This window comes from Heterocephalus glaber, unplaced genomic scaffold, assembly GCF_053883595.1.
Source record: "Heterocephalus glaber isolate CG9 unplaced genomic scaffold, H.glaber_assembly_v1.0 deba00001594, whole genome shotgun sequence".
NCBI lineage: Eukaryota > Metazoa > Chordata > Mammalia > Rodentia > Bathyergidae > Heterocephalus > Heterocephalus glaber.
Window position 1 is genome coordinate 20,489,475 of NW_028258369.1, and position 252,912 is coordinate 20,742,386.

Consider the following 252,912-nt stretch of genomic DNA (forward strand, 5'->3'; position numbering starts at 1 on the left):
ATGGCACTACACTGACCAGTGACTGAAAAGAACTAATAGACTCCAGTCTCCTTGTTCTGTTTGGAGCAAGACTCTGAACTATAAGTTCTTCACAGTCTTCCACTTTCTCCAGCTGCCCACAGCAGCAATGTGCTGGATAACATCTCCTTTTTTGTCTACCTTCTTGTCTCCACTTCTTCCCATACTCCCTCATGCTATTTCCTGCCATCATATTCTGAATACATAGCTCGCACTTGGTTGCAAGGCTTGCTGTTGGGGGAGCCCAGACCGAGACAGTCCCCTCTAATGGCCTAGGCTTCCTTCCAGGAGTATGAAGAGAATAAGGCCCTGGCCGGGGGGCCTGCCATTATGGAGTGCTTGGGAACAAGGGAAGAATCACCGTGCTTTGGAAGACACCCGCGTACAGATGGACCAGTGACAATCTGTCAAGGCACGAGGGCTAAAAGAAGCTGGAGACCTGGAATTTCTTTTTTTTTTCTGCTTAAATGTTTGGGGTTGTTTGGTTTTGTTTTGTTACTCATTAAGTTTATTGGTCCAATTTAGGTACACAATATGATGACATTCATTATTGGGAAGTTATACCTTTGCATGATATATCTTGGTTCTTATTTTTTTCCCCATTACCCTGCCCTCCCTTCAACCCCTCCACCCAAAGACTCTGTTTCCATTTTTTTTCCTTTTCTCATATTTGTTCTGTTCCCTTCTTTCCTTTCCCCCATGCCTCCCAATTCCCCTTCCCCTTTGGACTTCTTCTTCCTATTTCACATTATCTGTTATACATTTTGATCCTTATTTACACTTTCAGTTTTTAACACTAGAGAAACTATTCAGTATTTACACATGTGTGTCCTATTTATTCCACTTAAGAGTATGGCCTCGATGTGCATCCATTTAGCTATGAATGTCTCTAGTTTCTCATTCTTTATGGCTGAGTAGTACTCCATTTTATAAAGAAACCACATCTTCTTTATCCAGGGAGACCTAGAATTTCTAAAGAAAACCAAAACACAAAAATATACCCTTGGCCCCAAATATCCCTATTTCAAACAGGCAAAGGTTAAACTGTCATTTTGTCATATGCTCTATCTAAGCCTAAATATTATTTTCATCCTTTCATGATTCTTTGTTTGATTTGTTCAAGTCTTACCTTGATTCATAGCCACAAACATTTTTGAGTCATACAAACATACAACACATCAGGTTATGAAGCTTTAGGATAAGGCAATGAGGAAAATGATATATTCCCTACCAGTGATATGCTGGTGAATGTTCCAATGGGGCAAAAAGGGGCCTGGTTTATAGTATCTGCCAATTTCTGTGGTGTAAATATTCCCACCATGGCTGATTTCAACCTTAGAAATATGACATCAAATGACTTCCAAAGCTCCTGCAGTAAATGTAACCATCAGCTTTTGTGAGCTGGTACAAGCTGGATTCTACATACTTCTAGGAATTTATCAAACTGACTCCAGAGTGGAAAATGACTCAACACCAGAGACCTTGGTTTCTCACTCACATGACAGTCCTGGGCAGGTAAACAGGCCCCTGGCAAGTGGTCCTCTATAGTCCTTCAGAGGCCCAGGCTGACCTCAGAGCTGCCATCTTCAACACACGGCTTCCAAGGTCGTCCTGGATCGTCTCCATTTGTCTTAGTCACTTTCCTCATCACTGGGACAAAATGCCTGACACCAATAATTTAAAGACGGAATGGTTTATTTTGGCTCAAAGTTCAGAAGTTCCAGTCCATGTTCAGCAGTCCAGTAACAGCATGGCAGAAGGGCCTAGATGGAGGAAAGCTGTTCACTTCGTGGTGGCCGAGAAACAGAGACAGCAGGGAGGAGCCAGGGACCCTTCCAGGTCATGTCCCCAGTGATCTGCCTCTAAGTATGCCCCACCTCCTAACAGAAAGTCAGCTATAGGTCCCCATAGTCCATTCACCTTCCACAAGCCCCGCCTCTGAGTACATGAGGTTCTTGGGGGACATTCTTGATCTGAACCATAACACAATTCCAGCCCAGCAGAAAAGAAGACTGCGGAGGATTACACACGGGGTTTATGAAGCTCATTTCTGCTCTTATTCCATTGGCTAGCAGCAATATGTGGTCACATCTACTTGCAAGGGAAGCTGGGAAATGTAGTTTAGCCGTGAGCACAGGAAGAGGAGACCATGGAGTTTTGTCTGCCACGATCATATTTGTAAACATTTATGCTATGCCAGATACTGTGTTCAACAAGTTTGTATAGATATATGAGTTAAAATCTTTTATAGATGAGAAAACTAAAACTTAGAGAGGTCAAGTGACTTGCCTGTGGCTATACACCTAGGAAGTAGCAGAGCCTGGACTCAAAATCCATGTCCATCCTATGCCAAAGGAAAAACTCTTCGAAAGATAAGTTTAGCAGGCTTCATCTCTGTGAAGATGGTGACCAAACATCATTTGATCCTGAATCAGATCTCAGCTACAGTAATTCCCCTTTGGCAAGACACAATTCTCCGTCTGGTCTCTCAGCTCCTTAGTCTCAAGAAGGTGAGGCTGGAGTTTTAGCACTCAAGTCTATCAGCCCTAATCGTGAGAAATGATGTGTATTCAGAGTAGAGATTTATTGAATTTGTAGCCGCTGCCCTCTGGAAAATATGAGGATCCGAGGGAGCTGGAGACATTTTGATTGGCCCAGGATGGAGCAAAATGGCATTTTTTATCTCAAGCACTGGGAGGGGGATGCAGTGGGATAGAGCTAGCCGCTTAGAAGAAAGGGAAGAGAAAGGGAAGAGAAACCAAGATAGCTTGACCTTTTGGCCCCAAACAACAGAAGGGAACATAAAAGAAATGTTTGCTCTGTCTTAGGTCTTCTGGGTTTTAATGATGGATTGTTCCAGACATAAGATGGAGCCACCATGAGCCTTCACAGCTATCGTGGGGTGCAAGAGCTGACATCTAGCAAGGCAGCTCTGCATCAGCAGCTGCAAAGTGAGCTTTAAGTGGCTTGTTAATGATGTGAAATACTGCAGCATACATAGTCTTCTTCTTCTTTATAGTATGTAAGTTAGAATGTTTATTCTCCTCAAATCATTCTCCAACATGTTGCTCTAGGCTCCTTCAATCTCAAGAAAGGAGCTGTAGGGGTAGCAAAACTCCACCTCCGTCCTCTGAGGGTCCTGGCTGGGCTGGAGAATTAACTTGACACAAGATAGATTAACAGGAGAAAAGCATACACATTTATCTAATGCAAGTTTTATGAGGTATAAGGAATGAAGGCTCACAGAAGCAATTAGACCCAATCACTATATGTTGAATTGGAAAAAAAATAGTAAACTGTACAAAAACAATCGAACTATGTGAGGAGGCTTCAAAGGCAAGAGACATTTTAACAAGGTCTGTACAGATTTCTCTTGGTTTCAGCTTCCTATCACTGATGGTAAGAATGTTATTCCTTTTCCTATAAGAAGGACATCTTTCACATGGGAATTTCTTCTCTTGTTTTGAGTGCCTTTAATTCAAAATACCCAACATGCCAGAGCTGCATATTTTGGGATGGCATATTCTTAACTCCTTGGGAGAACACATTGCAAATAGTGTCCTGAGATTTGCCTAAAACCCGGAATCTGCCTTTGGAAGTATCTGTGCTGGGGAACTGCTGCCATCTTGGATGCCATGGCTGAAAATAATTTTTTTTGTACCACTTATCTAAAGATTACAATACTCTCTCTAGATAGTTATATTTTCATTCCTCTTCAGACCTGGTTATTAGATGCACCTTTTGGATATTTTTCTACTAAAGCAACAGAATCACTTCAAGTTCTTATATTTGAAAGACAGAATCTATTAACCAAATCCAGAAATCCTGAAATTTAATCGCATTTCTATTCTCTCTTGACATTGTACACCAGAAGAACTTTCCAGTCAGTGGGGCATTCTTTCCCTTTGATGTGACATGTTCAGTAAAGTCACCAGCATGGATTTCCCGAGCAGTTAGTCTCTGTGGCATTTAGAACCTGCCATACTTCTTTGCAGGTTCAGTTTGATCAAAGATACACTAGGACAGGGAGAGTCTTCAGACTCCACTTTCATATTTGTTCTTTGGAAATTCGGGGTCTCTCAACTAAGCAGCCCCTCTCAGACTATCTAACACCAAGCCGATTACTATTTCCTTTTGACACCTAGTGTTTTATGTAACATTTTACACAATGGCAGATGGGTCTCTTCTGGGAAAAAGCTCCACATCTCCAAAAAAACTCTGTCAGGGGGATTTTCCTGATTTATTCTAAAAGGTCACAGCTAAAGAAGAGGTTTTCAACATTTTTCCACTCTTCGAATGCTTCCATTGATAATCATCAATATACATGGTACCTGAGCTGACACTGAAAGAATGGAGACATAGCTCCTTGACCTTGAGAAACACAGATTTGACCAAGAAAGCCAATGCCAAGTTTTCACCCTCAGAATTCTCACATTAGGAATCAATATTCTATGTTAGCTCCAGGCTGAAGAAAGAAAATAGAAGCACAAGATATCCCATCTGCTTCCAGGGACCATGATGTGGAACTTAAAATTAAGCTACTATTTAAAGCAGGGCTTGCTCTTGTTAACTCTTGGAGTCCAACTTGAATGTCAAAGTGCAGACTTGAAATTGTCACAGGCTCACGTGGCCCCACCCATTTTGGAAACACCATGTGCTCTGCAGTTATATTCTTGAGGCCCGGTAATTACAAAAACAAAACCCAAATCAGATGATGTGATTTCACCCAACTACAGCTCTTTTTTCGGATCCTGTAATCATTGTTTATACTTTCCCATGTCAGTCTGCTGGAGTCCTCCTCTCTGCTTTTCTTCTCCCATTGGCAGCTGGTGCTGTGAATGTTTGCTTGAAACAAACATTTTTTCCGAGGCATATGTGCCTGTCCCCTCAGTCTGGGCGACCAATGTGCACCCTTGAGTCATGTATGTCTCGATGTGGTTTGCAGATCAGGAATGGCAGTGCTGTGGCCGGGGAGGCCTGGGGAGAGACTGGGGATGAGGCAGCATTCTTTGACCTCCATGCCACGCAGATATCCTTTCCCCTTGATGAGCCTTGACTGACAAAGCCTGTCTGGGTTCTGTCTCGGGGACAATTTGGAGCTCACATTACAATATGACTTCTGAGGCCTTTGAAGTCCCAGCTGCAGGGGCAAAAGCACTGCAGTGATTAGGGGGCCAGCCTGCTCTGGGAAGGGGATGGCTACACTGTTGAATACGAAATGCAATTAAAAAGGAGCACCTGGGATCGAATCGAAGCAAAGAATGTGACTCTGGCTCCAAGCAGAAGGGGGCTCATTTAATCACTACAAAGTGCTTGATTCAGGAAAAAAAAACCTCAAAACCTTAAAAACCAAAAATAAAATTTAAAAAAAAACACCTCTGACTTGCCAGCACAACAAAGAAATGTACGAATTCTTGTAACACCTTCAGGGCAGCCCACGGGCAAATTCAGTTTGTAGCTGCCTCACCCCCTACCCCGTGCCCATGGGCTCCTTTTCTTTTCTGTGCTGTCCAGGCTTCTTCATACTTCCTCAACAGCCTGAAACTCTCACTTTTCCCATCACTTTTCACACTCATTCTGCTCCTCCCCACCCAGGTCTAATGTCCCAGAGGCAGTGCCTGCTCCAGGTCTATGCAAGTGCACATGTATGTATGTGAGTGCTCCATGTGTGTGCTGGTTTTAGCACTTTACACTATCTCCATCAAAACACATCTCTCCCCTTTCCCATTCCCATAGGCCAATGGGTCTCATGCTACTACTGCCGCTGAACCAGCTGCAGGGCTCCTTAAAACACAGATAGACAGGCCTGGCCCAGGGCTTCCTGACTTGATAGGTCCGGGGTAGGCCAGAGAGTTCACATTTCTAACTAATCACTGGGTAATCCAGATGCTGCTGCTGGAAGAACTACGCTTTGAGAACCACCAGCTGACTCCAACCAGCAGACTAAGAAGCTAATTAGTGGCTGTTCTGTTGAAGGAAAATGTTCTGGACTTGAAGGCACCAAGGAAAGCTGAGTTTAAGCTCCCTCTTACCACATACTTACTTGGGCATGTCCCCAGAGTCCTGAGGTTCTCAGTCTTGAACTCACATTGGAATCACACTGCACCCTTTATAAAGTTGGTGGTACACCCCCACCCAAGATCGACTTAATCAGAATCTCGGGGCATGGATCCAAAGCATCAGTATTTGGTATGATCTCCACAGGTCATTCTCCTGTGCTTTTAACCTCTCTGGCCTCAGTATCACCCTCTGAATAATGGCCATAATAATTTTTACCTCACCAGACCCTTGAGAAGTCCTTGGATATAAGGCTACTCAAATGTTAATGACATAGGGCTACTCAAATTCTAGGTGTAAGTTTCCCTCAGAGAAAACATTTAAATTTTAACAGAGGCCATTAACACCTCTGTTAATATCTAAGTCAGGGCTGATATTTCTGGCACAAGTTAAGCTGTTGGAGAAAGTTGGAGGGTAGGAAAGCATTTTAACAAATTCATCTTATTCCTCTGACACACGTGTCTCTCCTTGCTTGGGTTTTTTTTCTTCATTTTTTCCACCCAATGTAAGAAAGTTAAATTACTTTTGGTAGCTATCCAATGGTTTGGTGACCCTAATTTACTCTAGCCCAGGGGCCAGCAAACCTTTTCTGTGAAGGACCTGATAATAAATATTTTAGGCTTTGTGGGCCAGATGCCTGCTGCCATTACTTAACTCTACCATTATAGCGCAAAAGCAGCCACAGACAAAAACAAACAGCCATAGACAATACATAAATGTATGAGCATGGCTGTGTCCCAATAAACTTGGTCTACAAAAATAGGTGGCAGCCTGAATTGGCTATGTGTATAATTTGCTGACCACTCCTCTAAGCCTCCAATAAAGACAAAACTATTCAAAGTTGACTCAAGCAGCTGAAGCAGCTGGACTCTAATGAGATGTAACAAGCAAAGAGCGATTTCTCTCCGTGCTCATGTGTATGGCCTGAGCATGAAGGCAAGTGAGGAAGACAGGGTGATCTCCCAGATGGGCAAAAGTGAAGTCACTCACTTCAAAGTCATCATTTGGTCAGGCATGGTGGCACATGCCTACAATCCCAGCACTCTGGGAGGCTGAGGTAGGAAGGTCTCAAGTTTGAGGCTAGTCTGGGCAACTTAGAGACTTAGTGAGACCCTCTCTCAAAGGAAAAAGGAAAAAGGCGCTCAGGATGTTGCTCAGTGTGAAAGGCCTGGGTTCACTCCCCAGTGACGGAAAGAAAAGAAAGAAGGAAGGAAAGAAAGGAAGAAAGAAAGAGAAGGAAGGAAGGAAGGAAGGAAGGAAGGAAAACATTTGCAACTGGCCTAAGACTTATTCCCAGGGAAGATGTTTGTGATCCTCCCAGGTTCACTACTGAGTTCTCTGGAGAAAAGCAAATGCACTCACCACCACCACCACCTTAAATTGCTGCTTTCTGCTTAAAGCAGACGGGGAGTCTCCATCAGTCTTTGCTTAACAATAGGAATTTTCACCTAGCTTTACAGGAAACCCACCACAGTGATAAAAGGAGGGGTCCCTTTTCCCAAGCATTGTAAATCACAGTGCTTCCTTCTGTACAGTTGGGCCAGGACAGTGGGGATTTGTGTCCTCCCTGTCCTTTGGCAATGTCTGGAGACATTTTGGGTATCACAACTGGGGGAAAAACAGTGGCATCTCTTGGACTGAGGTCACAGAGGATGCTCAACACCCTACAGTCCCCAGGACAGGCCGGCCATACTCATCTGGTGTACATTGTCACTAGTGTCCAGGAGGAGGACCCCCGAGAGAGCACCACACAGGCGAGCAGTTGTGACAGGGAATATTTAGAGGCTACCTTGTTTCTTGACATAGGCTCCTTCCTTCGCCTGATCACTACAGCAGCGGATCCCTCCCTCTTGCATTGGAAGTGAGAGAATCTGGAGGACATTGGATCTTAGAGCTGGAAGTAAATCAGGAGATCACCTCGTGCAGGCCCTATTACCAAAGGTAGCTCTTCTCAAACTTTGCCTACAAATCATTTGGGGTGGTAGAGATGCAGATTCCACTCCAGGGCAGAAGCATTTCAGACCTGCCCTTGCTGTGGCACTGCAGGCACAGGCAGCCCCAGCTGCACGGGAATGATGAAGTGTAAGGAAATGTCCCTGTCCCACAGATGACTCAATCGTAATCCACTAAAGTTAACTCACTTCTCCCAGGGCATTCAGCTGGAGATTCTGAAAAAGAGACTTCCTGGACCCTCCCACCCCTGCCACCAAATAGTGAACCACAGAACCCACTTGTCCTCGGGCACCCCAAAGGGTCTTGGGGAAGCACAGGGTCCACAAGCTCTGTGAGCACATTTCCACTGTGCAATGCCCTGTTCTTTCTCCCTGGCTCTTTAATAATCAGCAGGGTTCTGTTCGGGAGGTCTAAGGAGAGATGATAGAAAACAGGGAGGTCAACTTTTGGGGGAAAGGGTTTGGGGGCAAGAGCAGAGAGGAAAGTGGGAAGGAGGATCAAAAATAATCAAAGTAATTTTGTAGGAAAATGGGTGGATCTTTGAGACTGTAATGCTAAGTGAAATAAATTAGACACAGAAAGTTCGTATCACATGGTTTCTCTTATGTGAGAAATGCAAAATATAAATAATTTAAAGAGCAAAATAAAAGAGAGATGGCAGGAAACAGGGAGGTAGACTCTGTGGAGATGGGAAGGGGGTCTGGGACTTGAGGGAGCGGGAGGGCGGGAGGGAAGGGGGTAAAAATGAGCAAGATGTGTACTAATATGTACATATACATGTACTAATTCCCCAAAACGAATGTAATGATTATGCATCACAAACATATACCAATAATAGTAATAAGAATAACCAGCAGGGGCTCTGGCTCCAGCCAGCACTTCGCTTTGGCAACTCCCTGGGGAAAGTTCCTTGACAATCATGTAAACCGTCCAGCAGCCATTCCTGGAAATGTCTTTCTGGGGACAGACTGGAGTTTGAAAACTGACAAAAAAGGAAACCTGTTCATGCAAAAGGAGTAAGCTCCAATTTCCGCTCCGGTTCAGGCAGGCTGGAAACAGGTGGAAGAGTGTGAGTAAGTGAAAGGGACCCGGACCCCGGCAGAAGGAAGGAATGTTCTACCAGCAAGCGAGTGTCCTCTGGACCCAACCTGTCAGGCAGCCTGTGGGTCGAGAATTTATGGATGTGTTTTCAATTTCTCTGACAGAATCTGTTTGGATTGAGGACAGCTGTTTAATCTTTGAAATATGTGTTCCATAACAATCGCTGGAATCACATATAAATCGCTCCTTTCGTCCTGTGAGCCAAACCCTGACTAAAGGGGTTTGCAAATCCCCACAAGGTGCTCTTTGCTTATTGCTCATTTGGAAAGAGAAAAAACCGTTTCTTTAATGAAATGCAATGTTGAGGAACTGCCAAAAATAGATGCTCCCTATCTGCCTTCACATATGGTAGCTTCTTTCTAGCCAATTAACTACCAATAAACTGAGGGAAGAGATGTAAAACGGGGCATCTGCATATCGCCTGGGCACAGATGGAAGTGTCTGATCCTGACTCCACCCACGAAGGCCCAGGAAGCCCAGCATGACCCAGACTTTTATTTACAAGGCCATCCTTCTTTGCCTTAGCTAAGCCCCCAGAATTAAGACTGATGGGTTGTCACCTTTGGGTCAAATCCTGTGTGTTCATTCTCTGCCTCTGGCTTTTAACTATGTCATGGTAAAGAGAAATAGCCAAGGCCCACAAAAGGCTATTCTTTCATGAGTTTTACCAGTTAACACCATGCTGCCGAGATGTGGGGGAGGGGTGAAACTGTAGTGGACATGGGGTTTTACACTGTCTGAAAATAAGCGACTTATACCCAGTCTGTTGGCTTATCCTTGGAAATACATCCAGAACTCAAGAACTTCCCTGAGGCCAGCCTCCACATCGCTCATCTATTGCAATAGCCTCTAACCAGAGTCCTGGCTTCCATACTTATTGTCCAACCACCAGAATGGTTTGTGGACAGCACAAGTCAAATACGTCACTCCTTGAAATTCCAGGTCTTTACCTGGCCCTTCAATACCCTAAGGCATCTGCTTATGTCTACTCTCCTTCCAAAGGAAAAACAGAATGGACTTCAAATACTCCCGCTCTCGCCCCATAGCCGATATATCCTCAGTTATTTATCCCTAGTGGGACCCCATCAGGGTAGGCTCATTTCCACTCCAGGACTTTTGCATTTACTGTGCTCACAGCTGGTTCTCTCACCTAGTCAGAGGGGACTCCTCTCACCACCATATTGAACAGCACCTCTTCTAGGTCATGGGTATGTGGCCATTCTTTCTTTCTTTTTCAACTTTTTTTAAGGTTGAAAATTTTCAAAATAAAAACACACAATTTAAGCCCTTGTGGTTCCCAGGGTACTAGAGAGAAATTTTTCTGTTGAAAGAAAGGATGAGGCCTGGCCTGGTGGTGCCCATCTGTGACTGCAGCACTCTGGGAGACGGAGGCAGAAGGGTCACAAGTTTGAGCCCAGCCTGGGCAACTTAGGGACTTAATGAGACCCTGCCTCAAAATAAAAAATAAAAAAGGGCTGGGGTGTAGCTCAATATGAAGGCCTTGGGTTCAATCCCCAATATCACACACACAGGAAATGAAGGCTGAATGAAGAAATATCAGACCAAACTGTACCCCTCAGCCTCCAACACAGAGTAGACATACAGATGGCCTGGGGACAGTGGTCCTGCCCTATTCTTGGACGTCTCAAGCCATGGCCTCAATTTTTATTTGGTCTCTTTGGTCGTTGCCCACTTAGCCAAGAACAAAGGATTTTAAAGCCAACCAAAATGACGTCACAGTCTTCACAACAGTCTTAAGGATGGGTCTGTAACTTTGTTACATGCCTCAGCCATGTCACCAGACAAGGTTTCCAGAGGATCTGTTGGGCAGAAACAGACTGTGAAATCACAGTATCAGTTCCATTTATGATATGCTTGTTGAGGACTCTGTGCTTGTTTTATTTTTAAAAGTGTGGTTCAAACATTTAATTTTTGATAAGGTGCCAATGTTTACAGAGAACATTGCAATTAAAAAAAAGTTGCTATGTGGTTGTTCCAACACCAAATGCGAATATATCTCATAAAAGTTGCACATAGGCTCATTCCCAGCTCACCTAGGACAGCAAATAGATAGTTATTACCGAACCGGTGAAAATGGGATCTGGTTAATGTTTCCCAAGGTAGACATACAGGCTCCTTTCTCATGTAAATCATTTCAAAAGCTAGAAGCTGAGTCTGATAAAACACTGACTACACAAAATTAAAATGAAAGCATAATATTACAATTAAATGGGAACTCACTAGTCTTCCTCCTTGGGTTTCACATCTTTTCCAGCTCAGCGCTGGATAATGAATACCAAGTAGACTTTGCACATGTTGATAATTTAAAGTAATCAGATCTCACCTAAATGAAACAAACAACTCCAACATCTTCAGTTTCTGCGACTTGTTAGGACTCAAAGTGTGTCTGTTTACAAGCCCTCTCCTTCATAAGGCCTTGGGGAAGTACTGGGCAGAGAACCTTGAGACTGCCTGCTTTTAAGCAACACCTAGTGATCAATTTTGAATGACTCACTTTGAGCACACTGACCTTTCCCTAACAGCCACAGGAACATCTGCAGTCCCAAAGTATGCACTGAAAAACACTTGGAAAACATTTACCTAGCACTTTTAGGATACCCTTTATTTGGTGTCCTGCCGCCCATTTCCTCAGTAATAGAGAGGGAAAACAAGACACAAGTAATGTGCCCTGTTGAGAACCCCTTTTCCACTGTGTGCCATGGTTTTGTACGTTAAAAATAGAGTCAGAGAAAAAGCAGAATGTTCTACAAATACCTGGAAAAGAAACAAACGTTGTTCAGAAATATATTTATTTCACCTCCCACCAGGTAAAGTGGATGGAAATTCTGCACCAGGATCTAGCAAACACCCTCAGAATCCCACCTAGGTACTTTTACAACAGTGACCAAGAGCTAGCCAGTGTCCCTCTGGAGCTCGGCTGAGGCCTTAGCCAGGGTGGACCACGTGGCTAAGGTGGACTCCTTGGGAAGAAGCCCATTAACTGTAGCAGTCCCGACTACAGAGTCCCCACCCTTGACCTTCACCTGCCTATCTGACCGTCTTCCTATGGAGGAAAGCCCAAACCCCACACCAGACTCCAGGATCAACTTGCAATGAAAAGAAGACTGGGTTATTTCCGAAGTCATTCTTGCAAAGGCTTCCCATACAGCCCAGAACATCTGTGCACTGAGCACTGGGAGAAGGCCACAGCTCTCCATTTCCCTCTTGGTGCCCTTGGCCTGGAGTAAACCATAGCCCCTTCCATGGCCTCACTAGGTTAAAAGAAAATTCTGTGGTCTCGCTGACCTTTGGCTACCTGTCCACTGTTTTCTGCTCTCTGTGAAGCTACCTGTTTCAGCTAAAAGGGCCTCCCGGATTATGAGGCCAGGCTCTGACAAATACTCTTTCCTGTTACCGGCCAGCTTTGAGGAGAGCCACGTGGGAATATGAGGGAAACTAAATGAGGTAAACTTTAAAACTTTAGGATTTATTGTCCAGGGGAATCCTGCTCCAACTCCACATGTCCTGTGGAAACCCCAATAAAAACACTAAGATCTACTGTTTAATATTTGTGCTATGGGGCCGGGGATTTAGCTCAGTGGTTCCAGCGCCTGCCGCGCAAGCGCACAGTCCCGAGTTCGATCCCCGGTACCAAAAATAATATTTGTGCTATGAATGAGACAACAAATTTCATTGTAAGACCAAAGTTGCAATTCTCCATTGACTGGATATTTCCTTGCTGATGTGGCTATTTCATGTTAATCTGGAGGGAAGCAATTGGTAACGGAAACAAATTTTCCATAGTTGACAGCATGATCTGACTTAAATATTTTAATCCAGAGAGCACGTATCCTTTTAGAACTAGAATTTTTTTTTCTTTTGGTACCAGGGATCAAACTCGAGACCTTGTGCTAGCGAGGCAGGCGGCGGCACCACTGAGCTAAATCCCCGGCGCTATAACTAGAATTTTTAATAGAAACCCACTTGTAGCTAAGTTTCTATCAAAATGAAAATTCTCATTAGGGCTAAGAAATGATAGATTCTAATTAGGCATTCTATGTCAATCTGAGATAAAAGGTGGGAAACAAGGTGCTTAGAAGAATGTTTGGAGGAGCAAGGAAGTAATGAAAGAGTAAGGAAGACACACAGGGCAGTGACACGGGCACAATGATGGGATTTCACATGGCAGATATATTCTCCTCCCAAGAACCAATCCCTCTTCTTACCAGGAAAACCTAGATTTCATTCAGAGAGAAATGTGCCTAGGTAAAACATCTCCTTCCCAGGCTCGCTTGTAGGCATAGGGAAACAAGTGACAGAATTCTAACCAACTGGTGCAGCTGAACATGTTGGGGAAAGCTCTGCTCTCCGGATACAGACATTGGAACTTGTTAATCGCCTCCTTCTTCTTTTTCCCACTTAAAAAGCAAACATGATACTGGGAGGTTCAGCCACCACCTTGCAACTATGAGCCAATAAGTCAAAGGCAGAGGATGAGGATGATAGAAAAGAAATGCCAAAGAGTTTGGGTCCCTGTTGATATTATGGAGACAGTCCTGGGGTGCCTCTCTCCCAGGTTTCTTATTCAGCCCTTCACTACTTGTTGGATTTCCTATTATTTGCAGTCAGGTGCACACAAACCTGAAACATCAATATTCAATGGCAATGAGACTGAAAAAGATGAGGATGATTCTGGGAAAGGGGAAGGATAAAGACTAAAGTAAAGAGGCAAGTAGGATAAATCATACCAATCATAGAAGGGGCCTAAAACATAGCTTAGTTCCTCCCTGCAGGAAAGACAGAGTCCTGATGAAAAGAATAACTGCATCATTACATCAAATACAAATGCCCAATGTTTAAATGGGCTGTATGAAATTGAACTGTGTCCTGTCCCGTGATTGCTAGTATGAAAGGGCATGCTAGATACATTAAAAGTGGACATTTTGCATCCTACAGAGAAGAGAATGGAACAGTTAGAATCAATTTAGTATTTCTCTTCCAGTCCATTTGGAGGAGTTCCCACTGAGAACTTGTATGCCTCATCCCCTTCACAGTCATAGGAAAAATAAGTAGAAACAGTAGGGAGCCAGTTTTGACTCTTGCATATGCTACTGGGAAATTAAAACACACTTGTGGCAAGCAGAGTGCATACAGGCCACAACCCATGTAAAGTGCTGGACTGATCAATTATTAAGAATGCACAGGCAACAGTAATAAGCAAATGAAGCAAATGCAATGGGGATGTAAATCAATACTTGGGTGTATGTCCCTCAAGATAAGGATGCAGCCTCTCATCTGAGAGAAAACAACATGCAATACAACATGCTTTAGTAGTTCATCGTCCAGGCCCAAGGTGCTGGTCAGTCCCAAGGTTTTGGTCTGACGTAGTGAAATGTTTTCTTCCAGGTCATCATGGCAAGCACCCATGATGTTGGCTCAAAACTGGATAAATAAGCAAAACACTGGGTAATGGGCTGAGAACAGGAGCAAGAAATGGGACGGTCGTGAGCAGACCCACTGGGGTAGGCTTGCAGCCGTCACTCTGTCTTTAGTATGATTCAGTAACATAGCAGCAAAATTTCAAGAATCAATAAATAAGGACATTGCCATGCCAGTACCCCTTTGTCCCTTGGACTCAAAGCTTCACATGTGTTCCGAAGTTACCAACATCAGCCTTGAGCAGACGAGGCCAGAGGTTCTCCACGCAGCACTCGTGTTCCATGTCATCCTAGAAACCACATCACTCACACCCACCCATATGCCCCCAAGGCAGTTAGCAAACTCATTAAGAAATGCGACTTGAAACTCATAAGGGGTTAAAGCTATAAAATGTCTACATTGATGGTTTTGCTTTGAAAAAAAAAAAGATTTCATCCTTCTTCCCCTCCTTTCAAAGGAAGCTTTTGTTTCTGCTGCTGCCAGTGCATGATCTTTGATTTATTTACTTATTTTAAAATGATATAGTCAATGTTTTTTCTCAAAATAATTGCCACCTTGTTGCTAATTAAACATGATGGATTCAGGGTCCTGGTTTGCCATCTGGGCCATGTGTCTCAAAACATCCTTTTTTGTGATGATGCCAAGAAGTCTCCTAGAGTGGAAAGAAAATGGAGAAGAGATCAGCCTTGCACGGACTCACTTTTGTCCATAAGCCCCAGTGCCTCTTTCCCCAGAGCACAGGGTTAGGCGAAGTTTCCCAGCTTCCCTTCTGGTTGGGCAGGGTCAATGGACTCAGTTCCGTCCAAGTGGTCCACAGATGAAGGTGACAGATGCCACTCCCAGTTCTCCTGCACATCTCATCTGTTAGCCAGAGGCAGAGGCAGAGGACTTAGGGCCCACCAGATTTAAAACACCGGGTCTATGCCACATTGTATGGCCAAGGGCCCACACCTGCAACCCACATAGGATATGACGTGTGGGCAAAATAAACGTTTATTGCATTAGGCCACTGAGACTGCAAGCGTGTTCATTATAGCAGTGATCTTATGATGACTAATACACTCTCTTAAATTTCAAGACTATACTCAATTGTAAAAGTGCTTATGAAAGCCATTGTGAAAACAACCACACCAAGAAATTCCAAGTGTAAAGAATTTTAAATGTAAAAAATGTTACGTATAAGATAAAAATTTATTCTATTTTTGATTTGATCTTGCTGGAAGGGTAAAGTTCAACATTCATCTCTGATCATATATGCAAATTACCTCCTCTTCCAAAATCCCATTGCTTTCAGTTTATAAAAAAAATGCTATTTACCAGTGTCCCTTGCATAGGACCACCTGGACTGTATGTCACTCAGCCCCACGGAGCACCATTCACAAACACTATAATGTAAATAGTGCTCCCTGTATTCTGCAGTACCCTTCTGCATAGCTGTGCACAGCAACCTTTGCTTTATTGTTTTATTAAACACTGAAATGACACCTGCAGGTACAAATCATGCCTCCTGGGTAAAGTGAAAGGTTCGACAGAAGAGGGTGTGCATGACTTCTTTGGAATACAAGTTCCATTACCAAATAAGTTTTCAAACGACTGCTCACTGTATCTCCATCATACCCAAGAAAAGGAATATGGGCAAGCAAACTATAACAGTCTCACATAAGAATATTGTATAGCCATTAAAACGACAGGATTCACAACCAGGCATGGTGGCGCATGCCTGTAATCCCAGCTACTTGGGAGGCCTGGGCAGGCCCAAGGTGGTAAGTTTGAGTCGCACCTGGGCAATTTAGCAAGGGCCTGGGGATGTAGCTCACTGCAAAGGCCCTGAGTTCAGTCCCCACTACCACACACAGAGAAGACAGGTTTATTCTCTGTGTTCACGTAAAACGATGTTATACCCCAAAAAATTAGAAAACACAACTGTAATACCCTGCCATTTTTAAATTAAAGCTAAAAATAGCTAAGTTCACCTTTTGCTAATAGTAGATAAGAAGAGGGGATACAAGTATTCCAAGGGGTATTCACATCAGTTACACCTGGTGAGAAAGTCAGGCTGTAATTCAGACTTTGTTGTATTTGACCATACTCCGTCTTACACAGCCTTGAAAATGTGATTTCTTGTGTCCATTTTCCCATCTATCATCCTAGGTAGACAGGTGATAGGAAATGCTGCCCCTTCCCCTCCACCTCAGATGAACATCTTTAAGAGAGAGGAAAACAGCAAAAGGGGGCCTTTAAAAGCAGGCTAAACAGCAGCTGTGTGTGAAGGGGTAGTCGCCTGAAGGGAGTGTGGAGGGTGGCTTAGGGGGACAGACCCTCAAGCTGTTTGGGGTTCCTTGACTTTAGTCATGGCCATGCATTACTTTAAGTACATTTCTAAAATGTATCACAATGCAATAAAATAGAAGATGTCCCGTAAAACAAGATGCTGTTCTACAACCCTATCGAGCTGAGTCTGAGTCTTTTTATTGGTCACCCAGGGTGCTTTAACAAAATAACATAGATGAGGCGGCTTTTTCAAAGTGCCAGATCAAGATGCCCACAGGTTAGTTGCTCCAGGGGCCACTCTCTTTGGTTTACAGATGGACACTGCCACCTCCTTGCTGTGTCTCTACATGGCTTCTTCTACTCCTCTTGTCTCTCCCTCTTATGAGGACATCAGTCCCACTGAACTAGGGTCTACACTAATGGTCTCATTTAACCCTGACTACCTCCTTAAAGGCCTATGTTCCAACAGTCACACTGGGGGTTAAGGCTTCAATATGGGAATCTAGAGGTAGGGACACAATTCAGTCCATAGTAGTTCTTCAAAGGCCTCGCACTGAATAGCTGCAATACAACAATGCCCTCTGAGTGCTTCCCTTTCTGCACCAGGTAAAATTCCCAAACATGCAAGATGTAAGAGCTGATTTAAACAAACCTAGCTTGTTCCCCCAAGTGTTGGTACAACCCTGCAACAGGGACACCTAAAGGAACCCAACACCATCCCTCTTCTTTATAGTGAGAAGCTGGCTTGGGCTGGAAATGTGAGTATGACCACAGCTGAAGGAATCAGGACCTCCAATGGCTCTGGCCTCTTCGCACAGAGATGTTGCTGAGTCCAGCTGGTGAAAACTGATGAACACTTTTCCATCCTGATTTGTCTTAGTTGCTTGGGGGTCAACTGCATAACAAGGGCAATTGCATTCATTCAGTGACAGGTCAGCATTTTCTCAGGATGCCGTTCCCAGCGCTTTGCCAAATCGCCTGTTTCCGTGGAAGCTTTGGTGAGCCCCTCGCTCATCAGAGCTGCCTTTCACCCTGGCAGCTGAGAAGAGCAGCCCAGGTCTCTGGACCTGCAGCACACTGGAGGCTCAGAGGACCAGGTAAAGAAAAGAGGTTTCCGCCTGGGGCCCGATACATTTTGTCTTTACACTAATGGTGTTAATTAATTTCAAGGGAGCAGTAATAGCCAGGGGAGGTGGCTCTGACACTGAGAAGGGCTACTGCGTAAAAGCAAATGGGCACCCCCATGAGGTCCTGCCTATACAGCAGCAGCTATCCCAACCTGAGTCTATAGGACTCTCCCCATCCCTCTATGCCTCTGAAAGGATGTACACAGGGCTTCTCCACCCTGGCACAACTGATAGTAGGGGCTTGGTCATTTTTTGCTGGCGGGGAGGTGGTAGCTGTCCTGGGCAGGCCTCTACCCTCTATGTATGTCTGTGACATCCCTGTCCCCCCCAGTGGTAATAACAAATTTCTCTAAACTCTGCTAAATGTCTCCTGTGGGCAAGGGTCAAAATCACCCCTTGTTTGAACACCACTGCTCAATTTAAAAGTGATGAAATATTGCCAAACTTGATGGCTTATAGCCACAGAGGTGAATACTCTGGAATAGTCCTTGCCACTTCATATTACTTCTACAACCCAACTGAGCTCATCACAATTCTTGTTTTTGTTTCGTTTTGTTTTGTTTTTTGGTATGGGGGATTGAACTCGGGACCTTACGCTTGCGAGGCAGGCGGCGGAACCACTGAGCTAAATCCCTGGCCCATCTAAATCCCAGGTCCCACAATTCTTAACCAAAGACTACTAGCTAGCACCAACCCTTAAGCACTTTCAATATCACTCCAAGCTGGGAGCTTTCAAATAAGAGTTGTCCAAGCAGAGCATGGTGGCACATGACTGTTATCCCAGAACTCTGGGAGGCGGAGGCAGGAGGATTGTGAGTTCAAGCCCAGTCTGGGCAACTTAGTGAGACTGTCTTAAAATAAAAATGAAAAGGGCTGTACGGACATAGGTCAGTACCAAGACCCAGAATTCAATCCCAGTACAGAGAGAGAGAGAGAGAGAGAGAGAGAGAGAGAGAGAGAGACTGACCTCTATGCGTGCATATATACTGTGCCATCAGTATGGTAGGTAGAAGTCCTCAACCTGGCCCTATACTCTCACGACTTCACTGAACAGGTTTCCCAGTAGCCCAGGAGTCTGGATCCTTGGAGATGATGCTGCATACCTTTTAGCTGCCCCCAGATGTACTCCTCACTCTTACTGAAGGCTGCTGTGAGGACGACACTGATATCCTCTGGGGCCTGGGGCCTATACCAAAGGCCCTTGATGGCTCCCACTCAGCACAGCTCTGCCTCTTAGTGCCTGACAGCTAATCATGCTTTGAGAAATAGGACCTCTGGAAGAAGCCCAGATGGGACTGACTCTCAATCCAATCCCCTTTAACCTTGAGCAAAGTGTTTTGCCTCTTAGAGTGTCATATCCTCATCTCAAAAATAAAGAGAACTTATTCCTTCTTTCGTTTCCCCTTCCCCTCCCACTTCCCCTACCCCTTTGGGCCTTTTCTTCCTATTTCAAATTATCAATTACTCATTTTAAACGTTTTAGTCCTCATTTACACTTTCAGTTTCTCACACTAGAGATACTATTTGGCATTTACACGTGTGTTCTATTTAGGGAAAGGAAAAATTATAAGAAAAGAAAAAATGGAAACAAAGTCTGTGTAAATAGGGAAGGGTGGAGGGGGTGAAGGGCACACAGGTAATAGGGAAAAAATAAGAACCAAGATGCATCATGTACAGGTACAAGCACCCAATGATAAATGTAAACATATCGTATACCTAAAATGTACCAATAAAAGAATTTAAGCAAAAAATAAAAATAAAGAGAATCTAAATGTCCACCACCTAATTGAACCAATAAGTAAATGTAGTGCATCCATATAGTCGTGTTACTTACCATAAACGGGATGAAGCACTGACATATGGTACAACGTGGGTGAATTTTGAAAGTGTTATGCTAAGTACAAGGAACCAATCACAAAAGTTCACAGTTTGGATGATGCCATTTATATGAAGTGTCCAGAATGGGCAAATCCTTGAAGACAGAAAGATTAATGGTTGCCAGTGGCCAGGGGAGAGCGGGACAGGAAGTGACTGCTAATGGGAATGGGGTTTTATGGGGAGAGATGGAAATATTCTGGAATTAGAACAAGGCAATGATTACACAACCATATGAATACAACAAGGCCCTTGAAGCGTACAATGTAAGATAGCAGATTTCATGGTGTATGGATTATATCTCCATAGAAAGTGAGGTGGGAAGGAAGAAAGGGGCAGACAGACTAAGTTAAACAGTTACCACATGACTCAGCTATTCCATTTCTAGGTATATGCCCGGGAGAAATGAAAATATATGTCTACACAAATCTTCTACATGAATCCTCTTTGTAACAGTATTATTTATAATAGTCAATAGTGGAAACAACCCAAATGTCCATCACAGAAGGCTGAATAAACAAAATGTGGTCTATCCTTACAACGAAAGAGTGTTCAGCCATAAACAGAATGAAGTACCATATGTGCTTCAACATGGATGAACCTTGAAAGGAGCCAGACACAAAAGACCCCATAGTATATGATTGCATGACTACATGCCTGCGCGACGTCCTGCGAGACCAAGCCACAGATTAGTGGTTGCCAACGGCTGCGGTATAAGGAGGTGACAGCCAACGGCTACAAAGATTCTTTTAGAGGGATAGAAAAGTTCTAAAGTTGATGGCGGTAATGGATGGACAATGCATTTCCTACCCAAACCACCAAGTTATACACTTTAAATGAGTGTCTTGTACAGTACGCGAATTATCTCAATAAAGCTATAAAACAAATCAAGAAATGAATCAGTAAAAATAAAGGCAAGGCCTCATAGGCTACCCAAAGTTCCATTCACCATTCAGAGACTAAGAAGCTGGTGATGACAACAAAGGGCAAGTGAAAGAACTCTCTAACTGACCTCTGTAAGAAAGCAGAACGGCAAAATGAAGGGCAAGAGAAGAATAGATAGAAGTGTAAAAATGTGAGCATTTCCAAATGTTGGGATTTTGATTGCCCTTTCAAAATTTTTTTAAAAAGGAACAGTTATAAGACCAGCAGCTTGTTCCCAAAATATGCCACTCTGCAGGTTGTGATCAGGAGTGAAATCAGAGAAGGGGCGAGATCATCCCGCAGGGCTAGGCACTCACAGGTGTTCTTAGACTATGGGTGGGGGGGCTTCATGGCTTGCAATGGCAACTAGCAGACAATCCCTCCACTCAAAACTGTTCCATCGTCCTCTGCCATCTATTTTCTACTGGAAAGCCTACCTCAGGACACTCTGCCCTGCAATGACTGCATTACATAACATGATATACACTGGGTTACGTCCATGTTCCTTAGCAGATGACAAGCTCCTTCGCTTTTTTTTTTTTTGGCTGACACTTCTTGAGTCTTTTTTAGTCCTCAGCCAGAACAGATGCTCAGATGCTCAGACGTTGATGAAGCCAACGTCTCTTTGAAAACAGTGTGACCACTTGGGTTTGCAAAGTGATGAGATGTCTACCAACACACACACACACACACACACACACCCTTACCATATCTATAAAGCCTGCATTTTCTATTCTTCTTATTTTCTTTTATCTTGGAGACAGAATAAAAAGATCAGGTACAGCTGGATGCTATGGGGCATGCATCTATAGCCCCAGCTGCAAAGGAGGCTGAGGCAGGAGGATCACTTGTGCCCAGGAGCTCAGGACTAGCCTAAGCAACATAGCAAGACTCCATCTCAAAAAAGAAAACAAGATCAAGCATTTACGGTTCTGCAAACCTCCTCTTTAAGTTTTGTGACTACAATGTCTGAAAGTTAGGTAGATTACAGTTACACTGGGGAAATATTAATTCAGAAGCTGCCTTGGATTCGTGCATAAATTGTGCCCTGGCCTGCAACAGTAATTATCCCCAAAAAATAAAGCCAAATATCAACTCAGAAGGAGGCAACATGAAATTCAGCAGGCTTCATTAGTGGCATAAAATGTCCTATTTGATTTAAATCAAGTGTTTGAACTTTCAGCCCATTTGGGTGGCAGTTGAAGCAAATCCAGTGAATTATAAATGGCCAGATCTCTGATCAAGAACCTAATGGAGATTTGAGCAGTGGGGCTCTTCTGAGCAAGCCACCCACCCAGTCCCTGCAGGCCACCTAGAAAGGGTGGGGGAAATCAGATGCCATCTCGCCTACTTGCTTTTCTTTCCTAGAACTTTCACAGGGAAAATTGCACCCAAATTCAGTGTAGGCTTCCTAGACTCCTGTATTCTGGGCACAAAGACTTCTCTGCTTCCTGGTCTGGGTTGAAGAAGACCTTGGGCCCCAGGCCCTGAGAAATCTTGCAAATGCTCCAGATCTGGGGACAGGCTCCAGCTCTCAGCCACCCCTAGCAGGAAAGGCACATGGCGAGGGAATGCATCATAAGCTGAAAGCCCAAAGAGATGAGGATGAAAGGCCAGAAACAAGCATCCTTTGCCAGTGCTAATGTATCAGCATCTGTGTTTGTTTAAAATACGTAGAGCCAGAGAGCGAGAGAGAGAGAGAGAGAGAGAGAGAGAGAGAGAGAGAGATTTTGTTTTCTCGTAGAACATTCAGAGTCAATTTCAGCACCCAGATCTTCACAGGAAAACCCTGTGGGGCTCTGAGGTGTGAGTGGGTGCTAAGGGCAGAATTTCCTGCCTGAACTGGGAATTCCAATGATAACTGGCATTGGATTATTACTTTAAAGGAAAGGAGAAACTGCTATACACTTGAGATGGCACAAGTGATCACGCTGCCAAGAGCTGTAAACCAAGTGCAGAAATGGTCTTCACTTGTTCTCAGAGCAGGGTTTCTGGAGTTGCAGCCCCGCCTGGGAGGATGTTAAACATGCACATTCTTCAGCCTCACCTAGACCTCAAGGATCAGCAGCCCAGCAGTGAGGCCAAGCACACTGGGTTTACCTGGTTTAATCTTGTGGGGCATTCTGATGCATGCTCAAGTTTGAGAAACCACTGAGCTCCTTTAAAATTCACCAACAGAAATGACTCACCTCCACCCTCAAACACAAGGACTCATTTATTTTTTTTCCCTACTGATGGCACCTCCCATGTGTAATCCACCCTTCTGGCTGCAGTCAGAGCTAAGGAGGCCCCTCAAGCTGCCCTTTAGGAGTTCTTTGGGTGAATGTGCACTTTTAACCCCTTGCAAACCCTTTCTGTCCCCTGCCCCCAGCACAGCAGGAAGAAAGCCAAATGAAGGGGACTGCTTATTTGGTTAGACATGACATCCAGGCCAGGGTCACTCAGTGGCAGCGCTGAGGACATTTTGGATCAGATTTGTGGGGGGGGGGGAGCTGTCCTTTACATTACAGGATGATTAGCAGCATCCTAGGCCTTGACTCTCTAGAGAAAAGCAGTACCTCTCCCTCCAGTTGTGACACCCAAAATTATCCACAGACATTGTTCACTGTCTCTAGAGGATAAGATCATTCCTGTTGAGAAGTGCTGGGTTAAACCAGCGTATGCTAACTCCACAAATGTTAGCTGCATTAGACAGTTAATCTGAGTTCTATAAAGGTACCAGTAAACTACCTTGGGAATCAATGTCTCTACAACCCTTTCCCTCATTCCAACCCCCACCCTAGAGGGAAAACAATGGGCAGATGACTCAGATTCCAGGCCATCCTGTCTCCCCTCAAGCTTCCAAGGCTGTGGAACTTGGGGCATGCCTCTGAGCCCAAAGACTGGCCCTCAGAAAACTACCCCTCTGGCACTGTCATGGGCCTTTGATTTTTGGATTGCTGCTTTCCTGGTCTTTGGGAGGACACAAAGCAAAAGTAATAGCATGGCAGCAGAGACAATGCCATGGGGCTGTCACATCTCCCAGCTTCCCAGTACTGGTTGGCAAAGGTGCAGTTGCTTCAAACAGACTGACAGATGAGGGAACAACCTGCACATAACACAGATTTTGCCTTTGCCTAGATGTTATTTCATCCATGAGAAACTAGTAGAGCACAGAAAATTGCACCCAGCTGAACCCAGATACACAAAATGCATGTGTGCACACACCGCTGGAACATCTTCGTGCTGCCTCGGGTCACATGCACCTTAGCCACTCCCACCCAGCCTTCCAATTTCAAATCATCCTCCTTCACTCAGGAACTTATGAGCTACAGCCTTCAGCCATCTATTCCACAGCCCACTTCAGGTCTTCTCAAGATGAAGTGACATATTGTATATTCATGTGTTTCTTAACCATTTAACATGTGTAACATGTGTAAAACTACCATTTTTATTAGGTCCCCATCTCCTTCAGTGTATCACTGATGAAGTTTTTGAGTACTGTGTGCCTACCCCCATTTTCCCATAAGTCCTGTGGTCTTCACTGCTCATTTTTACATAGCACTGATTTTGAGGATCATGTGTATCATGGCATAGCAGAACTGGCTGTACCTTCTCCCCTAATCAGAGTGTCATATGGTGGTAGAAAAGCAACACCAAGCCTTTCTCCTCTGGCTCCTCCCCTTTGGACTCAACCTTTAGGCTGAGCCAGGCAGCCTCTTCCACCTTCCTAGGTTGTACTAAGCGCCAAAGCTCCCTGGAAATTTCCTTCTCAATACACTTATCACAACTTGTTGGCATCGCCTGTCAAGGGCTGGTCTATCCCAGGGGACTGTGAGCCCCTTAAGGGCCAAGCTTTGTCTTAATCACCACCTTTTTCTCCCAAGCCTGGCCACAGCACATATTCTGTTCCCGCTTGTCTGGCTACTCACCCACTCCGAGTCACCAGGCACTGGCGGAGCCCCAGCTTCCGGAAGATGTCCACCACTGTCTCCATGGGGGTGTGGTCTGTGACTGTGAAAGGGCTGAGATTCAGGATGCGCCTCAGCTTCAAGGGGTGCGGGCTGTTGGCTGGCAGTTCAGGAGGCTCCTCCGTAAAGTACATGATGGAATTGCTTACAATGCCCTCCTGCCTCTGTCTGGCGTTCTCTAGAATGGGGGTGAGCAGAAACAATGAGCCACACAAAAATCTCTCCCTTACCACCCCAGCACCAGAATCCTACAGAAAAGGGTCCAGTGGGCAAATGTCACATTCTTAATGAGAGGCTCTGGCCGGACATCTGTGAAACTGGCATCTCTCTTAGGCGATTGCTGCGTGAGGGCCCCTGCTATGCCCAGATCAACTGATTGCCAATGTCTTGCAAGATGAGCCCAGCCATCTCTGGGGACATTCACTACTGTCCCCTGGTCTCCAGGGCACCCCAAACACTTCAGGGCACTCCATCCTTGCTTTCCAAACACTCATTCACCTCATCATGAGCTGAAGTTTGTCATGACAAGAAACCCCATTATCTGCCCAGTGACCTTAATACATTGTTTTGTTTGGTTTGGTTTGGTTGGTACCAGGATCAAACTCAGGACCTTGCACTTGCGAGGCAGGCAATGGAACCATCGAGCTAAATCCCCGGCCCCTTTAATGCATTGTTTTTTACAAACAAACTTACAACTGGCCCAAATGGCATTATGAATCCCAAGAGGAACAGGAAGCCAATAACACCAGCCCAGGCTCACAACCCAGAAATGCAGCTCAATCTCAAATATGACCCTTGGGACCAAAGAAACAACCCCAGAAAAGCTGCACTCCCCCTCCCCCGCCCCCACTCCTTGGATCTCTTCTTTTAAAAATGGGCCATGTTGTAGATTTCTCAAAGAAAGATAGTAAAACTGTTATGGTAGCAATTAGTCTATTTCAGTCTGTAGGCAAGGCCATGTGAAGCTAAAGAAAAGTAGGGTAACAGGAACTCATTAGAAATACAGCTTAATGCAGTGCTAGAAACCCAGGCTATTTTTAGTCACACATGAAATAAATCCACTGGTCTCAAGATATTTCTCCAAGGCAATTTTCCTTCTGTTGGAATTTTAATCTTTCTTTTGGTTCGTGGGAAAAGGTTAGGAAAAACGTACAGCAGAGCCTATCTTAAAATGAATCCTGGTTTCTATAATATGTTTCTTGCTTTCTCAAAGACTACTATTCACCTATATTGTTCTTTCAAAAATAAAACTCTAACAGCTTCCTCTAAGGCCATTTGGTGCAATAGAGTACTCTAATGGAAAACTGGCAGCACATGAGGTCAGGCTGAATCTGAAAAGGGGTCTCTTTTGAAAAGAGGAGCAGAGGGCCTGCTGGGCAAATGCCTGCACATTATATGGGTCAGGTGAAATCTAGTTATATCAAACAGGATAGGATTCAACCACAAACACCAGGCAACCCTGATGCACAACGTGTTTTCAAATGCAGGTCCTGCACTCCACATACTGTGCACTTCTCTCCTAAACCAAGATGGTTCTGTCCTTAAGCACTAAGGTAGGGGGGCAACAGTCAACACGTACTGATTTGCTCATTTCCACAGACCAATTGATTCTTGTAAAGGCCCACACAATAGGATTTCCATCTGTTTTGACAATCAGATTGCACATCAGGATTGGATCAAGCCACAAACCCCCAATCAAGAACTGATCACATGGATTTGCTGAACTCCTTATAAAACTAAATACAACTTAGTGAACCATCAACACAGTTGCTAAAATAAACAAGCTTATATTTCCTCTGAATCTACCCACTGAGTTAGAAGCCATGATTCTCACAGCCACTCCTTCTGTGATCTCTTGCTAACTAGTGCAATTCCAGTGCCCAGGCAAAGAAAACAACAGTACAAAACATATATTTGCTGCATGCACACATGGATGCATGAACAAATGGGTCTACCAAATAGCAGTGCATCTTGTTTGGCCTAACCTGTAGAATAAAGCCTGCTTCACAAAGGACACATTAGGAGGGAAAGCCCATGAGCTATTCATTGCCACGTTAAGAATCACAGGCACTGGCTGGAGTCAAAGCTGGAGATCTGAGGTATACTCTTTGCTACTCCACATGGCAATTGCTGCTCTCTTTAGAAGGGTTCTACAAAGTCACTTTGGAACTGTATTATCAAAACTTTTTCTAAGGCTTCGAACTTTGGAGGTAGATGTGCTATGTACAGGCCAAAAGGTGGTGAATGGAAGCAAAACTAGGAAAAGAGCACTTTGCAACTCTGTATTGGAGTAAACCAGCTACTCCCAGTTTGGAGCAGAAATCTCCATTGGTCACCAAAATGTCTGCAACAAAACTCTAACATGTAAGTTCACAGAGGACAGAGACTATGTACTGCCATCCCTGGACTCCAGCTTTTAGGAGAGTACCAGCATATGGTGAGCACTCAGGAAACATTTATTTCCTATATAAAAGGATAAACCAACTCCTCATCCAGGGGATAAACCAGTGCTATCAGAGTCTAGACCAGTGATGGTGAACCCCTTAGAGCTTTCAATAATACGAACAGCCCTCTCTGGCACACATGCCACAGGTTCACTATCACTGGTCTAGACTCATAGACCCCAGGAAATCTTGGGAGCCTGAGTTGGAAAAGAAACCCCAAAAAACTCCCCAAATGCACTTTTTTTTTGGTACCATGGATCGAACTCAGGACCTTGTGCTTGTAAGGCAGGTGGCGGCACCACTGAGCTAAATCCCTGGCCCCCAAATGCACATTTTTAAGGAGACCTAAAAGAGAAGAGTGTACTAAATATTAGTGAGTGCCTTTAAAAACATTTCTATTTGCTTCTGATTTTTCCAATATTCTCTAAGTGTGTATTACTTTTACTCTAAAAATGTAATAAACTTCATTTTAAATGTTTTAAATTCAAGTAGTTGTTTTTTAAATGTTTTTAATGGAGGGGGCTTATTATATATTCTACCAAAACTAGTGTCAGTGGCCCATCATCCTGTTCATTAAAAATGCTTCCATAAGGCAGTTGTAATTAATGAGAAAGGCTGAAATGGAAAACTGGAAGCAACCACCATAGTGGTCAGTACAAAGATGATACGATAACAAAAAGTAAGGACTATAATGAAGAGAAATCAGATTATTTTACAAGTTATTGTCTACGAAGGCATGGTGAAGTTCTTCTACATAGGTATCTCTACATATTTCAACATCCTCAGCAGAAAGTAGTTGACACCACTATTCTCTACGACCTATTCCAAAAATTAACAGCATTCCCAGGCAGAAACCTCTTTAGCCCTAAATAGTTTATCTGCCAGAACTGACATTTGTTTTCTGGTTCAGTCCTGGATGTAGATCCTTTTCTGCGAGTAAGCATCTTCCACATGCTACAGAATCATTGTTAAGTCATCCATCAGACAAAAAAAAATTTGAGAGTTCCCTTAACTCTTCCCCGTAACTCTAACTTTCCATCCCTTTAATCATCTTTGTGGCTTCCCACCGAGTCCTCTCTGAACCCTTATGCACTTAATTGCAGAATTCAAGACTAGAAGAGGCTGAGCCCTGCTGAGTACAGGAAGCGCCTCATATTCCCAAAGACAATGAGAGGTAAAGGCCCATTTACCGGGAATTTGAACAAGGGTCATCTACAGCCTCACCTATTAATAATGTGAAGAGGGTCACCTTGCTCAGGTGGTGCTAACTTGCTTTCTAACAAAAACAATGGCTGTGCTTCGGCCTCCTAGAGATAGATTGAACATAACTAAATATTTTCAACTCCATGTCAGCAGCTGCTACAATTTTAAATGAGACATGTAAGAAAAACCTTCATTTTCCTCATTTACCATTCTTTTTTATTGTAATTATAACTATCCTATGATAATCTTGGCTCCCAATCCTCAAAAAGTGAAAGTGGTATGGGACACTTTTAGCTAAATGCTAATGTCATATTTCTACATTCATCACCTGACTCCTCAAATACAGGTCACAAATTTCTCCGCAAGAATACAGTGACTCCTCTCTTTTCACAGATCAGGAAAACAGCTTTTCTCATTCCTTGGAGCGAAACACCCCTTGCCTTTCCACACTATTATCGGCCTGACTGAAAGCACAGAGGTATTATTTACACTGTGTGGTACCTCTTCAGACATTCCAAACATAGCTCTGAGAGAGTGCTCGCTCACAAAGCTTCAATTTCTTCCCTAACCGGTTGATGCCAATTACTGCTTCCCACTTGATTACAGTAATGGATTTCAGCAAAATTAGCAAGCTGCTTCTCAGCAGGTGTGCCTAGAGCTACACAATAGGTAATGAATTCTGTGACATTTATTTTTTTGAGTTTCTAAATTTCAACCTCTGCTTAAAAGATTTTAGGGATTGAATAAAATTTAAAAGGCTGCTGATTACATTATTTTAAAACAAACCCAACCCTACTTAAACAACTTTTTGAAAGCCTCTTTATTTGTAAGGCAATATTTACTTCTGAAGGCAGCTACCTGTTTCGAGACAGGACCTACAGTAAAAACAAGCATCACCGAGCACTTAAGCACAAGCTTGCTATGAGTCCAAAATGAAAAATCAGTCTTTGCTTCGGGAGGCCTAAGCATGCTTGAGCAACACACTAAAGTTAGGAGGTATAAGTTATCTAAACTGATTTTTATAAAGCCTTTGAGGAAGATTCTATAGAGAAATTTTTAAAGCTATTTATCTTGGGAGGGAAGCGCCTTGGAAATAGGAACAAAGGGCAGGGAGGAGGAAACAGTTCTCTGGTGAAGACGTGGTCACAGTGGGGCACTCAGTAGCCACACCCAGGAAAGAAATGCCCACTGACGCACAGCAAGAACACTGTGGAAGGTGGAATGGACAGTGACACGGTCACATGGACACGTGAGCCATGCCACCGGCCCCAGTCACCCATGGGGTGCAGGGATGCTATGCAGATTACAAAGCAATGACACTCAGCCAGTGGACATGGCATCTACCGTGTGTGGGAGGATGGGCTACACTGGTCCTTGCCCCAGCTGAACCCTGAAATCCCCAGGCTCCAACCCTCTAGGTTCTCTGTTCCTATTTCTGAGCATATGGTCTCTAAATTCTCCTCATGAGTCTCACCCAGGCCTCTCTCACTCTGTCTTTGCAATCCTTCTACTTCCTACTTCCCTTCTTAAGGAGCCAGCATGCTAGCTTCTCTGGGCTGTCTACGGAACACCCCACTTGGGCATCATTTCTCTCTCTCCTACCCCAACTCAACAGTCTGCCCCACCCCCAGGGTAGCTGATTTGGGTTCAAATATAAGGAGAAAATAATCATACAAAACTTACGTCTAGCAATGATGTTCATTAACCCACATGGGCCTCTAGCTGGTGGAATGGGACATAATTCATTTAATGCAGCAAAAACTCGTGTGGTGGCTAGCAAAGTATGGGGGAGAGACCTCACCACCCAAGTGAGGTTAACGTTAACCTGCCTGAAAGCAAAGCTCCGAGACCAGCTTGGCATGGGCCACTCTGGAATCTCACACCATCCCTGCTTCCATCCCTTCCCTGCTTCCACCAATAATCCCCAAAGCACAGCAGTAGTCGCAGCAGCAGCTTGCCTCCTAGTCTGCACACATAGCAGTCACTTTCCATCCAGGAACGTCTATCCCAGGACATGGGCTGAAACTCTGGGGACTGGCAGCATTGGCATGAATGATGAAAGCAGAGACTCGGCCCACCTAGGCCTGCTGAATCAAATCTGCATTTTAACCAGGTCCCAGGTGATAGATCTGCCCTGAAGCTTGAGAGCTCTTGCCTTACTAAACATTCGCTTGAACCTCTTTGATAATTCTAGGGGCACAAAGGCTGCTTAGCAAAATGTGAACCCCTCTCTCCTTACTTATTGCGAGGATCAGCTCTCTCCTCTGAGCGAACCCAATGAGGCGCTCAGAGTCTCTGGAGACCACCACGGGGAAGCCATTGTAGTCTGTCTCCTTGATGAGCGTCTCCACATCCTCAACGGTCATGCTGTCCTGGGTGAGCACGGATAGCGGAGGCTCTCCTCTCCGGGGCCGCATCACGTCGGTGGCCAGGGTGCGGTGGGTGAACTCATCCTTCACATCGAGAAATGGGTACCCATTCAGGTGGATGTGGGCCTCGTAGATGCCCTCTTTCCCGAAGGCATCTGCCACCCACTTGCTGGTCACGGCCGCCGCCATCAGGGGCACAATGTACTCCAGACCACCCGTTAATTCAAACATGATGACCACCAGTGATACCGTCATCCTGGTAACTCCACCTACAACGGAAGAGAGAGGTAAGATTCTGAAGCCTAACCTGAACCCACATGAAGGTACAATTTGTGAAAACTGAGAAGCTCACAGACTGCAAATGCAGCTCAACCCAAGCTCTAAGTTCTCCTCATAATTGCTCCAAGGAGAGGTTCCTATGAGACGCTGCCCATGCTGGAGTCCCAGCCATAGACGCCAGGCTCTATTAAACTCAGCCTTGCATGGGGGAGCTGTAAGTCATCTGGCTGGGGGCTCTTGTCCAATGAGGGTCCCTGGGTAATGGATTAACCCAGGCCAAATGCCTGACTTTTCTGTGAGTGAATCCTACATAGCCTATACAAGCTTCTGCCTGAGAAAGCAACCCATAAATTGGAAAACTATAGAGATTTTCAGGGATTAGATTGGAGAGGGACACATCTTTGGATTCCTTAGTATTCAAAGAGAGAATCCAAATGGATTCCTAATCTAATAAGCCTAAACCAGGGTTTCTTAACTTTAGTACTGGGGACATTTGGGACTGGATCGCTTTGTTGTCAGGACTTTCCTGTATACTACAGCAAGTTTAGCAGGACCCCTGGCCCCTACCCACTACACACAAGTGGAATGACCAAAAGTGTCCCTCCAGACTTTTCCAGGTGTTCCAAGGATCCAAAATCATTCCTGATTGAGAATGAGTGTTCCAGGTATACAGCTGTGAGATGCTGGAGATTCCATCAGACTGGGCCTCTGAATGGCTGGGTGGAAAAAGTCTTCCACTAAATCATGGTGTATGTATTGTATTGTACTGTATTGTATTGTATTGTATTGTATTGTGTTGTATTGTATTGTATCCATATAGTGAACAGGATATAAGCTTGCTACGTGTTCAGCCATTGAGATGGCAGAGTACTTGTTGCAACAGCACAACCAGCTTATCCTGAGTAATGCCAATGAGAAAATCCATGCCTTCTTTCCAGTCCTAAGCCAGATCAGCACCCCACCTCCTCCACCTCGCCCCCCCACCTGTGGACATACCTAGGCAAGCTGCAGCTCCCACCATTGCGTAAAGTCCTGGGGTGACGCAGTCTGCCCCAGGTCTGCACCAGTTCCTGAAGATGATCCAGTCGTGGTGATGGTAAGCCAGCTGCTCCACACCAATCCCCACCATCCTGCCAGCCATGGCTCCCACAGCCATGCTGGGGATGAAGAGCCCTGAGGGGATCTCAAGGGAACACAGAGAGAAAAGCAGCCTGAGGGAAGGAGGCCAAGTTCTGACTTCCCAACCCCCAGGAAACAAGGTCCCCTTCCACAAGCTTGCATTTGACTGCAGCCTTCAAAAGAGGTGCAACGCTTCAAAACAGGTCAGCTAGGAAAAGGTGGACAAGCGATTTGACCTGCTTAGTCAGTGGAGTCTACTGTGACTTGGACAGAATGTAATTTGACACTTTCATTTCCTCTCCTTCAAAAGCTGGCCAGTGTGCCTGCTGTGGATTAAAGAATGATAAGCCCCACTGCAAAGCATTCGAAGTGCACATCTGTCACCAGAGCCTCTCACCACCTTCTTGCTCCCCTTGCTGTGTCATTCAGATTGGCTTTGAAAATTAAAGTCAAGCACAGCATGAAAATGGAAAGAAGGGCCTGCTACTGCTCCCAGGTAAAAAGAAAATAAAAGCTGAATGCAACATTGCAGCTTCCCTGGATCTTCCAGAGAGCCTTTCAAGGGCTCACTGTCCTCTTTAAAGGATGGTGGCTGTCAGAAAGAAATGAAGGAAAGTTCCCTCTTCCTAACGAAGTCCATATTCTGATATTTCCAGCCAGGTTACTTAACCTGAGATGTTGGCAGTAGCATGTTTTCCATTGAGCTGAGTGGGGATACTGTACACTTTGTTTCTCCGATGGCCATACAGAACACATCTGCTACAAAGCAGGCTGCAGAACACGCCGGGCTCCCGTGTTCATGGAGATTCCACGTGACTGCGGATCCTGAGCAGCAGCTGCCTTCCTGTCTGCCCCCCGCGGATATCAATCTGAGCACATAAGCAGATCTTTAACCTAACCCATGTTAAGTTTCGATCCCCATGTGCAATTTCTAGTTTGAAAAAATCCTTGGCAATTTGATCCTTTCTGAACATCCCCTTATTCCACAGTTATTGAAAGTCATTGAATCTCCTGTCACTTCCAAGTAGACTTTTCTCAAAAAGTAACAAAGGATGCTGCTACCATAGCATCTTCCTTGGACACAAAATCAAATAATTTTGCTAGGAGCTGATGGATCCAAGCCAGTCAGCTGTTGGACCAAGTTCACCTATCCTTGTTCTTAAGACACAAATTCTAGTTTGTATTTAACTACTATGTGCTCAAGCCCGCCATTTCTTAGACTTTTTAAAAAGAGAGAATTCAGGCCAAGGTGGTGGTGCATGCCTGTCATGCCAGCACTCTGGGAGGCTGAGGCAGGAGGATCACAATTTCAAGTCCAGTCCGGGCAACTTAGCAAGACCTTGTCTCATAATTAAAAATAAAGGGCTGGGGATATAGCTCAGTGTGAAAGTCCTGAGTTTAATCCCCAGCAGGAGAGGGGGGATGAACTGATAGAAATATCACAAAGAAAGCAGTACTTATGGGACAGAAAATGGGCCTCTGGCAAGTGCACCATGTTCTGCTTCTGGTCCTGGGTGTTGGTTATACGAGCAGGTGTGTTTTGTGAAAATTCATCTGTCCACATCTCTATCTAAATAATATATTTTAATATTTTTTTTCTAAAAATATAAGCAATATAGAAACAACCCAAATGTCCACCAAAAGATGAGTAGAAAAAAAAAAGTAGAATAGCCATAGAATCGCATACTATCCACCCAAGCAAAGAAATGAAACACTGCTACCACATGGATGAACCTTGAAAATGCCATGCTCCGTGAAAGAAGCACAAGACAAAAGCAAATATTCCATCCCATTTATATGACATGTCCACAACAGGTAAATCCATAGAGACACACAGCAGGTGAGAAGCTGCCAGCAGCTGGGAAGAGAGGAGAAAGAGGAGCACCTACTAATGCAGATGGGGTCTCCTCCGGGGGGGAGTGAAGATGTTCTGAAAGCAGACAGAGATGTCAGATGCACCACATCGTGAATGTACTTAATGCCGATGAAGTGTACACCTTCAAGTGATCAATTTAATGTTGTGTCAATTTTAACTCAATTTTTAAAAATATGAAAAGCAGTAATAATTCAATGTCAGAGCCCATAAAAGAAAGCTCCTTGGGAAGAAAGCTTTTGAAGTATATCTGAACTGATTTAGCAGAGCATGTTTAAAAAGAACAAAAGAAGCTGTCTTCTCTGATTTTAGTAATGATAATGGAAGCACATGATTCTATCATGCACAATTTGAGAGGACCCTGGCCATCCAGAGACAGTGCGCAGGGCTTGGGGTGTACCTGAGTTGTAGAATGCTGGCCCAGCATGCACAAGCCCTGGATTCAATACAGACAGGGGTGATGAGGAGAAAGTAAGTGTGAGGATGTGTGGAAAGTCCCCTGCCATGGTCCCAGTCTTACCCAGGCCAGGGACATGCTCACGTTATGCTCTCATGGCATTGCACGGTGCACGAGGTGGTCACCACACAGTCTCCAAACATCACATTTACCTGCATCTCTCCCGGAGCTGTGGGTTCTTCGGGAGTAGCAGTCTATGTTAAGTTTGAGTCCCTTGAACTTAGTACCAGGATATGGTGGATGCGGAAGGCATGTTTACTGATTCAAACAGGGCCAAGCCTGGGCTTCTTCTATCACCTACACTCATCCAGCCAGCAGGTAAATCTGTGCTTACTGCCTTGTCTGAGAAGGCTTGAAGTGAGTTTGATACCTAGCTCTGCCTCCCATAAACTGCGGGTCTGACCAAGCCACATATAGCCTCTGAGCCTTAGCTTCCTTAATTGTAAAATAGGATTAAAATCTCTACTCCATAGACTTGTGTTTATTAAGAGATTTGTTTCCTGTTGATTAAAAGAATGTCAAGGACATAGATCATTAAAGAAAGGTCAGTTCTCCTCCTCACATCATAATTTTATTTTGGAGAATAGGGTGCTGTCCTCAGAAAGACATGTCCCCCCGCCCATCTTCCTTCCCCTTCACTTACCTTCATGCCAAAGGTAAATATGGTAATGACGATTTTGAAGATCAGGGCCAGAGCCAGCTGCCACATGGCTGTGTAAACCCCAACCCCAGCGGGCCGGTCTGGAATGTCATCCACAGGCCGGGTCATATTGGGGTCGTTGATGTAGTCACAGAGCTGGGAAGACTCAAGGGCCCCACAGTCATTGAACAGCTCAGAAATGAGCTCACTGGTGCTCTGGCGTGTGTACGGGTTGGGGTAGGCAATGATGGCGGTGATGGTGGTCACCACAATGACCTCCAACACTGGGTACTTCCCCAGCCTGGTGGTTTTGCGCCTCCTGCACCAGGCGATGTTGCAGCGAGTGAAGAGGGTTCCCCACAAGCCTCCAAAAACCCCAAGCAGGATGAAGGGAAAGAGTTCAGCCATGTACCAGGGAGTGTGATATTCCACATAAAAGAGAACCAGGCGGCTGTTCCCAAAGGGGTTGATGGATCGCAGTGTGAAGGCTGCCACCAGGGCTGCAAAAAATGACCTCCACAAGGTCTTCAAGGGAAAGTAGTAACTGACCTGAGACAAAGAAGTAGAAAATCAGAGGCTGGCCGAAGAGCAGCTCAGAGCCCCTCCCCACTCTGGGTCAAGAGTCGCCTGCGGTACTTGGCTGGAAAGACCAGGCTAAGAGCAAAGGTGGGACACACTCACTTCACCTAGGGTTCATTGTCCAAAATGCACCAACAAAGACATTTAGAGGAATCTATGCCAAAAAGTGTCATGGAGTCTAATAAAGGTGGGTTTGCGCTATATTTTTGGGGTTAATAAAGAGCTGGGAGGGCCAGGGATTTAGCTCAGTGGTTTTGCCGCCTGCTGCACAATTGCAAGGACCCAAGTTCGATCCCTGGTACCAAAAAAATAAAAAATTTTAAAAAATAAAGAGCTGGGAGTGTGGCTCAGTGGTAGAGCACGTGCTTAACATGTTCTTCCATCCCCATTAACCCCTCAAAAGAAAGAGAGAGTTAAATAAAAATATGTATTTGTAATATGTTACTGGCACAAAGGCCCTCCTAAAAGCAAATAAACTTTGGATCTGATTCTATAAAAACCAGAATGGATCAAGGGTTGGAAAACTCTGGCCCACAAGTCAACTCTGGCCAGAGAATATACTACTTGTATGGCACATGAATTAAGAATGGTTTTTGAATTTTAAGAAACAACTTGTGATATGAAATATTCATTCAAAAGAAGAACGATTTTCATTACATGTGAGAATTGTATAAAATCCAAATTTTGGTGTCCGTAAGGAAAGTTTGCGGGGCACACAGCCATGCCTATTTGTGGATACATCAGCTGGTTGCTTTTCTGTTAATGATGGCGCAGTTGGTTGGCTATAGTAGAAATTGTGTGGCCCACAAAACCCTTTGCAGAAAACATTTGCCAGCCTCTGGGATGATCCATTCAGGTTCCAAAACCAAGCTGGAATCTACGTTGGTTATGAGGCAGAGCAGATACTATAAATCTTCCCACAAAATTATACTGGCAACTTTAAAAACAGTATTTGAAAATATATTTAACAGTGGAAATTGTGGATCCCTTTTTCAATGCTTCTATGAATCTAATCTTCAGAGGGTAGGAAATAAAGGCCCCCTGCTCTACCAACTATCCACATATCCCTTACTGCCCCTTCTCACCTCCTCCAGGCTGAACAGCACACCCCCAATGGGAGCACCAAAGGCCACAGAGACCCCAGCAGCAGCTGCAGCCGAAAGCACCTATAAGGTAAACAGTTGTAAGTAGGCTCCAGGGCCTTCCCTGGAAGCAAACTCAGGCAGGCATCAGGGGCAGGGGTCTGGGGAGAAGCCTCCCCTGCAGGTAGAAGCTGAGCCAGCTCACCTCACGCCTCTTTCCCTCATTCTTGCTGTACTTGGAGAAAAGGCTGCTGAAGAAGTTGCCACAGCAACAAGCCACATGCACCAGAGGTCCTTCTTTCCCAAGGCTCAGGCCAGAGGATACAACCAGCACCAGGGTGACTGTCTTAATCAGCAGGGTCCACTTCCCTAAGTAGCCCCTGATGATAAAGCCGCTCAAAATGGTCTTTATCTGAAAGAGGATGGAGAGTGAGGGGAGTGAAGTTCTCCAGTCTATGCTTAGGAAAAGAGTTGTAGTACCTCTGAGCTAGAATCCCTAAATCACAAAGAAAGGAGACGATCTCAGTTTTTTATAGACTGGTCTATAATTTTATAGAATATCAACAGATATATTCCAAGGCTGTAGCTGATGCCTGAAAACTCAGTACTGAACCTAATATATATTTTGCTTTCTCCTACGCATACATACTTATGATAAAGTTTAATTTAGGAAGTAGGCATAGTAAGAAGTCAACATTAACTAATAATAAAGTAGAACAATTATAACCATCAGAACACATTTTCTGTTCACGTCTTCCGCCCATAAATTTAATGCTTTTTCTATTGCAACTAAACAATTATCACACATTGTAGCCATAATATTTGCAGTTTGTGGTATGGCAGCAAAACGAACATGAAACACTTTTTCCTTTTTCACAATTTCACAAAGAGAAGATTTATTCTTACAATAGATCTTAGCAGCCTCAGCATACAGTGGTTTTTCTTTCCACAAATTGACAACTTTCACCTTTTCAATAGGAAGCACTTTACAGCTTCTTGTTGGCATAGGCTAATTGCTGGCATCACTACTCTTGTGCTTTGGGAAGCCATTATTGAGTAAAATAAGAATGACTTGAACACAAGCAGTACAATGTTGTGACAGTCCATGTGATAACCAAGATAGCCATTAAGTGTTAAGTGACTGGGTACCATATACTTGGTGGATACACTGGATAGAGGGATGATTCATGTCCCAGGCAGAACAGACCAGGATGATAAAAGACTTGATCACACTGCTCAGGACAGTGTGCAATTTTTATTGTTCAAATCTTTCAGCTTTCCTATCTGTTTTAAGGTATTCTTAATACGATGTTAGAAAATGAAGATGTTCAATATTCTGGTAACACACCTTTAGGAGATGTAAAAATGACTGAAAGAATGAGGACCCCTTCTCTTCCATCCACTCCTACCCTCTTTTATTGGAAAGGACTTTGCAGAGAGAACTGTCTTGCTCCATTTTCAGACATGCTTCATTTTGTAAGTGCCAAGTAGCGACTTTCTTCCTATAGTTGCACTTGAGTCTTTGCTTAATGCATTTAGAACTGAACTGGATGTCAATCTCAGCAATTAACTTTGTATACTGAAGTCCACTGTCCTAAATGACATTCTTTTAGACATAGAAGCATCACCAATGGCTAAATAACTTTTCTACCTCTAGCCTCTTCCCAAACAGGCTAAAAGTGCAATGAATGTTTACTGCTGAGTCAGCTACTTACAAGCTCCTAATCATAGATTAATTAGATACTGAGCCAGACAATTAAATTCCTAGTCAATTTCTGGTTTCTCATTGTGTAATACATAATAGGACAATGCTATCTCTTATCAGTGTCATTTACATAACTTCAAAATGCTTCCTTGTGGCCCCTGCTCTGCCAAGTAAGCAATTTCTCAAATAGCTATTACAATCCTCGGCGCTCATCAGAATCACCTGGTGAATTCAAAAGTATTGAGGGAAAACTGGCTCTCTGCACACAAATGTGATGTAATTGGTCTGAGGTGCATCTAAGGTGCAGGGAGTTTCACAGCATCCCCAGATGACTTTAAAATGCTCTACTCCTGAAAAGATCAGTACAGACATTCCCAATTTCTCCATATTCAAAGGACAGCCCTGAAGCAAACTAAGCCTCAAATTCTAAAAGGCTATGGACATGACCATTTTTGTCTCAGGAATTACTGACAGAGGTCTGTTTTTAATTCAAGGAGAAAGAGTAGGAGAAGATGAAGGAAAGGGAGAGAAAAAGAACACACACAAGCAAGTGTGCTCGTGTGTTTTCCCAACAAACTCCTTGAGCTCCTTCCTACAGAATGTATAGGAGGTCTCCTAGCTATGGGCACATAGTATTTCCTAAGCTAGCCATTAATTCATGTCAGACGAACTAGCAGTGGTTAAACGAGTCTTTAACTAGTGGTAGTTGGCCTAATTGAGCTTGTGCTCTGGGGATCTCAGATCCCTTTATTTAAAGGCTGCTTTATTAACCTTGCCACTATCCTGCCCTTTTGTGTTGCCCTGAATAAAATTATCTATAATTTTTCATCAGTTAGTTAATATGGATTTGGACCCCAGGGTACAGTTTAAAAGCGTAATACCATTTACAAAATTACAAGCATCTAAATTACCTGAGCCTTTGCCAGCCATGACATGTGGTGAACTGAACAATGTAATAGGTATTTTGTAATTCTCTAAAATGATTTTATAAAATTGTCATGATCAAATTAGGAACTAAAGAAGGCAAATTCATTCCCAGTAGATGCCAAAATCCAATCATTTGCTCTCATTTGAATTCATAGAGACTGAAGCAGAGCCTTAACAAGATATATTAAAGCAGATCTGCAGCTCAGTGGTGTTACCCTTAAAACCAGAACTCCTTTTGTTTGATAAATATTTGTCCAAGGGCTCATGTCTTGTAAGGAACAGAAACATCACCTGACACCATGATTTCTTATATAACTGATAGTGTTTACTGATGAAGCAACAGAATTAGGGGAACAACCTTACTGAGTTCTCTCTAAATTCCACAGTCCAAGAAACCATTAGTCTTCACTTTGGAACGTGCTTTAGAGAAATTACATGGTCATTACTTACACAGAAAAAAAAATTACCTAAATTTACATTTTTAAAATGTTTCCAAAGGAATTTTCATTCTAAGTAATCAAAATGTTTCGGAAGGAAATGCCTGGGGGGATGAGCAACTTTAAAAATGTACCTTGGGCTGAGGGTGTAACTCATTGGTACAGTGTTTAGTGGTTGAGAACTGCAGCCTTAGTGAAGGATTTCCTACTCTGCTATATAATAATGGGAAAAACTTGGCTACTGCTGAGTCATAATAACCAAATTTAATTATAAAACCTCCATTGGCGGCGCCTGCCTCACAAGCTCCAAGGTCCCGAGTTCGATCCCCGGTACCAAAATAAATAAATACATACATAAATAAATAAATAAAACCTCCATTGGTTCCTGATCTTTAGAAGATTATAATGAATGTTTTTATAGAGAAAAGAATCTATTACATATTTATATGGTTAAAAGAATGTTGATAAACACAAGCACCCATGTACCCACTACCAAGTTCAAGAAATAGAAGAGCAGATACCTTTGAAAACCCTCTTTGCCTCCCCAGTGGAACCTTCTCCTTCCCTTCATCACTTCCAATCATCTCTTTGCCTTTCTTGATCATTTTAGCAAAATATGTTGTCAGTTTGATCCTTTGTGTATGATTATACCCAGAATCATACTTTGCATGTTCTTCTGCAGCCTAATTTCTCCACATGACATCACAGTTTTTGAGTTTGAGTTTCACCCATGCCAGTGTTCCTTATGCTTTTCTCACATAATGAACTTAAATCCTCAACTCAGTATTTTACTTCCTTTGAGTTCAGCTGTCACCAGTAAAGATTGGAGAAGAAATGTCCAAGCAGCCCCTCAAAGACAGAGCTCCGTTTAAGCTCCCTGTCTGGCTGTAACTGAGCCACATACCTCTGGTTCTTGGAAGGGGAAGTAGGGACTGCCCATCATCCTTTTTGTTGCTGCTTTAGGTTTTTCACCAATTTTCTACTGCCCATCTTCTTCTTTTGGAAAGGCTTGAGTCAAAAATACCTACTGATGGGCAGTCGGGTCATAAGCTGGGATGCCAATGATGATCTATCCTTTTTTATTGTTCAGAGTGCATTGGGCTTTGGATATCAAATAAAATAGTCAGCTCTGCTGTAACACTTGCTTTGAAAATGCAAATTGGTCCCAGTGCTATTCATATATTAGGGAGGAATTTGAGCATAATGTAAATTTTATGTCTGTTTATGTAGTTTCCTGTAGAAGAAATACAAGGTAAATGCAGAAAACTGCACCAAGTAGAACCGGGCCATGTAGGAGAACACAAATGGCACATATATACATATCTCAAACATGTATTGGCTCCTGCATGTGCTGGGAATGCCGTTTGTTCACAACTAATGATCTGCCTTCACAGTAACTCACGAGCTGCAGCCCTTCTGACACCCACTTCCACAAGCAAACAGCAAGTTTTTCTCAAGTGACATATTTATTGTAGTACTATATTTACATGTGTCTTGGCAATTTAAGATATGTACAACTGTGCTACTGTGTTTAATAGGATATATATATACACACATCCCTGAGGAAGTTCTGGGGGGGGGGGGAGCGGCTGTTTGTCTGGTTGGTTGGTTTTTTTGGTTTTTTGAGACAAGATCTTGCTATATAGTTCAGGCTGTCCTTGAACTCACTATGTAGCTCAGGCTGGCCTGGAACTCATGGCAATCCTCCTGCCTCAGCCTTCCAAGTGCTGGGATTACAGGCTCGCAGCACCATGCCCAGCTTCACTGAGGAAGTTTTTGAGCATTGGATCCCCTAGTCCATTTTGCCCACTAGGCCTGTAGGTCTTATTGTGCCATTTTGCAAAGCATGGTGATTTTTCAGAGTGCACATGTCCCATGATAGCAAAACTGGCTCTCCTTAGGAAATAGGGTGGTGATTCAGCTTGTTTTGGGGTTTCCTGAAACAGTATGCTAAAATAAACCATCAAAGATTCAGCATGATATAATAAGGCGTTTTTGTTTCTATTTTTCCTGAAACAAGACCAAGTTGAATATTTCCTGTGTTCATCTTTTAATTATTCCAGCCCTTTCTGTGCATTGCCTGGACCAGTGTCGTTGTTGGAAAGCACCAAACAGGATGTCAATCTATTGCCATAATCAACCTGTAACTCTGTCTTCAAACTCACTTTCTTCACTGTCTATGAGAACTGCTGAAGCACTGACCCGAAGGACAGCTAAACTCCACTGAGTAAAATGGAAACACAAAAACTTTTATCGTGACTTCTGGCTAAAATTTGTGTTGTCTGGGCCTTTTCAAGCATCAGCTCGATTATCATTATTGTGCCCACAGGTTCTCCCAGGTTGAAATTCAGTCTCAGGCATCTCTCTTGATTGATGAGATCACTCCCCTCAGATGCTGGTTACATGAAAGTGCTGACACATTTTTGACTTTGTTCACATCACATCATAGATGCACTTATGAGTTATTGCAGTGCCACATTTATGTGGGTGGTTAATGAACTCTGATTCCACAGGCTTTAAGAGTTAAGCCTGGTTTCCAAAGACAGAGTTTAATCATCTGAGAAGCAACAGAGCAAAAACCTTGAATACAGCATACTAATCCTGAAGTCAGACTGCTGGGTTCAACTTGAAGCTTACCAGTTTGGTGATCTTGGGCAAGTTACTTAACATGTCTGTGCTTTAGTTTCCTCGACTATTAAATGAAGGCTAATAGCGGCCTACCTCATAGGCTCATTGTGGGGATTAAATTAATTAACAGGTGCTAAATGCTTGAAACTGGGCTTGGCACAACAATGCTACAGAAGTATTTGCTATTCTTATTATTGGTACAAAAGAAATTCAGCCACAACTCACCTCGGGTATACCAGAGCCACAGGCATATGGTGCAAATACGCGCACCAGTGAGACGGCCAAAAACGCAAACAGCAATGCCCACAGGATGTACATTAAGTAATTCAGAATGTAAGCGCTGGCACCCTAAACAATAAACACAAAATAAGGAAGAAAACATGAGCCACAGCAGACTCAAACAAGATACCCAACCCCACCCCTCCACCAGAAGAGTGAAGCTTTGATGGGATTGAGCAGGTTTGTCCCTGCCCTGCACAAACAAAAAGGCCAGTGTGGATTTTATCAGCTCTCGCTATTGCTACAGTCACTACACACAAACAGCACTGGGTCCTCCACCAGGAGCTGTTTACACAGACCTTCTACCAGGTGAATCTTAGCAGTAATGAAAACCCTGAACGATGCCGGGGTATAATCGCCACTTGCACTAGAGTTAATAAAAGGCGTGACGCAGAAAACTCTGCCCCCAAGACTGGAAGACTTGTTTTGTCTTGTCTGCGGTGGGTTGGTCTCCCTTAGCTTTCATTACGGCCACACCCATGCCACAGCAAGCAAGCTCACAACCAACAAAGCAACATCACAACTGTGTTTCAGAGCCCAGCTCCCCAGGTGCGGTCTGTGGTGCGGTCTCCTCAGCAGCATAGCATCACCTGTGAAACACAGACACCGTCAGCCCCACCCCAGACCTGCTGAGTCAGACACTGCAGGCCGAGGCACAGCTCAGTGTTTCTGCAGGCCCTCCAGGAGAGTCTGACACATACTACTATCTGAGAGGCACTATTAGAGGTGCTATTAGAGGCTTGATCGTCTCCTTCTGCGTAATTCACGGAGCCACTTACTCCACATGGTCTGATCTGTGGAGGACGTTTTTTCTGAACCAAACACACAGTCTGGGGTCTTCCAGGTCAAGGACTGATCTGCTGAGTGAGGACCTCATTTCTCTAGGCCTCAGCTTCTTACAGCCATCTGGATTACTCAAGGAGGGGAGGGGAGATCACCTACAAGCCAGTCCATGGCTGAGCCGCATGTGTGCCTATTAAATGCAAAAACACATTCTTGGAGAGGCTGCTGCAAACATATATATTTACACCCTATGTGGTGAGATGTTGGACTGAGGAATACCTTCCACCCAATTAAACATGTACTTTTTCGGAGGCTAAAAATAAGTTCTCACTCTTGTGAACAGTAATTCTTCGAATCAAAGTATAAATCTTAAAACTAGTTGAAAAATTAGATGACCATATCCCCCCCCCGCAAAAAACCCCACATATTCCAAGTAGGAGAGAAGAAATAAAATGTGGCACCCAGCCAATTTAGCCTGCCCATTTCCATCAGCCCAAGTAGAGAAATTCTTTTTGGAAGTAATGGAGAGCACTGAGAACATGTGAGATTTCAAGATCCCTGTCTACTTCTGGGATATGAAGGAACACATTTTCAATTCCACTGAGAAAGAGGTTTAGCAAAATGGTGAGATGCATTCCAAATGTCTTCAGCTGTAGTACGTCAGTCAGAAAAAAAATGTAGGGGAGGAAAGTTATATAAATAGATTACAGAGATCCTCCAAGCATAGTTCTAGCAAGGACAGTCCTCCCATTGCCCTTAATGTGAAGCCTGATCACCTGGCTTCCCTCTCCTGGTTTTCTGATGCATCCATGACCTGAGCCATTGGGTAAGCACTAAATTCAGATAGAAGTTAACCCTTTCCTGAGCTAAGATTTGTATAAAGATGTGAGGCTCTGATTGCCATGAAGGATCCACTGGATCTATAGGTCACCACTATATTCCCTGTATAGGAGACATTGTCTTCATAGGAGGCCTAGGAACATCTTCTCTAATGTGATCAGAAAATGCAATGGGAGATGGTGACGGCAACCAGTGAGATGCCACTTCACACTCACTAGCACAGCTATAATCAAAAACAGATACTAATGAGGGTTGGCAAGAAGAAGAACAAATTTGAACCTTCATACACTGCTGGTGGGAACGTAAAATGGTGCGCCTGCTTTGGAAAACATTTTGGCAGCTCCTCAAAGGTTAAACACAGAGTTCCCACTTGACCCCACAGTTCCATTTATACCCAAGAGAAACAAAGCATAGTCCCACAAAAAAGCTTGTAAATAAATGTCCATAGCAACATGAATCACAACAGTCAAAAAGTGGAGGCAACTCACATTCATCAGCTGATGGACAGGTAAATAAAATGTGGCCTATCCACAGAATGGAAGGTTAGCCAGCCATGAAAAGGAAGGGGGTACTGATTCATGCTACGTACAACATGAAGAAACTGGAAATACGCCAAGGGACCCAAAGTCCACATGTTGCATGATTGCATTTATGCAAAATATCCAGAAGAGGCAAATCTATACAGACAAAGCAGATAAATGCAGCCTGGGGCTGGCAGGTTGGGGGAACATGGGAGTGACTGCTAATGGGTGCGGCGTTTTTTCAGGGGGAGGGGATGAAAGTGTTCTAAAATTAGATTGTGGTGACAGTTACACAACTCTGTAAATGTACTAAAAACCACTGAATTATACACGTTCATTGAAGGACCATATAAATAACATATTTCTCTTTAATTCGAAGGTATAGAAACAACTCTGTTTCTTCAGCATGATTGAGAAACCACCTTTAGTAAGAAGAAACCAAACACAAGGCTTATGACAATACTGAATGCATGTGGAGCACATGAAACAGCACGGAAGGCCTCTCCAAGTGAAGTGTGAGTAGCAGCATCAGAGCTGCAGCAAACAAGACACACTAGCATTAAGCCCGGGAATACTCCTGGAGGCAACAGCACGGTGCTCCAGCAGGGGGCCCCAGCCAGGACCCCATGCAGACACCCACCTCTGACTGATTCACCAGCAGTTCTGACCACTTCTGCCACAGAGGACACTTGTCCCTGTCCTCAAAAGTGGTTTCATTGGAGGTCCAGCAGCACTGCTCGTGGCTGTACCAGAAGGCAGACAGGCAGACACCCTCCTTCAGATCAGTCATCCAGTCGACAGCAAGATCTATGACACCAGCCAAGGTGCCTAAAAGAAAAATTGAAGCCCTCAGATGAATGCCGTATGCAGAGAATGAATCCACAGCACAAGGTGCCATAGGTACCCAGCAGCTACCAGGGCTTACAAGCATGCCAGGGGGCTGCAGCCAACATGGGAAGTTTCTTTCATTCACTCGCAAGTCATCTGAACATTTATGGTGTGGGCAAGGCAGTGTCCAGCTCGATGGGAGAAAGAAGGGTTCAATGGCTTAAATCGGATAAGGGAAACATAAGCATGACACTCTTCTCTCAAGCCACTGGGGCTGAGGGACTTTGGTCATTCATCCCTTTCCAGATGTTTAAAATAGGAATATCCACCGGGAAGGACAGAACCCCTTGTGGCTGCTGAAGCAGGACCCCGAGGTCATGATGGCGTGGACAAAATGGAGGCACAGCAACTCTGCCAGCCTCACACTCTAAACGAGTAAAGCTCTGCCACCAAATGGGTACTGTATTTGAGGAAACCTTCATTAGAACTTTCTGAACTTCGAAAATTATACATAAAGGCTTTGAGCGTCTGTAAAAATAAAAACAAAAATGTAAAGGCTAACGGAAGTGGAAAAAAATAGAAAGTGCAGTTGAGTGGGCCACAGGAAGCTCCCAGTCCCCTAGAACTACCCACTGTAGCCTGTTATGAAGGCAGGGCATGTTTTCAGACTTTAATTTTTCAAACCTCTACCGGACCGTTATTACAGTAGTCATCCTGCATCATCCCCAACGCATTCACGTTAGCATTCTTTCCCCTCTACAGTTGGAAGCTGTCCACCTAGGTTCAAGAACCCTTCCCTTCTTCGGCCTGGATCTCCCCCTCCTCCTGCTCAGGGCCTTTGTTCTTACAATTCCCCGCTTCCTCCTGTATCTTCAACCCCTCCCTCTCTGATGGCTCCTTCCCATCAGCATTAAAAACAAAATAAGCCCTCCCAGCCCCACCACCACCACCAGCCGCCATCCTATCTCTTTCCTTCTCTTCTCAAACTCACTTCCCCTCCGTCCATCCAGGGAATCCCATGCAACTAAGAGCAACAGCCTGTGTGCTCAGAACTCATCTTCTGGAAAAGGATCGGCAAGCCACAGCCCATAGGTCGAATCTGGCCCACTGCCTGTTTTTGTAAATAATGTTTTATTAGAGCACAACTCTACCATTCACTTATGCGCTGACCATGGCTGCTTTCATGCTACAGTGCAGCACTGAATGGGTGAAAAAAGAACTGCATGGCTAACAAAGGTGAAAATATTTACTCAACTGGCCTTTTACAGAAAAACTTTGCCATCCCCAGTTTCAAGCTTCCCATCAGCATTAGACACTGCTGGTCACTCTCCTTCTAGAAACAACTCTTCCTTTGACTTCCACACCATTAAACTCTCCTGGTTTCCTCTGTCTCTCCTGATCATTCCTACTCTACTGTCCGACATCTAAAAGGTGCTCCTCAAAGCTAAAAACCCTAAACCCTTGTCTCTTTTTATTTTGTGCTCTCAACCTTGCCAACTCTATTTGTGTCCTTCTGTTTGCTACTGATCTACAAATGTACATCAGTAGCAAAAAGAAGGATATGAATAGCTACACAGTCCAGCTACCAGCCTCCAATGCCCACTGCAAACATCACCAATCAATTGTGACAGTCGTTTGGATTCCCCTTCACAACCTTTTGACATGCCCATGGCAGACTCCACTAATTCATCATGACCATTCTGCTAGACTCACTCTCACAAGCCTTTTTAATAGAGCCACAAAAATCAGTGACCAAGAACTGTCATAAGAATCAAGTCTAATTGCCTCTTGGGTCCCTGGATATCTCCGCTCCAACTCAGTGTGTCCAATGCTGAACTCAAGCCTCTCCCTCCCCACCTGAGCTTTGACTAGCTGAGCAAAGAGCCCTCCATCCAAGGACGTGTGCCAACTGCAAGCCTAGTGAAGTGCTCCCTGTCTGAACAATCACCACAGCTTTGCAAGTCCACTTTGGAAAGCTCTCTTGAGTCACGCCACTGCCCTCCTTCCCCCGGCCTCTTCTGCCATTCTGACCACCATTTTGGAATCACTTTGGGCTGGACTGCTGAAAGTGCTTCCTCTTCATTCCCCTGCCCCAGCCTTACTCCCATACAATGGCTTCTGCATACTGTGGTGACACAGGCTTTCAAAAATGCCACTCTGACCCTTCCCACCAGCACCAGCACCACCACCACCTACAGAAAACCATGCCATGGTTTCCCATTGTTCTTCGGAGAGCACCCAAATCCTCAGCAAGTCTTTGTCCCTGACAGCTGACCCCTCTTCACTCTCCAGCTTCACCTTTTTCTATGCCATGCCCACTCCATGTACCTGGAACGTACCAGGTCCCCTCTCTGCACATTGGCAAGCACTGCCCTCCTTCACCGAGCAATCTGCTATTCATCTTCCAGACTCCAGCACTTCTATCACCTCTTTAGGAAAGTCTTCCCTGATCTCCTAAGTCTGAGTTAGGTGGACTTCCCAGGATCGTTGTGGCTGCCTGCTCTTTGCCTGGTACCATACCTCACACATGGTGGTATGATGTACCATGATGTACCATGGCTTAGAAATATGCATGTTTTTGTGGGTGCACACACGTGTGTTTGTACTCCCAGCAGTTTATAAGTGGTGGGGGGAAAGTTCTGTTGACTGGTTTTTGTACCATAGTGGGGATCAGGCCAGTCATCCAGACCCTGTGTTCACTCCAAGTTGCCACAGGCCCTATCTGCCCTGTCCATGTTGTATCCACGTCAGGTACACAATTAGAACTATATATCCATGTTGAATAAATGAGGGCAGTATGCAAATGAATGAAAAATCAGAAAACTCAGATCTATTCATTTGCTCAAGAGCTATTTAATGAGCACCTACTTACTGTGTGCCAGTTACTGCTCCACACCCTGTGGACGCAGAAGTGAGCAAAGTAGCCCCAAGTCCTTGCCTGCACAGAATTGTACCCTGTAGGGGGAGGAGATGCTAATAAAACTAAGTAAACAAATTAGGGGCTCTGTTTGAAGGCAATAGGTGCTAGAGAGAAAATACAGCACCCTAATGGAGTAGCCAAGTCAGAAAACAATCTAGAAGTTTCTCAGAACGTTAAATACAGAGTTTTCGTATGTCCAAGAAAAATGAAAACATTCATCCACAAAAATACTTGTATACAAATGTTCATGACAGCATTGTTCAAAATAGCCAAAAAGTGGAAACGACCCAATTATGCATCGATGGACGAAAGGATAATACTATTTTACAATAAAAAGGAATGAAGTACTGACATGTTACAACTGAAACACCGCAGAAACCACATAGTGTATGATTCTATTTAAATAATATGCTCCGAATAGGCAAATCTATAGGAACAGAAAGTAGATCTGTGGTAGTCTTGGGCTGAGGGGGGAGGCCAGCCCTTGATAGCTAAAGGGTGCAAAGTTCTTTTAGACGTGATAAAATTATTCTAAAATTGATCACGGTGATGGTTGCACAGCTCTTATGAATACCCTAGAAACCACTGGATTGTACATTTAAATGGGTAAGTCGTATGGTATGTGAGTTACATTTCAATAAAGCTATTGCTTACATAAATACAAACAGCGGGTGAGGAGGACAGGCTCAGAGAGGAAGGCATGTGATTTTAGAGATCAGAGAAAGCTTCAAATGGAAAATATTTGAACAAAGGCCTGGAGAAGGTGATGCAGGGGGCCCACAGATATTCAGGGGCAAGACTCAATGATCACCCCAAATTCCATCCTTTTTCTTTCATTCATCACATTCTGTACCCAGTCTTCCTTGCTAATTCTAGTTCTGTGGTTGGCCCTCAGCTTTGTTCTGTGGCACAACAGTGCCACCTAGTGGTGGCTCTTGATACACATTCTATAGAAAAGCTGCTAGATGGCTCCATCAGAGGGTACAAATAAAATGGTCAGGGGGCTGCTGAGGGGTGGACCGGCCAGGCAGTGGGATGCATGATCCTCTCCACCGCTAGGCCAGCAGTGAAGGGGAACAGATTTCCCTCCAAGTGCATCCAGATCAAAAGATTTAAGTGCGGCGGTGGTGGCCCAGTGGTGAGCGTAGCTGCCTTCCAAAAGAACATTTAAACCACCTTTGTTTTCAGTGTCTTTCCATTTCTTGCCCTGCTGTATTCATCTTCTGTGTCCAGGGAATCTGCCTCCTCTATGATTCTCACCCTTGGCTGCACTTTTGAATCATGGAGAGGAAAGAATGAGGCTTTATTCAATGCTGTTTTATTGAAGCCTGGGCAAGAGAATATTTTTAATTCCCCAAATGATTCCTCCTAAAACGAACGATGGAAATTAGGTTGCAAGTGAGACCAGCTGCATTAAAGATAGCCCAATAGGGCCCCTAGATTAGTCAATAAATCTATGCCATGCTGTTTATTCCGGCAAGACTCCAGAACATCTCTTATTCGTTTCTTCATCCCCCCTATTTATCTCTCCTTCCTAGGAGCCAAGAATGATGATGCATTGTAAGGTTTTATGAACCTCCTCTGCATAAAGGCATCAAAATTCCCAGCAAACCCCCACACAGACACCTTCACAGAAGCAGTCGTGCAAAATTGATAGCAGAACACTGCATCTTCCGGGTCCAGTTCCCTCCCTGGTGGCTGCAATCCTACACTGGGGAACAGTGAGGAAGGAAGAACAGAACTGGAGAAGTGGACAGCCAGCCACTGACTAGCAGGAAGAGACTCCATCCTCCTGCCCCAGGCACGCCTCTTGGCTCTTTGTGGAATACAGAGGTGGACAGGGCAGGAGGAGTCCTTCCCTGGAAACTAAGCCCCTTCCACAGTTATCTCTAGAATTCATGAAAGCTCTCCCAGGAGTCAAAATCCTCCATTATCACAAAATCTTATCTGTCCCATCCTGTCTGCCTTAGATTAGTTTCAGGAATCTGTTTCTAAGAAGTACTGGTACATTTTGTTTTGAAAAGAACAGGTTTTTTTACTCCAAATAGTCATGCACTTACTCTGGAAATATCTACTGTTCCCAAACATGGCACTAGGATTATAAAAGGACGTAGAGGCTCTAAGTCAGAACAATGTAGGGACTGAAGGTATTTCCCTTGGGCCCACCCTAGATCCTGTGCGTGAGTGTCTAGCGTTATTTTGAGGGCCAAAATCCAGTTTATGGATTGCCAGTTGTACTCCTGAAATTTCATGTGGTGCTTCCTGATTGGAGATCATTTTTTTCCATACTTTCTCGACTTCTACATAACCAAGTACAAGGTAATGTAAAAGGTATGTTTTCAGGAAAATTACTGTAGTAAGAAACCGTAGCACCTACCATGTGGAAGGGCTGACCAGCAGGATAATTATAGCTCACCAGGAGCCTATGCTTTGGGCTTGATGATAGATTTTAGGCTAAATATATGGTCGTGTATGTTGCTCTTAGACATTTCAAGTAATAAACCCTTGCGTGGGAAGTAAAAGATAAATTCTTCATATTCCAAATATCCTCCCAAACAGCTGTTGTTTGGGATCCTAGCCGCCCAGCTTTGCCCAGGAGTACTGCATACCCTACCACATACCCGCCAGCAGCCCGATAAGCAGCATCACTACCCATCCTGACCAGGCGTCCAGCAGGCCCTTGATGAACTCCCAGATGGACTCCTTGCTTTTGCTGGTTATCTAGAAACAAAGAGACACAGCAGCTGATGCGAACACATTTCCAAATTCATGCTTCTTTCCCTGAAATGGTTTCCTTGGGAAACAGAGTGGTTGAGAAAATGAATGTAATTAAGCAACGAAATTCCCAGTAACATCATTCTTTCAGTAATGCACCACAATGATAAAATGGGCTTTCAAGTTCACTGAGCAATAAAGATGCCATAATCCAGTATTCTTAAAGAATTAGAATACCAAAACTTCACTTAATTAAAAAAGCATACTGAGTATGATTTACTCTTTGATTATTTAAAGTCCATTCTGAAGTGAGACATTGATTCTACATCACCAGTTTGAATATGAGTTACTACTTTAGTTCACATTGTAAGGTCTGTTCATTAATCAGCATATTTAAGTGGTGGCACACACCTGCAACCCCAGCACTCAGGAGGCTGAGGCAGGAGGACTGCCCTGAGTTTGAAACCCACCTAGGATACACAGTGAATTCATGCCCAGCCTGGACTACATAGCAAAACACTGTCTCAAATAAATAAACAAACAAACAAATGCCTATTCAATAGACTTTATTTGCTACTTTTGTTTTCAAGGTTAATTTTAACAACAAGAAACTTTGAATCAGCTAGCATAGATCATGTTTATCACAGCAAACCGATATGTCTGTGCACGTGGTAAGAACATCCCTTTTCCTCCCATGTTGACAGAACACTTCATTCTGAGGTCATCATTCCCTTCACAACCCTTTAGAGAGGTGGTCAGCGAACACTTTCTGTAAAGGGCCAGGGAGTAAATATTTTGAGCTTTGTGAGTCAAATGGTCTCTATTCCACCTACCCAACTCTGCCGCAGTAGCACAAAAGAAGCCATTAGCAATATGTAAATGAATAGGCATGCCTGAGTTCCAGTGACCTTATTTAATGAACAAGGTGCCAGCTGGCTTTGGGCTGAGAGCCCTAGTTTGCTGATCCCTGCTCTAGAGTGAAGGCTTCCCTGTCTGCCATGTTCCTCCCTGCTGGAGCCAAGAGACTGCATCATCTTGACCAAGCCTTGCTCCCTATGCATCTCTGTTCCTCCTTTCATGCCAACCGTCATGAAATGACGTGACAGTGGCGCTCTGTAACATTCCTCATCCTCCTCTGAAGCAGCTCCCCCACAGACCACTGGCAGCCCCCACATTGTTGGCACCCTCCTACCTTGCCTCTCATGGAGGGAGACCTTGTGAGCAGCCCCCTCCTCGACACTCTCTCCTCCTCTCACTTGGGACCACACTTGGCAGGTTCCCTCTTTCACCTTCAACAGCTTCTTCTGAGTGTCGCTCCCCACATACCCCACCCCAGGGTCCTGACTGCCTGATCCTTCTGCCCAGGCCACCTTGACCGTTTCTAAAGCTTCAACACCCACTTGCATGCCAGGGGCCCCTCGTTCTCCATCGTGACCCTAATCTCATTCTTGAACTGCAGAGTTCCTGCCGCCTGCTTAGCCCGAGCCCCAGCTGCAGGCGAGCCAGGCAGCTTGGTCTCAAAGTATGAGAAACAACATGCACTGGCCTCCCTCTGCTACCCACTGCCACTCTTCTCCTCACTCTCATCAGCCAAGGCATCACACTTGCCTGGCCACCGCCTGGGGCTCCTTGACGCCACTCCATCCCTGCCCTCCAGCCCTCCCCTAAAGCCTGTCAGTGGAGCCACAGAATAGCTCTTCACCCTGTCCTCCCTCTCCATCTGCACTTCATTGCCTTCAGTCAGCCCTTCTTTTTCCTGAGCATTTTTTTTTTTTTGGTACCAGGGATCGAACTCGGGACCTTGTGCTTGCAAGGCAGGTGGTAGAACCACTGAGCTAAATCCCCGGTTCTTCCTGATCTAATTTTTGAGCTTCCTCTTCCTCCCTTCATCTTTATTCAATTCTGTGGCCTTCAACACAAAATATACTCCTCTCCATAGCCCACCTGGTCATTGCCATCACGGATGGCCCCATGGCCTACATTTCCAAACTCTTCCTCGTACCTTCCTTTCACGAATCCACCTGCACACCCTAAGAGCTTTCTGAATTGCCCACGTGTACCATGTTCTTTCATGTCTCTTAAAAAATAAAAAGCCACTCCTGACATTTACAAGTCTTTCCTCCTCTCTCTGCCTAGCAAACTCTTAGTCATCCTTCAAACCCCAACAACAATGAGAAGCCCTACCTTAGCCATCCCTCCTGAATGACCCCAGGGCACCGATTCTTACCCTTATTGTGGTCCATCCCTTATGCCACTGGATGCCAGGCACTGTGAAAATGTGTCTTCACACACACACACACACACACACACACACAATCTCATTCAGTCTTCAAGTACAATTAACTCCATCTTCGTGGGTGAGAAAACAGAGCCCTAGCTATGGCAGCCCCAAAGATGCTCAGCCTGAATGTGTCAGGGGCAGGATGTGCCCTAGATTTACCTGGTTCCAGAGCCCCCCGCTGCCTCCATACCACATTTCCTCAGTACAACAGAGCCTCACACCCAGAGCACCTGCGATCATAATTCTCTGTCCCTATTTCTGCCTCTCTCACTCACCTTTCTCTTCTGAACATAACTGGTGCATGGCACGAGAACCTCCACCCCATGGTGCAGCCATTTGCAGACAGTCCCTTCAGTGCGGTCTTCCACCTACCTTTCTGTGTCTGTCAGTGTCCCGTGACTTTTCCCTCAGCCAATCAATGGTGTGGAAGTCCTCATAAGTCCCCACATCAGGGAATGGCTCATCAAGGAAATCCATCAGGTTTACGGAGCCACTCATCCCTCCTGCACTGACCATACTACTTATACCTGGAGGAGAAAGACAGTGCTTAAAACTGAAGCAGGAAACAAGTCATGGGTTCTGTTTTCTTGTATAAGAGAAATTATTTCAGCATAGGCATCTCTGTTACAATGTAATATAAACACAGCCAGCTCTCATAATTCATTCGTTATGTCTCTTTTTTGCATTACCTGGGATTGAATCCAGGCTTTAACACCGAGCTACATTCCCAGCCCCCACCACCACCACGTATTTGAGACAGGATCTCCCTAAGTTGCTGAGCTGCACAGTTTAGGCTAGAACTTCTGATCCTCCTGCCTCAGCCTCCTAGAGTGCCGGGATTATAGAACTGTGCCACCATGCCCAGCGGCTCATAGTTATAGTCTACAAAGTCACCTCAAACACCGAAATCAGAAAATGCTGGAAGCTGGGTCTGGTGTAATCCCAGCTGCTCAGGAAGCTGAAGCAAGAGAATTGCAAGTTGGAGACCAGCCTGAGCAACTTAGTGAGTCTCTGTCTCAAAATACACAAAGGGTTGGGGATGTGATTCAGTGGTAGTGTCTGCCTAGCGTGCACAAGGCACTGGGTTCAATACCAATGGCACAAAAAAGAAGAGAGAAAATACTGAACCACTGATCCTGAAAGTATTCAGGTTTAAATTCCTGTGAGCCTCTGGTCACAACAGTTTTGTCGGACGATTAAGACATAACCTTGTTTTATGTGTGCTTCTTTTTAAAGACACCTTATTTAGCATATACTGCTGGTTCATTAACATTGAACTCATAGTCAGTGACGCTATTACTCATGCCTAAACAAAGTTTCTGTAACATTTGTATTTTCTCCACAAGGCACAGCACAATCTTCTCACACTTAGGAACACAAGACATCACTGTATTTCAGGGCCACTTTAAATGGCAAAATTACCAACACGAAAGCACAAAAATGCAAAACAAAAGTATGGCACCAAATAAACTGAAAAAGGGGCACTTGTTCACAGTATTGATAGTGGAAACAAAGGCAAAGTGTCACCTTCTGCAACCTCAGCTGCCAGCAGGTGCTTCTGGCAACTCAAACTTTTTGCCTCACTGCACATGCATATGTTTGTAAATGGCCTTGAAAGCACTGTGAGTACTGATTCAGGGCGTTGAATCTGGATCTGGAATGTCTCCTAAAGACTCAGGGTGGCACTGTTGGGAAGTGGCAGAAGCTTCTAGAAGTGGAGCCTAATGGGAGGTCCTTAGGTTACTAGGAGCATGCCTTTAGAGGTGATTGTGGGGCTCCACCCTCTTCCTCTTTTGTGTTCCCACCATGAAATGAGTGGCTTTGTTCCCCGATGTGTTCCTGCCATGATAAACTGCCTCACCACAGGCTCAAAGCAAAGGGGCCAGCTGACCATGGACTGAACCTCCAAGATTGTGAGCCAAAATAAAACGTTTTCCTTGTAAGTTTATTGTCTGAAGTGTTTTTTTACTGTGACAGAAAGCTGACTAATACATCTTAATCAATTTCCTCACTGCTGGGACAAAATACCCAACACGTGCAACTTAAGGGAGGAGAAGCTTACTTCAGCTCATGTTTCAGTCCATAGTCAGACTTTCTCCAGGACAGGACAGTATGGCAGAGGGGCACGGCAGAGGAAAAGTTGCTCACATCATGGTGGACTGGAAGCACACAGCAAGTGGGAAGCCAGGAGTGGAAACACACCCTTCCAGGTTATGCTCCCAATTGCCCACCTCTTCCAACCAGGCAGCTATAAAGTCTTCATTGGACTAATTTGTAGATGAATACAGCACCCCCATAATACATTCACCTCCCCAAAGTTCCATCTCTTCATGCACAAGGCTTTGGGGGGACATTCAAATATAAGCCATGACACTAACACACGGGGTTACAAAATGAGTTTGAGCAAAAAAACAAATTTGCAAATACAAAGCCCATAAGTGAAGATCAACTTTATGCATTTCTGAAAACTCTCAGGTTCTGAAAAAAAAAAAAGGCATCAAAAGGAGAGGGCTGGAGAAGCAAATAATTGGAAGAAAACTGATAACTGATTTCCCTGGGAGACAAAGTGAACCACTGAGGCAGGCAGCCTGTGTGGTTGACATCACGAACATTCCAACATGTACAGTAACAGAACGAAATGCTGGCATAACTTTAATTCACTGATATGAGCCAAAGCAATCTGTAGATAGCAGCTCTCTGCACCAGGGGGCGCCACCCTGTGGAGGGACAAGGGAGGCAGAACATGCAAAGCTAGTGGCACCAAACTCCAGGTGCAGAGGCTCATTTTTAATTTCTCTTAAGATACAGCTAAGAGGGCTCCTGCTGCCAAGGCGGTGGCAAAGTTGAATGTGACTTCCTTTCTTGTCTATGATAACAATTCCATTCCTGCTCTTCGGATTCCTGTTGCCTGGAAAATAATCATAAGTGAATCAGTGCATCTTCTCCATTCTACCACCATCAAAGCCTGATCTGCAAATCACATAGGAGCCCATTTGAGATGTAGAAAATGCTTTGCAACAAGACCAATGCTCACCCAGTTGGCAGAAAAAACAATACACTTTCACAGAGGAGAGAGGTTGGAATATGCACTAAATAAAAATTACTCTGGCAAAGAGTATGGAAATTTGAATTATAGAATGAGGACCACAAAAGTGCCGGAATGGATGGTTAAAAAATTGAAAGTGGCTATAAAAATGTTTGAGTGCAGACTTCTCCCATTGCTTTATATATTTATATATTTGGAGAACTCAACCACGACTCGATGAAACAGAATTTTAATCAAATTGAAAAGTCACTATGGGCAAAGTAGGGTGATCGCCTTACAAGCAATAAAGTGGCCACAATGATTGATTTATTGACCATGTGTGAAACTTGGTTACTTTAAAAATTTCAAAGTCCGAGGTTCGAGCTGTGCCAAGTCAAAAACAATACCCGCTGATGAGTACCCAGGGAAGAATCACGTTGCATAAGTCAGTAGCAACCAATAATATAACCAATAATATAAGGGAAGGAATAAAATTAGAAAGCAGAGATTTCATTCTCATTCTACAAAAACATGATGGCCATAATCTCTTATTCTATGTGGTAAAGAAAGCTGAATATATTTGATGGGAAAAATCAGATGATGAGCTGTTGACCCACAAGGCCAAGCCCTCATTAGAGAAGCTCAGCCAGCCAGCAGATAGAACTGCAGGAACTTGAACAGTCTATTGAAAATGATTTGATTTGACCTGAAATTTAACCAAATCTGTAGTCAAGCAACTCCTCCAGGTAATAATGTTTGAAACAGAAAGTGACTCTGGAGAACAATTACATCTTTAAACTTTGATGGAGCACGGCAAGGGCATGACCATTAGGTACAGAAATGGTAGAAGAAAATAAACAGTATCCAATCTGCAGAGTCTCTGTTGCTTCCTGGGTGACCCAAAGGAAGTGGTGATGTCACTTCTGAGGTTGGGATTAAGAGAAGAGGAGAAGAGACTTAGGGAGGGCCAGGTAAAGAGCAAGAAGTGGGCAGTCGCGTGAGAAAAACAGAAGGGATGCTGTCTGGGATCCACTGAGGAGATGAAAATGGAGGAGGAACTGAAATCTAGACAGCGAGGGAGCAATCGGGATTACTCCCAAGGAATTGCTGAGATATAAACTCAACCTCTGTCAGTTCAATACAAAGATCACCACAAATGGACACAAGCTGTCATCTGCATCTGAAAAGGGGACTCTTCCCCTTTTATCTGTGACCCAAACAGCCTCTCAACTGTTTTTCTTTCTTCTCTCCAGCAGGAACACTTCTTGAGGCCATGGTTTCAAGGAAGAATAGCATCCTAGAGCTGAGTCTGAGATTTTCACTGAGCCTGGATCACTTAGGTCAGGGCTCAGCAAACTGTTGCCCATGGGCCAAATCAGGCTGCCTGGTTTTATAAATAAAATTATATTGGCATACGGTCATGCCTACTTGATTACATGTTCTCTATGGCTGCTTTCATGTTACAAAAGCCGAGATAAGGAGTTACAACAAAGACCACATGCCCCAGAAAGTCTAAAATGTTTATTATCTGACCCTTTACAGAAAAAGTTTGATGACTCCTGATCTATGCAGTAGACTGACTGCAAAAATGGCCCATATCTTCCACCCCATTCTGTATCCATAGTCTTGTTGATTTGATTTCTTCATTAAGACATGGAGTCTGTTTCTCTACTCCCATACATCTCAACTGGCCTATCACATGTGGAAGAAGAGGCAGCTTGTATATACTGAGTCTAGCTCCCAACAGTTGATGCAGCCTCAGCTTTCTTTCTTGAAGAAAGAAAACTTCTGCCCCCACCATGAGAAGCAACCTTGGCTACAGTGGTGGAAGATGACAGATGGAGCTAAGTGAGATCATCTCCATAAGGCCACCCTAGACAGTCTAGGCCTTGCTGACCACAGATTCATAAGTGAGCCCAGCCAAAACCTTTGGCCCAACCTATAGACTTGTGAGAATAATAAATGGCTATTAGGGCTGGGGGTGTAGCTCAGGAAAAGAGTAAGAACTTAGCACGTGTAAGACACTGGGTTCGATTCCCAGCACCAAAAAAAAAAAATTATTCTTTTAAGCCATTGAGCTCTTTGAAGGAGTCGCTATGTACAGCGTCACAGCAATGGGTCACAAATAAAAGTGACTGGACTCAGAGGGAAAGAAAAATGAAGACAAGTCCAACTAACCACAGCAATACAGACCAACTCCAGGGGAAGAGGACTGCAGTGGCCATAGATGGCGAAGCCACAAGCACACACAGAATAGAACAGAATTTTGCCCTAGCTCATGCTGGCTGCATCCTGCCCAACAAGATAATATCCTGCCTATGCAACCATTACCTACCTACAAACGGACTTTGGATGACCCATAGGACACTTATGTCTTTTACCCAATCACTTAAGAAAGTATCTGGGGTTTGGGCACTCAGCATGAAGCCCCCGGGAGCTAGGAAGGATCAAAGTGTTCAACAGCAGTTGATAACAACAGACCCTGTCCAGTAAAATTCCCTTTACCAGAGCCAAGCAATGACAAACATGTGGAAAGGGTGATGGCAACAATGAGGCAACACGTGACTGTGATGTTAAAAAGACTCGACTCGTGGGCTGGCTCACCTACATAATGGGTTCTAGAAGATGAAAGAAAGCAGGAAATCACCCCCATCAAGATCAAAAGGACAGATTGGAAGTATAATTGAGGCTCAAGTAGATATGCAACATGACACCCTAGGCTACTCAGGACATCTAGGACCAAAAGGTCAGGCAGAAACCCACACTCTGAATATGCTGTTCCCTCTACCTTGACTAATTTTTTCCTCTTCTATCTAAAAAGCTCCTGTTCATCCTTCAGAACTCCGCTGTGCTTCTCCACATCTGCGGAACTGCATTAATTTCCCCAGGAAGAGTTGGTGACATCCTCCTTGGCCTTCTCAAAGCACTTTCTTACAATCAGAACTTCTAATTACATCATGGCTACAAATACCTTCCCACTCTCCCATCATCCTGTGCGGCCATGAGCAACGCACTCATTTCTGCACATCCACTGCTGGACCTGGCATGGAGTCAATGTTCAGTAACAGGTTTTGAGTGTATTTAAATGCATGCATATCTCCGAACCACCGGGGCAACAAAGGCAAGGCCCCTTACACAAGTTTGAGTTTTGCTTCCCAGGAAAAACAAGACTTCTGAGCTAAGGACCAGGCTATGTACTACTGTTTCCTCACAGAAAAATAGACTTCTCACACACCTGGAATCCCAGCATTCTGGGAGGCTGAGGCAGGAAGGTAGCAAGTTGGAGCCCACCCTGGGCAACTTAGCGACTTAGCAAGATCCTGTCTCAAATAAAAAAATAAGAAGAGCTGTGGACTGTAGCCTAGTGGGAAGGCCCTGGGTTCATTCCCTAGTGAAATGGAAAACTCAAAAGACAGAGCAGACTGGCAGTCTCAAAGCATGGCAGAGGCTGACAGTCTCAAGGCTGACAGACTAAGGCCTGCCTCTCCTGCTAAACCCACGAAGGTCACTGTGCCCAAAAGATGAAACACAGCTGCCTACCTCCCTATGTCTTAAAGATAAACTGTAAAAGCAACATTACTTCCATCTCCCTACCCTTTGCTAAGTTCTGCTTCTGTAAAATTCTGCTTGCTCCCCCGCCCTGGCTAAATAACAGATAGATATGAGAACAAACTGTAGAACGGGGCTCAGACTAGAAGGTGACCTCCAGTGGGCCCGCTAGCTAGCAAATAAACCTCCCTTTCTCTTCAATACTCTGAGTGCCGCTCTCTTCCTTGGTCTGCCTGCCCTCTGAGTACCACTTTATTAGTACCACCAAAAAAAGGAAAAAGAAAAGAAAATAGGCTTGTGACAATTGGGTGAGTAGATATAAGTAAAGCGCTCAAAATTACTATTATGTGACTATTCTTATGACTCCATGTTCAGCCACGTCTTTTGAGAAGCAACTATGAAAAATGAAACACGTCCTTCCCCTTGTGCGTTGGAGGTTGCAGAGCTGCCATTCTTTTCACCTGCAAAAAGACCCAAACTATTTGCAAACCTGAGCCCCATAGCTGACTTTGCCTGTAGCCAGCTGTGGGACCATGGGAAAGGGTCTCCCGACTGCCACAGGCCTCAGTCTTCTCATTCATAGAAAGAGTGGTCCAAGGACCCTTCCTGCTCTGGAATTCTGTGACTATAAAAAAATGAGCCCAATGGCTAGAATTCATGCTGCCAGTCAGGAGAAGCGGATCAAATGTCAGACTTTCTTTGAGTGCCAAGTCAGTCTTCATCATGGTCTGTAATTCATCTTTCCAGAAAAAAGCAGAATCTGTTTCATTTTTCCAGAAAGAAGCAGAACCTGTTTGCACTTAAGGGCCCAGAAGTCCCAGAGTTCACCACACTGGAGTGATTATGCAGGTTCTAACTCAAGGCAGTGACGATAGGAGAGGTGCTAAGAGCACCTGCTATATCAGCAGCCCCTCATGTTTCTCACGGTGTCTCTGCCCTTTTTCCTTCCAAGACAACTGTGCATATCAGTGTGACTGTGGCTATAAAATAAGAGTGGTAGCAGCTCTCCATTGCAGACCCCGAAACACAGTGGTGGACAGGAACAATTATCTTAGGTTTTTGTCTCCTGGTACTAGGGTTGGACTCAACTCGGTGACATCCTTCTCACTGAAGGTTTCTCGCAAGGCTATGGTCACTATGCAAAGTGGTAAAAACACTAAATGAGAGATTTGCATGAATCCTGTCAGGCTTTGTGACCTCCAATGTCTCTCTCTGACCTTCATCACCCTCCACTCCCAAGCCAGGACTCTGGAATGGGCTGTGTCTCCACAGCTCTCCCATACCTTCCCCAGCACATGCCAGAGCCTGCAAGTTAGTAAGTACCTGCTCCTTCCACCCTCTTGGGGGCAAGTGACCCTTTTTTTCACTTATCAAGACTATTCATGTCTACCACAGATAATGTTCAGGCATGTGGGGCTTCCCAGAAATGTCAGGGCTATCTTCACTGTCAGCTGTTTTCATCCATCATTACAGAGCAGAAAATTGTAAGTTATATACTGTTCAGTATCAGCAAAATAAAAACACTGGATAATCAAAAGCAATCAACATATCTGTGACCATTATTGCCCGTAATACCTAGAAGTGGAGACCAAAAAGTATAACTCCAAAGAGACTGATAAATATATAAGGAAAGACCCCTACAGGTAAGTGATGGAGTCTTTTTCTTTTTTCTGAGACAGCTAAGTGGTCCAGGCTGGCCTTGAACTCTCTCTGTTGCTCAGGCTGGCCTCAAACTCACCATCTCCAGCCTCAGTCTCCCAATGCCCAGCTACAATGGAGTCTTGCAATAGGTCGCAAGGAAGCAACTGTCCTTGCTGGGCAATGGCAATATGCAGCGATAGCTACTACAGAGATTCCCATTGCTTTCCCACCAGACCAGAAAGCAAGGAAATGGGAGTGGAGTTGGACATGATGACGGGGAAGGTCCAGGAAGCGAGTTATCTATGACCTGTCCTTTTGTCCTGTTTTGCGGAGAAATGCAGTTTTAGTAAACAAAAAGAGCAAATCTAACATGCCCATTCTAGCTGAATTCTACAAACTGCTCTGCGCTACTCGAATGACAGTGGACAGGTCTGGGATACCGGGTGTAAGGGCCAGGCCTTCCCTCTGTCAGCCTTTGAGTTATCTACAGTTGCGAGAGCAGCAGAAAGTGTGGACAAGGTGGCCACTGCCTTGGGACCTTTTCCCAATTGTTTCCTTCTCCTCTTTTCTTTTTTCTTTCCCAGTACTGGGGACTCTAACCCAGAGCCTTGTGCATGCTGTGCAAATGTTCTACCACGGAGCTGCATCCCCAGCCCTTCTTCTTTTATTTTGAGACAAGGTCTCACTAAGTTGACCAGGCTGGCCGACTTGTGATGCTCCTGCCCCGCCTCCCAAGCACCACCATGCTTGGCTTAAGCATTTGGTCTTAAGGATATAATTCAAATATTGTACTATAAATTTCACCTTTTCAAAGTATACGATTTAGTGGTTTGGAAATATACACAAACTTGTACAATTATTGTCATTACCCAATTCCAGAACATTTTTAATCCCCCCTAAATGTAAGTCTGTACCCATTAGCAGTCACTTCCCTCTCCAGTCCCCAGATAACTACTATTCTATTTTCTGTCCATGGATTTGCCTGTTCTAGACATTTCCCACGAATGGAATCATGTGATTTGTGGCCTTTTGTGCCTGGCTTCTTTCTCTTAGCACCATGGTTTTGAGATTCATTCATGTCATAGCATGTGTCAGTGCTTCATTCCTTTTTATTGCTGAATAACATTCCATTGTGTGACTGTATCCTATTTCATTTGGGTGTGTTTGGGGTTGTTATGAATGATCCTATTAAGAATATTTGTAGCCGGGGATTTAGCTCAGTGGTGCCACCGTCTGCCTTCCAAGCACAAGGTTCCAAGTTTGATCCCTGGTACCAAAAAGAAGAGTGTAGAAGCCTTTGCGTGGACATATATTTTCATCAGCCTTGAGTATATGCCCAGGAGTGGAATTGCTGCGTCAGAAAGGAACTCTATGTTTAACCTTCTAAGTAGCTGCCAGATTGAAATCACTTTCTTTTCCAGGTCAAGGAAGACAATGTGACCAGCTCCCAGCAGCCTCCTTGTGGACTCTCCAGTCCTCACCCTGCTGCTAATGGTAAACACCATCCATCCTGACTGTCACACCATAGACTACTGTGGCTTGTTTCTGAGCTTTATATAAAAGGTATCTTGTGACTGGCTTCTTGTGTTCTCTCTTAGGTCATAAGGTCTGTCCATGTTGTTGAGCACAATTACTATTCGTTCATCCCCCTTCCTTAGAACAGGGGCCAGCAAATTCTGTTGAGGGCCAGGAAGTAAAGATTTGATGCTCTGTGGGCCAGATGGTCTCTGTTGGAACTACTCATTCTACTCTGTGTTGTCATTTGAGAGCGGCCAGAGACCATATATGAATTAATGACCGGGACTCCATTTCAATAAAAACTGCAGTTGTGCACACTGAAGTTTGAAATTGAATATGAGTTTCCTTCTTTTTCATTTCTGCAGCCATATAAAAATGTACAAAGCATTCTTAGCTCATGAGCCATATAAAAGCAGGTGGTGAGCTGGACTTGGCCCCTGGGACAATGCCCTTTGCCAAGTCCTCTGTTCCGTGTTATTTGACGGTAGGAATAAGCCTGAACATGCTTCTCTGCTCTCCTGAGGATGAGCATTTGGGTAATTTCCCTTTTGGAGTCACTGCACAGCGTGCTGCTACCATTTTTAACACCACTCATAAAATGCTGTGGCCTTCCACCTGTCCTCTCCTCTCTGTGCCCAGCAGTGGCCAGGTGCCACCAGAACCTGACAAATTTTATGCCAGTAGGGCCAGGGATTTAGCTCAGTGGTTTCACCACCTGCTGCGCAGGCTCAAGGACCCGAGTTCGATCCCCGGTACCAAAAAAAAAAGAGAAAAAAAAAATTTTATGCCAGTATTTCCCTCCCAAATCTCACCATGCCATATTATTTTCCAACTTAACTAAACACAAGATGACTTGGACAGACAGAATAGAAAGACATCATTCACAGAGATTAAGTTTCTGATCGGCAAGGAAGGCGGGCTGTCACCGGCGAAGTACCAGCTGCATCCTCAGTCAGTGTAGGCATGGGAGAAACTGCTACTAGAATCTCCTCTGGGCCTCACAACCCTTTGGGGAAAACTGGCTACCTTTCTCCTTCCCATCATACTAACTGAAATGACAGGGCTTAGCAAGGGGAAATACTTTCAGCTTTGTGGACCAAATAATCTCTGTGGAAATTATTGCATTCTATCCTTATGGCTCAAAGCAGCTGCAGGCAATATGTAAATGAAAGGTCTTGCTGTGTGCCCATAAAACTTACCAAAACAAGTAATGGACTGGATTTCATGTGTAGGCCACAGGTTGCTGGCCCCTGCTTTATACCACAAACATTTATGGGGCATTTGCTACCCGCCAAGCCCTTGTCAGAGGCACTCGAATACTTACAACCCTCACTTACCAACAGAATCAGCCATAAATAAACCATTGTAATTCAGTGGGACAAGCACAAAGGTAAGTAGCTATGGTCATTCCTCCCAGGATATTTAAGAGAGGCAATGAGGTCCCAAGAGCACAACTAATGGACATCACTAGCAACATTTCAACCTTGAAGTTTGAGAAAATGAAAAGCAGTTCCTAATACACACACACACACACACACACACACACACACACACACACATTCTGAAGTTTCTATGAGATTCTACAATCAAAAAGACTCTCCAAATAATTGGATCTCATAAGTGCCAGAGACCCCTGTAGTCAGGTTCCAGTCCCCACCTGCCCAGTATACATTGCAGGACTGAGAAACAGAATACACCGAGACAGAACTAAGAGAGAAAAAGCGGGGTGCCAGGACGACCAATGCCAGTGCAACCAACAAAGGTGCCGGACAGTCCCGGGCACTGACTTTTATTGGCAGTCAATCGGGGTAAATGCGACCTGTGGTTTCTATGGAAATTAATGTAAACGAGGCTCATAAAGGACAAGACAAAGCATTCTCAAATTAGGAACAGAACTGACAAAATATATGGATGTAATTAGAACATTGTCCTTCAAGTCTGAAGGTTTTCGTTGTGGGAACGGAATCTGGGTGCGAGTTACCCTGTCCTCCTCTGTAGGCTTCGGCCAGACTCACTTCTATAAACAAGCCAGTTGTGGGATTAACTCTTTACAGCCTGCCTTGGGCATAATCAATATTACGGTCCTCTGCACATAAGGCTTCCAGATTCCAGGTTTCTTGGCCTATGAATAAAAATCTGATCACACCAAAGCTCTAGTTAGAGGCTACACCACATAGCCGGAGGAGAGTACATCACACTTAGAGACAAGCCTTGGTCTGAGAGCATCTAAACATAAATATGCAAAAAACTTCATTTTGTACAGATATTCCAGAAGCTCCAAGGACTAATCACAAGCAGCCTTTAAAAGATCCTTTTCTTGCACCCTCTGTGGGTTACATGAGGGTCTGAGCTCAGGGACAGGTGTCTGGTGGCTGCCAATTTTGTGGTGCTGGCAGCTCCTGTAAAGGTCACCAGGTTGTGTGGTCTCAGAGTGTCACTGCATCATGTGGCCACCAGATGAAGCTCCCCAGAGTGTACTGGTTCCACTCCTGCTGGTCCAGCAAGGCCATGCAAGGACTGCCTGGGCTTTTCTTCGTCTTCTTCCAACTTGAAAGTCCTCCTCCCTACCCTGTCCTGCCCACTTGTGGCCCTCCCCTTGGCCTTTTGACCTTCAGCTGTAGCTCCTGCCTCAGGTCACCAGAACTACATACCTGCATGGCCACTGCTCCAGCTCTGCCCTGGGGAACCATGGCCAGCCTAGGTCCCACTCCAGCCCATGGCAGTTTCTCCGTCACCTTCACTGGCTTCTCTTCTGTCCACTCTCTCACTCATTCCAAAAGATGCTTGCAATGAATGACTTTTAAACAGAGACTACTGAGCAAAGGAATCCAGGCTCATCAGAATCCACAGTGTGTGAAGCACTTACGTAATGTTCAAAAACAGGCAAAAGGAAGAAATGATTATCGAGAATGCAAAACTATGTGGTGAACTGACAGAAAAGCAGAAACACAAGCACAATAGAAGTCAGGGGAGAAACAGGGACAAGTGACAGATGGGGATAGAGGATGCCAGCCATGGCAACTTTCTGTTCTTGACCTGGGCAGTAGGGTGACAGCACACACATGTAACAATTCATTAAACTACACAGCAGCATGTAGGGTGGTCCAGGAAGAGGTTGGAGGGCTGACCAAAGAGGTTAAAAGAGGGCCACGGGGTGGGAGTTCAGAAGTGCCTGGGCTCTGCAGTCCCACGTGGATGTGTCATAAGCTCTGCCCAGCTGCCAACAGCCAGGCCAGCCGATGCCCAGCTCCATGTTCCCAGACAAAAGAAGTGAGCCAGAGCTTACACGGAAAGAGGACGCCCCAGACTGCTTTGACTCAGGCCCTGGGTCTCTGTGTACACAATGTGGCAGGCTTAAGCACTTCACTCCAGTACAAATCAGTGGCTATTTGCAAATTATATAACAGTGTGTTGTTCTCTTAATCTGCTTATATAGATGGAGACAAAAAAAAAAACATTTTTCCAAAACTGTTTGAGGCCGTAGCAAATATTTCTTTATCTGCCTATTCACACTGCTCGGAATTGAAGCAACGAGAGGCAATGAGGTCCTCATTTCCATTAAAAGTGGAAATGTTTAAACGTAACAAATGGATCATGCCTGCAATTCCAGCACTCTTGAACAATGAAATAGGAGGGTCACAAATTTGAGCCCACATGCTCACTTCAGCAGCACATGTACAACAAACTTGAGCCCAGTCTGGACAACTTGGTGTCTAGGTTTAAGAGACCCTGTCTCAAAATAAAATTTAAAAAATTGAAAAAGGGCTGGGGATTGTAGCTCAGTGTGAAGGCCCTGGGTTCTGTACACACACACACACACACACACACACCCCACCACCACCACCACCACCTTCCCATCTCCCCGCAATGGGCAGACATCAAAAAGCAGTCTGTACCTGCGGCTCTCACTGTACCTCCAGGCCCAGCAATGCTCCATACCAGTCACTCCTGCCACATCCCAAGGAGGTCAGAGGGAACGCTTAACCTTGATCTCTCCACCCACAGTTGTAACACAGCCACATGATCACATGCATGTGAACTGCCCTGCACACATGGTTTTGTTGCCCCTACCCAATTTCTAGAATAAAGACTGCATCTGATGCTGCCAGTGGTGCACTCATATTGCTCAAAACCTTCTGGTGAGCTCCAGCTGCTTTCCAACAATATCTCTGTGGCTGACATCATTGTTTTGGGACCCACGGAAGGTGGCTCAGCTCACATGATACACCCTACATGTGCCATTGGGAGCAGGTATAATCAGTGGCTTACAAGGTCAGCTCCTGGCTAGATTCCAGGAATTTAGGTTTGGGGAGGGTCCCTGCCATGCCCGGAGCCAATAGGAATAGCACACTGTGCCTAAACTGTACAATTAATATGACTTATTTAGAGTGCCTGCTTTCCTTCTAGGAGTCTGAAATTTGGATATATGCTAGGCAGACAGTGCCTATGTGGCAAATAAAAATTCTGGGCGCTGCTGAGTCTTTAACTAGCTTTCCTGATGGTGACATTTAAACTCATCCTGGGAGGAATAAAGGGTGTCCTGCCTGACCCCAGAGGACTCTTGGAAGCATGCGCCTGGTTTCCTGTGGACTTTGCCTCGTGTGCCTTTTCCCTTTGCTGATTTTGCTCTGTATCTTCCGCTGTAATAAATCATAGCCCTGCGAGCCCTCCTGGGAAATCACCAAAGCCAGAGGTGAGCTTAGGGGCCTGTGACTTGGGACGCACCATTCGCTAGAGTTTGCACAGTGCTCACCCACCACGTATGAGATGCACTTGCCTGCTCCCTCCTTTGCACTCTGCTCCCAGGAGTCCCTGCACCTCCCTCCAAACTACTCACAGTGGAAACTATGCCTCGGATCCCCTTTTAAGAGAACCCAGAGAAGACAACATCACATGGCATTAGATGTTCCTTCAACCAGTTATACCTTTGCCCAAGGCAAAGCCATGAGAATGATTTCTTATGTTCCAAATGGGCAAATTTGTCATGACCAAGGGCTAGGCAAAGAGTTATTACAACTAATACCAAAGGTATAATCCGTAAAAGAAAAAAAAAAATAAGTTGGAACAATGGCCAAAGCAAAAATTCCCCCTCCATATAAGAATTCCAAAAAATGCCCCAATACACTTCATTGCTGGCAATGGATCATTAGCCCCCCAATAAAAGCATCTGAGCTGTACTGAGGCCTCTGACACTTGAAGGACAACCTAAGCACCAAAATGGCCTGTCACAAGCTTCCCGAAGAACCCTGGTGGCTGACCACAGCCTGGGCCATGATCTCAAGCCTGATAGTGCATCAGCACGACCAGGAAAGCAGGAACAACACAGAGCTCCAGGGCCCGCCACCCACCACCTGCTGCTTGGTGGACCACACTTGGAGAAGCAGCAGCCTAGTATAACCTCTTATTTTCTTCCTATTTCCTGCTCTACTTCTTTCCCTGCATCCTTACCATTGTGTTTTAGTGACAAATATTTGTCATGTCAATCTTATCCATAGTCTGCATCTTACTGCAGTAACTGTGTACAAACTTGCTTACTCTCTTATTTGGCTGTGAGCTCCTTAAGAGCTGAGGTCTTTCACTATCTCTATTTACTGTCCAGACCTTAAGGGAAGGATTTGCTGAACCCTGCTATGTCGAAATAATATCCACTGAACCTACAAAGCTTAGCCAGCCACATGTACTATCCCTAATCTACCAAGGGTGTTACTGATACTTTATCCACCTTTAGGTATAAACTCTATCAAGCAGTCAGTTAAATGCTTTGGACATCTCTGTAGAGATGTGCTCAAGAATCTACATAAGAGCAATCAACAAAATTTTATCAGTGCACATAGAGAGCACTGAATGACTATGGAAACCCAACCATAGTCATGGGACATGTGAAATATGACTTTGAAACTTGTCCCATCATCCACCGGTTTTATAATTTGTAACAATGCAGGTCTGAAGGGCATAACTTGCCTTTTCCTACTGGGTTTGTTTTTTAATTTTTAATTCATTTTGATTTTTCTCTTACTAGTTTTCACCCATGAACAACATTGGGCTGACAAAGACTGACATCCTCCTAAGAAAAGCAGGCGAGCATCTTGGCTGGCAGCTGACCTCACACATTTGACACAGAGTCACTGGGGCCCAAGCAAAGAAGTCTGAAGCTGTAATAGAGGCTGAAAGTGCCATAATCTGAAAGTTCCTTAAGCAGCCCACCAGACAAACCCTCATTTGCCAGTCTCATGCAAGTAGAGAGCTCCAGAGGGAAGCTGGTTTAAAAATCCCTTCAAGGGGTCAGGTCAGGGATGTAGCTCAGTGGCAGAACATTTGTCAAAGCCCTGGATTAGATCCCCAACACTACAAAAAAATCACTTTAAACTCTCTCAGGAAGTTGCTTTGAAATAAATTTTTAGTACTTAACCAGAACATTTACCATAGGAAGTCTTTTGTATAGAAAGATTTAAACTATAATCCCACAGGTTCCAGAAGCTCAAGGAACTCCCAGTACACACACATACACACACACACACACACACACACACATACACACACACACACACACACACACACACAAAGGAAAGCAACACCAGGCATATCAGAAACAAGTTGATAAAACTAGTTAAAGAAGGGAGGGGGCATCTGAAAAGCAGTGAGAGCAAAAAGACGCATTACATGCAGAGAAAGCCACGGACTGCACACTTATGAGGATGGACAGAGTATCCTCAGCCCGAGGGACTCAGTGACGGAGAGGACTACAAGTGGCCATGAGGCAACCAGGTAGGATATCACCACAATCGGGAGGTCACTCCCATACCACTTGAAGCTTTTCTGCCTCACCTGAAACCCCAGCAATGTCAAGTTCATTTGAGATCACTGAGTCTCACTTTAAGAGTGCAGCCATCTTTAGGGTGGTGAGGGGTGGTGATTCATTCACCCCTTCCAGCTAACTCTTCAAACCCCGACCTGGCTTCCCTGGAGAGAAGACTGAGGTATTGGCGGTGACAGGAACCCTCTGGTGGCCATCCAGCAAGGGGCTAACGACCACAGAACCAAAGATAGTCTCCAACAGAGGGTGGCTAGGAATAAAACTTGTGCATGAACTCCAGGAGACTTCAGCTTGGCTTATTCCAAAAGTGCATGTGGGCTACAGAGAGAATGCAGAGAGGTTCGCTTCCTTTCTCCTCCTCCTTCTTCCTCCCTGGCCCACTGCACTCCTGGGGGCCCTTCTACCACCAGTCTGGTGAGCTGGTGTGGGCAGGGCAGGATTCCTACGGCCCCAGGCCCACACAGCTATACAGAAACCCAGCCCGCCTGCTAGAAGGGAGGGGAGGCCAGCCATATGTGGCCCTGGGTGACACAATCAACTCAGTGTTCTCACACCCTGACCCACAGTGCCCTGAGGTCTGTGTTGCCAGTGCTGAGAGCCAACAATTTCGAATGTCCCCAGGGACTCCTTCTGATTAATAATAACAACAAATACTTAGCACAGGGCCCACAGTGTGCCGGGCGCTGTTCTAAGCACTCTACGTGTATTCACTGGGCTCCTGTCACCCTATGAAGTGAATTATTACCCTTAGGCCCAACTTACAGATGAGAAAACTGAGGCAGAAGAGAGGTTAAATCTTGGGGGCTGCTGGATTGAGCCCAGGTGTAAGGCTCCACCCTGGCCTGCCAGACCTCAGTCACCTCAGAGCCCTAGAGCTCCCAGTTTCTACTGTGGGCCACACTCCTTCCAAACTTGTCAAAGACAAAAATGGTTCACCCCCTAACCTCCCAAGTGAACGAAGGCTCACACACCCACAAAAAAATACTGCTGTGTTTGTTTTCTAAAGCTGTGGATGAAGTACCACAGACTGGGGGGCTCAGATGACAGGAACTTAATGTCTCACAGCTCTGGAGGCCAGAAGCTGGAGATCAAGGTTCCTCAGGTGTTTCCTTCTGCGGGCTCTGATGAAGGATCCAGCCTCTCTCCTTGGCTTTCAGAGACCGTCTTCTTCCTGTGTCATCCCTCTGTGTGTGTCTGTGTCCAAATATCCTCTTCATGTAAGGACACTGGTGGTACTGGATCAGAATCCACCCTAAAGACCGTATTCCAACTTGATTACTTCTGGAAAAACCCTAACTCCAACTAATGTCGCTTTTGGAAGTACTAAGGGTTACAATTTCAACATAGGAATTTGGAGGGGGACAAAATCCAACCCATGAATGCTGCCAAAGATTATGCTAGAGGGAAATGCCATCCCATGTTTCTCCCTCTCCTTGAACCATGAGGACTGGCCTTCTGGTGGCCATTTTTTTACAAGGTTTTTCTCCACAAGAAGAGTCGATTGATTTTCTGCTTACCTGTGGCACATTCCCTCAAAGATAAAAGCTGAAGTAGACACTCCTGACCAGCAAGTTTATAAAGGGTACATGCTGAGAGGCATGGAACACAGCTTTGATGGGCTCTCCCCGTGTCCTCAGGCTGGCTGCTGAAGCAAAGAAGGCCCCTGTGGCTGAGGTGACAGCTGACATTTCAGTCAGTTTGCATGTTTGGGGGGAAGGGGTGCTAATGAAAGGTATGACTAAGCTAAGAAGAAAAATTACTCATTGTGGCTGGGCTTCCTGTATCCTGACCACAAAGCCCTGTTAGTCCAACCAGCGTCTCCAAGGGTTACACTGGACAAGGAAAACTAAGTGTCACACTTGACCAAATGAACCCAGAAGGGAAGAAACTAAGATCCAAGAAGAAAGCACTAACACAGGTAGCAGAGGCCACTGTGACGGACAAGTTGGCAAGTACCCACAGCCAGGTGACACGAGACAGGCTACAGGCTACCAGCGAGCTGCCCCAGGGAACAGGCAAACTAGGCCTCTGGGCTCTGCTCTCAGTCAGCCAAGCCCCAATTTGAGCACCTGAGCTGCAGCCCACCATGCAGCCTTCTTCTCTCTACTGTTGCTCTGGTGGCTGGGTCGTCTCAGGCATGGGTCCAAGGGCCTGACCCCAGCCATCCAGGATGCCCCTCTTTGTAGCTTCAGGAGGAGTTAAAGTCACCTCTTCCAGGAAAGGATCTGGTCTCAAACTTAGGTTCAAGCTGAGCTCACTGGTATGCACCACTTGTAAGCCCAGCACTTAGGAAGCTGAGGTAGGAGGATTCTGAGTTCAGGGCCAGCCTGGGATACATAGTAAAACCTTGTCTCAAAAAAACAAAACAAACTTAGGTTCAATTCACGCAGCAGTCAGGCACCTTACTCTCAAGAACTGCTGCCCATCCTTTACCTCCTCATCTTTCACTCAATAGCATAACCTATAAAACAGTTAGTTTCTCTTTAGCTCCAATGACAGTTCTTCAAGGGCATGAGCTTTGTCCATTTGATTCCACCTCCTATCCCACCACTTAGGCTTATCATTGCCTCAATCATTATGCCCAGGGGACATTTGACAATCTGGAGACACTTCTGTTTTTCACAATTGGAGGGGTTGCTAAGTGGGTGGAGGCCAGGGGTGCTATTAAACACCCTACACTGCATAGGATAGTCCCCACCAGAGAATCGGCCAACCCCAAGTATCCATAGTATCAAGGTTGAGAAACTCTGTCTAGACACATACCAAGGACCCAAGGAATACTTGTGAAATGAAAAAGAAATGAGTGAATAAATAAATGAATGAGTGAATATTGAGGCTTATGTCTTATGGAAATGCCTTTGTAATCCATATAATGTTGATGGCCTTTTCTCAGACAGTAATGTATCACTTATTTTCCCAATATTTAATGATCACTAAAATGTGCATAGAGGATGAAATAAGGCAAGCATGGTTCTTGCCCTCATAGAGGGTAGAGTGGAAGAACAACATTCTATACATCAAGACCCCTTGGTTGTTCCACAGCTCTGTCCAGATCACTCATATGACCTTGGGCACCAGACTTCTCTGGCCACCTCTGCCTCGTATGTGTAATATAAGGGCTATTTTCATTCTGAAACTCACTCCCAACATCTAAATTCTGTTCACCCCAGAGGCTCTCTTCCTCTGCCCACATTTTTGCATTCATATAACACCACTGTTACTGAGTCTAAAAGATTGGCTATTGCATATGTCCATCAATCAAGGACCAATTACATAAATTACCATATTGTCCACACCACGGAGCACACTCACAGTGTGCTGCTGGTACAGCAATAGTAAGAGAGGAGAATGTATCAAGTGCTCCCATTTTCTCTCTAAAAGTGTTATTTACAAGAAAGTGGAATGAATTACTGCTTCACAAAACAACATGGATGAATCTCAAAATCATATGGAGTGAAAGCAGCCAGATACAAAGTGTACACATTGTACAATTCCTTCTACATGGAGTTCAAGTATGGGTAACACGTGGGCTTACCAGATGCAAAGTGGTGGTTGTGGGCCAAGATGGGGACCCACTGGGCTACTGGTACTGTTCTGTTCTGATCTGTCGAAAGCAGCTAAAGTAAGACCCATATATTTTACTCAGTGAAAATTATACCCCTAGAAAGAAAAGAGGCACAGTAAAAAGAAAGGAACATAAACGTTAGATAGTTCAGTTTCCACAGACATTTTCTGAAACTATATATGTATAAGAAAGTTACTGGTGGTTGCCTTAGGAAAGAGAGGGATCAGAGGCCAGGAATGAGAGGAAACGGTTCTTTGCGTAACCTTGAAATTCTCACCCCGTGCATGTATTACCATTTCAACAAAAAACAATTCATTACAAAAATTAAAAAACATGCCCACTCATAGAAAGGAGCTTCTGTCCAGCCGCCTGCTGACAATATGGTTAAGCAAAGGGCTGATAACAGGAGCTTCCCACAGCCAACACCGTATTTTGCTGAGGAGGAAGCGGCAGAGGTGGGAGAGGGGCTGTCCCCACAGCCCACCACCATCAGTTGTGGTAGAAGATACACATCGTCACTACAGCCCCTCTGGTTTGGCAAGGCTGAGGGGTGGAGGTAGGACAGAAGGTTAGGGAGCCCTGGGGCAGCAGGGAGGGACTCTCAGGCTCATGTGCTCAGGGGCACTTGGAGCACAGGTTTCAAATGCTCCCCTGAGCCTCACCCCAGGACGACTCAACCAGAACCCCCCATCTAAGAGCCTGCGTTTCTTTCTTTAATATTTTATTGTAAGTATTTTCAAATACACAGAACATTATGCAGAAGAATTTTAAAAAATGACACCAGATCCATCAGTTGTTCCTCTTTGGCCGTACCTGCCTCATCTCTTTTTCTCTCTGTTCATTTCACTAAACCATTACAAGTAAATCATTGATCTAGAATGATGATTTTCAAAGTATGGTCTGGGGGCTCCCTGAGGTGCCCAAGGCACTTTAATAAGATTCATGGTATCAGAAATACTTTTATAATAACCTTAAGCTGTTATGTGCCTTTTTCTAAGCCCTTTCTCTCATGGGTGGACAGTGGAATTTTCCACAGGTTACATGACAGGTGATACTACAACAGACCAAATGTAGAAGCAGCTGTGAGATTAATGCATAATTCATCTGTCTTCCATTCAGTCATACATTGTAATGCTCAAAAATGTAAAAAAAAAAAAAAAGAATTAAGAAAAAATAAATATTTGCTATCATGAAATTTCATCTCTAAATACTTCAACAATACGACTCTTCTCCATAAGCACATGCATCAGCTATCTATTGCTGTGCAACAAATTGCCCCCAAACACAGGAGCAGGAGACAAACATGTCTTTTCTCACTGTCCCAGTGGCAGGGATCTAGGAGTAGCTAAGCTTGGGCCTTGGCTCACAGGTTAAGGACTGCAGCCATCTCAAGGCTACCTGTGGATGAAATCTGCATCCAACATACTCATGCTACCAGCAGGTTTCAGTCCCTTGAGGCTGAGAGGGGGGAGTGCTGGACAGGAACCTCAGGTCCTTGCCACACCCTAGAGCTTCTCTCCACATGGCAGCCTCCTTCCTTTTGTACGAGTGATCAAGAGAAAGAAAACATGCCCAAGGAGGACGGCATAGCCTATTCGTGCCCTCATCTCAGAGTGCTATTCCTCCACTCACCCACATCCTACACCTGTGAATTGAATCAAGGACTGATAACAGGAGCTTCCCACAGCCCACACAGTTTGCAGAGGAGGGAGGGGCTGAGGTGCTCCAGGGGCTGCCACATTTCAGACAGGGACAGAGGGGAAGAGCACTTCAAGATCCCAGCCCCGGGGGACAAGGAAATATTTTGGCCCTTTTAACACTCCCCCTCAATGCCTGGTAAAAATGTCACACACCTTGCAATGCCACTGCCATCATTGCTTCATGTCTCTCCAGAGCTTCCCAGCTTGCAGACCGTCTACTTTCCATATGGTCCCCCAAAAAGCCAGGGAAGCAAGGCGAGCAAGAACAACTGGCCCTGTGTTATATGTCTGGCAACTGCTCTGAGAAATAAAGTGAGGCAGCTCTGGGGCTCTTGTAAGCACCAAAGCCAGATCCTTAGCCACAAGTCTTGTTCTAAGGCTTCAATGTGCCATCATTACCCGTGAGGGAATACCAGGTGGTGACCCTATGGGCAGTTTGTGTCTGTCTCCCAGCTGTGTGGACACTGCTACCCTCCTGGCCTTGCCACATTTGACACCAATGCACTGTGTCTGTCACTTTTCACCCTTAGAGCACCTCTGAGCACAGGCCCTTGTTCCTGCTCTTGCAGAAGAGGAAATGGCCTCTCAGATGCAAGTCTGTCCCAAGCCAAGACTGCATATGGACAGGACACACTTAGGACTGCTGGGCACAGGTGTCCAGACAGGCTCCAGCACGCGGTCATCCGCCATCTAGGGCTTCTTTCCTCTTTCTCTGAAACTTTTCTTTCTGCCAGGCTGGAGCCCTTGGTACAAATGGCATAAAAGCATCCCTCTCTGATTTTCATAGAAGGTGATTCTGAAAACCTTCACTATTAAAAGGTCTTCACACTGTATTTTCCAATATATATGACATTATTAAAAGGAATCAAATTTTTAACCAAGGGCTTCACATTGAACAAATTATAGAAAAGTGAATCCTAGAACATTGGAGCCAGAAGAGCATGGAAAGATCATCTTAGGGGCTGGGGGTTAGCTCGATGATAGAGCACTGACCTAGCAGATGTGAGGCCCTGAGCTCCAGCTCTAGCATTGCAAAAAGAAGAAGGAAAAGGAAGTAGAGGAAGATGAGGAAGAGGAGGAAGAAGGGACGGGGGAGGAGGAGGAAATAGGGGAAAGAAGATATGGAGAGAAAAAGAACATCTAAATCACTGGTTCTCAACCTGGGGGACTGGAGTCCTTAGGGGACTTGTGGCAATTTCTGGTGACATTTTGGGTTGTCACAACTGGGAGGAGGGGCTTGGTACTGGCACCTAGTAGGCAGAGACCACAGATGCTGCTTAACACCCTGCAATGTACAGGACAGCTCCCATGACAAGCAGTTGTCCAGTCCCAAATACCAACTGTTCCAAAGTTGAGAAACCCTTTGTTACTCTGAAGATGAGAAAGCTGAGGCCTAATGACACAAAGTGGCTTGTCCAAGGTTATACAGCCATAAGGTCAGAAGTGGAATCTAGGTCTCTATTATGTCTGCCTCTGTCATCTGCTTCACTCGGTCTGGAAGTGGCCTGGGTGATAAGGGGGCGAGGCTGGGGATTTTCATTCTTTTTTATGCTGGGGATGGAACCCAGGGCCTTGTGCATGCTAAGCATGTACTCCACCACTGAGCTACATCCCTAACTGATTTTCATCCTTGTAGCCAACCTGAACCAAGGAAAGAAAATTCCAATAAATAAATAAATGATTGAATCACTGCAGCAACATATCAGGGTATCCCAAACTGAAAGAAATGCCTTCTTCATGGTCAATGAAAATAGCTCTGTTTTACTAGCCCCCTGAAGTGCCTGCTGGGTCAAATCGTTCATGGTGTGAGTTTCAGTACAATTTTCTGATGCCTCAGCTTCCAGAGAGTCAGATTTTCAGGAAAGAATGGCACATTCACCTTCTACAAGTGCCCACACATATCCTGGCTACAGACCAGGAGAAAGGAATGTAAACAGGGTCGGCAAGATTCCATCACACACACACACACACACACAGACACACACACACACACACACACACACCCTGTCAGTCTGGAACTGAAGAGTCACCTGACCCCCTCCTTCTGCAGCTGAGTCATTAGGCCCCTTGCTTCAACAAGCTAATTATTCAGCAAGGGAATTAAGAACTCTGGAGATTCTCAGGGTTTGGTGTTATCTCCACCCCCACACCCCACTAAAGACCTTTTTGTTCTTAGAGATTTAGCAGACTCTTACACTGGCACATTATCTTTGGAGGCTATATTTTATTTCATTTTATTCAATTTTTAAATCCACTGAAAACACCTGGAAGAAAAATACATTTAAATGCTGGAAAATAATGTTGGAAAAATGCCTGCAAAATACTGCAAAATGATTTACATAGCACATCTGGCCCTTATATTGCTAACCAAGAAGTTGCCATTCGCCAGCAAGCTTTTGCCTTGAAAGAAGTCAGGCTAATGACTGAGATCAAACCCGTGTAAGGAGACTCGGTAATGTTATTATTTAAGAAGCACAATGACAGTGGGAAAACGGTTGGTGGTTATCTTTTTAAAATCTCCCTCTTCTCTCCTCTCCTCTCTTCTCCCTCTCCCTCTCTCCCTCTCTCCCTCTCTCCCTCTCTCTGTCTTTCTCTCTGATGTATTTTGGTCATTCCAGATTTTTTTCCCCTTCTGAGCAAGAGCTCCTGTCTTTCTACCTGGCCCCAGCCCACCTTCACGAGGTGGATACGCGTCACGCGTGGTGGACCTGCACCAGGCCACTCCCTGCCTGGTGCAGCAGCAGGCGGGCAGCTGTGGGCAGCAGGCACCGCAGCAGCCAGAGGTCCCACTTTGTTTGGCAGGGCGCTGCAGGGCTCAGGCCGACGCGCCGGGCCGGAGCTCCACCTGCAGCGTCCACACCGGCTTCCGGCGCCGAGGAGGGCGTCCGGGCGCCGCGGGCCCCTTACCTGCAGTGCCGCATCGCGCAGCGCGGCCGCCCACCTGGACAGCATCCTAGAGCATCCTTTCTTCCGCGCGAGGGCTGCGAACGCCGTGACGTCACCGGGAGGCGGGGTCCACGTTCCCAAGTGACGCCTTGGGAGAGAGCCTGGAGCTAAGCGGTGGGGAGAGACTCTGGGCGTCCCGGGAGGTGAGCTGGGAGTGGACGGAAACCTTACTCTGACCTCCCTTTAGGGCGTTTTGCTTGATGTGTTCAGCTTGCCTGGCCTTTCTCGAAGAATTATGGGAAACAAACAGCACACAGAAGATAATCCAAATTATTATAGACTCCAAGCATGTAATAGGATTTCAATAGAACTAGCAATAAACGGATTATAGTAAAAGGAAATACAATTTAGTGTTTTATTTTAAAACTAGTATTTATCAAATGCAGTAGAGAAATACATTTTGTGCAAACCAAAATGACGCTTAAAATAAGGCACACATGGGCATACTTTGCATAGAGATTCAATGTTCTGGTCATATGTCAAATATTACATGGAAAACTTTAATTCTAAGCAATTCATTATGGAATATCATACTAATTGCACTGACGAATACTGCTTTAATTACTCTCAATAGCTACATTCCACTATTAATTTGTGTTTACCAAAGGAAAAAATAGTGACACCACATATCAAAACTACTTACTTCAAAATTTGACTATTTAAAATAAAGCACCATTACATGAGCAAAATTGTTTGTGGATCTGTATTTATTATCTTATGTCTTCTGGTAAGGTATTTAATCTTTCAGGAATGAATGACCTAATTCACAATAACTCATTATTTCACATTTTCTAAATTTTCAATCACATTCTGAAGAAGTGAGTCATTTTACTATCACAAAAATATGTACATGTCAACATTTCTCATTTATAACTGAAACAGCTTTGCTTACAAAGCCTTAGAAAATTCCAACTGTGATTATTTCATAAATTTGACCTAGTATATTTCAAACTTATGTGCAGTACATATAAACTTTTCTTTCAGCAAACCACATAAACGTTTTTGAAAAGTAAAAATACAAAAGCAGAAACTTTTTATTTATATTCCAGTATCATGTAGGTTAATTTACTTTCACTGGACTTTAAATCACAATTTTATCATTTCCTTTGCTCACACCCCAAAGAATTGTGAAATAGATTGTTTTCTAAGCAGACTGGAGTTAAGTTTACTTGCTATTTATTCCAGCAGCTTTCGTGTCCTTCTATATTTAACCCTGGCCCTTTTACCACCATCCCTCCAGATTAACCAGATTTCTGTTCAGAAAGACAATCTCTAATTTGGGGATAAAGACAGCCCTTGCCTCTCAAAGAGATCTATTATTTTCCAGACCAATTTTTTTTTAATCGACAAAGTGGTGGTGGCTTTCTAGGTCACTCCTGTTAGGTCTGTTATTGTGAATGATAACCAACATACCTTTCGCTGTCAGATTCCTGAGATAGCAAGTTAAAATGCTACCGCAATCCCCCGCTCCTTTGGGTTGAGGGTCTGATGCAGGCGGAAACCGACAAGTTCATTTTCCTACCAGAGGCAAACGCCAATTTCAGCCTCAGGCGCCCAGAAGCCCAGAAGGCAGGCTGGGAGCGTCACGTGTTTGGCCCAGCCACTCAGCCCAGCCCAGTCGCGTCGGTCACCTCTAGGCTCCGGAGGCCCGCAGTGCCAAAGTCCTCAACCTCCTACACTCAGTGCAGTCGGGTCCAGGTCCAGGGAGAACGCAGCGTCCCCGAAACAGGCGGCCCCGCCCTCAGAGGCTACTAGGATCCCAGTTCTCCGAATCCATGGAAGGTGGGGGGTGCGTAACATTGGCCCTGCAGCCGGTGGAGAACCCAAGGACAGTAAGAACAGCTTGGCTCTCGTTCCGCTTGGCTGAAAGGGCTAAATACAGATACCTTCCTCATCAGAGGACAGACTTCCCCCCGCCACACACACACAGGTTAGTTTCACCTTCTCTTTTTCCAAGTGATTGCTCAATTTAAAAAAAATTGCAGCAAAAGACAGTTTTAAAAAGGCCTAAAACTGGGCCATGCAATTTTCTACAGAAAGAAATAACTCTTCTAACACCCTCTGCCCTCATCTATCAAATTTTCAATTTGGCAAAGGTTAAAAAACAAAACCAAAACCCAGTACCACCCATGAGAATGTAGATTGAATCATCTGTTTTGTGGGCTGGTAAGCAATTCCCACGAAAAGCTTTACAAAATATGCATAATTTGACCAATTACACTGGGCCCATAACAGCTGTGCATATTATTTACTCCAGCTATTTAGGTCCAGGAATTTGCCCTGAGTCGGGGAAGGTAGTACAGGTGTGCAAAGAACAACTAAGGAAAATTTGCTGAAATATTATGATCTCAAAGGACTGGAAGCAATTTAAATCTCCAAAACTAGAGGACGTGTTAAATTTTAAGAGCTCCAAACATTGCAAGAATATCGTAATATGGTGGTAGATACTTATGGATGAGAAAAGACATTGGCAGTGGATTACATTTTTTAAAACAGCTCCAAAGCATTATGTGTGGATTGACCCATTTTTTCTACCTGGGTATAATATATTTCTATCTACAAATAAACCTTCATATATAGACAAAGAAAATAATTAGGAAAGGAATTCACTAAAATATCAAATGTGGTATTTCACTGGTTAGTGAGATTAAGGGTGTTTTAAATTTTTCCTCTTTTTAATTTTGCTACATAATCTAATTTTTCCACAGTTAGCACATACTGCTAATTCTCTTCTCTTGTAATAAGAAAAAGGTTTTCTTAAAGGCACCATAGCAGGCATGGTCATGGAATAAACATTTTTTACTAAAATCACTTGAAGAGTTTCAAATCATAACCACAAAGCCCCGAGAGAACAGTTCCTAGCTATACTATATTATTCTGCTCATGACCATCTTCAGGAATGGGTATAATCATCTCGTTCTCTCTTTCCCTTAAACCTACTACCTGTTCTCCCCTATTTGGAGCTAGGAGGTTAGTCCCCTTAGGAAAAGGTTCTGCATTAATTATGGAATAACTGTTGACTTTTAATTTCTCTATCCTGGCTCCTTCTGTTTTCTTCACAGATTCCTAATTTTTTTTTAATCCTTTTGGATCCTTTACATTTTTTTCTCTTAATTATCTGCCACTTTTCTGCAAATGTCACACAAGAATTAGAAGAGTGGCTCTTTCTTTCTTTTTCTTTTCTTTTTTCTTGACAAGGTCTTGCTTTGTAGTTCAGGATGGCCTCAAACTCACTATGTGGCCCAAGGTGGCCTCAAACTCATGGCGATCCTCCTGCTTCAGCCTCCCAAGTGCTGGGATTACAGGTGTGCACCACCAAGCCTGGTAGAACAGCTGCTCCCTTTCCTCAGGGGACATTTTCAGCTGCCACATTTGGGGACTGGGAGGGAGTAGTGGTGTGCTCCTGGCACCCAGTAGGTGAGGATCAGGGATTGCTGCTGAACATGCTTCTGCACACAGGACTGTCCCCCATGATGACGAATGGTCCAGTCCAAACTATCACTAGGGCTGAGCTTGAGAACCTCTGATTTAGAATTACTTATGAAGTATAATTTGATGTCCAAAATGTTCCATTTCCCAGCCACTTGGCAGCATTCCCCGTTGTATAATGTGCTGGAAGCTCTGCTCACCATAAATCCCTTCAGTGTGGTGCTCTGGCACATGGGAGCCGAAGTGCTTGTCTGTGAGGACACTATTGCCAAAAAGAGACACAAGAAACTGCTAAGGGGCTTTCTCTGGGGAGGAGTGTGCAGCGACTCAGGCGCAGAGGTGGGTGGGAAATGTTCATAAGTTGGGAATGCACTTGCACTACGTATTTTTGAAGCAGATGTGTTTCTCAAGCCCCCTTAAATTAATACAGCAAATGTGCAGCGTACAGAGCACATTGATGCCCAGGATGTCATTTAATTCTTGGGGAAGTAGGTTCACAGCAATAGAGCAAGGAAAATGTTCTGTCCCCATCTTTCAGACAGACTCACAGGCAGCCCTGACATCAGCATCGGATCGAGTCCTATGTGGAGGTACCCTGGCTTCTCCCCAGGCACTGTCCCTGACCGTCCTGTTAACCCCTCTGCTAAGTCACAGGCCCGTGAGACCCTCGCTTAGCATTCTCCAGGTTCTACCCAAATCACTTGGTCACCCAAAGCCCTTGGAGGAAGCTGAGTTTACCTGACTTTAAATGCCAGCCTTTTGCTCAGCCTCCAGGACACAACCTTCGTTGCACCAGAACTAAAATTGTCCCCAAATGTTCTCAACCAAAAATTAGTACCTGTCATCATACACCACCTCAATGTGTTCCATGACTATATTGCAGTATTACTGTTGGTGCTCTTTTGCCAGGCCTCTGGGAGCCTTCATTTTCCCTTCTGCAAAACAGGAGAGGGGGAGGAGGAGTAATAAATAGTATTCACCTTGAGGGGGCGTTGTGAGGCTTAAGTGAGCCAGCTGGAAAGAGGAAACAGTACCTTATTGGAACCCGAGACACAAGGAAAAGTGTGTACCCTTATAAACAATTTTCCAAATAGTCTCCAAGATTTTGAACCAAGTGGAAAATGTTAATAAAGACTCTACAACCAACCAACACCCCTCTACACACACACTACATATAAAGCCCACGTTGCTCAGTTTATTTGCATGCCATTGTCACCCATATAAGTCCATTTAGGGAAAACCTGTAATGCTTGGCTAATTAGAAATGACTACTACCCTGTCCAGTAATGCGGGGGCCTCAAACAAACAACAGTCTGCCTTTGTTTTTATATTTGATAGTTTGTGCATTGTGAAGTTTTGCATTAATTTTTATTTTAATAAATAATATATTATCTTGATTACTGGATTTTTTGACACCCTCCTCAATTTTGGTCCCCCAAAAAAGTTTTTCTTGCCTCCTCCAAATTTCAGCCCTGAGTATCAGGTAAATTATTCTGTAAATGTGAGTCTTATAAAACCTGGAAGTGAGGGCCCTACTTCATCTTTGTGTCCTGAGCTTTTTACACCTGAACACATTGTCTGGAATGAATGAATGAATGAATGAATGAATGAATGAATGAATTCCTCCTTCATCCTAGCTAGATGTGATGCACATGGCCAATGTCAAAAACGATTTAGGGAATAAGTAAATGGCATGGAATATAAGACCATGCAACCCAGCCCTTCCTGAGCACTCTGAGCTATGTTTATAGATCACAGTGGACCTCTAAAAGCTGCAAACCTGGACCAAATTACCCTGACATCTACCCACAGGGCCACCCTTGGTTGATGTGACAAGCAATGCCTTTACTATCCCTGTGTTTTGCAGGGGAGTTGTCAAACACATCATCTATCCTAGGAAAGCTGAGAAATGATTCTGCATAGGTCTGAGGAATAAAAGAAGTCTTGCTTCCCCTAAGAAACTACGTGGGTTTTCCTTCTCCTCACTAAGAACTGTGTGGCTGTGTCTCTTTTTTCTCTTTGGGTGCCAGGAAACCCAAGATTGTGCTAAGGCCACTCAGTAGGCCTGTCTGCTCAAATTGGCAGATGCCTGGTGGTGTGCTGGTCAATGTCAAACAACACAGCTCTCCGAGGATAGAAAGGGTCAAGCCTTGATTTATAAAATATGCTGATTCCCATGGTGTAAACTTTGCTCTGTGGCTGGCTTCACATTACTGAATAGGGAGTTGGAGAGCAATGCACAGTAGCGATTATTATGTAGCATCTCCACCACACATGGGCCGCCGAAGTAACTTGTTTCATTGCACCCAGACAAGCACCAGCCTCTCTCACCTTGAACCTGGCTTTTGAAAACAGTTCTTACTTGTCTTGATGCTTTGCATTACAAATATGATTCTTCTAAAATATCACTGACCTAATATAAGAGCCACCACCCATAGTTGCTATTTATATTGAAGTTAATTTAAAGTAAAATTTCAGTTCCTCGGTCACACTAGCCACATGTTAGTTGCTTGAGAGCCACACGTGGCTAGTGGCTACAGTTTTTGGTGCAGACATAGAACAAATCCATCATTCCAGATAATTCTATGGGACAGTGTTGTGAAGGAGTTCTGCTAAACTAATTCCATTGCAATAAATCTAATTCCACTGCTTATTGCCCATAGGATTCTGCCTATAACTGCAAGGTAGAAAAGGAAATCTGGCCAGAGTTTCTGGTGGTGGGAATTATGGAAAGGCGTGGGTTGCAAAAGGCTATGTGCCTCTAGCCAGAGGTCTCAGGGGTAACGCTTCCAAAGGCTATAAAATGGGCAGCTTCTGCCTTTGGACTTTGCCAGTGGTCTACAAACCTTGTCAAGGGGAGAGGGGAGCACCTAATGAGTTGTTTCAAAGCAAAAACTGTGATGCAAGCAAGAGGGCATATATTTCCCAGTACAGAAATAGGCCCTTCAAAAGCATGTACTTCTGTGGTAGGCTGGGAAATCATCCCCACTACGATTTTCACCCCCAAACTGTGTTAAAAGACAATAGGATCTTTGCAGATGTGATTAAGTTAGGGATCCTGAGATGATGAGGAGATTCACCTCGATTATTCCAGTGGGTTTGGTATCATCAGAAGGGTCCTTATAAGAGGAAGACAGGAGGGTCAGCGTCAGAGAAAGGGACGTGACCATGAAAGAGAGAGAGAGAGACGGGGCGGGGGGAGAGGACACGCTTTGAAAATGCTGCATTGCGGGCCTGGAAGATGGAACCATAAGGAAACAAACAGAAGCAGCCTCTAGAAGCTGGAAGGTGCAAGGAAACAGATTGTCCCCCTAGAGCTTCCAGAAGGGATGCAGCCCTGCCAACAACTTGATGTTAGCCCAGTGTAATTCATTTTGAACTTCTGGCCTCCAGAAATTAAAAGAACAGATAATTATTGCTTTAAGCTGCTAGGTTTGTGGTCATTTGTTACAACAGTGTTGAAACCAAACCTTCTGAGACCCAGAGATGCCTGAAACAAAAGGATCTCTTGAGCATGATAAAGATGAGCTAGAAAGAAAGGACCATTTCTCAGGACAAGTTCCTACAACTGCCAGCATCAGGGCCAGACAACAGTTGGAAAATGTCACCTGGACCACAGCTAAGAACATTTTTAAATGTAGCAATATTAATAAATGTAAATAGCCAAACTATCGGCTAAAAGAAAACATTTTTAGAATATCTAACAAAGCCCAACATAATATTAATCTGTGGAGAAACCAATGCAGCTAAAGCAAAAAGATAACAAATACAGAATGTACAAAGATACACAGGGAAAAACAAAAACATAAAATGAAAGCAGTGGTTCCACTCTTGTTATCTGATAAGACAGAATTGGAACCAAAGAGCACTGAGAGAAACAAGAGGACCACTTCACAGGGTTCTAGGCTGCAAATGGACAGTGAAAATTTAAGACCCATTAGTGCCTGTGCTTCTAATAACCCAGCAAAAGCTTTCAAAAGCAGGAGCTACCAGTGGGGTGAGGAAAACTAGAAACATCAACCCATCAGTCAAGGTATTCCCCTTGGCTCCAGGAGACAAGAGCTGAGCAAAGATGGAGAGCACCCAGCTAGGAAGACTGACAGCCAGGCAAGTAGGGCCTGGATATGTGGAGGTAGCTATGCACGGTGGCTGTCATGCATGTGTGCTTTGCTGCCCTAATTTATGTTCACTCCAAACCCCAGAATATGATTTACTTAGAAATCGCATTTGCAGACATAGTTAATCAAGGATCTCCAAGATGAAACTTAGGGTGGGCCATAAATCCAAGGACTGGTGTCTTCATAAGGAAAAGGAGAAGAAGATTTGGGGAGAAAGAGACACACAGAGGAGGAGGCAGCAAGCAGACGCAGGGACTAGAGTGGTGCAGCCATAAGTTGGTGGCCTGGAGCAACCAGGAACTGGACGAGGCCGGATGGGTCCTCCCTCCACCCTTCAGAGGTAGCTTTCCCTAACCACAACTTGATTTCAGACTGCTGGCCTCCAGAACTGGGAGAGAATGCAGTTCTGGTGTTTTAAGTCACCAACATTGTGGTAATTTGTTACAGCAGGCCCAGAAAGTAATCCCACATGTATAAATGTACGTATGTATATGTGAATCAATCAATATCTGAACCCTAATTATACAGAATGTGCCTGCTTTTCACAGAGTAATCACAAAAACTGACTATATCATAGGCCACAAAGAAAATCTCAATAGATTCCACAGAATAAAAATAACACAAACAGAATTTTCTGACTACATTTCAGTGAAGCTAGAAATTAACAAAAGTTTCCCCAGACCCTTACATCTGTAAAAATCTAAAGAGGGACAATAAACATCTCTTACATTGAAAGAGAAATCCAAAATGAAATGATAGGCTTTCTTAGAAATCATGACAATGAAAGCACAACATAAATGTACATCAGAGAAAAATTTATAGCACTAACTTGTTTTAGCGATGTACATTTTAAAGTTAAAAAACAAACACATTCCCTTCTTTCCTTTCCCCTACCCCTCCCACTTCCCCTACCCCTGTGGACCTCTTCTTCGTATTTCACATTATCAATTATTCATTTTAATCATTTTAATCCTTATTTACACTTTCAGTTTCTCAAAGTGAAAAATTATGAGAAAAGGAAAAAATGGAAACAAAGTCTTTGTAAATAAGGAAGGGTAAAGAGGGTGAAGGGAGGACAGGAAATGGGGAAAAAATAAGAACCAAGATACAACATTAAAAGTACAAGCACCCAGAGATAAATACAAATGTATTGTATACCTAAAATGTACCAATAAAAGATTTTAAGGAAAATAAAATAAAAAAGAATTAAAATTTTTTGAAAAACACATTCAACTCAGACAACTGTAAAAAGGACAATTATGGAAGACACAATAAAGCAGAATGGAGGATTATTAAAAATAAAAGCAGCACTTTGATGTTTGTTTCATCCATCAAACAGAAAATAGCAAGACTAATAAAACACAAACTCTTCTCTTTTAAAAATACGGAGAATTTTTTTTTTAATCCAATAACTTAGGGGCTGGGGATACAGCTCAGTGGTTCCGCCACCTGCCTGGCAAATGCAAGATCCCGAGTTAGATTCCCAGTACCAAAAAATAAATAAATAAATAAAAATCCAATAACTAACCTAATAGAGGAAAAATGAGAAAGACACCACAAATACAGAAAGTATGGTGAGGAGAAAAGCAGCAAACAGAAGGAAATTGGAAGAGATTGCTCCGTGCAGCTCTTTACAGACAAATTGGAAAATAAATAATTAAAAAAAACTATGACTTACCGAAACTGATCTCAAGAGACAGGTTTTGAAAGACTAGATTCCATGGGAGAAATAGAGATTTAAAGACTTAAAGAGCTTCCCTGCAAAAATAAAATTTAAAAAATAAAACATATATCAGCCCAGATGGCTTTGCAGCAGAATTCTTCCCAACTTATCCTGCAAGCCAAGAAAAAGAAGAAAATCTTCCACATTTGTTTTGTGGAGAATGACACTGATCCTCCACCTGGCAAAGATTTCACTACAAAAAAAATTTTAGTGTATCAATGCCAAAATCACAAATACTCACAAAGCAACCTCAAAGCACATTGAAATATATTCATCATGACCATTGGAGTTTGTTACAAAAGCAAAGATAGTTCTCTATTGGGAAATTCATTAATATAATCAATAATCTTGTTAGAACTAAGAAGAAAAATCATATGTTCATCTCAGTAAATGGAGAAGAGAAATTTGAAAATAATCCAGGTCCTATTCACGTGAAAAACACTCAAGAAAATAGAAATGGATAGGTGCTTCCTTAACATCATAAGTAGTGTGTGTGTGTGTATGTGTGTGTGTGTGTTACTCCCTAAAACCCACACCTTTTTTTTTTTTTTTTTGGTACCGGGGATCAAACTCGGGACCTTGCGCTTGCACGGCAGGCGGCAGAACCACTGAGCTAAATCCCCGGCCCCCCACACACCTTATTTAATGGGGAAACACTAGCTGCTATGGTTTAAACGTGCTCTGTCCCTCCCAAAACCCGAGTTGAAGTTGACTGCCATTGTGGCAGCTCTGGAAAGTGGGGCCTTTACGTGGTGATAGGGCCTTAAGAGGGGACTGATGCCTTTCTGTCTTTATGCAAAGACAGAAAACAAAATTGACAAGAAATATCCAAAATGTATATGAGTAAGACTGGACAGCATTCCTCAAAGACACCAAAGTAGTCTTGAACAAGTGGAAACACATAATGCTTTCTTGGATGAGAGGATCCAACCTCATAAAGATGCCAGACCTCCCAAATTTGTAAGTTTAACACAATTCCAGTTAAGAGTTCTTCACTTATTTTTCCTGGAGCTAGACAATGATTATAAAATTCACTTGGAAGAACAAATGAAAATAGCCAGGAAAGCACTGAAAAAGATGAAAGGAAGCAGAACTAACCCTGGCAAGGACTATAGGCTACCATCAGCCTCTGCAGTGGGAGCAGCTTCACTCCCAAGAGTACTGATTTAGACTAGGCTCTGCTTTCTCACCTCTGCAAGCGGCAAGAACTCATAAATGTGATGTGCTAGTGGTGAGGCTGTGGGGAGACTGTCTCATGCAGTACTGGTGAGAATACAAAATGGTACACCCTCTAGAAGGGAAGTACAATGATACCTAGCAGGATTCCACATTAACCTTTGACCTCGCAAGTGCAAGGTCCTGAGTTCGATCGATCCCCAGTACAAAAACAAAAAAAAGGAGTCTCCTAAAGATGTTGTTTGTTTTTGGTGATGATGGGGATTGAACCGAGGGCTTTGACGTCTCCCTCCTTTTAGAGATAAGATCTTGCTAAATTGCCCAGGCTGAGCCTGAACTTGCAATCCTCCTGCCTCAGCTTCTCAGAGTGCTGTGTTCAGTCATTTGTAATATCAGAAGACTAGAAAAAAATCAGAAGATGGTTGAATAAACTGTAGTAATCCACTAATGCACTGTGCAAAGTTTAAAAGTAATGCAAAATACCTATATGTACCACTTTGGGGGGATGTGGGTATGGGAGGAATGTATTTTACATGTAGGATGGATGTGAATGGGGGGGAGCCAGAAGGGGGGTTGAACAGTGAGCTTTTGGTGGCCCCAAAGATATGTCAACCTGGAACCTGGGAATGTGACCTTACTTGTGGCCCTTGCAGAGGTAAGTAAATTAAAATCTCAAGCTCAGATCATCCTGGATTAACCAGGTGGGCCCTAAACCCAATGACAGATGTTCTTATTGGAGGCAAGCAGAGAAGACAGAAACAGAAGAGTGGGAGGTGTCAGGGTGGGAAGAGAGATTGGAGGAAAATTTTTACAGCAGCCACTGCAGATTTTTTATTTTAATGTAATACAAATAGATATTAATAAAGAAAATATAAAACAGTTCTACGAATATGAAAAAAATTTCCATACAAAATAATTAGAGAATTACAGTGGTAAATACACTGCATCATGATCTTCAAAGAACATATTTTCATTTGCTAATCTCTCAACTCATTTCCTAATAATACTATAGTTTTTTATTTTTGCATAAAACATTTTATTAACAAAGTATCTCACACTTGATATAATGTGTGCGTGCTTGAGTGCATGCTGAGCAAGTCTATCACTGAACTACTCCTCTCGGCTCCCCCAGCATATATTTTTAAGTGAAAATGCTGGTGGTGAAAAGTGTATTTGTTGTGCTATCATTTATTCAACAAAGGGGAGAAACAAAAATATAAATGTGTACATATTTGTATATATGCATTTACATGTTTATGTAATATTTGTGTATGTGCACATATATAGATATAAATGTATATACAAATTTAATTGTTTTTTAAATGGCTACCTGTAGAGAGAAAAGGAAGAGGGTAGAGAGGCAAGAATAAAAATTAGACTCCTTTGAATACAACTGGTTTTGTATGGTTTTAGAACTATCACTGTATTTTATACATTTATAAAATAAAATTTAAAAGACCGATCCATAAAACAACTACAATAGCTGGCCCAGTGGCACATGCCTATAGTCACAGCTACTCAAGAGGCTGAGGCAGGAGGACCGCAAGTGTAAGGCCAGCCTGGGCAATTCAGTAAGATCCTGACTCAAAAAATAAAATTTAAAAAGGGCTGGGGATGTAGCTCAGTGGTACAGGTTTTTCTTAGTATACAGAAGGCCCTGCTTCCATTCCCAGTACCTTAAAAAATCTACATAAAGACAAACACATGTATCAGGCCAGTAGCTTAACCACACAGAAATGAAATATTCCAAGTTACCTTATATCTAGTAATTTTTATTATTTATTGAGGTGCTGGAGATTGAACCCAGGGCTTTGCACATGCTAGGTACATGCTGTACCACAGAGCTGCACGTGCAGGGAGTAATCTGACTGCATCTTCCTATTAAGATACACCAAAGGACGAAAGCAACTGCAAGAAAAATTTCAAACAGTATCCAGGGACTATGCTGTTGGTGGCACTGCTGGTATTCCTATTTTGAAACATGTGTATATGTGATACGGGATAAAGCAAATGAGTAGAAACGTGATGTTCTATTTCCACCACCCCTTTTTAGCTTTAGAAAATATTGTCTAGCTAGCTATCCATTAAAAAGACCTAAAAATAATGGCTAATCTGGTAGTGACAAGAACCTCTGGCACCAAGAAACTAAGTCACCCTGTGAAAATGACCAATTCCAGCTTAGAAACATCTGGCCATGTAGGATGGCAAGGAAGCCATCCGAGATCATGGGGGTCCTAACAAAAGGGCCCAGCTGCCACCCACAAGAGGCTCCTCTAGCCAAAGACAAGTGACTCTGGGCATCAATGAGGCAACTCCAGTGGGTTAAGGCACCACCAGCGCACTAAATCTATGTGCTGCTGCTGATGCTACAAAGAAAATCTCAAAAATAAAAAACAAGTTGGGCACCACTGCACAATGGTAGCAAAACAATTCATTTTGAAAACTTACAAGAATCAAGCATTTATCTTGCTTTTCCCATACAAACTGTACCACAAGGTAACCAAATAGATCAGTAACTTTCTCTTTATAAGGTTGCCTCAACTAGTAACTAGAAACAAATCATAGGACTAAAGTATCATTTTGTGGCTTTTAGGGAACCAATGGATCTAGACATTATCAGTATCTGGTGATATTACAAAAACACTACAGGACTCTATAAGTCACTTGGTGGATGACCATTTGGAGGTCTTGCCTCCTACTCTCACCAAAAAAAGAAAGAAAATATAAAAACTACATTGTGATCAAGCCTTTAGAGCCAATTACCAAATTATAGGTACATTCTGAGAAACATGTTCACGGGGACACAATCAGCTAAGTTCAGGAAGTGGGGATTTGTCAGACATGTAACCTGGTCAGCAAATTTCATGTGCACTCAATCCTGTAGATTGAAAACCAGATGTAGCTTTGAGAAAGCACTTTTCACCTTCTAGGAATGCTATAATGAAAATGACATGACAAGTGTTGGTCAGGATGTGGAGAAAGTGAACTTCTGGTACACTGCTGCTAGGAATGCAAAATGGTGTGGCTGCTTTGGAAAACCATCTGGCAGTTCCTCCAAAGTTCCTATGTTCCTCCTTAAGCACAGAGTTACCATACAACCGAGCAATTCCATTCCTAGGCGTATGTGTACACCCATGAGAAATGAAAATACATCCACACAAATGCTGGAATATGAAAGATCCCATCAGCATTACTTATAATAGCTCAAAAGTGGAATCAACATAAAGTCCATCAACTGATGAATGGATAAATGAAATAAGGTATATTCATACAGATGATTACGCAGCCATAAAGATGAAATATTGATACATGCTACAATGTGGATGAACCTTAAAACATTATAATTCCATCTATATAAAAGGCCTGAATAGGCAAATCCATAGAGAAACAAGTAGCAATGAGGAGTGACAGCTAATAGATGTGGGAGTTTCTTTTTAAGGTGACGAGGATGTGCCAAAATTATTATGGTGATATTTGTACAACTCTGAATATATTAGAATTGCTGAATTATATGCTTTAAATGGGTAAATTGTATGATATATAAATTATATCTTAAGAAAGTCTTTACCAACAAAACCCAGACACTAAAAAGTATTTGGCTTGTTTCCAGAGTTAAAAGAATGACAGACAAATAGCAAAATGAACTTTGGATATTCAAAAACATTAAGGAATTATTCAGTGCTAAAATATAAGGACATTGTATGTGTGGGATTTCTCCCAATTTGGCAATATATACTGAAATATTTATAGATGCAATGATAAGGTATATGAGATGTGCTTCAAATCACAAGCGGGATTGCTGCCTGCTGCGCAAGTGCAAGGACCCGAGTTCGATCCCCGGTACCAAAAAAAAAAAAAAAAAAAAAAATCACAAGAGGAGGCCATGCGTGAAGGTGCAGACAAAACAAGATCAGCCGTGACGGACCTATGTTGAAGTCAGGTGAAGGCCGCATGTGTACGCATTTCACTATCTCTGATGGTATGCCTTGTTTTAGGTTTTAAAATATGCTGATTTGTTTATTTATTTATTTATTTGTGTTGGGAACAGAACCCAGGGTCTCATTCATGCTAAGTACATACGCTACACTGAGCTACACACCCAGCCCATTTTTATACATTCAAGTCCCCATAATTATAAGGTTTTTTAAAAACACACACACACACACACACACACACACACACACACTTCCACTTTGTTTTAAGGTGTTAGTTTAATTTCATAGAAGAAATATTTTCAAACAATACAAATGACACAATCAGAGAAAACAGTGACAAAAACAGAGATGAGTACTGATTATAACTTATTCCCACAACAGAAGGTTACTTATTTCAGCGATTATCAATCAAAGCCTGACAATGCAGTGATTAGATAAAAATAAAAACCAAATTCCCTTTTACATGTTGTAAAAACCCAGGTGGCAGAATTCTCATCAGTTCTGGACCAGAACTGCTTATAAAACATGGCAGAGTTTCCTTTCTCGCAAGGCCCCGCATATGCACAAATGTTCACAGAAGATGAAGGTGCCCCCTGAGCAGATATGTTTTCCAGGTGTGGCAGTTGTAACTAGCTGGCAGTCATCCAGTCAGGAATGAGAAGCAAAAGAGGGTGCTTTGTGTCCTCCAGCTTACGGGGCAGCCTCCCACCCATGCTGTGCATTGCACAGAACTGCTCCCTTCTCTCTCACTGGTCTGGATCTGCTTTCCTTGCTAGGGTTCCATTCAGCTGCAAAAGCAGTCCCAGGTGGAGTGGAAGGGAGAGGTGACTCAGAAAGGTGGCAGACACAGGTGTTCCTTGGACTGACACCACAGCAGGGGATGCAGCTATTTCTCTCAGGACAAAGGTGAGAGTCTTTAAAAAACAAAACTCCCGGGGGTGGGAGGGAAGCACTCCACCTGGACATCTGCATAACCTGGGCTGTTACAGTAGAAAAGTTATCTGGGGCCTTTTGGTATTGGCACAGTGGGTTTGAAACTTAATAGGGTGGGCAGAAAAGTTGCCTCATGCTACCAACTCACTCAGAGAGAGCTGCCTGGGGCAGCTGCAAAAAGTGGTGCAGGGTCCCTGTGTCCAGGGCACTGTCCCGCATCTAGGGAGCCATGCATGTGAGACTGGGATGCTCTGCCCTGCACACATCCCAGCATCCAGCAGCAGATGTCTCTTGTTAGACTTTAAGCTCTCAAGAGCTTAGGGACACAGAGAGAGGGGCTGCTCAGCACTGCTGTCTGCAGACTGGCAGCTCTCCTAAGAACTGATGGGTGCTCTGGGGCTCTACCGCTGCCATGGGCTGGCATAAAAAGGAATTGGCCAAAAAAAAAAGGGGGGCAATAAAAGCGAAACTAGAAGCAGGAATACATAGCAAGAGATGACAACCATGAAAAGCATAAAGTTTTCAGTCTTACCACCACTGACAAATTCTTTCGTCTGTGATTGGTCACATGTCAATGAAACACTTTTACCAAATTCATTTTTAATAAATGTAAAAAGGAAAGTGGGTTATGGGGGCCGGGAGGGGTTACAGATCGATGAGAAGAAAGACCTGATTAAAAGGGACATTTCTAGGGGAGGGGAAGAAAGATGGAGGAAAAGAATGTTCTGTTTTCTTTGACATTTCCTGTGACTACCTCGTTCACTCTTCCCAGGTCTCAGAAAGGAGAGTGCATTTCACATGTAATAAATATGTACTAGGCAAACGATCGCTATCACTTGGCATTTAAAAGAATAATGGCATATTTTGTGACATTAATTTTTTGTCCTCATGAGCTAGTTCTAAGATTTGGTGAAGAACCTTGGGTAGACTCCAGTATGGGGGGGCATTCTGATTTAATGCAAACACTCTCCTAGAAATGACTCACTGGGTAACTCAAGGTACCCGCGTATCCTCTCCACACAAAAAAAGCACCTTCCAAGGTTATGTCTATGCCGTGACGCTGTCTTTACCCTCGGCTACACTGCAAGTGTGCACCCTGAGCTCCCTCTCTACTTTCCTTCAGGAAGCAGGAGCCCACCCGCACCTCATCCTTTAGGATGAGATGGAGCATGCGAGAGAGTTGGGGCTGCATCCGATCTGACAAGTGCAGGCAGTGTGGACAGCTACCGTGGACAGGCAGGTTGAAACCTGGGACGCCGGAGGCGCTGTTGCTGCCTTCAGACTAGTGGGAAGCACAAAAAGATGCATTGGACGACAACACAGTAATGAAGAGGAATCAGTACCCAGTACACATGGGACACTGAGCCCAGCACCGCACACACGGCTTACGAATCAGGACTGAACCACTGCAGCTGATGTGTTAACATGACACAAAGAGAGCGAGAGTGTACGATATACATGACACATGCGCCTATGAGCAACGGATACAAGTGACAAATTTAGTACATAGTGTTTGCGTTTCGGGTGTCAGAAACAAAACCGGCCCCAAGTCCCATTCTACTCCATGACAATACTGAAGAACAAAATTTCAGTCTTAAAATACATCTTAAAGTCAGTATTTTCCTTCAAGGAAAAAAAAGTACTATAAATAAATTACAATACAGTGAATTTGCCTGAACTCACTTCGTTTCTGTCTTCCAGCCTTTAAGTCAAATAAAACAGCGTAAAAACTGTACACTCTTAACATGATAGTTGATCTTTTATAAAATAACCTGTCTTCAGAGATGTCGATTTCACAACAAGGAAAAACCAAGCCCTGTTGCTGTCACTATTATAAAATATATATGTATAGATATACGTTTCTTTACAAAATGTGTATATTAATAGCTTTGCACAAATATTTTAAAAGACAAATTTAGCTAACCTAAGAACTTCATGAAAATAAAACAGGCAGATAAATACTTCATGTGCACAATGCACTACATCAAACATCATCAGCTGGGAGAGGAGGTATGTTAATCCTTGGTCTTGTAAAAAATGCTATCTTCTCCCTGGAATTAGAAAGAATTACAGGTTAGAAGCTGATCTGAACATACTGAAAGCTGACTGGAGGCTCTCATGACGATGATGTTTTTTCTTACTCATAAAACTAAATTTAACTTCCCAACAACACATCTGTTTGTATACAGAGTCTCTAAATTTTACAGAAGTTATGAAGCCCTATACTAGCAGGGATTTATTTATTTCCACTGCCCCAAATAGTGCCTGGTATATAGTGGGTGCACAGGAACTATTTGTTCTATCTATATGTGAGTGAAAATGAAAACCTGTATGGATGAATGAGCTCTAAATCATAATTAAAGGACATTATAGTATTTCATGCTAGTTTACAATGGGTTTATGAATATCAAGGATATACAATAATTTAGGCTAAAAGTGAGGCAAGTATTATTCAGGAATAAGTCTCTATTACGTGGATGAACTTTAAAAACATTATAAATGAAAGAAGCTAGACGCATGAGATATGTCGATTTTTTTAAAAATTGACTCCATACTATGATTACAGGTGGTATTTAAAAAAAACAGTGCATAGGAAGAAAGATTAGAAAACATCAAAATGCTACTAGCAGTAGGAATGCCACTTGGAGTGTGGATTCCAGTGTTTCTGAAGGCTTGCTTTGCTTTTTGTAATAACAGAGGTACAAGAGTAAAAAGAAAGCAGTGACTGAGGAAGAGGGTGTGAGGAGTAAAGATGATCAAGATGCGATATGTACATGTACCAATTCCCCAAGATGAAGCAGTTATTGTGTATCACAAACATGCACTAATAACAAAAAAGAAAGTTGGGCAGAGTTCTATTCCCCCATACCTAAAGGTCTGCACTTGGATGGGTTCTTTGTGGTTTTGCCCGCGCAGCTGGTAGATCTCTTTGGAGGCCTTCTTCAGCATCTTCTCAGCTGCTTGCTCTTGATGGTAGTCAAGTTTGGTCTGTCTTGTCTGGAACACAAGCATTTCATGCGCAGATGTTTTCACTGCTAGAATGAATGAGTCCACTCCCAGCCCTGGAGCCCAGAAGAATCAGCCACAGAGAGAGAAAAGCCATCCTCCTTCACTGGGGAATTCTTCACAGGTGTCGCTGAGGGTGGTTGGAGTCAGGCCTGGCTTACCTGGGCCGCAGGACATGCCCCCCACAAGGTGGGAAGGGCCTGGGATTCTTCCAGCCCCCAGACCTCCCAGGTGTATGCCGGTGCCACCACCAATGCCACCCCCCAGCTCACAGAGGGGGAGGTCTGGCTCCATCAGCAAGTGCCTGGAACACTTCAATTCCCACGTCATCATGGGGAGGCACACTTCCGTACCCAAGCAGAGAGGGAGCAGAGGGCAGCACCCATGGGCAGGCAGAGCTGCAGGGCCAAGCTCTCACCTGCTTTTCTGCTTCCTTCAGCAGGCTGCGGAATCGCTCATCCCGGAGCACCCAGTGTGGGAGGTCGGTCTGGCCTCGGAGCTGGGCATCTTCCAAACGCTGCCTCAGCTCACGAAGGGCGCAGATCTCCTCGTTCAGCTGCCTCTGCCGTGTCCTTGATGCCTGGAGATCCAGCTCCAGGTCCAGAGAGGTGCGGGCCATGAGCTCGGCCAGGGAGGACCTGCAGGACTGTAGTGACAGAGGCTGTGAGTGTGCATGCCAGCCTGGGCCAACCCACATGCCTGGCCTTCTGGAAGGTTCTTCCATAATAAACAGGAGACTGGTGTGGCACAGGTATTTCCCTAAGCATGGCACATGTTTAAAAATACATAGATTTGGGAAAGATTAAATCTCTAGGTTGACATCGAAGTTAGTAACCACAAATTGCTCTCTTTAATGATGACCTACGTACTTGCAGAAGTATGGAGCAACAGATCCTCTTATACAGGGTTGGCAGGATCAAAGCTAAGCACAATCTCTCAGAAGTGCCATTTGATAATATATTTCTAAAATGGAAAATGTGCATTGTCTTTGTTTCTGAGATTTCTTTTTTGACCTGCATATGAAAGGTACAGCCGCTAACATACAAAAGCTGTCCAATTAAGGTTTATGGCAGAGGAAAATTTCTAAATACATAACAGCAGGAAATTGATTAAATAAATTACAACAAGGCCAGCATAAAATACAGCCACTGTAAAAGTTGAAAAAATACACTGACATGGAAAAATCTTAATAACCCATGGTGTGAGGGGGGAGCAGGTTACAAACCACGAGTGATTTACGTTTAAAAAATCTTCATACACACCCATGCCTGTGTGTGCATACACACATACCGGCTATCAAAAACTTTCTTTCCTATGTAAGCCTCAAGTAAGTAATTATGCTGTGTTCTAAAAAGCTCTAAGAGAATCCCTTTGTTCATGGGGTTAGAACAATGGGAACAAGAACCCTGGGACGAACTACAACAACACCACAAATCCATTAGCAGATCACCCTGGCTTGGTGGGTTGGATGCATGATTTTATACAAAACATCATTTTGCACATACACAATTTAAATGCAAATGTAAGTCCTAATTTAATAACTAAAAATTCATTTAAAAGGCCTAATAAATTCATAGCAGAGATCGGTAGGTTTCACTCAAAGCCAACCTGGCCCCCAAGGTTACATCTGACCATATCTAGGGATATTCTGGGTTGTCACAACTGGTGTGTGGGTGAATGCCACTGCCAACCAGTGGAGTGAGGTCAGGGATGCTGCTCAACACCCTACAAAACATAATACAGCCCCCAAGGCAAAGCAGGATCCCTCCTAAAATATCAAAAGTGTTGCTGTTAAAAAGTTTTATAGCTGAATTGTGTCCTTTTTTATAATTCTCAGTCAGCAGCTACTGTGAGTACAACTCCCACGAGGAAATCAGATTTTTAAACATATTTATTCCTAAAGATCCTTGCCAGAAAAGACAAGGACTCACTACCTTACAAACTAAAATCACCAAACTTTATAAGCTGGCATGATATAAAGACCCTGGAAAGCAAGGAAAATGAAAACCACAGAACCGTCCTATGTAGAAGAATGCTGTAAGTTGAAAAACTCAACATTTTAAACTATGTGTATATATATATATATATATATATATATATGTTATATGTTTTCTTATAAAAAAGTGAAGTACCTATTACATAGAAATTATTGTTCATTCCTTTTAACAGCTAAGAATAAGATCACAAATTGCGTGAAATCATACTGTCTTAAGATTGATAACATAATACTATATATGCTTTCAAAATTATATATTAAAAACAAGAAAATGAAAATTATTACCTTTTAATTAATATGACCTTAAGTATTATCTAAATATTACTTTGTATGGGTTATACAATAACTCCCATGGCAAGTATAGATTCCACATTAGTTTACATGGCACACACCTGTTTGTAACGAAGGGTTCGTCTTTCCAGAGTATTTCGGACAAAGGGAGACTTCCGGGGAAGTGTTGAACTGTCACTGTCACTACGATAAAGCTGCATCAAAAAGAATGATGTTCAGGGACAATTTATCAGAAATTCACTGTTCTTTCTTAGTGTCCATTCTGAATGGGATTCTATTGTTTCTCCTCACAGACATTCAAACACACTTAGGACTTCCGGTGCTACTACCAGGTCTTTGGATTTCAGTTAAAACAAGAGTTTCAAGGGAAAATGAAAGACAAAACCAAAATAAAACAAAACCACCAACACCCTCGTCCCCTTTCATGTCTATCAGTGGAACCACAGGGAGTTTTCTGGACTAAGGGAGTCAGTCACATTTCTGGCCTATAACAACTACAGCCCGGCTCGTGAAAGGCAGTGCCTGTGCTCAGCATTTCACTCTATCAGTCACTTGCATTTGCTACATTCCTGCTTTGGCAAGAGCTGGGAAAAACGGCTCTCTAGAAAAGAGCCTCATTCCTTAAAAACCAATTCCTCCAGCTCCATGGTGTCTATGTCACACTGCCACTGCCTGCTGACCACCAACTCACTGTCCAGTCTTTAATGAGCACGCTGCCTCAGCTCTCTCTCCCACCTACATGAGGGTCCACATCCCTATGTGCATATTAGAACCATTTGAGAGCTCCCCAAGTTCTGATGCACGTGCCCCACCTGTGAGCCTCTGGGGTAGGACCTGGGCATCGGTATGTGGGGAAACTTCCCCATGTGATTTCGTAGCCAGGTGCAGCCAATGCTGAGAACCACCAAGTATGTCCCCCTTTCCTGCTGGGTAGGAACTTAGACGTGGGGGAGTCAGAACACATGGGCTCAGCACCTGGCATCTTGGAGGCCACTGTCACCCTTCTGCAGGGGACATGGACACACTTCAGGACTTCTACCCATGCAGGGAGACCCAGTCGCCCAGACTGCAACCTAACTCAAGTCAGTCACTGTTTCAACTCATTACTCTTTAGCCTTACGTGCCAGTGGTGTGCTTGCCTCCTGACCGAGTTGGTGCATAAACGACCCTGAAAACCCTGGGAAAATGAATGCCAATGCTGAAGCGACCTGGAGTTAGACAAGAGCACAATGAGGGTGGGGAGATGGCAGCCCAACGCTGATTTCATTCCCATATGTGTGTGGCATTCACCGATCAACTGGTATGATTTACGAGAAGAGAATCCATACGTCTTTTAGCATAAATAGGAAAGAGGCAAACAACCACACAGAACAAAAGAAGGAAATGTTCCAGACAAGTGGCAAAGGAATCTGTACTCACTCGGCAAACATACTGGCTTCGTGCTCCGGGCGAGAAGGTCTGAGAACGGACAATAGTGCTACTGCGAACAAAAGGCGAACCACGGGCCCGGCGACTGGGCCGCTCCTTCAGGATGCTTGCCACTTCTTCTGGGAAGAGATCTTCTGTGTTGGTTTCCTTGTCAACCTAGAGAGTAGTTCGGTTATTACCACAACTTCCTCCAGAACGCAAGCAGCAAAGTTACTGTGCACACTGGCTCTCCCACTTTTCCGCTTGCAGGCCTAGCTTGTGTGTCACGCCTAAGGCTTCCAGGACTGAATGGCTGAGACTGCCCCTACCCGATGGAGAACCTTTGACAAGGATTTCTACTTTCTGCTCATGAAGAAAAGATCCCAGTGGCATCCTAGACTCTGTCTTTCACATATCCCATATCTGGTCCTAGGGAAAATCCCATTGGTTCAATATTAAGTGGACTGTGACTACTTGTCACTGACTCTTCATCTGAGTCACCACCATCTAGGGCCCAGATTAGTGCTGTGGGCTTCTCTCTGGTCTCCCCAACTGCACACCTTGGTGCCCCTCCAATTTGTTCTCAATACAGCAGCCAGGGAGGGCTAAAGCCAGGCCTTCAAGTCCACTCATAAGCAGACACAAGAACTGAAAACATGCCTTCAAGCACGTGCTTGTAAACCAATGTTTGGAGCAGCATTACTCAGAGGGTCAAAACAAAGTTGTGACACATGCTATAGTGTGGGTCAACCACAAAGACGTGATGCTGAGTGAATGAAGCCAGACACAAAAGGCCAACATATTATATGACCCTGTGTACATGACACATGCAGAATGGACAAATTCACAAAAATGGAAAGTACATTTGGGTGGTTACCAGGGGCTAGGGTGGGGAGGGAAATGGAGCAAGACTGCTTCATAGGTATGGGTTTTTACTTGGGAGTGACTGAAATGTTGTGGATAGAAGTGATAGTTTTACAAGCTGAATGTGTCCCACGCCACTGAATTATTCACTTTAAAATGGATCAGTTATGTTGAGTTTCATCTCGATAAATTATTTTTGAAAAAAAACAATAAACCTTGCTTCAGCCTTATGAAGGCAACGGCCATGGCAAGAAAATGAATACTTTGGGCAATAACGTTTCAGGGGGCAATGATGCAGCACTGACCAAACATGACAGATCAGGTGTCCACGGGGGCAAACGTGTGCTGCTCTTCATGTCACAAAGGTAGGAGAGTAGGGAGAAGCATGCAAAACCTTTGGGAGCAAGGACACTGCCTGAGGCTTATCTGTCCCTGAAGACAGGAATGAGCCACCACAAAATGGCATACCAAGGAGTCAAAGCCGACCTTCTTCCATTGTAGCTGTCCTTTCCACCCTGAGAAACATTTCTGCTGTACCCTGGTCACCCTTTACAGATCTTCAGCCATGTATTTCTCTCCCTTGGCTTTCAGTACAGCACCGTCTTGGCTGAGCTACTGCCCCTCAATCCAAGAGCACTGTCCACATTCTGCTACAGCTCTCCCATGTTCCACAGTACCACACGGCCGGGTGGGTTCGTCGGCCACAACATACTCTCTTCCCGCCTGGGAGCCCAACCTCTCCTCTTTATTCCCTTACATGTCACTCCTCTGCCTACTCTCTCCCCTTCCCATGATGGATCTGGGAGCACACATCCTCTCCTTATAGGGCTACACCTGGTACTCTCCTTTCAAAGGTTCGGGGGACTCTGAGGAATCCCCTGATGTTTTCTTCTTACCTTAATAGGCGGGGGCTGACGTTTCTCAGGGCTGTAGGGATCTGTCTGGCCAGCAAACGTGTGTCCATGAATGGAGTTGACAGCAACACAACAGGGGTCTGCTGGGTATGGGGGGCTGGTCTGGGTGCAGTGGCTGCAGCCACTATCAACTGAGTCAGCCTGCCAGCTCCTAAAGGTGACAACGCAAAAGCCCACAGAATGTTCCTCAGAGGGATTTCTTTCATGGTTACTTTTGGAGCTCAGTAGCAGAAGCACCACATAAAACCTTTTCCTTTCCAATAACTGAAGACGGCTGCTGTTCTCATGAAGTTCAAGGGCATTTCTGCTTTCTAGGGAAGATGGATACTTCACGGCCTTTTAATGAGGAAGATCTCCCCTTCTGTGCAGCAGACACTGTGTTAAGTGCTTGGCATGTATTACCGAACTGCAATAACACCAAGAGTTAGGGCCCATCGCTGACCTTGTTTTACAGATGGAGAAACTACGACAAGGCTACATTATTGATAAATGGCAGAGCCTAGATTAGAACCCGGACCACCAGCCTTCTGAGCATATATACATATATAGGGATTAAACCCAGGGCCTTCACACTGAGCTAGCCCCTTCACATCTAGCCCCTTTTTAATTATTTATTTTTAAAATTTTGAGACAGGGTCTTGCAAAGTCACTAAATTGCCCAAGCTGGGCTAGGACTTTCGATTCTCCTGCCTCAGCCTCCCAGAGTGCGGGATTATAGGCCTGTGTCACCAGGCTCGACTCAGAGCCCATGTTCTTTTTTTTTTCTTTTTTTTAAATTAAATTCTTTTATTGGTACATTGTAGGTATACAACACAATTACATTTCTTCTTTACATAATGCATCTTGGATCTTACTTTTTCCCCATTCCTAGCCCTCCCTTCACCCCCTCCACCCTTCCCTATTTACAAAGACTTTATTTCCAATTTTTCCATTTCTCATCGTTTTTCCTTTCCCTTCTTTCCTTTCTCCTGCCCCTCCCACTACCCCTACCCCTTTGGACCTTTTCTTCCTATTTTGCATTATCAATTATTCATTCTAATCATTGGTACATTTTAGGTATACAATATAATGACATTCATCATTGGAAATTTGTACCTTTCCATAGTCTCTCTTGGTTCTTATTTTTCACCCTTGCCCAGCCCTCCCTTCAACCCCTCCATTCCTCCCTATTTACAAAGATTTTGCTCCTATTTTTCCATTTTCTCATATTAATCCCATTCCCTTCTATCCTTTCCCCTAGCCCTCCCACTTCCTTCCCCTTTGCCCCTTTTCTTCCTTTTTCACATTACCTATTATACATTTAGTCCTTATTTACACTTTCAGTTTCTCACACCAGAGAAACTATTTGGTATTTATTCATGTGTGTCCTATTTATTTCACTTAAGAGTATCGCCTCAATGTGCATCCACTTAGCTATAAATGTCTCTAATTTCTCATTTTTTTATGGCTGAGTGTACTCCATTTTATTAAAAAAAACCCACATTTTCTTTATCCAGTCTCCAGTTGATGGGCATTTGGGCTGTTTCCAAGTTTTAGCTATTACAAACTGTGCTGCTATGAACATGGGCACACATATATCACTGTGGTGTGATTCTTTTAATTCTTTGGGGAAGATCCCCAGCAGGGGAATAGCGGGGTCAAATGGGACTTCCAGTCCTAGTTCTTTGAAGTATCACCATGCTGATTTCCACAGTGGTTGCACCAGTCTACACTCCCACCAGCAGTGGAGCAGGGTTCCTCTTTCCCCACAGCCCCGCCAGCATTTGTTATTGGTTGATTTCATGATAGGAGCCATTCTTTCTGGAGTGAAGTGGAATCTCAGTGTTGTTTTCATTTGCATCTCTCGAAGGACCAGTGATGTTGAACATTTTTTCATGTATTTATTTGCTATTTCTACTTCTTTGTCTGAGAAATGTCTGTTCATTTCAGATGCCCATTTTCGGATTGGGTCTTTAAATTTGGGAGATCTGATCTTTTTAAGTTCTTTATAGATTTGAGATAGTAGACCTTTGTCTGAGGAAGAGCAGGTGAAGCTATTTTCCCACATTGTGGGTTGTCTCTTCATGCTGCTGGTGATTTCTCTTGCTGTGCAGAAGCCTTTTAATAAGAAGAGATCCCACTTGTTGACTGTTTGTGTTACTTCACGGGCAACTGAGATTTTGTTCATAAAATCTTTTCCTACACCGATGTCTTCAAGGGTTCTACCTAACCTCTGTTCCAACTGGTTCAGAGTTTCTATTTTAATATTTAGATCTTTAATCCACTTTGATTTTAGTTTAGTGCATGGTGAGAGATATAGGGCTACTTTTAATCTTTGGCAAGTTGAAGCCTGATTTTTCCAGCACCATTTCTTAAAGAGGCTATCTTTCCTCCAGTGAGAGTGTTTGGCTCCTTTGTCGAAGATGAAATGGCTGAGCGTGTCTCGCGTTGTTTCTGCATCTTCTAATCTGTTCCACTGGTCCTCAGGTCTGTTTCTTTGCCAGGACCATGCTGTTTTTATCACAGTAGCTTTGTAGTATAGTTGCAGGTTGGGGATTGTGATACCCCCTGCCATGTCTCTGTTACCTAGAATTGCTTTTGCTATTCTGGGTCTCTTCTTGTTCCAAATGAATTTTTGGATTGTTTTCTCAAGGTCTATGAAGTATGCTGCTGGGATCTCAATTGGAATTGCATTAAATCTATATAGCAGCTTTGGAAGTATGGCCATTTTCACTATATTAATCCTTCCTACCCAGGAGCAGGGGATGTCTGTCCATTTTCTGATATCATCTTCAATCTCTCTTTTCAGAGTGCCATAGTTTTCAGAGAAGAGGTCTTTGACTTCTTTCGTTAGGTTGATTCCTAGGTATTTCAGTTTTTTGGATGCTATTGTGAAAGGAATTATTTGCCCTATTTCTCTCTCAGTGAGTCTGTCATTGGTGTAGAGGAAAGCTATTGATTTTTGTGTGTTGACCTTGTAACCAGCTACTTGACTGAACTTGGTTACTAAGTCTAGAAGACTTTTGGTGGAGTTCTTGGAGTCTTCTATATAGAGTATCATGTCATCTGCAAATAATGACAATTTGACTTCTTCATTTCCTATCTTTATTCCTTTTCTTTCTTTCTCTTGTCTAATTGCCGGGGCTAATGTTTCCAGAACTATATTGAACAAGAGTGGTGATAGTGGACATCCTTGTCTTCTTCCTGATTTGAGTGTGAAGGATTTCAGTTTTTGACCATTTAGTATGACATTGGCTGTTGGTTTTTCATAGATGGCTTCTATCAGTTTGAGGTAGAGACCATCTATTCCAAGTTTTTGTAGGGTTTTTACCATAAATGCATGTTGGATTTTGTCAAATGCTTTTTCTGTGTCTATGGAGATAATCATATGGTTTTTGTCCTTGAGAGCCCATGTTCTTAACATCTGAGCTATTATTTCCCTAGAGATGGTTGAATTAAAACCAAAATAATTAAATGTTAATTGTTTCCATCATTATTATTATAAAATTTGTTTAGTACATAGATACCACAAAGAATAGCATGGGGAAGGGAGAAATTGCTTCCCTCAAAAAAGAGTTTGGAAATAACTATGTGTAGACACACCTTAAGGCATAGATATGCAAATGGAGATTTTATGCAAACTGAACAAAAAAGGATTAAACAAGATGAACTAGTCCTGAAATCTCAAGCACTAAATCTGACAGGTAGAAATGCTTTGAAGGATTATGTCGAGACTGGTTAATAGGCTGCTTTGAAAAAGCGGGTTATTTCTAATTACAGACGTCTACATGGTCAGAGGGAGCGAAAGTGTGTGTGGTGCTGTTTACCACAAATTTCTCATCACTGGGTAGCTGAGATTCCATTTTTACTACCTACATGGAGGTCAGAATGCAAATGAATAAGGACTACTATGTTTTGAAAAAAGAAAATAATTTGAGAAAATAACTTAAGAGGACCTTGTTGCATTCCATCCTGGTGGAGAGGAGTCACTCAACAGCCCTGCTCATGAAGAGAACTTCCAGAAATGCAGAAAAGGGATAAAGTCTCCCCAGGGCCTTGAAGCAGAGAGCTCAGGCACCACTGCCATCAGGTCAGCATGACATTCGCCCCAGAGCCCTGGCTCCCGAGCAATGCTACCAAAGAGTTGCCCAGCACATTCTACAGAGGTGTGGCTGAGAAAAGCCGCTTGAATCCAAAGACATAGGTCCTTAAGAGAGAGACTGCTGACCAACACACGCACTGGGCAGCCTCACCCCAAGAAACGCAGCCTCGCCGGACATGATAGCGCACACCTGTACTCCCAGTGCTCTGAACTCAGCACGCTGGGAGGCTGAGGCGGGAGACTCACAAGTTCAAGATCAGCCTGAGCAACTTGGCAAGATCCTGTCTCAAAATTTAAAAAGTAAAATAAAATAAATGGACTGGGGATGTAGCTCACTGTGAAGGCCCTGGGTCAATCCCCAGTACCACAAAAAAGAAAAAGAAAAGCAGCAGCAGCATCCAGACGTGGTGGAAAGCACTTGGAGCCCCTCATGGGGCTGGGCACTCACCTCTCGGACACGGCCTCAGCCTGCTCTTCCTTCCGCTCCATCTCCAGGATGCCCTCCTCGGTGCACTCCAGCTTCACACGCTCCTCAGCCAGCTCCCTCTCCACTGCCTGCAGCTGGGCCGTGGTTCTGGCGAGCAGTGCCGTCACTGCGTCCTGCAGCAGAAAAGGGAGCCTCTGAGAACCAGCACAGCCCGCCGGCTCGGGGTGCAAAGCAGACAGCAGGCACTGTATGCACTCCAAAGCAAGCATCTGTCCCACAGTGGACTTGCGCCTCCATGGCCCTGCATGGCAGAACCCAGCCCACCTGCACAGCAGGACCTGTCATACAGTTCTGAGGGCGCAAATGTAGAGATAACCAACTTGCCAACACATGGGCATTAAAGAGCATTATCATGCTAGGCACAGTGATCCATGTCTGTAATCCTAGTTATTCCAGAAGCTGAGGCAGGAGGATTGCCAGTTGGCCAGCCTCGGCAACTTAGTGAGACCGTGTCTCAAAATAAAACTGAAAAAGGTTGTAGATGTAGCTCAGTAGTAGAATACTTGCTGGGCATGTGTGAGACCCTAGGTTCAACCGGCAGTACTGAGAGCAAATAGTATTGTCCTGAAATGGCCATGTATGTGGATATTTTAATTCCTTCCTCTGAAATGCTACTTCTTCCTTGCCACTATTTTCTGGCTTTAAGTCTACACGAACCTCAGAAATGATTTCCCCAAGTAAAAGCCAGTTTCAAAGTCACAAAAACAGCCACAAAATACTGGCTCTGTAAGCTAGGGCCAAGTACCGTCTTCCCGGAGCTGATGTGCACAGGGTCCTGGGTGGCACTGTCCCCTGAACGCCCATTCTCCTTTGTCTTGGGTGGCTCGGAGCTGGCAAAGACCTGCACTGGGTACCAGCGCAGCTGCATGTCGCTTGAACTGTCATAGTTGGCCAAGTTTATCTGAGCAATGCCCTGGACAGGAGTTAAGAAGAAAAGTCAGAACAAGCACTGAATGATTTCAGCTTAACAACTGGCGTCCTATAAAGTATCAAGTTCACCCTTCAATCTTAAGACATAACTATTTCACTCCTATTAGAAGGACTGTAGTGCAATCAAAGTGCCTCAAGGCCGGACAGAAGAAATGGAGACAGGTAGAGGAGACAAGGAAACTAGAGCTGTAAGGCAGGATCACATCCACACAAGGCTTTGATATAACGGGTACTCCCTACTCCCTATGCTTGCTTATGTCCTCTAGGTTGGCTGGTTTCTTCCAGACCCATCATATGCAAATGCATTAAAGATGCTGTAAGTTCATGAGTTAACCTAGTTGGTAAGGTAAAGGGCAGCAACCTGACCTTAAGATGAACAAATGGATTCAGGAAATTCAAAGAATGTCTTTAGGCAAAGCACCTTAGGTCATCCACCCTAAAGGATACTTCCAGGACCACATACATGCCCCTCAAACCCAGACCACAAGACAGCTCTCACTTGCCTAATAAATGTGCTTATGCCTTTCACTCATGCACCCTGCAATGGTTTTTTTGTGAGGAGAATTGAAGAACCTACCCTGTGGGGAGGCAAGTTGAGGACCTCCTTGAACCCCATCCTGTGGCCATCCCAGAGGAGGCTAAGAGAGGAGGGGTGGCTCCCTGGTTGCCTGTTTTGCCCAATCAGAAAATGCTGGAAAAGGGACGGGGCAGAGAATGACAACTTGGGGAGCTGGGTGCAGCTCAGGGCTTTGTCACTCGATGAGGAACTTTTGAACCTGAGAAAGGACTGGCTGAACTCTACACTTCCGGCTTCCCTGAACGCCAAGTCCTAGCCCGGGTCTGGACAGCTGGGCACTGAAGACTGACCACTTTCTCTCTTCTCTGGAGGCCTAGTCCTAGGTTTTCAGACAAAATGCAGGGCATCCAGGTTTGTAATACGTGAGTATCAAATACGGCATAGGATGTCCTTATAATAAAAGTGGCACTCAAATTTAACTGATAGCCTGCATTTTATTCACTAAATAAGTCCTCGGTGGACAATGGGGATAGGATGGAAGCTATCTCACTGAGATCTTGCAAGTACTTACTGAGATAATACACTTAAACTACAAAACACTTGAGAAGAGCACTGGTTCGCTCATTCCTTTGTGCCCTCTCAGCTACAGACACCACTTAACATTAGGAGAGTTTCTAAGCAGAGAGAGGAATGAAAGAAAAGAGAGGAAGGGAGGAAGGCAGTAAGACAAAGAGGCAAAAACTAAGAAAAAAATGACGTAGGAATAAAAGACAGAGAAAGAAAAGACACAGGGAAGGGAAAGAATGAAAAGAGAGAAGAAAAGAAGAGGAAAAGAGAGAAAAGGAAAGGGAGGGGAGGGAAGTGGAGGGAAAGGGAGAGAAAACAAAGGGGGAGGGGGACGGGGTACGAGCCAGGGGGCCATACCAGCAATTCTTCCTGCATCTGTGGATTCACTGAACACACATATAACTGAAGTGACTTCACTGCCAACATGCTGAAATGCACAGGGATTCTGAACACTTCATTAAACACCAGTGGGGCTTGGAATTCCAGAGTCTTGGAGCAGTAGGTGTTGGGAGTGCCAGAGTCCAGCGGGGGCAGATAGACGCGGATGTGGCTGGTGGCAGAGAGGAGGAAAAGCATTGGTAGGTTGCGCTTGTGACACCAACGTGTCACCAATGCACACCCGCATGTGGTGCCCTCTTTGTGTGTCCATGGGACAAGTTCAGACTCCACTAGGAAAAGTTCTGTCAACTAGGAGTAAGCCCAAAGAACTAACTGACCTGCCCTCTAGATACTGGGGAGGGAGGAGGGTTCAGTCCCCAAGAGGAAGACTTCAAGGTCTGAAGGCTCCAGGGGCCGCTGTGCTTTCTTGGTCACCATATTTTGGCAAGAGCTCCTTGGCCCTCTCCTCCCAGCTCCTCCCGCCAGCCTGTCGGCCTGTCACCCACAAGGATGTTGCTGTGCTTGCTGCTCTTTCCGCCCCCAGCCTGGATCTTGCCATATAGGGAGTCTCAAACATTTGTGTCCATTGCAATGTTATCATCAGGGTGAGCCAAACCCCAAGGTGGATCCTAAGCTACTTACAACAGGGCTAAGCCTTTAAAAAAGTCATGGAATTCAGGGCCAGGCGCAAGGTCATACCCTTGGGCAGTCACCTAGCTGGGTAAGTGGGACCCACCATGAGGCACCCACCTGGGCCCATGGAGTGGGGAGAAGTAGCAATCACTCTACTGAGCCCAAGGTCACCAGGGGACTCCCAAGTGTCCCAACTCGCATTTCCTGCTTCTGTCCTGGGCCAAGGACTCCCTGCCTGATCCCAGCCAGGGGCCTTGTAACACACATCCTGGGTTCAAAGAGCCAAGAGGGCCTATGTTGTCACTGCCCATCCCTGGGACCTGGGTGGACAATTTAAGCCCCAGTACTGCCAGTGACAGGCACTTCTTTGCTATCAACACAGCACAGAACTCACCAGGTGCTGTTAACTTTATCTGCCTCAAATAATCAACTAGGCTCTTTTTAAAACTTAAGAATCCTTTATACTTCAGATAGACATTCCCTGTTTTACTGTCAAGTCTGGTTCCCAAAGGGTTCTTCCCTCCCCAAACTGCCAGGCAGAGAGGTGGTGTGCCACACTGTCTGGAAGAGGGGCAGAAAGGAGGCGACCACTAGCTGTCCCCCAGCCCAGGAGCTTACACTTTGCAGTCTTCTCTCATCACCAGCCCGGCAAAGTTCCTCAGTTGGAGCACGTGCACAAGGAGACATTCGCTGGCACTGTCGTGCCTAGAAAATATACCAGGAGATCATGGACCGCAAATTCCCCACAGACGGAAAAGTCCCCTTGCTGGCCATTAACTGAGGGGGATTTTGCCCCAACCTACCCCCAGGGGACATCTCAGTGTCTGGAGACATTGTTTATTGTTACACTGGAGGGGAAGGGAGTGCCTGGCATCCGCAGGTGGAGACCAGGGATGCTACTGAAAAAGGCAGATCCCAGAGCAAAAAACCATCTGGCTCCAAAGGCCAACACTGTGAACCCTAAAACCAGGGACTGGAATAAACAGAGGAAGTCAAAGAAAATCACAAGGGTCTGAACCTCCTGCCCCGCTGCTGTGAACAGTATGGCGAGTGCCTGAACTGCAACTATAATTAGAGACCAAACAACCAGATAACTTATTCTGGGGATGACAGAACCCTATTGTCTGTCCTGCAGTGAACAATGCAATCAGCACCGGCAGAAATGGTAAAAAAAAAAAAAAAATGTCCTCAAGAGCTGGACTTGGTCAGGGCTTTCAGTACTCACTGCATTATGACTCCCAACCCCCAGCTCTATGAGGTGACAGAGCCACTTTTCTATCACTGCTTCCTGCCACCTCTGTCACCTCACTGAAGACCCACTGAAGTTGGACAAAGATGAAGGAGCAGAACTTAGTCACAGGATCCCTCCCCCTCACCTCGCCTGTACATGGAGGTGGCCCCATCCCCAGGGCATCTTTAGGAGCAACAGGGAAGGGGGTCGGTACTCACAGAAATCCCACGTGGATCTGAGGGTCATCATTGCTGCAGGAGTCTGCACAAGAAGGCTCCTCAGCATCTTCATTCCTGAACACAACAGGAAATGTACTCGGTTCATTTCAGAGGGAACCAGTCACTGAGGCTTGTGCACTTACTGAGAAGAGCGACCCCAAAGAGAACTAAACAAGAATGCCCACTTAGCTGCTGCAAGAAAAGGTCTCCAGGATCCATGGTATCTGCCTATAAACTACTGTTTCTTCTTTATGTTGTTTATGTTTTGCTTTGATTTATGAAATAACTCTGCATACCTTTCATAAACTCCATGTGATATACGGGGCAACATTCAAAAGTTAGCTTTCAAAAAAGTTAGCAATAACTGAAATGTCTTAGGGATACCTGAACCTTACAAATGTTCAAAGACACAATGGCTTCAAAGGTATTGCAGGAAAAAGAAAGCAAGCAAGCAGGCAAGCAAGCAAGCGAGCAAGCAAGCGAGCAAGCAAGCTCAGAATTCCAAAGTTTTGTTGTTCTGTTTTGTCTTTAATTGCAAGGCTGTTTCTCTAGCTCAGGAAAGAAGGGAGGCAGGAAATCCATTTCTAGGGAACGACCTTTGTAGAAAAGCAAGAGTCTCTACTGTACATACACTATTCTCCTTTTTCAGCCCTACTGGGCTTCAGCCTTAATACACCCAGGGCCAGGGAGAAAAAAAGTCACCCTAGAACAGAATGACAGCCAGCCTGCAGATGCCACCCAGAAACCAGAGGAGTACTCTTGGCAGGGTTCTAAACCTCAACCTCTCCAAACTGAAACGAGTTAGAAAACTACTTTATGCCCCTGGATCCACAAAGCATCAATATATAAAAGCTTCTGTATGGATCTTTTTCATGCATAACAGTAATGCTGTGTTAAGTCAGCCTGGGGAGAAAGGAATGAGATGCCATGAAAAAGGATAAATCTGAGTCATTTGGAGAAAAATGCATGTACCTTGAGACCATAATGTTAAGTGCAATATGACACACAAGCTTAAATATTACATGTTTTCTTTCATATGAGAAACTCAAAGTATAAATAACGAGCAAAACCAGAATAGGTAATAAAGAAACAATGAGATAGATCCTTTGCAAAAGGGAAGGGATGAAGAGATGGAGGGAGGGGAAAGGGAAGGGAAAGGGATGAGAAGAGAATGAAGAGGTCTTGTGCAGTAGCACCAACGCCCCACGATGAACATGTACTGATAAAAATAGAAATAAATAGTAAACAAAGGATCAGCTCCTAACCTTTTGGTTAAAGGCTCAAACACTCCACTGTCACTTGCTAGTGAGTAATCCGAAAGGCATGCAGAGACACGGCGTGCTCTTCTCTCCAGTCTCCTGGCACTGTCTTCTCGGAGAGTCACTGCTGCAAAGAAGGGCCACACCTGAGTCAGCACACGAGGGCACAGGAGGCCAGGACCTCTCCAGCCGAGCCCTGCTAAGTCACTAAGTGTCCCAGAGACACGCACATAAAGACGCCATGCACAACTGGCTCTAATACTGAAAAACAGAAAAAATAGGCTGCTGGCTACTCTGAAAGCTGTTAAACTGTCTAGAAAGACACTTGGACTCACAAGTTGCTTTGCACCCCCTTAATGAGCATACAGCACTTTAATACAGATTCTCACACCCAAAAGAACAACACTGTGCTCTCAGAGGGGTAGTATTTTTCGTTCTCTTCTTTGTGCTGTTTGGTATTTTCCATATTTATACAATAAACATATATCATATTGCTTTTATAATTGAAAAAAGCTCAATCATCCAAATAAACCCTAACAAAATGTAATGACTTCCAAATCGGAGAGCACAGTGAAACACAGACTGATCCTTTGCATCAGCTCCTCGGAGCCCTGCGGCGCACACTCACCCATCTCCCTAACTGCAGTATCTTCCCCAGCCGCCCTAGGGTGAGGCTGCCTTCCAGAACTGCTTTCCTGGGTACCATTCCCAGGCAGTTTATTTTTGTTTCCTTACCTATTTTAATCACGAGCCAAAGACCATCACTGAAATTTTGCCTTCCAACATTTCACTGTTTCTGTCCCTTTCCTCACAGCAATAAGTTCCTTTAAACAAGACCTATAAACTATGCATAGAATCTACGTGAAATGTGATTGTGTACACAGGAGACTCAGTGTTTTACAGAGGAGGATCCTTGGTTAGAATACAGAACAAAACATAAAGCCCCAAACTAAACATTGCTCTGACATCACAAGGCCTCTTGCTAATAATACAGGTTCATCTATGGCCCTATACTTTTCTTTGGGCATCTAGGCTCTATCAATTGAAAATTTTGATATCTGTACATTCCTAAATTGAGGGAAATGCTGAGCCCAAAGCCATCCATCTCTGTTTTCAACCAATGATTCACACCAATTAAATCCAAACACATTAGAGAACACACTAAACAAATACACACAAGGCTGTCTGTAGTCTTTGATTTCTCTATGTCAACTGGAAACAAAAGCTAGCCTTCCAAAGGTCTGCAATGCCAAGCCTGGGTGTGTGTGGGGGGGGTATCTGCTCCTGCCCTGGCCAACCAGGGACAGAGCCCAGCTCCATCCTGGGTTGGCTGGAGGTAACAACTCTCAGACTAAAAGCCAGGATAACTAAGTCCATCTCTTTTCTTCATCCTTACTGTGTGAAGGACTTCAAACTCATGGCCCTAAGCTACAAATGGAACCTTCTGGTGTGTTGCATCAATCTCCAGCAAATGAAACCAATTACAGTTTCCATTCTCAGTCCTAACACCAGGAAGAGTTCTTAGCCTTAAACTTCTTTAAGAACAGGGTATGGTGGTACACACTTATAATCCCAGTACTCTGGGAGGCTGACCCCAAAGTTTGATCCCAGCCTGGGCAACTTAGTGACTTAGCAAGACCCTGTCTCAAAAAATACACAGAAAGGGCTGGGGGTGTAGCTCAGTGTGAAGGCCCTGAGTTTAATCCCCAGTTCCACAAGTAGACTGAAGAAAAGATAGGTAGGTAGATAGATAAAAATAAGTACCTTTAACGACACAGCCCTAGGTAACAACCCTAAGCACTCCTTGTAACTGTATCTGATGGCACAACTCTGAACAAACTTCTCTCTCCTCATGACAATGGGAATGCATGAAGAAAGGAGGGAAATCAAAGAACTCCTCCTCATGGATCCCAGGCCAAGTCACTGAACTCAGACAGCAACTGGAAGCAGGAGTCGCTGGGACACTAGCAGTAGCAACTGCCCTGGGTGTGAAGACGGCAAGGGACAGCTCACAGCAAAGAACAGCTGGGACATCCACCACTGAGCTTCCAGGCAATGATATAACCACAGGGAGCAAGGCTGAAGAAGCAAGGAATAAAATGTCCTCTACACATTCATTTAAAAAATCTCTGACTCTTTCACCCTTCAAGACAGCTAGCCAGTCAGACAGACAGACAGCAAAGCCCAAAGACATGAACACTGCCTGATGAAAAGGAAGGAAATACAATGACAACCACACTGTGGGCAAAACTTCCAGCTGACATTAAAATAATGAATGCCACTAAATTCCGGGGGAAAAAAATACATGTGGGGGAAAAATAGTAAAAGCTTTTAAAACAGTTCTTAGATGACGTTAGTAGCTATTGTGACTACTACTGTTGAAATAATAATGACAATGACAATTGGTAAGTACACCCCAGCCTTCCTCATCATGGATTCACCACACGTAGATGCGCCCACAGCCTGAGCCACAAAAGGGAATGAGGAAGATTCCAAGGCCACTTACAGTCAATGTTTCTGTAGAGCCGCATGAGAAAAGAGATAAAAAAGCACAAAGTGAAAAAACTGTAGGATTTAAGTCAACAATTTTAAACAGAGTATGACTATAATAAAATCAATTAATAGATGAACAAAGTCAAGATTTTTATAGACTCTGATTAGCAGGTAATAATAGGTAGATGAAAACAGGAAAGTATTTCAAAACCATGACACATTTAAGTTTCAAAATCCAGATAAGACAACCCTAGTAAAAATGTGAAAAATGTTCAGGATTATAGCCTATTGCCCCACTTCTCTAATCTGACTTCTGTTCCCTATGATTGATTTAAATCACAGTGGAAGAAATCACTGCTTTGTGGGCTTGGGCAATTTTGATTTTTATCATACTAAAATCTGATCTTACTAAAACTTGCCCGGGGCCAAACATAGTGCTGTTTCTAGCAAGGCTGAAAAGGTGGCGGGAACTGCATGCCACTGGTCAAGGATATTATGGGGTGAAGGTAATCGGATGAGCAGCAAGCTCCTCCTTTATGAAGCCATGAACACCCTGGGCTCAGGAGTTCCCAAGGGGGTGAAGAGTTCCCTGTGTCCATGCCTGAAGTTGGTTATACCACCCAGTTATCTGGGAGCACACAGTGGACCCATTAAGTGACTCGGTCAACTGACAGTATCAGGCAGGAATACACCACCAGGTGGCAGTACCTAAACGCAGACTAGGCAAATACTTCTCAGTCTAAGAAACTGGAACCATTACAATGTCTGCCACAGAGTGGGAAGGAAAACCAGAGGAACCAGGATCAGAAATTAAATCAACTCTTCTCCCTCCCACCTTGTCTTTCCTGGCCCAAAGGGGTCCTTGGGCCTTGTGTAGATTTTCTGCATAACCAGACTGACATTCTTGTATCTCAACATTTAGAGAAAAACTACTGAGGAGGAGAAGAGGGAGACAGACTAAAGAGCAAAGTTCCAAGTTTAAGCAATGACAGATGCCCAATTCAGTCCTTATTGTGCATTTTCATTTTTGAATAAAAGGAATAAACATAGAACAATGCACCTGTTATTAGAAAGAACAAAGGGAATGAAAGCTACCTGTATATGTGAAGTTACAGAAGCACGTATCTAGGGATAGGAAAGTGTGCTTGTAAACATAGAGACATCACAATAACAGAGATGCCAAAAAGCCTTGGGAAAGCTCCAGAACACACTGGCTTCTGGGTAAACATGTAAATATTACCAGATTACTGTTTTATACATAGGTCAATCTAAAGATCAATCAACTTTTCCACCTATATCAGTCAATCTATATCACAGGTAACAGAATGGTTACAAATGGAGAGACCATAAAAATCGCCTCCTTCCAGGGCAAGGAAGGTGAGATGGCTCAAGGTTACGTGGCTAGCAGTCAAAAGGACAGGGAACAGAATCCTGGTCTCCAGACTGCTAGCCTGAAGCTATTCCCTCTACACCATGCTGGTTTTGTATTCCAGTCCTATTTCTACCCTTTGGTTCATACACACTCCACAGTAGGCTTCTAGGGCTCCTCAGTCTCTGCACGACTAGTATTTTAGACTGGATATTTTATGCACTGGATTATGTTTAGCAGTACCCCTGGCCTCTCCCTACCCCACCAGATGACAGTAGTATCCCCCCTCCAGTTGTGACAACCTAAAATGTCTTTAGACATTACCCAATGTCCCCTAGGCAGGGAACAAAAATAACCCTGGTGGATAGCCACTATGCTATACAAATTATCTTGTATTTGCTTAAATTGAATGTCTAAAATATTTTTGCTGTGCAAATAAAAGTTGATTAAATGGGCTGAATTTCAGGAATAGGAGACATTGTTCTTCACTCTGTTTAAAAACTAAGGCAATTAAAGTTGCTGGGGTTGGCTTGAAAAAGCCTATGGGGTCATTTTTCTCCCAAACAGTACCCTGGCACCTAGGAGGAGCTAAACTCAAACAACTGGTCAGAGGAGGCTTCATGCCGCCAGGGGCTCTCCATGTGGAGACCACCAGAGACACAGGATTGGTACGCATGACTGATACTTACTGGTATGTCTTTTGAAATTATGCAACTATTTTCATTTCCACAATTGATAGACTTACATCTTTAAAACTACAAGGACAGAGGATAAAGAGATGAAGTTAAAGTGACAACGCAGCGATTCCCACTGAGCTACAAGCAGACATGAGGCATTTGCTCTCTGGGGTGGGCACGCGCAGAATGTGCCACCTTGGCACACAGCCTACAGAGTTCATTAAGCCCTGAATGTGGAGGACTGTGGCTCTCACCCTCATTTTCAACAGTTAAGTTCCCACTTAGAACAAGCCAAATACCTGGGAAAGACCACTTTGTCAATGGGGAATATCTTTCCTTGACATAGACAGGAAAGACTAGAGCAGGTGTGGTCCCCCGGTAACCCTGTCCATGTTCTTAAACTTCCAGCTCACTGGGAATGTGAGGAGCCACCAGCCCCACTGCCACTGCATATAATATGTTTCCTGGACTTCAGACCTTGCTTCAAAAGGGGTCTCATCACCACTTACTTCCAGTAGCAGGGGCTCCGGCCCCTGGGGGTCCCCGCTCACGTGGGCCTTCTGTGTCCCCAGGGAATCCATGTGGCTGAAGTGGCGCCGGGCCCTGCAAATCTTCATCTCCCAATGCAGAGGCCTGTGCCCGCAGTCTGTCTAGAGCACCCAGGCCTGGCACCTCAAACCCATCTGCCAACTGCGTCAGAGGTGAGTCCCTCGAAGCTGGGAGGAAGGGCGTGTCCAAGGGCGAGCTGGGGGGTGACAGAGAAGACAGGGAGGACCGGGAAGACAGCGATGCCAGGGACTGGGGCGTGTCTAGGGACCGCCTCTGCTTGTGGAAGCCTGCGTGGCTGGGTGGGTCTGCAAAGGGGACATCGCGTCCCAGGGTGTCGAAGGGAACCAGATCAAAGCGCAGGAGCTGGCCGCACTCAGCATCGGCCTTCTCGTACTGCGGGAGGCCATAGATGTCGGTGAAGCTGACCGAGCTCAGGGAACCTCGGCTCGAGGCCAGCGAGCCCCGGCTGGAGGCCAGGGACCCGCGGCTGCTCCCAGAGGACACAGTCAGGGTACTGGCAGACAGACTGAAAGAAGAGAGATCAGGTGTTAGAAACACACGTGGTAGGAACGGCAAACCCCAGCATATCTATGACCACTGCGTGCATTTGGGCAGACCTTTACTGGCATCTCCTGTGTTTTTCTCAATGATATTAGAAGGCAAAGAGCAACAGCAGACTCATGCCTGGGTTGGAGTCCTGGCTTAAAGGCAGAATGGCTGCGCATACTTGGTCAAATTAATGAATCATCTCCAAGGCTTGCACTCACTCTCTGGGGAGTGGGATAATAACAGATCCTACCTCTGCACTCTTTTAGGAGGAACAACAGAGAAAGTAATTCGTATAAGCCCCTCAACACTATGCTTCACAATACAGTTAAGTACCTGAAAAGGTGAGCTGTTAGTAAGCTTCCAAATTGCACTTTAAAATATTCAGATCCTTTACAAAACCCTCCAAAATAAAAAAATGCGTGTGCATATATGAACACTTCTGAGGGTGTTAATTAGATTACATATCCTTTTGCAAACCTGATTTAAGACTTATTTATTCTGAAGCCAAATTTGGTTTCCCTCATTTTCCTTGAGTCATATGTTAGCAGGTTTTCTTACAAATCTATTGTATCTACTCTTCCATTCTTTGTTTTAACTTCACTCCAGGTTGCAAGTTCCGGTAGGAGAAAATCCAAGCTAAAATTCATCACATGTCACTGTAACATGATAATTAAGTATCGTTTTCTCTTCTACAGTAACCTACCTTTTTAACTGGGACTGGAGATATGAAGTTAAGCGAGTGGCTTCTTCCAGCTGCATAAGTAGACAATTTCTTTTTTCCTGAAGTAGAATCCTGTAGGTTAAAAAAAAATCAATTGGTAGATTTGAAATACAGTATGGGGAATATATTTTCATAAAAAGAAATTCAACTATAAATTCCCTGCAAATGATTTGGGTTGGAATGACTACCAATTCTAAAAGCATCTAGGTCTGTTATGACTTGTGTCTAGATGTCCCCCCAAAGCCTCATGCACTCATAGGTAGGAGTTGGGGAGTTGACTGGATCTAGGGTGTTTGATGCTGGAATTAAGTGTGTGATCTAGGGTGTGTGATTACTAAATTCGTCCACTGATTGGCTTGGCGTAGTTCTAGGTTTGGATAATGGGAAGGCCCACCCTGCATGTGAGTACTACCCACGCTAAGGGTTTGTAGCCTGGATAGACTATAAGGGACAGAAAGAGGCCTGTTGCTGTTGCTTCTTGCTGCTTCTTTGCTACTTCACTGCTTTGCTGCCTTCTGCCCACCATGAACTGTTTCTCCTCTGTGATGCCCCTCTGCCATTGCCCCCTGCCTTGGAGTCAGCTGATTATGTACTGAAACCTCTACAAACCGTGAGCTAACTTTTTCTCCTTCTACTTTGAGTGTTGGGCATTTTCTCCTAGCAATGAGAAAAAGTAACTAAGACAAGGTCAAAAGTGCCAATGAAGACTGTTTTTGTCATGTTTGAAAAATACATCCCTGGCACTTGGAGGAATGCCTGGTGCATCATAAATGCTTGATACATAGGTGGACAGAGCAGCAATATGGTACTTGAGGTTCATGGCAGCCAAGCATAAGTATGCCCAATAAATACCAAGAGCAGTCATAAAATGTGATGAAATATTAGTTCTAAGTGCATCTGTGCACATCAAATAATCCAGGTGACTTAAAATCTAGATAAAGAATGTTCATGGTGGTACAACTTACGGTCATGTTAATGCACTGAATTTTAGGGAGCCAGAATATTAACAAATGGGGTGTAGGTTCTCCAAAGCTCGGTCAAGCTCCATAGATAAACTGCTGACAGCTGTTAAATATGGAAAGCAGACATAGCCTTTGACACCATCCACAATTGCAGGCGGCAAATGGAAACCAGGAGACGTGGCACAAGATGAAAGGCTGAACTTGACACTGAACGATACTGAAAACACTGACTTCACGTGTCCTATGCTTGAAACAGTCTCAAGACCAACAGAGGAGAGGCACATTCAGAAACAGACCCATAAAAGGCTGCCAACTTCCTACTGCAAAAGAAAGAGCAGCCCTCTCTGGCTAGAGATCAAAGTTGGAGATAGGGGACTTCCACAGTACTATGGGGACCACTTCACCAAGGCAACAAAGCTGGACCATCACCTGCCTCCCCATCTTCCTGCTGGCACCAAGCCTAAACAAATACAGGCAAAAGCACCAAGCACCTGTGCCAGGAAGGATACATATAGGTGGTGCATACCTTGCCTTCCCTCACTCCTTCCCCCTTCTTGATCATCTCCCACTTCTGAGCAGGCACCAGGAGCAGCTGGCACCTCTTGTGGCATAGAAGGCACATGCTTCCTCCTCTACTTGGCAAGGAAACATTGCAGTAGCTGCTCTCAGTATATGTTGAGCATCACTAATTTTAAAATCCAAAATCTGAAATGATTCAAAATCCCAAACTTTTAAAGTGCTTTCAGATTTCAGATGTTCAGATTTCATTCTTTGTAAATATTCCAAACTGTAAGAAAATTCCACAATTGGAAACACTTCTGGGCCCAAGCATTTTGGATAAGGGATAGTCAACCTGTAATAACCAAGAACATGCTCAAGCCATGTATAAGTCATCCAATCTAGCTTTTCCAGCTAGTTCTTCGCTGGAAGCTGTGTCCCACCTGCCCCTGAATCTCTGGACACGGGCTCACCTTTCAGTGGCACCCTGTGCCGATGTGGCCCGCGCCCGCTGGATCTCTTCCTCCAAGCGTCGCTTCTCTTCCTCCAGCCGGGACACATCTTCAGCTGACCTCCGCTGCTGAATGATGAGCTGCAGCTCTTGAAGCAGGGCCTCTTTCTCTTTGATGAGCTGCAGCCGGTCCCTGTCGGCCTCGGCCATGCCAGGCCAGGACTCGTTAGCAAGCTGGGCCAGCTGCTGCTGAATATTCGAGACTCTGCAAGATGGAGGGTAGGCGGGAAAACAGCAAATTTTAATAGTCTTCATACAGTCTCTGCACTGTCACTGATTCTGTAAACTTACAGCAACGGTGAAATAATGCACTAACCTGAATAGGATTTGGAAATGATGGGTCGCAAAAAGCACTGCAAAACTCCTTTGTATAATCTGTCCTAGTCTTAGATTCAGGATGACAACAATTACATTGTGCTTATTTCAAAGAAACTGACACAAAGACCAGCAGTCTTCAACACATCCATATTCTGAATTGTTCCGGGTTCCCGGTTCCCTATGCGATGCCACTCCAGAGTGGGAGGAAGCTGCTTGTTTGTCCCTGCCCCACCACAATCTGTAGGCAAATTCAAGAGATGCTTGTGGCTTTTTGCTCCCTTGACTGTGCCTAAGCACTAAAGGCCACCTTGGGAAACTAACAAGAGAGAAATCCACCAACTTCTAGAGAACAACCATGAAGCCTGGTGCTCTTTCCTGCACCAGAGACCTCAGCCGGGTATGAATATAAAATGCCCTGCAGAGGGCTGACACTCAACAAGCACCTTAAGCAGTGGGCAGCACAGCGGGAAACGTATGCGAGCATGAGAGGGGCCTTGTGAGCATGGGTGTTGGTGTGAGATAACTGAGCTGGGTGTAAACTAGTTGACCTCACCAAAGACGCTGGCACAATCCTCAGGGAATACCAACAGAAGATGGCCCTGATTTCCTAAGTGCTTGCCTGGCAAACAGACTCCATCCCTTTTTGTGTCCTGAAATGGTGTCAAATGTACATTAAGTGAAACCGACATAACTTGTATTTTTACAGCATCCTTTAAAACAGGAGTATGTACTTCTGCTTAAGCCCCATAAAACAGGCTAAAGATGGGGTCTGGCATGCCCTCAGGGTGCTCCTGACTCGCAATCTGACACCCACTGCTCTCAAAGATGCCTCCTCTGCAGCCCTGCCCAGTCTGGAGGTTGCTAAATGGCCTTGGGAGTTTTTACAGGGTTTGCATGAGGCATGGATGGAAAGATCCGTACTAAAATGGGAATGGCTGATATAGGGCAGGAGTGTTCCTTGGACGACCCCCCTCCTGTGCCCAGGGTGGGCGGAACAAACTGAGTCTGCCTTCCCGCCTGCTGGGTCCAGCCCTCAGAATCCTTCTCAGCACAGAGCTCTACATAGATACCACCAATTGGCTGGAGTTGGCACACACATCAAAACCTGCTGCCTACTTCTGTGCCAAGTCAGGCTCCACCTAATCTAGACATGAACACAGGGCCTCATCAGCCTGGCAGGAGGATCAGACATGACTCCTTCCCCAGGTAGCAAACTAACCCAAACCCCACAGCCATGGAAAGAAAAGGGTACACAAGATATTGCATAAGTGCATGTATTTTACTCAAGTCCAGTCCTCCAAGAAGGTAAAGAAACTAGTTGAGTGTCAGTAGCTTTATTAGACGAGTTCTTTTTTAACTTAAAACTAATTTCCTGAAAATGTGTTGGAAAATGATGCCAAACTATGTCACTGAAAAAACTAATGACAGAGGCTGCTGACTAGGGTTAGGAATCCAACTGGGCCTAGGCGTCTGCCTATGTCTAATTAGTGTACTTAAAGTTTACGGTGGTCATATAACTGAAGCCCAAGGAAAATACACTGGAAGCAGACTCATAAATAAGTTAGTGCCAAATCAGGCATTATACCCAATGAAATTTCTGGAACATTCTACTGGAGAGTAAGATAAGTTGAAGGGAAAGAATAAATATAGAAAAACAATAAGAAAATCCACTGCAGCCCCGTATTTTTTACTTCAATTTATCTGACCCATAGGAAAGCCCATGATCCCCACTAAGGATAACCACATTTAATTTTATACATATAAGACAAACAGATACTGTTTTAAAAGCACTCCTTTTGAGTTTTCTAAGGTTTTTTTGTTGCTGTTTTGTTGTGGTGCTCAGAATCAAACCCAGGGCCTCACACGGGCTCTACCCCTGAGCTCCACCCCCACTTCAAGTTTGCTGAGGTGTAAATGTGAGGAGACCAAGATTCCATTTGCCCCTATTAGCTCTAGGCAGGCTGTTGTCTACCAGGATTCAAACTGCTGAGGGTGGCAGAAGATCCAGCTCCAGATAATCACACCCTTTCCAGGAAAATCTCAAGCAATATGCATTATCAGAGAAAGGAATGAGGGGTAAAAATGAATTACAGGAGGGAGGAGAAGCAAAGGGCAAGCTTTAAAAGGCCTGCCCACTGCAGGCATAAAGAAACAGTCCAGCAGCCAAACTTAAACCATGCGCTGTAACTTTTCACAGCTTGCAGGAAGAACATTCAAGGACATACGGGCAGGGATGACTTCTCCACCAGAAAGAAAATCCAGATGAAGTTGATTTCTTGCAACCCATCTGGAAAAGTTGCTCGGGCTGTGTTGAACACTAGGCAAACGTTACTGTACTTAAGAATAACGCTCTTTTTTATAGTAAAATGTCACAACAGTGCAGATGTTTGCAGGTTCATTTTCAAGATATCTATGAATCTAGAAGAATATTGGCATATATTGGAAAGTTCTATTTCCTTCTTTGTATCCATATTGTGGGTGTGGATATCTGGGGCCTGTTTTAGCCAGGTCAAGAGAAGCACAAAGCACATCTATCTGTCTGTCTGCTCTGGAAGTCAAAAGCACTAGAAGGATTCCTTCAACAACCAATTGCTCGTACATTCCCCACAGGACAGACAAAACAGCTGTGCCTTTAAAACAGTATGCCTTGCGTACTGTGCTGCAGGCCTGGACATGGGCCATTGCAGGGAGTATCTTTACTGTGGAAGGCTTACTTGAAGAAATAGACTTCCTGCTGAAGGTTAAACACAGATACACTGAGGTTCAATACACCTTCTTCTATACCCATGCCAAATGGCTGATGTGCTGCGTGGAACCCCCATTCCTTCAAGGGTCATCACTTCAAGTCTGAGTACTGAAGGAAAAACTGAAAGGCTTTTCTTTGAAATATCACTTCAGTGTAATTAAATACATGGAAGCAAAGCAAGGTCATGATTAAAGTTTACAGAGAAAAAAACTTTTCCAACTTGATTTTTAAAGGGAACTGAGAACCATTTAAAATTGGTGAGGTCTTTTTTTTTTCTTTTTTTTCTACAAGTCAACTACCTGCTTTGTTGATTCTTGTTTTTGATAGGTAATACAGTTTATGGCCTTCACCTACTCTTTCACAAATGCCTTTAAAAGTTTTAAAACATATATCTGCATGCTCTGATAGTGAAGAAATGAAAGCAAATCCTCAATTAAGCATTCAAGTATCATATTTATCATGTGATTTCCAAATTTTATTCCCTGAACAGGTCTAATGTAGACATAAGTAAGATAGGAATCGTTTTCCTTTATGATTTCTGCCAAACACATTTTCTGTTACAACTCCGACACCTTAAACTATGATTGGAAATCTGCATTTATGCTGCAGGAACTACTAAGACACCCACAGTTCACATGAAACTCTTAAATGACTTGTATTTTTCTAGGTAAAATGCAATTTTAATATTAAAAGGTTTTGAGACACATCAAGAGCAATCCCCAATTATTTGAATTGGCACCTAAAAACCTGTATTCTACCATATGATTTCTTTTTTTTTTTCCTACCATATGATTTCTGATGTTCCTAGCATCCTTCTACTTTCTGGAATAGTAAAAAGAACCCCAGGCAACCCACAGTCCCATTCAGTGGTGACAAGTCATGATGGAGACTCAGAACATTCTAAGTAGTGGTGTCAACTTAGAGCCTCTTAACTTCAGATTTCATCTACAGCTACAGATTTGATACTTTTTATCTTTTCTCTTAGGTTTTTTCTGTAAATATCTACTTAGATGAAACCAAAGGTTAAATACAATCTCAGCTGAGATCTAAGTTGACTATATAGTACTAAACATTGATAAACCAGTGTCTACTCCACTAACTCTTCGTGTGGGAAATTCAAAAAGTCTGAATCTAAAACATCTGAGAAGGGCTCACCAATACACCAACAGCCAGCTGTACCCTCAGCTCCCCTGCTCTGACAGCAACTCCCCTTAGGAAGTGCAGATCTTCAGAGATCTATTTCTAACATTAAAGAAAAGCACAGTGTCTTTAGGCTTCCTCACCTTGCCCCCAATCGGGAAGACGGGGCTGCTGAGGTAAAAGAACCTTACCTTTTCTCTTTCATTTTCTTTTTCTTTCCTTCCTTCCCTTCTTTTACATTCTTTTTCTTCCTTTTTGTCCTTCCTTCCTTCCTTCGTTCCTTTTGGTTAGCAATGGAGATAGAATCCAGGGCCTTTGCACTGAGCTGTATCTCCAGCCCCTTTTATTTTTTTAAGACAGGGTCTTTCTTGCAAGTCCCTAAATTACCCAGGTTGAGCTCAAAATTGTGATTCTCCAGCCCCAGCCTCCCAGAGTGCTGGGATGAAATGCATGTGCAACCAGCCCCAGCAGTGTTTCTTTTAGTTCTCCTCGCTATACCCCACTCCTCAAAATGAAATATGAAATCACTTGAGAAATGAAGAGAAAAATCAAGCGACTGATCAATCACTGCAATCATTACGCCGCTGATTCCTGACAACCTATGAACAGCAAGACAAACCCTGGCAACGGAAACTAAGACACAGAGAAACTGGATTGTCCGAGTGTTTTGTTCCTATCTGGACTGAGTTATTTCCATGGAAACAGCTACAGTTTGTGAACAGTTCTGGAACAAGTGCTCTTAGGTTAAAAATAAGGAGCTGTCTGCGTCATCAGGATTGCTTCAAGAAGACTTGCTCTTCCAATTTCACTTTTCAAAAATTCTACAATTTTTAAACCATTAACATGAAAATATTTCTATCATATGATCCAAAGGGATGTTCCTGAAGGGAAAGGCAGAAGCATTCCTTCTGGTACATTTCATATGACCCAGAATTGAAAATATAAAACCGAGGGCCGGGGATTTAGCTCAGTGGTTTCGCCGCCTGCTGCGCAAGCGCAAGGACCCGAGCTCAACCCCTGGTACCAAAAAAAAAAAAAAAAAAAAGAAAATACAAAACTGGCCACCATGATAGGCAGAGTTTGGTCAGAGAATTCTCTAGACATCACTCTGCCATTTGGAATTATGAGTTCAAATCCCACAAATTTCCTCTCAATCTGAATACATATGAAATCTCCACATTGTCTAGAACTCTGCCTTTTGATCATTTTGTACTTAAAGACAATTTTAAATCTAGATATCCAAGAAAAGACTTCTGCAAAATGCATAAAGGCATAAACTTCTCCATCTTTTAGAACTGGCAAAATACAGGCGGTCCTGCAGGGGGTAGATGTGATGGTTAATTTTACGGGTCAATTCGACTGAATTAAGGAATGCAAAGATAATTGGCAATGTGTGGGTGTGTCTGAGGGTGAGTCTGGAAGAAACCAGCACTTGAATCAGAAGACTGAGTAAAGAAGAACAGGCCTCACCGATGTGGGTGGGAGTCATCTAATCCACTAATTAGAACAAAAGAGGAAGAGGAAAATCTGCTTTCTCTCGTTGACCTGAGACATCACTTTTCTGCCTTCAGACATCTGAGCTCCTGCTCCTTGGGCCTTTGGACTCTGGGACTTATACCACCACTATCACTACCACCATCACCTCCAGACACTGGCGCTTGCTCCCAGACTCAGACTGAATTACATTACTGGCTTTCCTGGGTCTCCAGCTTGCAGGTGGCAGATGGCAAGGCTTCTCAGCCTCCAAAATCACATAAGCCAATTCCTGTAATCAACTCTCCCCTCCACTGGTTCTTCTTCTCTGGAGAACCCTGACTAACACAGTAGGGAAGCTAAACTTTGCAGAGCAGAATGATTTCAGAAATGAGAGGCAGGAGGCTGACATCCCAGGATGAGGTAGCAGAAGGAAAAGACCAAACGGTGAATTGTGGTGTTAAAATAATGGCAGTCCACCTGGGCAAGAGCACAGGATGCTCACTAGCCTCGGGCTAAATGATAAGAGAAGGACGCACTATGCTTTGCATTCTTTCTAATGCTTCAGTGGGTGAGCAGGGGTACACAATGTTTCTCTGTAATGGACACTCCTCCTCCAGAGATGCTCATAGAGATATCAGGGCTGTGCTATGTGATGAGCCTGTGGACAGGATTTCCAACCTATTGTGTTTTCACTGTGGTGCTTATTACCTGGATCCTGGAATGTTCACACCTTTTCTAGATGTAGTTCTTGCCAAAGAACTGCTTGCCACCACTTTCTTCCCATGTCTGCACTGTTGTAGCCATGTGCTTTATTTAGAGGCAGTCTCTAAAGATCTCAGAAGGAGCAATGTTGGTAAAATTGCTAATCTCCTACAGGATGAGACCTGATGACATTAACTGTCCCTACATTTCACCATGCCTGCTGGGAACATAAGGCTATCTGGACAACACTATGAGGTGTATCGAGCCCAGTACTTTGCCAGTACACTGGGGATGACTGTAGGCAAAACAGAGTGAATCCAAGGGGACTAGAGACAAGCACTGCCACCACTACATCGGGGGACTAGAATCTAGAGGGGCTACAATTAATGACTCAGAACTGTGACTACCTGGTTGAGGCCTTCGCAGGAATGTTTCAAGGATGGTTCTAGGAAGCTTAAAGTCCATTGAAAGTAACAAACAATGATATCAAAATCAAGATCCACCATCTAAATGGTGCTCATCCACAGTATTGGCCTCTGGAAAGTCTCTCGAGGCCAGCTTCTTCCTTTCATTCTAGGGAGAGCAACACCTCAGTGGCATTTTTCCCAGGCTAGGACAATTTAAGAAAGGACATAGAGGGGCTGACTTACGACTGCCAAGCTTTATGAAAATCTGCCATTGCTCCCCTGTTCTCTGTGGACCAGGGATACCTTGGGGCAGAGGTCTGCTAGCCCACAGCTTGATGTCACTATTTTCTTCCCAGCATCCTCTGCTAGCTGTTTCTCCTCTGCTGCCAGACCCTTGGAGGTAAGTTTTTCCAAAGTTTATTTCCTCTTCCTTTTCCCTCCCACCCACATCCATTCTCTTTTGGACTTTTACTGTACCCACTAGCCAATCTCATCTTGACCAGGCCTTTTGTCTTTCTCACTTTCTGGCACGCTGGACCGGGTAAGTCCTTGCTGTGGGGGCTGCCCTGTGCACCATAGGAAGCACATCTCTGCACTCATAGGATGGTGCAGCATCTCTGGGCTCTGACCCCTCGATGCCACTAGTACCTACCCCAGAGCTGGGACAACTAAACGTGTCTCTGGACATTGCCAAAGCCCCCCGCGGGTTAAAGTCCTCACTCTCCATGTCAAACAGCACCGAACTAGTGGGAAAAGGACAGGCAGCACCCTGGCAAGCCAACCCTGGCTGACTCTAAACCACATGGGTGACTCTCAAATGTTCCAGGGTAGCCAGAAAGACAATTCTGAGCCACCACTAAGGTTGAAAAGCTGGGGCCAGAATCCTCCTCTTAACTATAGTGCATCTCCTGACAAGCTTCTGATGATCTGGAAATAATACTTTTGTTCAAAAGTAATGATGAAGTGCAGTGACTTCCCTACAAATATTTTTTAAATACTCAACTTTTCACCAAAAATGTATTATCCCAACATTTAGAAGGTTACTTACTCACTGTGTTACTGACACCATTTCTAGAAAACAAAGAAATCGCTTGCTATGTTTGATAAATGTCACAACAACACACAGAACAATTATAGTCCTAAGTGTAGCAGTGCTCTATTTTTTGTGTTTAATACAGCACAGCAGATTCCAGCACCCACACTTTGAAGTCCCACCGAGAAACAGGCCTGAGCAAGCAGAGGACAGTCAGAATCTGAACAGAAGGAATGCATGGGAAATGAAGAATGTGGCCACGGAAGGATCCAGTAATGATCAGTGAATTTGATGGCATTCTGTGGGGAGATGTAGAGCCCACCCTGAAAATCCAGGAAGAGTTAGGTGCACACCTCCTAGCTCACAGAAGGCCTGCAGTGGTCGCAGTTGGCTTTGTGGCAGGGAGTAAGATGGTTCACTTTGGTTTCTATTTTAACACATGTCATAAAGCCAACAGAGTGGATTTCAAGACACCCTGGACCACAGAGTATACTGAGTCGGCCCAACTGCTTAGTATCCAGAAAGGACCCCCTTACCCTACCAGTATTCTGCTCTTTTTTCTCCTCAAGATAGATAATATTTCATATATGACTAAGGAACCTTTATAAAAGCTATGCTGCAAACTTTCCTGAAGCATACATTTTGAAATGATTTGGTTTTAAGACTTTCTAGAAGGCACAATAAACATAAAGTCTCTAAAGAGGACATGAAAGCCAGGGCAGGGTTAGAATGTTGAAAATGGGGGCCGGGAGCACCCAAGGAGAAATGTGCTACACTAAACGTACTGTGCCAGAAATACTGTGCCAGTAAGGTTTTGGAAGCCCCTTGGAGTGACCTGGTGAAGATGGGAGGGAGGGAGGTGGCAAAGAAAAACCCAGTCTACAAACCCAGACAAATCTCAGTTTGCTAAAGGCAGAGGAGTCACACTGCAGGTCAACGTAAATGATGTCGCTTCTCTCCAACAAAATCAAATCAAGAATGTATTGCTAGCACCTACTGACCCAATATAGACTAAAATAGCTTTTAGACCAAGATGCATGGCTCTATGATTGACCTATGGCATTGGAAGCCACATATATGGAGACAGGACAGTTTTGCTTCTGCTGCTGTGAGGGCCTGATACGTTGGTTGGGAGAGAAAGGGTGGTAAGGGATCAAAACTACCTGGTCTGATACAGAAAGTTGGAAAGGTCTTCATTCATACTGAATCACATCTTCAAAACTGTCTGCGATGTTGATAATTTCACATTCAAATGTACACTTAAAAGTTAGGTATGTGTAACAAGAAGCTACTTCAAATGAAGATCTCTTATTTTATATTCCATCAGATATTACTCTGCAATACTTTACGGACAATCACACAATACAGCTGTGCTGAACCTTTTTTCTGGGACGAAGTAAGTGAGCAGAAGGCAAGACTGGAAAAGTATGCTTCTTACCTCTTTCGGGCTTCTTCATACTGCCAATTAAGTCTGACTCGGTCTACAAGTCTTGTTTTGTCATCAAAGACAAACTTTCCAGAGCACAAGAGAAAAAGAAGACAAATAGAAGGGAAACACATATTAAGAATATTTTCAAAAATATAAAATCCATTTAAATTTTCGGCAACAATGAAAAATATTCGTTTAATTTGTCTTTCAATTTCAATTTGTCAAAGGCCAAGAAGGAAACACTCCGAACAATACTTTGCCACCCCCTCTGGCTGGGGAGGGTTGGTTGTGAGTCAGGTTGGGAAGATTTTTGCTCTCCTAAAGTTGGTGTGGGTTTTTTGGTTTGGTGCTTTGATTTTTAAATAGGGGAAGTCTATTCATCTATTGTATACTGTAATTCCAAAAGCAACAACAAATTAACTTTTAAAAGAAATAGGAAACTACTTAGTGTAAGTTGAAACAAAGGCAAAAAAGGTTCATCCCATTTAATGTAGTATGCTAATTCTCTGACAGATCCAAATGACAGCGTGTCTGTGAGTTCTGCAGTTGTGGATCCAAACCGTAGTTAGGTCCACAGTGGTTGTATCTGTACTGAATAGGTACAGACTTTTTTCCTGTCATTCTTCCATAAACTATACAATATAACAATGATTTGCATAGCATTAGGTATTATAAGTAAACAAACGATGATCTAAAGTCTACAGATGAAGTATGTAGGCTATGTGCAAATATACAGCACTTTATGTAAGGGACTTATACCTCCAGGAATTCCAGTATTTGAGGGGGTCCTGGAATTAATACCCACCACATCCTGAGGGATAGCTGTAATGAGGCTCTACTAAGAAGTCCCAAGAGCTAAAAATGGACTAACTGCCTGAGGCAGGAGCTAGAGGATGCTTTCCAAGGTCAGAAGGCATGAAAAAGAAGAACCAAAGTTAAAAGGAAAGAAAGCAAGGAGTCAGTAAGTCTGGAATTATGGAATATTGCCCCAGAGTTATCCTTGAAATGCTCAACTTAAAGTAACAAAATCATACACAAAAACAAGAAACTAGCAAAAAAAAGATACCAGCCACCAACCCAGGACCTGCGCCATTAGGGGCTCCTAAACTATGACAATTCACAGCTAGAATAACAGAACCAGCCACCATCCCCACCTGACATTTTTAGAATGGCTTACTGAAGCCAATAGAGAACCTCTGATCTTACCTGTTTCTCTCAGACTAGTTAAAAGCGCTAAATTGTAAATTTAACCTTACAGTAAGTAGCAAGGAATCATTCCCAGAATCTAATATTAGAGTCCTGTACTTGCTTCTGTCCTTCACTCCAAAATCTTTAGGCCAAAATGCCAAACATTTTTAACTCACAGATTCTTCTCTCTGTGTTACAGATGGTGACCATATTCTTTAAACCAAAGAAGATGCCTGGTCAAAAATTTCCAAGTACACTTTCAGCAACGATGAGAGTAAAATTGAAAACAGGACATTTGGGACATAAAGAGACATAATTTACATTATACTCCCCTCAGAAAGGCACTATTTGCCAATTTCTTAAAATGTTAGGTAGTTACTCAAAACCCAGAATTTTCCATCAATTTAGCTTTCCCTCCTTTTTTCTTTCTTTCTTTAATGTGGGGGAGCACTCTGCACTCCTTTGATGCCTCATCTTTACATAGCGAGCCTTAAGATTAAAAAAAAAGCCCTCCAAACTGCTTTCTATTTGGTAACAAATCAGTTTCAAAATTCACTCAATAACATTATAATAAAATGTCTCTAACTCTTTACTACCTGGCTTCAAATGATGAGTATCCTAACTCTATTTTATGGCTAACTCAAGGCCTCACTAGTTATCAAAAGAGGCATAATGAAATTCTTCTAAGAGTCAGCATCGCTTTTAATTCAATTTCCTGACATTCTTTTAGAAGAAGAAGAATGGCTGGATATAAGAAACACTGTTTTTTTGTCTTTAAACAGAATGGCACAAAAGCCACAATACATATTTCTGAAGTCAAAATGGAAAATTGAACTGAACGAGTGAAGGTCACACACCACCACCGACTCTTCCCCGTCCGTGGGCACACCGGTGCACATACCTCCCCTGTGTCCTCGGTCTGGGAGCCAGCATCGCAGAAGTGCTGTGCCACCCCGGAATCACCAAGTACACCCACATTGGAAGGTAAATCAGGGAGGAAGTCACTAAGACAGCAGCTATTCTTGAAGCTATCCGTAAGCTTGGCCAGGCTCTGCAAGAGGAGACAAGCTCTTTGAACACAGATGGCAATGTTTCCCATCCCTTCCAGTTTGAGATCTGTAGCTTTATAACTGCAGACCTATCCCCCGATGCATACACACACACATACACAGACATACACACACATACACACACACACACTCACATTTCCCATTCTCATTACATTTAAAAATACATGATCTGTACTGCATGCACCTTTAATAAAATTCTTATTTAAATCAGATAGCAATTAAGTCCTCCTGGTAGCACACAAATAAAACAGATAACAGTTAAGGTATCGCTTTTCCTGGGGTTTTTTAACCTTTATGTTTCTAAAGAAAAAAAATGTACATTCCTATCTAAAATGCTCAGTAAATGAGTCTGAGAGAGATGTATGCCCCTGTGGGATTTTTATATTACAAACTACTGAAGATGAAACCAGCTACTGCCAAGACCTTGACTCAAAATACAAAATAAAAAGGGCTGGGGACATACCTCAGTGCAAAGGCCCTGGGTTCAATCCCCAGCACCAAAAATTTAAAAAAACAACAACACAGAAAGAAAATAGCTATCAGATGATGCTTACCTTATTTTTAATTACCTGAATTTTCAGTCATAATTTTATGTGGTTGAGCAAAAAATAATTCTACAAAGTAATCTCATGTTGTTATTTTGCAAAAAAAATTAGAATAAGTATGTATTCTGGCACACGGAACCCCTTTGTGTAGAAGTCTAACAGAAATCTGAGTTTTTAGCATTTCCTGTAGACTTCTGAACCTGTTCACCTTCAGCATCGCTACAGACACCAGATCAGGAATGTACAAGTAAGCAGAACTCATATAACTGGCTTGAAATTGAGACAGTGGCTTCCTGGAAAGGAAGTTCATACAAGGAAGGCAAAACAACTGATTTTGATGGGCAAGGACTTTGCCCATGCCTCTCCCTGAAGCTTCTCACAGCTGGAGTCTGTAGAGACCTCACAGAAGATACTGGGGCCTAAAGCTTCTCCAGAAATGCTCTCTCCTGCCTCAGTGATGGGGAATCCAAGTGAGGCAATGAGGTGGCTTCCTCCAGGGCTGTACACTGTGGCTCCAAGGGGGCCAAAGTGAGAGCTCCACTTGACCTCATGGAGTACATCCTTCTTGTCTCTGCCACTGAATGCCACCTGCTTCATCTAAAAATACAGATTTCTAGCCCTCACCTCCAGAAATTCTAACTTAGTAGGTCTAGGATGAAACCTGGTAAACTGCATTTAAGTAGCACCATGGAAACTCTCCACAAGTCCCTCATGGCCTTGACCTTAGGAAGCACTGTCAAGCAAGGTAGCTATTTGTGCATCTGTTTCATTTTTGTGTCTAAATCTGAGCTTTACTTCATATGTCCTCTGAGTCTTACATTCTACAGAATCTAGACAAATGCCTACCAGGCACTAGGTGGTCCCCTGAGGTATCAAGCAAGAGATACGTACTATAACAGAAAGCAATGAACACATTCCAGCCTCAAACAGAAAGACCAACATGTCTCCATTTATAAAAGTTCAACTTTTTCTAAAACTAGTGGAAATCATAGGAGTTCAAGAAGCAAAAAAGAATACAGCAATACAAAGCTACAATGATGCTAGCTATAGAATTCAAATATATCCACATGGTGAAATACTACTCAACCATATCAAAGAATAAAGAGAATAAAGAAACTCTTTGGGAACAGATAATGGCAAAGGTACAGGATTTTATTGTCATATGAGGAAGCTATAGCGGGACAGTAGTCTAAGTCTCACTTTATGCAAAGGCCTTTGAGTGAATATTCACAATTATTTTGCATCTGTATAAACACTGGGAGGGTATGCAAGAAAAGAATAAAAGTAGTTATGGGAGGTAGGAGGATGGAGTGATGGCAAGACTTCTTACCATACACCTTTTGAATCATTTTGATTATTAACAACATGAATTTTATCACCCACTGTTGTGGGTTGAGTTGTGTCCCCACCAGAAGATACGTTCAAGTCCTGACCTCTGGAATCTGTGAATGCAGCCTTATTTGGAAATCAAGTCTTCACAGATACAATCTAGTTAATGAGGTCATATTGGATAGGTGGGCACCAATCCAATGCCTGGTGCCCTGATGGAAAGAGGAAGTCTGGAAACAGAGAACCAGAGAGAAGACCCTGTGACAACAGAGGCAGAGATCGGGGTGATGTGTCTACATGCCAAGTAAGGCCAGGAACACCTGGGGCCACAGAGGCCAGGAAGGACCCACACCACCACCACCACCAGTAGCCGCCCACCCTGAGCCTTCACAGGGAGGGCAGCCTGGCCAACATCTGAATTTTAGAGTTCTGCCCTCCAGAATTGGGAGAATAAATTTCTATTGTTTAGAGCCACTCGGTTTGTGGTACTTTGTTATGACAGCCCCAGGAAATTTAACACTTATTTAAACACAATATGCGTCTAGCATAAAAACATGTAATATTATATATAAGGTTTAGAGACAATCAGCTAGGCTAACAGGCAGGTGGGTGGATGGGGATCAGACCTCACCTGCATCAGGTCCCGCCGCTCCTTCTCGCCTGTACAAATGGCTTTCTTGATGGTCCGGAGCTCACTCATTATAGCCTGTGCCTCATCTAGTTTGTAGTTGGTATGAGCACTTGACATCTTCCGATCAATCCTGGTTAAAAAAGAAGTTAGAGTCATTCTTCACAGGATAACATTTCTTTAAGCAACCACCACTGAAACCTACATGCTTCATAGGAAAGTAGGAAAGAGTTAAAAGCAATGTTCTGGCACAGAAAAGTGGAAACCCTCATGAAATCTTCATTCCTTGTGGTAAATACAAAAGCCTGAGACCTGGCTAGTAGACACTGCCCTCGCAGAGAAGCACCCTCTGCACTAGAGGATGGCCGTGTCCTCTGTGAGAAGCAGGCGACGAGATCATTGGCTGGAGTAATATAGAGATTGCACACTCCCTCTCTGGAGGACCAAATGTTCTTTGTTTAACCCCAGCATCATTCGGGTTAGTGGTCAACAATGTTTATTAAATGAACCTATGAATAAAATCCATGCACAAGCAGAGTATATGGGAACTAGCAGGAAGTAGTGAGCATTCAATAATGGCACCTTGTGCAAAAGCTAGAAATGCCTATGTCTCCTCTCTCCCCGACCCACCTCCTCAATCCTTTCCTTCAATCTGAACATCCATCATCCAAACTTGCTTCCTTTCTTTCCTCCTTCCCTCCAGCCAACCCATGCACACACAGGCCTGGCTCCAGGTGGTAGAAGCGGAGCACCAAACAGGGCAAGACTTGGCCCTGCCTTCAAAGAGCAGGCAGCCTCGGGCGGGAGCACGTCCTTTGTCACGTCTCCCATACCTAAGTCTGGGGCCTTGGAAGCCCTTGGGGCTGAGGAACTTGGGCAACTAGTCCAAAAATGGAGTGAATTCCTTCCCCGGGAAGCAACTAGCTTGCTTTTCAGGTTCCAGACCCACCATTACACAGATTCTGATTTTAATATGTTGCCTGCATGTTATCCTGAAGATCTGGATCTTTACCTGATAGCCCAAACTGCCTTGTTTTCCACTAATACAAGTCTGCTAGCATACTGTGAGAAGCGGAGGCATTCCAGTCCTGTGGGATGCCCTAGGCCAGGTACTGCACTTCTTTCAACCTCTTTTCTGGTGTCTCAAATAGGGACACTGAAATTACTTCTCCCATAGGCTGGGCATGCGACTGAAATGCAAGGTGAGACATGCAATGTTTGCAATGTTATTATGAGGATTATGCAGAATCTACTTACTCATGGGAGAAAAAATAAACAATCTGCCAACTCTAGTACCTTATTATCATTAATGAATTCCTTGCCACATGTGTCACAATTCACAGCAAAGCTCAGCACCCGAGCTGACCTGAGCATTCTTGAACAGGAGAAAGACAAATACTGCCCCCTGGCTGGGCTCTAGGGCCCGAGAGCATTTCGATGATTGCCATCAGCTAAAATAAAATACTTATGAAGACCGATCCTAAGTCCTATCTCTCAGAGAGTAGATGCAGGTACACTATAGGGCCCCGTGTGTTGAATGGTGTCACGCCTAAATTTCAGCGTGTCCACAGGCACTTCCATAATGGAGCAGTTATAGGTTTCTCCAACACACATTGCCTATCTGTATCTACAAAGCAAAATTATATATAGTACAATTTTATAAGAGGGTACATGTACTTTTAACTATTGTATAGTATTTCATGCGGAATGTTAAAATCAGTAAGCAGGAACCAAAGTTTAGACCATGAGCATGATTTTTCTTTTTTTCCCTGCTCCCTGTAAATCCCTACTCTGACTCCTTTACAGCAGTTCATCCAAGTGATTAGAGTGGTTAGCTTTAACTCTCTAACACCTTGAGGGTCATCATGAGTTTTGGCAATAAAATATGAGTTCCCAGCCAGTATCAGCTAGCTGTTTGATATCTATTACAACTGGAAGCCAACAGCAAAAATAACAACAGTGGGCATACCAGCCCCTTGTACATTTTCAAAACCCTTTTGTTTGTCTCTCAGAACCATCCCCACCTCCACCACAATGGATGGCTTTCTCACTCACTGCAGGGACCTTACCCAGACCGATAAGCCAATGGGACATTCACTAACATTCCACCTGTACTTTATCACCTGTAACAACTTCACAACAAAAGTCAGTGTCATTCTGACACTTTGCACAAGCAGCTCTGTGTGGCTAAATGGTGTGAGAGAACGGAGTGGGAAGAAAATGGGGAGTCACCAGGCCACCTACAGACTCCTGGGGCCCTCTTGTAGGTGAGCTTCTACAAGGTGGAACTGGGAAATTTGTTGGTCCAACAATCAGCTCCCAGAAAAACAATGGTGAAAGAATCTCTTCTTACACTAATAATTATTCACTGCCAGGTATTTTATTATAGTTATTATTAAACCAAACATCATGGTCTTTACACTTGTAAATACCAAGTGATTTCACAGCAGAAAGAAGTCTGCGATAAATATTTTATCATGAAATTACTGAAGGACAAAGCTACACTCAAAACAGAGATGGAGTTCTTTGGCTCTGTGCCTAGTTCAGGAGCTTGGGTTGGGGGTGAAGTCCCTTGGAGAGCACTGTTCACCTTGGGCTGGAGGTGTGGCTCAGTGGTAGAGCACATGCTTAGCATGTGTGATGCCCTGGGTTCCACCCCTAGCACCCCCCCCCCAAAAAAGCCATGTCTTTTGAGAGACAGTCATCTTACAGGGATCACAGAAACACCAAGATATATTATGTAGGAAAACATAAAACCAGGGAAAAACCCATGTGTGCTTCTATTTTAGATGCTCTAGGGAAAATGAAGAGTCTAATACAAAGCAGAAATAAAAGGTCATACATCATAAAGCACTAGCTGTGCCCAAGACACCAGCAAATGTTTCTTGCAGAAAAAAAGTCTAGGCTTATTTGCATAATAGTGTCTTATAGTCTCTTTTGATAAAAGGCTTTCTAATACATCATTTTTAATGTCATAAGCCACAACCCACGTAAGTTGTTGAAATCTGCAGAAAAGGGTTATACCATTCCAGATAAAACCCGAAGCCAGAAAAGTCTGATAACTCTTTTAACAATCAATGAGAAACCCAAAGTATAAATAAATTAAAGAGCAAAATAAAAGATAAATAACAGGAAATGGAGATGGATCCTTTGCAAATGGGAAGAGACCCAAAAGATGGAGGGAAGGGGAGGGTGACGAAAGGTTTGGGAAGGCGATATAAAAATAATTAAAATGTGGTATGTACATGTGCCAACTCCTTACAATGAATGTAATAATTACGTACTGCAAACATGTACTAATACAAGTAAAAATTTAAAAAGAAAACAATCAGTAACCAGTGCTATTGCTAGCCAAGTGTAGTGGCTCCTCTAGAAAGAAAAATACATATCATCACCATCTGACACTGACCCCAAAGAGGGAAGGGAAATTCTACGGCAGTGAAGACATGTTTTTCAAATGCCTCGTGATGCACACTAGTCAAATCCCGATAGCTGAACATTCCCTGTTGTTGAGGCTGCAATTAGAAAGGCTAACCATGATCGTTCCTGTTTTACACTTGGGCATGGTGTATGCCTGGTGTCTTTCAGCAGCTACAACACTAAGTTTTCCTCAACAGTTAACTGAGGAATGGAGCCGGAAGCCTCTTAAGGCCCCAGGTTCTAGGGTGGGAAGGGCTGCCACTTCAAGGAAACCAAGCCCTGATTCCATCAGGAAGAGGACCAGCAGCACCCATAATCAGCTCAGCAGTGGACACTGCAGAGTCCTTCAGACAACCAAAAAGTGACCTCAGTGCCAGGGACTTGAGCTCTGGCCTCAGCTCTACCCAAGTGGCTGTAAGACCTTGGAGAAGATGCTGAAGATTGGAGCAAGCAGCTGTTTGTCCCTGTCCCAGATGTCCCCGGAAACAGTGAGCCCCAGTAGCAAAGCAGGGAGTCCAGGCAGGGATGGGGGCCACTCCTACTTCCACAAAGCTCCCCTGTCCTCTGTTGCTCCGGTTCCATACAGGTTGTCGTGCACAGGGAAGGAAACGGAAAGAGTCCTTCTTAACAAATAGAAGCCATTAGATAACTTCATCTCAAAGATAGAAACCTCGGAAACATTACTACTTCCAAATAGTTACCTATTGCTATAGAAGGCATTACTATATAAAATATATTATTTCACCCTATAAATATTATCTAAAAATGGTTCAGTATAGCTGTTAGGTGACAGAGTCTTGCTGCACCCTTAATGCTTGTCACCACATTCGACCCCTCAATAGCCTTATGCAGTAAGCAGTCTTCTTGGATTTTATAATGAAGTCAAGGCCCTAAGTGGCCCAATGATAAGTTAATATCTGGCACAGCAGGGATTCAAGCCCACAACCCTCACTGTGAAGATGTCACAGGATCACAGGGCACAGTGATGCCCCTTTCTGCTTGAGTGTGACATCTGTCATCATTTTCAGAATGGCCAACATGGGTCCAGATGGTTCTTTTATAAGGGCAAGTTACATTTCACAGGACTCAAACTGCTTCCATTTCTTAAGTGGGGTTTTGTTTTGTTTTGTTTTACAATACTGGGGATTGAACCCAGGGCCTTCACCCTGAGCTAGATCTCCGGCCCATTTTTTCTTTTTTCTATTTTGACACCGAGTCTTGCTAAGTCATTAAGTTGTCCCAAACAGGATTTGAACCTACAATCCTCCTGCCTCAGCCTCCCAGAGTGCTGGGATTATAGGTATGCTCCACGACACCTGGTTATCAATTGCAATTGTATCTAACAAAAACCTGAGGGCTGGGGATTTAAGCTCAGTGGTTCCACCGCCTGCCTTGCAAGCACAAGGTCCTGAGTTTGATCCCCGGTACCAAAAAACAAACAAACAAAAAACTGAAAGAGCAGGAGACCACTTTCCTCATTTCTACAAAATTCACTTATTTGAGATTTTTGTATCTTTTTAAAAATGTCTTCCAGAGCTCTGGTCAAATTCAGACAATGTAATTGATGACTTGCTATTTTCTAAAATATCAATGTGTCCCATTTCGTAAAGAAAATCATATCTGTGACTTCCAAGGAACTGTCTTCTTCTGTTTTTAATTCTAATTAAGAGTGCAAGTCAGTGTTTAGGCTGTGGATTACAGATAAAACGCTAGAAAAGTGATAAATACTTGGGAAGAATTAAAGGCAGTACTGGGGGGCCAGGAATTTAGCTCAGTAGTTTCACCGCCTGCTGCGCAAGTGCAATGACCCAAGTTTGATCCCCGGTATCAAAACAAAAAAAAGCCAGTACTAACAAAGACATATTACGGTGCACTGTGAAAGAATTCAGCACACTGCCCTAGTCTTCACCTTTCCACCCTCTCCATTCTGCACCTGGCCACTGGAAGGTGAAGTGATTTGCAGCCAGTAAGTGACAGGGGTGGATCCCCAGCCAGTGCCCTCAGGCCAGCATTCATCCTATTCAGCACTGGGTTAACAAGAAAAAGTCAGACTCCAGAGACCCACTGGGTCAAATCTGAAGACTACCATGCAGCCAGTCAAATGTTGCTCCAGAGAAAAGGAGGTTGTTTAAGGTTTGTTTGTGAAGGGCCAGTGGGAGAGAAAAGGAAGAAGAGATACAGCTGCAGATGAGGAACCTTGAGCAGGCGAACGGGCAGGGCATTCCAGAGATGTTTATTATCAGCCTCTGCTCCCGTTATCCTAAGGTTTCTATACCTGCTGTTCAGTTGAAGATCTCAAGAGAAGCACATTAGCAAAAATAAGAGTGCAGCCAAACACTCGCTTAACACCACATCTTGGAGAAAAGCGTTGCCAGGTCTCTAAAGATATTCCACGCTAATACCACAGGCTGCAACCCAAAAGAATGGAAAGTTTTGTTACAACCTCTACCTTTTGCATCAGCAGCTCTGTCAAGGGCCTCGGGTAAACCTCCGAAAGCTTCTGGTAGATTCTGTCAACAGCAGATCCTGGTGGACCGCTGAAGCTGTCCTACACTGGGAACAATGTACTTCTTGTTTCTGCCTCAAGTTGTGTGTGTTCCGCTGTTACTTGAGCACCATGGGGTTCTGCATGGGCTGTGACTTATGTGCTATGTTAGTGGCACACTGTTAACCTATTCTACCCATGGACAATTGTAGGGTCCTTACATGCCCTGAGACAGAGAACATTAAATCTGCCGCCATGTGCTGTCCAGTGCAACAAGAAGGCTCGAAGCCAAAAGGCTGAATATTTGGTAGACACCCCTTTCCGTGATTTGAATAGCAGTAATAAGTAACAAGACTTCTTAATAATGAAGCCAAAGCACAGTATAATATAAAATGTAGATGAAGAGGAAATGCTAGAGGCCAGGCATGATGGCACAAGCCTATAATCCCAGCACTTAGAAAGCTGAGGCAGGAGCATTGCCATTAGTTCAAGGCCAACCTGGGTTGTATAGTGAGTTCAAGGGTGGCCTGAACTACCTAGTGAGACATTTTCTCACAAAAAGAAAAAAAAAGGGGGAGAAGGAAGCAAGTGGTAGTTGATGGGGGAACCATGCCTATTTATAGAGACCTCCCTAGCATCCTTGCAGTCAGGTAAATCTTTTGGCTGAGGATCTATCTGCCCTTGCTCAGAGGGTCCCAGTGTCCAAGAATAAAGTAAACTATGGACAGCAATCAGTGGCAGGAACAGCAACATCAGCCAGTCCACATAGCATCTGGGCTACCACACATTCATTCCACAGAGCCCTGCCCTGTGCCGGGAACTACCTGGGTCCCCAGGATGGGACAAGGAACAGGGCAAAGTCCTTGTCCTCATATAGTGTCATCTGAGTCAAGGACATGGACAATAAAAATAAATCATTAGATCAAGCAGTGATCAGGGTTTTAAACAAAATGAAGCCAAATCTGGAGATGGCGTATGATTCAGAGAGCACCTTTTTAGATAAGATGGTTACACAAAGATCTTGGTAAGAGGCCACTGACCAGACACCTGCAGAAGGGAGGGATCCATTCGGGGGAAAGAACACTACAGCCACAGGAGCTGTAAATGCCAATGCTTAAGGCAGGATGTGCTTAGCATGCTGGACAGCCAGGAGAACGGCCGGATGGCCGGCTGAAGTGAGGATGAAATGAGGGATAAATGAGCTTGGGCCAGGGGGCTAACTCATCTAGGGCCTGGCTGTATTCTGAGTGAGTACAAAAGCCACAGGAGGTCACAAGCAGAAGAGCCATTTAAAAGAATCCCCGTGGTTACCACGAGAGCACCGTGAGTCACAATAGCGGCTCAGCTTAGAGTGGCCACAGTGGAAGCTGTGAAAAGGACTGGATGCCAGGTGTGGAAATATTACACCATGAACAACGGATGTGGTAACAAGGCGGTCAGGACAGCATTCCAGCCACTGAGCCAGCACACAGGGACATTATAGGTGTCATGGCAGAAAAAAGCGTCAATGTCACATAAGCGTGGGAAACTCAGGATGAAGCCATGTTAAATGAGCTTCCAGGCTGCATGACAACTTAGAGCCCAACACAGAGGGGACTCTCTCCATACTTACTGGTATGCTCAGCCCATTCTTAGGACCAGCCATTTGGGAGACACTTTGTGCAGGCTGATCCTTCCATTTGCCCCTGGACACTAGTAATACATCACATTAAGGCAGTTTTTCTAAGCTGGCTGCAGAAATTTGAGAGTAACAAAGTCCAGCAGATCTTTCATCAGAAAAGCTCAATTTTTCTGAAGACTTTATTTATTATAAATGATGCTCCTATTTTCTAAACACTTTTACAGAGAGCCTCAAGAGAAATACAGATCGATGCTACATTGAGATACTATCTTTCACCAATGAGAGGCAAAGATGCAAGAGCTTGTCAGTACAGTCTGTGGGCAAAGCCATGGAAAATGGGAACATTCATGGTAGTGGCCAGAATGCACAAAGGTGTAACTCCTATAGAGAGGAATTTGCCAACAATCAATACCATGACGAAGGCATGCCCCCTTTGATGCAGCAAGTCCACTTTAAGGAACTTATCCTGAAAGACACACACACACATTAGATGAAAGGCTGAAGGGAAATATTACACTGTTAATGGAAGTAGAAGCCCGGCCGAGGAAGAACCCACCAACAATCTTCACAGCACAAAAAATGCAGGCAGAGAGTATATGCTCTCTGGCAGAAGTAACATTACCACCCACAAAACATTCTTACTAAAATTAAAAAAAAAGAAATTGAACTTGAATCAGAACCAGCCTGTAGAACTATTTATATACATGTGCATAAATAACAGGGACAGAAGATCATGTTTGGCGACAACCCGTGAATTCAAATAGCAAAAGCCAACATCAGGAAAATTCTACAGGACAAGCAAATTACTTTCTTCAGCAAATAAGTTGTCAGGAAAACAAAAATGAGAAGGAGAGATAAAAAGACTTCACATCAACCAAATACACTGTGTGGGCCTCATCTGACTCTGGATCCAAACTGCAGAGAAACTGGGGCAGTCACTGGAGAAGGGATGCCTAAGGAGTCTACAGCTTTGGGGGAGCTATTTATCAATTCAATGTGATTCTGGGGTTTGCATCAACAAGAGACTAAGAACTTAAGGAATGGGACAGGGACACAGATGAGCCATGGATAGATGGATAGATAGATAGATTGATTAACTGACTGATTTTATATCTTTAATCTAGAGAATATATCCATGGCCTGCTCCCCTCTACAAATATTAGCAACATATATAGAGATTTTTTTTTAAACACAAAAGGTTCTTTTTTCTTCACTTGGACTTGAGCATAATGATGGATTTCCTTGCTAGCCAGGAAATTCACCAAGATAAACAAGTTGAGTTTAAAACATTATATGCAGCCAAACTCCTGGTGAGGTGCTCTGGAAAAGAATACACTGGAGATTCTGGGAAGCACGAACAGCAGAAAGTTTTCTGGAGGAAAATCTAGGGCCACTGCCTGAAATGAATGTTGGTAATAAAAGCAGAGAAGCTCCATGTTTATGTACAACAGCTTGCGCTATCTGTGCTCATGGTCAGCATTTCACAGTGGAGGTGGGATAATCATATTTTTAATGTTTACAAAGAGTTTTCAGACTTTCTCAATGAATAATACAAATTTGCAAGCTTTGATCCAAACATAAATGCCCAATCTTTGATACCAGAAAAATAATGATGTTTTTTTCATCCCATCACCTGTGGAAGTCAGAGAAAGACTCTAGACTGTTCTTCACTTACAAAGAATTTAGTGTGGTATGAGCGCCCATGTTTCTTTTCTTCCTGTGAGGCTGTGTCACAGAACAAAGTAGACAGGCAGTGATAACTCGGCTTCAAAGGGAGCTGAGACAGCATGCAGATGAAGAGATGGCTCGCTCCCTGGGCAGCTCCTCTGAGCTGGGGAAGCTGCTGGGCCTCTTGGCGGGCGCTGGCCTCAGCTCCGGGTGGGCCCCTCAGGACCAAGGCCAGGTCCAGAGCCTTCCCTGTCACTCCTCCACCTCCCCAGGGGAGGGCGGGCATCCCCACAAGCTCTGGCAGGCAAGAGGTGCCTCCCCTTGGCAAGGGGTAAGTTTACAATCGCTGCTCCCAAGCCTAGGATCATGCTAACAAAAGCAAAAAGAGAATACAAACAACACTGCCCTTCTCTCTTCCAGGAGCACAACTCATACTCCACTTTGGCTGCAGGAGTAAAGTTAAGCCTCTGGCTGTGCGGGCTGCTGCTGCCCTGCCCAAACACTGGGAGAAACAGAGGCCTCCTTTTCCTACCCTTGACTAGAACTCCAAGAGATGGACTTATGTCCCAGCAAGGCCAAGGAAGGTGGTTTGCTCAGTCACCAGCATGTTTTCTTTTCTTGCTTATTCAGTTTTATGCTGACATTGAAATATTACTGTTGTCTTCAAATAAGGAAATGGAGCAGCCCCAAATGATGGAGCATGTAATGAGTCCCGGGACCCCACACAGAAGCCACAAGCAGCAGGAAAGTGCAGCACTCGGCTCCCCTGGGAGGCTCAGGGTTGCCCTGCGGCCTCAGACTCTTCCAGAGCCCCAGTTACCTTTCTCAGAGCTTCTGCAAATGACAATGAGACTTGACTACAACCTCCAGTACACACAATGCTTCACATCACAATTGCAATTGTCCACAACTACTGTGTAATGTTGACAGAAAGGCGGGAAACCAACCTCCAATCCAACTAGACTCTCAGGCAACTTTTGATGACCTAGCAAATCAAATTACTTCCTTGTACTTAGTCTTTACCCATCCCTTTAACAGAAGTGGCACGGGATGACACAGCCACAACACACACAGAAGCACCCTACAAGGTGTCAGGGTATGTGGGGGCTGACCAGACTGCCCAGAGGGGGACAAGGACAGAGCGTGGATCAGTACACTGGAACCCACTGTAGCAAGTGGACAAAATGAGTAACAAAAACAGCCACTGGTTAAAAAAAACCAAAACAAAAAACCTGTACAAACTAACTAGGGCTAATTAAAGGAACTTCAGATTGTAGATCGATGACATAGGAAAGTGCACACAAGCTCACACACATACACTCACGATGAGTAATAGTAGAAAAAGCAAAAAGTGGATAATGACTTTAAAAGAATGCAGAGCACACTAAATATGGTAATAGGCTTATCAAAGCCCAACTGCAGGGCGCATGGCAGTGTTTCTGAACAAATCATCACCTTGTAACAACTCTGGGAGGTGAGTACCTGAGGAAGCCAAGCCCCTCTATGCAGGACCCAGCTCACCTTTTTGTGTGTGTCTCTCCTGGTGCCTAGATGATCTTAATAGAGAATGAACACACAAAGAAATCCTGAGCCAACCCAATCTTGGCATAAGGCTGGCATAATTACACTTGTCAAACACATTCATTTATAAGCTCTCCATAAAGAGGGACACTGCAGTCATATTTGGCACACTGTTGTTGAGTCTGCACCCAGGACGCAAAGCACAGCACACCGCTACCTTTATCAATCAGGGTAACCATGCGGACTCCTGCCTTTGCTGAAGGCTAACTAGGTACCAAGCTGGGACTGCCATTAGACAGTTTAACACAATCATCACTATTATATGCTGCATGTTTGTGGTGCTCTCCCCTAGAAATCTTACGTTGAAGCTCCACCCCCTAATGTGACAGTATTTGGAGGTGGAACCTTTGGGATACAGTTAAGTTTGGATGAGGTCATAAGGGCAGGATCCCCATGAGATTAATGTCCTGAAAAGAAAAGGAAGTACAATCAGAGCGTGCTCTCTCTCTCTCTCTCTCTCTCTCTCTCTCTCTGCCATGTGAGGACACAGTGACAAGGTAACCATCCATAGGTCATGAACTGGACTCACTAGGAACAGACTCTTGGACTTTGCACCTCCAGAACTATAAAATAAATGTCTACTGTTTAAGCCACCCAGTCAACACTATTTTGTTACAGTGGCTCAAAAAGACTAAGATAATCACCATTTACAGATGAGAAAAACAGGCATAGTAAGTGTAAAGCACATGACCAACTCTAGCCAGTGAAGCCTCACTCTAAATCAAGAGAGAAGAACCCTCAGCCAACAAGCCTACAATACCCTTTAGGAAGAAAACAATTCTTTCACATCAACACTATCACCATTTGTAAAATAACAACTTTTGCTTGGTGAACTTATTGGTTTGCTATAGCTCACTAATTGTAAGAAATTCATTTCTAAACTCTTAGTAGGGATAAAGTTCTAATTGTAAAGATGGGAACAGGGCCCATAGATAAGACTGTCCAATAGCATTTCCTGCAATGATAGATAGAAATCTATTGCCTATGCTGCCCACTGATGGGCCATTAGCACAGTGCTTCTCAACTGGGGACACTAAAATGTCTCGAGACACTGTCAGTTGTTAAAACTAAAGGTTGGGTGCTACTGGCAGCTATTAGGTAGAGGCCAGGGATACTGCTCGACATCATAGAGGATGGTCCCCACGAAGAGATACTGACTGGTCCAAAATGTCACTAGTGTCATGGTGGAGAAAATGTGCACCAGCTAACTGACTACTGTCTACATCTGACTACTGTCAGATGTAGCTACTGAGACTGAGGAACTAAATTCAATTTTTTACTTTAATTAACTTAAAGTTTAATTTTAGAATAAAAAGTTTAAGAGAATAAAACTATCAAAACCCTGAATTTAAAGGTAAATGGTCATATGTGTCTTAGGCAGTGCAGTTATAGAGAGAAATACATAAATATAAAAATTAAAGGTCTTATTTCCCGGGTATTTCCACTTAAAAGAACAAAGGTATCTTCAAGGAAAAGAGGCTCTGATGCTTAGGACTGGCAAATAACGAGCATTGATAAAGGCACAAACACGAAGGTTATGAAGCTTTTGGGTGAAGGTCCAGGTACCAAGTGGGTCAGGACAAGAGGAAAATGTTTCCATCACACACACAGGCAACTCACTCTTGCAGGGTCTCCACGCCCTTTTCTTTGTACTGTAGCTCCTGCTTCATCTGGGCCAGCTCCCGTTTTAATCTGGAAAGCTAAAGACAAATCACATTTGTTTTTCCAAAAGAAGCTGCAAAAAATTATTTTGACAGTTGTTATAGGTGCTGTCATCTATGATCCTACTTAGTTTGTAATTCCATGAGTCATCTATTCTCTCCATGAACTTTTGTCACACATGTCTAAAACTACCTTGCTTTGATACAAAAATCCTCTATCTGTTGCTGGCAGGGCCCTACCCAGATGGGCAACTAGTAACTGTGTTCTTTTTCTAGGTAAGGACTTACACATTACAATCAGCAAACCTGAAATGCTTTGTCATCTTTCCTCTGTTTCTAAAAACATGGTCTCCAACTATCTGAAACTCATTCACCAGGTGAGCTTCTTTAAACAGATTCTGAACCACTCCAGGCCTAGGCCAAAGCCCAGGGGTGGGCCTGGGAGCCTGCACTTTTACGAAGTTCCTGGGTGTCTTTCTTAGCTGGGCTAGAATGTGAGAACCAGCACAGTAAATGGCACACTTGGTCAGGGAACAACACACCAGAAGAGGGGGCCTCACTTCCAAGGCGCTTCCTGTGCTTTGTCAAAAATGCAACACAAGTGTCCCCCTTTGCGGGCAACCAAAACAAGGATCTGAAGGGTTAAAACAAGGTGACACTTGAAGAATCCAACCAACAGCAGGGAAGAAGCATCAAAGCCCTTCTGGTCAAACACTGTTGCAGATGCCAGCCCTCTAGGACTGGTCACCCAGTGGAGAAGGGCAGCTGCCGAGACGGCCCAGGGTCAAGGTCAGCATCCAGCAACCTCAGGAAAGCAGACCTGTGAGACGACACCCTGATGTCACCACATCTTTCCAAATGGCTGGTGAGCTCAGCACCAGGAAACACAGGGATATAGGCTACTTCTGGCCTGGCTTTAAAATGAAACTTTTTTCCTTCTAATAGAAAAACAGTAGAAAGTAAAAGAAAATGCAATAATAATCTATGAAATTGAAACTTTTGCTAAAATATGACTGTCAGACACACTGATGTCCACAAAATAAACCAGGTTAAGAAACGTGATATAAAAATACATGCAATGCTTCTAGCTGTCAAAACACTAGTTTTACTCACCCTATCCCGACGACTTGCTATTTCTGCTTTAATTTGGTGGGGGTCATACTTTGTATTTGCTGAATATCCAGAGAAGGCTAAACAAAAGGAAATATATGTTATAACAGATCTTCTAAAATACATAAATGCACATAAGGAACTTCTGATTCACAATTTCAAGTCTCAAATTTACAAGTGAACACTAGCTCCTCAAGAGCTGATGCTTCACAACCTCAGATATGCTTGATGTTTGATTTTAGTGTATCAGGATTTTCTATATGATTACACACAAGAGAACATATAGCTGTAGGTAGATCAAAATTCTTTATTTCTCTTACAAATCTACCAAGGTCATGAAAGGTACAAACACAGAAGGGAAGAGAGGTATGATTATGATACAGAAAACCTGTGGTACAAACCCATTTTTACTAACTTTTCAACACATAACATGAAAGTCACTGAAGGATAGAACCAAAAGGTTAACTATGGTTATTGTCTGTGGTTATATAACAAATGATTTAATCTTTATTTTCTTCACATTTATTATTCTCCAGATTAATAGTTACTTGACATGAGAAAGAAAAAACTAAGAATAAAATTAAAAGGGCAACTTTACCTAGTACTGTGTCCACCTGGCAGGCTAGAGGAAGGCTGTGCCCTCAAGTTATCTATTCCCCAGAAACTGAAGTGAGGTGCTCACACACTTTTGTTCTAGCAGCTTGTTGATGGATGGTTAGCTAAGATACACCACATAGCTCAAGGTTTTCTTAAACAGTGCAACAGTGCACAGGATTTAAATCCTTTTTACAGACACAGCGTCATTAGTATGAACAGCCAATACTTGGTGTGAATAAGCACCACAGAGCTGTTTATATGCCACGTACAGTGCCAATTTCTGTCCACTCAGAGCTCCAAACCTTTCCTGGTATTCCAGCATCTGGAGCAGCCAGTGGCTGTTTCTGATTTCAACCACCCCTTCCATGCATCTGGAGCCATGAGCTTTTGCACTGTGACAACATGACTTCTCTTCTTTAGCTCATTGGTCTTCATCTGTGAGTCACCCCTACACCATATCATCAGCCTCCTGGTTATTGTCCTGTCCTTAACACACCTGCTCAGAAGATCCATCTGCAGGGTGGGCTAGGACACTTTCTTTTATTCCTTTGATCAGGATGCCTCAGGCTGAGTGTCATACAGTTAACTTAGGTTCCTACAACTAGAAACTAATTCAAAATCCTTCCCTGACTTTATATTGGAAAGGATGGCTCAAACCTGTCAAGTAGCTTACACAGCAAAATTATTTAAAGCTTCAATTAGAACCACATCCAAAGTTAATTTGGGCAGTTCAGATCTCTCATTTTCAAAACAGTCCTATGGAAAATCTACTATTTAAACCCCATTCAATCACAACTTCAAACAACTGAATATACTGGAAATAAATATCTAGAGAAGCTAAATGTCTGCCAGCTTATCTCAAATTTTCTTATACTTAGAATCATGATCTCTCAAAGACATGGAGTAAAATATTTTTAAAATAGAATTCTTGGGCTGGAGATGTAGTTCAGTGGTAGAGTACTTGCTTAGCATGTCCAAGGGCCTGTGTTTAATTCCCAGCACCACCCAAAATAAACCAAACAAACAAACAAAAGCCCAGAATTGCTTCTTAATTGAGAATACCTGTTTCCAAATCCTACAAATTCAACTCTGGCTGACTCATGGGCTCCATGTAAGATTAGTAATGAAAGCAACACCTCAGATAATGCCCTTAAGAGGTAAAAAAATTATATAAAATCTCTACATTAAACTCCTAGGACTTCAGTCTCCTAGAACCAAACTTAAAGGCCTTCCACTTTGGTGGGAGGCAATATGGAAAGGAGACTAGAGCTGGCTGACTCTTCCCTTAAACATGTGTTGAACTTGCCAACTTAGCAGGCAGACAAGCCAACAGTTATCATCCGGGACCTTTCCTATTAAGAGTTGAAAGTAACCCTACCACAAAAGTTCAACAAAGTTAACGTCAATGTTGAACATCAGTAACAATATCTGGAAATCATCATTACCAAACTTTTTATGTGTAATTCATAAAATTCATAAAAAGGGAAAATTAGCAAAGACTTGAAACACACACAGGAAGTGTAGACAGCAGTGGCCATCTACACAGCAACCAGTGGACAACCCCACACAGCCTCTTGAGGGCTTTTACATGACAATGGCTTTCCTTTTTGTCCAGGCCATGGGTATTAGTCTTCTGTTACTTACAGGTGAAATGCCCTAGAAGACAGATTTTACTTATATGGATACCATTCATGTTACTTTTCCTATGGTCTCTATAATTATAAAACTCTAGGTCTGGAATGAGAGAAAAAGAAGTCAAGTACGTAAGACTGTAAATACATGTTACTTCCTGATGCTAAGAATAGTTGTGAACACTGGCATAACTTTTAATAGAATAGTTCAATTTATAAATAAAAATCTCAGTCCCTCAGATCTGCTGGTAAGTCTAATAGAACCACTTACACCAATTATAGAATCCAAGGAATAGCTCAAGACTCCAGACCCCCTTTTTAACAGCATGCACTTCACAATTTATAAAAAGATCTTCCTCTGATAAGCATGTCTCCAATCTCAAGGTTTATGATAAAGACCAGACTTCCACCTCCAAAATTCACTTCACTCTAGAAGAGTTGAGTGTGCAGACCTATTAAATAGCTTAAGGAATCTGCTCAAACATATAACATTGCTTTGAATGATAAAAGGTTACAGCTTAGCTGGACCATAACAATGTAAATTATTATACCTTGCTATTAGAGGGTGCCCTTCACATTTATTTCATCCATTCTCATGAAATCTTTGTGAAAGAGAAACTATGACTATGTTTCCCCACTTTATAGATTAAAAGACTGAGTTTGTAGTGACTTGATCCACACTATGTCATCATTCATGGGATTTGTGTCTAAAATGTAGACTCCTGGGGAATTATCTCTCAGTAAACACATGTGCTCTGCTATAGCCTTCAAAATTGAGGCTTGCCAACTAATAACGTGTGAAAAATCCTTCGTGATCCATTTTTTTTCCTGCCTGCTCCAACATGCTTGTATGATGGAAAACAAAAGGCTGATCAGATTGACTGCAGTCCTTATCCTAACCCAGACAGCAGATGAGAAACACCCTGTAACAAGGCACAGGATAGAAGATAGTCTTTGTGGGATGGACTTGGAGCCTCAGAAAGAATGTTGGCAGGACTGATAGCTGATAAGGTCCAGCTTCACCACCACCTGACCCAAGATTCCGGGGTGAGTCAGCACTTTCTCACCGGAGATAAGGTTGACTCTTTCCCAAGCACCCAAAGAAACTTTCAGTGTATGGCTCCTAGGAGCTGGGATAACAAAGCCATATTCCTGCTGCTAGAAGGGACATTTAGTCAATCTAAGCAAGTGGCTCTTAACTTGGGAATCACTAGGGGAGCTTTAAAGAAGCAAACAATAAAAATAGCTGGCTCTATCCAAGGCCAATTAAATCCAAATCCCTCAGCATGGAGTCCAGGCAGTAGTCATTTTTTAAAAGCCCTCCCGGAGATTCGATTGCAGCCAGGACTGAGAATCACTAGGATAGACCATAGGTTGGCAATCTTTTCAGTAAAGGTACTGATAGTAAGTATATTCACCTCTGGCCCATACAGTCTGTGTTGAATACTCAATTCTTCTGTTTTAGCTGCAACAGACAATAAGGGAGTGAATGGGCATGACTGTGTTCCAAGAAAACTATGTGTGAACAGCCACACTGGATAGGATTCAGCCCATAGGCCTGACACAGTTTGCAAACCTGTGGCTCAGACTATAATTCTACCCCATGTGAGAAATTTCTTCCAAAAGATCCTGCACATGGTCATATAGTTAATCTGAATGTAGGCGGAGGCTAGAGTTTCTCAAGAATGAAGGAATAACTCCAGAAGAAAAGTCTCTGAGATAATAGTGCATTCAGTGTTAAAAGGAGGCAAATACTCTACAAAATGGAACTGTAGAAAAACTACTCGGTGTGTCACTGAGAGAATGAGTCCACTGTAGAAAAGATTCATCCCAGTGTCCTAACACAAGAATGGGCACCAGGCAATGAACTCAGAGACTCATAGAAATAAAGTACAGTAGGCATCTTGGTTCCTGGAGACATGTGTGCTCTAATCCAGCAAAGCATCTGAAATTGTTTTGGTCAGGAGCAAAAAAGGTCAAGGCTTGGGTATTCTTAGATACCAGATGGCCCAACATTGACACAAAATCTTTCCTCTCCAGTGAATGGGGTTTTATTCTGGTGATTTTCAGAGCTCAGGGGAAAATCTGTGAAGGGTGTGGGCCAGACACACTTCCCCTCCTCCAGTCCTCCCGGTTAGTTCCTCTGTTCACCATTATTGCCTCACTTTTCCTTATAATCAGTCTTTAAATTGTATCCTCAACCTTTAGTACATATCAACTTCAGGTGCTAAATAAAAACCTGTTAAAAATAGATGATTAGTTTAGGGATCCTACACAAGTCATGAGTAAGTCAAAAAGTAAAAAGCGCTCTGCTTTTCACTTGACCCTTCAATCTTGCATAATTTCCAGACAACGTGTCAATGTATGACTGGTCTTTATTTTCAGATATAACTTGGAAATGGCACCAGGAGGCAGTAAGTGCTCCAGAAGCCAAATTGGCTCTTCTGAGCTGCCTCTTTCCAGTCTAGGAAATAGTATAGAGAACTGAAGGGTACAAGCAAACAGATCTGGGTTCAAATCCAAGTTCTATTATTTACTGACTAGGTATATAACCTTGAAGAGGTAAGTTAGCCTCCCCGATATTCAGTTTCTTGAGAGAACAAGGAAGACCACATCGTGTTCTTCACAGTGTGGCAATCCTAACAGTGTATATGAAACCTTAGCTTATGGAATAGTTATTTCCTTTCCCTTCAAGTTATCACCAATGAAAGGAAGTAAGGGCAAATAAATCCAGATGATACTCAGTTCCCAGTGCCAGGACAAGGAGACACCTCCCAGTTTTAGAGGTGAGCTGGCACTGAGAGAGATCTCAGTGCCATGAGACCCACATAGCCGACTAGAACAAGGTGCGCTTGGGTATGGCCACAAGCAGCTCCCGACGTGGGCTCAGCCCCTCTGGCATGGCTGTATGAGCCATCTGTGAGATCATGACAATTCAAGCCAACAGGATCACTGTACTGAACTTTACTGTGTAGCCAGAAAGAATGCATTTGAGTCATGACTAGCAGGGTTTTCCTCATTGTAATCAGCAGTTCAGGTTAAACAGCAGCCTGAAAGAGCCTGGTGGAAACCCTAGGGACAGCAGCAACTTGATAAACCACTTGGATTAACTCCTAGATTCCACTCATAGTTGGCTTTTTCCCTGGTGAGCTGATAGGCCCCAGGAAGCTCCACTGGCATCTCCAGCCCTTTCACGAAAACAAGCAGGCCCCTCTCAGGCCTCCAAGACAACCTCCCCACATGGAGGAACAGACCATGTATACACCACGACTTTGAGCAAGTGAATCTGACAAGCATGCTACAATCCCAATACCACAGAGTCATCATCTTCCTCTACAAAGAAAAAGATGCTACTTCAAAGAGAGTATCTTGAATATTTCTTTTTATCAGGCATTAATAAAATTCCATGGGGTTTAGAAAGGAATGTGACTGAACCTAATTCCTTATTTGCCTAAATGTCAGGAGGGGGGCACAAAAACTAATCTTCTTGAATATCCCAGCTCCACAGGTCTCTAAGTACTGAACAACAGTTACCTGACAGGCTCTGCACTACACTGGAGTTCCATTTGCTCCATCTCAGGGTAGGTACTCCAAGGCCCCTCATATCTGCATCTTTAAGGCCATCCAGTCCAGAATCCCCATGCTTGGTGCAGCTGGAGTGCTGGCTGCATTGGCAGTAGCCAGTACATAGTACACACCTTCTCCTGGCTCAATTTTTCTTTTCAAAAACTGGCAAGAAACTTCCTGCCAAGTTTTTCTGATATATACTTCTTCCATTCCATTCCATTCTTGACAGACTGACTTGAGAAGCCTCTTTAGGAACCTCATGAAATCTTAACATGCAACAGATAAAGTACCGAAGGGCTACTGGAAAGACATTATTAGGTTAAGAAACTGCCAATATTCAGCCTTTCTTGAACTACAAAAATGGAAATTTTTTATGGTTCAACCTTGCTTCTGGCAAGTAGCTTTGTGAAAGATTTAGAATTTCTAACTATATGATCTTAGGACCAATTATAACCCAATGCTTCCATTAGGTATAACCTTGAGGCACCAAATTCATGTGCTTCTGATCCTATGAGATCACCAAGAGAGACCATATGCAACTATAAAAGTCATCTCAATAGATTTCAAAAGATCAAAATCTTACTTAGTATAGTCTCTCACCAAATGTAATTGCATTGGAAATCAATAACAACATAGCATCTTTTAAAAATTCCAACAGCTTACTTCTAGAGAACATGTAGGTCAAAAAGTAAATCACAAGGGACATGAGACAATGTTTTTTGGTTTTTTTGTTTTGTTTTGTTTTGTTTTGTTTTTTGGTACCGAGGATCGAACTCGGGACCGTGCGCTTGCGAGGCAGGCGGCGGCGGAACCACTGAGCTAAATCCCCAGCCCTTGAGACAATGTTTTGAACTGAATGAAAATGAAAATATAACATATCAAAGTTTGTAGGATGCAGTTAAAGAGAAATAAGAGAGGAATTTACACCTTTAAAGGGTATGTGAAAAAATAAGAAAAGTCTAAAATCAGTGATCTAAGTTTCCACTTTGGGAAGGTAGAAAGGGGAGAACAAATTCAAGGCAAACTAAATGGAAGAAAAATACCAAAGAAGAAAAATCAGTACAGTAGAAGACAGACAAGAAATAGGAGGAAAAAAGAAAACCCCAAAGCCAGTTCATTGAAAAGATAAACTAAAAAAAAATACATAAAACTGACAAAATTTTAGCTAGACTGATTAAAAAGAGAAAAAGAAAAGATATCAATTATTGATATCAGACCTGAGAGAATATTACCTCAAAGTCTACAGATGTCCAAAGGATAGCAAAGGGACTCTATGTGCTCTACAGACTTGACAGCTCAGATCACCATGTGGCAAACTCCCTGTGGGCCAAATCTGGCTTCTTATCTGTATTTATACTTTTATTGGAACACAGCCAGACATACTCATTTACATCTTGTCTGTGTTTCCACATAAAAACAACAGGACTGAGTAGCTGGGCCTGAGATCAAATGGCCCACAAAGTCTAAACTATTTATCCTTTAAAGCAAAGTTTGCTTACTTTTGGATTATATGAATAGAAAAATTCTTTGAAATACACAAATACCAAAACTGATTCAAGAAATTAAAAACCTGAATAGCCCTATATCTACTAAAGGTATTGAACCTGTAGTTAAAAACATTCCCACAAAGAACTCCAGGCCCTGGTGGTTTTTCTGGTGAGTTCTACCAAACAGTTAAGAAATCATTAATACCAATCTCACACAGACTCTTTCAGAAAAGAGGAAGGAACACTTCTCAATTCATTCTATAAGGCCACTATCAGGCTGATACCAAAATCAAAGAAAGACATTATAAGAAAACTGGAGAGAAGAAACCAGCCTCTAAATTTCAGCACTGAGCTGATCTATCACCTTCTGATGGAAAGTAAAAAAAAAACAAAAAATCTTAATATGAACCAATATATCTATAGATGGGCATAACACATTACTATATCTGAGTCACCTCCATTTCTTCAAGGCATATGAGGTAACAGAAATATCTTAAATTCCTATTACAGAGGCAAAACTGCACTATTGTCCATAGTTTCTATGCTTTTTCATCTTCAACAGTAGCTGCAATAAAAAAGAGCACAAGACATGTGGCCCTTGGGCTTAATTCCATTTTGACTTGCTATACAGAGTAAAACATGATCATATCTTTAATGTTCAAACTTTATCACTAAGGCCAAATGCCTGGCAACATGGCACTATGCCATAAGTGGGTCCCCCTACTTAGTGGTACCAACTTTATATATTCTCTCTGAGCTCACTGGTGCCAAGGACAGTAGTAGCCATGTTCACCTGTAGTGGGCTACTGAATGTGACTACTCTGTTAGGAGCTGGCTCACACAGTGGCTGTGTCAATAACAAAAGGCTTTGGGCTCTGAGACAGGACCTGATTCCCTCCATACCTGAGCACCTGCTAAGTACTAATGAAATAGGAGGCTACCTCCAGCAGCCTCTGAAACTATGGCAGGGTTCTTTTGGAGAATAGCAGAGTCCAGCCATCTTACTTTCAGGTCAGAGATTACTACAATGCTCTGGGTTACAATGGGCTTCTCCTCCTTCAGTGTACTGACCAAGAATGCCTTAAAAAGACCTCTACAGAGAGACAGGTGCTTGGTAGGCCTGCAGACTCCTGAATCTTCCCACCCAGAAACGAGAAACCCACTGGGTAGGTTTCCCAAAACATCGCTCCAGACACACAGTATTAACTGCATGACCTCTGAGTGAAGCCCTCTTCAAAAGTGACAGTCATGAGAAAGGAGGTTCCTTCACATCACAACCTGATATTGTAATTGCTTATTTGTTTTTTACCTTTTGTCCTGAAAATAAGCTCCATGAGGACAAGGACCTTTCCTTTGTTAGTCACCACCATATTCTAGCATCTGGGCACAAAGGAGGCACTTGATAAATATTGATTACCTATCAGTCTGTGACTGGAACCTTCATAAAGCTGTCTTGGGTGTTTACAGACAACCTAGCAAAGAGATGACCGTGAAAGTCATGCATATTCACCAAAGACAAGTCAACTCACAGCTGGCATATGAGCGGCTGTCATCCTCACATAGTGTGTGCAGTTGCTGGTACTCCTCCTGAGCCAGCTCCAACCGCTGCTGCTTGATCTGGTAGATTTCTTTCTTGGCATTGAGAGCCTCCTGGGCTACAATTAAATACTCCTTCAACATCCGCTCCTGCTCTCGCCTCCACTGTTCTCTTGGATCCTCAATCTGGGTAAGCTCTAGAAATGAAAAGCGTAAGAACACAAGTTGACTTAAGGGTAAAATCACAAGACTGATAAACAGTCAACAGTTATACTGCTGCTCGATATGAAAATGAATTATCTACTAAAATGCACAACATGGAAAAGTCTACACAATGAGACTTCGTAAAGTATGGAACACCTGTTTATATATCCACAGTTGAGACAAGAAGAAAATTTTACAGATACAAAATAGTCCATTGAAGGAAGGAAGACAACACAAGGCCATTTTTGCACCATAAAGACCACACTTTAAATGGGCAAAATCGGAGGAAATTAACCCAAATGGGCTTGGCCTGTCAAACTAATACCTATTTACAGCATTCTCACTGACCTCTTCATCACCGTCTCCCGATGTGGCTTGCCCCTCTTCTCCTTTTCCCTTTTCAAAGATTCATCACTAAATTCCTTATCCCCTCCCACCCATGGTCCCCCATACCCACCCTGCCTTCCACTGCAGGCTCTCAGGAGGGCCCACGCATTCTCACACACCACTCTGTCATAGTACCCAAAGAAAAAGCAAACCAAACGACACCACATGATGCTTGGCCTTCTGCCTTCCCACTCACAGTGAGCAACGCCATCTGGAACCCCACCCCAGCCACCCTGGGACCCCACCCTGACTCTCATCCACAAAGAACCCCTGCTCTTCCCCTTGCTAGACTACTTGAAGGGTCTTCAAGATGGGTGACTCCTACCACTGGATATAATCTTGGCTGATGGCATGTCCTCTTTCCTGTCTCCCCTTAGTCCAATGAGACCAACCAGACTGCCCTCCATAATCGGCCCAGTTTCTGTCTTGGGCCACCACGGCCATTCTCCATACACTCACAAACATCACCTTCCCGACCTGCTGTGATCTCTTACATAGGAGCCTCTCCTATGGCACAAAGTCCAGTTGCCCTGGCATGATAGAGGAGTCCCGAAACTCACCTGCCGGCTTCATCTCTATTTTCTGCCCTCTTCCTCCCAAATATCCTCTTCCCCAAGCCCCCAGATACGCTCATTGGACTCATCTCCACTCTTTTTTATGTTGTTTCTGTCCTCTTCGGCCCACCAGGAAAGCCCACTGCCTTCCTTCCAACACTTGCTACAAAGACACTTCCGGTTTGAACCTTCTCTGGCCCTCCCAGCACTGCCACTCTTACCACCTGCCACATGGCACATAATTGCTTTTATAGCTTTTTGCTTTCTCTGTAAACAGTGAGCCCTACGTAGGAGGGGCACAGCCTCAAGTGTCTTTATATTCTCAGGACATCTGCTTCGTCTATAGAAGAAAAAGTTATCAGGCCATAAAAAGGAAAGAAGCACTGACACCTGCTACAACCCTGAGGAACCTTGAAAACATTATGCTCGGTGAAGGAAAGCAGACACAAAAGCCCAGAGAGTGTATGATTCTATAGCTGTGAAATGTCTGGAACATGCAAGGCCTCAAGGACGGAAAGCAGACTGATCACTACCAGAGACTGGAGAGAAGGGAACAAAGAGTGACTGCTTCCTAAGGATGAATTTCCCTTTGCGGCTGTGGAAAACGGTTTGGAACTGGACAGAGGTGGTGTTTGTATGATACTGTGAATGCACCAAATGCTACTGAACTGTTCACTTTAAAATGGTTCATTTCATGATCTGTGCATTTACCTGGAAAGGGTCAGACATATAAATTTTAGGTTGAGTTTATTTTAATACACACACGTGCACACTAAATGTTCCAAGGTAAGTTTTCCCTTGGAAACACCTTGTTGATAACCCCTACTCAGCCTTGTACACCGCCACCTGAGGCTCTTGGCTTCCTTCTCCAGACCTTAAAAGCTCACATAGCAGAACAGAAAATTGAACATCAGAATCTGACCTCAGATCCTGAGTTCAGATTCAGTGGGCCTGGGTTGGGGGAATCAGGACCTCTGCAACTGTCCACATGTTCCCGATGCAGCTATCAACTGGCAGGATTCACACTGTCCCAGTGCCCTGGAGGCTCTTGGGAACCGCGAAGGCTATCAAGACGGGGACCTTCTGGTCTCCCCCCACGCACCATTGACCTGCATGGCTCCAATTTCGCTATGTGATTCCGCAGATTCTGTGCTTTAAAGAGTTTAATAGCTGTGCGCTCAAGGGTTGAGGTCCTGGGTGGGCTCCAAGGAAAAAGGTGGTACGACCCCAGGGCTGCTGTGTTCATCTACCCTCTCTCACATGCTGGATCATCCCTCATGCTTCTGACAGCTGCGAGAAAGTCACTGGTGATTATTTGCTTTTCAGGGTTCATGCCCACTTCTAGCCTGTCAAACCCTGGAGGGTAGAGATTAAGTCTTAATTTCCTGTGTCTCTAAAGCCTGAACAGAGCTGGCAGCACAGAGGTGCTCTATGAATGCTTACTGTGATTCAGAGAGCGAGCCAGCAAGGAACATCATTGGCAAACAAGGGGGCGCAGAGCAGCGGGCAAGCTGGGCTTACAAGTTACAAGAGTGATGGGTCAGAACGGATCCTCAGCTGCAGCGCGGCAGCTGGCAGGCTTTTCCAGCAAGGCTAGATAGGACAAATGTCTAAAATGAGACAAAGCCTCTGAAGAAGGGTTTGTCCCCAAGCACTAACCACATGTGGGGATGGCCCACTTTCTGTGGGCCACAGGTGGGGCCATCCTGTGCACTGTAGGACATCTAGCAGCAGCCCTGGTCTCCATCACTGGACGCTGGCAGTAACTCTCTCGGGCATGGCTATAGTGAACGCCTCCAGTGTCAAGTGACCCTGGGGGCAAAATCATCCCAAGTTGAGAACCAGCGCTCCACACAGTTCTACAAAGGACATTGGTACGGTCAGAGACCTATCACCTTCTACACACACACACAGATCAAAAAGCTTGGTGTGCTAAAAATAAACATACAAGACAAAATGAAATTAAGGGAACCACTTGGGCCCTTACTAGTCCAAGAACTCAAAAGTGCTATTTTTTAATAAACAACCTTTTTATCATGAGAAGTATTTCTGTTTCCAGACTGCCTGGGCAATTAATTCCTTATATTAAATATTACAATTCTGCATTAAACACACGCACGCAGTCCTCAGACATAGATGTAGTACAGCTACACTGTAACTGGTTTTTGACTGAGAATCAGCTAATGAAAACTGCATATTAGATGTAGAAAACCCTATTTAATGTTGCATTGGACAGAAATAATGATTTTGCTTTACAAAGCACTTCCGTGATTCAACCTGAAAATTCAGTCACATGTAATGATGTGAATATGGAATTCTACTTACTATTTATGTGGTCCATATAATAAATTCCAATTTGTTTATCATATACAGTTTCCCATCCTAAAGGAAGCTCGTCCCCAACACAATCAGCAAAGGTCAATGGCTTTGTTATCCTGCAAAATAAAATAATGAAAACAAATTTGAAAGTCAGGTCAGTTTTGTGTAATTTTGCTGACTCTAGACCAGCTTTGCCTAAATAATAATTATATTAGTACACTCACAATTAAGAGCCTATCTCAGTGTATTTTTTAAATACCAGAGAAAACAGATATTGATAGTTAACAAAACAGGTAAAACCAGCATCTTCTTCCACCATTCTGTTTAATGAGGCAATGACTATGGAATGCAGCTTCTCCAGACTAGGAGAGCGCCAATGCTCTGCTCCCCTCCCTGAGAAATGTACTCCCTTAAAACTTTCCGTTTCCCTATAACACACATGAAAATCAGCTTAAATTATACAAAATGCACTTGTAGTATTTTCATCTAATGAATCAAATATCAACCACTGACCAAACGGAAAAAGTCAGGCAAGGCAACAATACAAATACCTTCTGAATACTTCCTGCTTTCCTTATACAATAGGAATCAGAAATTTCAAAGGGTCCTTTTTGTTTTTCTAGAGAACAACATCAAAGGCACAATGTCCACAAGCACCTCTCTTTGGGGAAAATCTGATTAAGGAAACCTTGGCTTGGCAGGAGATAGAAAAAGAAAAGAGTTTTCCACGGATTGCAGCAGAGCTTCCCCTCCCCCATCCCTGTGATCATGTTGATTGACAAGACAGTTTTAGGGCAGCAGCTGTTATATAAAAGGGGCGCACCTATAATTGTCTGAGTCTGGGCAGCTATCTCTTTGGTTGTCTCTATAAATGCACACTGACTGGTATGCATGGGAATCTGATAACCTAAATTTCACAAGTTCAATCCTCCCACTTCTTCTGTTCAAGTCCCTGGCCTCAGGAAAATGAGACATCACAAGCGCAGCCAGGCCCCATGAGACCAGTATGGATTTTGAACATGTGATTTCCCCAAACTGGTTTGACCACAAGGCTATCTCTCCCAGTAGCGTTGAGAAATTGATAAACACTATCAGAACAACACTGATTTTAATCTTCATTTTAAACGTATGGTTTTAAGAAGTTAGAGTCAAAATAAAAAACAGAAATGCAGAGAAGGTGAGACAGGCTGCGGACTTCTTTCCAAGGATGACACACTCACAAAAAAGCGCATCACAAGATAAGCCTACCGCACACTCTCTGTCCCATCCAGCAACGCTGGCATCTGCAGCAGAATCCCTTTAGCAGTTAGAATGGTGTGACAGTGGCATGGTTCCAAGTCAAGCAGGTAGTGGCAGAGTGTTGTACATGATTCAGAACCTGAATGGGACCAAACCACAGCAAAAGCAATCCTACTGTAACACAAACTGAGACCTGACTACATCCCTGCTATCCCAGCATGACAATATTCACGAATTAGCCTGGAGGAAAATGTCCAAATACAAGCACATTTTAAGCGTATTGACATATATGATCTCATTTAATTAACAGGGGGAGGAACCCATCCTTCAGCACTGCAGAGCCTAATTTACTTACTTTACAATTCAGAACTGTTACAAAATGATTATAAATTCCTATCTTTCCATTTTCTTTATAAAAACCCCAAGTTATTACAAAGACTTCTATACTCCTTGCTCCAAAATTAAATCAAGCAATACTTCTACTATTTTGTTGAGTTTCAGTTTGGCTTTATGTAAGAGCCACATGTCTCATGATTCTATTGCCTTTCTGAACAAAATGTGGAGCTCGTATGGTCACACACAGAATACGGTCTCAAATCATGCCCGGGAGGAGTCATACCTCTTATGAGTCCAGCTAATGCCAAAGGCAAGGTCTCTACAACCACAGAAAAATGATCAAGTTCTTGCAGGTGGTCGCAAGTCCACAGTGCTGAGCTGGTTCTCCTGGACCACCGGCTGTGGCAGAAACCAGCGATGATATTGCAAAGACACTCAGCAGCCCTGTGGAGAGGCCCATGGATGTGGATTTTCTAACCCCTGTCAAGCCTTCAGATGAATGCAGCCCCTGTCAGCATCTTTACCACAACCTCATCAGGCCCCAAGAGAGAGCTGCCCACCTAAACTCTTCCCAATTCCTACACCACAGGAATCATGTGACATAATACTTACTGTCATCAGAAGCCACAAAATGTGAGGGTACAGCAACAGAGAACTAGTCCCCAAGCCCTGACATCCCTTCACAGCTCATCAGATACTGCCGCAGACATTTGTAGTGAGAAGCCAGGCTGCCATCTATGAACAGGTGATGAGATGCCAAGAGAATTTTTAGTCCTACTCAGGAACATTAAGACAAACATCTATGCCACTCTTCTGACTTATCTATCAGGATGACACGTCCTCAAGACGTCCAGATAGTTGTGGTTTCACTGAATACAGACAAAACCTTGTACAATTTTTCAATCACAGCATTGAGACTATCTGGATTTTTTCTCCTAATTATCATTCCAAAATACTTATAGGACAGGGACTTCATGGTTTCCTCTAGCACATGGCATACTATAAATGAATATTCTAAGCTGCACCAGTGTCAAAATGTTGTTTTTCTTCCAAGAAAGTGTTGGTGGGTAACACTACTTCAGTAATGATTAAGTCACTTCAGATGAGTTATTCAGTTTCAGAATCTATCTGATCACATTTCTACAAGGATAACTGATTACCGTCAGAAGGACACTGGAGCTCTTGGTGCTAGCGCTTCAGCAAGGGGTGTTTCTGGCTGTTGTTCATTTGTGGGTATCAGGGCGAGGCCAGGAGCCACCCACGAGAGAACTCAGACTTGGCTGGGGAATAGCCAGTACTCTCGGCAAGGTGATAGGCTTCGTCCTGGAAAATAACATGATCTCTTATCCTGCCAGTTGCCCTCCACTCATTTGCCTGGAGACAATGACATCTAGAGACTCTTCCTCAAGCCCAGTGGCTCTGTGAAAAGTGCACACCCCTTAATCTGCCAAGGTAAACCTCTTGGGCTGGAGTTAAAAGTCTTCCTCAAGCCAAGACCCTACAAAGCTTCTGGTTCTTTCTGCTTCAACTGCCTACCACTCTGCAACATACACACAACCTCTATCCCAGGTAGGTGAGTCTGTTCATCCTCCACTCCTGCTGTACAACCCCCCCCCCAATTATACCCATTTCTGTTGTGAGTATCTTTTCGTCAGTCTGTCCTTGGCTTATGGATAGGCTTCCTACTCGCCTCTTATGTTCAATTTCCACCTGCCCTGCAAAGGTCAGTTCAACTGCCATCTCCATGGTTTAGAAGCCACTTCCATTTTCATATCACTGTGCCCACTAGACACAAAACTCCACTCCTGGTCTTGTTCATGACATTTATGCATATCTTTCACATAAACGAAGGCTAGCTGTTTAGTCTCCTCGACCAACAAGAACCCAGCACCAATATTAGAAGGGAAGGAGACTTTTGAAAGAAAATGTCAACCCAAAGCACATTCGCTTTACTCCTAAGTGAGTCCTTCCTGTCCTCACTGAGAAGCCACACCCACGGTAGCCCTAAAACACATCCATGCATCCAATTTTGGACAGCTGGCCTTCTGTTTAAATTATACTGACATCCCTACACTGACCTTCAATGCTAAATTCTTGCTTCTGCATATTTCCCAATGGATCAAGGATCTACAGCTTCACACAGGAAAAGCTCCTCTTCAGGTATGTCTAGCTTCATGTGGGCAATCACATTTTACTGCAGTTTTTCAAATGTTCATTGGCAGGAACACAGAACTAGCTCAGGGTAGGAACAAGTATGAAACAAGGAAAAACCAACAGGGCTTCCAGCAGCTTGGCTTACAACTGGTTTAATGCATTTTGTTTGTATTATTTTATCAAAACAAAAGGATAGAAAAAACAAAACTGCTAATACCAGCAGGGGGCCTCTGTAAACTTTATGCAGTTAAGGGAAAAGTGGAAAATGCTTGGTCTGGGGAAAAGCTAAAACCTTAGACAACATCTGGACTAAGCCAAAGCCAACGAGAGAACAAATTTAGTGGAACTGAACAAAAAGTTAGAAATATGTTGAAGACTATGTGTAAAAGATAAAGCACAACTGGAGGTATTTAAATCCTCTTCAGTTCTCCAGGAAAGGAGACCCTTCTTTTCACCCTTCCCCAGCGCACTTAAGTCCTTCTTCAGCTATTCCACAATTATATGGTATACAAAAGCAATGGTCCATTATAATTTGTTTCCCTTACAATAAAATAGAAGAGAAAAATGAGAAGCAGAAATGACATTAGTAAAAGCAGTTACCTAGAGAAAACAGTAGCTTATTAAGAAGTGGAAGGAGTCAGGAAAAGTACAAATAACAAAACATGAGAACTCAAGCCAGCAAGCCTTGAGAGCATTTAGTAAGAAGTGCAAAAGACCCAGACAGACGCTCCCACCTTTCCCAGACCCCCATCTAACACAACGCTAATGACTTGTGCCCCAAAGGCCACCATAAATTTATGCCTAATTTTAAAACCCTAAGCTGTTTTTGCATCTACCAAAGATATTGAACTTTTAATCCTGTGACTAAATTGTTGCCAGAGAAAGTTTCTATTTTTTAAAAATGTAACTGATTTTTGTTATATTTGTTTTTACTAGCTCAGGTGTTGAGCACACTATTAAAACTAAAAAGCAAGAGCACACTGTTCTAAGCTGTTTCTCTGCCCCATTTCTCTCTTCTGTTGCTTCCAACTGTGATGGGACTCCCCACACTGACACTTCCGCCTGCTTTGTGCACAGAGATAAAATCATGTACTTTCTGTGCTGTCCACCACTCCATTCACCTCCTCCAGATCAGACTGATCCACACGCAAGCATTACTTATTTGGATAAGTGGGCTTGCAAAGGAAGCTCCCAGGCAGGTCCAAGGTAGAACATTCTGGAATAGGCAGCGCCAGTAGATCAGCTGGTTTGGGCAGTTTCTTGTTTCTGATCTTAGAATTCTTTTTAATATATGGAAAAAGATTAGATAATACAATTTGAACAAATAAATGAGCAATTCAATTTTGTCTTCTTACGAAAACATGGTTAAGGCTTTTAACTTTGAAGATTGCTTTTTTTTCTGAAAAACTTAAAAACTTCCTTGTTAACTATCCAGTAGGGTATTACTTGTACCTAGGGAGGTCCATAAAGGGACAGAGAGTATGCGACAGGAGAAAGGAGCCTGCAAAAGGGAGAAAGAGAGAATCCAGCAGCTAGCAGCTTACATACTGGTATTTCACTGGATGGATCCAAGCCCAGGTTCTGGGATGTCAGATTCTTCCCTCCCACTCTATCCCACAGGCATCATACACAGACCAGAGGATGTTTTTGTTTCCATTACAGAAAGTTTACGAAGTATACCTAAATAGGAGAGAAATGTCCATTCGTATCACTATGCAAAGGCAACCACTATTCTTATTTTGGTGTATTTATTCTCCTTTTTTCGATGCACTCTATTAATTTTTTCTAATGTAGTCATGACTGTATAGTAAATGCAATTTTCCATTCTACCATTTTTACTTAATTTTTAACATGTTTACTTATTAATTCATATCATGAGTCTCTCCACTGGAACTATCTTATTGCTATAGCATAATAACTCTGTCTCCTTTGTCATAAATTGTAAACATCACCTGGAATAGGTGAACAACTCAAGCTCCTTGAAAACAAGTACTCCATCTACACTGCCTTTGACCCAGTACAGGATAGGGTAAGAAGTAGGTGTTCGATAATGTCTGCTACATAAATAACTTGTAATTGTACAAACTGTTCACTCAAGGGATTAATGTAATTTATCTAAACACTCTCCTATTGACATTTACGTTAGTACCAGACCTTCAGGAGTATAAATATCCATGAGAGTGACTCATTTTAGAAAACAGTTCAGCAATTTCTCAAACAAATAAACACAGAGTTGTTAACATTCAGCCCTATAAGACTTCTCCTAGGTTTGTACAGAAGAGAAATGAAAACATTTGTCTATAAGAAAATGTATACATGAATGTTTAGGGTAGCATTATTCACAACTGCCAAAAGATGCAAACAACTAACAACCATCAACTTATGAAGAGATAAACAAAACATGATCTATCAACACAATGGAATATTATTGGGCCATAGAAAGGAAGTAAGTACTGCTACATGCTTCAAGGTGGATGAACCTAAAAGTCACTGAACTGGGTGGATGAAAGAAGCCAGACACAAAACGCCATGTGTTATGTGGTTCTTTCTATAGTAAAAGTCCAGAAGAGGCAAATCCACAGAGATAGAAAGTAGATGAGTGGTTGCAGGGGCTGAGGGAAAGAGGAAATGGGATTGACTGCTAATGGGTACAGGGCTTCCTTTCGGAAAAGGCTTCTTCTTGTTATATAACTGGATAGTGGGAATGGTTGCAAAACTTTGTGAAAATACTAAAATACAGTAAACTATACACTGGTGAATACTATGGCCTATGTGTGTTATATCTCGATTTAAAATAATGAGAAGAGTATCTGTACATATAACACTCATAAACTCTATTTATAGCTATTTTTAAAGATTCTCAGAACTAAATTTCAAGGTCAAAGGACATGAAAGTTTCCCCTTATATCCTAAATTAAATGTAAAATTTCAAACAGTAAAGTCTAAAGAATGAGGAATAAAATCACTCATGATCGCAAAGTCCCAAGTTCGATCCCCAGTACCAAAAAAAAAAAAAGAGTAGGAAATTTTGGGCCGGGGATTTAGCTCAGTGGTTTCGCCTCTGTGCAAGCACAAGGACCAGAATTCAATCCTCGGTACCAAAAAAAAAGAAAGTCCTATCCTACACGTGAAAATCACTCATGATCAAAGCCCTACATTCACATTTTAGCTTATTTTTCTCCTTTCTTTTTCCTACATTTTTCCATAGCTGATATCATACTGGATGCAATTTAATACACAGATTTTTTTTTCAGTTGGGTACTTCATGGCTTTTAGCTCTCTCAACATCGCTTTCCATGATCCGGTATCTTCCACCATGCACATACGATCACAATTTTATTTACCAGGCACCTCCAGTCAATGATTTGGGGCATGTTTCAAGTGTCTGCTCCTTACTGTAAATAACAAATATGTACTTACGGTAAATGCTTTCTATATACTGTCAAAGTGCTTTACCCTCACCTCACACTCCCACCAGCAAAGGAAGAGGTCTTTTTCACCACTCTCTATGGATATTTCTAATGCATTTACTCAAGAGCTCAGAATAAATCCATACTGTCTAAGAGTGCTTTACTGCTAGGGAACAAGTAAGTGTGGCATACAGTATAAGCTGACTACTGTTTCCAGAACATGCAGGATGTAGAAGACAGTCGGGGTGAACTGAGAAGTGTAAACCATTCACTCTCCTCACCCTCCACAACCACTGAGAGATCCTGCCACTGCAGATTTTTCCCTTAATAAATCACATTGCTTGGTCTTAACAGTAAATGAATACATTTTGCTGGCCATTCTTTAAAAAGTAGGGCAATAGGAAGAGAGAGAATGATAAGAAAGCAGATGCTGATTCCTTTTGTTCCCTTTCATCTGTCACATCCTGCTGGGCTCTTTAAGGGGTGGCACTGGGCCATCTCAGCCCCATCCAGGTGAGCTGTTTATTGCCATAAACCCATGGATGAGTCATCCTGTCTTTCGAAGGGCCTTGGTTTCCTAATCTGTAAACTGGGGATAATTAGCCTCGTGGCTTTTCATGTTGGCTCACTATGGCCTCTTTAGCTAGAGCATGGAGGCCAGATCTAGTTCTCTCCCCTTCCTGCCACCCTCTTTTCTCCAGATTGGCTTCAAACAGAATTAGTTCCCTTTTGCTGCTATAACAAAGGCACTGCTAAATTGGTGGCTTTAAATAAAACAAATTTATTCTCTTACATTTTTGGAGGTCAGACACATAAAATGGGTCCCTGAGCTTTCTCTCCTTCTACAGGCTCCATGGGAGAATCTGTTTCCTTGGCCCCCTAGCCTGCTATCGTCCTTGTGGTCCCTCTCTTCCTCCATCTTCAAAGATAGCCATGGCCAGCCGAGTTTCCCTTAGGACACTGTCTCTCTAGTTCTCAGTTTTCTGCTTTCCTCTCCCATTTATAAGGACCTTGGGGATGACATTGGGCCCAGCAGGATCATCTCCCCATTGCAAGAACCTTAACTGAATCACATCTGCAAAAAAGTCCTTTTGGCCACATAAGACATCTTCCCAGGTTACAGGGACTAGCACATGGACATCTGGGGGTCATTACTCTGCCAACCACAAGACACTGGGGAGGCTGTGGAGCCTGAGAAGATGGCAGAGCAGTGGGAGATAGTGCTAGAAGCCCACACCCTCCTTCCCAGCCTGGGCTCAGAGGGCTGGGAGATCTGACACCAATTGTACCAAACTGCAGAAAAGCTGAGGTGAGGAGCAGAAGGTGGGAGCAGAGAGCAAGGTGTAAATACTGATTCAGTGCACACTTTATCAGAAGGAGGCCAGAGTAATCCTTTGGCACTTGGACTGTACTCTTTCCAGTCTCCTGGAACAAGATCATCTTTATACTTTCAATTCATGCTTGTTTTTAATATGCTATTCGGAGAGGATACTATTAATCTCAATTTCAGTTCCAAACCAATCCTCAAGAAATCATAATGACTTCCTTTACCTTTTCGAAGATACCTGGCTCCCAGTGAGTTTCGAAGCCCGCCCGTCCGAACTTGGATACCAGCCCGTTTGTGGTTACTTACGTGGTGAATTCGACTCTGTGTGCTGTGCTACTTGCTTCTCCAAGCTTCTGGTGGCATAACATTCACACCCCAGAGCCAAGGTTCGCACCGAGCATTGAGCAGCAGTCAGCAGATTACCAGGGATGCTGACTGCCCCCAAAATGAAGTTGAGAGGCTTTTTTAGAAAGAGTCTTTGTTTGTCAAAGTTTTAAACAGTGGTGAATGTACCACAAACCTGCCATGTTAGTCCTGACCAGTCGTTCGGAATAATCATTTAAAATGTCCCTTCTTGCCTCAGATGTTCATTGAGAATATGTACAGAAACTGAACTGGCAGTTGTCATCAAGACTCAATTTTAGAATTCAGGGTAAAGAATAATCACATCCAGAACCCAGTCTAAACACTGTAACTGATATTCAATGTACTCATGAAACATGAGAGTCCCAACTGGTAACAGAGCCTTAGAACTGATCACTCTTAAATAACATTTGTTATTCCTATATGAAAATAGGCTTCTTGAGAATTAAAAAAACTACACCCTGCAGTCTCTCTGTTGTCTCCTACACAAAACTACCAGTTCACGGATAAGTTCCCAGATTGATCTGAAAAGCAAATGGCTCCTCAATAGAAAAGGCTCTTTCAAGGTTTTATGAATGGCTATAAATTTATGAAAGAATCAGGGTCAGGTAAACCCTTTTGCCCAAATAGCACCAAAGTGCATTCAGGAGGCCTCTGCTCTCAAATCTTCAATCTGAAAAATGAAATGATGTCACCAGATCTATCTTGGTGCATTAGTAGCAACAAGCTGCAGTGCTACTCTTTAACCCTCAACCAGGTATAGCTTACTGAGATTTTTCAAAATTATGTCCCTCTCAGGAACACAGTTCCCCACAGAGCTGCACATGTCTTCCTGAGCCTCCACCTGCAAAGCCAAATGGTGGTATTCTCCAGGGCAAAGCTTTTCATGGTGGAGCAATGGGCCAGCCAGCCTGAGGGAGCTGGGGCAACTGTTCACAGTCAATATGCCTGAGTTCGAAGGTCAATGCTACTCATATCCCAGCAGCAGTATCGCTCAGGTCACAAAACCCCAGTGAGCAGTTTGCCAGATGCATCTTTCAATAGCCAGTAACAATAGCCACCAACCGCGTCAATATTTAAAGGCTGCCTCCCATAAGTCAGCACTTGGTATTCAAAGTAATAGAGCAGCAACTGTACTATGTGCCCCTCTAGGCCACAGGAAGAGTGCATACTTCCCAGCCTCCCTTGCAGCTGGGTAGAGCCCCATGATTGGGCTCTAGCCAATGGGATGTGAGCTAAAGTAATGTACAACCTTCTGAGCTTGACCCATAAGCTTCTGGGAGGACCTCCATGCCCTCTCTCTTCCCTTGCCTACTGGCCAAAAGTAGAAGATCCAGTGGAGGATAGCAAAGCTCCAAAAGATGGGTGAACCAATCGTGGAAGAATCCTGGGTCCCTGAATAACTCTGTGGATCAGAGGGTCTTGGAAGTCCCTTCACTACCCATACTGAACTGACATAGCAAGAAACTTCTAGTGGGCTAAGGAATCAAAATTTTGGATTTGTTTACTAGAGTGATTAGCTGGCTAACACACTTGGAGAACTGGACAAGAGGGAAAGAATGAGAATCTGTGAAAAGTCCAAACATTTAGTCTCATTTGATGATGCGAGTATCTTCAGTGAGTCACAAAAAGTTAGCCAAGTATAAATATTTTTTGGTGAGGATTGGGTGATTTGTCCTTCTCCCACTCTGAGGTTTTGAGGGAAGGGGATAAAAGGGACCAGTGTCTGTAGTTTTATTATAGACAGTGCTTCTTACTTGTTACTGCATCATTCTTTGGCATGGCTACCTCCCCTACTAGTCTGTGGGTTATGAAAGGATGCTGTTCTTCTGATCACCTTTCGAAGCCAGTGCCCTCAGTACAACAGGGCTTCATTAAAGGGTTTGATAATCTAATCCAGCCAAGTTCAGAAATTGATACCATTGAAAAACCAGAACGGAGCCAATTAACAGTCAAGAAAAAAAAATGGAAGGGGATAGAATGGACAAAGAAAAGAGTACTTTTGAATTTGAGATCACAAGATCTAGACAACAAGAGAAGCAGGATGTGGGAGGCCAGGTTACTACAAGGTTAATCCTCGTTTGAAAAAAATCTCTTTGTATAGATTGAGCTAGCCTTCAAAAGGAGAAAGGCCATTCATCCAGCTACGAGAGCTGGGTGAAATACTGATGAAGACCTCCTTTATCGTTTTGTTCCCATTCTGTACTGACCAAGCCAACTCATTATGTATTACATGGTTTCCTGAATGTAGGCCTGTCCACCTGCAAGGAAGTGTCCAGAGAATACAAAGAGGCAGGATCTTGGCAAGAGGTCCTACCCTCCAGCAAAGAATAAACTGTCCCAACAAAAATCAGGCAAGAGGCATTTAGGAAGACCAGCAAACTTCCTAGGCCCTGCTTCCTCAGTGGTCTGATCCAACCGGTTCTCAAACGTGTTCAGGCACTGGTGTGATGGCACCCGGGGACTGGTGACTGAATACATATTTTATTGAGTCATAGGCATAGCTGGCAATCACTTTCTCCAACACAAAGGGAGAACCAGTGCAAGCGAGGAAACTATACTTGCAACACTTATTAAAACTGCTGCCCTGAGTGGACGGATGAGTCAGTCTCACTGGGCCTCTCTTTTCTCACCTGCACGAGGAGGGGGTGGGCAGGAAGGCAGAGACTGATATCAAGATTTCTGGAACTTACTGCATACTCTATAAATGACTGCTTTTCTTCCATGTCATTTCTTTGCCTCTAAACACGAGGAGAGTATCATTATTATTCTGATTTAGCAGCACAATACTGTATGAGTGGAACACAGTTTAAAAGCAAGCTGACCTCGAGCCAAGATGTCAGGCTACCACCCAAAGGAAACCACACCCAGAGGGTGCTCGATCAATTGCAGCCATAGTCTGGGCATACCACCCAGCAGTGGGGAGGGAGGAGTTTCTCTGCAAGCCCATCAAGTGCATGTGCCTGAGACGGCATGAAAATATGCTGTCCTCCACATATACGCTCCACGTGTACAAATTAAGGTAAAAGAAAGGCAAAATCCATCCAGTTAGTAAAATGAATTCCCCAGGAAAGTACTGCACAGTGGAAAACACATTGACAGCCACATGTTTAACTCAAAAGCTTCATGTGCACACATTTAAAACAGTAAAAAGCAACAGGTAGAATCTGTTTTTAAATATATACCATATTTAACCCAATATGCTTAAAATATCATTTTAAAATGTAGTGACCTTGAGAAAGATCTATCTCCCTACTTCCTACTATCTTTCATTTTGCTCTTTACTTATGCCTTGGGTTTCCTATATAAGAGAAAACATGCCATATTTAAGCTTGTGTGTCTCATTTCTTCTACTCACAATTACAGTCTTAAGGTACACCCATTTTCCTACAAATTCCTCAAGAAAAAAACAGAAGGGGTCAAGAGATGGATGGAGCAGGTAGGAAGGGAAGGGAAAGGGGATTTTGAAAAGAATTAAGAGGTACTGTGTATATGGACCAATTCCTCACAAGGAATGTAACCATTACGTATTACAAACATACACTGATAAAAATAAAAAGGAAAAAAGCAAAATAAAATGAGAGAGCAACTAAAAAATATAATGACTATAAAATTATAACTGGGAATGTTTTAGCACAGTGCCTTTAAAATCTGGAGTGTGTTTTACCTGTTAAGCTTTCTCCATTTCAGGTTCACCAGGATTCAGGCACTCGGTGACATGCGGCTATGGCTAGTCTGCCGGAGACTTTCGCTATCTGGGGGCTCATGCAGTCATTTGATCCTATGACTGATCACACTGAAATCCACCCAGCTAAGAGTGAGGCCACTTAGGAAATATCTGACCACAGAACCTCCTGATGGGAATTTCTGAGACCACAAAGCCACATGCAGGCGACTCTTGGCTTCTCTCTGGTCCCTTGTTGCCCATCTACTTCTGCAACAGCCCATGGGAACCATTATGCCCTAACTTGGCCTGTTCTTCCTCTTTACCGTGCTTCCCTTTTACCCGCCTCTAGCTCACATCCCAATACTTCTTCTGAGGTCCAGAGTCATCCTGTCCAGACTCCGCTCATCATCAGGAAACATACTGCCCTTTCTCTGGCCAGTCTCAGCACTTGATCTGCTTTGTGACATTTATTAAACAGTAGGCAGAAAGTGGTTGTTTGTTCCTGCCACATCTCCCCTAGGATTGGTACCTTCAGGGCAAGACTGGCATCTCCTCCAACTCTGACCCAACTCCCATGGAGCTCAAAGGCATGCCCAGAAGGTGTTCTGTTGTGTATATAGGATGAGTTCCTTTACTTGATCAAAGTTGAGCTGTCTGCCACCCAAATATATGTTCACAGCAGCTCTAGGGCCGTTTTTAGATGGTGCAAGTCTCAAGAGAGTATACTCGCAAGCAGGTGTGCAGATCTGAGGCTCAAGACCGGACCCGAGGGAGAAGAGGCTACAGCCTGACAGATGCATGGCTTCCTCTTTGGGGCCTGGGCACAACAGGTGCTCAGGATCTGTTTACCAGCGCCATCGGAAACATGGGCTTGTCGAGTTAGGAATGGCATCCTGGATGCACAGAGCTAAGGGAGAGGAGCCAGTGCAGGCTGGAGGGCCCTCGCAACGAGGTCCCCAAGTCAGCTCTGATTCCTCATTCTGCAGCTGCCTCACCCTACACATGTGTTCGAGCACCCATGTAAGTCCTCCCCCTTGGGCCCCAGACCAGGCTGGCTAGTCCCCGGGGAGAACCCCAGCCACTACTGCTCACTCATTCGGGAGGATGAAGAAGTGATGACACACAGGAGAGTCTGACTTCTAAGATATGCCTTTTCCCAAAAGGCAGCAGAAAAGCAGGTCGGCAGTCACAGAGCTAGAGCAGAGGATGGTGAGAAGCTGTGGGAATGTTCTAAAACCTAACTGTGCTGATGGTCATGTAGCTGGAACCATTGACCAAAACCCACCCAACTCTATACTGAGTGTGTTTTGTGGTATGGCAAATTATACCTTACTAAAACTTTTTAAAAATATACACTCACATTGAGATTCCCATTATTTCATGTGAAGTGAGATGAAAACAATGACAGGATTCCAATTCCTAGGGAATACTTGGGAGCAGCTATTGCTAGATTCACTGTCATCTAACTCACTTTAAGCTGTGAGATACATCCGGAGATTTTGATCCACAAATTCTAAGTCGTGGCTAATGGATGTGCCAGAATATCTTCCAAATACCTGAACATGTGTTGAAACGTTCTCTAAACCATAGGTTTTAGATCCTCTGTATTCACTCAACACATTACTCTGTATCAGAGCTCTCACACTATAGGCACAACCTATCAGTGAGAAATGAAATCAAATGAGTAGGTCCCCAGAAATTTTTTATTTTAAAAAGCAAATGTTAGAGGACATCACACTTCACAAGGGTACTGTCATAAACTTGTGTTTTGGTTGCACATATGATATAAAACAGTCTGCCTACTTTTGGTAACAGTCAGCAGTAGTTGGAAAGGATGCGTCTATACAGTTGCACCTGGAATCCAAGGGGGACTGGTTCCAGGACACCTGTAGATACCAAAATCCATGGATGCTCAAGTCTCTCACAGAAAATAGCATGGTTTTTGCATATAACCTACACACATTCTCTTGTATACGCTGTCACCTCTAGATAACTTATAAAACCTAACACAATGGAAACACTACATAAGTGGTTGTTATACTGTGTTATTTAGGGAATAAAGACACAAAATAAAGTCTGTACGTGTTTACTTTCAAATGGTTTTTTTTCAAATATTTCCAATCCAAGGTTAACTGAATCTGCATGTATGGACCCACAGATACAATGGGCTGATCGTACACATATGTATCCAGTCACATAAGCATTGAAACACACAATGCACCGGGCCACTCGCTGCATATGACCTTGTTAGTTTTGCAACCACAACTAATACCATGCAGCCACATTTGTCACTCCTGCAGCAAAGCCCAGCATTGTGCTTGGCCAATCAGGAGGAACTCCACCTAATCACCATAACAGTTTTAAGAACTACATCCTGGCTGGAGATACAGCTCAGTGTATATCACATGCCTAGCATATGTGAGGCCCCGGGTTCAATCCTCATTTTACCTAGAAGGAAACTGAGCTCAGGGACACACACCTAAGAAGCGGTGAGAAGGGGACACAGGTGAGGGCAATGGAGGACTCAGATGAATGCATGCAGAACCAGCCACCTCTTCACATCTCCACCAAGGAGTGCAGGGAAAGAACTGCCAGCAGAAGCAAAGGGCTCTAAGAGTCCTTTAGGAATAAGCATAATATGCACCATACTCTGCTTTTAAATAATAGTTTCATCTCCCTTACCCTCTTGCCAAATCTCTAATGATTATTCTGCAGAGTTAGGGAAATTACCAGCCAGATTTTACTTTTAACATTGTCAAAATGCTAGCAGGGGATCTTAGTGTGGTCCTTTCAAAACAAAACACAGCATTATAACATTTTGGCTCTTAATTTACTATTGAATGTAAGAGACAGGAAGGGATATTTAAAAATTTAAAGGGGAGGTTTTAAGGAAGGATTTGGGGAAAAAAGAAACAAATAATAACAATCGACGGAAGAAGTAAATTCAACTAAAATGGGAGAGGAAAACCACACTGGCCAAGAAGAGGGAAGAGACTGAACAATAACATTCTTTAGAAATGGCATCACAGGGGAGGCAACCTGGGACGGTCCAGCCATCCCCAGACAACTAGCAGTGGCCATGTCACAGTCCTATGGCTTCTGGAATCTCAATGGAAACTTTTCAAATATCGCGTAGATTAAGTTCTCCCCTTTGTACTGAAGCTTAGTGGCAAAGTCCTGCACTAGGCATCAAGGCTTTTATCACCTGCTTTTTTTTTTTTTTTTGCACTAATTACCACTCTTTCCAAAAAAAGCACCTTTTCAGCAGTTGTAATCTGTTTTCTTTGGGACATGAGAATTCTACAATTTATAGGCACAATTTTGCACTATCACCAAATGAAGCCATGAACAAAAGTATAAAGGGAAAATACCAAACATCTCTGACATTAACTGTGTGCCACTGAAGGATGGAGAGACTAGTAAGCTCTTAATACAGCAGTTCTTTTTAGGTCTTGGATTTCCTTGGGAATCTGAGACAAGCTATCAATCTCCTTCCTAGAAAAATGTGCCTACATGTATACCCAAAATGCTGCTAGTCTGGGAATTCCAGTTTCAGGAAACCAGTTCCCAAAGCTCAGCGCCCAGGGGCAGAGCTACCCAGGTAAACAAGCACGGCTCCAGGTGGAAGGGCTGGTTTTGAACAGAGGCAGCAAGGCCCAAAGGAACCTACCTCTCGAGAGCACAAGGGAGAGGGGGAAGACACCTGAGCCTTGTGAAGCCAGTCCCACATGGACAGGGGACATGCCCTCGCCCCATCCAGGTGGGGCAGGGGAGAGCCTGGGGAAAGGAAGCCTCCTGAAGAAAGCATGGGATGTCCAGATAAAAAATACAAGCTGAGCTCTGCAGGTGGCACAAAGCCACTCAGGAATGTGAAGCAGGGCGGGTCATCGGCAGATCTGCTTTGTGAAGGAGCCCTTGGGCTGCAGAGAAAGTGGACAGCAGACAGAGATGGGCAGTACGGGCAAGAAGAAGCCTGCCAGCAGAGCAGGGCATGAACCAGGAGGCCTGAGCTAGCACTGGACCAGGAACAGCCATAGCAGGGGCCAGGCTCCTTGACTCCATTGTGAAGCCATTCACCAGGGCCCTGGCCAAGAGTTGGGGGAACATCATCAGCTCAACTGTTTGCCATTACAGGAGTAACACGCGCTCTCATGCTGACCTTGTAAGCCTTGCTCCTCACTCCCATGCCCCTGATGGTTCTCCCTCTAAGGGAAGCCAGAAAGACACTGAATGTGCACTTTGGCAGTGTATCTGCACTCTCACATGCCTGCCAAAGAGGGAACTCCTGGCCTGTGTAAAGATTTCTGCAATGCTTGTCTCCCCTGATGTGCTCCAAGAAAGCAAGATCCAGGTCACTGTCATCATCTTCATAGTACCCCCAGCTGAGGCTCGACACAGAGGTGCACAAACAAACAAGAGTGAAACAGTCCAGGTATTACTGGGCTGGGCTTGCAACATCTTTTAATACAGAAAGCCACTCCCAAAATAATGAATGGGCACTAGTACAGGGACTGTTATTTTGCTCAATATCAAGTCACAAAAATGATAAAATAAAACCCTCAGAGAAGCACTGTGGGCAACAACACTGAATCGAAAACATTTAGAGGCCAGGCCCACCAATAGCTCAGGGTGTCTTGATAGCAAGCTCTAAATTGTCATTTAGAAGTGAAAAGAAGCTAACTTCCCCAAGCAGAGAAAATACTCCATAGCATAACAATCACTTCAAACCCTACGCTAGCTATGTAGAACCAAGCCAGTATACAAATACATCACCATGCGTCCCTCCAGTCCTTCACCCTCCTTAGCATAGTGCACTCCATTGTCGGTGCTAGGTTCTGGGGGCCAAAACCTCTGAGATCCTTAACTTCACTATGTGCAGAGTCTGGTGGGGGCATCTGAAGACACCTGACCTTCGCTGAAGACTCAGAGCAGAGCCTTGGGATCAGAACTGCCTGAGCCTGTGGTGAGGCCACCTCTCCAGAGAAAGGGGGCTATGCTGCCTGGAGGGAGAGGACATTGTGAAATAGGGTCATTGCTGGGTTTAGAGCACTGGGATGGTGCTTTGGAGGATACAAAGACAAAAGGCCTGTGTCCCTCCAGTCTCATTCTCTGAGACTGGATTGCCAGGACAAGTCAGAAAGCAATGCCTTTTGTTTGGCCTTTTTGGTTTCTGGATCTCCTGTCATGTCCCCTCTGCCATCACTAAGCACACCTTGGACATACAAGGTTTGCATGAGCAAAGAAACTCACCGCGGAGTTCTGATAAGCATTGTTCCAGCGATATGGGTGGCCAGGCAGTTCTGCACATTAGCAAGTCCCATTTACCTCACCATTCCCTTTGATGGCCCTGCTGAACTCTTTGAAGAGGGCCCAGAGTGTGAGCCCCCAAGGGAACTAACTCTATGCCAACACACACAGCCCGTCTCAGGTGATTTGGCCCAGTGTGTGTGGGCCAGGCCAAGAGTTTGCTGTGTTACTTGGGCCTACACCTACATCTCACTGCTGGTACCAAAGAGGCCCAGTGTGGGTGTCACTGGCCTTCCAGATGCTTTAGAGTCCAGAAATTTTTCAAAGGGTACAGACAGATAGAGAGAGATAGGGCTGGATGGACAGATGGACTGAAGGATGGACACAGGAACAGATGGAGAGACATGAAAAATAAAGTCGCTTGTTCTGGAGAGAATATCAAGGGTGCTGCTGATAAACACCCCATAGAGAGGTTACCCATGATGTTTATCAGACATCTCAGCAGCAGCCAGGAATCAAGATGGGCTTAGGCCAGCAGAGAGACTGTCAGTTCAACCTAAAAGGGACACAGAAATTGCGATGAAATGAAAGAACATTGCAGGGCTTTAGGGTTCTACAGGACATAACCATAAGAATATTCAGATATGAACATAAACTGAGAATATTCTTCGGGAAAGGCACTCATCAAAGGTGCCACCCCACCACAGGCCCAGGGACAAGGCTGTCTCCTGGGCTTCAGAGAAAGGGCTTTTGCAGAGCCATGACAGTGATGCTGCTGCCCCACCGGGCCTGAAAAATAGGGCATTGAGCCAAAGAAGATTATTCTCAAAGCCTTAAGATTTCATGCAATTTGCCTTGCTTTCGTTAGGACTGCTTGGGGCCCGCCACCTCCTTCCTTTCCTACTTCTCGCTTTTAGAATGGGACTGTCTATCATGTGCCTGCCCCACCACTGCATTTTGGAAGCACAAAACATGCTTAGTTTTGTAGGTTCACAGCTGGAAAGGAATTCTGCCTCAGAATGAATCATTCCTCAAGTCTCAGCCACATCTGATTTAGATGATATTTAGAAGACACTCTAAACCTTAGACTTTAGAATTGGTGCTGGAATGAGTTAAGGCTTCGGGGACTGCTGAGATGGAATAAATGTATTTTGTATGTAAGAAGGACATGCACCTTGAGGGGTCATTGGTGGAATGCTACAGACTAAACTGTGTCGCACAAAAAGCTCATGTTGATGCCTTAAGCCCCAATATCACTATATATGGAGATAGGGCCTATGACGAGGTGATAAAAGTTAAATGAGGTCGTGGTGGGGGCTGGTCCAGGAGGGCGGGGGTCCCAACAAGAATATGAAAACAAACTCTCTGCCTTGTGAGGACGCAGATAGAAAGTGTTTGTCCACAAACCAGAAAGAGTCCATACCAGAAACTAACTCTGCCCAAACTGGAGCTGGGACTTACGGCCTCCAGAACTGTGAGAAAAGAAAACATGTGTTGGTGAAGACCCCAAGCTGGTGGTGCCTTGTCATAAGAGCCCAAGGACACGCAGACTGTATGGCTTCTGGGAGTTAAGGGCAGTAGGATGAGCCTCAATCCTTACAGAGAGGAGAAGAGGTGAAAAGGGGGAAGGATAGGCAGAGGCTGTGAGCAACAGGTCACTGAAATGCTGTCCCAAGCAGCACATGTTTCAAGGGCCAAAATATCTTTTCCTTCCTTGTCACCTCTTGTTTAATGCAATATAATATATAAATAGCTATACTACTTAATCTAATCTAATAAAACGCCTCTGCTTTCTTGATCAAGTATATGCATTAATTTGATTATAAAACATCTGCCTTTTTATTAGTGAGTGTTCGTGATACATAATGATTACAGTCATATTGGGGAACTGACACATATACATACTGCATCTTAATCATTTTTACTTCTCTACCTTCCCGTCTCCCCCTATCCCTGGATCAGATCCCTTTCCCATCTTCACAAAGTCTACTTCCTGAAGGTCAAAAATCTTAAAAGACACTGACACTCTTCAATTCACATTTTTGGTTATCATAATGGCAGATGGGAAGTGTCCCTGACATCTAGTAGATGGAGGCCAGGGAGGTCACTAAACATCCGCTGAAGCACAGGACAGTCCCTACCACAGAGAATGCTCCAGCCCCAAATGCCTATCGTACCACCTATGAAAACATCTAAAATATGTAAAGAGCTTAATGTATCTAAAGAAGTGCATCACAATTCTATTTACAATAGCAGGAAAAAGGAAACATGTCAAATGTCCAATGATAAGGACATGATCCCACGACTGCTGCATATCAACAATCATTCCACAGTAATTCATGAATACCTGCTCCATGTGAGGTTCTGCTTGGATCCTGTGGATGGAGCAGAAACTAAAGCAGAATTCCTGTCCTCAGGAAGCCTACCTGGAATAATTTTTAAAGCATGTTTAGTAAGATACTGTAATAACATGGGAGTGCTTCATTAAATGGTCAGGGAGAAAGGGCAGCTTTAAATTTACTTCAAATATGATCACCCTTTGGTTCCTTTGTTTACAAAAAAGACAAGAGGGCAGAGATTTAGCTCAGTGGTTCTGTTGCCTGCCTCCTAAGTTCAATCCCCGGTACCAAAAAAAAAAAAAAAAACACAAGAGAAGACATCCAAATGCATCAGTAATTGTGAGTGGAGTGGATGGGAAAATAAAAGGAGCCATTTTTTTACAGAGTTTACCCAGAATCCAATAGGGCCTTCTCTTCCTATGACTCCTGGGGGCAAGTGGGGTCATCACTGAATGCTTGACTTTCCAAGTTCTGCTTCCCTCTGCCTGGGAGAAGGGTGAGCCAGGTGGTGAGAACTAGAACCAGGCAACTCCAAAGCCACCCAGGCTACCTCCACCAGCAGACGTGTTCTGTCTGCCTTGCTACGTTGGCCCGCGGGATGCTCTACCGAGGCCTCTATGGGTCATTAACTCAGTGGATTTCATTTCAAAATCTGGAATTTCTAACTCATGAGAATCAGAAGAGCTGATACACAGGGATTATAGTCCCCAAAGACAAAAGGCTGACTGGCTAAGGCTGACTAGCCCCTTTAGAAGGGGCTGCTTGCCAGCTCACCAAAGTCCCCACCACTCCTTGCTACCACTGACCATCTGACCATCTGGGCATCTCATTCTGTAATGATCACACCAAGGTGAGGCATAGAAGTGGGAACATTCTCATGCAGAATGGACCAGCAGAGAGATAGTATGTGCAGAGAGTTCCTGCCAGGAGAGGCATGCATGAAACTTGGTTTAAATGATGCTCACAAGCCTCAGGCATGTATCTTGGCTAAGGATGAGAGAACTGGTGGACCCCACCCTAGGAAAGACTCTATGAAAACTGCAAAGTGCTATTCATTTGCTTAAATATTCACTGCAGGAAAGCAATTTGAGATGCTCAGTGCCAGGAGTTGACCTCAAGGAGTTCAGCTACACCAGGGAGTAAACAAATAACAAATCACCACTACACTACAGATTCACCCAATGGGAGGGGCATAGACAGAGAGCTATGGAAGCTGAGAAGAGGAAGCTATTCGACATAAACATAAATTTTTTTGTGGTCAGGAGAACATCAAACTTTTATCCTCATCCCTACACCTCACCCTACTCCAAAGAGGTAATACAATGATATTTAGAGCTATTCTACCTTTCTTTTTCCTTTTCAAACTCCAACATTTCTAGCTTCCAAGACTTATCTGTCCAAGCTTCAGAAGGACTTGAAATCATGAATATTCATTCATTAATGTGAGCAAGGTGCACCCTGGCCAGGGATATTTAGATTCACCCCAGGATTTGGACTTAATCTGTCTGGGGTGGAGCACAGACAACGGTATTTCTGAAACACTCTTTAGATAATTCAGATTTGAGATCTGGGTTTAGAGCCACTTGCACAAGTGATGCTCAAAGATAAATATTCAACAGTCTCCCAAATACTTGGTGTCCAAGTGGAGAGGGACACTTCTAGGTGAGCAGTCAGGAACTGTGATACTGCGGCATGCAAAGCAATATATATTTGGTCTCTATCCATAGGTCCTGGCACTGAGCTCCTTATCCCTTGGCATTTCCTGGGGAATAAGAGCATCTTTTGCTCTAATGAGGGACTCTTGGTGAGCTCCTGGATGGGACTGCTTACCAAAAAAACCAAGGTATGATTAGAAGCTTAGAGAGAAGCACAGGAGTTTTTGCCTCTACAGAGTAGGGACGTGCATCCCCCCAGTATGTGGGATACATTTACCAACCTAGAAGTTGTCTGAACTCTATACTTTTGGAATTTTTTTTTTTTTTTTTTTTTTTTTTGGTATCGGGGATTGAACTCGGGTCCTTCTGCTTGCGAGGCAGGCAGCGAAACCACTGAGCTAAATCCCCGGCCCTACTTTTGGAATTTTTGTGGTGGCTTCATCAGATAGGTAGGAAAGGGGGAATCCAGGTGGACTGGAGAGGAAGGAACAAGCAGGAAAGATCATTCACATACATACGGCACATTCTCCATCCCCTGTGGACTCAGGTGCACCAAGGGAACCACCAGGGTGACAAAGCACACTACAAGAAAGCAGATGTTACAGCAATGCATGGGGTTTTCTCTTAAGAGATGCCTGTGATACAGAGAGCCCTGGGACCCCAGCCTCACCTGCTTTCATGCGAGCTTGCTATTAGATAAGAACTTCTATCATGAGAAATCCCCAACATGAGGACCCCCCTACCTTCTCAGTTGTGAGCCAATCCTCCAGCCACCCTTTGGAATAACAGGTATGCTATATCAGGGCAAAGGAGGCTGTTCTTCCAAGTGGAGAACCTCAATTTGACCTATTAACAGGAGTAAAGCGACATTTCAAGCAAGCACCAATAGTGTTCTCTCAAGTGAAACAATCCAAAAGAAATAATAATTTGCGCAGCTTTAAGTTGTATGCAGGAAAGCTGAGGTACCCTTTGGGTGAATGAAGTGTCATATCCTAAGAAGTCTAACAACATGACAAGTCTTGGTGTAGGGCGGGAACATCCTATTACATGAGAGATCATGAAAAGGGGCACATTTAACAAATGCTCTTGATAGAGCATTCGGGGGAAGAGGAAGTAAGGAGCCAGTAATGCCAGCTGATTCCCTACAGAACCAATGGATTCTCTGTTTTGGTGCCACATGTTCATTCAGTTAGGTCATCCGTTACCTCAGCTAAAGAATTCCTTTGCCGTGTGATTTCATATTTGCTACTTTGTGGGGGGAGCAGGTATCAGACTCACTGAGGTGACTTGAGAGAAAAGTCCTGTGTTTTTGTTTCATTTAGTTTTGTTTTTTGGAATACTTCCCACGTGTTTGGTAGGAAGCTCCCAAAGAATTGAATCTTGGCCTGGCTGTTAATGGAACCCAACAGGAATACTTTTCAATATTTTTCAGGACTAGATGAGAACCACTTATCTTTTAAGTATCTAGTACCCAGAATATATAAAGGACTCCTAAAACTCAACAAAAAGGCAACCCAATGGAAAATGTGCAAAGGACTTCAACAGAAATATTTCCAAAAATACACAAGTGACCAAGAAGCACATGAATAGATCCTCCACATCATAAGTTGTTAGGGAAATGCACATTAAAACCACAATGAGATACCACTTCACACCCACTAGGTTGGCTCTGTTTTTTTAAAATCAAGAAAATGAACAAAAAATGCAAAATAACAAGTGTTGGCAAGGATGTGGGGGAAAACTCTCCTAACTGCTGATGAGAATGTAAAATAGTGTAACTCCTCTGGAAAAGGAGTTTGGTAGATCCTCAAAAAGTTAAACAGACAATTGTCATGTGATTTCACAATTCCCCTCCTACATATAGAAGAGGAAGAAGAGCGGGAGGAGGAAGAGGAGGAGGAAGGAAGGGAGGGAGGAAGAAAGAAAGGAAGGAAGGAAGGAAGGACGGACACAAACAAATTCACATACATGTTCAGAACAGCATTACTCAAAACAGTCAAAAGGTGGAAACAACCCCAATATTTTATCAGTGGATGAATGGATAAATAATATGTGGTCTATCTATACAGTAGAATATTACTCAGCCATAAAAAGGGACAGAGTATTGACACATGCTGCAATATGCAGGAATCTTGAAAACACTGTGCTAAGTGAAAGAAGCCAACCACAAAAGGACACGTATCCTGTGCTTCTATTCGAATGAGATGTCCAGAATAGGCCAATCCACAGAGACATAAAATAGATTGGTAGTGGCCTGGGGCTGGAGGTGGGGAGCAATGGAGAGTGACTATTTAATGGGTACAGGGCTTTCCTTAGGGCTGATGAAAATGTCTTGGAACAAGATAAAAGTGATGGCTATGAAACACTGTAAGTGCACTGTAAGATGCACTGACCTGTACTTTTAAATGGTTAGCAATTAGTTCTAAGGTATGTAAATTTTGCCTCAACTGTTTCTAAAAGGAGAAAAAATGGATATCAAGGGTTTTCTGGGCCTAGATGATGACCACCTTTTGTGGTGGCGCATCTTCTGGGGTTGTGCAGTATGCGTGTGTGTGTGTACAAATATACAATATACAGTGGCCCGAATCAATCTTACTTGCAGCTAAGATTGAAAAGCACCAGGTTAGGATGCAGGATATGCATACAACTTCCAATTAATATAAAAATGGAGTACTTCTTGTGGCTAAGACCTCAGGATTTTACTTAATGCTACACTTACCACAAATATAGTATGACATTGCTGCCTCTTGCTCTCCCTAAAAGATACGTATTTTTAAACAATATAAGTAGTACTATAAATGTGTAACATTCAGAAAATAAAGGTCATGGCAAAATTACAGCTATGAGGCACTCAAGAGCAACACAATGAGAATAGCAAGTGCATTCAAGATCATGCCTTCCTGGGCTGGGGATATAGCTCAATGGTAGAGCACCTGCCTAGTATGCCTGAGGCCCAGGGTTTGATCTCCGGTACAAACATGTGCATGCACGCACGCACGCACGCACACACACGCACACACACACACAGTCTTATTCCCCCAGAATGACCTAAAGATAGTTTAGTCTGTATAGATGAACACTTTGAAGGAAACAGAAACCTGTTGCCAATTATATCCATCAAATAAGGGCAAATATTAATGAAATTTTAGGAAAACCAACCAGGATGAAATCAGTAGGCAAAACTTCAGCTGCACAGGGCCAGGGATGTAGCTCAGTGGCACCTCGCCTGCCTGCCAAGTGCAAGGTCTTGAATGAGTTCAATCCCCACTACCAAAGGGGGGGAAAAAAAAGATTTGAGCTTTGAAGGGCCAGGGATCTGGCTCAGCAGCACCACACCTGCCTAGCAAACACAAGGTCCTGAGTTTGATCCCTAGTACCAGGGGGTTCGGGGTGGGGGGGGGGGCGGACTTCAGCTGCAGCCATAGCCAGCTCAACAGAAGAAAAAAATAGTCTAACTTGGAGTTGGCTTACCACCAGTGGTTAGAGATATCACTCGGCAGGAAGGACTCAGCTCAGCCACATGAGTGCTGGTAGGACAATGCCTTGAGTGTGTGATTCCTGCTGGCAATTTGAGGTACAATTCCCACCTCAAAGTAGGCTTTAAGTCTATGATGTTCCAATTCTGTTCACTGTGAACAGTTCTTACAGGCACTTTAGAAATTGGGTGCTAACAATATTGATCAGACATGGTGAAACACTTATTAAATGATTCCACTGTAGTAGAGTTAGCTATTATGAGGGATCACTGTATATAGTATTTAATTGCTCCTTTATAAACAACCTGTGCTATAATTAACATCTTTCTCCAACACCTTGTCTTGCTTGTGGAGAGTTTGTCCTTTGGTCCCATCTTTCCAGCAAATGTAAGACCTAATTATTAAAAGAATCATGCCATAAAGGTTACACTTCTGTTGCAACTTTACTTTTGAAGCAAATCATGTGAGAAAAACAAATTTATGAACATCGGTTTGTTCAAAACTCATGGAATTATAAACTTTCATGAAGGGCTGCATTTTTTGGGTGAGAAAAAAACCCAACCATTTCTTCCACCCCCAGCTTTGCAAGCATTGCTGGCCAACTGCTTCAGAAGACCAATTCCAATAACTCATGTGCTTGAGGTAACATTATGTCACTAGTCTGCTTCATGAGAAATTTCCTGACTTCAACTTATTTTAGTAGTTTGGAACATGCCAAGGGACCTTCTTTAACTCAAGATGGAGAGAGAAAGCAACCCAACACTAGGGTGATATAGAAAAGACAGGAAATGGGCCGGGGATTTAGCTCAGTGGTTTCGCCACCTGCTGCGCAAGTGCAAGGACCCGAGTTCGATCCCCGGTACCAAAAAAACAACAAAAAAAAAGAAAAGACAAGAAAGACAGAGGTGTGCTCATTTTTTCCACAACACAGTGATGGTGTCACCTTTGAGATGAAGAGCTGAGAATCCAAGTTGTCTGTGAACTACCTACCTAGGGACTTAGAGAAGGCTCTTCCACAAACTAAGCTCACAGGTCACAAAGGATGAAGAAACAATTCAGCTCTTGTCCCTATCACCTGGCTGGGATTAGTCCACATAGTTTTAAAACTCCAAAAATGAGATAAAAGTATCATTTGTTCACTGGCGCAAAAAAGGGATGACATCCACTCCAACTGATGAAAGAGTGGCTACTAAGCACTCCTAAATTGATGGAAAGAAAGTAATATGTTTCTCTATTTTACATAACAAGAGGAAAATGAGCCCATCAGAAGGAAATGCAGACTTTGGATTCCATCAAATATTTACTGAGCTGGCACTAGGTTGACAGCTGAGACACTGACAATGACGCAGGAAAAATCAGTCACAGGTTTATGTAAAACTTTACAGTCATGTATATTCTAAAGGGAGCTTGGTGACAAATGGCATAACAAAATTGTATTGCTATATTAATAATTTTAAAAGTGTAAGTACAGGTATTCATATTTAAAAATTCAGAGTATGTCTGAAGCCATAAGGTAAAGCTGAGTGTTGAGAGCTCTTCAAATGAGAATTGTTGGTTCTGACCACTGCAGTGGCACTTAAAATGCAAAAGCTACTCTGTCCTTCTCTTGTAACTACATGTGAATGCAAGAAGCTATTCTTGGTGATCCTTGACATTTTTGTCAATATGCCATGTACATGGTGACATTTTGAAGGTTTATGATATGGGCTGGAGAAGAAGGAAGGTTGGTTTCTGGTGTCTTGGCTTTCGATACTGAGATTAACAAGATGACAATCTTGGGTTAACCTGGGTCAGGTCAATCACAGAATGATTTATCTAGAATGCCTTTTGATCAGTATATCTATAGCAAATAAAACAGTGCCATGGTGCTTTCAAAAACATTCAGTGTTCTTCTGGAGGAAAGTATGTGACAAGCTCTGTGGAGTGGGTCACCATGGACTTCAGCACTATCATTTTAGATTCCAATCCACTCCAGCCATTAGAAAGTAACGGACCATCACTTCTTAAAAAGAATAACAAAACAGCAGCTTCTAAACACAAGTACAACTTATGGGCATTGCAAAAAGCATATCCAACTCTCCTCTAAAGATGCCATCTTTATTTATGCAGTCCACCTGCTAAAATAACAAGAACACACTATGTGTGTGGCATAGAATCTGCTGTTCCATGGAATTTCTTGCAGCCCCAGCAGCAAAGCTGAGAAACAGTACAGAAAAAACCTAGCTCTTCAGTGCTGACCCACTGCAGGCTTGATACCCATTTTGGCAGAGAGCCCTTTATTCACCAAGCCATCACAGACTCTGAGGGAGGGTCTCAGGACCAGGTCAATTAGATGGAGGAACAAAACACAGGGTTTGAGGCCTAAGAAACCAGGCCTAGGTCTCAGTATCCCCGCTGCTGCTGCCTTGGCCTAAGCCACCACCTCCTGGCCCTGCATGCAGGCACCATGGCCTACCCAGTCTTTTTGCTTCAGCTATCACCCTCCTAGTCCCCTACAGCAGCCAGAGAAACCTCAGTAAAACATAAAGTGTTCGCAACAGAACGAACCCAGAACTTGCTCAGAATCACAGCCAGCTGGAGTCCCTACCATGGCTCACCAGGCCCTTCAAGACCCACCTCACCTCAACCAGCCCCCCTGCCATCCAATTGTTCTCACCTTAGGGCCGGGGATTTAGCTCAGTAGTTCCGCCACTGGCCCCAATTGTTCTCACCTTGGCCTCTGTCCCCAGACACTTCGGGCTCCCTTCTCACTTCCTGCAAGCATCACCCCAAAGGCCTTCTCAGATGCCCTCCACAAAATGGCCACCCATGCCCCACCATATGGCCTGTCAACCTCACCTGCCAGAGTTTTCACCCTACACGGTACAGATGTTCTCATTATCACTATTTGCCACCACTACACTGGAAACCCCACATGGACAAAGACTGTCAAAGAATGGCTCTCTGCTGGAGCAGGTTCTGGGCCATAGCACTGTGGCCACCAGGGCCAGCTCACTTCTTGTTGGGAGAGGCCATCCTGTGCATGGTAGGATGCTTTGCAGCATTCCTGGCTTCCACCCACTAAATGCCCTTAGCATACACTCCCCCCACCCACTACCATTTTTGATGGCCAAAAATGTCTCCAGACATTGCCAAATGTCCTCTGGAGGGCTCGATTATACCTGGCTGAGAACCACCACTATTTTAGTGGCACTTGTGAATCTAAGGGTGGGAGGATTTACAGCTTTACCACACGCTACTAGGAAAATACTGCAGTGAATGTTAACAGTAACTCTTCACTGTTTCCCACCGCTTCTTGATGCCACTTCACCTGCTTCCATCTTCACCAACAACATGTGAGTGCCATGAGAAAAGAAGGACTTGCCAAGGCATTAAAACAGAGAGGCTTCCTCCATCTTCTCTCTGCTCTCTGAGAGTTTCCTTCTAAAGTCCAAAGAGCAGAGAAATTTGGGAAAACTTCACTTCATCCCAAAATAAGTTCACCTGGGCATTTAAACATACATCCAAAAGCTATTGATACATATATAAAAACCATATCTTGTGTGCGGAGAATATGTGGCTGAAGATCTTGACCTTGAATCAACTCCTATTCTTAATATCTGTCCAGTATTTAACTAAGAGACTATTAGTTATGGAACAAAGACTAATAAGGAATAAAAGCTTGGTTGTATTAACATGGTAAAAAAAAAAGCATAACTTTGGCTATCGGGTGGCAAACTACATGGGGGCCAAATCCAGCCTGTCTCCTGCCTTTGTAAATAAAGTTTTATTGGAACACAGCCAAGCCCAATCATTTATTGCTTCTGTGCTAAAATGGCAGAGGTGAGCAGTTTCAACAGAGACCCTCTGGCCTGCAAAGCCTAACATATTTACTCTCTGTCCTTAACAGAAAGAGTTTGATGGCCATGCTCTAATGTGTTACCTCTCTTTAGTAATATTTCATTTCCATCAACTTTATTTACCTGGCCACAAGGCCAAGAAGATGCAACGAATAGCTGCAAGCAGAGAGGGAAAATAATTATGAAATCCAGCACTTGCCTTTACACAGGTGAGCTGCTGCTGGTGCTATCCAACTCTGAGTAAAACAAGGAAGCAACTCAGGCCAGCGAGTAAAGAAACTGAAGGATCATAAAGACAAATGACTAAGGAATGTGACCACAAAAAAATTAAAATGTGAATGCCTATTCTGCACTAGACATTGATGTAAATGCTTTAGCCCATATTACTGAACCTTTAAAACAACCAAGAAGGCAAATACTTTGTTCCCATTTTATGGAAGAGGAAACTGAGGCTAGGACACCCCAAATAACCTGCCTGGGGATACACTGCAAATGGCAGAGCCAGCAGTCAGTCTTGAGCTTGTTAATGTCTGAAATCAGGGCCACCCACACGTGGGCAATCCATGCAGTCAGTGGTATAATCCAGAACATGTCAACCTTGACATTTACTTGTACAAACCCTAGGTCTTAAGAAAACATTACAAAAACCATATAATATAATTTTAGGAGGTTCTTCCTAAAAATGTGTGAAAGAAAAGAATACTGATACTTAAAGGCCTACATATCAATTGGTCCTTTATGCACAAACATTCACTTTACTCCGAATATTGCCAGTAACCAGGTATCGCTTCAACTTTACTGAAACAAACAGGAGTATTAATGAGTCATCCTATAAGATAAATTGCTCTGAACGAAAAAGTTGGTTGCCTTGGTGAAAACCAACTATACTTTTAATCTAGTAATGATTACCAGGCTGTTACATGGTATTATTCTCCCCTTACAGTTGGCACAGCTTCTAGGCAATGTTAACATGTGGCTTCTTGGCAAGTTTCCCTGACAATTGTATAGACATTTTGAGAAGCCCAAAAACCCTTTTGCATAGTTAGAGGCTGCCAAGTCTAATCTACATAGTCTGTTTTCTCCAGTTACAAAGTCAAAGTAATCATCTGAATTTGAAAATGAACTCCCTTTTTAAAAATTTATAAATAATTTTATTAAGGTATGCTTTGCATACATTAAGGTATTCACCCCATTTCACATGGATAATTCAGTGATTTTTAATAAATTTACTGAGTTATACAATATGTAGTTCAGTTTTAGGACATGTCCATCACCTCAGTAAGATCCTTCGTGTTCATTTGCAGTCACCACCCCTTCCCAATACCAGCCCCAGGCATCACTAATCTACTTTCTATCTCTACAGGTTTTTCTTTTCTGGACATTTGTGGAAATTGGACCATAGAGTATGTTATCTCTGCCTCTGCTTCTTTCACTCAGCATCATGTTTCTGAAGTCCACTTCCCTTGTCATGTGAAATCTATCTGGTACTTGGGATTTGTATCTAGTGTCTGCATACCAGTTTAAAGCTGGGGTGAGTGGGAGGCTGGAGAAGAGCTACAGAAAGCATGGAGGGGTCTCTGTAATTCACTGTCCAATGAATCTCTTGTGACATACCTAGGCTAATGATGTTAAATGGGGGTATACATTCATCCCACAATATTACAAAGTATGTGGCAAATATCTCTGGGGGGGTCTGACTGTTGCAAACCACACTTCAATTATTTGGGGAACCACAGCTGGGCTTGCTGAGATCTATAATCCTCCTGAAAGCACATACAAGTTTCTATGTGCTATCTTCTTTTTCCAAACACAGAATCCCTATCTTGTGTCAGATTTCCCAAGCTCCATGGTTCCAAAATCCTTCAGAAGCCCTGCACTCCATCATGAAGCCTCAGATAAAGATTGTCAACTGTACAAAAGAACACATACAAAAATATTGGGTTGAACCATACAAATAGTAGCAATTTAGTTTTAAAACACCATTGGCACAGAAAAAAAAAATCAGTGGAAAAACTGGTGAAATCCAGATGCCCAGAGTTTGGTTACTAGTAATGTATCAAGGTTGGCTTTTCTGTTTTGACAAATATACTATAGGGGACTGGGGATTTAGCTCAGTGACGCTGCCTGCCTCGCAAGCGCAAGGTACTGAGTTCGATCCCTGGTACCAAAAAAAACCTATATATATACATATATACATACATGTATATATATATATACACATATATATATACACATACACACACACACTATGGTGATATACGATGTTCATAACAGGAAAACTGCAAACATTCCAAAAATACAAATGTATTAAGATAAACAAAAAGACAATGGGTTTCATTTATCCCATGGCTAGGATTATCTCCTAATGCAAGTATGAAGAAAACCTACAGAGAATATAATTACATATAAGCAGCTCTGTAATTACTGTACTTCATTATAAGTATTATAGGGCAATGAGAGTGGTCAAAACAGAGGAATAGTCAGTAAGTGTCAATATAGCTGCTCAGCAGCAACCTACATCCTCAATAAGAATGCTGGTGATGTAAACTATAGTGCAACATGGGGTAGGAAACACATGAGTGAGAATGCCTTTGCTGGCTGCAAATACAGAAACTCCATTTCAACTGTCCCCAACAGATAAGGATAAGGAGATCTTGTTATTTGACATTTCACATAACAAAAGGTGCTGAGGGCAGGCAGCTCCAGAAGCTTAATTCATCTATCTACCTACCTTACCAAGGATGCAGTCTTTCTACTCTGCCTCCCTTGGATTCTCAGCCAGCTCCAGGTCTACATGGAGACAGTCATCAATTAACAAGCATTCCTTCCATGTAGGTCTATGGAGACACGGGGTTTCTCCACAACCATGCCTGTCTCATACTACCCCTCACAGCTGATGGGATGGGTCTGGGTCATGTACTCCTGCCTCAGCCAACTGAAGGACTAGGTCTGTCCAACTGGTTTGGTACAGTTTCAGGCACTGTAGATATTTGGGGCTAGATCATTCTTTGCTACAGTGGGGACTGTCCTATTCATTGTAGGACATTTAGTATTATCCTTGGCCTCCATCAACTAAATGTCAATAGAAAACATCCTCAGTTCTAACAACCAAAAATGTTTCCAAATGTTGTCAAATGCCCCCAGAAAGGCAAGATCCTCTACAGCTGAGACATCCTAGCTTAGAGCAATCAGGATTTCCCAGGGAGCTCCAGATATGGTTTCATCCCTGAGTCAAGATGAGGTGAAGCCACTACAACAAAATGGTGGCTCTGACAGCTTGCAAGAAGGGACTGCTCTTGAGAACTCTAGAACATATGAGAAAAACTCAATGAAATACGGACATACAAATAGTCATTATAAAGCAACAAAACCTGTCGGTATATGCATGAGTATAGGCAACAAACATTTATTGAGGATATACTGTATGCCATGGGTGGAAAGAAAAGAAAAGAAAAGAAGAGATGGTTTCTTTTTTAAGCCATAATTAGGACTCTGCTCAATTATTTCATTCCCCAATTCCTTTTTTAAACTTTTTATTTTGAAATAATTATAGATTTGCATGGAGTTACAAAGAATTACCCAGGGAGGTTTCTGCAAAATATCTAGAAGAGGCAAATTGATAGACATGGAAAGCAGCTTAGTGGCTGGCAAGATTTGGGGAGACAGGGAGTGAATGAATAATGGGGTTTCTGGGGGGGGGGCAGTAAGAATTAGATAATGGTTGTAACTGTATTGTATACCTAAAATGTACCAATAAACTTAATTTAAAAAAGAATTAGATAGTGGTGATGCTTACACAACCTCATGAATATATCAGAAACCACTAAGGTGTAGACTTTAAAATGGTACATCTTATGTGAATTATATCTCTAGTTGTTAAAAAGAGAGTATGCTTTTGGGCAACTCCAGCTGACTTCAAGCTTCAAAGCCTCCCTTGATTTGGGAGACAGAGTTCTAAGGAGCAGCAATAGAAAGCTATGTGGTTTCCTTGCCAGGCTCCAGGAAGCTGGGAAATAGCACTACCCCTATGTGGGTAGGTGCTCTCTCTCCTGGTGACAGGGAAGCTGGTGCTTAAAGCAGCTCCGGACAGCTCTCAGGTGCCTCAGTGGTCCACCCATGAGACTGCAGAGCTGGTCACTCGGGGGTTGGCAGTCAGCTCCCCTCCTCATTCTCAGCACTGACATTCCTCCCCCTCTCCCTGAGCCCCTTTTGCTTTAAAGAAAGAAAAGAAATAAAAAGAGGAGTTTCTAGAAGGAAAACACTGGGGTCCCACAGCTCCATGAGCAGCCTTTCAAGACGTGCTGGTTCCTGTATTTCTAGTTCCTCTGAGCAAAGGCAGAAGTAATCTTCTCATTCCTTCGTTCACATAAGGCTCGAGGCATTCTAAGCAGCTGACAGCACATGGAGCATGTGTAGGTGTGCATGCACACTTGCTTTATTTTTATCTTTATTAGTACATGTTTGCAGTACCCAATGATTCTATTTATCACAGAGTTGGTACATACACATAGCACATTTTCTTTTTCATCCCCTTCCCTTCCCACCCCTCCCTGCTCCCCCCAATTCTTGTTCCCCTTCCCATTTGTAAAGCTCTCTTTCCATCTTTTCTTCAACTCTTTTTTTCATCCCTTTTCCCTTCCCTCTCCCCCTCCATGTCTTGATCTCCTTCCCATTTGAAAAAGAGCTCCCTACTTCCTAGTATCTCTCTTTTACTTTGCTCTTTATTTCTATTTTGAGTTTCTCACATAATAGAAACCATACAATATCTAAGCTTGTGTGTCTGATTTATTTCACGTAACATTATGGTCTCGAGGTGCACCCATTTACAAGCAAATGCCTCAAGTTGATCCTCCTTTATGGCAGAATAGTACTTCATTGTGTATAAAAACTTCATTTTCTTTATCTATTCATTTGTTGATGGGAATATAGGCTGTTTTCAAGATTTAGCTATTATAAATTGGCACACAAACATTCAAAAGGCCAAGGTCAACAGCCAAGGTTACTACAGAATAATGAAGTGTGAAAAGATTCATTTTCTTCTTTTGTTCCAATCCACACACGAGCATATATGTATGCACTTGAAAGTCTTAAATACTTATCAATTGAGAATATTCTCAGAATTGAGCAGTGCACAAATATATGTTCCCAAAGTTTCATATACTGGTTCAACATTTTCATATAACCAAGCTTAACATTTGATCTTCATGGAAACATAAAATCAGGCCTTTGTGGTCTTACCCAGTGTTGCATAGTATCACAGGAACTGTCAATCTGCTTGAAGCAAATTCAGCTTCTAAAAACACTGTAGCCAGGTGATATTGTCCCCCTCCCAATTTGGCAATCTCTGGAGACATTTCTGATTGTCAGAACTTGAAGGATGAGGCAGGCATAGTGGTGCACACCTGCAATCCCAGCATTGTGGAAGGCTAAGGCAGGAGGATCCCGGGTTCAGACCCAGCCTGGGCAACTTAGTGACCTGCAGAGGCCCTGACTCAAAAAATAAAAAGGATTGGGGATGTAGTTCAGTAGAGAGACCGTGGGTTCACCCCCTACTATGAGGAGGAGGGGAGAGCTATGGACACAGAGATGCTAAATACGCTATGCTAGACAGGGCTTCCCGCACAAAAGAATTACTCCGCCACAAATATTAGTAGTGCTGAGATTGAGAGACCCTGGTCTAAAGTAACACTTTTCTTGGTTTGAACACCATTTAGGACACTACCCATCATCAGTACAGTAACCTGAATGACTCAACATGTCTATCTTTGTAACCAAGTTATTGAGCACACACAAGGACATCAAGAAACTATGAAGGATTCCAAGTGTGGTTAAGAGAAGACCTAAGTTGGCTCCCTGTGCTTCAGGCCCTCCTCATGTGGCCTTAGTTCAAGCATTACCTAAATCTTCTGCATTTCTTGTTTCCTTCCCATGTTCTCTGGTATAATCCCTGCCTTTTCTAGCCCTAGTACCCCTGATCTCTCTAGTTCAGGCCCATCACCATCTGGGAAAACCTCCAATAGCCTCCAGCTCACTTCTGCTCTTAGAAATCCAACCTGCCCACCACCCTATACTTGACTAGCTCACCAGATATGACTCTACGTGTTGCATCTGATATGAGTCCCAGCCTGAGACTTCACATTCAGTTCACAGGAAATGAAGGCATGTGAAAAGGACTGTGAGGAGCAAAGAAGAGAAAAGTGGATGTAGAAGATTTAGCACAAGCCCGGTGTGGTGGTGCATGCCTGTAATCCAGGCTACTTAGGACACTGAAGCAGGAGCACTCCAAGTTCAAGACCAGGTTAGAGTAACTTGGGGAGACCCTGTCTCAAACTTTAAGAAGTAAAAAATGCTGGGGATATAGCACGGTCATAGAGAGAGTATCTTGGGTTCAATCCCCAACATCACATACACATGCACACACGCACGCGCGCACGCGCGCACACACACACACACACACACACACACAAAAGGCTTATCACAATGCAGTACCTGGCTGGGCATGTAATGAATGTCAGCTGTTGAGGCTGTTATGAAAGACACCAAGATGACCAGGTGCTTCCATTCTCGCTAAGAAACAAGGCTGGGTAATGGTAGTTATTCCTACTTCTGCAGTGACAAACTGCCACAGCTAAATGGCTTCAAATAGCACATACTTCTTATCTGGAGGGTGAAGCCCAACATCAGTTTGACTCAGCTAAAGTCAAAGTGTTCAACAGGCTCCTTTACAGACTCAAAGAAAGAATCTATTGCCTGCCTTTTCCAGCTTCAAGGCTGCCTGCATTCCCTGGCTCACGGCCATGTGACTCCAACCTCAGCTTGCAATGTCACATCTCAATCTCTGACCCTGACCCTCACCCTCGTGCTTTCCTCCGGTAAGACCCCTTGTCATGACCCTTGGCCTGCTCAGATAATCCAGGATCATCTACCTATCTCAAGATCCTTAACTTAATCACATCTACAAAGGCTCTTTAGCCATGTAAGGTAATTTATTAACAAGTTTTGGGGATTAAGATGTAGACATCCTTAAGGGGGCAACATACCACAGGGGATTAAATATCAAAGAATGTAAGATAGAAACAATACATGGGTCTGGCAGAGTGCAAGGGGGACCGAGTGGCCTAACCAAAAGAAGGTTAAATTAACTACAGGTAGTGCAGTGGGGCTCACCTCTAGAGTCAGATAGACGCTGCCCCCCATTGGCTATGGGAAAGATCACTAAGTCAACCTTTCTAGGCATCAGTCTCACCACATGTCAAACTACATCTCATGCAGCCACTGTGGGTTGCCGATGAGCACTCAACATATGCCCACCAAATTCACAGACCCAGGGCCTAGGGTGGAGCTCAGTGGTAGGATGCCTGCCTAGCATGTGCAAGATTTGTTCCCTTGTACCACTAAATAAACAATAAATAAATTGCACAGAGCCAAGGAATCCCAGAAGGGAGAAACCTGCAGCAAGCACATCATGGTGAAGTCCTCATGGAGGACACACGTGCAGTGTAAGCCCTACAGAAGCAGGAACCTAGCTGGTGTTGCTCACCACTCAAGTCCCAAACCCTGAAAGAAGGCCCATGTGTGAGAAGCTGTCCAACAAACAGTTGTTGAATGACTGAGTGAACAAACAAACTGAGGCAGGATGCTTAAACGTGAGTGGGGTCTGGGCAGCTGGATGGCGCACTGCAAAGAGCAACGAATCGGGGTCAGAAGACCCCAGCTCGAGCCTCTGCCCTTCTAACTACTGGTGGAACTCACACTTGGCTGTGCTCTTGGTGCAAAGAGGACTCTGAAGATGTTCCTAGCTCCTCCCACCCCAAAGCCTTGGGATTCTAAGCTCTGCATGGTCTGGCCCACATGAAACCCCTGTCTCCCTGAGTTATTCTGAACACAGCCAGCACTCCTTCATCTCCAGCATTTTTCTCATGTTACCCCTTGTCTTACCCAGCATTATAGAAACCCTCACCCCAGGAGACAGCTTGCTGGGCAAAGGTAAATGCAACCCTAGGCTCTCTCCTAGGCTCTCCCTCCTTTTCTCAGAAGTGCTTACCACTCGAGGAAGCGAATTAATCCTGGGGTTCCTTGCAACCATTATCTTCATTTCACATGTCTGTCTCCTATCTCCCAGACGAATTTGGTCTCCACATAGCATCCCAGCACCCCGGAGGGCAAGAATCTCCATAAATATCTCTTTGCTTCATTAGATTTAAATGGGGATAACTAAGCTCAACAGAATTAACTTTAGTTTTATTCCATCGGATTAATTTTATTGAATTTATTGGAAAGGCAGCCAACATTAGCAAAAAGACTTGAGCTAGAAGAAGCCCTCCTCAGGCTGACAAGTTGACCTTGAACATGTCACTGGATCCAGTGGCTCCTTAAGTAGAACCTACCAGAGACAATGAATCAGAGTGAAAGGAAAGCTAAGGAAACTTGGAGCTTTCCAAACATCCTGGAGCTATTTTTGGAAATCAATAACTTTTCCATTCACTTTTCTTAAACAAAAGGAAGGAAGGAAAAAAGAAAGAAAGGAAGGAAAAGAAAGATATTAGACCAAGAAGTGGTTGTTGACAATCTAAACGGAAGAAAGAGAAGTTTCTTCCAGTGGCTGACCCTGACAGCTTTAAAAGCCAGACACTCTCGTGTTCATACAAACACTATCTACAATCTTAAAAAATGAAAAATATAGAAATGATTAGTTGTTTATCAGGAAACTCAACTGAGACAGTTCATATAACCTAGAAATAGACTCTATGGGATAAATATTCACATTCCTATTAAAAGTCAATACAGGTTCCAATGCTATCTGGCTCTGCTATCCGGGGCTCCAACCTGGCAAATTCCAGCCATAGGCTGTTTTCTCCTTAAAGCAAAAGCCTGGAGTCAAATACTCCCTTGACTCAGGCATGTAATAAATTTTGTGTGTTCTTTTTCCTGTTTTTTTTAAAGGAAAGTAAAATCCTGCTGAGAGGACTTTTAATATACCACAAAATTCCTTCATGTGTCACAGGTCAAATCCCATCTAGTGAACAAATGGGTTCCCAAAAGCTCATGCCATGATATAATCTTGGTCTGCCACCATCATCACAATCATTTATACTCAGCTTTGACTACAAGTCTGATTTTGCCCATCATTTTTAAGATGCTGGAGCCGGCCATTTCTAGTATTGTACGACTCCAGATGGTCTACAGGAAACATTCAGTTTCCACAACTGGGTCCTTCTACAGGATAATATCAAAAGAACCCTGGAGGAAGCACACATATACACAACCATTTGAACGCACTGAATTTTTACCAAGGAGGAAAAAATTTTCTTTCCATACTTTCTGCCCAAATGGTACATGCCTCTTAATAAAGTGGCCATTGTACTGAGTTAATATATGCAGAGTATGTGTGCCACTAATGTAAACCATATAGGACTTACACAAGGAATCTACCAGCCATAGAAATGGCAATTCACTTTGTAACAAAATTTTGAGATAAAATTCCCCAAAACAATGAAATTTATATGCATAGATAGGATGGCTCTATAAAATAATGACTTTAAACTTCAAGGGGGTCATAATCAAACTAAAAAATTCTGTTTATACAATATTGAGATATTTTATACATCTGTAGCCACACCTGTAAAGATGTTTCCTTAAGGTTGCATCCTCTTTGTTGTAACTTTATGAAGTAGAGTCACAATAATTCAGAACACTGGGAATAAATATAACAGTGAATGGGATTACTATAACACTATAGAAGGGATCTTGTTTACCTCTAGGGGCCCTTGGTTATTTTGCAGCAGTGTATTTCATGCTGTCATACTTTTTACTAAATTACATATGAAACTATGTTTAAGGTCAACAATTTTCACCTAACCTATTGCACTCATTCCTCTGTAACTTCACTTTCTTTGAAGATCTGTTGTTTATTTGCTTCTCTCCTTTCAGTTCTCTATTTGGAAGCTAATCGGTGAAAGTTCTCATTTCTTAGACACTATTTTCCCACCGTGTGAATCAAATAAATGACTCAAAAAGGACTTTAAGTGTCAGATCCACATGGAGAAAACATTGGGTTCTGACAAACAGTCCTGTCCATATAATAAAAGTTAATTACAACTTTAAAGGCTTACCATTCACCTATAAAAATCGGCAACGTTGTATTTTGAAAGAGGAAGAAGAATGACTATTACACCCTTCAGCAGACTCTACAGAAATGTTTGTGGCTTGCTGAACATTCCATACATATTTCGGGCAAGGTATTATGGGAGCTGAAGTTCAAGCTGTCCCCACTTGAATTTTCACTCACTACAAAAACAATGTCTCATAAAAGTACACACATGCTTTTACTTTACAAACAATGTAAAATATCCACTTTTGTTCATTCAATCAACACTTAGCATTAGAAACAGAACTCTTCTGAAACGTACAGTATAACTGATGTCTGAAAAAGGTGAAAATGGTATTCAGTAATAAACAGATTTCTACAAAGAACATAGAAAATATGTATGAAATAGAAATGAAGATTCTACAACGTACATTTCTGTAGGTTCTACATACCTATGGGTATATCATAGGTTATACCATTAAAACAAAAAATTCTTACATTTTTATCTTCATCATGAATCCCCATTCCAGTACAACCACAACTGTTTTATATTACCCTCATAAAATGAACCTTAGCCTTTTCTAAGCAAAACACTATTTTTAATTGGTTCGTTTTCCAGTTGTTTGGGCTTTTAGTAGAAATACAGTACAAAAGGGTGCCACATTCCAAGAGGTTCTACCAAATCCAGAACCATCTAAGGTTTGATCAAACAGATGTGGCTCTAGCATTTGGTTAAAATTATAATATGATGTCACTTGATTTTCAAAATAACTAAGCGTTTTTAACCCATAAAATTGTGCTAGGACTTATGTAGGTTTCTGAGTCCAGAGGTCTGCAATGTTTAGAGAGAACGTTTAGAGGGAATCACATTCCTTTTATTTTGCATTTTCCCTATCTGAACCCAGTGAAATCTTCAAATAAGTCAGCAGCTTCCCTCCTGAAAAGTTTATTTTCAAACGCCAGTGCCATGCAGGCTGCCTTTCCTGTGTAGGTGGGAGGAAGCAGGCACAATGTCACCACACTGGGCCTTTTCAAGTCTTGAAATCACTAGGAAGCCTGCACTGTTTCCTGTCTGGCACTCGGGCCAGGGTGGAGAGAAGCTGCTCTAGAGAGGACAAGATATCAGATAACCAGTGGAAACACTTGGTTTCAACAGAATTCCTACTTCTACAAAAAAAATACAAGTATCCAAAAGCAGTTGAATCATTGGAGTCAGTAGACAACTTTCCGAATAAAAGTGAAGGATACACTTCATTATGTGAACTTCATTAAATGAAATCTGGTAATGCTTTTAGAAGAATCTGTTTTTACCTTATCAGATTCATTTACACTAAGAAAATGACACCTTTGTGCCCACGTATATCTTGCACAAAAAGGAAACTTGAAATGCAGCCCTTGTTTTTCACTTATTCCAAAAGCATATGGGACTAATCATATTCCATTCTGGCCACAGCACACAAGGCTATTTCAAACAGGGTTTTAACTCACTTGATTTTTAAGACACTAGAGCAAACAACAGAGTTTGGGAACAGTCTCTCAAACTCCAAAAGAGCTGGGAATCCCTGAAGTGCCTGTCTGGCAACAGGCTTTGGGTGGAAACTAGGCTGACTCCGCCAGGCAGGGAACCCAAACCCCAACGCTGGGGCGCACGTTTGTGATCCTAGGTGACAGCTCGTCTCACCACTACGGAGCCAGGATGGTCTGCAGGGCCAGGGCCGGGACGGTGGGCCACAGAGGCCCGGGACAGGAATGGGCGAGGCCATGACAGAAAAAGGAAAAGAAGGCCATCCGTCAACCCCAGGAGAGGAAATTCCAGGGGCCCAGCTCCCAGGCCTCGGACAGCGGGTGACGTGAGGAAACCAAATCAGTGTCCGTGTCCGGCCCGGCCCTGTGACAGAGGACAGGGCTCCAAGCTCCGGGGAGCTGAGCCCTCCATCCCTGGCCCGGCCCGATCCCCGGGAATGGGAGGGGGCCATATCCTTGCCCCAAACTTGGGGGCGCACGCACGAACTTCGCCCAGACCCTGGGGCCTCCCGGTGTACTCAATCCTCCCCTGGGCCCAAGGGATGGAGACGCCAGGACCATAGCCCAGCCTGGAACGCACTTGGCAAGTCCCAGCCCCGGGGATGGAGCACCCATCCCGGTCCCGGGGACAGGGCCACCCCCTATCTTTGTCCTGGGGCTCTTGGCAGCCCCGCGGTGGGGTGGGCTGTGCGCGTCGCCAGGGCATCACCGGTGGCACCGGGCAGTGGCCCCGGAGGTGGCGCCCGCGCCTGGTCCCAGGGCGCCCTTACCGGTCGCGGGGATCAATCCACGATGTCTGGCGCGTGTTGTGGTCGATGTAGAAGACACGGCCATCGTAGTCGCGCGCCTCCTCCCAGCCGGCGGGCAGCGGCAGCTCGGCGCTCTCCCGGGCCCGCGGCGGCGCCGGCACGGAAGGCACCGAAGGCGCAGTGGCCACGGCGGGGGGCGCCGGCGGCGGCGGCTCCCGCTGGGGCTGCGCGGGCGACAGCGGCTCCCGCGGCACCTCTCGCGACTGTCCCCGCCGCCGCCGCCGGCCGCCGCTCAACCAAGGCATGACGGTCCGGGCCCCGCCGCCGCCCGGCCGCCCCGCGCGCACCGCTTCCTCCGCCAGCACTAAAGCCGGGTGTCCGAGGCGCGGGGGCGGCCGAGGGGAGCCGCCCGCCGCCCCCGGCGCATCCTCCGCCTGGCGCCCGCGCTCCGGCGCCCGCCCAGCCTTGAGCGCGGGTGCCCGCGCCGGCCGCTCCGCACAGCTCTCCTGGGTCGTCTCCGCGCGCCAAGTCACAGCCCCAGAGCCAGACCTGCAGCCACCGCCGCCGGCGGCCCCTTTACTGCTGCGGCCCCTCCGGCCATCTTCGTTCCTCCACGGAGCCGGCCGGTGGGCGGGGCGCGCGCGGGCTCCGCCCCCTCCCGAGCTGCTCCGCCCCGCTAGCTGCCCCTCCCTTGCTCTCCGGTGGAGGCTCCTCCTCGGCCTTGGCCCGGCGCCTCTCCCCCGGCCCCGCCTCCCTTTCCCCGCCGCGTCCTTCGGCTCCTCCTCCATGCTCCCGCGGCGGCTTCTCCTTGGCTCTCAGCTCCCCGGCCCTATTCCCAGCCCAGCAGGTCCTCCTCCGCGGCCTGGAGCTCGACGCGCTCCGCCCTCTTCCCACCCTCCCCGCCACCTCCGGAGCCCTGGGAAACCACACGGGGGCCAGAATGGGCGCCGCCACGTCAGTCCGCCCCCGGGCCACCGCCGAGAGAAAAGAGGGCGGGGAGGCCTGCGCTCCACCCGGGCTGCGGGAGCTGCCGGCTCCTGGCTGTTTCCTGGGGCCCGAACCCTTCTCACTTCATGGGCTCCCAGGCCCTGGACGCCTGGGGTCCTGTCCTCTGCGCACCTGGGGGTGGGGGTTGCACCTTGGGGCTCCGGAATACAGGAGCTGGTTCCACCAAAGTGGCTAAAGACCCGAGGGGAGGCCGCGGGAGCTTGGTAGCCCGAGGAACCAGCCGCGGTCCTGTCCGGTGAGGCAGGGAGGACACACTTGGAAGCGGGCCGCTGTGCAGGTGGCCACCTCGCGTGCCTGCCTGGACAGGCCCAGAGGATTCACCCGGGGTCCCCACTCTAGGCAGGGACTCTGGAGCCCTCCCTGAGTTCTGCATCTAGTGTAAGGAATCCGATAGTGAGAGCAGAGACCCAAGAAGGCTAAGGCTGGGAAGGAAGCTGCGTCAACTCCTCTAAAACCCGAAACCTAGATGGTAATTTCCGTTCTGCTCACACCTCAAAGCGGGGAAAGGGGAGCCCCAGAGTTGCAGCTGAATGGCTGGCTTTCTCCAAATCCCCAATACTTGGTGTCCCAGACCCAGGGCCACACAAAGTGATGCCAGGAAAGGCAGGAAAGTGACACTGTGTTACAGCGATACAAAAATACCTAGTAAAAGTCTAACAGGTCCAAATCCAACACCCAGGGGAGAAACTGGAGGAGAATACCCCGAAATGCTTACAGTAGTTTGCATTCCTTGGGTGGGATTCTTGCAAACAATTATTTACCTTCTAAATTGTTCTATATAACGGTGCTCTTTTATAAAGGAAAGAGTTGCTTCTACAAAGAAGAATGTGAAGGTACAGAGACTGCCAGGAGTCTCCCAGGAGGGTCTTTCTTTCTTTCTTACCTCCCACTACAACACAGAAACTTCCTTGCTCCCCAAGTATCTCCTACTCCTCGAATGTTCTGTGTTAAAGATTCTATCACTTGGGTCCTTTGTGTGAAACGTGAATGATGATTAGGTGGCCAGGGGAAAGGAAAGAAGGGCCATAAAAGCAAACGCAGTGGACCCTCTGTACCTGCCCGTTCCCCAATCACAGATTCAATCAAGCGAGAGTAAGAAACGCCACGTTGCTGCTGGTGTGCACTACGGAGTTGGGCCTACGATGCTTGCTTCTGTACTGAACAGGTATAGACTGTTCTTGCCATTATTTCCTGAACAATGCAACACAACTTTTTGCACAGCATCTGTACTGTATCAGGTATCATAAGCAAGCTACAGACCATTTAAAGTACATGGGAAGACTGCATAAATTATAGCAAATCCTATGCCATTTTATGACAGGGACATGAGCGCCTAAGGAGTTTAGTATGGGGGGTCCTGGAACCAGCCCCCCATGGACATTGAGGGACAGCTGTCCTTTGTGGTGTCATATGTGCCAGAGAATGCCCCAAATATTTGGTGTGCCTGCTCTGACATCTTCCCTTCTGCCACTGGGGCTTCTACTGCCTTCCCCTCCGCACTCCCTGAAGACACCTTGCCACCCAGCATGGTCATGCTGAAGCTGCAGTTCCACTTTCTTAGGCCCACTGTCATCTCACAATCTTACTAATCTGGATACAAATCAATCACTTGCTATAGGAGAAAAAACAGCCTCTAGAAGAAAGGTGCAAAGAGAGGGAAAGCAAGCATTCCACACAGGAAGGGACACACTGAAGGCAAGATAAGGTGAAAAGGAGCGTCAGAGAGCAAGGAGCGGGGGAGCGGCATCCAATCAGGAGATCAAATAGGCAAGCACTCACTGACTGGCCCTCACTAGGGCAAGGGACCTGTCCTACCCATTCTGACTGGCTGCAGATATGGGCTGTGGAATGACCATGTGCCGACATTGTGTTGGGTGTGGGGATGCCACACGCATCAGTAGAGAATCTGTGCTCACCTCCCCTTGGAGGCAAATGTATAGGCAATTATAATACAATGGGGACTTATGTAGAAAATGAAGTTAGGATGCCAACCTCAAGGTGAGGACTTGAGGGAGGCTGTAGGTATGGGGGTTTGACCTGGAAGATGGCTTGGATGGGGAAACTGAGTCTCAGGCTTCAGATTCTTGAGTTCTGAGCTCTTGCCTCCTAGGTACATGGAGCTTGTCACCAAATCCTTGTTGATTTGTGTAGCAAATGCTGTAGCACCCCACACAGATCAACTTGGCTGAGACAGGCTCCTTACTCCAGAAGTTAATGAAGATGACGCTTTGATGACCAGATGTCTGAGAAGCCATGCACCACCCAACTCCCCCCAAGGTCTAATTTGTGCAGAGAAACAGCCTGGCCACCTTGCCTTGACAAGACAAACTCTAGTGCCCTCCACACTAAGAGCTGCCTGAAGGATCAGGCCGAAGCTAGACTTCTCTAAAACCATAGGTTGGCTGGCTCCCCTGTACACATGCCCGTGATCAGTCATTCACATGAGAACTCCAACCCAGACAATGCTTCTAGGGAGCCAGGCCTAACATAGTCTCCTCTGTGCTTGCTCTTTTCTAAGTACTTAGTAAATATGAACTCAATTCATCACAACAACATCTGTAGGTATTTCTTCATTTCATCTGCACTTTAATAGAGGAGAAAGGAGGGTGACATGGCACGCCATTGAAGACACATTGGAGACCTTCACAGAGAAAGCTTAATCCATAAACTTACCCACGGCTGACTCTGGACCACTCTGCCTGAAATTACTAAAGTGGGGCTCTTCAACTTGTCTTTCTTTCTAAAAGAAGCAGAACCAGAGAGGGAGAGGCCAATCCTTCAAGTGACCAAGACCTTTAGTATCCCATTAGTCCTTCTGACTTGTAATACTTGAGTCAGGCATCTGTCAATTGCCCATACAAAACTATGAAGGGAGTTAGGGGGTCTTGGTAGAAGGATGAAGAAACTCTAGACTTCCCAGCTTTGCCAAAAATTGAGAAGTCATGAGTGAGTGAGTGAGTGTGTGTGTGTTTGCGTGTGTGTGTGTGTTTACTGTTTGAGAGAATAAGGCCTGTCTTTCTTCCAGTCAAGCGAGGCTTTCCATGTTGTACTATAAAACCACATGGACACACACAACACTGAAGGGGAGAGGAGTCTCCAGTCTTATCTGAATGTACAATTGTGCATTCTTTATTTCCTCCGCACTAAAACCAACAGCCATGCCAACAGCAAAAGTATGAGCACTGTAGTGACCCATCCTCCCACCAAGATTTCAGAGGGCAAAACAGCTAGGGAAAAATCCACTGAGGCACTGGTAAAGGACATGCAAATACTTTTATTCTCCTCCCCACAGACACTCTGGGAAATTCCCTTTCTGGAGTTGTTAAAATGCACTGATGTATAACTTGCAGAATATTGTCTTTAAAATGATTGTTACAGAGTAAATCAAACAAGCAAGAATGGACATTGGAGCTTTTTACTCTGTTATATTGTACCTTCTTTCTCTGACCTTCTCTCAAAGGATAATCTTTATTTCAAGCAGGAACAAAATTGGATCTATACACATGCAATACTTGAGAAGATTCTAAAAAAGAAAAATCTATGAAGGCTGCAATCATCAAGACTAAAATGAGAAAAATACATACAGTACTGCTAAAGAAGTCTTGCCTACCTTGTATAAACAATCGAGTGTTCTAGGAAGTGACATGTTGGATAATTCTACACATTGTGCTAAGAGGAAAACGGAAATGGGCTGGATTGGGTCTCAAGAAGAAATGGTTCATTGTTTGGCATTCTTTAAATGTTGGAATAATTACTCAATTATGGGCACTTCTCATATATTTAAATAATGCAAATCCTCAAGCTTTGGTGATTAGAAGATGTCATTCTTGTTCATTCCTGTCTTGCTGGTTTCAAAACACAAAAGGAAGGGAAAATGAAAGATCTTTATGGAGCTCCCCTCCCAGACTCTGGAATTGGAATGGGAATAGGGTGGGGTTATATCTTGATGTTTATTTTATGGCTTTATGTAAAGACATAAACTTTAGACACTTATTTGACTTAGAACCAAAAAAGTCATTTCAATTTTGTGTGTGGACCAGGAGCATGGTAGTGGAACTGCCCTGATTTGTGTAGACCTAGGTTATTGAAACTTGGATTGAAAAAATTAGAACAATCTCTCTTCTAAATTTAAAAAACATTGAAGTTACCTACTCCCTGCTTCTCCAGATCCCCTCTCTCAATGTTACATTTTTACTTCTTTTCCTTCCCATCCCATGGGTTCTGTTCAACAAAAAGCTAGCGGGCCAATTTAAAATTTATTCCAGGCAAACCATAATTTTAGGAAGAAGCAGCTGCCATGAGCCAGCATACTACAATATGCTTCATTCTAGCTGGATTCTCTCCTGTTCAGGATTATGACTCTGCTCCCCTGTGTATTTGGAAAAACAGATTCTTAAAACTGCAGACCTCTGTTTGGTAAACCAAGCAGCACAGGAGCCTCAGGCTTGCAGAAGCTAGAAGGAGGGTTTATCCCACACAAAAAGAAGCAATCTCAGTACGGCGCTCTCTCTCTCTCTCTCTCTCTCTCTCCTCCTCCTCCTCCTCCTCCTCCTCCTTCTCCTTCTCCTTCTCCTCCCCCCCAAACTTGGTGACATAAACCTTACAAATTAATCTATTTTGTAGCATAAATGGGACACTTGGTGAACACAAGTAACTTCATAATCCTGAAGCAATAGCCCAGGGATACTTGTTATGTATCAGTGATGCTCAATGGGCTATGTGCCCCGGGGACATTTGGCAATGTCTGAAGACATTTTTCCTCTTCACAACTGGGACAGGGATGCTACTGGCATCTAGTGGGTAGAAGCTAGAGAAACCGTTATGCATCTTAAAATGCCCACAGCAACAGCCACCACAACAGAGATGTCACAAGTGCTCAGTTTGAGAAACCTTAGAAAATATGTGTGATTTTTGACAATATTTATACCATAATATTGATTCAATGAGCCGTCTGGTTAGTGTTTTCCTCACTTCACCCCATAATCAATAAAGATTTGTTCTTTAAGAGGTGCTGAGCCACACACTAGTCACTGACAACATGTAATCACAGCCACTTTCACACTTGTACATGATGAGCACATTTAAGAGTTTGGATCTGTGTGTGACTCAGCATTAGGCTATGTTGCTATGAAATTCAGAATGGCTTCCCAGGTGCAGAAGTAGAAATAGATAAAAAGCCAGCTGCAGACTGACCAACCACACTATAAGCAATGTCTGATTTTGTCTTTTTTCCTATGCATCTTCCATGCCTGGTGTCCTTACCCAAGACTGGCTATAATTTGTGGTTTGCATTTAGCAATGCAAAATGAAAAAGCATTTAACACTTTATTAACCTGAAAAAATATTCTAAAGAATCTCAAGATGATAACAGTAGAAAATTAAAATAACCACAGGCCCTTCAAAACATGGGGCCCTGAACAACTGTACAAGTAGCAGCCCATGTAGCCAGCCTTTTGAGATTTGGCCATTTTGTCCTTTGAAAATTCCAACAGCAGGACAATTTTCAGTGAGCAAAGGAGATTACTTTGAGGAAAACAGGCTTGTCCCTGCAAATCAAGCCACTTGCTGCCCCAGCCTTCTTTGCCAGCTCAGTTACTTCTCCAAGATGAGCATGAAACTGCTTGCAGGAAAAATGTCCATGGTCCAGACTCCCTGGGCTCCCATGGGTTGGGAGTTGAATCCCACCCCTCCCCCCAAAAAAGAGCTGTGTTAATGTTCTAACCCCTGGTTCCTGTGGGTTTGCCTTTGTTTGGAAATCAGATCTTTGTAGATGTCATCCTAGAGTGGGGTGACCCTTACGACAATGTATATCTGGTGTACTTATAGGAAGGAGAGAAAGACAGAGAGAGCAAAAATGGAGGGAGATTGGATCAATGCAGCCACAAGGCAAGGAGGGCCAAGAATTGCTGCTAAACACCAAAGCTAAAGAAGGATATGGAACAGATTCTAGCCCAGAGCCTTCAGAGTGCAAGTGGCCCTGAGGAAAAACTTGGTTCCAGACTTCTAGCCTCCAGAGCCTGTGAGAGAATAAATGAGTGTTGTTTGAAGCTGCCCAGCATGTGGCACTTTTGTTACAGTGGCTCTAGGAAACTAATAAACTTGTCCCCAGGCTCCTGAAGCTGCTTTAGTGGGGATTGGAATGTATAGCACTCTGTCCTAATCAGTGCCAGGAATCCCAGGAAACAGATGGCCCCTGTGACCACACCTAGAAATCCTGCCAAACCCAGGAGCCCCAGGTATGGTACATTTGACTCCATGGGTGCATTCCACAAACAAGAAGAACAACAACCAGCAAAGACCAGAGACAAACCAGAAATGTCCACATGCTTCTCAAAGTTCAATTTGATAGTGGACCGCTGGCTGTCCAACCACTGGAGAAAAGTGCCCCTTTGTGGAAGCATTCCAGACAGTCCTCAAGGAGTGCTGGGCTTAGAATTAGAATGAAGGATGCCAATGTCTAAAGATTGACTAGATCCCAACTTTGAGCATCAATGGCTGCTAAACGTTCAAAAAGAGAGGGCCAGTCACGGTGTATTTCCATAGAACACACTGCTATGACATCATCTTGCCAAAAGTCAAACCTGAATGGGATCAAAGCCTGTAAATCTGAGTGCCAGTTGCCAGGAAAGGGAGGATGTGTGACAAGTGAATTTCAATTGACCACGCAATAAGACATGTAAAAATTGCCTTGGTGTCTTTAAGACATTAAGCATCAAGTATCACATTCCCCTTTGTCTGACTTCTGCTACACCTTTAGAAAAAATGTTTACAGAAATGTTTGCAGACTCCTGGGCTAGGTCAGAACTTGAAAATCACTTCCCCGGGACACTTTTCCTCAAAAGGTGCTGTACACTGAATATTCCTATCTCCCCAATGTTCATATGCTGAAATCCTAACCCTCACTCTGGCCTTTGGAGTGGTGAGGTCCTGAGGGTAGAGCCCCCACAAATGGGATTGGTGCCCATAGATGAAGAGACCAGAGAGCCATGTTGCTCTTTTTCTATTGTGTGAGGATGCCACGAGAAGTCAGCAGCCCCAAATGTCGACTATACCAAAGCTAACAAACCCTGGGCAAGAAGCCACAAGAGTGCAGAAGAGCAAGTTTTATTCTCCACTCTATATCTGCAAAGAACAGGTAATCAAAATATATTTGTTAAATGAATGAAGTATGATCTGGTTAATCATTTACATCATATCTTCCTGTTAAAGTAACCTCAAAATGAGTTACCACAGATCAGACAAAACCATGTGAGATGTCCAAAACCCAATATTACTTGGAGTATCAAACAATAGATGTTCCTGCTGCCATCACAAAAAGAAAAACACCAGATATGTGCCTCTAGGCACGAAAACAAACACCACTGTCTCTGAAGCAATCCTGCCCCAAAACCCAAATCTGATCAAAGCTTCTAGAAAGATTCCATGGATTCCAAAGGTCTTTATTAGCAGATAGAAAGGACACTTATCTATCTTAGAATTCCTTTAAGTGCAAAGGTCTTTACAGCTAGAGGGAAAAGTATTTATCTTGAAAACCAAAAAATGCAAAATGCAATCAAGTGACCAATGCTATCAACCCTACAAATGTCCATGTGCACCTAGGAAAATCAATAATGGATATAGCTTCAAACCAAAGGCTAGGGGCCTCAACACCACCTCTCATGAATTATGGTGTCATAGACACAGCAATTATTAATCCTACTAGGGGCACTGACAGAAATCGAGTCAGTCGGGCCTGAAGCTTGGGCATGTTTCCAGGCTCAAGGGGATAGTAGCTGTCATCTGCAATAAGGATGGGTATATTTTTCACCTCCAGTAAGATTTAGCAAAAACACAGAAATCCTTAAGGGAATTCAAACTATGGACTTCATATTTAGGATACAGAAGGAATTTTTGCATACAGTTGTCCCTCAGTATCCACAAGTTCCAGGATCCCCAAGGATACCCAAATCTGCAAACACTCAAGTCCCTTATATAAAATGGTGTGATGTTTGGATATAACCTATGCACATTCTCTCATATACATGAAATCATCTATAGATTGCTTATAATGCCTAATATAATGTAAATGCTATGTAACTGATTGTTATACTGTATTGTATAGGGTATAATGACAAGAAAAACATCTGTACATATTCAGTGAAAACATTTTTTTTTCAGTACTTGGGATTGAAACCTGGGCACTTGCACTGAGCTACATCCCCAGCCCTTTCTATTTCTTATTTTGAGACAGAGTCTCTCTGAATTGCCTAGGCTGGGCTTAAATTTTCAATCTACTGCTTTAGCCTCCCAAAAAGCTAGGGTTACAGAACCGCACCACTGTGCCCAACTCAATTTTTTAAAAAACATCAACAGTTAGTCGAATATATCCAGATATAGAGGTCCAACTGTATTTGATAATTGATGCATTCATAAAGTTTAAAAGAATTTTCTGAGCTTTGGATATCACTGTAAAGTATATAACTGAGTAATCTAAACTTATGATTTTAGTTGAAAACTGATTTTATATACAGCATTCAGATATTTGAAGAGAATTTAAGATCCACTATGTAAATTTGATTCATTAGATTTCAAAGAGTTATTTGTCTGCTTGGGAATGTATTTGTTAAGTGAGACGACCAAAGTGATTATAAAAGGAATCGAGTGCATTGTACTAACAGTTTTAAATATCCTTTAAAATGCATGAAGATGTTGAATTGACTTAATTAAGCAAATGGAATCAAGTGTTTTGTTAAGGTCCCTTAAAAGTGGTTAATGTTTACTAGACTTAAAACAGAATTTAAGAAGAGAAAAGAATAAAATTCCAAAGACAAACTTACAAGGTTAAGGAAAAACCAGGGTTTGAAACTATAATTTAAATGGACTCAATTTTGTAAAGCTGAATAACTCCTTTTGTGTGTGCACACCCACAAACACACACGACATACTTGGGGACTACAATCAATGCTTTTGAGGGCTCCAAATTAATGTGCTTATATAAAAATCACAAATCCATTTTTGCTACCCTACGTCAATCATCTGACCAAATGCAAACATCGTTTAACAGATAAATTCTACCCCCACTTAGAAATTGTGCTCAGCTCTCCAGAGCCTGCTTGGAGCAAGCAGATAAGATCTGACACAATGCAAACTGCATTCTTCCTAAGATGCTTGTGTTTCTGGTTTTGCACAATCTGAATCTGATTTTCTGACCTTGTCACATTGTTTTCCATTTATAAATTTGCTTGTGTGTGTCTGTGCCCATGTGCATTTGATTGGTTGTCAACTGAATAAATGACTTCTTCACTAACTGACTGATTTATGCTCCTTGTAAAGGATTAGCTTAGCTCCATGTCAGTTTAGCAAGGAAGTGTTGATGGAAGGTCCAAATAGCCCTTTTTGTAGCCAGTGTGTGCTTTGGAAGTTTCAGAGCTCTGATTGGTTGAATTTCATTGTGGTCTGATTGTGCCCAACAGTAGAGTTAGACATCCATCCTCTGAAGTCCACAGAGCAAGACCAGGGGCTTCTGCATCCGAAACAGGGAGCCTCGGACAAACCCAACTGCACTCTATCAGAGCCTACTTTTAAGCCAGATCCTCAGATTATCCCCATGCACATTAAAGTTTCAGAAGCAACAGTCTAGACAACAGTTCAGAAAGCAGTAACCATTGTCTCCATGCTGCTCTATTTGAGTTGCCTGCTCCATACAGTCTACAGTAGCATTTACTTATTTTAAAGAAGAGCTGACAATTTTCAATTCAATTGATTCTGTAAATTGTCTCTGCAAATTATTAAAATGAATGTGTATTTGCTATTGAGTCAATGCAAGTGACACTTGGGTGATGGGAACACAAACATGTTACAGTTATGGTCTGGCAGAACTTGCCCCATAATACAGAAGGGGGCAGGCAGTATCTTCATTATCTGCCCAGGCCCTTGCACTCCAGGGACTTTAGGAAGTGGAGCAAGTTCCAGGAACCTCAACATTCACCCTTGAGAAAGTCCTGGGATAACTGAAGAGGGCCACACACGCTTTTCCTCTTAGGAAGAGGCAGAGTTTGTTTCCTCTCTTCCTGAAAAGAATGCTTTGGGACTTACTCCTGGCCTCTTCTAGTCACTATCCTGTTCCTCCAAGGATCACCACCCCCCTGATCTCTGTCAACACAGGTTACTCCTGCCTGCACCTACAGCCACAGGAAGCATACTGCCTGTCTCTCTCTCTCTCTCTCTCTCTCTCTCTCTCTCTCTCTCTCTCTCTCTCTCTCTCTCTCTCTCTCTTTCTTTCTTCTTCTTTTTTTTGTATCTAGCTACATTTTTCTTCAACTTTATGTCATGGGGTTCATTTATGTTGCAGTGTATAATTAGTTCATTTGGTCTCAGTGATGGTTTGGATTCCATTGTATTTGTGGATGGGCTTCCTTCATCCAAACTATGGGCTGGCTAACTTTCTCTGGAAATGATCAGATAGTAACTCTTCTACATAGGCCATGGGTCTCCATGGCAACTACTGATTTCTGCCATTGCAGTTGGAAAACAGCCGTAGCTAATATGTACACAAGTAGGTATGGCTGGGCTCCAATAAAACTGTCTTTGTTAGTGAAGAAATTTGAATTTCACATGATTTTTACATGTCACAAAATTTTATTCTGCTTTTGACTTCTTTCTATGCAGTCAGAAGTGTGAAAAGATATTGTTTTAACATTATATATTTTTAAAGCTAACTAAATGATGATTTTTTTAAAGCTCCCAAATGTTGGCAAGGGCACAGGAAAACAGGAATTGTCAGGGAATGGAAAGTGATGCATTCTTTGGGGTTGGCAATGGAGCACTGAGATGTGTACATATGCATCAAACACCTTAAAAATGTTCATACTCTTTGACCATTTCTAGGCATTTATCCAAAGAAAATAACCAAAGATGTGCATACAGATTAATGGTCAAGGATATTCATCATAGCATTATTTACAGTACTGAAAAATTGGAAACAGACTTCAACTTCCAGGTTTGGCAATTGGGCAGATTGAGGTAATGCATCCCATGCTTCCCATATTTCTCCAAACCCATAGACATGCTGTGTAAAATATAATGCAAATATTAAGTACACAGATACTAGAAAGACAGATCACTTTCCTGGATCATAGGCAATCCCTGTTAGGAGCTGAGGTTTTAATACCAGTTTAGAAATAAAAAAAATTATGTTGACCCCTCCCCCAAGCTAGGATTTGGGCCGGCTACCTCCATTATGTACAAGTTTACTTCTCATCCTCCAAGGCAAAAAGCAGGAAGCTTGTTTCTTGTGGACACTCCCAGGGAGGGAGCTGGAAACAATGCTAAGAGAAAACAATCTCCTGCCTGTGCTACACAGTTGTGGAGTGAGAATGGGCACTATCCTTGGGGCAGGGAAATCCCAAGGTGAGAAATTAGAAGACAAACTGGCCCCAGTCCAGCCAACAATGTATCTGAAGAAACAAAACCAATCTACCCCACAGGGTTCTTCCATGACTCAGGGTGTACAGGTTCCCCCAAGAAGAATTCTCCTGCTAACATGGAGAAATGATTGGCGGCTACAGGGAAGGAGAGCTAAGACCCAACATCCCTGAAGATTAGAAGCCTGAGAAATTAGGAGAGAAAAACCTTTTGAAGCAGGCCACCAAACAAATGGCTTCCATTATTTACAAATAGAAAAAGACAGAAGCTGGGCGTGGTGGCGCACACCTGTGATCTCAGCACTCTGGGAGGCTGAGGTAGGCCATTCACAAGTTAAAGCCTAGCCTGGGAAAGTTAGTGACTTAGAGACCCTGTTTGGAAGTTTAAAAAAAAAAAAAAGGACTAGGGCTGTACCTCAGTGTGAAGGTCCTGGGTTCTATTCCCAGTACTGAAAAAAAAAGGAACAGAAACTATAATAAACTAAAGCAACAGCGTACCACAACAAAATATAGTGAGAAATTCCAGAAGGACAAAAGAGAGCTTCTAGGAGGAAAAGTATGTTATTGAAATAAACTCAATGGGTGGGTTAAAGATCCAAAGAGAGAACACTTGCGAACTGGAAGAAGAGATTTGAGACAATTACCATGAATGTACCCAGAGGGATTAAAAAGTGGAAAAAAGGAAAGTCTAAGGCACGTAAAGGATAATGAAAAGTCCCACCACATGCCTAGTGCGTTCCAAAGGAGAGAACAGAGAGAATGTGGAATTGGCCATATTAAAAAGATAGCAGCCAAAATAAATAAATAAATAAATAAATAAATAAAAGATAGCAGCTGAGGGCCAGGAATTTAGCTCAGTGGTTCCACCGCCTGCCTCGCAAGTGCAAGGACCCAAGTTCGAACCCTGGCACAAAGAAAAAAAAAAAGATAGCAGCAACTGAGAATGCTGTGGCGTTGAAAGACATGATTTCTTGGAGTGGATAAATAAAAAACAAATCCATACCTGTACATGTAATATTAAAACTTCAGAACACAAAGGTTAAGAGAAAACTGTAAAAGCAACAGAGAGAAAAGAATCACCTACCAGGAAATATTAATGCAGTAGTTTGACAATAGGGATCATACAAGTGACAGAAACAAAAAAGACAACTGGGAAAATTATGAAATAGTATTTTCCATCAGCTGAGAAGCCTATCATTTAAAATTCTATACCCAGAGAAAATGGCACATAAAAAAGCTAAGAATAGGTCAAATTTCAATAATTTTTTAAAACTTAAAACACTATTGCAAGAGTGAAAGGAAATTGCAAAGACATGGAAGCACTTGACAGGGCTCCCCAAATTAACTCGCACATTTTACAAAATCTCCAATGTGATACTAGCATATTTATCACAACAGATAAGCAATCTTCAAATTATATGGAAAAAGAAGGAATTTAAAAAGTCAGAAAACTGTCAAGAAAGAAGAGAAAGCCAAGGAAGGAATACTCTATAGATATGAAAATATACTTTAAAGCTACCAGAATTTAAAAGTGTGTTACTGAGACATTATTAAGCAGAGACAATGGGAAAATGGACTGCAATTAGTACATGGTTTAAAAAATTAGGATATAGTCAAGCAGTGGTACCAATGCATGTAGAAAATAGAACTATTCAATAAATAGCCACTTGGGTAAGGGATTTAGCTCAGTGGTTCCGCTGCCTGCCTCGCAAGCACAAGGTCCTGAGTTCAATCCCTGGTACCAAAAAGAAAAAAAAATCAACTTAATAAATAGCCACCCAGGAGAAAAATTGGTCTAGATCTTGTGTCAGGGCTGGAGTTGTCCCTTGAATAATTTTAGTAGCCTCATTTGTAGATAGGGGTGGCTACAGACCCAAGTAGCCAATGGAGCCCAGTAGTAATACTCCCACAGTCTCTCTTTCCCTTAGCTGCCACCCAGATAAGGAAGCACCATAACCTGAGGTGACAGAGCGGACACAAGATAGAGCCCCAATCTTTGAAAAGGAAGGGCCCACAGATCAGAAATGTTTACTTCAGCCTCTATTTGCTCTTTTACAAACATCTAGTTCACTACTCCACTAAATCAGCTGTCTGTGGTCAAAAATATAAATGCAGGGCCGGGGATTTAGCGCAGTGGTTTCGCAGCCTGCTGCGCATGCGCAAGGACCTGAGTTCGATTCCCCGGTACCCAAATAAATAAATAAATAAATGCCAATAAAAAAAGACGTGAAGAAAGATTTTTAAAATTTGCAAAAAATGTCATTGTATATATATATATATATATATATATATATATAAGGTGTCCAACTTGATAGTTTGATAAATGTATACATTGTAAAATAAGCAGTCAAGCTAATGGAATGCTGATCGCTTCCTATAGATCCTTTCCTTTCTCTGTGGTGAGAGTGCTCAGCACATTTCCAGTACATAGCATGGCACGGTTACCTGTAAGTCACCGTGCTGTACATTAGACCTCCAGGCCTGAGTCATCACTCACCTGGTATAATGGAAACCTGTGCCTGCATCTCCCCACTCCCTTCTCCCCCACCCCGCCTGCCACTCTCTTTGCTAGCAGAGTGTTGCTGGCCTCATCACATGAGCTGGAGCGGGCGCACCCCTGCACCACAGCCCAGCTCCTGTTAGCACAGTTCACTTCCCAGGCTTTGCTCATTCCTGTGCGGCCAGGAACTGTGGAGGGCTGCAGCGGACCCTCCGCCAGCTAAGGAGGGAGCCTGTCCCACACCCAGGTGCACATCCTGACCCAAGACCCAGAGCCCGGGTCACAGATGCGGGCTCCTTCCCATTCTCCTGGGTTGATGTCCTGTATCCCGATTGCCACAGGCCTTGGCGGGGCGGGGGGTGGGGGGTGGGGCGGAGACAGGTGCTCGCCCGCATCTGTCTGGAATGCAGCACAAGACAGGATCTCTGACTTAGGACAGGGAGCACGCCTCAGGCTGCTAGTAACCCGCTCATTCTCCCCTCCGGGAACAGACTTTCTGCTTGGAATGCTCCTAACCCCCTGGAGGGCTGAGGGGACAGACTCTGTGTCTGTCACCCTGGGAGGGGAGCCTGAGGCTCTGGGAGAGGAAGGAGTAGGCTCCAGGACCTTGCATGCCCCGGGGAGAGATGTTCCCCCTCTTCAGGAGGCCACTGTCTCTAGCTCCCCACGCTGCTGGCTGTGCAATCAGTGGGAACACAGCCGGCCAGCGCCCTTAGCTCTGAACACCCAGACAGAGTGGGAGTGTGGGTATCCAGGGAGAGTCGCCCCCAACACTTCCCTCGCTGCTTTGCACTGGAGGCACAGAGCACAGATCACAGACCCCAGCCTGGTTCCCAACTGCCTCTGGGCTGCACCCAGCCTGCTCAATCAAGTCTTTCAAATGCAGGCCCAGGGATTAAGCTCCCCTGAAATCACGTGGCTTCCGCTGGCCACGCGCTTCCCGTAGAGACTCGGTTTACAGCAAGAATATAGGAAAACGTGACAAACCCCTGTAAAGCAGACAATAGGGGCTGTGTGGAACTCAGTGGTGGACTGTGAGCCCAGCAGGGACAACAAGCCCTTGGGTTCTATCCCCAGGACTGCAAAGGAAAAAGAAAGCCAGGAGACAAAGAGAGATTTACTTCAATCAACTAAAATATTTAAAATCTTTTTCAGTACATGTTTGCAGTACCTAATGACTGTATTCATCATGGGGAATTTATACATGTACATAACTCATAGTAGTTCTTTTTATGTCCCCTTCTCCTCCCCACAATACCCCCTTCCTTCCATCTCTAGGGTTCCCTTCCCTTTTGTAAAAGATCAATCTCCCTGTTTCCTATTATCTACCTTTTATTTTGCTCTTTAAATTATTCATACTTTGAGTTTCTCATGTAAGGGAAGCCATGCAATATTTAAGCTTGTGTGTCTGATGCATTTCACTTAACATTATGGTCTCAAGGTGGAACGATTTTTCTACAAATGACTCAAATTTATCATTCTTTATAACAGAATGGTACTCCATTATGTATAAGTACCACATTTTCTTTATCCATTCATCTTTGATGGACATATAGGCCACTTCCAAGATTTATCTGTTGTGAGTTGTGCTGCAATAACCATGGGTATGCATGCATCATTGATATCATGTTTTTAACTCTTCCAGGATGACGCCTAAAAGGGAAAATTACTGGGTTGAATGGATTTTCTATTTATAGATTGTAAAGAAACTCCGTGCTGATTGCCATGGTGATTGTACTAGTGCACATTCCCACCACAATTCAGAAGGTTTCCTCGCTGCCCCGCCAACATCTAGTATTTGATGGCTTGATGGTAGCTATTCTCTCTGGAGTAAGGCGAATTCATAGTGTTGTTTTAATTTGCGTTTCTGTAATGACCTGAGATATTGGACATTTTTTCATGTATTTATTGGCCATTTGTACTTCTTCTTGTGAGAAGTGTCTATTTCAGCTGCTTATTTTTTGATTGGCTCTTCTATTTCAGAGGGCCTAATGTTATGAGTTCTTTATATATTCTAGATATTAGTCCTTTGTCTGAGGAGTAGCTGGAAAAGTGTTTCCCAAACTGCGGGTTGTGTTTCCACTCTGTTGGTTGCTTCTTGTGCTGTGCAGATGCCTTTTTAATTTGGCATGATCCCATATGTTGATTCTTGATGTTATTTCTTGTGCAATTGGGGTTCTGTTTGGAAAGTCCTTGACTATGCCTATGATTCCAAGCGTTTTGCCTATTTTATCTTCCAGCAGATTGTTTCTGCTTTAATATTTAGATCTTGGATCCATTTTGATTTTATTTTAGTCCATGGTGAGAGATACAGGTCTAGATACAATCTCCTGCAAGTGCATGACCAGTTTTCACAGTGCTCAACCTTATAGATGTTCACAGCCGTGTCTCATAGCACACAGCTGTGGCAAGGACCTGAGGGAATGGGGCGCTCATTCCCTGCTGGCTCGGTGTAAATGGGAGCAGCTGGGGAGTGCCACGGGGCTGCATCCAGGAGACGGGCCAGGCTCCTTGTCAATCTGCCCTGCCTCTTCTAGGAATGGCTCAGGACAAGGTGGGTACTTCAATTCTTGTCTCCTCGCGCCGCCTAGAGGAGGTCATGCGCAACTACCTCGTCACAAGAGCACTGATTCCCAGTGATTGGAAACCGGGTTATCAATAGATCGTGTTATAAATTATATTATATTGATAAATTAGGTCTTAGATCATTTAAAATTAGCTAGTTCTATATACCCACACGGCTAAATATCCAATCATAATGTTAAGCCAAGTAAAGACACGTCGTTGTCATTATATTTATGTGTAGAATTAAAAAGTTCAGAACAACACAGTACTGTGTTCTTATGGAACCTACTTTTTGTAAAGTCTGGGATCAAGGCTAGGAAGGATGCATAATACTTGCAGATTAAAAATTCTTCATCTCAGCAAATCAGGCAGCTGAGAGATGGGCAATTTCAAGACCAGCCTGGGCAACCTAATGACTTAGTGAGACCCTGTCTCAAAATAAAAAATAGAGGACTGGAGACGTAGCTCAGTCTGAAGGTGCCAGGTTCAATCCCCACTACAACTACTACTACTACTACTACACACACATCTGAATCAAAGATGGAAAAAAATTAACGGGTATCAAATTTGGACGGTGATTAGTCGGGTGATTGAAATATTTTCTCAGAAAATTTTGCATATGGGAATTTTTTTGTTAATTTGAAGACAAACAGCCTAAATTACTAACTTCAATCAGCCAAACAACTCTCAATGAGCCACAGGATGATCACCTTGCACCACTTTTAAAAATCACATCGTATCAAAGCATTAAGGGGAAAGACTCCAGGTGCATTTGATGTGAAAGGGTAGATTAGAAAACAGTTGTATGTGAGGTATATTTTGTTCTAAAAATGTGTAGCTTCCCATCTATAAGCACGAAGATCAATGCCAGATTGTCAACATTGTCCAAATGAGTATTGCCACAGTAGGTGACTTGTATTTTTCTCCTACATAGAGATTACAATGAATATATGCTTATTTTATCAGAAACAATAACAATCCAATGAATAATTTGTGCAAGTACTATGTCCAAAAGCAACTGAGCCATTAACAGCCGCTCTCAATTTCAGACCCAATATTCTGAAACCGGCTTTACTGCCTCCGTACTGCATGTGCTTTTGCTGCCATCTTGTGGACATGTGGAAAACTCCTGTGTTCTTTACATACTGATGAAGATACTATTTATGACTTTATTACCAAAAATAAAACATAATCATTAAATAAAATGTAGAGGATGCATAAACGTAAAAAGAAAGCGCAATAACCTACAATTTTAATTTGCCATTGACTTGAGATTCTGAGTAGGAGAAACATGAAGTTCATGCAGCTGCAGCTCTTTCAGTATAAAGTCAGCTTCTCTGCTATTTGAGTGCTAATCTTGGACTTGGCTCTGATACAGTACTTGGTTCTTGCTTTGTTTACACATAATCAAGCTTTCGTTTACTTCAAATAGCTAGTAGCTTGACCATGTTCAGATATCTTGGTTGGTTTAACTTTTTTTCATCCTCCTCTTCATCTTCTTTACATCATAAAAATGTTTACAAATAATAATCTTGGTGAAATTTTATAAATACGAGTATAATATAAATTTCAAACAATTTATTTCTCAGTGGCTGCACATATTTTGAAATTTCACAGATTTGCCAGATTGTCCAGAAAGTCACCTCACTTTGGACTTCTCCAAAATGTGTTAGTAATCATTTTTCAATCCCCCACACTCAGCAGTACAAGGTATCCTTCAACATTTTCATTTAATTCTTGCCATTTTGCAAGATAAAATATCTTATATGGGTTTTTTTGTTTGCATTTCTTTTATTGTTAGTAAGGTTGGTTTAAAAAAAATGTATTCAGTCCCATGGACTTCACACTGAGCTACTCCCCTGGTGGTTTTTCTTTTTTATTTGGAGACAGGGTCTCATTAAGTTGCCCAGGCTGGCCTTGAACTGGCAATCCTCCTGGCTCAGCTTCCTGGAGGACCGGAATTACAGGCATCCATTGTCATACACAGCTAAGATTGTTAATTTATGGTTCCTTGAACCCTGTTAAGTATTTCACCTTTTCTCCATTGGGTTTTTTTCCTTTCTTTTATTTTATAACATTTGATTTTGAGCTCTGCATAAATTAGTAAATCATCCCTTTGTCATGTAGCTGAAAATATATTTCTGTTTTTCTTTGTAATTTCTTGTTTATGGTTATGTTTTGTTTGTTGTTGTTTTGCCATGCAGGGATTTTAAAGTATTATCCAGTAAAATTTGTGAATTTTTATTTTTTCCTTATTGGGCAAAGGTCACCTAACTAAAAAATGTTTTATTTTTATTAGTCCATGTTTGCAGTACATAATGATGACATTCATAATGCGAGGTTGGTACATGGACAGAACACATCCCCCTCCCTCCTCTCCCTCCTCCTTCCCTCCATTTCTTGGTCCTCTTCCCATTTGCAAAAATCTATTCCTCTGTTTCCTAGAGTCTATCTTTTATTTTTCTTTTTAACTTATTTATACTTTGTGTTTCTCATATAAGAGAAATCGTGGATCTAAGCTTGTGTGTCTGACTTATTTCAGTTAACAATGTGGTCACAAGGTACATCAATTTTCCTACAAATGCCTCAAATGTATATTTTTTATGGCAGAGTAGTATTCCACTGTGTGTAAATACCACATTTTCTTTTTTTGTTCATCTGTTTATGGACACATGGGCTGCTTCCAATACTTAGTTATTTATTATGAGTTGTGCTGCTATAAACATGGTTATGGACCTATCACTGTAACATGATGACTTTAACTCTTTTGGGAAGATATTGTACATACAAGGGAATAACTGGGTCAAATGGAATTTCTATTTTTTTTAGTATTTTGAAGTATCTCCATACTGATTTTCATAGTGGTTGTGCTAATTTACATTCCCACCAACAATGTAGGAGGGTTTATTTTTCCCCTTAGCCTTTCCAGCATTTGTTAGTATTTGATTTCTTGATTATGGCCATTCTTTCTGGAGTAAAATGGAATCCCAGAGTTGTTTAATTTACATTTCTTTTCCTTTTTATTTCCTTTTGTTTGTTTTGTTTTTTGTTTTTTTGGGTACCGGGGATCGAACTTGGGACCTTGCGTTTGCCAGGCAGGCAGCAGAACCACTGAGCTAAATCCCCAGTCCCATTTTTTTTATTCTTTGAGACAGGATTTCACTACATAGTTCAAGATGGTCTCGAATTCACTATGTAATTCATGCTGGCCTCAAACTCATGGCAATCCTCCTGCCTCAGCTTCTTGAGTGCTGGGATTACAGGGATGCACTACCATGCCTGGCTGATTTGCATTTTTTCAACAAAATCTGCAGAAGCTATATTAATTTGATATTATTCAATTTGTACCTCAAGATAAATAATGATCACAGTGATCAGATAATGATAAAAAAGGCAGTTCTCTAAAAAGAATAGTACTTGATACATATTCCACTAAATAGAGGATCAAACTAGATGAAAAACATGACTGTGAAGAGAAAAATCATTGACTCATTTCATTTCTGAAAATTTTAAAACTCCATCAGTAATTGATAGCTGAAGAAAGCAGAAAAAATTATAATGGAACAGTTAAAATTAACAACATCATTCTTCAAGAGGATTTACTCAGTATTGCATAATAGTTTAATCAAATAACTACATAGCACACAGTCTTCTCTGAATCACAAGAAATATTCACCTAAACAAACCATGTTTAGAGCAACAATAAAGAACTTAATTTCTAGGGAGACAAAAGAATTAAAATGTGTTATGGATATGTACCAACTCCCTACAATAAGTATAATCATTATATACTGCAAACATGTACAATAAAAGTCAAAAAGGGGGAAAAAAACAGAAAAAACTTAATGTGCTCAAAGTAACAAAAATCCTAATTTGCATTTCTTTAATGGGGAGAGATGTTGAAAATATTTTTAATTTATTGTTTGGCTATTTGTACTTCTAAGAAGTGTCTATTCATTTAAGTTGCCCATTTTTTGATTTGGAGCTTTTTTTTTGAGGGGATCTATTATTTTTGAGTTCTTTATATAGTCTAGATATTAGTCTTCTTCCCGGGATGTAGATGGCAAAAATTTTTTCTCATTCTATAGGTTGTCTCTTCATTCTGTTGGTAGTTTCCTTTGCTGTGCAGATGCTTTCAAATTTGATATAATCCCATTTGTTGATTCTTGACATTATTTCTTGTGTAGTAGGGGTCCTGTTCAGAAAGTTCATGCTTATGCCTATGTCTTCACAAATATTCTTCCAGCAGGTTAAGTGTTTTTGTGTTTGTTTTTGGGGGGTGGTCTCTCTTTTTGAGACAGAGTCTTGCTTTGTAGTTCAGGCTGGCCTTAAACTCACTATGTTGGCTAGGCTGGCCTCAAACTCACGGTAATCTTCCTGCCTCAGCCTCCCAAGTGCCGGGATTACAGGCGTGAGACACCATGCCCAGCTAAATGTTTCAGTTTCAGTATTTAGATCTTTGATTCATTTTTATTTTAATTTAGTATATGGTGAGAGACATGGGTCTAGATTCAATCTTCTCCATGTGGATATCTAGTTTTCCCAGCACCATTTGCTGAAGAGGCTGTCCTTCCTTCAGATATGTTTTCAGCCACTTTGTCAAGGATCAGATGACCAAATGTACCTGGGGTTGTTTCTGCATCACCTGTTCTGTTCTTTTGATTCACATGTCTGTTTTTATGCCAATACCATGCTGTTTTTACAAATGTAACTTTGTAATATAACTTGAAATGTGGAATTGTGATGCCTCCTGCTTTGCTCTTGTTACCTGGATTGCTTATGCTATTCTGGGTTTCTTCAATTTCCATCTGAATTTTAGGATTTTTTTCTAATTCTGTGAGGAATGCTGTTGGTATATTGATAGGAACTGTGTTAAATCTCTATAATAGTTTTTCAAGTATGGCCATTTGACAATATTAGTTTTGCCAATCCAGGAACAGGGGATAGCTTTTCAACTTCTAATAACTTCTTTGTTTTCTTTTTTCAGAGTACTATAGTTTCCATTTTACAAGTCTTTCGCTTCCTTTTGTTAGGTTAATTCCTAAGTATTTAATTTTTCCTAATGCTATCACAAATAGTATTATTTTCCTAATTTCTTTCTTAGTAGGTTCATTATTGATTTTTATGTGTTGATTCCATGTCCATTACATTGCTGAATTTGGTTATTAATTCAAGGAGTCACTTGGTGAAATTTTTGGGGCCTTCTGTGTAAAGGATCATGTCATCTCCAACTAATGATAATTTGACTTCTTCATTCCCTATGTGTGTCCTTTTATTACTTTCTCTTGCCTGATTGCTCTAGCTAATGTTTGGGGCACTATGTTGAACAGGAGTGGTGATAGTGGCTTCTGTTCCTTTTTTAACCTAATTTCTCTGGCAGGATTTCCAGTAGTGTATTGAATAGCAGCGGTGAGAATGGACATCTTTGTGCTGTTCTTGACTCTAGAGGAAATGCTATCTTTTTCTCATGGACTGGTGTCAGATGTGGGCTGGTCACATGTGGCCTTTCTATATTGAAGTACATTTATTTCCTTTATGCAAAATTTGGTGTGAGTGTTTTTTTAAATCATGAAGGACTGTTGGATTTTTTCAAATGCTTTCTCTGAATCTGTTGAGATGATTATACTTTTTGACATTCATTCTGTTGGTGTGCTCTATCAGATTTATAAGTTGAACCCCTTATCGACATTGAGCCATCCTAGTGTCTCTGGGATGAATCCCACTTGATCATGGTGAATGATTCTTTTAATGTGCTCTTGAAATCAATTTTACTGAGGATTTTTGCTTCCATGTTCATCAGGGATATTGGCCTATATTTCTTTTATGGTAATGCCCTTGTTTGGCTTTGATATCAGAATAATGCTGACCTTGTGAAAGAGATTGGATATTCTCACCTTTTCTAAATTTTGGAAGAGTTTTAGAATGATTGGTACTAGGTTTTTCTTGGCTGGAATTCAGTAGTGAATCGATGAGTTCCTGGAGTTTGCTTTGCTGGGAGGCTGCTTAATTATTGATTCAACATCTTTACCCTTTACTGATCTGTTCAGGTTTTCAATTTTCTCTTGACCTAACCATGGCAGATTGTATGTGTTAGAAATTTATCCCTTCCACCCAGATATCCAATTTGTGGGTGCATAGTTGTTTATACATACAAGTCACTTCTGATCCTTTGTATTTGTTTTATTCGTTGTAATGTTTTCTTTTTTATTTTCTGATTTTGAGTCCTCTTTTTTCTCTGCTAGTCTACTTAAAGGTTGTAGATTTTGTTTATCTTTTAAAAAAAACCCAGAACCTCATGTATTTTCTGTAATATTTTACTTTTATATTGTATTTAATTTGAAAGAGAACAATTTCTTATATAAAACAAAGAAAAAGCAGAAGAAAAAAATGAGATGTTTTCTCGCCAAGTCTTTAGCTCATTTGGTCAGCTGGACATTTGCTGCCCGTGGGAATCACCTGGAAGAACTTTGAGGCAAAGATGATGCCAGACCCTACCGCTAGAGATTTAGGGTTCACTAGTTCAAGGTGGGTCTAGGCATGGGCATTCTGGAAACCTCTTGGCAATTTGCATGTGCAGCTGCAATGGCCCCAGTCCATCCTCTCTTCAGTCTGTTCATTTTACTCATTTTCTGTGAACATCTCTTCCTCTTTTGTAGAAAAAACGAAGCTTTCTATTTGTTGCTTCTTAATATTATGCCTTCAGACTCAAGTAACAAGCCCAATTGCAAGCTTGTGTCATTTGTTCCAAATCAACTGAAAAGGTCATTTTGAGTTGTCCTTGGCAGCTTTTGGACAATTCAGGTTATAGCTTCTGACTACTGTACATAGGCTCTGGTAAACAGTCCGGTTCCTGCTGGGTTCTGTATTCTCTTTCCATCTTTTCACACAGCCTTGCCCACTCTCAGGTTCTCTGCATACCCAGCCACATCATCTTGGTTTCTTTTGACTTTGTCTCCATTGTCTTTCATTGGCTTTAACTGATGAAGGTGGGAGAATTCCATTTTGAGAGTGTTCTGTCACCCCTGATGCATAGACCCTTGCAGTGTCCTGGGCCAGAAAGAAAACTTTCTCTTGCTTTGGTAACTTTTGAAATATGCTTCCCTCATGTATAAAGTCTATGACTCAATCCTACATTCTATCATAAAATTTTCAAACTGTTCTATGGTCCCAGTGACTTAACTTTAGTGTTTAAGTCAAAATAAACTTAGAAGAACTTGTTTCCTTTCCTCCTCCTCTAACTTCTGAAGAGTTATCACTTCTGAAAGAATATCAGTAATATATTAGATGCTTTTTTCTCCCATATATTTTAAATTATAAGAGACTGGGTAGCTTATGATAAGCACTTAGCGGGTAGAGACCAGGAAAACTGCTAAATATCCCATGGTGCAAAGAACAGCCTCTCCAAGAATTATTCAGGCTGCCATGTTAGTAGCACTAAGGTTGAGAGCCTCAGGCCCAGGCATCAGTATTTGGAGCTCCCCGAGGGCTGCCTATGTACATCCACACAAGTTAGGGAAGCAAGGCATCCATTCTGCAGTCTCATGGGTGTGCATTTCTACTCCTTCTTCATTTATGCCATGTTTCTCTGATGTGACATGTGTAGCTTCTTTCCACATCCTTCGCCATTGTGATTTAATGTGACCCACCTGCTCTTGTATTATTCCAGTTTCTCTGTTGAAGTTATTTGTCATCTTATTGATTGGTTAAAAGTTTTCAGCCATTTTGGTGGCTTAGGCCTGTAATCTCAGCGCTGTGGGAGCTGAGGCAAGGCGACCGCAAGTTCCAGTTCAGCCTGGACAATTTAATAACTTAGTGAGAACCTGTCTCAAAGTAGAACACTTTTTAAAAGGCTAGGGTTCTAGCTCCAGGAGAAGGCCTTGTGTTCCATTCTTAGTAAAAATTCTTTGAAACCAGGGCTGGAACCCACTGAAGTACATCCCCATCCCTTTTGATTTTGAGACAGGTTCTAATTAAATTGCCAAGGCTGGCCTTGAACTTAGCGATCCTTGTGCCTCAGCTTCAAAAACAGCTGGGATTACAAATGTGCACCACTACACAGGGCACAGTGAGCTTTATTGTGGTATCTGGCTATTATAGAAACTTCACACAAATTGACCGAAATTAGTCTTAAATAATATTCCTTGAGTAACCGCTCTATGGCCAAAACTGTTAGCTAGTGTGGGTGAGTGTACCTGAGAAATATAGCGTGTTACCTTCACTACTGACGAAGGACAATGCTGTGAGGTGGAAGTTGTGAAGTGAATGATTTGGATTTTGTAGTACTGGGAGACTTTGGGGAGGTGACGTGCATACTGTGTCTCTGAGGATACACCAGTGACAGAGGGAAAGAGAAAGACAGCACGGAAGCAGAAGCAGCTGGGTGTGGCAATTGGCATGTCATTGAGGGATGGCTGCAGGGTGGATAGGTGAGCAGGGCCTGTGGGGAGCTGAAGGGCAGGGAAGGACCATGATCGGATGACAAGGGATTTGGCAGATTCCGCTGAGGAGCGGGGTCTTGGTCGGCTGGCCAATAAAAGGCCAGTTCAGGTTTACAAAAAGAGGGACACTGTGACTGGTGAGTAGGACCACCCCAGTGCAGGCTGTGGGAGAACTGATCTACCATCTGGTGCTCTGTGACTGTGGCCCCAGTTTCTATTGCAGGGACCTATGTGCGGCTGGGGCTGGAGGGGTGGAAAGAGGAGAGGAAGCTCAGTTCTGCATCCCCTACCATTGTGTGTCCTCCCTGTAGGGTCTCAGTGCCCCAAGTCTGGGGTTTGGATCTGAGGGAAACCTGAAGAGAGTCGTTGTGTGGATTGTGCATCTGCAGCCTCAGTTCACTCCCTTAATATGGTGGCTCTCAGCTCTCTGGCTGGGTACTCAGGAAACTCCTCTCCTCAAGGCCTCATTTTTCCCTGGACAACAGTAAGGAAGGCCTGGCACGAGTGGGGCAGGGCTGGGGCTCAGGTTGAGACATGGCAGGAGATAGCTGACAACCCAGGGCCTCTGAGGTTCTGGTGGATGGGGTGATGGAACTTGGAAGACATTGTGCAGGTTCCTTGATTAACAATTTCCCTCAAAATGCTCTCAATACACCCTAAATCCCACTGTCTTAAGTCAAGGGCTTCATCCAAACCGTGGTTCACAGCAAGAAGCCATGTTGCCATTCAGAGGACATTTAGCAATGTCTGGACATTTCGGGGTTTTGCTGTTGGGGAAAAAGTAATGCCATTACTGGCTTCTAGTGGGTAGACACTGCGGATGCAACTCAACATCCTTAATGCATAGCACAGCCTCCCTGTGCCTAAGCGGACCTATCCCAAAGTAACTGCAGCCCAAGGTTGAGAGACCCTGCTGTGATTACACAAGGATCACATTTGACAGATCCACAACTTCTGAGAGGGGGCATTCTCCTGTGTGCATGTGGGAGCCTATTTCCACACTTGTGGCCAACCTGGACTTGGTCATGATCATTGATGTGAGCTAGCATTATACCATCACTTCCTGCTCTGGATTCTGGCATCACATGAGTAGGAGGTGTTGGCCTGAAGACTTCAAGAAGTGAAACCCTTCAAAGAAGAAATGCACTGAGGGAAGAGAGGAGGCCAGGAGCTTGAGATACATCCTGAGAAACCAAAGGCATGTGGTTATTTTCCATGAGGACATGATCAGCCCAGTGTACTGTGTAGCTGGTGATTTCCTCAGGCAACCTGCTGGATGACCTTCCCACATGCTCTAGCCTTCAAGCTTTCCTGTGAGCCTTTGGGCCCATCAGAAGCACCGTTTACTCAGTCTTTGTGAAGCTTTCTCCCCCAAAGCACAGGATGCCACTGAGGAGGGAGAGGGTGGCACTGACGACCCTTAGTGAGAACACATGGGAAAAGTGTTTCTTTGTCAGGGCTTCTTTGTTGAGTGGAAAGGTCAACTGGAAAGGCAAGGGTGCTCTGGCTAGAAAGGCTTCTTGATATAATTATAAACCAATATATCTGACAACGCTGAATCAAAAACCTTTGAGAAAATCCAAGAATACTGATCACAAGAGCACACTGAATAAATGATTCATCAATGTAAAGGGAGATTCATGCCAGAGACACTGGGAAGTTTCAACATTTATAAAAGGTTCAACTTATAAATCTGACACAGCAACCAACAGAAGGAATGACCAAAAAAAGAGATCATCTTGACAGATACAGAGAAACCATTTGACAAAATCCAACAATCCATCATGATTAAAAAGAAGAAAAACTCATACCAAATTTTGTATAGATGAAATGTACCTCAATACAGAAAGGCCACAGGTGACCAACCCATATCTGACACTAGTCCATGAGAAAAAGACAGCAATGGTTCTTCTGAAATCAGGAATAGCACAAAGATGTCCATTCTCACCACTGCTACTCAATACAGTACTGGGAGTCCTGCCAGAGAAATTAGGGGGAAAAAAAGGAATAAAAGCCACTGACATTGGAATGGAAGGAGTTCAACTATCCTTGTTTGCAGATAACATGACCTTATAGACAAAAAATTCCAAGGACTCCACCAAAAATTTAAAAACTGTTAGAAATAATGAACATATTCATAAAAATGGAAAAATATAAAGTCATCCAAAAGTCAGTAGCTTTCTATACACTCACAACAAACTATCTGAAAAAAAGAAATCATACAAACAACCCTGTTAAAAAAATTAAATCATTAAAATTAATAATTAAATGTGTAGGAATAATCTCAACTAAGGAAGTAAAAATCCCATACACCATATCTATAAAACATTGATAAAAGAAATGGAAAAAAGGACAAATAAAAGGAAAATATCCAATGTTTATGGATTCAAGGAACGCTATTAAAATATCTATTCTACCCAAAATGGTCTACAATTCAATGTAATCCTCATGAAAACACCAATGACATTTCTGAAACAAATAGAAAAAAAGCCTAATATTCATATAGAACCTCAAAAACCCCGAATAGTGAAAGCAATCTTAAGCAAAACAACATTGGAGGCATCTCACTACCCAACTTCAAAATATACCAGAGTAGTCAATATGCATGGTTTAACACAAACACTGACACTTAGATCCATGCAACAGAACAGAGAGTCCATGCACTTATAGGCTATTGATTTCTGACAAAATTGGAGGAACACAATGGGGACAGGACAGTCTTTTAGGTAAATGGTGTTGGGACCACGCAACTGGATATCCACACGCAGAAGAATGAAGTGAGCCCCTCATTTCCCACCACATGGAAAGTAAACTCAAAGTGAATTAAAGATTGAAGCACAAGACTTGAAAGTGTAAAACTATTACAAGAAAATATGGAGAAATGTCCAAGACATGGATCTGTGCAATGGTTTCTTGGATATGAACCCAAAAGCACAAGTAACAACAAAAAAAAATAGTCCAATGGGATTAACAGCAAATGGAAAAGCTTCTGCACAATGAGGAAACAAACAATAGAATAAAGAAACAACTTATAGAATGGGAGAATATACTTGAATGCTATGTATCTGAGAAGGGATTAATGTCCCCAAAATAGAAGGAATCAACTAAATGGTAAGAAATCAAATAACTCAAATAATTGGCAAAGGACCTGAATAGGTATTTCTCAACCTAAGACAAGCCATTGGCCAGTGGTATGTAAAAAATGATCATTGCTACCAATCATAAGAGAAATGCAAATTAAAACCACAATGAGATATTACTTCACACCTGTTAAAATGGGTCTTAGCAGAAAGACAAAAGATAAGTCTGGTTAGAATGTCGGGAAATTTTACACACTTCTGTTGAAAAATGTAAATTAGTACAGCTCTTATGGAAAACATGGAGCTTCCTCAATTCATTAAAAATATATCTGCCAGATGACTGAAAATTATATTACATGCTATGTATCCAAAGGAAATGAAATCATTGCATCAAATAGATATTGACATGCCCAAGTTGTTTGCAGCACTATTTGTATGAACCAGGTTATGAAGATATGAATGATGGAGTACTAGTCATCCTCAAAAAGAAGGAAATAATCCTTACTTTGGCAGAATGTATACTAAAATTGGAGGAATAGAGAAGGTTAACATAGCACACTGAGCAGGAATGATATGCAAATTCATGAGACATTTGTATTCTTTGATCCTTTACTTAAAAGACCCTAAAAACTCCAACACAAGATTTTTAGCTCTGATAAATTCTGAAAAGTGGCAGGATACAAAATCAACATACAAAAATTGAGATTTTTTCATATATCAACAAGGAACCCACTGAGAAAGAAATCAGGAAAACAATTCCATTCATAATACCTTCAAAAAAAAGCCCACCTAAGAATAAATCTCACCAAGGAGCTAAAGGACTTCTCCAATAAAAATTCCAGAACAAGAAGAAATAAATTTAAGGCACTAGAATATGAAAAGACCTCCCGTGCTCATGCATCTGCAGAATTATAGTTGTAAACGGCCAACATGACTGAAAGGCTCAGTGAAACCTCATTAAGATACCAATGACATTCATCATACACCTAGAAAATACAATCCTCAAACCTGTGTGGAAGCGCAACAGACCCAGAAATGGCAAAGCAATCCTGAGCATAGCAGTGTCAGATTTCAAATTATCCTACAAACCCATAGAGACAGAAACCTCATATTGGTGACACAAAAATAGGCACATAAACCAGTGGAATAAAATAGAGGATGCAGAAACAAGCCCATGCAAATACAGCTATCTGATTATTGACCAAGGGGCCAAAAGCATAGGTTGGTGTAAAGACTCTCTTTAACAAATGGTGCTGTGATAACTGGATATCCACTTGTAGAAAATTGAAAAATGTACCCGTGTCCCTCACCTTGCACTAAAATCAATTACAAATTGATCAAAGACCTAGGGAAAAGATCTAAACCTTTCAAACAACTGGAAGAAAACACAGTGGGGGGCACTTGAAGACATTAGCACAGGCAAAGACTTCCCGAATAGAGACACCAATAGCACAGGCAATAATAGCAAGAATCCTCAAACGGCACTACATGAAAGCATCTGCACAGCAAAGGAAACAACCAGTGGCATAAAAAGACAGCTCACAGAATGGGGGAAAATCACTGTCAGTTACTCTTCTGACAGAGGCGTAATATCTAGAATATTGATAAAAACCTCAAAAAACACAAAAAATCAAATAACCAGGTGCATAAAAGAGCAAGTGAATTGAACAGATGTTTCTCAAAAGAAGGAGGACAAATGGCCAGTAAGTAGATGGACAACATAATAACATCCTTAGCCACCAGGGAAATGTAAATCAGAACCACACTGAGATTCCATCTCACCCCAGTCAGAATGGCTCTCATCAAGAATACAAAACTATACATGCTGGCAATGATGGAGGTAAAAGGAACTCTTCTATGCCGTTGGAAGGGATGTAAATTAGTACAGCCACTGTGAAAATCAGTATGGAAGATCCTCAAAAAGCCAAAACTAGAGCTGCTATTTCATCCAGTTATACTACTCCCCTGTATATTCCTGAAAGAATTAGAATCAGAATAGAATTGAGACACCTCCATACCTATGGCAATTGCAGTGCAGTTCACAAAAGCTAAGCCATGGGGGCAGCCAAGGTACCCGTCAAACAGGGAAAGGATCAGGAAAATGAGTTATATATCACCATGGAGTATTATTCACCCATAAGGGAGAATTAAATCTTGACATTTGAAGAGAAATGAGTTGAACTGGAGACCAGCATGTTACATGGGTGATCCAAGAGAACATTGTGCTAGGTGCAAGGGCCAGTCGCTGAAAGACAAATACCACATAATCCCTCCTACATGTGGAATCTTAAACAATGTGAACTTATAGAAAGTGACAAGAGAACAGAAGTTACTAAGACCTGGTGAGGGGAGGAGCGTCAAAGGTACAAAATTTCAAGAGGAAGAAATGAGCTCCAGTGATCTATTTTTTTTTCAGTCCAGGGAATCGAACTCAGGACCTTATGCCTGCCAGGCAGGCGTGGTGCCACTGAGCTAAATCTCCAGCCCTCCAGTGACCTATTGTACTGTGTGATGACTATAGTTACTATAGTTAGCAATGATTCTTAGAGATTACCCAGCTCCTGTTAGCACAGTTCACTTCCCAGCCTCTGCTCATTCCTGGCCGCCAGGAACCGTGAAGGGCTGCAGCAGACCCTCTGCCAGCCAAGGAGGGAGCCTGTCCCACACCGAGGTGCACATCCTGACCCAAGACCCAGAGCCTGGGTCACAGACGAGGGCTCCTTCCCATTCTCCTGGGTTGATGTCCTATACTCCGATTCCCACAGGCCTTCTGGGGACCAGGTGCTCGCCCGCACATATCTGGGTTGCAGTATGTGTCTGGGTGGCAGCAGAAACTCTGAATTAGGACACAAAGCATTTCTAAGGCTGCCCCCCCCCCCGCCGCCGCCAGGGACCCAGTACCCAGAATGCCGATAACCTTCCGAGGGCCACCCGCGCACACAGGCTCTGTAGGTCTGTCAAGAAGGGAAGGTGATGGCTCTGGGAGAGGAAGGAGAAGGCTCCAGGGTCTTGGATGCTCCTGGGGAGAGATGTTCCCCCTCTTCAGGAGGCCACTATCTCTAGCTCCCCAGGCTGCTGGTTGTGCAATCAGGGGGAGCACAGCTGGCCAGAGCCCTTAGCTCTGAACACCCAGACAGCGCAGGAGTGTGGGGATGTGGGGAGCGCCCCGCCAGCCACCAAGAGCGCTTTGCTTGCTGCTTCTGACCAAAGTGCTGAGCACAGCTCCTCTCAGTGGCCTGGTACCCAGTATGCTGCGGGCTCCACCCAACCTACTCACGCCTTTCAAATGCAGACTCAGGGATTAAGTTCCCTGAAATTATCTGTGTGGCAGGCCACCTGCTTTGTACAGACTGGGTTTGTATCAGGAGTATGGGAACAAGTGAGAATTTGATGCAGATAAGACAAGGCCAGGAGCTGGGGTGGAGCTCAGTGCTGGAACTCATGCCCTGCGTTCACGCCAGGCCCTGGTTTCCTTCTCAAGCACCAAACAAGTAAAAACAAAACAACACAACAACAACAAAACACAGGATCCACAGATGTATACTTCAATCATTTTAAAACTGCTTGACCTTGCAGAGGTTCACAGTCCATTTCATAGCACACAGCTGTGGCAAGGACCTGAGGGAATGGGGCGTTCACTCCCTGCTGGCTCCGTGGAAATGGGAGCAGCTGGGGAGTGCCACGGGGCTGCGTCCAGTCCCGGAGACAGGCCGGGCTCCTTGTCAGTCTGCCCCGCCTCTTCTAGCAACCCCAAAGGCCTGCTGGGTGCTTCAGTTCTTGTCTGGGCATGCTGCCTAGAGGAGCTCATCTGCAACTACTACTCCATCACAAGAGCACCGATTCCCATTGAATGGAAAATACCTACTTATCAATAGTCTGGGTTATAAATTATATTGATTAATTGTGTCTGAGATCGTTAAAAAGGAGCTAAGTCTATAACAACAGAAATAAATCTCCAATCATAATATTAGCCCAAGTAAAGATACGTCTTTTTGGTTATATTTATGAGTAGAATTTTAAAATTTAGGACAAAACAATGTAGTTTGTGGAACCTACATTTGGAGTTAAAGTCTGAGACAAGGCTAGGAAGGATGTGCAGTCCTTGCAGATTAAAAATTTCTTACCTCAGCGAATCAGGCTGAGACAGGAGGATCCCAATTTCAAGGCCAGCCTGGGCAACTTGGCCACTCAGTAAGGCCTTATCTCAAAATAAAAAGTAAAGGGCTGGGGGTCTAGCTCAATACAAAGGCCCTGAGTTCAATCCCTACTGCCACAGACAGAAAATACCTAAAATAAAGATGGAAAAACATCAACATGCATCAAATTTGGCTGGTAATTGGGTAATTGCAATATTTTCTCAGAACATTTTGTATATGGGAAATCTTGTGTTAATTTGAGGACAACCAGCCTAAATGACTCATTTAAATCAGATAAGCAAACTACAATAAATCACAGGATAAACATCTTGCACCTTTTAAAAATCACCATATTGAAGAATTTAGGGAAAAGACTCTAGATGTAATTTATGTGAAAGGGTAGATTAGAAAACAATCAAATCCAGGGCATATTTTGATTTACAAATGTGTAGCTTCCCCTTTCCATCACATATCTATAAGCTTGAAGATTAATGCCAGAGTGTCAACGTTGTCCAGATCTGAATATTTCCACGGTAGGTGACTTATGTTTTTTCCTACATATCAAATTTACAATCATCACGCAGGTTTTTTTTTTATCAGAATCAGTAACAATCTAATGAATAATTTGTGCCAGTAACACGTTCAAAAGCAACTGAGCCATTCACAGCAGTGTTCAATTTCAGACCAAAATGGAACTGGCTTTATTGCTGCTGCATTTAATATGCTTTGCATGCCATCTCCCGGACAAATGGAAGAAAATTTTGAACGCGGATTGATAAACTACACATATATTCTTTTTCTGCTACTGCTGTATTCGATGTGCTTTGGCTGCCATCTTGTGGACAAATGGAAGAATGCTTTTGAATGTGCAGCGAAACCACACCTTTACATAGAAATAAAGGTATTATTTATAACTTTTAATAATAAAAATAAATTGCGTGCTCATTAAGTAAAATTTAGAGCATCTTTGAAAGTGAAAAGTACAATAAAGCCATAATTTCGCTTTACCATCGACTCGAGAGTCTCCACTGGCAGAGGAGACATAAAGTTTAGGGTGCTGGGGTTCTTTCAGCATGCAGTCAACTTCTCTGATATTTGAGTGCTACCCCTGAGCTTCGCTCTGATACTGAGTTGTTGCTTTGTTTACCCATAATCAAGATTCTTTACTTCTACAAATAGATGGTAGCTTGACTAGATTCAGGTATCTTGGTTGATTTATCATTTTCTTCATCCTCCTCCTCTTCTTCATCTTCTTTATTATCATAAAAATGTTTATATATAATATTGGTGAAATTATTTATATCCTCATGTAATATACATTCCCAAAAATGTTTTGCTCAGTGGCTACACACATTTACAGATTTAATAATCAATGTTAAGATATTGCAGCCAGCAGCTCTCTGACTGCCCTGCAGCTTCAAGGTTCCACCACTCCCAGCCCAGAGGAAGGGGCTTCTGGCCACTGTTCCACTGCCCATACCCAGAAGAGGTGAGCTGCGGGGGCTCCAATAGCAAACCAGCGCCCCACCCCGTGCCGAAATGAGAAGACACGTCTCAAAACCAGACTTCCAGAACACCTAAGGCAGCTCCAAAGGGAAATAAGATGGAACACTCTGATACTCAACCACCTGGACTCCCTAAACTGGCAACAAAAGGGGATCCAGAAAAAATGAAATCAGAAACAATTTCTCAGACAACAGCAGAAATTTGACCATAGTGCAAGACATGATTAATGCATCTAGAGAGGACACAGATAAAATAAAATAGAGGGAGGAGTTGAGGAACATGATGGAGTCCCAACATAGGAAACAAATGGAATCCATAAAACAGATACAAACAGATTTCCAGGAGATTAAAAACTCCATTAAAAGTCTACACAGCAGAATGAGCCAATGTGAGGACAGAATTTCAGACATAGAAGATAAGATTGCAATGAGTAACCAGGAAAAGAAAAATTGCTTCAAAATTGTAAGGGACCACGAGAAATCAATCCAGCAGCTACTAGATGATGCAAAGAAGAATAACATAAGACTGATTGGAAACAAGGAAGAAACAGGAGAGAGTGTAGATGAGATAAAAAAATCTCTTCACAGAAATAATGGCAGAAAACTTCCCAAGCAGGGGAAAAGAACTTGACATACAGATAAGTGAGGCATATAGGACTCCAACTAGCCTTGATCGAAAAAAATCTACACATGGGCATATAATTGTTAAGATTCCAGAAACTCAACAGAAGAACAAAGTTCTACAAACAGAGAAAAGAAACAAATCACATACAAAGGAAAGCCCATCAGAATCACAGCAGACTTCTCAACACAAACCATCAAGGCAAGAAGAGCTTGGAGTGATGTATTCCAAGCCCTAAAGGAAAACAGCCTCCAACCAAGATTGATGTACCCTGCAAAACTATCTTTCAAAATGGATGGAGAAATAAAAAACTGACAAAGAGCATGACAAAGATAATGACAATGAACACCTTAGGAACTTCATGAATACCAAACCAACACTACAAAAATTTTTAGATAATATCCTAGGTACAGACAATGAGGATCACAACTCCAGGAAGCACAGCAGAATGAATCCATCAGGCATGAAAAGAAATTAAATGTAAAGGGGGAGAGCCCAACAAAAAGAAAAAGTCATGACAATGATAAGTCAATACGTATGAGTTATAACCATCAATGTTAATGGTCTCAATTCACCCAATCAAAAGAAATAGACTGGCAGAATGGGTCAAGAAGCAAGATCCATCAATATGCTGCATACAAGAAACACACTTAATTCAAAAAGAAACTCATAGCTTGAAAGCTAAAGGGTGGAAAAATGATACTCCATGAGATGGGAACCCGAAAAAAACAGGAGTAGCTATCTCCTTTGCAGATCAAGTAGATTTCAAGCCAACACTGATTAAAAGAGACAAAGAAGGACACTACATCCTTGTAAAGGGAACATTCCAACAGGAAGCGATGACAATCATAAATATATATGCACAAAACGCTAGTCCGCCCAACTATATAAAACAAATACTAAGAGACATGAAAAGTCATATATGCACTAATACAATTGTAGTGGGGGACCTCAACACCCCACTGTCACAAATAGATAGATCAACTAGACTAAAAATAAGTAATGAAATACTAGAACTCAATCGAACTCTTGAACAAATGAACTTAACAGATGTTTACAGAGTCGTCCACCCCACAAAATCAGAATACACATTCTTCTCAGCTGCACATGGGTCATTCTCCAAAATAGACCACATACTCACACATACAACATGTTTAAGTAAGTGCAAAGGAATTGAAGTTATCCCCTGTATATTATCAGACCATAGTGCAATGAAATTGGAGATCAACAGCAAAAGAAACTGCAAAAATTTCATAAACACATGGAAATTGAACAACACACTTCTGAATAACCAATGAGTCACAGAGGAAATTAAAGAAGAAATCAGACAGTTCCTTCAATTAAATGACAATGACAATACAACATATCGGAATCTATGGGACACAATGAAAGCAGTCTTACCAGGGAAATTCATAGCCGTGAATATGCATATTAGGAAAACAGAATGAGCCCAATTAAACAACCTGATGCTGAACCTCAAGCTTCTAGCAAAAGAAGAGCAGGACAACCCCAGCGCTCATACAAGGGAGGAAATTATAAAGATCAGGGCAGAAATCAATTCAATGGAGACTAAGAGAACGATACAAAAAATCAATGAAGCCGAGAGTTGGTTCTTCAAAAGAATAAACAAAATTGATAATCCCTTAGCCAACCTTATAAGAAAAAGGAAAGAAAAGGCCCAAATCCATGCAATTAGGAATGAAAAGTGAGAAATTACAACAGACCCAGCAGAAATCCAGAGGATCACCAATAGCTACTTCAAGAACCTGTACACCAATAAGATGGAAAACACAGAAGAAATGGACAGATTCTTAGATATATATGTATTACCAAAGTTGAATGAAGAAGACCTAAAAAATCTAAATGACCCAATATCAATCAAGGAAATTGAAAACGTAATTAAAAACTTACCAACTAAGAAAAGCTCAGGTCCTGATGGCTTCACTGCTGAGTTCTACAAGACATTTACAGAGGAACTACTGCTACTACTGTTTAAACTCTTCAATGAAATTGAAAGGGAAGCAGTACTTCCAAATTCATTCCTGGAAGCAAGCATCACCTTGATCCCCAAAGCAGAGAAAGACCCAACCGAAAAGGAGAACTATAGGCCAATCTCACTAATGAACATAGATGCAAAAATCCTTAATAAGATACAGGCAAATAGAATGCAGAAGATCATCAAGAAGATCATATACTCTGACCAAGTGGGATTCATCCCAGGGATGCAGGGATGGCTCAACATATGAAAATCAATCAATGTAATACACTATATCAGTAGAGCCAAGGACAAAAACCATATGATTATCTCCATAGATGCAGAAAAAGCATTTGACAAAATTCAACATGCACTTATGATAAAAACCCTACAAAAAATTGGAATAGATGGTCTCTACCTCAATCTGATAAAAGCCATCTATGAAAAACCAACAGCCAGTATCATACTAAATGGTCAAAAACTGAAATCCTTCACACTAAAATCAGGAACAAGACAAGGATGTCTACTGTCACCACTCTTGTTCGATATAGTTCTGGAAACATTAGCCAAGGCAATTAGATGAGAGAAAGAAATAAAAGGAAGAAAGATAGGAAATGAAGAAGTCAAATTGTCATTATTTGCAGATGACATCATATTCTATATAGATGACCCCAAGAATGCACCAAAAGTCTTCTAGACTTAATAACCAAATTCAGTCAAGTAGCTGGATACAAGGTCAACACACAAAAATCAATAGCTTTCCTCTACACGAACAACAGAATCACTGAGAGAGAAATAGGGCAAATAATTCCTTTCACAGTAGCATCCAAAACTGAAATACCTAGGAATCAACCTAACAAAAGAAATCAAAGAACTCTTCTCGGAAAACTATAGCACTCTGAAAAGAGAGATTGAAGATGATATCAGAAAATGGACAGACATCCCTTGCTCCCAGGTAGGAAGGATCATTATAGTGAAAATGGCCATACTTCCAAAACTGCTATATAGATTCAATGCAATCCCAATTGAGATCCCAGCAGCATACTTCATGGACCCTGAGAAAACAATCCAAAAATTCATTTGGAACAAGAAGAGACCCAGAACAGCAAAAGCAATTCTAGGTAACAGAGACATGGCAGGGGGTATCACAATCCCCAACCTGCAACTCTACTACAAAGCTACTGTGATAAAAATAGCATGGTACTGGCAAAGAAACAGACCTGAGGACCAGTGGAACAGAGTAGAAGATGCAGAAACAACGCCAGACACACTCAGCCATCTCATCTTTGATAAAGGAGCCAAACACCCTCACTGGAGGAAAGATAGCCTCTTTAATAAATGGTGCTGGAAAACTTGGGTTTCAACTTGCCAAAGAGTAAAACTAGACCTATATCTCTCACTATGCACTAAACTAAAATTGAAATGGATTAAAGATCTAAATATTAAAATAGAAACTTTGAACTGGCTGGAACAGAGTTTGGGTAGAACTCTTGAAGATATTGGTGTAGGAAAAGATTTTATGAACAAAACCGGTTGCCCGTGAACTAGCACAAACAATCAACTAGTGGGATCTCTTCTTATTAAAAAGCTTCTGCACAGCAAGAGAAACCACCAGCAGTGTGAAGAGACAACCCACAATGTGGGAAAAAAATCTTCACCTGCTCTTCCTCAGACAAAGGTGTACTATCTCGAATCTATAAAGAACTTAAAAAAAATCAGACCTCCCAAATTTAAAGACCCAACCCAAAAATGGGCATCTGAAATGAACAGACATTTCTCAGACAAAGAATTAGAAATAGCAAATAAACATGAAAAAAATGCTCAACATCACCGGTCATTCCAGAGATGCAAATGAAAACAATGCTGAGATTCCACTTCACTCCAGAAAGAATGGCTGCTATCATGAAATCAACCAATAACAAATGCTGGCGGGGCTGTAGGGAAAGAGGAACCCTGCTCCACTGCTGGTGGGAGTGTAAACTGGTGTAACCACTGTGGAAATCAGTATGGAGATACCTCAAAGAACTAGGACTGGAAGTCTCATTTGACCCAGCTATTCCCCTTCTGGGTATCTTCCCTAAAGAGTTAAAAGAATCATACCACAGTGATATATGTGTTCCCATATTCATAGCAGCACAATTTGTAATAGCTAAAACTTGGAAACAGCCCAAACGCCCCTCAACTGGAGACTGGATAAAAAAATGTGTTTTTTAAATAAAATGGTGTACTACTCAGCCATAAAAAATGAGAATTTAGAGGCATTTATAGCTAAATGGATACACATTGAGGTGATACTCTTAAGTGAAATAAACAGGGCACACGTGTAAATACCGAATTGTTTCTCTAGTGTGAGAAACTGAAAGTGTAAATAAGGACTAAAAGGTATAATAGATAATGTGAAATAGGAAGAAAAGGGGCAAAGGGGAAGGGGAAGTGGGAGAGGTAGGAGAAATGAAAAATGGGAATGGAATTAATATGAGAAAATGAAAAAATGGAAACAAAGTCTTTGTAAATAGGGAGGAATGGAGGGGTTGAAGGGAGGGCAGGGGAATGGGGAAAAATAAGAACCAAGAGAGATTATGTAAAGGTGCAAATTTCCAATGATGAATGTCATTATATTGTATATCTAAAATCTACCAATAAAATAATATTAAAAATAATCATTGTCAAATTGTCCTTCAGAAAGTCGCACCATTTTATACTTAGTAGTCATTTCCCAATCCCCCACACTGAGCAACACAAAGTACCATCGAGCTTTGTCATCTAATTTTTGCCATTTTACAAGTTGGAAAATAATATCCTGTTATTCTTTTTCTTTGCATTCCTTTTATTGTTTTTTGAGAGTTTTGGGTTTTTTTCAGCACAAGGAACTGAACTTAGGGCCTTCACACTAAGCTATAACCCCAGTCCTTTTTGGGGAAATATATCATGTTTATTTTTATTTTTATTAGCACATGTTTGTAGTACATAATGATTACATTCATCCTGGGGGGTTGGTGCATGGACTTAATGCATTTTCTTTATTTCATCTCCTCCCTCTCCCTCTCCATCTCTTCGTCCCTTTCCCTTTGGCAAAAGATTTATCTCCCTGTTTCCTATAATCTTTTATTTTGCTCTTCAATTTATTTATATTCTGGGTTTCTCATATGACAGAAATCATGCTGTCTTTAAGCTTATGTGTCTGATTTATTTCACTTAACATTATGGTATTAGATTGCATCCACTTTCCTAAAATGACTCAATTCATCCTACTTTATGACAGAGTAATGCTCCATTGTATATAAACACCACATTTCCTTTATTCATTCATCTGTTGATGGACATATAAGCCTCTTTCATGAGTTAGCTATTATGAGTCGTGGTGTTACAAATGTGGGTTTGCATGTCTCACTGTAACATGATGTCTTTAGCTCTCATGGGAAGATGCCTGAAAGAAGACTATCTGGCTCAAATGGAATTTCTAGTTTTAGTTTTTTAAGGATCTCTGTACTGATTTCCATAGTGGTTCAGTGGTTTAACATTCCTACTAACAATATAGAAGACTCTTTCTCCCCTCATGAAGCCGCAAGCTCCCCTTCCTGTGTGACAGACCCACAGAGCCTGTCCTCTGTGCTCTAGAGGCATCACTGACATTCCAAGTAGTGAGGGAGTCCCTGGAGGAGGGATGCAGCCAGAGTGATGCTCCAGCAGCCTGAAAAGCTCCATAGCCCAATTCAGACTTCCTGTCCTGTGCTGCAATCCAGGTGGGTGCCGATGAGCAGCTGCCTCCTACCATGTGGCCTATAAAATTGGAGAATGGTAAAATCAGGGCCACTGGCTGCATAAAATTCACCAGCACTATTAGTTTCTTTGCATTCTCTAGTCCAACCACATGGGTCCAGTCCCCCTTGATACTGATGTCCAGTGGGGCGAATCACCCACTCATCGAGAGTACTTCCACTTGTGATGATAATGAACATCCCAAAGGCCAACAAGCAGAATCAGAACAGCCTTGCTGTTAAATTCCCAAACCTGCCAGGACATGACCCTTCTTAGGCTAAAACACAAGGATATACAGAAGGCAGTCAGGGTACAGATCTGCAGCTTCACTGTAGCAGAACTAGGACAGTTAGAAAAAGGGAAGTAGGGAGCCACTCCCTTCCCTTCATTCAACCATGAGCACAACACCACCTGAATGATTATCAATGTTTAAGCTCAGGAGGTCGCCATGCCCAAGGTGGTAAATCATCCACACCAGTGACAGAATGCGAGGCCCCCGGAGTTAGAGCTCTCTCACCATTTAAACACTGGAAGCCTGAGTTATCAGTTATTCCTCTTTCTCCTCCGTTTTCCAATTGCCTTTCCACCTGTTCTTGTTGCTACGATCACATGATCTTTAATAAACGTAGCTCCTTACTACTTACTACGAGGTGTATGCTTGGCAATTCTTTCTTTGTCATGCACAAGAATCTGAACTATTTTGGGCGCACTCCACTATAACAGAACTGTAGAGGGGATCAAGGAGGCAGATGTCAAGACAAGAACACAAAGGAAGGAAGGAAAACACAAAGAACGAGCCATGGTTTATAGTGGGATCAATATCTATGTATTGTTGCTTTGTCAAAATTATATTTAACTGATATAGATAGATATTAGTATGTTAAATATTTTAGATAAGAATAGAAGAAGCCCATCAAGTGAGTGTGGAGCAATACACTGGAAATCCCATCACTGCCCAGGCTCAGGCAAGGCGATCTGGAGATTGAGCCCAGCCTGGGCTACACCACAAGTTCAAGTACACACACACACACACACACACACACACACACACACACACACACAGAAAGGGAGAGAAAGAGAGAGAGATGAGGAGGAAAGGCAGGAATGACAGAAAAAGAAGGAAGGAAGGAAGGAAGGAAGGAAAAGAAAGACGAAGCACAAAATAAGCCTAGAAATCCCTGACGCTAGCAGGAGTATTAAACTGCAGGAGACTCTGGAGGACACATTGGCAGTGGTCATCAAAAGTGGAAATGTTGATATTTCTTGTCCATCGATTCCAATCTTTAAAATTCGTATGAATATGAAAGTGTGCACAAACGTGCAAAATTTGGAAATAAGAAAACTACGCACGAATAGAGGAATGCTCAAAAATAAACTATGCTATCTCCAAAATGGCAGTGGAATATTACAAGTCTATGACCAAGAATGAGGTAAATGTTATGAAACGTCAGAAAAAAACCAGAAAGTAACTTAAACTAAATAATAATGTGTATAGTGTGAACATTTGTGTTGAAAAAGGCATACCTGAATCCCTTCTATGTAAAAAGAGATTGTCAATATACATTTTGAAGTGTTTTCAAAACGCACACAAAAGGAGTAATCCTACTGGCAATTTGTAGAGTGGAGACTTGCTTCTGAACATGTGCTGGCGAACTTCGTGGTGTACTTGCTTATTTGATATTTTCCAGTATTGGAGATTGTATCTCCGCATTCCTACATGCGAGGCGAGCACTCCACCAGCGAAACACACGCTCCGCTCCATTTATGTCTCACTAATAAAAAAGTAGGCGTACTCCCATAATTAAAAGTAGAGCGAATATGACCTTAAAGGACCATACCTTGCTTCACAAAAATGCCTCCTTGCATTTTTAAGTGCACCACTTGCTCAATATCACACATTTATGAGGGCTTCTTTTCGATGTGACTTAAAACACTTCCCATAGACTTCACATGCACCGAATACCATGCGTGAAGCAAAACTAACACTTCACGTTTACACTGTGAACCAAGTCTTTTGAATCTCCTGTCAACTCAAATGCGTGCAGGTGTCAGAGATAATCAGAAGCTCACAGTCAGAGGGCCTCCCCTGGAGTGGTTTGTAGAAAAGAAGGTGGTGAGGTTTGCCCAAGCGTGGGGCAAATGTGGGCACTGCCCATGCCACACATATTAGGGGCCTCCCCACTCCATCCCCTTGCCACGAAGCCTGCTGTTCCCGCCAGGCACCCACTGAGCCACAGTGCTCTGGGGAAGGTGCGTCCGCCCTCATTATCTGAAGGCAGCACTGTGGCTCCTTGGGGAGGCACGGGAGCCAGGCGGGGGTGGAAGTGAAGGTCGATTTTGAGAACTCACTGTGCAGAGCACTTCTTGCCAAAGCAGACCTAGGGAATGGACGCCGGCATGAGGGAGCTTCGATGGAGAGAGAGCATCCGGAAGAAGAATGCTGTAGTTGTCAAAAAGAAAAAACAAAGGTGCTTGCTTGGGGTGGATTTGGTGCTGCCCGTGACTGAAACCAGTGGGGTGGAGACATGTTTCTTCCCAAAGACCAAATGCAAAGATACATGTAACTTCTATACAAATTAAGCCACGGGTCTCCAGATGATTTTCCACGTTTGGAAGATGGAATAGCAAATATTCTCCATAGGAGCTGGCAGTGTTGGGCCGGGGGTGGGGTGGGGTGGGGTGGGGGAGAAATGTCCAGCCAACACGCAAAGGCCCACACAAAGAGATGAAACAACTTCAGGGGAAAAAAAGGTTGTGTTGTGTAAAACTTGGAGCAGGGGCCAAACCCAACAAATCCCTGGCTCTCATGAAATACCCACCCCTTGCTGTTCCAGTGCTTGCTATAGGTCAGGTGCTACTGTGAACGCGGCCTGGGTATTAACGCGTTCAAACCTCATGCCAATCCCACCAGAGACATAGACTTAGGATCTCCATGGTACGGATGAAGGCGTGGGGCACCAAGAGGGTAAATCATAGACTCCAGTTCAATACATGACATAGAGACAAACGGCAATGCAGGCTCCAGAGCCCCCCACGGACAGTGAGTGCCTCCTGCCGCACTTGGCACTGCTTGGGATCTGCTCACAGTAAGAGAACCAAGAAGGGCTGGGGTGTAGCGCAGTGCAGAGCACTTGCCTGGCGTGCAAAAGGCCCAGGACCCCACTCACAGTCCCAAGGAACAATACAGAGCAAGGGCGTGTGCAGCACAATATTCCCACGTCAATGACGATAACAGCCGTTCTTGGTCTTCCCTATGTCCGATCAAAAATAAAAATGAATCCTGAGAGGAAGAAGCATACGAAAAATACACACCCCTTGCGTCCTCGTCTCCTCTCGCGGCTGGAACTAAGACATTTTGGAGGACGGTGTTTTATGGAAAGAGAAGAAGACCAGAAATGGAATGAGGCTGTGAAGAAATGAGAACCCTCGGGCGCTGCTGGTGGGAATGGGGAATGGGTGGGTACAGCCGCTGTGGAAACTGTGCAGTGATTCTACAGAGACTCCGACATGGACTCACCCTGTGGCCCAGAAATTCTACCTCGGGGCCTGTGATCAAAAGAAGTCAAGGCAGAGTCTTGGGTAGATGTTTGCACAGCTCTGTTCCTGGGATGAAGCACCGGAACTAAGCCGCGGAAGCCAGCTGGCCGTCCGCTGAAGAAAGGATGGATTCACAAAAAGGGGTCTCTGCATACAATGCACAGGAAGATAACTCAGCCACTGCTACAACCTGCCTGAGCCGCGGGGCCTGGTGCGGCGTGAAATGAGCCCATCGCAAAAGGGCACACACACTATGTGGCACTTACAGGTGGTCCCTGGAGCAGGACAATCCCCAGAAACCAAAGGCAGAACACAGAAGAGTGGTCGCCAAGGTGAATTTTAGGCTACCTATATCTTAGCATGGTAAAAATGTATCACTAGAAAAGGCAAATACTGAGGATGAAATGCAAGGTCTTGGCACTGAGCTGCATTCCCGGCCCAGCTTTTCTTTTGAGACAGGGTTATTACTCATTCCCTGTGTTGGCCAAGTGGGCTGACCTGGAAATCCTGCTGCCTCAGCTGCCCAATATACTGGGATTATAAGCCTCAGCTGCTGATGCTTCCTACCAAGGATACTTAATCTGAAGCAAAGATGTGCTCGGTTGAGAAAAGGAATGACATGTTGGAGTTTAACAAAACCACTGTCGTGGTGCTCAGTCTCAAAGAAAGCATTTCCTGACTGGAACCCCCCCACCCCTGCCCACCCTGCTCCGCTGTACAGCCACCTGGTTCCACACTACAAAGACGCAGAGGACACCGGACCACCAGACCATGGTACTGAGTCCCGCTGTTCCTGGCCCAGAGGTAGGGGCTTCTGAGCCGCCACCCCACTGCTCCTGGTCCAGAGGAAGGGGCTTCCGGGCCACCATCCCTCCCACCGCTCCAGGCCCAGAGGTAGGGGCTTCTGAGCCGCCATCCCACTGCTCCTGGACCAGAGGAAGGGGCTTCCCGGCCACCATCCCTCCCACTGCTCCCAGCCCACAGGAAAGGGCTTTTGGGCCACCATCCCTACCCCTGCTCGTGGGCCCCTGTCCCACCTCTCCCAGCTCAGAGAAAGTAATCCGTGCAGGCACCAACAGCCCCCACCGCCCCCAGTTGAAAGGAGAAAACATGTAAATAAGTCTCAAAACCAGACTTCCAGATCACCTACAGCAACCCCAAAGGGAAATGAGATGGAACACTCTGATACTCAACCACCTGGACCCACTGAACTGGCAACAAAAGGAGGTCTGGTAAAAATGAAATCAGAAATAATTTCTCAGATAACAGGAGAAATTGTGCCCCTAGTGCAAGACATGATTAATAAATCTCGAGAGGAGCTCAGGAACATGATGGAATCCCAACATAGGAAACCAGTGGAATCCATAAAACAGATGCAAATAGATTTCCAGGACATGAAAAACTCCACTGACAGTCTACACAGCAGAATGAGCCAATGTGAGGACAGAATTTCAGATATAGAAGATAAGATTGCAATTAGTAACCAGGAAAAGAAAAATTGCTTCAAAATTATAAGGGAACATGCGAAATCAATCCAGCAGCTGCTAGATGATGCAAAGAAGAATAACATAAGACTGATTGGAGTCAATGAAGAAACAGGAGAGAGTGCAGATGACATAAAAGATCTCTTCAAAGAAATAGTGGCAGAAAACTTCCCAAGCAGGGGAAAAGAGCTTGACATACAGATAAGTGAGGCATATAGGACTCCAAATAGCCTTGATCAAAAAAAATCTACACATAGGCATATAATTGTTAAGATTCCAGAAACTCAACAGAAGAACAAAGTTCTACAAGCAGTTAGAGAAAAGAAATAAATCACGTACAAAGGAAAGCCCATCAGAATCACAGCAGACTTCTCAACACAAACCATCAAGGCAAGGAGAGCTTGGAGTGACGTATTCCAAGCCCTAAAAGAAAACAGCCTCCAACCCAGATTGATGGACCCTGCAAAACTATCTTTCAAAATTGATGGAGGAGTAAGATACTTTCATGACAATGAGCACCTTAGGAACTTCGTGAGTACCAAACCAGCACTCCAGAGAATTTTACACAATATCCTAGGAACAGACATTGAGGATCACAACCCCAGGAAGCAAAGCAGAATGAACCCATCGGGCAGGGCAAGAAATTAAATGTAAAGGGGGAGAACCCAACAAAAAGAAAAAGTCATGGCAATGGCAAGTCAATATGTTTCGGTTATAACCATCAATGTTAATGGTCTCAATTCACCCAATCAAAAGAAACAGTCTGGCAGAATGGGTCAAGAAGCAAAATCCAACAATATGCTGCATACAAGAAACACACTTCATTCAAAAGGAAACTCATAGACGGAAGGTTAAAGGGTGGAAAACAATACTCCATGTGACAGGAACCCCCCAAAAAGCAGGAGTAGCTATCCTCTTTGCAGATCAAGTAGATTTCAAACCAACACTGATTAAGAGGGACAAAGAAGGACACTACCTCCTTGTAAAGGGAAGAATCCAAGAGGAAGAGATGACAATCATAAATATCTATGCACCAAACACTAGTGTGCCCAACTATTTAAAACAAATACTAACGGACATGAAAAGTCATATATGCACTAATACAATTGTAGTGGGGGACCTCAACACCCCACTGTCACAAATAGATAGATCAACTAGACTGAAAATAAGTAATGAAATACTAGAACTCAATCGAACTCTTGAACAAATGAACTTAACAGATGTTTACAGAGTCTTCCACCCCACAAAATCAGACTACACGTTCTTCTCAGCTGCACATGGGTCATTCTCCAAAATAGACCACCTACTCACACACAGAACATGTTTAAGTAAGTGCAAAGGAATTGATGTTATCGCCTGTATATTATCAGACCATAGTGCGATGAAACTGGAGATCCATAGCAAAAGAAACTCAAAAAATATCATGAACACGTGGCAATTGAACAACACACTTCTGAATAACCAGTGGGTCACAGAGGAAATTACAGAAGAAAGCAGACAGTTCCTTCAATTAAATGACAATGACAATACAACATATCGGAATCTATGGGACACAATGAAAGCAGTCTTACCAGGGAAATTCATAGCCGTGAATATGCATATTAGGAAAACAGAATGAGCCCAATTAAACAACCTGATGCTGCACCTCAAGCTTCTAGAAAAAGAAGAGCAGGACAACCCCAGTGCTCATACAAGGGAGGAAATTATAAAGATCAGAGGAGAAATCAATGCAATGGAGACTAAGAGAATGATACAAAAAAATCAATGAAGCCAAGAGTTGGTTCTTTGAAAGAATCAACAAAATTGACAAACCCTTAGCCAACCTTGTCAGAAAAAGGAAAGAAAAGGCCCAAATCCATGCAATTAGGAATGAAAAGGGTGAAATTACAACAGACCCAGCAGAAATCCAGGGATCATCAATACCTACGTCCAGAACCTATACGCCAATAAGATGGACAACACAGAAGAAATGGACAGATTCTTAGATACATATGAATTACCAAAGTTGAATGAAGAAGACCAAAAAATTCTGAACAACCCAATATCAACCGATGAAATTGAAAACGTAATTAAAAACTTATCAACTAAGAAAAGCCTGGGCCCTGATGGCTTCACTGCTGAATTCTACAAGACATTTAGAGAGGAACTGCTGCCACTACTGTTTAATCTCTTCAATGAAATTGAAAGGGAAGCACTACTCCCAAATTCATTCCTGGAAGCAAGCATCACCTTGATCCCCAAAGCAGAGAAAGACCCAACCGAAAAGGAGAACTATAGGCCAATCTCACTAATGAACATAGATGCAAAAATCCTTAATAAGATAATGGCAAACAGAATGCAGAAGATCATCAAGAAGATCACACACCCTGATCAAGTGGGATTCATCCCAGGGATGCAGGGATGGTTCAACATACGAAAATCAATCAATGTAATACACTATATCAATAGAGCCAAGGACAAAAACCAGACGATTATCTCCATAGATGTAGAAAAAGCATTTGACAAAATCCAACAATGCGTTTATGATAAAAACCCTACAAAAAATTGGAATAGACGGTCTCTACCTCAAACTGATAGAAGCCATCTATGAAAAGCCAACAGCCAATATCATACCAAAGGATCAAAAACTGAAATCCTTCACACTAAAATCAGGAACGAGACAAGGATGTCCACTATCACCACTCTTGTTCAATATAGTTCTGGAAACATTAGCCACGGCAACTAGACAAGAGAAAGAAAAAAAAAAGGAATAAAGATGGGAAATGAAGAAGTCAAATTGTCATTATTTGCAGATGACATGGTACTCTATATAGAAGACCCCAAGAACTCCACCAAAAGTCTTCTAGACTTAATAACCAAATTCAGTCAAGTAGCTGGCTACAAGGTCAACACACAAAAATCAGTAGCTTTCCTCTACACAAACAACAGACTCACTGAGAGAGAAATAGGGTAAATAATTCCTTTCACAATAGCATCCATAAAACTGAAATACCTAGGAATCAGCCTAACGAAAGAAGTCAAAGACCTCTTCTCTGAAAACTATGGCACTCTGAAAAGAGAGATTGAAGATGATATCAGAAAATGGACAGACATCCCCTGCTCCTGGGTAGGAAGGATTAATATAGTGAAAATGGCCATACTTCCAAAGCTGCTATATAGATTTAATGCAATTCCAATTGAGATCCCAGTGGCATACTTCACGGACCTTGCGAAAACAATCCAAAAATTCATTTGGAACAAGAAGAGACCCAGAATAGCAAAAGCAATTCTAGGTAACAGAGACGTGGCAGGGGGTATCACAATCCCCAACCTGCAACTCTACTGCAAAGCTACTGTGATAAAAACAGCATGGTCCTGGCAAAGAAACAGACCTGAGGACCAGTGGAACAGAGTAGAAGATGCAGAAACAACGCCAGACACACTCAGCCATCTCATCTTCGATAAAGGAGCGAAACACCCTCACTGGAGGAAAGATAGCCTCTTTCATATATGGTGCTGGAAAAATCAGGCTTCAACTTGCCAAAGAGTAAAACTAGACCTATATCTCTCACTATGCACTAAACTAAAATTGAAATGGATTAAAGATGTAAATATTAAAATAGAAACTCTGAACCAGTTGGAACAGAGGTTAGGTAGAACCCTTGAAGACATCGGTGTAGGAAAACTTTTTATGAACAAAACCTCAGTTGCCCGTGAACTAGCACAAACAATCAACAAGTGGGATCTCTTCTTATCAAAAGGCTTCTGCACGGCAAGAGAAACCACCAGCAGTGTGAAGAGACAACCCACAATGTGGGAAAATAGCTTCACCTGCTCTTCCTCAGACAAAGGTCTACTGTCTCAAATCTATAAAGAACTTAAAAAGATCAGACCTCCCAAATTTAAAGACCCAATCCGAAAATGGGCATCTGAAATGAACAGACATGTCTCAGACAAAGAAGTAGAAATAGCACATAAATACATGAAAAAATGTTCAACATCACTGGTCATTCGAGAGATGCAAATGAAAGCAACGCTGAGATTCCACTTCACTCCAGAAAGAATGGCTGCTATCATGAAATCAACCAATAACCAATGCTGGCGGGGCTGTGGGGAAAGAGGAACACTGCTCCACTGCTGGTGGGAGTGTAGACTGGTGCAAGCACTGTGGAAATCCGTATGGAGATACCTCAAAGAACTAGGACTGGAAGTCCCATTTGACCCCGCTATTCCCCTGCTGGGGATCTTCCCCAAAGAATTAAAAGAATCATACCACAGTGATATATGCGCGCCCATGTTCATAGCAGCACAGTTTGTGAGAGCGAAAACTTGGAAGCAGCCCAAATGCCCATCAACTGGAGACTGGGTAAAGAAAACGTGAGTTTTTTATAATATGGAGTACTACTCAGCCATAAAAAATGAGAAGTTAGAGACATCTATAGCTAAGTGGATGCACATTGAGGCGATCCTCTTAAGTGAAATAAATAGGACACACATGTATAAATACCAAATAGTTTCTCTGGTGTGAGAAACTGAAAGTGTAAATAAGGACTAAAATGTATAATAGGTCATGTGAAATGGGAAGAAAAGGGGCAAAGGGGAAGGAAGTGGGAGGGCTAGGGGAAAGGATAGAAGGGAGTGGGATTAGTATGAGAAAATGGAAAAATAGGAGCAAAATCTTTGTAAATGGGGAGGAATGGAGAGGTTGAAGGGAGGGCTGGGCAAGGGTGAAAAATAAGAACCAAGAGAGATTATGTAAAGGTGCAAATTTCCAATGATGAATGTCATTATATTGTATACCTAAAATGTACCAATGATTAGAATGAATAATCAATAATGTAAAATAGGAAGAAAAGGTCCAAAGGGG

The 252,912-nt window shown here is 43.4% G+C and overlaps 2 protein-coding genes and 1 non-coding gene across 5 annotated transcripts; 1 reads left to right on the forward strand and 2 right to left on the reverse strand.

Annotated features, from left to right (window-relative positions):
- Window positions 1–11,922: 11,922 nt before the first annotated feature.
- Clcn4 (Cl-/H+ antiporter 4) lies at window positions 11,923–80,184 on the reverse strand. 2 transcript variants are annotated; one of them, XM_004871031.4, is made up of 14 exons: window positions 79,796–80,184; window positions 78,344–78,602; window positions 73,707–73,831; window positions 53,997–54,151; window positions 51,250–51,349; window positions 45,521–45,708; window positions 42,683–42,805; window positions 36,966–37,172; window positions 36,764–36,844; window positions 35,103–35,648; window positions 32,007–32,193; window positions 30,602–31,000; window positions 24,677–24,893; window positions 11,923–15,220 (listed from the first exon to the last, which is right to left on the reverse strand). In XM_004871031.4, exons 4-14 carry the CDS (start codon window positions 54,138–54,140, stop codon window positions 15,130–15,132), a joined length of 2,283 nt encoding a protein of 760 aa, XP_004871088.1. In that variant the 5' UTR covers window positions 54,141–54,151; window positions 73,707–73,831; window positions 78,344–78,602; window positions 79,796–80,184; the 3' UTR covers window positions 11,923–15,129. The 2 variants fall into 2 exon arrangements, with proteins under 2 accessions (XP_004871088.1, XP_004871087.1); XM_004871030.4 differs by lacking the exon at window positions 73,707–73,831 and having other exon boundaries at window positions 79,796–80,182.
- Window positions 80,185–93,020: 12,836 nt separating this feature from the next.
- On the reverse strand, window positions 93,021–202,693 carry Wwc3 (WWC family member 3). 2 transcript variants are annotated; one of them, XM_013067891.3, is made up of 23 exons: window positions 202,077–202,693; window positions 160,650–160,759; window positions 157,173–157,376; window positions 148,365–148,441; window positions 147,211–147,290; window positions 134,819–134,948; window positions 132,145–132,294; window positions 130,065–130,138; window positions 120,767–121,009; window positions 118,816–118,905; window positions 117,524–118,089; window positions 112,482–112,599; window positions 111,217–111,291; window positions 110,386–110,472; window positions 109,114–109,306; window positions 107,488–107,655; window positions 106,704–106,855; window positions 102,157–102,325; window positions 100,409–100,573; window positions 99,091–99,183; window positions 97,121–97,348; window positions 96,566–96,693; window positions 93,021–95,747 (listed from the first exon to the last, which is right to left on the reverse strand). In XM_013067891.3, the coding sequence occupies exons 1-23, from the start codon at window positions 202,358–202,360 to the stop codon at window positions 95,681–95,683; spliced, it is 3,651 nt and encodes a 1,216-aa protein (XP_012923345.2). In that variant the 5' UTR covers window positions 202,361–202,693; the 3' UTR covers window positions 93,021–95,680. The 2 variants fall into 2 exon arrangements, with proteins under 2 accessions (XP_012923345.2, XP_004871091.2); XM_004871034.4 differs by having other exon boundaries at window positions 112,482–112,602.
- A 28,852-nt stretch (window positions 202,694–231,545) lies between these two features.
- On the forward strand, window positions 231,546–231,651 carry LOC147823307 (U6 spliceosomal RNA). The gene has a single exon (XR_015444173.1). It is a non-coding gene; the product is annotated as a U6 spliceosomal RNA (small nuclear RNA).
- The last annotated feature ends 21,261 nt before the right edge of the window (window positions 231,652–252,912 follow it).

Bases quoted from the DNA above. Each gene is read 5' to 3' on its own strand.
- Clcn4 (XM_004871031.4), bottom strand. From the start codon at position 54,140: ATGGTCAGTGCAGGAGGGATGAGTGGCTCCGTAAACCTGATGGATTTC. The intron at 35,649-36,763 runs GTGAGAAGGGGC...TCTTTGTCTCAG, and splicing joins TGCTGTTCAGCCTGGAGGAG to GTCAGTTACTACTTTCCCTT. The intron at 32,194-35,102 runs GTAAGTGAAGGG...TGTTCCCTTGAG, and splicing joins TATTTACCTTTGGCATGAAG to ATCCCCTCAGGGCTCTTCAT.
- Wwc3 (XM_004871034.4), bottom strand. From the start codon at position 202,360: ATGCCTTGGTTGAGCGGCGGCCGGCGGCGGCGGCGGGGACAGTCGCGA. The intron at 118,906-120,766 runs GTGAGCCCGTGT...TTTAACCTACAG, and splicing joins GCACAGGGTGCCACTGAAAG to GATTCTACTTCAGGAAAAAA. The intron at 112,603-117,523 runs GTAAGTGGTGAT...CCTTCTTTGCAG, and splicing joins CGGAGCCCCTGCTACTGGAA to CAGTGACTCTCCGAGAAGAC.